At 42.8% G+C, this 272,174-nt stretch overlaps 2 protein-coding genes and 1 non-coding gene across 3 annotated transcripts; all 3 read right to left on the bottom strand.

Annotated features, from left to right (window-relative positions):
• Positions 1 to 10,314: 10,314 nt before the first annotated feature.
• Positions 10,315 to 10,387, bottom strand: TRNAE-CUC (transfer RNA glutamic acid (anticodon CUC)). The gene has a single exon. It is a non-coding gene; the product is annotated as a tRNA-Glu (tRNA).
• A 24,269-nt stretch (positions 10,388 to 34,656) lies between these two features.
• Positions 34,657 to 37,097, bottom strand: MID1IP1 (MID1 interacting protein 1). The gene is made up of 2 exons (XM_059157918.1): positions 36,824 to 37,097; positions 34,657 to 36,550 (listed from the first exon to the last, which is right to left on the bottom strand). Exon 2 carries the CDS (start codon positions 36,280 to 36,282, stop codon positions 35,731 to 35,733), a length of 552 nt encoding a protein of 183 aa, XP_059013901.1. The 5' UTR covers positions 36,283 to 36,550; positions 36,824 to 37,097; the 3' UTR covers positions 34,657 to 35,730.
• An 81,759-nt stretch (positions 37,098 to 118,856) lies between these two features.
• On the bottom strand, positions 118,857 to 240,889 carry TSPAN7 (tetraspanin 7). The gene is made up of 8 exons (XM_059157597.1): positions 240,738 to 240,889; positions 141,435 to 141,623; positions 137,637 to 137,711; positions 134,970 to 135,065; positions 133,414 to 133,569; positions 127,602 to 127,685; positions 120,093 to 120,168; positions 118,857 to 119,841 (listed from the first exon to the last, which is right to left on the bottom strand). The coding sequence occupies exons 1-7, from the start codon at positions 240,816 to 240,818 to the stop codon at positions 120,100 to 120,102; spliced, it is 750 nt and encodes a 249-aa protein (XP_059013580.1). The 5' UTR covers positions 240,819 to 240,889; the 3' UTR covers positions 118,857 to 119,841; positions 120,093 to 120,099.
• Positions 240,890 to 272,174: the final 31,285 nt, after the last annotated feature.

The raw sequence follows: 272,174 nt of genomic DNA, 5'->3' as shown, positions 1-272,174 counted from the left end.
GGCTCAACGACTGCCCAAAGGCTCCTGCCACCTTTCACTCTATGCTCTACCTGACCCTTATGCTTAGGCCAAGGACATTTCCTTTCCCTTCCTCCACTCATCCCTGTTAACCAGGGTTTCCTTCCTTGTCTCCACCAGAAAGGGACACAATCTCTTCTTTTCCAACCAACAAATTAACCAACCAACTCAACCATAGCCTACCCACTTGCAAAGTCCTCTTTTCTTGCTCCAAAAAGGACACTGTGTATTGTCCATGTATGACATTCCCAAGACATCTGCGCCTCCAATCATATATTGTCCCACCCTGTCCCCTAAAAGCCACCACAGATAAGCTATTCTGGACATCAAAGGCCAGCGTGCATTCCAAGATTGATGGAAACGATAACTCGATAATTCGTGCCTGGTAAGAAGTGAGCACACAAAAGGTACAATTGATGTCGTGAAGATCAAAGATACACGATGAATGGCTGAGGCTCCCTCATCTCACCTTCCTTTGTTCCGCGGAGATCTCCGGAAGCTTGGTGGTCGAAAGTCGCGTGTGCACATGTACACAGGCCCAGTCCATGGAATTACTAGTACTAGTTGGAGGGGTCCGAGTGCTGGACCCCCATCTTGTAACACAGCACTGCCTCCCCCCTCTTGTGTCTCCCTGCAACATCAGGTTTACTAAAGGATTCAGTGCAAAGGCTTTCCACAATGGGTTACATCGGAAATTTAAAAATATATCTTTCCTATATCAGCTTACTCTCTTGTCAACTTTTGATGACAGTTTCTTGAGCATATGTTGAATTTCCTTTCCTCTGAGTTCCTACAGCACTTTCAGATTCATCTCTGGGCTCTAGTCCTGCCACAACTTACACAGCATTTCCTGCAGGGCTTCCTTGAGGGTCCAGTCTAGGCCCTCCCTCCCTGTCTTTGAATCCTCAGTAGTTAGCGCTGATCTGAGGATCGTTTACATAAATGTTTGCCAAACTGTGGTTAAATGTTTTCCCACAGCACACAGGCTGGATCAAGCGTGAGTCCTCAGGATGAGGGAACTGTATCTGTTTTCTTTTCTGCACAGACCTTAGCCCGTGCAACTTAGTAAGTGCCTTTGAAAATGGATGCTCTGACTTGTCTAAACTTTCACTACCTGTCCGTATTTTGTATGCATTGCTTTTTTGTCGTTGTTGTTGCTATTTTGTTTTTTGTTTTGTTTTGTTTTCGTTTTTGTTTTGCTAGCCATATGTATTTGCAAAAAGGTAGGAAAACCAGAAAGGCAGAGATTTCTTGCCTGCTGCCTTTAAAATCCAAAGAGGAACAGATCATATCCATGACCTCACTGTTATCTCCTTTGGAAGTGAACATCAAGGACTATGGTTTTAGATGAGAAGTGAATGACATTACGACCAGGAAAAGCCTTAATAAAGGATTGAGCCCATTCCACCAGCTCCCTCGGGCCACCTGCCAGCGCGAGAAGAACACGCAGTAACCCTGTCAGCCGGCTTCAAAATTAGAATGAATTCATAAGAAACAAAAGATCTTGTTTTCATGGGAAAATATCCTTTATGATATCCAACAAAGGGAGAATAATTTTGAAAGCATGTGACTTGGGGTCCTATCCTGCAGTTCTTACACAGACAAAACTCTCATTGACTCCATCAATAGAATTATTGCTACATAAAAGTCTTTTGCAAAATTTCCATGATGCTTCAAAGTGCATTTTAAGTGCATCAGCCCAGCATCCCACGCCCGCCCCCATTTTAATACAGCTGGAGAAGGTTTCTCTTAGATTGCCCTATTGTACCGCAGGAGACGAACCCAGCATAGGATTGGAAGCCAATGGACACCCCTAACCCCCACCCCTGCATACATCATCATAGCAAAATCCAGGCGATATAGAGAAGGTCAAATTTCAACTGATCTCTGAGCTTGAATTTTCCATTTCAAATTGCTCTTGCCAGGTAGACAGAAAATGGATTTCTTGCAAGCTTCAATAAATACCATCTCCAAGTAAAATCCACATTTTTCAAATAGATAACAGTATAATGATTGGTATTGCTATTCCAGCTATGGCTGAATAGCAAGCAGTCCATTCCTTTTTATGTAGTATGCTCCTTACGAGCCTCAAAAGATGAAATTGGGCCTTCAATACTGTTGGAATGAAGGACAATGGGCCCGATCTGTTCTTTTGAATTCTCTTAGCAAATGTACTGCATAAAATAGAATGCAATGCTAGGAAAGACTTCTCTTCTCAAAAAAAAAAAAAAAAAAAAAAAAAAAAGCAGGCAATATCTGTTCTAATAGGTTTTCCATTCTCACCCATCCCTGTGTTGTTGTTCACTCAATTGATGCAATTTTTAGTAGGTAGCATATTCTTAAACTAAGAAAAAAAATCTTACTTTAATCCATGAGTTTTTGCCCTAAAAAAGCTAATGCTCCCACAGAACTTTTAAGAATTGGAAAGATCTGGGGCTCCTGGTTGGCTCAGCTCGTTAAGCGTCTGACCCGATTTCGGCTCAGGTCATGATCTCAGGGTCATAGGATGGAGTCCTGGGCTTGGCTCCAAGCTCAGTGGGAGTCTGCTTGAGATTCTCTCTCCCTTGGCCTCTGCCCTTTCTCTCTTTCTCTCTCTAAATAAATAAATACATAAAATCTTTTTTTAAAAATCTGTAGATTGCTCTGGGCAGTATAGACATTTAAAATATAGATACATTGATAGATAGATGATAGACAAATCCAAGATGCTATTATAATTGTTGACTGCTGTAAATAAATGGAGGCCAATAGAAAGTTCCTGAAACAATTAGCAAAAAAGCTGGAGCCAGTGGCATTTTTTAAAATGATTGCCCTTAATCCTTGGGTGTAACAGAGACAGCTATTAGCTTTCCAATATCCATTCCCTTCTTCTTTAGAAACAAAGCCTGATTTTTCTTCCCCAGAATTCCTTGCAGCTAGGTATGGCCTTATGGCCAAGTTCTTGCTAATACAATTTTATATATAAGGGTTGTATGGTATTTCTGGGATGATCTTTAAAATGAAGGAGGCAGGCCTATTTACTTCTCCTTCCTCTTTCCTGCTGTTTGGAACATGATATAATGCCGATATTCTACAGCTAGTTTGGGCAGTGAGGTGACCTCGGGAATTGAAGCCACACAATCCTGAACAAGAGAGAGGGGTGCTGGTACCTGACACAGTGAAACCACCATACCACGTCTGGCTACCTACATCATAACTACTTTTACATAAAGGAGAACAAGGTGTTGAGGATTAAGGAGTACACTTATCATGATGAGCACTGAGTGACATATCAAATTGTTGGATCACTCTATTGTACACGTGAAACTAATATAACACTGTATGTTAACTATACTGGAATTAAACTAAAAATCTTACTTAAATTTAAAAAAAAAAAAAAAAGGACGGAGAACTATGGGCACCTGGATGGCTCAGTAGGTTAAGAGTCCTATTCTTGATGTCAGCCCGGGTTGTGATCTCAGGGTTACGTGATCAAGTCTGGGGTCAGACTCCATGCTCAGCTGGGCATCGGCTTGGGACTCTCTCTCCCTCTCCCACTGCCTCTTCCCTCTTCCCCTGTCCCGCTCTCTCTAAAATAAATAAACAAAATAAATCTTAAAAAAAGAGAGAGAGAGATAGAACCAGATTTCTAGCTTAAGCCACTGTTAATTCTTTATTTTCTGCTGTATGCAGCCAAACCAAGAACACTAACAAGTGACATATATCCCACAACAACAATGTCTCTTTGATACCCATAATGTTTATAAAAAATAAAAAATTAAAAAAAAAATAAAAAAAGGTTATGCTCCTATTTGAAAAAAAAAGCAAATGTTATTTTTAATACTCATAATACTTTTTTTCTGATTATAAAATAATACCTCTCTATTTTGGAAAATTTTTTAAAAAACAGAAAAGCAGTAAGAAGATTACACCGATCTCTAATTCTACCTGTCAGAACAAATGTTATTCATACTTTGGATTTGACACAGACCTGTAAAATTAAACGCTTTCCACAGCACACCACGCTGATGCCGATCCTGCTTCTCCCTGAAGAGTCCCCACAATGAAGAGCTCCAAGTGTTGTGAAATAGTTTAGCCCATAGCTGGGATCCTTCTGTTTTAAGTTCTATTTTATATTAACAAATATTTGCCTCCCTGACATCTGGAGCAACCCAGAATAAATGTATTATCTCTCAAACATACTGTTCCATTAAATGTTTGAAGGTAAACACAAAAGCTTTCTTTTCCATAGTCACAAACTATGCTGCAAGCATTGTGGCAGGAATGAAAACATAGGTCATGACTTAAAATAATCCAAGTGACAGAGAGTGAAGGTAAAGTAGGTGAGAGCATAAGTACACAGGGTCAAAAGACTTTTTTTGTTTTCAAATTTGGTGACCAACTAAAATATGGAGGGTTGAGTGCCCTGTTTAGGCTGGGCCACACAGCCATGTGGCATGTAACCTTATTCTAGGTTTCCGAGTCTAAACACCTTCAGCCCAAAGCAGGTTGTGAGTGAAGCCTATTAATGTTTCACCTGCACCCAAGCTTGCCCCAGCCCTATATAAAGAAAAAAGAAAAGTGAGTTAGTTGGTTGGCTATGCTCCAAGGCAGGAGGCCCTGTGTCAGCTTATCACTTCTGCCATATGGATGGCAGAGAACAAGAAGAGAGGAAGAGAGTCTCCCAGAGGGGCTAACCTTGACCCTTTGACTCTAGCAGTGTTTCAAGGAGAGCAGCAAGAAGGCCACACCCTCGCACTGACCTGTTAACACACAGTGACTGTGCCCACTGGAAATATGGCACAATCATGTCCCAGAATCTGATGAATCCAAACAATACTCCTCCTCCCTAGATGTAGATTGAAGGGAGGAAGGAAAACAAGCTCTTGCTCCTTCATTAACTTACACAGTCAAAGGAATCATAGCTTTTGAATAGCTTCCTAGGCCTACTGACTTGTATTAAACTTGGGGCCAATTAAATCTCCGTGGTCATTTTCATAAGAACTTCTGAGACCTCCCCCATCTTATACCCACGTATCTAAAGTATAAACCCTTAATGAGAAATTTAGGGGCGCCTGGGTGGCTCAGTGGGTTAAAGCCTCTGCCTTCAGCTCAGGTCATGGTCTCAGGGTCCTGGGATCGAGCCCCACATGGGGCTCTCTGCTCAGCAGGGAGCCTGCTTCCTCCTCTCTCTCTGCCTGCCTCTCTGCCTACTTGTGATCTCTGTCTGTCAAATAAATAAATAAAATCTTTAAACAAAAAGAAATTACATTCGTCTCTGTCAGTTTTAATCTTCTTGCTTTTGTTTCCTAATTCGTGTCACCATCTAACATTCAAACGTCTGATAAAAGTGAAAAAAAAAAAAAGTCCACAATTAAGGGTCTGGAACCCACATTCTGAAAACTTCATTCTAAGTTGATCTAATTTTTATTCACGTTTAAGTTACCTTGAAACACCCCAACCAAAGACTCATTTAGCCTTGTCCTTTCTACGTTGCCCAAGCAGACATCATGGCCACCAAACAGTGGTTTAAATCATGCTATTCTACTGGCCATTCTATTATTCTGTCCTTCTTGGGACTCTGTTTTTAGAAAGGAAATGAAAAGAGTTTTTGCTTTTTAATTACATACAAATACGATACCAGAAAGACAGCTTAAAAAAAAAATGCTCATCATCCCAAAATTCAACTTTTCCTGTGTATACGTGACAGATTATATCCCTAATTTGCTTGCATCAAGCCTGAAACAAAGAAATGATAGAGCTAGGAGCAATCTTTTCTTCCATACGCTTGCCACACAGAAGCTTTTTTTAAAAGGCAGAGCAATTAGCAATTTTATCTGTTTGTTCATGTGTTCGTATTTTGTGTATATTTGCATTTCATATTTAATTTGGTGCCCCATAACTATTCAAATTAACTAGACTCGACAGATACTTTCACTTACTAACACTCTGAGTGATGTGCCCTTAAATTAATAAATAATTAATTGAACAGATAAATAGAATTTATACTCTACCAGAAAATCGTTCCTCCATGTAGCAGATATGAAGAGCAATGGTCTTCACTACATGTATATACAGGTAAGGATATCAAAGCATATTTATCAAAATAGATAACATCCTATTTGTGATATTTTAAAATATTTGTTAGATCACTTGAGGAGCGAATAACTTTTAATGAAATTTACAATATTTCTACAAGCATCTTTTTTTTTAAAGATTATTTATTTATTTATTTGACAGAGATCACTAGTAGGCAGAGAGGCAGGCAGAGAGAGAGGAAGAAGCAGGCTCCGCGCTGAGCAGAGAGCCTGATGCGGGGCTCAATCCCAGGACCCTGGGATCATGACCTGAGCGGAAGGCAGATGCTTAACCCTCTGAGCCACCGAGGCACCCCTGCTACAAGTATCTTTAGATGAGTATTTAGAACAAGAAGCTTCAGTTGTACTGTGCTTATCACTGACCTTCCTATGGCCTGAAGGGTTAGAATTTTTTTCCCATAGTGAGAAATTTGTCTAGCGGCCACCCTGGTCTGAGTTGTAAAAATTACCGAAAATGGTTCAAGATGCTCTACCATAGTTAAGAACACACTCCCCCAAGAGTCAAAGTCCCCAGTCCAGATCTGATCTGCTGTTGGAAAGCCTCTGGAATTTCAGGGATTTATTTGATATGATTTCATGGAAAATAACATGAGAGCATGATTCACAGAAAACCTTAGAACCAACTAACCTGTCAAAAATCCATTTGGGGGGCACCTGGGTGGCTCAGTGGGTTAAGTCTCCGCCTTTGGCTCAGGTCGTGATCTCAAGGTCCTGGAATCGAGCCCCACATGGGGCTCTCTGCTCAGCAGGGAGCCTGCTTCCCCATCTCTCTGCCTGCCTCTCTGCCTACTTGTGATCTCTGTCTGTCAAATAAATAAATAAAATCTTTAAAAAAAAATCCATTCGGTTTCCAACCACACTAACTCTGCTTCCCCAGTGTCACCCACCTCTTTATGCATGTCTCCCCAGCCTTGACTGAAGTATTTCTTCTGGGGTTCATTCACCAGGCCTCTCCTCTGAGCATCTGTTTCCCTCATCCCATCTCTACCCACACCTAGATAAGGACCTGGCGGCAGCAGCAGCAGTAGGGAAAGATACCACCAAATCCTAGCCGTCTATGCCTACCTGTGACCTGATTCACACCCCACTGACATTAGAATAAATCCTCCCTAACATGGCCAGGACTGGAGTTCGAAGAAGAAAATGTCATCTTGAATTGCATCGTGAATTTTGCTCAGAAGCAAAATGGTCGTAAGTGGCCACTTGTTGGCACATTTGTTCTTTCAAACAAATGTTTTTGAGTGCCCCATTGAATGCTTTTAGCCCTGGGGATCTAATCTGGAAGTGATTTGATCTGAAGCTTCCCTTCTGCTGGATGTACAAAAAGATAATCTATCTCATTTACCCCGCCAGGACTTGGATTTCCACTAGTAAGCTTCCCCTCAGCACTGTACTTCTGTCTGTAGCCATTTTGCTTTCAGGACATTTTACCTTCATGGGATATATGCACAGAAGCAGGTGAACTACACCACCGGAGGTGAGGTAGGGTGGGGGTTGGGAGGACAGAGGTGGCAGGGAGGCGAAATCAACTGAAGGGACTCACGTGTACATAGAGAATGAGAGAGAGAGAGAGAGAATAAGATCCACTGTCAATGTTTCTCTCCTTCCTTCGCTCCCTCTTGAAGACATCCCCACGAGAAAATAATACAAGACTTTTGCCTCCTGCCTACGATTGCCGCAGCTGCCACTGGCATGTTCATGATTAATACATCACATCAAACTTCTAGTAAGGACACAGTTCCCTATTCTTTACCCGAGAATTATCTTTGAAACATGGTGAGCAGAGTGCATTTAGACTCATCGGACGCACCTATTCTCAGCAAAGCATTTTATCATTCGTTCAAGTAAGACTGCATGGCTTAAACCCTAAAATCAATTTGAAACTTCCTTTTGCTATAGCAACTGATCGATGCCCAGAGAGACTTGAGACAAAGGGCAAGATGAACAGCTTGAGGGACAGTGCTTAATGGGCAAAATGGGAAAAAAGCACAGGGCCAGTTCTCGCTCCGGAACTAATTAGATATGTGACCCGGGGAAAGCCACTCGGTCTTCCTGAGCCTCACGTGTCCTTACCTATAAAATGGATTTGTGAATATGTTTCCTCTGAGAACCAAAACAGCCTACCCTACATTCAGCATGGACCCTGAGAACCCAAACCACACTCTACTGGCTATGCGAACATGACTTTGCTAGTCCACTATCTCCATTAGTATTACTTTACTTTTCCAGGACTGCCCTGCCCAAGCAGATGACTGCATTGTTCTGCCAGCAGAACCATCGACTCCCCCATGGAAAGCATCAATAGACAATTTGCACCCTGACATTCTTTGAATCCCTCATCTTAAAATCCCCATCTTGCTGTTTTCACCAATCCTGGATGTGTATGGTGATTCTCACCCAATCTTAACCGAGCCCCCTGCATTGAAAGACGTGCCTTAAACCAAACTTCCGGTTCTCAGTGAACTCTGACCTTACCCTCATCCCTCTGAGACAGAGCCAAAGCCAGAAGCTCAGCTTTGTCTTATTATGTGTTGGTGATATTTGGGGACCCAGCTTCTGACACCTCCCAGAATCACTGTGATAACATATGTGAGAATTCTCCCAATGCTGTCAATTGCAATGAAAGTACGAGTTGGCAGAATGACCATAAATGGAGGGCAATAAATAAGGCCCAGCTAAGGCAAAAGGTGACAGTACTCCAGAAGGGGATATAAACACCCCCGGGAATGACAGCTCCCTGAAAGTGTTGTAAGATGCTGGGGACTCCTACTCCTATCGTTGGAAATAATGGGAAACTTTCTCACCTGTACCTACCATTGGACTGTTGCAGTTCACCTCCAAAGGCGAGAAATTTGCCACCGTACAGTTGTCAAACCAAAGCTGATTTTCTAATCTAGAACACAACCAGACAATGGGTGCACGGGTAGGTGGGTGGCTATCACAAGCTGCCTCCATTGAGTTGCCAAATGTAGGACAGGCTCTTCAACCTGATGATTCGAAGAATACCACCTTAAATTGATGAAGTGTACCAGCTTTACACATTCTAACACTGTTTAGTTCAGTTTCTGTGGTTTACAGATTCTCCAGCTTCTTCTGGCCAGCCAAATATTATTAACCCATCACCATACATCTCTTCCCTATACCTTTTGTAATGAGAACATCCCCCATCATGTCTGTTTCACGTATGTGTACGAAATTTACATTCACACCATAGCAGTGTGCCTATCCAGAATATATAAACGCCGCATCCTCCGTGCTGAAGAATGTGGCCAAAATAAGGAAGTGGCAAAACAGACTTTGGATTAGCCAAAGGGGGCTAATTATTAACCAGGAAACCCAGAGTGCTTCACATTATCCCCAAGACAAGCACGTAGTCCCACGCCCGCCACAAGGAGCACCTTCAGCAAAGGCTGTGTGCTATCAGAGCTGGGATCATGTCTGTCTTGACACAAGTGTGTTCCTGTGATACATCTGGCAGTGTCTGGCACAAAAGTGGCACGTGATAATGTGTATTGATTGATGGGCCAACAATTCACAAAAGAAGACAAATGTCTGAGAGATAGTAAATGTCACTAGGCAACCAGCAAAATTTGTATTTAAATGAGATATCGTTATTTGCCTATTACATTAACACAGTTACGGAAGGGTGGAGCCAAATGACCGGTGTGAGGCAACATCAGTGTGGGTGCAAATAGATACAACTGGTCTAGAAAAGCATTCAAATCAAGCCTTTAAAATGTTTCTGCCCTTTATTACACGGCTTGGAATTGACCTGGAGGAAATAATTTTGGACAGAGGCAAACACGGCAACATGATAAAGAACAAAAATAAGGAACACAGACTCCATTCCCACTATCAAGCAATGATTTGGGACTAGCTAACCAATATTTCACATTTGCTATCTACAGACTGTGTCGGGGCTTCACGGATATGACCCTATTTAATCGTTTCAGAAACCACATGGAGTAGCTACTATTACCCCCATTTTACAAATGGTGAAACTGAGGTCATTTGCCCATAGACAGAACTGGATGCTGAAGGAATCAGGGCAAGAACTGGGATCTCTTTGACTCCATAGCACTTAAACAGTGTCTCTGTACCAGAGAACATTATGCGTGCAAATTAAATTTTAATGAGAGGTTAAAAATTTAATGTTGAGTGAAGATGGGATAGAAAATTGTATGTATTTAATCTTTTTTTTTTTTTAAACTAGGCTCCGTGCCCAACGTGGGGCTTGAACTCACGACCCTGAGATTGAGAATCGCATGCTCTACCAACTGAACCAGCCAGGCACCCCTATACATATTTAATCTTAATTTTGCAATACACACATACGTGCATGTGCGCACGCACATTGGGAAAAAAATTTGTGAAATGCAGCAAATATTAACAGAGGTTATTTCTGAGGGGATGTTCTCTGAGGAACTATTGTTTTCTACTTTATAACTTAGCTATATCTCCTATTTTTCTACTATGATTAAGAAGTTATTTTTAAGAGAGAAAAACTGAAATGTTAAGGGAAAAAAAAGCCACGGTTATAAGGGGCATGTATGTCCCACAGATAAACAGAAGCTCACAGAACAGTAAAGATTTTTTGCTTGCTCTGGAGTCTGGCCATAGGGACATCCCCCATACTCGCTTTGCTGGGGTCTCAGAGTAATACAGCTTTCTTTGTTTTCATTTCTCTACTTCCATGAGCTCGGCATTGGATGGCTGGATTAAGATGGAATTGTTATATAACTCTGCCTTGCTGCACAGATTGCAAGAGGTGACCAGATCTCTCCTCTCCTTTTCTTCAAACTGGCAGGTGTTCACACACCTGCAGGTGCTTCTGAAGATGTTCACCTTCTGCGCTCATCACGTGTCAGAGATCCACATGATGACCCGACCCACGGGAACAAATCAAGCAGACCATGATCCTCAGTCTGAATCACTGCAGACACACCACACAGGAGCCTCCTGGAAACACAGGGCCTTTGCACCTGCGCACTGTATACGGCCCGAGCCAGAGAAATGTCGACACAAGGCAGAATCCAAGTTGGCACATATGCATACATATCATTTTTATGGTGGTTGTTTCTTTGCTCTCTTGAGAGACCTGACCAGAACATGCCCACAAAGGATAATTGTTAGGTAAATGTTCGTGGTCCTGTTGCTATTGTGTTGTTGTAGAAGCTTCTCCAGTGGAATCATAAAAATGAGGTATTCATTAAGCCATGGTTGAGAAAACATTCCCAACCGGTAGACTGAACAACATAAACTATGAGAATTAAATTGATCTTTTTTGGCCATTGGTTTTTCTGAAACTCGATCACAGAGTCACATTGAGCTCTCTGCCCAAACTATGTGTTCTTAGTTACACATGGTTTCTGCACAGATGATAGAGCCATCAGTTAAAGGTCTGGGTCTGTGGCCCTACCAATTCACTGTGGCCCTATCAATTCACTATCTTTCCAACTGCCGGTTGGCTATAAATGATCTCCCTTCTCATCCTATTCCTAGTCCATGAATTGGAGTAACTTTTAACCTCTACTGCTGTTCCCACTCAGCTTTATTGAACTTACTTCCACGCAAACATAATTCACTACGTTCCCCCTATATGTTCATGAGATATTCAAATTGGGGATAAACCCGCTTTGTGAAACTGTATGAAAAGAAAGCTGTGGAACAACAGACTCTACTGTGTGACCATGACTACATTGGCACAAGACAAAAATAAAAATAAAGATGGCAGCTAGTAAGGCTCCTGGATTCTCATACAAATGAGAAACCAGTATGTTCTCTGGAGAACAAACCATACCACGTAGACTCTTCATGGAGTCTTAGAGTTGGACCAAACAATTTTGAGGTCATATGATCCAATGTCCTACTTATAGGGCAAGAAAATATAAAATATTCAGGTGAGACCATCATTGATTCTCCTCTTAAAATTCTCCTGCAGAGATAAAAACATACTCCTAGCTCAGAAATCCATTCTTGGGTTCTTTGGTCCCCGTTGACAAAAGGTCTTGAGTCTCAGTGAAATTATTCTCAGCCTTGGGGCGCCTGGGTGGCTCAGTGGGTTAAAGCCTCTGCCGTTGGCTCAGGTCATGATCCCGGGGTCCTGGAATCGAGCCCTGTATCAGGCTCTCTGCTCGGGAGAGCGCCTGCTTCCTCCTCTCTCTCTGCCTTCCTCTCTGCCTACTTGTGATCTCTGTCTGTCAAATAAATAAATAAAATCTTTTTTTTAAAAAAAGAAATTATTCTCAGCCTTATCAAAGCCTATTCTTTCTTGTCTCCCCCTGCTAAGTGGGGGGCAGAACTTTTCAGGGGTCCTCTTCACCACTCCCTAATCATTTCAAACCAAGGTGATTGTCAGCTTCTGAAAGCACAACCAGACCCACAGGTGGAGAGTAAGGAAGGCCACGTGAAAAGTCTCCTCCTACAGTGTAGACAACTACCCCCTGCTCTGATTAATTAATTCCAAACCTTTGGAGAAGCACTCATCTAGAAAAGTCACTTCGAAGAAAGCCTAGGTGAGAAGTTCCTAGTGTAACTGCCAACACGCTGTTTGGGAAGAAGGCAGAAAAGCAGGGTCCAAGTCACAATTTTGAGAGTTTCTCCTGCTAGCCACTAAAGATAAGAGCCTCTAATTTGCTCGTGCCACCATCATCCCTTTTCTTTGTAGGTCTGCACCTGCGCCAGCATGGGTGACCCATGTCCTGATGATGTAGCCTATTTGGGCCTCCACATGGATTTCCCCATCCAAATAATGTTTGGGTTTGTTTTTTAAATAAGAGTCACCTAAGGCTTAGATAGGAATATTAGTCATAATGGTTCTGAACACATGGGTCCATTAGACAGCTTTGTAAGTGTCACCACCTCAAAGAGTCTGGCTTTTTTGGCTCATAACAAAGTAGATCTACTTACCATTAAAGGAAGTAAAGAAAAGCAATATTGCAGGATCTAGTTTCCTGAGACACCACAGAGCTAGAAAATAATGTTGTTAAAGCTTTGAGTTCCAAGTAGAAGTTATATCTACATGAACAGAGCAACCGACTAGCAAAGAAAAAAATAAGTGCAGTATGGATGGGGATAGTGGCTACCTTATCTATTGATGTCTATCACATCACCCCCAAACTTTAAATTAGCATTTATTATCTAACAGTTTCTGTGGGTTAGAAATCTGGAAGCAGCTTGGCTCTAAATTCTTCTGGGTCATGCGTGGTCTCAGGAAGTTGCATTGAGAAGTCAGTAACCAGGCTAGATTCATCTGAAGGCTTGAATAAGGATGGAGGATCGATCCACTGCCAATATGGCTCACTTCCACAGCTCACTTCCACAGTGGCCTCTGGTCGGTGGTAGGAAACCTCCACTCCTCACCACATGGACGTCTCCATAGGACTGCTTGAGTGTCCTCACAACATGGCAGCTCCCTTCTCCCAAAGCAAGCAGTCCAAGAGCATCGACATGGAAACTGCAACATCATTTAGGACCTAGCCTCAGAAACCATACTCCGTCACTCCCATACTATCTTACTAGTTACTTGGGTCACCCTCTTCATTTGGGTAAAGACTACACAAGGATGTGAATACCAGGAGATGAAAATCATTGGGGGAAATCTTGGTGGCTGCCTACCACATTGGCCATTAAAGGTATTATGAGAAGCTTGTGGCCCACCTTTATCATAATGTCACCCCAAAGAAGGATTGTGGGGTTCAGTGATGTGGCAAATTGCCTCTTTGTCTTCTCTGCTCAAAGTGGGCAGATCATCGTTTTGTTTCAGGACACAGAGGGGAGGGGAAGAGGAAAACCGGTAAGTAACTCCTCTGATTCCAGGTTTCATGGTCCCTGCACACTTTAGAGTCTCTTTCTCCACAGCTGGAAACTTTTTCCATGGCTGGTATCCAGTTATCTATTATCTCCACATGGTATATCATTTATATTGTTCTTCAAGTCCTTTCCATGTAGATTTAGCTTCTCACAGCATGGTGGTCTCAGGGTGATCCCACTTCTCACATGGTGGTTAGCTTCCAAGAGATGCAAAATGGAGGCTACTTCTTTTCTTCATGTAGGATAGGCCTGAAAACTGGCACAACCTCATTTCTGTTATATTCTACTGGTCAAAGCAGTCACAGAGCCTGCCTAGATTCATGGGGAGGGGCCTCTCTGTATGGGAGGAGTGTCCAAACCTTGTGACCATCTTCAGCCCACCATAGCAGGGGAACGTGAACAGATCATCTGTGTCTGAGGCAATGGGACTATTGGGATATTAAAAAATTACACAACTATTCCTTGGACCCACAGTTTTCTGTCCCTTCCAGAGTATCTTCCATAGTGTGGGTGGCAGACAGAGCCTGAAGTAAAGTCCACAGTTTCATTCATTCATTCAGTCAACAACTACTCTATAAGCACCATCCCCCACATATGCTAGCCACCTGTTCCAGGTGCTTGGGACACATCTGTGGATAAAATCAAAGTTCCTGCCTTCACAGAGCTTACAGTCCAGTGGAAAGTAGATGAGCAAAAGGAGTCAAATGACAGTTTTCATCATCACGTGGGCTTGCTGCCCATCAGGCACTGTGCTTGGCACTTAACTGTACATTATTTTATTGACTCTTCATTGGAACCTGCAAAGGAAGAGCAGATTCTCTCCTTGAAGCTGGCAAACAACCAAGCTGGGATTTAAATCCAGGGTCTCTCTGACTCCAAAGCCTTATGCTCTTCATCACCATGCCATGCCATCTTCCTCATGCTAGGTAAGATTCTAAAACAGAAAGGAGCCCAGGATAAAAGTGTCCACGTTAGTTCCAAGTCGAGATAGAGATCTGGATGGTAAAACCCACAAACATCTGTGAGGTACCTAACCACTTATTTTAAAAATTTTTTTTTCCTTTACCCTACCCCAAGCACTCCATGAGGTGTGAGGTTTTCTTTTCTTTGCAGAGAAAGAAACAGAGATACAGGAAATCTCAGGGACTTAGCCCACATCTGGTCTGAACCTTCCACACATCCGTTCAGCTGTGGAGACTTAGGTAGAAGCATTGCCATAGGAACACCTGCAGGTTGGCCCACCTGGCAGAATACAATTGTTCTTCTGCTATTAATACAAAAAGTGAGTATCATGGCTCACCAAACTCTCCCAGCTGGGCCCCCAGCCCAACACCACAAGCGTCATTAGGATGAGGGCAGCATGTAGAAGACCTTCTCCTACCTCCCATTGACCTGTGTTGCTCTCTTCTTCAAACTAACCCTTGACCACCTTAATCCAGTCTTGGGCCCTTCCTAGGCCAGAATCACTACAATATGTTTTGTGGAAGAGGAATAGGCTCTCACATAAAATAATATTTTCCACCTTGGTGTTCCCATAATAAATAACTCCACCATTACACCAGATGGTACCCTCCTTCGAGACATCAAGCTCCTGAAGAACAGGGACCAGCTCTCATCCATCTTCATGTCCCCAGTAACCAGTTCGAAGTGTGGCATGTAGGAAGTGCTCAAAATATGTTTACTGAATTTAATTAAATTTAATTTAATTAAACCTTATTTAGCCCCAACATGTCCTGAGCAGACCTGAAGTCCATTTAGGAGATCAGAGGTCTCCAGGTAGCTGACAATGACAGTAAGATGTCTTTGGCAATGTACGAGAACAACAAAATGAACAGTTAAAGACATAAGCCAGATTTCCAAATGCCCTATAAATTCAGCATTGATAAAAAAAAAAGGGCTTATATTTTTAATAAATCTTTTATTTTAGAAAAGCATTCGGTTTTTAGAAAAAACTACGGAAATGGTAAAGAGTTCCCATACACCTCACACTGAGATTCCCTAGATTGTTAGCAACTTATATTACTGTGGTACCCTTGTCACCGTTAGTGAATCAAAGTCAGTATGCTATCCTTATGTACTAAAGTCCCAACTTCATTCAGATTTCCTTTTCCCTGCTGTCCTTTCCCATTGCAGGATTCCATCCAGTACCCCACACTATATTAGTTGTGCTGTCTCTCCTCGTGTTCCTTTGGGCTGTGATAATTTCTCAGACTGTTCTAGTTTTGGGTAGTGTTGAGGAGTACTGGTCAGGTATTTTAGAGATTGCCCCTCTACTGGAATTTATCTGATATTTTCCTCGTGATTAGACGAGGGTTATGTGTTTGAGGGAGGAAGAGCACAGAGGTGAAATACAATTCTCACCACATCCTATCCAGGGTACATACTCTCAGAATGACTTATCATTGTTGATGTTGACCTTGATCACCTGGCTGAAGTAGTGGCTTGTCGGGTTCTCCACTGTCAAGTTACCCCCCCCCAACAGTGGGCTTATTTTTATTTACTTTATCGAGGTGTAATTTACATACAATCAAATGAGTGTACCCATTTTGAGTGTATAGCTTGATGAACCACACCAGTGGTTCTCAAACAGGAGTGAATTTGTCACCCAGGAGACGTTTGACAATGTCCAGAGACGTTTTTGGTTATCATTTCTGAACTAAGGGGAGGTGTTACCGGCATGTAGTGGATGAAGGCCAGGGACACTGCTAAATATTTTATAATGCCTAACACAGCCTTCCCCAGGAAAGAATTATCTAGCCCAAACTGTCAGTAGCAACAAGGTTGAGAAACGCTGTTATACACTCTTATACCTACTACTCTCCATGAAGAGACGGCAACATCCCAAAAGTCTCTGGGCTCCTCTGCAGTCAATATGCCACTACCTGTCCCTAGAAACAATGATTCTGATGTTCTTTACATCAGTAGAGTAGTTTTGCTTCTTTTGTAACTTCATATAGATAGAATAAGACTTTGTTTCTCCTCTATCTCTGGCTTTTTTCATGCAGCAGAATGTTAACATTCATCCATGTAATTTTGTTTATCAGTAGTTTGTTCCTTTTCGTTGGCTGGTATCCCATTGTATGGTTATACTATACTTTATCAACGGGCATTTGGGTTGGTTCCAGTATGGAGTTTTCAGGACTAGAAAGAAAACTGTGTGGAAGTCTTTGTGTGAACACGTGTTTTAGGTTCTCTTGGATGAATACTGAAGAACGGAATTGCTAGGTCATATGGCAAGTATACATTTAACTCAAAGGGCTTATACTGTTAAAAAAGAAAGACAAAATAAATGGTTCTTCATCTCCTTTTGGACTATATGGATTCTCTCAGTACTTCTGCATTCTCATCTCCGCTCAGAAATAAGTTTTGAATTAAAGTAAGTGATGTCAGAGACATCCTCTTCCATTTTTTCCATCCCCAGGCAGAATTCCTTGGAATAGGTGATCAGACTTCATCAATCCCCTTCTCACTTGCACTTGGCCAAGCAGGAGTTGTTGTCTCTTAAGATCAGAACCAGAAACAGCTGTGTCTCTGGTTCTTTGGGTAATGTGTGTTTGATTTTTTTTTTTTCTTTGAGAAAATGTTTATAGAAAATGGCCTGCGGTATTGGCAGTTGTGAGAATAGATCTAACTTCTGCTTGGAATTGCTATAAATTTTTAAAACAAACCAAACCCTAACATCGCAATATGGCTATGTAAGGTACCTCCAAGCCAAATCCATTAGATTGGGAATGAAATATTTATTATGGTCTGAATGAGACAACAACAAAAAAAAGGACTAGATTTTCCTTAAAGTTGTACAACCAAAACTTGGAACATTTGTTTTCCTACAGTGAGTCTGGGGATTTAATCTTTGATTTAAACAGGGACTCAATGTGACCATCATCGAAGAAAAAGTTTGCAGAATTCATTAACGAAAATGAAATCTTTTCAAGGTTCGAAGTAAAGACTTACTTTGCTTTAAAAAAAAAAAAGACTTACTTTGCTAATAAACATCCTGAATTTGAGGAACCTAGAGCTATTTCTTAGACTTAAAAATGACTTATAATATGCATTATGAACTGATCTTTCCCAAACTCTCCCATCGGAGCTGGTAAGTGATATCTCCCAAATTTTAGGCATTCATATCCAAAGATAAAATTTTTAAAGAGCATTGGTAAAATTGTTAATTTTCTCAAAAATTAAATAATTTAAAGAAGGACAATAAAGAACTCCATAATGAATGAAACGACAATGGAGAAGTAGAGACTTAAATTCGAATCTTACCTATATCACAGACTAGTTAACGGGAAATATACTAGACAGATTTCAGCTCTAACCTTTCATGAATTCCACTGTCTGGTTTTCAATGCACACATAAATAACGGAGCACAGATATTTGTATAAGCAACTGCTTCATCAGAATGCTTTCACCCACTTCAAAGTAATCGAGGTAGGGGAGCATTAGACGAGAGAAGCATTTGTTAAAGTCATATGGATGTTCGCCTTACAGGAATTATAATACTAAAATGTCTTCATTAATTTTTTTTTTAGTTACAATCTGATGGAAATTTAGCATTGCCTTTTACATCTTTATTTTTAGGTAGATTTATGTCCTCCTGTTGTAAGATTAAGCATTCATGCGACACTTTAATGTTTACTGAGTGGTTAAGGATCATATGTAAGTTAATTCTCATGCAAGACTTTTTAAAGGCAGCCTGGGTTATTTAAATGGAAAGAAATTGCTTTGGGAAAAACAGTATGTACAAATGGAGTTAACTTTGAAGGGAACAGACGCCACCTTAATCTGTAAGTATCAGAAGCATGAAGAACAACAGTGGTCAGAAAAGGCTCCTAGTAGGGCATTTCACTTCTGTTCCAAATGGACAAATAAGGTCATCTCTTGGGTGCTTCCTTTTCATACACTCAGGATTACCATTTGACAACTTTTCCATGCAGCACACTATTCTTCTCACATCTGGGTTTTCAGTATTTTATGTCTCTTCCCACTCTAACCCTCAGTGAGATACAACCCTTATTCAGTTTGAGTGTTTGAAGGTTATAAAATCATCTGCTTTTCAAGGGAGGAAAAACCATCAGGAGGGGACATTCCTGATGTCAGCCTGATAGTATGAACTCCAGTAGCTCTCTTGGTGTGAAGACTTTGTAAGACCCCTGATACACCCTAGGGACAAATGCAAAGAAAGAACAAGGTCTTCAAGCTGTATTTGCCATGAAAATGGAACCTTGACTTCTTTGAGGTAGGTGATTAATGGGTCAGATTCGAATATCATGGTGGCTATTTTTCGGCATTCAAATTTGCATGATTTTGAAAAAAAAGACATAGTCCTTTCAACGTTGAATAGAATTCAAATATAATAGCTGCAAACATTTGTGAATGAATTGTATTTTGAAAATCATAATGTTCAGAATGAGCACAGATAATTGTATTGCTAAAACGACCAAAATTAATAAATTGCCTTGCAACTGATATAAAGGTACCATTATCACCTGAGTCAAGAAGTAAAACTTATCCATAGGGCTTCTTTCTGATATAACAGTGAATGCAGAGTCTTGGGCTCACCTCGAAAAGGGAAATTCCAACAAAAATAAGAAATTACTTTTTTTAGCTAGGATTATTCTCTCCATGGAAAGAAGAAAGGGTTTCTTTTGGCAAAATGTTGAAATCAACACAGGTAGCCAATCCATTTTTCTTGGAATAATCATCAGAGCTCTGTAACCCACTTCAGACAATAGTGTGTTTCCATGATGGAAGAATCATTAGGAAGGAATTGGCCTTTCTGGAGAAAAGGCTAGAATTCCTAGCAGGCATTATGTCAGAGAATTAAGCTTTTCAACAGATTTGCAAACACATCTTTGGAGGAGGACTTAGCTTCCTGAGGTGGGAATGCATTTGATCTTACAAAACACCCATATTGAGATGTTTATTTCTACCTTTCTGGTTCTGACCTCTCTTCTCACAGACCTTGGTTCTGACCTTGCAAGTGACTCCCACCCTCCCCCCAACAGCAGGCTTGTCTGTCCCTGCACCGCACCCCCCCACCAAGCTGTACCCTGCTCCTCATGGCTTCCTTGCCATCTCAGAGGTACCTTCCACACCTGTCACACTATTTCATCTTCTTTGGTTCCATTTCTTTACTGTGAAGTGTCCAAGCCCCCAGCCTGTACCTTCCTCTTTTGCTACGGATGCCTTTAAGGGTTTTGCCAAATGCCCCTATCACTGCCGGCTGAAAAGTTTGGAATAATCCCTATTTCCCAGTGTTCGGCACCTAGAAAATCCTGATCCTTTCCCCGTTGTCCCCCAAATAGGTTTTGGCATGGGAAGTCTTGATGTGAGCTGGAAATGATAGAACAGATCATTTGTGTTGGCTCTGGTTTGATTATTATGCCCTGGGTTTCAAAGCAATGCAAACCCAGAGTGGGGGAGGAGGTGGAGGAGGAGGAGGGGTTCCTGTTGAGCCAAGACCCTTGCAGACAGAGAGGTAGCTTCTCACCCACACCACACCTCTCCCAAAGGAAATTTTGTTTGCAGGAAGTTAGAACAGGATTTCTTGGTAACTCAGGAATTGGCAGAAGCAGGGGCTCCCCCCCACACCCCTGCAATGCCAAAGCCCGTGTCACTCGGGGCCCACGGGAGTCTTCCCACATTAGCCACCACCTCACTGAGACCTATGCATCACCCTTTGCCTGTTTGTTCTGCCTCGGGCTTGAAGGTGGGGTGTTATGTACACCAAAAAAAAAAAAAAAAAAAAAGGAACAAGCCTATCATTTTCTTTTTTTTTTTTTTTTTAAAGATTTTATTTATTTATTTGACAGAGAGAGATCACAAGTAGGCAGAGAGGCAGGCAGACAGAGAGAGGAGGAAGCAGGCTCCCTGCTGAGCAGAGAGCCCGATGTGGGACTCGATCCCAGGACCCTGAGATCATGACCTGAGCCGAAGGCAGCGGCTTAACCCACTGAGCCACCCAGGCGCCCAAGCCTATCATTTTCAAAAGAGATCATAAAAAATCCATTTCCTCTTGTCGCTCAAACAGGGACAAGCAGGAGTCAGAGAATATTGCATATCCCTAAAGGTCTTTCCTCTGTGGGAAGTATTATAATATATTATAATATGTATATTTTGCCTACCTTGACTTTTAAAAGGTATTTGTGAATATGTCAAATTCTGGGAAGTGCTCTCCTGGTGTTCGATTTTTTTTTTTTTTAAACTCTTGTAACCCCTTGGTCCCGCTGGTTTGTTAAAACAGATAAATTTATACATGCATTCTTTTCACAAAGAAGTTTACACCTCAGAAAATATATTACTGCAATTTATTGTCATTTCGAGTCCTTTCTGTCTCTGTAGCAAAGCTTCACTCACACTTGGGGTTCTTTGTACAAGTCGCACTAGATAATAGCATGTGGCTAAAAAGCATTACTGGTGCCCTAAGCTGAAATAAAAATGAAAATGGGAAACATGAGCAACTCGAAACATACATTTCACACCCAGGCCCAGCAGCATACCTCCAGTGGGGTCACAAGAGCACCTCATCTCCCTATTTTCTTTATGCAAGAGAGGGAAATGACTCCTTTCCATTTTGGAAATTTCTCTTACATTGGTATCTGGGAAAAGAACATTCCAGAAGAGAGGACAGCAAGAGGGAGGGGCCCACGGCCAGGGCATGTCTTGCAAGTTGGAGGAGAAACGGAGTGGCTGGAGTGGCTGGCGTGTCTGGGACAGAGGGTAGGAAGGGAAGAGGGTGAGATAAGGTCAGAGCCCTAATAGGGGCCACTCTGCGCAAAGTCGTGGAAGCCTTTGGAAAGATGGTGGTTTTTACACTGAGAGTTATTAGGAGTCCTTGGGATGTTCAGATCAGAAGAGTGGCATGATAAGAGTTCTGTTTCAATTACATCCATCTGGTTACTGTGGAGAGGAAGGGTAGATGCAGAAAGACCTGACAAGAAGCTCCCAAATAGCACAGATGGGGTATCATGGCGGCTTGAACCCGTTCAGTGTCAGTAGAGGGGGCGAGAGGCAGTCAGGTGGTCGGTGTTTTACGAAGACAGAGCCAGCCAGGCTTCCTGACAAACTGCAATATGACATATGAGAGAAGGAGAAGAGTCTAAAGTACTTCCAAAGTTTTGACCAGAGCAACTGGGGGAATGGAATTCCCATCCGCTGAGCTGGGCAAGGCTGCATGTGGCTACAGCTGGCTTAGTAGTTGAGGTCGAAAACTAAAACCATTCTTTCCCCCCTAAAATTGACTCCTTTGCTTCTCATGCCTATCTGATATAGTCTATGCAGAGACACTTCATCCCAAAGGTCACCCAAGATCCTCCCCTCTCCAAAACCTCCAAGTCATGCCTACCACACCCTCTGCTTTCCACTTCCAAGATAATCTCCTTCATCCATCCACTTCTGTCCTCCATAGCCATTGTTTTATTGGAGGTGACCGTCATCAGTCATCTGAACTCCTTTTTTTTTTTATTTGGTTTATGTTTGAGAAAGAGAGAGAACATGAGCAGGGGGAGGGGCAGAGGGAGAAGCAGGCTCCCCGCTGGGAGCCTGCCTTGGGGCTTTATCCCAGGACCCAGGATCACCAACTGAGCCAAAGGCAGATGCTTAACCACTGAGCCACCCAGGCACCTTGGTCATCCAAATTCTTACAAGAGCCTCTGAAATGGCCATGGATCCACCCCAGATTGAACCATTCACTGGAGTGCACCCTGAGACTTCATCCGAAAGCACAAAACCCTCCCGCCAATGGTTTACCATTTCGTATTGTCTTCAGATAAAGTCCAAATGCTAAAGGGTAGGGGTTCTTTTAACTCTTGGCTTTGAAATAATTTCTAACTTACAGAAAGGCTGCAAGACTAGTCTAAAAGCTTTCCACATACCCCTTACCCAGATACCCCATTTGACGTCTCTCTTTTCTGAATCATTTGAGAATAAACTGGAAACACAATGCCCCTCCCCCTAAATGCCTAGGAATGAGAATGACAACGTGTGACTGCAATACAATAATCAGAATCAGAAAATTAACAGGACTCCCATACGATGTATAGACCATATTTAAAGTTTCCCAATTGAACAAATGATGTCTGTTACAGCCAAAGAGATACAGTTGTAGATATAGATGTTGTCAACATTACTGGACTGAGAACTAGTCCCAGATTATATGTGGCATTCAGTTATCCTGGTCCTTTGATCTCTTTTATTGTGGAGCAGTTCCTCAGCATTTGCCTTCTATGACCTTGACACTTGGGTAGAGTGTAGACCTGCCATTTTGCAGAACGCCCCTCCATTTGGATTTGTCTGGGGTTTCCTCATGGTTGGATGTGACTCGAGTATGTTGGACCAGATGATCACAGAAGTGGTGTGTCCTTCTCTGGGCATCTTATCAGGAGATAGGTCTTTCGTTTGCTTTACAAACTTCTTCATAATACTGCTTCTATGCAGGTGCCACCCTCATCTCTCACCCTCCGCCCACCTCTGCTCTGAGGCTCTCAGACATAGCCCTAGAGATTCCATCCCGACTGCATTTTTCCCTGGCAAGTCCATGCTGTCCATCAGGTCTCATTGTAGAGGTCACTCTGTCCAAGGGGCTGGTGCTCAACCCCAGGCCTGGGTTAAGAGCCTCTTTTCTGAGCTCGCATAGTGCCCTGCACCCACTTACCATTGCACTTATTAAGCTGCGTGGTAATTGCCTGTTTCCCTGTTTATTTGATGGCAGGGACTGTGTAATGTTCACTAACATCACTTAGCACATAACCCAACGTCTGGCACATAGTAGGTGCCCAATAAATACTTACTAAATGAAGCATCACTTCCATGTAAACTTCCTCCTGCATGCTCCCGGAGCTCTGCTTCACTCCATTATCTCTGTCTTGGTGTTGCTGGATTGTTTACTACCTTTGGTCTTTCCTGTTCAACTGGAAACTCCTGGAGCCACATCAGAGCTCTTGCCCTTGATTCCAGTGCACCTTAACCCAGAAGGAAGGGAAGAGAGAAGGAAGGGAGGGAGAAAGGGAGAGATTGGGTCTTTTGTTCTAGAACTTTTTTCCTTCTGAGTTTGTGTGGAGCAGGTGCAGGCTGTTTTGGAGTCCCTCTCCCAGCTACCCCTCCCCCCACACTCCACTTCCTGTTTATTCTGCCTGCCAACGCCACACTGGGGAGGGATGGGGGCTGGGAAACATTCCAGTTCCTTTATCCGCCTTCTCACTCCCTGTGGGCCCCAATTCAGGAATGATTGCTTGGAGGTTGAGTTTGTGCTCTTTCAAAATCTTTATGAGAGTTATTAACAAGACTCTAAAGCTTCTAGTGTGAATTCTCATCAGTGCATATACTAAAAAACCAATGAAGTCAATGAAGGAAGAAGAAAGGAAACAAAAGAAAGAGGTCTGGAAAATTCACATATTAAATAGTCAAAATAGTCTAGAATGTGGTTGCGTTGTTTTATAAAGCCTTAAAGAACAAATCAGGTAAAAGAAAAGCATCTCCTTCCTCTAAGGTTTCCTTTTTATCCTTTTCCTGGCCAACATATTAATTAACAACTAGCAAACACTTTAAGATTGTTACAAGTCATGGTTTAATCATTGACATATTTTGAAGACTTGGTTTCCCTTATAACAAATTCTTCGAACCCTGGTTTCAAAATTAGTTAGGGTTAGATTTGGCCATGAGCAACAGAAATGGCAGTGACTTGAACAAGATAGCACTTTATTTCTGGCTTTTGAGATCAGAGTTCAGAGGTAGGCCATCCATGATGAGCAGAAACCTGGGTCCCTTCCCCCTCCCTCTTCCTGCTGTTCTAAACACAGTGCTGCCACCTTATTATCCAACATGGCTGCTGGAGCTCTGGCCAGCCCGTGTTGCTCCATTTCACAACAGGAAGGAAGGAAGAAAGGTATTCTCCTGTCCTTTAATGATACCTCCTGGAAATAATATATGAAACTTAACGCTTTCTGCTCATTGGTTCGAACTCTGTCACATGGCCACCTCTAGCTGCAAAGGAAGAGGAAAATTACAGCTTTATTTGGGGTGACCAAGTTCCCAGCTAAAGTTGGGGGAACAAGGAGAGAACAGATATTTGGAGACAACAGGCAGACTTTGAGACAAATCTACTCTTCTGTAAAATGAAAATAATATTAACACTTACTTCATAGGGCCCTCGTGAGGAAAAAAATGAGATCATGCATGAGATGGGCATCAGTCACATTAGTAACGACTTCCTTCTTCAGAGGAAGGAGGAATTGTGCACTGAGTGTGAGCCCAGTAGTAGTTCATTGCTATTACTTTTAATCCAATGAGGTAGTACCCCCCATTTTGCAAAAGAGAGAAGACTCCAAGAAGCCAATGAACTCCCCCAGGAAACAGAGAATGAGCCTGTAGAACTGGGGTGAAATCCATATTCTGGGACTCTGAATCCTGGTTTCCTTTCACTCCTGGGGGCCACCCCTCCTTCAGCCTCACCTGGCCACAACCACGTCTCTCACTATGATCCTCATGTTCTCTAAGACAGCATTTATTATGCTCCTCTCCCTGGAAAATCTCTTATGCTCTACCCCAGAACTACCTTGTCACCGTTCAATGGGAACTGGGAGAACCAGGTGCCAGTGGTGAAAGCATCACAAATCAAAAGGGGCTGCACGCTGGGCTCCGTCATTAGTGGCTGGCTGGGGGAAAGCGGTATATCCACTGTGGAAAACTCCTTGGCAGTTCCCTGTGAAGTTAAGCATTTACCTCTATTATGAACTAGCAATGGATTCCTATGTATTTATTTTTTTTAAAAAGGGCTCCAACTAGAATGCTCTTTATTAATAAAAGCTAAGAGAAATGAACAATGCAGACAACCTAAATGTCTATTATCAAGAAAAGAGGTAAATAAAACACAGACATTTATAAGATGGAACAGCATTTATAAGATGCTGAGCCATAAAAAGGAAGGATTCATGTACTAAGTCCTACAGGAGTGTGGGTGGATCTCAGAAATACTACATTGAATGGAAGAAACCAGACCCCCAAAGAGCATGCAAAGATGATATTGCAGGATTCCATGAATACGAAGTTCAAGAACAGGTCAAATGGTAGATGAGGGCTAGAACTCAGGAGACTGGTTGTCTGGGTTGTGGGGGAGGGGAGGACCGGAAAGGAACATAAGGGAAAGTCATGGGTGATGGGAAGTCTGTGAACGTTTACTAAGGCATCAGTTACATGGGTGTGTGCGTTTGTCAAAACTCAAACTAGGTACTGTATGTTTTATTGCAAGTAATTGTATCTCAATTAAAAAACCAGAACTAATGATGAGCAGGGCTGCAGAAATGAATGCTACACCTCAATGTCACCAAACTGTTTTAGAAGGGAAAGAAGTGAGAATCGAACAAATAAAAATGAAGAAGGCAGGAGCGCAAGATCTTAGCCACAGAACAGGTAATAAAGAAGGCTGCTAGATTTGAAGTAAGCTTTTCAAGTTCCCAGTGGCAGAGCCACGACTCATGTCTGTTTATGTGGGGCTGCTGGCACCAAGATTAGAGCTGAAAAGAAAAATAAAGTCTCTTTCACAAAAGAAGGCAAAAAGAACCTTTAATGCTGTTCTCAACAAGTTGTTGTGCTCGAAATTCTATATCTCAGCCAGCCCAAGGCAGTGACTGAATTAAGTGTCAAGAGTCTAACCTTTTTGTTTTCCAGCCATATGCTAGAGGTCAGCTGTTTCCGTTTCCGATTGCTTCTGGAACAAATTTCCACAAACTTGGTGACGTAAAAACAATGCAAAATTATTATCGTCCATTTCTGGAAATCAGAAGTCTAAAACAGGTCTCGCTGGGCCAAAACCAAGGTGTTGGCAGGGTTGCGTGCTTTCTGGAAGCTCTAGGGACAGTCTGTATCCTTGCCTTTTCCAGCTTCTAGAAGCTGCCTCTGCTTTTTGGCTCCTTTTTCCGTCTTCAAAGCCAGTGGGGTCAAATCGCGACTTCCTCATGCAGCATCACTCTGACCTTAACTCTGACTCGGACTCCTACTTCCATTTTTTTTTTAAAGATTTTATTTACTTGAAAGACAGAGATCACAAGCCAGAGAGGCAGTCAGAGAGAGGAGGAAGCAGGCTCCCCGCTGAGCAGAGAGCCTGATTCGGGGCTCAATTCCAGGACCCTGGGATCATGACCTGAGCCGAAGGCAGAGGCTTTAACCCACTGAGGCACCCAGGTGCCCCTCCTACTTCCATTTTTAAAGACCCTTCTGATTACACTGGATGCACCTGGATAGTCCAGGATAATTTCTCCATCTCAAACTCAGATGATTAGCAGCCTTCATTCCTACTGCAACCTTCATTACCCTTTGCCATTGAAGGAGATATAGCCACAGGTTTGGATGATTAGGAGACAACCACCTTTGAGGGACTACGATTTTGCCTACCAAGCTGAGCTTTAACTGTAAAATGTGACTTCAGATCCTTCTCTTCTGCATAGCAGCCGTCAGAGGAATGTTTCCAAAAGGTTCCAGATGTATTCGAAGCTGGGATAAAACAGACTCTGTCCTCTAGAATTACGTTCTACTTTTTAAAAAAAAAATAATTTTTTAAATATTTTATTTATTTCTTCAACAGAGAGAGACAAAGTGAGAAAGGGAACACAAGCAGGGAGAAGTGGGAGAGGGAGAAGGAGAAGCAGGCCCCCTGCGGCAGGGAGCCCAATGTGGGGCTTGGTCCCAGGACCCTGGGATCATGATCCGAGCTGAAGGCAGATGCTTAATAACTGAGCCACCCAGGTGCCCCTACATTCTACTTTTTTTCGAAAATTTCATATATTTGAGAGGGAGAAAGAGAGAGAGAGAATGGGCAAGGGTGAGGGGTAGAGGGAGAGGGAGCAGCAGGCTCCCTGTTGAGCAAGGGGCCTGATGTGGGATTTGATCCCAGGACCCTGGGATCATGACCTGAACTGAAGGCAGACATCTAACCATCTGAGCCACCCAGGCGCCCTACACTCTACTTGCAATTGCTTTCACTTAGTTCTACGGTCTCCTGAAATTTGGATAAAGGTCTCCACTCCGATTGCTGGGTAACACACCACTTAGTGGTTTCAAAGAATGAAAATAATTTGCATGCAGGTCTGATATTTGGACAGGACTCAGTGGGGACAGCTTGCCTCTGCTCCTCTCGGCATCGGCCAGAGCAACTCAGAGGCTAGGGGCTAGGCTCAGTTGAAGGCTGGCTCCTAGGGTTGGCAGAGAGATGCTGGCTGTGGGTGGTGACCTCACTGCGGCCATCAGCCGGGACAGCTACATGGGACCTCTTCGCGTGGCCTGGGTTTCCTTGTGGTACTTTCAGCCCTGTTCCAGGGTGAGCATCTCCAGAGACAGCCATGTACGTCACACAAGAGAATGTCCCGCTCTCTGTGGTCTGGCCTTGGAAGTGGCGGCCACGTATATTTTATCAGGCAGCCACAAAGCCCCACCTAAATTCACGGTCAGGAGAGGTAGAGTCTACCAGTTGATGGAAGGTGGCAAAGTGGCGGAAGAAAATTTAAGGCCAAAAAGAACTCGGCACCCTTTGTTAGAAAACGCAGTTTGCTGCAGCTTCTTTACCACGTTTCCATTTCTTCTCTTCATTTAAAGTCTCCTCTTCCTTTTGTTTGATTTGTTCCCCCTTACATAATGCCCCTCTTGAGGACGCCTGGGTGGCTCAGTCGGTTCAGCGTCTGCCTTCACCCCAGGGTCGTGGGATCAAGCCCCTCTGTGGGGCTCCCTGCTCCGCGGAGAGTCTGCTTCTCCCTCTCCCTCTGCCCTTCCCCTCGCTCGTATTCTCTCTCTTTTAGTAAAGAAATAAAATCTTTAAAAACCCATAATGTCCCCCCCGCTGGCCTCTTTTTTGGTCTCCCACTCCTTCTGGATTGAAATCAGGCCAACCCTGAGTTGGCGAACAATAGTTTCATGAGGTGCTAGCGAGGGACCGTGGCCCATGCTCAGAGGACGGGCAGCTCGTGGCTGGAATCGGAGTCCACTCAACCATTCTGCACGGACAAAAATGACAATTTCATATGCTTCAACCTAGCATCTGCTGCCTCTCTAGTCAGTGAAAATGTACCAACCCACTATCGAAAGAGAAGGATTATTTCGGCACTCCTCGGATATCCATTGGGTGGGAGTGTCCCGAAACACACTTCGCCTTTCTCCATCATCGCCCTTATCACGCCGACCCAGGGGTGACATCTGGTCAATTCAGAAACATGAAATTCAGCAGCAGCTCATCTTGGCACCTCCCTTTTTCTCCTTGAGGCTAAACTGGCCCCAACTCTCAAAAACCACTGGTAGGAAGGGGCTGCTGTTGTGAAGATTCCGCCCAGCCCCCAACACTTGGGTAAAACATCTAAATTTCTGGCACTTTCCCTCCAAACATTCAAACTATGGAGGAACTGTCGGCAGTACTTATCACAACAGAAGCTAAATTATACCCTCCAAGCACTGATGAGTTACAATGTCAATTAGATGTCACAGAATACTACACCTTGTTTTGAATGACCGAAACACAGCAACTACACTCCTCGCATTCTGCACATAGCTCGGCTGCTACCCTACGCACCCGTGCTCTTTCACAACGCACGTGTCCCATTAACAACATAGCAGGGCTTAAAATTAACATCACATTGTGAAAAACCAGAAAATTTAAAATATCTTGGTCGGTCCCAACAATGCGGTACTTTCGTTTTCATCTTTGTTTGACCACCAAACAGGAAATCTCCTCAATTAGATGTCTGCTCAGAAGAAGAAGGAAAAAAAAAAAAAAAGCCATTATCCAAGGACACAGCAAGTTCTGTCAGGTATTTCAACATGGTGGAAGAGTAGTCGGGTTTTAATTGGCCCTATTGAGCTCACCCACAAGCTACAAGATTCTTTACCTCAGCAGTGTGGTATTCAAAAGTTAAAAAAAAAAAAAAACTACAAAGGTAGTTCCTACCTTTGAAAACATCAAACGAAACATGTTCGGTTTCATCCTGTTAACTGAATGCTCGTTGATAAAAGTGCACATATCAACACTAGTAAGATTGGTATTCAAAAGTAAAAGAAGAGTCTTGAAAATGCCCCACCCCCAGCATTGTTTATTTAGCTAAAATAAAGAACTGGGCTCTGTGTTTTGCTAGTATTTTCTCAGTCTCATCTACTGTGTTGGAAAGCACTTTCTCTAGACAGCTCAAGGTCAGAAAGTTACCTTCAATAACCCCGGTCTCAACTAAATGATAAAAAGTTTCTCCAATCAAAATTCTTCCCAGTTCGGGGTTATTGAAGTGGGCCACACTGGCAGATAGATTTTACCACTGCTAGGCAAAGCATTCTGAAACAATAGACAAAGAAGTAATAAAATAGAAGAAAAATCATGGGAAGTTACCAAAAAAAAAAAAAAAAAGAAAGAAAGAAAAAACAAAAACATTCCTCTTAATATAGAGAATGCCAAAACAGGAAGGACTGATGAGACAGTTGTGGTTTTAGCTGGCCTTGTTTAGACAGATGCACACAACTATTAGTTTTGTGCTTTAACTTGACCAAGACTTTTGACACTAACAAGAAAACAACAAACTCAGTAATTAACAATAACAACAACAAATAGATGAGGGAAGATTCGAGATGGCAAATGCTGCACGGTTTTACGGAAGGCATATCTGTTTGGGTATTTGCTATAATGACCTCCATTCAGGCTCTGAATGGCAAGCAGCTGGAAAAACTCTGTGTACAGATGTGGTTTTCCTTCTCCTTAACCAATATTTCATTAATTAAATAACATTCTTTCTGTGGAGCAGGGAGGATCCTGAGGAATGTGGGAAACACAAAGGAACATGCTAGAATCCTCATTTGCCAATGCTGGAAGAGATCTTAAGGCTTGAGCTGCTTTTACCTCTTATTTCCTTTCTGCAGGCTTTCAAACCCTTTGTCCATCCTGAAAGCCAGAGGGGACCTCCCGTCTCCACTCCATTCCCTCATCTTCCTCCCCAAGCTTCATCCTCTGGACAAGACAGTTTGCTTCCAAGCCCTGCCCACCATCCAAGCATGTCCACCACCGGGAGAATAAACTCAGGGTCAATATCTGTGAAGTCCCCGGAAGGGGGTCAGCGTCATTTGGACAAGGAACTCTGGTGATTCATGTACCCAAGTGTGGTCTAGAAGTAGGGGCACAAACTCTGGGCATTCCCTTGGCTCTGAGACCTCCTTGCCCCAGGGGAGTCACAAGGCCTTACAAGAATCATGGGGGCCATGGAAAGTTGGGGACCCGGGAAAGGAACCCTTATTGCATGAGGCAAAGAATGGTATTGACTTCCAGAAAAAGAAACGGTTATTGGTAATAGACTATCATTATGTCCACCACTTACCAGAAAGTTCTACACAGTTCCAAATGAGCTGGAGATGTGATAAAGTGTTTAGAGGAACTCAAGAACACCCTTCAAATTTCCCTGAGTTACAAAAAAAAAAAAAAAAAAAAAAAGGATCTGACTTTAAAAAAAAAATAACTTTACATTTAAATTATCTTTCTAATTAGAGCAATTTATCCTTGATCAGAAGCTACATAAAGCTTGAAATTTTATTTTGTTTTATTTTATTTTTAAGCTTGAGATTTTACCAAGACTAATAATTAATTTTAAGAGATCAATCCAATAGTCCACATGTTTAAAGTTTTTATGAGCTTCTGGTCCAGATTTTTTTTATCTGTTGGGGGCAAAAATCCCTTCTAAATTTTTATTTTTATTTTTATTTTTTTTTTAATTTTTTATTTTTTATAAACATATATTTTTTTATAAACATATATTTTTATCCCCAGGTCTGTGAATCACCAGGTTTACACACTTCACAGCACTCACCAACCTTCTAAATTTTTAGAGAAAACATCCCTTCTGTCATTATTTCATTCAACTCTTCCAAATAAATGAAACAAGGATACAGTGATTGGTATCAATGTACTAGACGTCCCATAAAAAGATAATTTCCTTTAAAAAAAAGGTATACTCTGCAAGATTTGAGGCCTCAGTCCACCAGAACTGTGTCCAATTTGCAACGAGAACCAGAGACTAAGGGGAGAAGGCAGGGGAAGGCAAACGGGAGACACGATTTCCCCAGTGAGTTTTGTTCATCAACTACAAATAACGGGAATCTATGGGGCATATGCAAACGACAATAACTTTCATTAAAAAAAAAAATGTTAACTGTAGGCTAGTTTGCAAGTAGGTCCAAACGATAACAATCCCAGCTGCTTTCTAACAATTGAGTTCAGGTTCAGATAAAGAGTAAATGAGGCCAGACCACTAAGGAACACTGTGTAAATGTACAACATGAAAAACCCCATGTGAGCAAAGCAGAAAGCTGTTTTTTAGAGGCAAAAGCAGGCCTTCTCAAAGGCTTCAGCGTGCAGTTTTGATGTAGGAAATCGCATCAGATGTAAATATCTGGAGGGTAATCAATTCCATTCTAAGCTGTTCCGTTTTGCCTGGTTCATCTAGCTGTGCCTTCCCTTTGGTCACAGGCCGCTATGGAGATGGGCACCATCAGGCAGCCATGAGCTCTTTGAGGGACCTGCCGCTCAGTCTCTGCAACTTTTAAAATCTGTTGAGTACTTTGAGCTTCCTCAGGAGAGACCTTCTGAAAATAAAGTGGCTCATCCCTTTATCTACCGATTTTAAGCCAAATTTTAAATAGCATGGGAAGTTTGACTGGGTCAGTCTGAAAAGTCTACAGAGTTCCAAATGAACTGGAGATGTAATAAAGTGTTTAGAGGAACTCAAGAACACCCTTCAAATTTCCCTGAGTTACCAAAAAAAAAAAAAAAAGGATCTGACTTTAAAAAAAAATAACTTTACATTTAAATTATCTTTCTAATTAGAGCAATTTATCCTTGATCAGAAGCTACATAAAGCTTGAACATTTTATTTTATTTTTAAGCTTGAAAATTTTAAGACTAATAATTAATTTTAAGAGACCAATCCAAGAGTCCCCATGTTTAAAGTTTTCGTGATTTGACCTTGTTTTGTCTCATAAACTGATCTTGAATAAAACAGTAGTTACTATCTGTGGGCTAGTACTTTTGGGGCTGGGAAACCCCATGGTTCATTAAAAAAAAAAAACCCAATGCTCTTTAACAGTGCATGTTATTACTCCTAGGTCAGAATCACTATTTGCGTAATAAAAATACCCCTATGTGAAGGAATGGTTTCCCATATGGGTAGCTATGTACAGTTTAAGTCTTGCTATCTGTATTCTATGTAACACCACACCCTGAAAATAACTTGCAGTTAGCATCTCCTAAAATTTCTGCAAATTATCTGCCCAAATTATGACTTTTTGCTTTAAGTTCAGGTTCTCCCTCTGGACTTTGAGAAGGGAAATAGGTGAGCTGCTGTTTCAAGGACGTAACTGAAATTATGCATTCCGTGCCTCAAGTACATATTCCTGGAGAGAAGCAAGGGGGTCAACAGAGACATGAACCAACATTTAGAGCAAAGACAGAAATCTGTAAGGCCCCTTTCCGGTAGTGCCTGAAGGAACTCAGAAGAGTCATTCTATGTTGTGTCAGCTCATGTAATCCTCACTGCAACTGCACGAAGAAAGCCCTGTAGTGATTATGCCTAATTTCAAGTGTGGCAGTGAGCGTGGATGGTCAAATATTCTAGTAATAAGTTGTAACAAGAGGACTTGAACACACCACTTTCTGGCTCCAAAGTCTTGGTGTTTCTTTCCACCATTGTGGCTTCTGCGGTCTCCTTTCTTTGTTGTTTGCACTTTGGATATTTTAAAGGGAATACACTACAAGAGGCTCTATACCTTACTTTCGATGCTGTTCCCTTATCTTTCTGTATTAATGATTAACTTTTTCTGGCAAAGGCAAGCACCCCAGTCTTGACACTTACCCATTTTTTTCACTGCTGCTAAAAGCTGCTAATAGACTTGAGCTGTCCACACCAAAAAAGCGCTTGGTTTTTATTTATTTGTTTATTTTTCGGACTGCAAAATTCTATGTATTTTAAATTCAAGCTCTAGGAGCTTAGAGATGCCACATGACTTCAATGAAGTCATGATGCCACATGAAAAACTGAAGTTGATCCAACACTACTTGCCCCTAAACAAATAATTAAAGAAAATGCAGAGCACCCTCCCAGGAAAGCATCATAGTCGCCATCTGAGAAGTGTTCCCCAGGGCCCAGCGGCAGTTTGGCTCCAATCTGCTGTCCACAATTGCACCCCCGCTCATCGAAAAACTGGCAGCATTGCTGGGCCTCGCTTACCAAAACTTAGCTCTTTCTGGGAAGCAGGGAAAGAGGCCCCGGCACACGTTACAGAATACGGTTTCAGTTATCTCCTAAGAGTCCCCTGAGAGTCTCATGAAGTAAAGACCTGTGAGATGTGTGTGCTAGTATTAGCTGGTGTTTACAGATTTTTCACTTCTCAGTAGCTAAGTGAAATTTCCGCCTCTAAAATGAGTTTTTCTGCCTCAAAACACACTTCACTGTGGGCTTGGGCTCCTTAAAAAGCCCAAAATGTTCGTCAAGCTCTGCAAAAAGCTGGCCAAGGGTCTTGAAAAATATCGCTGCCTCCCCAGATAACCTTGGGTATCTGGATTTTTGTTGAGGTGTCTGGGTCTCCAGGGGATGGACTTAAATAAAAAGCTTGGCAGTGAATCTCGTTGGTAGCTACGTCCCAAACAAAACCGGATCCTTACAGAGACGTTTAACCAAATAACCACCACTTTGAAATACCAGAGAGAAAATAACATTTTCTTTGGCTAAAAAAAAAATAAATAAATAAAAAGCAATTGAATTTATTTTTATTTTACTTAGCTAGGCCATTCATGGACAGATTTAAAAGCAACAAAATTTTGCTGAGTTTCGTTAACACATGTGCCTTTTTAATTTTAGAATATAGTCTACATCTGGATTAAAAAAAGTTTTAAATAAATTTAAGACATATGACAACAGTGGAACCCTTCATCATTCTATGTACACCACGGATAGAATGTCAGTTGGTTCCATTTCGGATAAGTCCACTTTCTCATAATAACATTATTATTTTCACTGGCTGAGTGGCAAGCTTCGTAACGGGCTGGCACGGTGCCAGCTTCCACACACTGGGGTGGGGGCGGGGAGGGCGTGAAAAGGGCTTGGGGGTAGGGGTGCCACAGGACAACTATACAGTGTAACAGAAAATCATTAATCTCGTAGTACCGGTTACCAATAGACAGTGCTGTTTGTGCGCTTATCACAATGGAATCGACGAAGTTTCAGAGCAAGGAGGAGATTGGAAATACTTGAAGACAGGGCCACTGTTACAAAAAGTAGTGCAAACAGGAAAACTGATGCAATCCTAGCAACGCTGCGGCCTCCACCAGCCCAACGGCAGGGCGGTAGGAGGCTGCGGTAGGAGGCTGCGCGCCCCGCCTTCCCCAGCGCCCAGCTCCGGGCGCCGCTCCCAAGTGTGGCAACCCAGCGCCGCGCCCCAGCATGGCCCCTTCTCAACTTATCTCCTCCAGAAAGAACAGAAAAGAAACTCCAAGGAAGGCACAGGATGAATGCAGGGCGTCAGCTCAGTCCCATTTCCAGCAACTTAGAACACAGCGCCCCCAGCACCACCACTACGAGAGAGGGGGAGGGGGCCCCAACCTTAACTCCCGCCACCACTTTCCTCTCCTCTTCGCAGAGGAGGCCCCTTCCTCCAGGCAGCCCCGCTGCGCCCCCCGCACGTACGTAGCCACCCCCCACCCCGCAACTTTGCAGTCCGCCCATCGTCCCATCGCGCCCTACAGCCAGAAAGAAAACAGCTTTGAGGAAAGGGTGAGAGATGGGGCCAGGAAGGGTGCTGGTCATCCGCGGGCGTCCCGCCTCAGTGGCCCCAATTGCTGAAGCCGATCTCCTGCTTGTATCTGTTGGTGAGGATGTTGGCTTTTCGCGTGAGTTTGGAGAGCACAGTGTGCAGCCCGCGCAGGTGGTAGTGGAACTGCTGTTCCAGGTCCTCCTCGCCGGCTTCCGCGCCCTCTAGGTGGCTCAGGTCCACCAGGATGTCCTTGGACTTCCAGGCGTTGCCTTCCTCGCTCCCCGCCGCCGGCGGCGGCTGGTGCAGAACCCCCCACTCGATGTCGTTGCGGATGGACTTGAGCAGCATGTAGTGGCTGTACATGTCCCGGGAGGGCGCGAAAAAGCTGCCGTTGGCGCTGCCCGGGCCGGGGGCCGGGGGCGTGCGCTCCTCAAGGCAGCCGCCACTGCCGCCCACCTCCACGCCGACGTCGTTGTCCAGCCCCGGCTCGGCTAGTGGCACGTCGCGCAGCAGGCTGGGCACCATCACCGTCTGGTCCATGTTGTTCACAGCGCCGATGAAGCGGTTCATGGCGTTAAAGAGCGAGTGCTTCTGGTTGTAGGTGTCGCAAATCTGCATCATGGTGGCCGCGCGGGCGCCGGGGCACAGGGACGCAGAGGCAAGGGATGGCCGGCCGGGGCGACGGGCTGCCTGCCCTCACGCGCTCTCCGAGGCCCGCGCCGGGGGCCTGACTAGAGCCGGTGCGCCGGGATTCCCGGCTCCTGCTCCGCCCTCTCCAACTCTTGTCTAGCTCGCAGCCGGGCCCTGCGGGACGCGCAGCAGCTCGGAGCTTGGGCGCCCGGAAGCTCGCGATGGCGGCGCGTGGTCCGCAGGTCGAGCCCTGGCCTGGCTGGGGAACGGGAACGAAAGAGATTACCCACCCGGCGAGGGTGCCCGGCGGCCCCGCCCGCGCACAGCGCCCCCCCCGGGGCCGGCTCGCCCGGGACGGAGCGCCGCGGGTTCCAGCAACCCAGCGCTCCCCCCGCAGCCCCGCGGTCCCCCCCTCCTCGCCCGCCAAGGCCGCGGAGAGAAGGAAGGAGTGCTTCCCACCCCCGTCCCCCTAGGAAAAGGCTGAGTCCCAGCATCTACAGTGAGCGGGCAGAGATGGGGCGGGGGCACCCACCTACTGCTGTGGCTCAAGATCCCCTGCCGCTGGGTATCTCAGCGCTCCCGCTGCTGGCGGCTGCTGCCTGCGGGCGCTGCTGCGGTCAGTGGCCGGATTGTGACTGCGGGCGGCTGTGGTGGCGTCGGCCCCCTACCCATCCCAGGTGCTCAATTTATAGAGCCCCGGAAAGGTGTCGCCGGCGCTCAAGGGCCACCCCTGGTGTCTCCACCTCCCGCCTCCCCGGCAGCGCCAAGATAAAAGGCCCGGGCCAGGATGACCGAGAGTAACACTCTCCAGGTCCCTTCTACAGCGAGGGCGGGGCGCGCCGGGCCAGCTCCGCCTCTCGCCTGATACCCGGGCGGAGGGAGGGCTCCTTGGCCTGGCCGGGCTGGGCTGGGCGGAGGAGGGATGGAGCAGCCGCACCCTGCCAGCCGGGAGAGCAGAGCAGGCCAGTTGGGGGAGGGCGGGAGACCGAGCGGGGAAAGATGCTGGCGTCCGGACCCGCCTGAAGGAGGGCAGGCGTGCTGGTTCGGGTGGGCCTGGCACACGCTCCTGGAGTGGGATGACCGAAATGCACCCTGGTTGCAAACGGAGCCCCCAACCCTGAATCGATAGTGTACGCTGCCCAGAAACTACGATCCTGGTTTATTATTAGCCGTCGGGGGCGGGGGAGGCGGGGAGGGGGGTGGCGGGAAAGGGACCAGCAGCAGCCGCAACTCCATCTCAGGGCTCTTGCGTAAGAAGGGTGGCTGGTCATGCCTGGTGCACGTGGACGCATGGTGTTCTCGCCGTGGCCCTGGCCTTGGCCAGCTGCTGGGGGAAGGGTGCCTCGGAGCCTTTTGCCTAGGTCCAGGCCGGGTCTTTCCCAATCTTTTCTGTAACAGCTGTTGCCAGGGATGAAGAGCAACCCACCGCCAGATCTGCACCTTTCCCCAAGAGAACAGTAGTGCCAATGGGGAGAAGTAGCCAAATTCCTCACTTTTGTCCAAGTCCTGCTACTCAGAGATGCTGGGGAGCCCTGGCCATGTGGCCTTTTGGCTGCCAAGGGGCCAGGAGAGGGTGATGGTAGTTAAGCCTGGTGTTGGGTATCTTTCATCATTTAACAGAAAAGCTGGGAGGCATACAGTTATATATATATATATATATATATATATATATATATATATATATATATATGGTGTGGGTGTGGAGTTTGAAATGTTACTTTCCAAAGATAGTTCTTAAAACACAGGGTCATTGAATAGGGCCAAAGCCATGTACTGAATCTTTGAATTTAAGTTTTAAGAGCATTGCACCTTAAATTTCACTTTGGTACTCCAGACCACAGCCCATTTTCATTTATTTTTGTTTCACCATCTCACTTCCCTTGTCCTGTCCTTCACTGGCTCCTCTTCTCCAATAGTTCTACAGATAACAAGATACAAGTTTCTAATTTTATTTTTTTTTAATTTTTATTTATTTGACAAAGAGACAGGTAGAAAGGGAACACAAGCAGAGGGAGTGGGAGAGGGAGAAGCAGTTCCCTGCTGAGCAGGGAGTCCCTTGTGGGGCTCTATCCCAGGACCCTGGGATCATGACCTGAGCAGAACAGATGCTTAGTGACTGAGCCATCGAGGCATCCCTCAAGCTTCTAATTTTAAATTGCTTTTCTCTAAAACCTTTCAGTGGCGCTTCTACTATATTGTTTCTCACAGGATAAAAATTGCCAAAAGAAGAGAGAGGCACCTAATAAAGGAGTTTATTTCTTTCCCTCCTTCTTTCACTTTAATTGTTTATATTTAAGTTTTTTCCACAGCAAACTATCAGATTTGGTGCAATGTGGACTGACCTGTGAACAACAGGACACTAGTCAGTGACTTCTGGAGGCAGAGCCTAACCAGGGGACCTCCAGTTCCAGGCCTTATTAGCTCTGCTAGATCATAGGCCATGTTTTCCTATTGATAAAACTTGGATAACACTACCTGCTCACCTACCAGTCTTTGGGTGGAGGGATCAATGGAAAGAAAAATGTTGGGCAAAAATCATTACATAAATTTGAAGCATGAAGATAGTCTCATCCTCCCACTTGCACTCATGGAGACTTAGGGAAACTTTCCCACAGTCAGTTTCCTTATCAAGAAAATGGAGCTTCTCCCAGGGGCTATGTCCAATTTTGTTTAAGGTTAAATAAGATAGTGGATGTAAAATTTATGAAAATTAGAAGCTACTTTCCAAAGATTAATTGTACTTACTGAAAGACATTGTAGCCAAGAGGTGTTTATGTGAAGTCAGAAACTTTAAAAACGTGTAAATGGGCTATGATGAGCCACAGACCCTTTCCCCTAGTACTTAGGCAGCAGGAGAGTACAAAAATCAATTTTAAATCTTTACAACCAATGAGATACAAAGAGCGTTGCAAGAGGACAACTCGAGAAAAACACACATCCTGTTTCCAGTAGGTGATCGTCTCACTAATTAGAACATATTTGTCCCCCATTACAGATTCTCTTGATATTTTAAGTATGTATGCCTCTGGATGAAAACTTGGTATTCAGATTGAGTTAATTAAAAGCTGGAATCCCGCCTCTTTTTGTCTTGGTCCCAGTTCCAACACGGTTTGATAATAACTTGCAGAAAACGCAACTCCAAGTGATCTAGCAAAGGGATCCCAGCAAAAAGGCTCAGGTTGGAAGAACGCCCCTAAAGCCTTCTTTTTGGCCCCCACCCTTCTCCCCCAACCCCCACCCGTTTCCTTCCTTCCTCAAGTCTCGCAGTCCCTCTTCATCCTCCAGTTCTTGATTTCGGCCCCTGCTCTTTCACGTTTCTCAAATACTGTGTACGATGGCTCTTGCACCTGCCTGCAAAACTTCCCAACCTGGGCCTCCTCAGCTCCCGGGTGCCCGCGCAACTACTCACGCCCACCGAGTAACTCCGGAACGAAAAAGTCCCCGGGCCAGGGCTCCGGGCCCTTAGAATCACCCCACCACCGCCCCTCCAGCTTCAGCCAATCAGATGCCGTCTGAGCATATTATGCAAATAAGCCTTCACGCCCCGGCCAGTCAGAAGCCAGAGCCCCCTCCCCCAGCGTCCTCTTTCACCCCAGTCGCGCCGAAGTGGCGGCCGCGTCCCTGGCAACTGGCGCGCATTCAATTTTCCCTCAGACGGGGCTGGGAAAAAAAAAAAGGTTCCCTGGGGTCATTTGGGAGCGGAGCGGGCGGGTCCCGGCCTGGCCCGAGGGGGCCAGCCTCTCTGGTTGCTTCAGGCACTCTCCCAAATCGAGATCTGGACCTGGCTGGAGATGCTGAGCCACCTGCCCAGGCTTTATTTTGCCTCCGGAAAACAAAGTAAGTCGTCCGTGAGCAAACAACTTTTGAGTACTTGGTGTAGGCCAACAGGCTCAAAGCTAGGTAGGGCCCCTGGCCTCAGCCTCCCGCCCAAGACGCTGAAGCCTCTGTGAAAGCCTTGTCTGGGGTCTGGCTCCCACCCCAGCTTCTCGTTCCACAGCTCCGACTCTGGAGCTCCGAAATTCCAGTTCTTAATTCGCACTTTACTTCCTAACCTCAGCAACCAGGAAATCATGCATTGCTGGCCCGTCTCCCAAAAAGTGTCCGGAAATTACCCCTTCCACTGTGTCCTTTGAACAAGTGGGAATGGTGGCGTATTAAAAGGCCAGAAATTCACAAACGAAAGAGAGAGCAAGTGTCAACTGGTCAGAGAGGGCAGTTTAGAGAAGTAAGAGGTTCAGCCGAGAGGTGGAGAGAAGGTGGAGGAAGTGTCTGTAAGACTAGAAACCAGCCCAAGTCAAGGTAGTGGAGATTCTGGATTACTCTGTGGCAGAACTTACAAGGAACCAGTTCATGCACAGTGTCCAAGAAACAGGACAATCAGACTCTTGTTCAAGGGCATGCCCTTCGGCCATCCACTTCCACTGAAATCGCTCCCAACATCCCCACCAAGTGGTCTCACCCTGGCCCGCATTCTCTTCATTCGCATCCCCCAGTACTAGTTGTCCCTCCTTGGAGCCCTCCTGGAGGCCACGCAGCACACCATCAGGGGAGACGCTGTCTCCCTTGAATCCATTCTTCTTCCAGCCATCTACCCGCAGTTGCTACCGTGATTCTTCAGTATCATTTCCTAGGCGCTCCTCCATCCTGATCACTCTTTGCAAGTAGCTCTGGTTTGTTTGTAAGTGTGGCACCTGGAATTCATCCTAAGCACCATCTCTCCTAGGACTGAACGGAGTGCTGGGACCACCTATTTTATTGTAAGTGGTAACTTTCTAGGTCGTCGTTATTGCACGCAAGTGCCTGGAACTTAGACATGTTAATGCATTTGAACTCTACAACAACCCCGAGAAGAAAGTAAGGATCAGAGAGTTTAAGTGACCAAAGTAACAGGACTGGGATTTGACCTATTTTCTACTGCCAGAACTAATGTTCCTTCTACACTATTCCACAAAAACCTATTTCCTTACAATGCCACCTAACTTCGAATGGATTTCTTTTCACAGCTACCTCCTCCGTAAGCTGCTGGTTAACAAAATTCCGTGTATCCCATTCTTGAGCAGGGCAGATCGTTTTGGACCAAAGCATAGAATTTTATATGTATCTTACTTAAATTTTATCTCATTAGATTTGGCTCGCTACTCCACCCTGTTTCCATATTTTAGGCCCCAATTTTTTGCTCTGATGTATTCAGGTCTTACCCATACATTTGATAACTATTCTATATATTCATCCACGTTATTGATAATGGGCAAAAGGCAGCACTCAGTAAAGGGCAAAGTGCTGTAGAACATTTGGAAAGCTCCTTCAGCTTGATATCAGTCCATTAATTAGCACCTTTTGGTGTATGTTGTTTCAGCCAGCTATGAATCATATTAATTGTTCAATCATCTAGCCTACATAAAATTTTTTCTTGACTACAGAATATTATGAGCGACCTTGCTAAATGCCTTGCTCAAATCCCAACTTAATGGCTCGTATTTTTCTTATGGGGTCAGGAAGCAGGGTATTTTTTGTCATCTGCCATGGAGAAACCACTGTCACATGGTACAAATGTGGCAGAAATAGCATCACAATATTCTGAGTTAAAAATTGGGAGGGGAGGAGTAATCTCATTGTCATTGTTACTATAAGATACACCCTCACAAAGATTTAGTTGGGAGAAGGCTAAAACCCAGGAACAGGGCAGGAGTGAGTCTGTTGGCCTCAAACCTTGAGCTTCCAGATTCTGACATGTCTGAATACGTTGGAGTTAGCACTTTGTCAAATCTCATTTTAAAAAAGCCTCTTTAGCATTGAATCCAGGAGGAGTAAAGCACAGAAAAAGTTGAAAATACAACAAAAGGTAGTCTTTATTAAGTTCTCAGCATTTCTCTATCTTTGGGAACTTTATATAGAAAATGAATCATTTAATTTGAGTGTGGTAGATAAGAAAAGTACAAGACTCATTATAGGTTTGCTTACCTACCTTATAGGGGCATCTCAATTTGGTTATTCCTGGAGCCCTACAATTCCAGGACCTCCTTGCACCACCAACATAGGAGGACATGGGCAAGGGGAATAACTCCAGGGAGTTATTTGCATTTGACTGCAGAGCATAGAAGGAACCAAGACAATGTTCTTCCTTCACTCTATTCTGTGTATCTATTGGCTTATTTTATTTTTTTAAAGATTTTATTTATTTATTTCACAGAGAGAGATCACAAGTAGGCAGACAGGCAGGCAGAGAGAGAGAGAGATGGAAGTAGGCTCCCTGCTGAGCAGAGAGCCCAATGCGGGACTCGATCCCAGGACCCCAGGATCATGACCTGAGCTGAAGGCAGAAGCTTTAACCCACTGAGCCACCCAGGCGCCCTACTGGGTTATTTTAAGTTATGAAATTAGATTCAGAGTTTATAGATTATAATGCCAAATTAACATAGGAAGAAAAGATGTAAGTATCAATATTGCATGTGTTCAAGTCCTAACGAGTGACATATATGTATATATATATATTCCATTTTAATGTTGTATATATAACTTAATGTATGTTTATATATAAATGTTATATATATATATCATTTATATGTATTTTATACACACACACACACACACACACACACACCCTTTTATTGAATCTACAATGTCATGAATACAATGTTATCTGATAGAAAATGTCAAGAGTTCCCCACCATAGTTTACTCTTCTAACCCTAATAATGAAAGAAAATGGGCCTAGATGAGGTATACGGGAGTTGAGCTGACTCACCTATATCAAATCAGGTCTGGACAGAGTGCTTAGGCTAATCTCATGAGCAAGGAGAAAAGAATAGTGTGGCAAACAAAAGCAAAAGAAAAAACAGTCTGCGAGAGATGTGTTTGGAAGCAAACATAACTCACAAGTCCCTCTAGCTATAGAAGGAAGTAAGAATAGGAAAAATAATAAACCCTGGGGAAGATTTAAAAAAGGAAATTGCAGAGCAAAGGAAACAAAATTTGAACAACAACAGCAACAAAACACCAACCAAACAAACAAACAGCTGAAGAGGTAATAAATGGACCAGAAACAGAATAAGCATGACAGAATGTCTAGTTACTGCCAGAGAGTGAAGGGTTCAGACCATCACAGAGAAGAGCCACGAACAGTTAAAGGAAGTGTTGGGTCTAGACAGCAGACAACACATGGATGTAACTGATGTCACAGAAGTAGAGATCTCGATCCATGAGCTAGAAAACAATTCAGACATGATAGAGAAAATTGTCCTTAATAAAATGTGTTCATCTGTAGCTTTAATAGCATGCTGTATAACAGGTAAAATTATTCAGAAAAGCTGACGTTGAAAAACAAGCTAGTTATATGTTTCAACTTCAAGGAAGAAGAAAAAGTCTTCAAGGATCCAAGTAGGAAAAGAAGTCGCCAGAAAGACAGCGCTTGCAGGGGAGGGTAGAATCAAGCTAGCTTTACAGAAACATTCAACAGCAGGAGACAGTAGAACTATAAAAAAGAACATGTGAGTCAAGAATTTTATATGACTCAAGTAAAAAACAATAGAATTCTCAAACATGAACTCAGAGCTTTTCTTGAAAAAACAAAATTACTCAGGGATAAAATTCTGCCAACAACAACAACAAAATGAACCGAAAGAAAGAACACGGGAACAAAGAAACCTTGATGAAAGGATTCATGGTGAGCTTCAATCCACAGAAATACAGAAGGAAGATTAAACTGTGGGTAGGACGGTTGCAGGACAGAATAAATATTTTAAACACCTACAATGTGAAAATAATGCAAGCATCAAAGTTGGAAGATGGGAGAAGAGATTAGAAAAGGCAATCAACTTTCATTGCAGTCCGTCGATCAGTGAAATCTAAAACCAAATTGTGCCATTTACAAAATGAAGACACCAACATCTTAATTCTCAAACAATTTTTTTCTCCACTTAAAGGAGTCCTTGAGGAACTAATGTTTTTTATAGCAAAAATATCTCTTTCTAAAGTTCAGTATTTCTTTCCATGTCGCTCCAGTTACTATTCAAAATTCAAGTAAAATTAAGTTTCACATTTCATTTAAAGTAGCATGTAAACTAATGTTCTATTTCTTCATTTGAGTACTAGATGCTACTTACATAGGTGTGTTCAATTTGTTAAACTGACACATACTCGAAAACTTTCTTCCCACGTGCTATACTTTGTTTGGAAATTCCATTTATATATATTGTCCTGATAGTTTGTCAACAGTCTCATCTGGTGAGCTGTTTTGGAATTAAATGCTCTCAGTATTGTTTTGGTAAAAACACTTGTGAACCCAAATATTACGTGGGAGTAGGAAAGCAGTACGCTATCTGAACTCTGACCCTTAGAGCAGAAATTATTGCTCTCTGTTCCTGTCAACTGCAGTTGAAGGAGTCCAGTGTTGGGAGTTTCCAAGCCTTGGTCCTGGAGAGATGATATTCTCAGACGTGATTCCATTAAAACAGCATTTTTGTGTAAATGCCTTAAATACTGTTTCTAAAAGTGCATTCACACAGTGTATTTATGGGTGGGTATCTGCTTTTGTTATGCTGTTCCTTGTTGTGTATCAATTACAGATGATTCATAAAACTAGAACCCTGGTATCCACCATTCTCTCTGTGAAGTCTGCATTTCTTCAACCCTAAAGGTAAAAAAGTTCATGTGAGTGCAGTTCTAAGAGTCTCCTGTGTGCTCATCTATACCCCAAACCCGGCCAGAGGAATATATTAATCTATAACATATATATATATACTGTTTATCATGCTGCTGCGCAAAGGTTATCCTTGCCAGTTTGGCCTGCAAAGTTTGGACTTAGGTCAGCATTGGTCCTGGGCAGTCCGAAATCCAACTGCGGCACGTGGTCAGTTTCCTTTTTTCCTAAACAGCTTCACGATTAGTAGAAATTTGGAAATAAACCCATGTGTACACCATTAATGAGCACCTTCTTCCTAGAAAAACATTAAATAAGGAAACCTATGTCTTCCAACTTTAAGACACAGTGTCTTGTGTAATTTCATTTTGTACAAAGCGGGCGATTACCTTGTCTGGGATTATAAAGTGGGTGTTTGTGGCGTGGAGCTCAGCAGGCAGTGTTTGTTATACATGTTTATTTGGGGCTACACAAGGTCTCTGGAAATGACTTGCTTGGTTTCCCTTGGAGGGGCTTAAATATCATTTCAACCCTGTTTTAAAATATTAGCAAATGTTAAGTGAAAATGCTGAAGTGGTTCCGCATAGGGATTATATTTGGGGTTTTGGGAAAAAACAACCTTGATTTACATAACAAAACATCCGTAAGAGAAAACAATGTGGCTAGGAGTTAAAACATCTCTTTCCTGTTTAGTCTTCTTCGCTAGAAGAAGGGCTTTAAAATCAGAATCCAGAACATTCTAAATTGAAGATTCTTGGAGTCTGTGAAATATTCAGTGAAGACATCCTAAGTGTGGGTTTAATGTTTGTTCATTCCATTCTATTTTTTTCCATTTAGTTTTAGACAGTCCATTCACCTTTGTTAGATCTAGGCTGAAGCAAATTGGATGTTAAGAATGACCAGTTCAGCTCCTTTTATAAATGTTGGTTTTGACCTACTGTTGGGACCATGCCTTTTGTATGTTCAACCAGTTGGTTCAAGTACTTCACATTTCTTTGTTCCATTTGTGTTATTCCTCCATGACCAGAAAATAGAGTGCCTGGGTTATTACCACCTAACACCATGTTTATTCAGATTTCCATTTTTTATTTATTCAAGCAAAGGCATAAATTTGCCTTCCTTCTAGAATACAATCATTGACCTATGTTCCCAGACAGAGAACAGTCTCCTTCCTCCTCTCCTCTCCTCTCTTCTCTCTCTCCCCAACAAAAGGGCCAGAAATTGAAAAGAGAGAAATGCTTAATGGGAAGATGATGTTCTCCCAAATCCCTAACCATTTTGGAATCCTTCTGTAATTCCCTCAGAAAATGTAAGGTATGCAGGGAGGTCAAGTTCACCCACAAGATACTGTATAAGGTGACATAATAATTAACAAAACAGAAAAAATAAACCCACCACACATTGCAAAGAAAGTGATTCATTCTAAAGTTATGACTGGATTCTCATAAAGATCATAGAAACATCGTAGTAAATTTGTGTTCTAATACAAAATTAGGTAGAAATAAGTTTTCTCTAACAAATGTCCTATTTCCTTGAGAGGGTGGCAAGCCACATCAGGTAGCGTAAAGAGCCAAGTCTCTGGACTCAGACCATGCTCCTTCCCCACACACACCCCAACCCCAAGGTGTAATTCACCTCTCTGCCATTTCCAACCTCCAGAGCTCAAAGCAGGCACAAAGGCTCAGTTTCTTCACCTTGCAGAGTTCATGGAAGGAGAAAGATGAGGTATGCCCATGATAGAGTACCAGGCATCGGGCCAGCAGTGTGGTACCAGCTGTGACACATTTCCACTGTGTACTGCGTGTCTCTATCAGGAGGCCGTACACGAGAAATGTGAATGTATTATCAATCCCCAGATCATGTCTTCCTTCCTTTCGAGCAAGTTTCCTGTAATGTTATCATTGAATATTTTTTTCTCCTTTGGGATTTCGAGCCTCTTCTTCCAGAGTTTATTGTATGCTTTTGTCTCTCTTTCAGAGCTGTCACTTTTTAAAAATTTAGTTTCATTTATTTGTCCTTTTTCAAGTCCCTTGAATAGTTTCTCCAAGCCTATCTCCCTACTACTCACTCCTGGTATCAGTAGGATCTAGTCTACTTTTTGTCTTGTCTTTGTGTTTTTTTTCTTTATTTTTATGGGGTTTTTTGTTTGTTTGTTTGTTTTGGGGGGTCTTTGTCTTTATGGGTTTTTTTGTGTTGTTTTTTTTCAACAATCTGTAATACTTTCTTTTAAAAAAGATTTTTGGAAAATCATGGCCAATGTATTTGCAACTATGTGGCTGGAACTAGAGGGTATTATGCTGAGTGAAACAAGTCAGTGAGAGAAAGACAATTATCATATGATCTCACTGATAGGAGGAATTTGAGAAACGAGACAGAGGATCAGAGGGGAAGGGAAGGAAAAATGAAATAAGAGAAGATCAGAGAGGGAAACAAACCATAACAGACTTCTTAATCTCAGGAAACAAACTGAGGGTGGCTTGGGGTTGGACACTGGCGGAGAAGAGGGTGGGTGTGTGCTATGGTGAGTCCTCTGAATTGTGTAAGACTGATGAATCACAGACCTGTACCCTTGAAACAAATAATACATTATATGTTAACAAAAGCTCAAAATAAAAAAATTGTGGTGAATATGCCAATATTTGATAAAATTGGATTGGGTGTACATGTTGCTTATTATTCTCTATATTTTTCTGTGAGCTTGGTTTTTTAAAAATAGACTTTTGTTTTTGATTTGTTGTTTTGAGCGGTTTCGGGTTCACAGCGAAGTTGAGAGGAAAGTACAGAGCATTCCCCCACATGCCCGAAGCCTCTACCTTTAGCTGCAGAGTGGTCCATTTGTTACAGGCAATGATCACCACCCTTCAAAGCCCATAGTTTACATTACAAATATGCTCTTGGTATCTATAATTATTTTGTTATCATGTCTATTTCCTGAGCCCCGCCAGTACGTTTTATATCTCTTTCTCAGCTTCTTCTCATCCCTCACTATCTTCCTTGAGCCCTTTTCCTTCTCCTTTCTCAAAACAATCTTTCTGGGTAACTTCGTTATAATCGTTCATGTCTTCTGCGCGGAGGGCAGCCACATTTTCCCAGGTGTGCGTTTTTTTTTTTTTTTTTCCTTCTTTACATCTCTCCTACCTTCACGTAGAACCCATCAATAAATCGCACTAGCTTCAACTTCAAAATATCTCCAGATAGGATCATTTTAGGCCCCTTGGCAGTTAAAGAGGTCAGGTCTGGCCAATGACATGAAAGGGGAAAATTCTCCATAGCTTTCGGGAAAAACTTTCTAAAAGCAGACAGAAAGCATTGGTATGTGCCTTCTGCTTTTTTCTAGTTGCCTTTCTTCCCTTCTTACTGTTGGGAAAGCAGCTTGGGGCTTCAGATGGGGCAACCATTTATCACTCTAAGGAAGATAGCATGAATCTATAAGAAGCTAAGTGTAGATGACATCTACAAGCAGCTCTATTAGCCATAAAATGTCTAGCCCCATATTTCCTTTTACCTTTAAGCTATCGTGGTCAGTTTTCTGGTACATGCGGGTGAGAACCATCTTGACTGATGAACATCGTGTAAACAATAGTTATTCATTTCCTGTGCGCGTCGTAACAAAGCACCACAAACTTGGTGGTTTAAAAGCAACAGAAAAATTTCCCCCCTATCCTGGCATCCAGATGTCCAAAATCAAGGTGTCGGCAGGGCTGCTTTCTCCTAGAGGTTCTGAGCAACAATCTGTTTCCTGCTTCTCTCCTCGTGTCTGTTGGCTGCCAGCAACCTCTGACATCCTCTATGTATTACTCTTATTTCTGCGCTTATCTCCAGATGACCTCCCCTCAGTCTCTGTGTCTTGTCATTTTCTGTCTCCCACAAGGACACCAGTCATCGGATGTAGGGCCCACCCTGATTCAGGATGATCTCATCTAGAGATTCTTATTTTCCTCTGCGAAGACGCCTATTCCAAATAAGGTCCCATGCTGAGATTCAGAGTGAATATATAGTTGGGGGGGCACCGTCTAACCCACTACATGTGTGTGTACACATAAGTGGAATTGTATGTATGTAGCTTTATTTTAGAGCAGTCCTTTTATTTATATATTTATATACATTGTACTTTGTACTTGATTCTTCTCTTTCTCTCTTCCCACATCAACCTACATCATACTACTCTCATAAATCATGTTAACATATTGTGTATCCTTCTATTTTTACCCACAGACATCTAATCTTATGCAGACAGAATGTATGCACACACACACACACACACACACAGTATCGGTTAGCTGTCCTGCATAATGAACTACCCCCCAAACTCAGTGATTTAATATGGCCATTATGTCTTATTATAGTTCATAGATCATGAGACTGAGATTTGGGTATTTTGGCTGGGCTTGCTCATGTATCTCAGGATCATCTGGGGTCTCTGTCAAGATTGGATTTGTCTGGAGTAAATTTTAACTTTGCTAGAGTGGCTTTGCCTCACCATCTCTCAACCTCCTCCTGGGACCAGTGGGCTAGCCTGAGAATATCCTTCCTGTGGAGACAGCGGAAGTACAAGGGGGCAAATCCAACCACACGAGCACTCTTTCAAGTGTCCACTTGTGTCACATCGGTTAACATCCCATGGGTTAAAATCATAATCAGTGGGCACAGAAATCTATTCCATCTCTTGATGGAAGACACTGAAGTTACCTGGCAAGGGCCTGGATATAGGAAGGAGCAAAAATAGGGTCCATTAATGCAATCTATCTCATAGATGGATATGATAAACAAACATGTCTGCCTTCATTTGCTGAGTATTTGTTTCCCAGAAATAGGATCATGCTATGTGATTTGTTTGCGTCTTGCTTTTCTCAGTGACACCATGAAAATAACTCTAAGTCATCTTTTTATCTCTGATTCGGTTTTTAATTGGCTATGTATTATTCCATCTTGTGAATCTATAATTATTTAACTATATGTAATATATTTTTAAACCATATATGGTTTAAATCATATTTATATATATGGTTACATATATAAATATGTATAGTTACATATATATAAATATGTATGGTTACATACATATACATATATGGTAGCATACATAAATATATATGGTTACACATATATACATATATGTGGTTACATATAAATACATATATATATAAGTATATATGGTTACACATATCTAAATATATATGGTTACACATACATAAATATGTAAAACTTTCTTGATGGGTATTCAATTTGTTTCCTTTTCTTAAATCAGTCATTCATTTTGAAGAGTACGGAAAAAAATCCTTTTGGAGTAGTTTTTCAGGAAAGAATGTCCTGGATCAAAGATATGTTTATTGTCTACTCCTGAAACCATATTACACTATATGTTAACTAACTAGAATTTTTTTTAAAAACTTGAAAAAAACCAGAAGATATGTCTATTGTTAATTTTGATAGAAAGTTCCAGGTTATTTTTCTTTCTTTTCTTTTTTTAAGATTTTATTTATTTATTTCAGAGAGAGAGAAGGAGAGTGCTTGGAGGGACAGAGGGGAAGGGAGAGGGCCAGGCCAGCTCCACACTGAGCTCAGAGCCCAAGGCAGGGCTCGATCCCATGACCCTAAGATTACAACCTGAGCCCAAGTCAGCTTACTTTTCAAATGAGGCTGTGATACTGCAATTTTATCAGTGCTTTATGACACGGTTCCCTGCATTACTGCCAAGAAGTGGCGGCATTGTTCTTTCATAATCTTTGCCCCTTTATTGTGCATAAAGTGACCATTGCTTCCTCACCTTTCATTTCTCTGTTTGTGAATTTTAGCATCTTTTCATATAATCTGTCATCTGAGTTTGCATTTCTGTTACTAGTCCCTTTATACCCCTTTTTTTTTTCTTTATTTATCTGACAGAGATCACAAGTAGGCAGAGAGGCAGGCAGAGAGAGAGGAGGAAGCAGGCTCCCCGCTGAGCAGAGAGCCCGATGCGGGGCTCGATCCCAGGACCCTGGGATCATGACCTGAGCCGAAGGCAGAGGCTTAACCCACTGAGCCACCCAGGTGCCCCCCTTTATACCCTTTTCTCAGTTTTCTGTTGAGCTGTTTTTCACTTTCTTGTCAATTTGTAAGAGCTCTTTGTATATTATAGAAAGTATGTCTTTGATTGGCTTAGGGGTTACATTATCTCTCCAGGTCTTTGTTTGTTTATTGACCTTGTTTACAGTATCCTTTGTCCTGCAAAAGTTCTGTTTGAGGCTGTTTTTGCTATTTAAATATTTATTAAATTAGATGCTTTTTGAAACAGCCGCTATGCCAGCTAAGCCAGTGGAATAAGCATCAGGAGGTGGAGTGGGGGAGAGGGATCATCTCTTGACACTGCCTGGAGCTTCCTCCAAATCCTCTGTGCATGCAAAAGAGAAATGAAATAGGGCATTTCAATTATACCTCTACCAAATTGAAAGAGGAGAGAGATAAATGAGAAGTCACAGGTAAAGAACATGTGATTGAGGCCCCAACAACTGTTATTTAACAGAAAAAAAAAAAACCCACTTGAGTTAACTAGGACTGGAGGAGGAGCTCAGCTGAGCACTGTGCTCATTTCCGAGGATTGCTGTAACAAAGCGCCGGGAGCTTGATGGTTCCAAGCAACAAAAATTCATTGTCTCACAGCTGTAGACGTGTGACATCAAGGTGTTAGCAAGGTTGTTCTTTCTGGAGGCTCTTTCCTAGCTTCTGGTGGTTGCCTGATATCTTTGGCATTCCTCAGCTTGTAGGCTTTTGACTCCAATCTCTGCCTCCATCATTGTGTAGATGTCTTCAAAGCCTATCTTCACATGGCCTTCTTTAAAGGACACCAGTCCCAGGGTATAGGGCCAACTATAATCCACTCTGACTTCATATTGACTGATTACCTCTGCAAAGGCCATGTTTCTAAATAAAGTCACATTCTGAGGTTCTATGTGGATACAAATTTTTTAAGGACACTATTAAACTCAGTACAGTCAGCCGTTGGCCTGCTGCCCCCCCGCTATCACATCATTTCCATGTGCAAAATACATCCCCCAATGTCTTAACTCATTCCAGCACTAACTTTAAACCAAAAAATCTCGTCTAAATATAATCAAGCTATTGAAAAGTTCACAATCTCACAAAGTTCTAAATCTTATCATGTAAATCATCTAAATCAGGTATGGATATAAGATTTGGAGGCTAAGCGATCCTGGAGCTAAAGTCCTTTACATCTGCAGACCAGTGAAACTAGAAAATAAATTATCTGCTTCCCAAATACAATGACTGACAATGAGAGGGTAGATATTCCCATCGCAAAAGTAAACAAACAGTCACAGAATCTGGTATGCCTTCCGTGGAGAGCCTGACTCTGTAGGCTCCGCCACCAAGGTTCTTGTCCTGGATAGACTGGTATAGTTGGCCCTGCCTTCCACGATTTCCTCCAATTTTGACTATGTCTAGGCAAACTTAGTTCTTCCTTTTATAGCTTCTGTGTTTTTAATTTCAGGTAAAAATGTTTCCCCTTTTTAGTTGTTTAATTTTGTGTTTACATCTTTAAATCTTCTGACATGTATTTTTTCTATCATGCGAGATGGAGTCCATCTGAATTTTTTTCCAGATGGATATTCAATTGTCTCCCTTATTTTAACAAATCTCTACTTTTTCCAGAAAGTGGTTTGAGCTATGACTTTTGTCATTTATTAATTTCCCAGATATATTGGGACATAATTCTCGACTCTCTCTTCTTTCACACTGATTACTTTGTCTCTTCCCATGTCAATATTATATTGATTTGATAAAAGTGGCTTTTCAATATATTCTGGTAAAAGAAGACTTCCCTCACTGACTTGATTTTCTGAATGTCTCTTTTTATCCTCCAAAAAGTCTGTATGAGAGGATAAAATGAGAGTTTACAGTTGCACCAAACATTTGGTAACCACTAGCCAAAATTAAACCACTTAAAATTAAATTAATTAAGGTAAATTAAAATTAACCAAACCTTGAATGACATTAGTAATTTTTTTAACATATTAATTTTGTTTTATTTTTTTCATGTTTCAAGATTCATTGTTTATGCACCACACCCAGTGCTCCATGCAATACATGCCCTCCTTAATACCTACTACCAGGCTCACCTAATCCTCCACCCTTCTCCCCTCCATAACCCTCAGTTTGTTTCTCAGAATCTGCAGTCTCTCATGCTTCATCCCCACCTCGATTTATCCCAATTTACTTTTCCTTTCCCTCTCCTAATGTCTTCCATGTTATTCCTTATGCTCCACAAGTGAGTGAGACCATATGATTATTGACTCCCTCTGCTGGATTTATTTCACTCAGCATAATCTCCTCCAGTCCTGTCTACGTTGATACAAAAGTTGGGTATTCATTCTTTCTGATGGCTGCATAATATTCCATTGTATATATGGACCACATCTTCTTTACCCATTAATCTGTTGAAGGGCATCTCAGCTCTTTCCACAGTTTGGCGACTGTGGACATTGCTGCTATGAACATTGGGATACATATGGCCCTTCTGTCTATGACATCTGTATCTTTGGGGCAATTACCCAGTAGTGCAATTGCTGGGTCATAGGGTAGTTCTATTTTTAATTTTTTGAGGAATCTCCTCATTGTTTTCCAAAGTGGCTGCACCAACTTGCATTCCCACCAACAGTGTAAGAGGGTTCCCCTTTCTCCCATCCTCTCCAACACTTGTTTCCTGTCCTGTTGATTTTGGCCATTCTAACAAGTATAAGGTGGTATCTCAATGTTTTTTTTTTTTAAGTATTTCTTTTTTTTAAAAAAAGATTTTGTTTATTTATTTGACAGACAGAGATCATAAGTAGGCAGAGAGGCAGGCAGAGAGAGAGGGGGAAGCAGGCTCCCCGCTGAGCAGAGAGCCTGATGTGGGGCTCTATCCCAGGACCCTGAGACCATGACCTGAGCTGAAGGCAGAGGCTTTAATCCACTGAGCCACCCAGGTGCCCCTTAATGTGGTTTTGATTTGAGTTTCCCTGATGGTTAGTGACCAGTTCTTCTGTTGTTCTGGTCACATTTCAAGTGTCTATAGACACATGTGACTGGCAGTTACTGTATTTAACAGCTCAGAATTAGAACCTTCCCATTGTTGTAGAAAGTTCTATTGGAGAGAGCTACTCTAGAGTATCTGACTTTCTTTGTTTCTGAGGATGATTCTTCTGAAGTGAATTCTTCCTTTAATTTGTGTTACATGTTTATTTACTTCTCTTTTTCTGTTTTTGCAGGTGGGGGAGTGCCAGCAGTGGTAATAATATCTACATATAGGCCATATAGCATCCTTCTTTCATTTTGCTTATCTTTATTTAGATGGTGGCACTTCTGAAAAGGCCACTATTTGGTAGTAACATGAGGAGTATTTCTGTTTGTATCCAGGATAGAGCAATTGGAAATGGACTTACCCTCCCACCATAAAAACAACAACAACTATAAAACTGGAAAAAACACATGACAACTGTTTTCAGGCTTTAGACAACAGGCAGTATAAGAACATGACCCTTCAGAGGATGGAAACATGGGAGATGAGCCTCAAACTCATATATATCATTTTTCTGCTTTGGGGTACTTTTTGGGTCATGGTGCTAACCAAGCAGAATATGCCAGTCTCACTGGGCTGATGATATCAGAGTTCAGAGCAGCTGGAACACATGGAATTTTTTGAAAGTGTACCAGAGATGAGGGAGCTGAGCAGAACAGGACCTAGAATAGCCAATATAGTCCTGGGATTAGAAAAAAAAATTTGGAAGACTAATACTATGTATTACCATAAAGCTACCAAAATTGAGACATAGAGGACAAAGAGTTTAATGAAACCAAATATAATATGTGAATAAGTAGATAAAGTTATAAATCAATTGATTTGTGAGGCCAAGACAATTTATTGAGAGAAAGGAAAGTCTTTTCAACAACTGTTGCTAGAACAAGTGGTTATTCTTATATTAAAAACAAACAAACCTTACCTCACATCATATACAAAAGTTACTTCTAGATGAATCAAAGACCTAAGTCCACAAGCTAAAATTATAAATTTCTGGAATAAAATGCAGGAGACTCTATGATTTAGGGAAGCAAAGATTTCCAAATCAGGATGTAAAAGAAATTTATCATTACAAATTGTAAATTGGGCTTCACCAAAAATAAAAAAAAGTTCTTGTCATCCAAAGTCAGTCAAGAAAATGAAAAGGTGGGCCCCTGGGTACCTCAGTTGGTTAAGCATCTGCCTTTGGTTCAGGTCATGATCCCAGGATCCTGGGGTCAAGTCCTGTTTTGGGCTCCCTGCTCAGTGGGGAGTCTTCTTCCCTGCCCTTCCTCTGGCTCATGTGTGCTCTATCTTCCTCTCTCTACTCTTTATCTCTCTCAAATAAATAAATAAAATCTTAAAGAAAAAGAAAATGAGAAGGCAAGCATGGTCTAGAAGGAAATATTCACAATACATATGTCTCATGAGGTGCTTTATTCAGAATTCATAAAAAATATCTTCAATAATAAAATAATAAGCAGCCCAGTTTTAAATTGCATAAAATGCTTCAAAAGACACTTCACAAAAGAAAACATACGGAGGCTAAGAACTGCATGAAAAGGTAGTTAACATCATCAGCAATCAGAGAAATGCAAATTAAAACCACACTGTGACATTACACACCCACTAAAATGGCTCATATTTAAATGTCTGATAAAAGGAAACTTTGGTGAAGATGTGGAATAATTGAAACTCAGTCTTTCTGTCAGGAGTGTAAGATGGTTCATCCACTTTGGGAAACTCTCAGTTTTCTGTAATGAGAAGCACACAGCTGTGCTCTGACCATTAGTTCTACTCTAATTCATTCAAGAGAAATGAAAACTTTTGTCTACAAAAAGACTTGTACAAGAATGTGTATAGCACCTCTATTCATAATAACCCCAAACTTGAAACCATCCAAACATCTATTAACAGAAGACTGAATAAATAAATACGCTATAGTCACACAGGGGAATATTAGTCAGCAATGAAAACGACTGAATTGTTTATACACGGGACAGCAAGGATGACTCTCAAGAACACGTTGAGCAAAAGAAGCCAAACACAAAGGAGTATACACTCTTAAGATTACATGGATAGGAAGTTCAAGAATGGGCAAAGCTAACCTATAGTGACAAAAATCAGACAGTGATTGTTGATGGTGGAGGGTGGGGAGGGGTTGAGCACAGGGGGCACAAAAGACCTTTCCTGAGTGATGGGCCTGTTCTCTTGTGTTCTTGATGGGAGGTGGTGACTACAGAGGTGTGTACATTTACCAGGACTCATTGAGCTGTAAACTCGAGATTTATGTCTCTTATTGTAGGCAGATCGGACTTCAAACAAACCAAAGGAACACTGTGAGGGGGATGAAAGGAAGTAAGCTGTGGTTGCCTGCGACTTTCAGTCAGGTATGGTGATTAGAAAATTGTGTGGCCAAATGTGTGTCTCTTCCCTACAGGTGACTGATCTTTGTCAGTTCTTGGCATAGCCCTTAAGAGGAAGGTCTCATTCACAGGGAAGGTTGGTTATTTAACTTTTTAGCTCCCTGGATTTTTTTCCTTTCATGGACCTGTGTTTGTTTTTCTGTTTTGTTTTGTTTTTTGGATTTTTTTTTATGGTTTGATTTGGTTTTTGTCTTGTTTCGTTCAGTTTTTCTTTGCTTGTGGCAAGCCTTGTCACCTCTGCCTTATCTAAAGGAAGTTTATCTGGGCTGGGGTAAACAAAAATGGCATATCCACAGTGTCTTTTCTTCACCATGACTTTCCTGTAGTGCTTTAGGGTGGAAAGAAGTCTACACCATGATGGGCCGTACTCCACCATATTTGGCTCACTCCCCCAGCCCATCCTCAGCAGGGCGAGACTCGGCTCCAGATGCCTTGAGATCTGGAGAGTTACTTGTTAGCTTTCAGCAAGGGCCCATGACTTGGTAGATATGCTCCATTGTGTGGGTCGTAGCAGCCATCTCTTAGTTTCATTGTGGCTGGAATTTTCTTTTGTTTTCCTTCATTCAGATCTGTGGGCTTGGAGCGCAAGAGTGTGACAGGATACTTTTACTTCACCATCTTTTGTTGAAAACCTTGAGTCTAGTGTGAGCTTTGAGAAATCTAGACGTGGTCCTGCCACTCCCATGCCTACAGCCTCTGACTGACCTCCACTGCCACGCAAAGGTCGAGTCCCAGAACACTGGGGTAGCTCACCAGGCTCTGTATGGCCCACCTCTGATTGAGCTGCTCAGCCTCATTTCACTTCTGGCTCCACAAATCTCAGATGCCCCAGTCACTTGCACCTTCTCTTATCCTTTTAAGATAACATTTATTGTTCTTCTTTAAATTATGAAATTATGAAAGTGACTGTATTCAGTGGTAGAGAATTAGGAAAGAGAAGTATAAAAAAGGAATTAAAAATTGCCTTTTGCCATGCTTCCTAAAAGGTAACCACTGATATCCTTGTGTCTTCTTTCATTACAGTATTATTTCTCTACATAACAGCCAGATAGTATTTTTATATGTTACATATTCTATATATGTCATTTAAAGGCAATGAGTTTCTAGACTCCTTCCATTCACAATTTATTCGGAACATTTCCCCTCACCTCACCATCATAATAGTTGAAGTGATAGTGAATATTAATAAGCACTTCCTACATGGCCAACACTTGACATGCATTTTCACATTTAATCCTCACAACCGTCTTTGAGCTGAGCACTATGATCTTCCCATTTCACAGATGGGGAAATCAAGTAACTCGCTCAAAGTCACATTGCTACTAAGTATTGGAGCTGTGACCTGAACGCAGGTGAAGCAGACCTCATTACTCCCTTGAGGGGTCAAAGAAACTGTTTAAAAACAACACTAAATATTGAACAGATACTAAAGAATGATTATAACCTATATGTAAGGTATAAAGAATCACGATACAATGAACCAAACTATTACCCATCACCCAGTGTCAAGCAAATACACTCATTTTTGAAGTTCTTCAAAGTGGCCTTCTGTGAAATGATCACAATTAGAATTAACAAACACGTGGGTCCTTGGATGAAAATTCCCCAGTGTAAAGGAGACAATGGCTCCCCCAGTCTCTCGGAGGACAGCAGGCCCTTGGCCTCTATAGAGAATCGAGACCCGTTGAGTGCTGTGAGCCCAGTTCCGGCCGATGCTCCTTGGGCGGTGCCTTCCCCACCCTTAGCAGACTTCTGCACTGAGGGGGGCCAGAGCAGTCAGAGCAAGGCCACCTTCAGTGAGGTCAACAGAGCATTCTTGGGAGCAATGGCATCAAAGTGGGCAGTGATTAAGGGATGAATGGGGTCTGGGCTGGTGGCAAGATCAGCTCACAATGAACAGTCTGGATGGACAAAGCAAAGGCAGCACCTCGGGAAGCAGCGAAGGACGGGGGCAGCCAAGCGAAGGGACGACTTTAATCACCACGGAGTTGGCTGACTATGAGTCATTCCAGGAAAAGCCAAAGGCCCTGGAGGCTCTAGGAAGCCCGAAACGTTCAACGTCAAGGTGGTTTTGTTACTATCCACACCCTCATCTGTCCACCCTCCTGGGCCAGTGCAGGCCGAGCTAGGAAGGATTAATCAATATTTAATAAAATGCAAGTTTCATTGCCCTCATGTCATTCAGCTGTGGTGGCTCTTCCCCCCACCCTGCCTACTCGCTGTGGTCCCCAGGGGTAAACTCAAAAGTTGTACAAGTTGTCTTCATCAGACGGATACTCCCAAGGGACCCAGGAAAGCAGCAGTCAGAGAGGGCCACACCAGCGTCTGTGCCCCTTCTTCACCTCCCGCTACCGAACCCCTCGATGTAGTTCAGGACCTTTATTGTATCCAGACTGAATTCTGATAGTAGCCTCCTAAGGAGCGGCCTTGCTCCCAGTCTGTCTGCTATATTTGCCACCGATTTGGCTCCTTTCACAATTGCTTTTAATTGCCCAAAAATGCATGTGGATTTCCAAAGTCAAAATAATATCACAAGCTATAGTCCGAAAAGTTCCACTCCAATCACTATCTCTTCCGCCCTGCCTCCTCCCTTTCCTCTGGGGAAGTATTTTTATTAGTTTTTCATTTGCCCTTCCAGTGACTTCTTTTTTGGGAGGCAAATACAGCAAAAATGTGTGTCTGTAAGTATGATTATTAGTATTTCCTCCCTTTCTTAAGTATAAGATAGCATACTAAATACACTGCTTTCTATTTTCTGAATGACATATTCTGGAGATGTATTTATACACAGAGATTGTCCCTTTTCCTTTTTATGGTGGCTTAATACTCCATCATGGAGGTGTACTATTCTTTTTCCAACCAGTCTCCGTATTGAACATCTGGGTTATTTCAAATTCTTTTATTGATGACAAATTTAATAAAAAATAAATTTAGCAGCAATGTCGCTCCCTTGCTCAAAAACCTCTACGGCTTTCTGTGGCCTGCAAAATCCAGATGCCCTTGGAGGTCTTCTAACATCCGAAACAATCTACCTTCCCCAACCGGTTTTCCCCCTACCCATCCTGGACCCCGTGTAGCAGCCACAGGGGAACTTGTCCTCTCCATTCACCAATGTTATTTCCCCAAATTTCCCTTGCACATTGCTCATGTAGTTCCCTCAACCAAAACCTCTTTCTTCCTGTCCCCCATTTCCACCTCTTCTGTTCATGTTGGTTGAAAATACTCCTTAGTCCCTAGAGGAAAACTGATCCTTGCAGGACTCCTTCACTGAGCCCGGTCCTCATCCACTCCTTCCCCCAAATAAAATTAATCACTCTCCCACGGGATTCCCAAAGCATTGTGCTTGTATTTTTATATTTCAGTATTGCAATTTACATCATGTAGTGTTTTCTGGTTATTTATGTACATTTCCCCCCCACCCCAATAGGTTATGGAAAAACGATTCCTGCACAGAGCTTTTACATGGTTAAGTGCTCAATACATACTCGTTGAATTGTTTGTTTTTATTAAATGTCTGTAAAAATAAAGCACACATAATAACTAGGACCAACATTGCTCATGGCTTTGAAAACCAAATGGATGTCACTCATCCTTTTGCTGGCTTTGTTTTAATCTACTGGGTGGTGGGAGAGGACCCAAAGCAATTCCTGAAGAAATAAGAATTCTCTGAACAACCGAAGGTTGTTGTGTTTGTACAGCATATTTATGTAGTTTTAAAATTACCATGCTTTGACACATCAACCTTCCTCTTAATAGCTTTTTGCCAACTACACTAAATTTCAAATTAAGTTAGTTAGGTCCTACTCAGAATGACTGCTAAGCACTTGCAGAGTTCAAAGGGCTTATTGATACCTTAAAATCAATGCTTAAATTTAAGGACAAGACTTATCACTGCCCTATGACATTGATATGACAAATTTGAACCATTCGTGGGGTCTCTTTAATAGGTGTGCAGATCTAGCCTCCTGAAATCCACCAGAAGATCCTTGGAAATATTTGATTTGCTTCTTTCTGTTGTAAGAGAAACAACCCCCCTCCCCCAAATTTTATGAAGCACCATCAGAAAGAGTCCTAATGAGCTCTTTCAAAATTAAGACAATGCAGTACAAAATCTCTGATTGTAGAGATAAAATTCTTTCCAGACTCTTGGGAAAACCCCAAAGGTCACATTAGCACTGATGGGATGCTGTGAAGTTCTAATTGACATGCATATTTTTGGTGGGTTAATAAATGTTCATTGTATTGGGTCTTCTATTTAGTCCATGTACAGGGCCTAAAGTCTATACCTTAAGAGACGTAGAATCTCATAGGAAAAATAAAACCTGTCAACAGGAGAACTGTCAAGGAGTTGGCAGCCATCTTTAATCCACCACAGACTCTGTCCTGGGTAATGACTCTGCACATAAGCAGATCCCAGGACTAGCTCTTGCACACAACCCCTATTTGTTGCATTGTTCCTGTCACTTAATACATATTTAGTGAATTAACAAATAGACCTTCGAGATACCATAGAGGACAAAATTAGAAGCTGGACTTTGTGGTGAAATGTATGCAGGAGGCAAAGGAGAGGAAAGGAAGCACAGTGATGATATTATGACGTTGGGAAGCAGATGGTTATAAACTGATAGCAGTTTCCAGAAGGGAATATGAGCTCATTTTCTGATGGATTAACTTTGAAAAACTGCTAAAACCATCCCTAGCAATGGTCAATTGAAAATAATAAAAATAATAAGGCTAGGTCATGGTTAAAGGTAAGGAGTATAGGGGAAGATTTGGCAATCATAGAATCCCAAGCAATGGTTAAAAAGGAAACAAATTATTTCGTCCATGGGAGAGACTGTAGCAGGAACAATTTTAAACAGTCACTGAGCAGCGCTGTTAATGAACACTATTACAGGAACATTTTTGTTGACCTTATTAGGGTTGTTCCCCCATTAACGTTGGTAGGTGCCCCACAGAGATCAGTAGTAAAGATACCTCGACTCTGCAAAAGAGCCTTCTCCGTGCCAGAATTTCAGAGGCTTCTCAAGTTGTCTGTTAAATCTGTGATCCGATGAAATATGCTCGACTCATATTCCATTCCACGTTTCAAGTTTACATTTTTCTATGCAGGTTGATCCGGCTACCGCTAAGGCTGGGGAAGCAGAAACTTCTTGGGAATCAGGGCTGATCTGGCTGAGGTTTATGGAGGGGCTCTTCCAGCCTTGCATTTAAATCCCTCCCTGCCTTCCTGTAGCACAAGTTGTAAAGTGCTTCGTAACCCCGTGACCAGGAGAAATGAGAGGCTCTGCTGAGACTGTAATCTCACTCTAAACAGGTCTCCGGCGAGGGCTGGCGAGCGGTGATACATCACGCGGCTCTCTCCTCTTGAGGCGCCCGGTGTCACCTCTACGGTGCTCCTGCTCGGGCTGGAAGATAGGAGGGCTTCCAGGGAGCGTCGGAGGGAGGTCTCCCGCGTGTGGCAGGCACAGGCGCATTAGCTGCTGAGCCAGAGGCCTGGCCCCCAGCCTAATTATTAACATTTGAAAGTCAGCTGCTGGGCAACTGCAGGAATAGCTTCTATGACATTTAAAAGTATGGATTTTTTTTTCTCCTCCTTCTTATTGGATGGGCCGGTTGCATATTAGTTTCTGGATATACTGTCATTGGGATTGAAGAAGTCATCTCCACCGTGGCTACTGTCACTATTGATCACAGCAAGGATGAGTTCTTTCGGGGACAATCATCACTGAGCACATATTGGAAAATGAGTAAAAGATATCCTTGTATTACTACCATTATTTAATATGAATACTAATTTTCTATGTATTAAAGCATGTGGGTGCTAGGTTCTCATAAAGAGCAAAACGTTACCCAAAGCCTGTCACTGCAGATAACATCCCTGGCCACAGGACATTTTCTATTCTGTTTGGATAAGGCAGACGGATGTATTAGAACTGTATCTCACACGTACAATCAATAGGCCATAGTGATTCATCAATAGAGAGAAAGAGTTCACTTAAAAGTATGACCTTCCAGCCTCTGAAAGAGCACTTGTAGTTCCAAGGATTTGCTAATATGCATTTAAGAGAGTGTTTTCCGAATGCTGGAGAATGTGGGTTACCTTTCAGAAAAAGGAGTCTTCTCCAGGCCTTGTTCGATAAGTGAACCTGGACTGAATGTGGCTCCGGGGAGAGGCAAAGGGTGACTGACTAGATCCGACATTTTCCTGCAATCACTGACAGTTTCAGAGATAAGTCACATCCTGGGTGTGGTGAGGGCTGTCGTGTTGCTCCCCTCTCCAGGGAAGCCAGGGACCAACACATCCCGTGAGCTGAGCAGATCATGGGAAGGAAGCATCTGCTACAGAAATGTGCCCAGTGAGATGGTTCGGAACCTCTCTTCTTAACCCCAGATAATCCTCTCATTAAGGGCAGGTGCGTGCTGGCCTGATCTCTGCCTCTCCGATCTGAGTCATTTTGTACCGTGGCTGCGAGGGGAAATATATACATGTTCGAAGCTCTTTACTCTGTTATCCTATATCTCGGCCAAAAGCTACAAGAATAAGAGGAAGACTACCCAGCGCAAGGTAGCTGTGAAAAAGGAAAGAACACAAATATTCAAAAAGCACTTTTAAGGAGTAAAAATAAAAATACGAATTTACATCTATAGAATAATTTATAACTAGGTGAGACTTCATAAATCACTTTTCATCCATTATACAGGACATTAAAATCTCAAAGCCAACCTATGAAGTGTACAAATACTTTATAAATACTAAATAACTAAGCCCAAGAGCAAATTAGCTTAAAAATTAACTTTACAGATGACATTATTTTAAATGAATGGAAAATCATTCTTTTAGTAATTTAACATTGGCACCAATACCCCAGAAAGATAGACGATTTGACCTCGGCTTTAAAGTTGTCTCCATTGTTAATTTCCATAAAAACCTTAACATTTGTCTAATTATAGGGTTCTGCATTCATTGATCTCACTAATTCAACTGTTTTATCTGAGTGCCTCTCCTGAATTGATAAATCTAAATTGCACATTTTCTAAACTGCTAAGCTCAGGAGAAATCTCGAAGGTGGCCCAAATGATTGTTGGAATCTTTTGTACCCGTCTAGCACCATCTACTGTAACTTTGTAATAATAGATTTATTGTCCTTTTCTCGAAACCACGATGTTCCGATCCCTTGATTCTGTCCAGGCATTACTCATTCCACCAAAGGGATGCATTCACGGGGAAAATGAAAACCAAGGGATTTGGGTGGCAAGACATATTAAAGGCAATCTCAACTCCATGGCGTTGTTCAATTTCATCACTGAGGAATGGGTTTCTCAGATTTCCTGGCTTGTCTTGAAGTCTGTGTTGTGTAAGCAATGTTTCTGCTAGAAACCTTTCTAAAAGGAATGAGTAGTTACATATGAAAACACCATGAAACCCTTGCAGTCGCTTTCTTTGTCCTGGAAGAATATGTGTTCACATGATTCACACAACTTATTGTTTTATCATTTATCTGCCTCCCTGGAAATAACAGGACATAAAGAGAATGAAATCAATATTCTTTTCTACTTGCCTAGCACAAATGGATACTTACTTGGGGTCAATCGTCCTTTTTTTTTTTTTTTTTTAAAGATTTTATTTATTTATTTGACAGAGAGAAATTACAAGTACACTGAGAGGCAGGCAGAGAGAGAGAGAGAGAGAGGAGGAAGCAGGTTCCCTGCTGAGCAGAGAGCCCGACGCGGGACTCGATCCCAGGACCCTGAGATCATGACCTGAGCCGAAGGCAGCGGCTTAACCCACTGAGCCACCCAGGCGCCCCTCAATCGTCCTTTTTGAGGGTTTTATGTAATGCTCAAAAGTACCTCTACTCCAGGTGGGGAGAAGCCAGAGGATGGAGTGATGAGGGAAACACAGAGTTAGCTGGAGTTAAGACCAAGGTCCTGATTTTTGTTTGGGGCTATGGATTTGCAGGTGATTATTACATTATTCAAACTAACTGAATAAACAGAGTGAAAAATTAAAGTAGGCCACGAATGGACCAATGATGAGTCCACCACGGACCAAGGATTATGATAAGTTGAATCCCTTGCTCCTAGACAATCCAATGTTAAAAAGAAAAAAGAAAATATTCCTACTTTGGTTTGAATATTGGAACCCTAAGATCTTCTACCTAACGAGTTTTTGACCAATGAAGTAACATCCCGTGTCAGAGCCTCAAGACTAGTTAGGAGCACCTATCTAGTTTCTTGATCTTCAGAAGAGTTTCCTTGTCACTAGCCTCTCTGCAGGCCATTCCATCCCCATGTTTTGCTGCAATGCTACAAACCCTGGGAGGTAGCATACGCATCAAGAGATGGGTTCCAGAAGGTTCCCAGCTGCACTGTTCATGATCGCCCCAAACCAGAAACAATCCAAATATCTATCAACAGTCAATAGATGTGGTATATTCACACAAAGGCATATTCTAGAGCATTGAAAATGAATGAAATACAGCTACCACAGCTGGACGAAACCCACAAACACAACACTGAATGTGAGAAGCCAGACACACAAAAGAATGTCTACTACATTATCGTATTTATGTAAAGCTCACAAAACAAGCAAAATTAAACTGTGTTTAAGGATTGCATGCCTGGGTGGTAAAACCATAAAGAAAAGCAGTGATGTCATCGTCATAAAAGTCAGGTTAGTGGTTACCCTTGAGGGGGTGACAGAATGACTCGGAGGACACATGAAGAGTGGGCCTCTGAGCCACCGGCAGTGTTCTGTTTCCTGACCTGGGTGGTGGGGCCATAGGTGTTTGCTTTATGATAATTCCCTTAGCTATTCCCTTATGATTTATTTACTTCTTAGAATATCTGGGATATTTCATAGTTACAAAAAGAGTTTCCAGACAGATGATGAAAATTCTGCTCTGTGACTCCATTGACCACCCAACCCCTCGTCTTGTCAGGGAGTGCTCCCCACATCTGCTTCCAGCTCCTTGTCTTGCCTGGTTCCCTCTTCTCCCCATCATGTACACCATGTTCTGATCATACTATCCTCTTCAGCGACACTGTATTTTCTCCACTTCTGTGCCTAAACACTTACCCCTTCTCCCAGCCCCATGTCCACACATTTGAATTCACATCCATCCTTCTTTTTATTTTTTAAAGATTTTATCTATTTATTTGATGGAGAGGGAGATCACAAGTAGGCAGAAAGGCAGGCAGAGAGGGGGAAGCAGGCTCCCCACAGAGCAGAGAGCCTGATGGATCCCAGGACCCTGAGATCATGATCTGAGCCAAAGACAGAGGCTTAACCCATTCAGCCACCCAGGTGCCCCTCACATCCATTTTTCAAGGCATAGCCAAACCAAGACTTCTTCCGTGAAGTCAACCCTGAGCTCCTTGGTCAAAGTACTGTCTTCTAACTGAATTCTCATTTCCATTTGAGTCTCTTTTATAGCAACTATTGTATTCTCCTTGTCTGGTCTTTTGTGTGTGTGTGTGTGTCCTCTTTGTCCATAGACAAAACACAGTTTTGAGTACAGTAGGTACTCAATAAATGTAAAATAAATTCATTCTTCAATAGATGAATGAGAATCATTTATCAATTTGGCTATTTGGGACTTAAAATACAGTTACAGAGGCTTGACTACAGAAAAAAGGTCATTGTTTGTTAGAGGTACACTGAGGAATAACTCAACCCAGGCAGTAGAGTTTACTGACTGTTCTGAGAGTTGGGTTGGGCTATTCTGGGAACTGGCTTGCAGTCCCCAGCTAGGTCACTCTACGCTGCTGGTCCTGGGTTATGACCCAAATCAGTTTTGTGGAACGTATCTGGAAGGCTCTAGAAGTTACTGGGCAATTCATAATACATATATGAAGACACTCCACATGTGAGTGAGGATTTACAGAAATCATACATATAGCCACCCTTTTGTGAGTGTGTGTATGAGTGTGTGTGTTGGTGGGTGTGAGCAGCAGCATGTGTAACTACTTTGTAAATTACTTTGTAAATCTGCAACTTACAGATGTGTATGTTGTCTGGTAGAATTCAGAATACCTCACTCTTCCTTTCCCAAAGCCTGTGGGTCAGTCTGAGTAGAGAATGAGATGGGGCAATAGAGAAGACTCTTAGGGCTACTTACAAAGCCACAGATGCCATCGCTGGTTAGCTGTTTGGGTACATAAGGACATTCATAAGTTAGGCATGGCTGAGTCATGAAATACCGACAATGTGAGCATGCATGTTTGTGTGTTTGTGTTATGGCCTATATTTGGGACCTTCTTCATTAGCAAATGAGCACCTCTATTTTGGTTGACTTCACAGAATCATGCAAAAATAACTAAAGGATCACCAGATTTTGAAGGAGGGATTCTAGTGATTCAAATGTTGACTTAGGTAGGAGCTAAAAAGAAAGAAAAGCAAAAGAATGAACCATTTAGAGAAGATTCCGGAGAACTTTGATTGGGTGACTTTGAAAGGCACAGGAAGTATCCTTGGGTGAAAAGTTCTGTTCATCTGTTTAGCTCAAGTCAGAAGTAATTGTTCAGAATGGGTGGTGGGTTGGTGACCTTAGTGGTTATTGGGCAGGGCCATTAGTAGAGTTCTAGGGTCACAAATAAGTTAGTTTTGCATATGGACTCTAAAATGCATGATACACATATGAAGTATTAGATGCAAAGTGTAGTTAATGGCTAACAAATGTTTGAAATCCAAAGCTATTCCAGGAAAGGAAGAATGAAATGAGTCCATGTTACATTCATTAGGCTAATGGCCTCCAACATTTGATATGTTACCCAAACATTCTGTGAATTGCTAGCTCTAACATGTTGCAATTTTTTTGGTTAAAAAATTATCAAGAAAATCCAGTGGAAGTCACGGAAATGATGCCCCACATAATGATCTGTGAAGAAATACTTTTAACTTAGAAATAGGAGAACATTCCCTGTGCTTTTTCCTTGGGTCTTAGATGAAGTATAATTCAGGAAATGAAGTCATGTGATTAGGAAATATCATTAACTTTCCTTGTTATTATGTCATGATCATTTTTTATGGTTTGGATAGTTTCTTTACAAGTCCCTTATGCAAGCTCTAAACCTAATTAGTTATCTCTATTTGGGAAAAATTTGGAACTGTCGGTGAATTTTATCGAGGTGTCTATAAGGAGATGCAGCAAAAAATAGGTGACTGCTTGGTTTACCTTGAATTTGCTAGTTTAAAAGTACTGCAGCTGCATTTTTCACTGGGGTTCTCTTAAGAAATGTGGAGTTTTGATTTTGAATGTCAAGGCATTTTTTTTTTTTAGCATTGTCATTGGAGTTTTACAAGTGTTTTTCAGTTGTGGATGCTGGAGAAATGAAATAAACCATAATAAAAATAATTTTGTCCAGGTGGTACATAAATCAGTTGAGGAAATACAGTTCTTTGTGGCAAATAAAAAACATATGTATTACCAAGTGCACTGAAATGTTATTATTCATCAAATGAATGTTATAGATGCGTTAGAGTTCAGAGATGTGAGGAAGAGAATATTAAAGTAGAACATAGCAATATTGCATATTTTTGCCTAATGTGGAATAATTGGAAACAAATATGTGAGGGTTTTTGCATGAATTTGGAAGAGTTGAAGTTCATTTCTGGGGTACATGGGATCTCCTCATTAGGCAGACTATCTGTTGCTATTTATTCTTAATTCACCATTTGTTGAATACTGCCGAATTACTCTCCAACTAGAGACTTGGGAAATAGAGGGGTGCCTTGGTGGTTCAGTTGGTTAAGTGTCCAACTCTTGGTTTCAGCTGAGGTCGTGATATCCAGGTCATGGGATCAAAGCCCCGTGTTAGGCTCTGTGCTCCGCTCAGAGTCTCCGTGGGATTTTTTCTTGCCCTTTCCCTCTGGCCCTCCCCCTGCACACGCACACTCCAAATACATACATACATAGACAAAATCTTAAAAGACTTGGGAAATAGAAATTGCAATGGATACAGTGTTAGCTAGGAAAAAACCTGGTTGCGGCGTAATCTGGGAGCAACGGGAATGTTCGATGACATGTACACATACATGTGCCTGTGCGGATATTTGGAGTATATGCATATTCATGTTTTTGTTATTTGGCTAACCACTAGAGTTTGTAAATTCTTCTTCTAACCCCAAATCAGACATTTCCATCTATGTCCTTTTTGCATTTTTGTATGCAGATTAAGCTGTATTATTTCATTTGTCCTCATTCACATGTTATTTTATAATTTTCTGTGTATTGTTTTGCAATTTAATTACAACTTAAAAATGGTTTTTAATTGCTTTCATGACCCCTCTCGACTGTTCCCATGAAAATGCATAAAACACAAGACACGCAGGTACTTAAAATTGCTTTTAAACAAATGAATGAGTTTATTCACTATTCTCTACCACTGAGTTATTTCAAGAGATTAGACTGAGAGTTCAAGGAATCGATGTGAGATATAAAACAACTCTAGAATGTTATACTTCGTTGGCTTTAGTAACAGTAATCATTTTCATAGTTTAGTATTTTCTTCAATTCCTTGTATGTTCTTTCTATTTTCATGCCAGTTTTGCACTGAAACTAGGAGTTTCAGACTGAAAGGAAATGAAAACATAACTTTGCTCCTTTTCTATGACATTTACTAAGCAGGAATGAACTTTTTCAATTTTAATTTTTAAAATACTTTTGATGTAAGGGTGCCTGGCTGGCTCAGTCAGTGGATCGAGCACCTCCTGATCTGGGGGTTGTAATTTCAAGCCCCACATTGGGTATAGAGATTGTTTAAAAATAAAATCTTAAAAAAATTATTTTGATGCATCAGTTTTGTACTCAAACTATTTCTAGATTTAACCAGAATCACTATTGTGTATCACATTGTCCACCATTTGATAGCAGATTGTTTCAAATGGAAATTTCTAGTTATTTTTCTCTTAAACCCAAATCTATAAATTATTGGTAAAGAATTTTATATAGATTAAAGGACTACTACCAGTGTTTACTTCTTTAAAGAACTTGATACATTCATCGCTTAAAGTGAGGGTTTGACCGAAGTCATTTGTTGGCTAAAATGCACATTTCTTATGCACAAATTATTTTTTCTTTGATAACAAATTCATGCTCTTTACATTTCTTTCTCTTTCTCCTTCTCCTTCTTCTTGACCAGCAAATCAAAAAGAGGGCAGAGGTAATAGAAATAAATTACCAGAGGATTATAAACATTTTGAAAAATAGAATGAGTTAGAAAAGATCTATGTGAATGATGACCCAAAAGAAAACCAGAATGTTCTTTCTCACGTAAGAGTGTTTTACATTAAGACAGATGTTTATTCATCTCAGCACATAGGTCAGTCTATGGTTAAAAAAATATTCCACAATTTAATGCAATCAATTAACACCAGTTAAAATTGTCACAAAATCTTATCTCACAACATCAGAGCTCTTGATAGGAACCTGTCGTGATGTTAAGGTTCAGATTTAAGGAACCTACGTCACACCTGTGGTTTGCGCTGGTGTGTGAACATGTCGCATGGTCAACTATCAAATGGGGATTAGATTGAAATAGTCTGCCTTGATATGTGATGTAGTCAAACCTTATGTAATATTGAGTTCTAAAAGGGAGACCAAGCAGCAATTAGGTTATGTCAGCAGGAGTACTGATTCTGAACCTAGCTTAGCGCTTAGAATGGTCAAACATGCTGACTTAATAAGTTAATGTTTAGATGAAGCATGGGTCATTTTTTGAAGAAATTAACATTGGCCTGTTGTCTTCCACTAGTCTGGGTCCTCATTTACAATGAGAGGGAAAAACTAATTCTGGAAGTCCTTCAGGAAGTCTTAGGTCACAGCTGGTATGTGTTCTTTGGGGTGTGTTGGAACGGTCATAGTGACAGGACACCTTCTCCATTCCATTTACATTTAGGACCTGAAAAGCAGTGACAAGTGCCTCAAGGAACCCGGGAAATCAAAGAGCTGATAGCTTCTTGGTGGTTCAGGGCACTCGGGTCTTATGACTTTTTCGAAATCCACTAGTTAACATAAGAAATGTCACAACGTGTCAGTAGTTCACCAGTCTCGCGTTCTATATGGGAAGGTGATACCACTCCTCTGTAAGGATGTGGCTGTTTGCATTCATGACATCATCTTCGGAAGTTAGGGATGTAACTTGAACCTGCCTAATTTGCCCTCAGTGAACTGCTAAGGTTCTGTGATCCATGAATTGATCCAAATTCTCCTTGAGCACATTCACCTTCTCATTCCACCCAGCTTTGCGAGTCTAATGGATTCCCTGTGTGGACTAGACCCTGCATCAACAGGTTCTTCATGTTTGTTCTCAAACCATAAACTGTACGTTTTAGGGTACACTGCACATTCTAGACTTAGTACCAATAAGCTCATGTGACTGCTGGCCATAACTTCTTGGTGTCTGTTTGTTGATCCTGTCCCCTTCATCTTAGGGGAGGATCGTTGTATGAAGGAATTAAGATATTTCAATACTTTCCCATGTAAGCCCAGATAAAACACACCCATGTTTTTGCAATCCTGAAAATTCTTTCTCGACAAAAGCTTTTCAGTGTTAGATTTTGAAAACTCCCAACTCCCTTCAACAGATTGGTTCTATGACAAAGGAAAAGATTTGGTATGCAAACACTCCTAGCCAGAGCACACACAGACTTTCATAATTCACTCTGATATACCAGTCTAACCCTCAATATGTGATAAAAATTGATTATCCATTTAAAGTTGTTTCATGGTCCATGCATGTGTTTCCACTAGTGTTTTAAGTGGCTTTACACAGAGTGAAATAGCATTACTTAAACAGTAAAGTATAAACATAATATGGCTCGTTTATTAAGGTCCCAATGCTGCAGCTGGAAGGCATCCCAGGCAGTCCTGATGCATAGAAACTGTCAGTGTCCTTGGCTTCATAAGCCACAGAGACAATTGAGACACCTCAGTGTGGTCTGTGATGACCCTTCCCTCCTTCCTCTCTAGCAATAGACGAGACACTGTGCTTTTATCTTTCCTCCTAATCCAACTATCTCTTGTCAGTGGTGCATTGTTCACATGAGTTGCTTAGTAATAAGTGTTGCAGCTGAAATTTTAGAGTGGACTGGAATCCATTTCAATGTAAAAGCTTGGAATTGTCATCTTTGTTGATGGTTGTTGGCAAAGGAGGGAGTGTGGTCAGCAAGGTCATGGCAAAAAGGGTAAAAAAAAAAAAAGAAGCCTGCAGAGTTTTGCATAAAATCCTAGTGAGTTTCCCTAAATCGGGTCTCTTCTGAGCCTTGGCTGTGTCCAAAACACAAGGGATGACTGTCAGTGCCCACCCCTAGACCCTGGACACAGCCCATCTCCATGCAAGCCAACCAGATGGCCTCCAACTGACCACATCTATAGCTCTTTGCCATTGGGCTTTCTCTGGTTGCCAGAGCCCTCCTGGTTTACCCATAAGTCAGGCTGGCAGTGTTGGGGAGCCAACAACGGAAGTGCCACCTGCCTCGGGCTAATCTGCACCTTGGACGAAATATTTCTAAGATGTGATCTTTACTGTCCCCACAGGTTCCTAGTGGAATTGAGCCGTGGTTTCCCACTGTGGGAACCTGCTCAATAACACATGCCTTATTGGACTTCTCCCCTTCCTTACTCCCCTGTCGTTACCTTCTGGAACTATCTCCCAAACAAGCTCATTCTCACGTTTTTGTCTCAAAGTCCAATTCTGAAAGAATCCAAGCTTCCATGATTTTTAAAAAAAAACTATATGTTCTCTGGCTCAACCTCAGATCAATTGAATCAGTATCTCAGAGGAGCGAGGCCCAGGAAACACTGATTTTTAACACATGCAAGTAACCCTCGGGTGTGGTTGGCTGGAAAACACTGAGAACCCCTTCACCACAGTCCGTCTCTCCCCACAGACTTCAGCAGTAGCAAGGGAAGGCAGGAATGGTTTCTAGAACATGGTGGCCATCAGTGAAGTTGCACTCAAAAGTACTCAAGCGTGGCTTCCCTCACCACCTTCTTTTTTTAAAGATTTTATCTATTTATTTGACAGAGATCACAAGTAGGCAGAGAAGCAGGCAGAAAGAGAGGGAGAAGCAGGCTCCCTGTGGAGCAGAGAGCCCAATGTGGCGCTTGATCCTAGGACCCTGGGATCATAACCTGAGTTAAAGGCAGAGGCTTAACCCACTGAGCCACCCAGGTGCTCCAGCTTCCCGCGCCTCCTTGCTGGCTATCCTACAAACTCCAGGAAACTGTAGGTGGAGCATGGAGCAGAGCAATCTGCCCTCATCCTTTTACACTTTTAGGAGGTCATTCTGTTTGTTTCATTCTCCACCTGAATGCCACAGGCTAAGCAGAAGGTTCGGAGCTGCCTACAGACCAAAACTGTTGGGATGTACTTAAAACCAGACTGTATATTTAGAATTTCCTCTGGCTGATCCCAAGCAAAAGGATGGTGTTCTACTATGTCTTTCAAGACAGAAGCTCATCGTGCTTAACAATGAAGAGTAACACAAGCTGAGTTCAGGGGCCAGATCCTCGTTATGCCCACTAATGCCTCTTAGTAGCTAGAAGGAAAAGCTAGCCAAAGCCTTCCCCACACCTGTGCCAAACCTGAGGTCATGAGGAATTGGTGTTCAGAACTCACCTGAGGCCATTTGTAGCTCCTCAGCTTGAAAGGCTTAAGAATAATTTCGAGAAGTCAGAAGAAAATTCCTTTGAAACCTGAAGAATGAAAATACACTTTCCTGGGAACCAAGTAGGAGGAACTGTGTGCATTTAACCTGGAGAAGGTGCTACCGATGGGGGTAAGACTAAATTGTCACTGAAGACAATTGAAGGTCTTGAAGAATAGGTAGGCTTGTTTTATTTATTTATTTTTAGAGATTTTGTTTATTTGACAGAGAGAGAGACAGTGAGAGAGGGAACACATGCAGGGGAGAAACAGAGGGAGAAGAAGGCTTTCTGCTGAGCTGGGAGCCTGATGTGGGGCTCAATCCCAGGACCCTGGGGTCATGACCTGATCTAAAGGCAGACCCTTAACCATTGAGCCCCCCAGGCTCAGTAGGCTTTTTTTAAGCATATCTTTCCTTTTCTTTTTCATTTTTTATGTAAGTGTGTATTTTAAATAGAGATTCATTTCTTTAATTCAACCCATGTCATTGCATTTCTAACATGGGCCTGGTGCTATGCCCAGCACAGGGGTTCCAAAGGGGAACCAAATGCAATTCTGGCTTCTAATAAACTCAGTGTCGTGGAGTTTGGTAGGGAACATGAACTGATAGAGTGCTACATTCCGGTAACGAATAGAGTAGGATAAAGCTTCAGAGGAGAGAGTGGCTCATTAGGATAAGGTCTGTAAGAAAAGGGATTCAGAATTGTTTTTAAGCTAGAAAGCACTAGAGAAATGCTGTTGAGAACAGCGGTACCTGGGGGAGGAGCCGGGAGGCACTCAGGGAAGATTTCAGAGAGAAAAGAACTTTTGTCCCAGGCCTTGAAGACCAGAAGGCTTTCAACAGGCAAGGTGAGGAGCAAAGGCAGTCGGGACCATGGGCCCAAGGTGGGCAAAGCCTAGAAGCTCATGTTGGGGGCCAGTCGCTCACTGTGCGGTGGATTCTGCCTGGGCCAAACATTTTCCGTTTTCCCCAAGGCCACTCCCAACCCTGTCCTGCTTCCATTTACCTCCCCTCGACATCACAGACCTCTCTGTGAACTTGCGGGCCTCTGTTTCTCCGCACCTCAACATCTCTGGAGCTTTTCCCACCTTTCCCTTGGAGATGAAATGTTCAGAAGCTGTAATCCAGCCCACCTGCTGACACCTCTGAGCCAGAGCCTCTGCTCCTAGACCAGCCCCTTCCTCTGTCCCTGACCTCACCCGCCCTGGTCTTTGTGAGTTTTGCGCTCTCCCTCGACCCTTCTCTGTCATCTTAAGTCTTTCCTACTCCACTGATTTTTTTTTTTTTTTTTGCTTTTTCTTGAATTGCGTACTCAAGTTTCCTCCCTTCTATGAAATGCTAGTGCATCTCCCTTCCTTTCTTCTCTACTCTTCTAGAAGACTTTAGCTATACCTCCTGCCTGTGCTTCAATACCCACTCCCTCTGTAATTTCTTGGAGCCCAATTCCACCTCCTCATAACTGCCCGTTCCCTCCTACCCGCCGGTAGCACGCACTCTGAGCACTACCAGGGACCCACTGTGAGTTTTGAGCCCACATCCCAGCTGGCACTGCGTGCATCTCTCTGCTTTCTCCCTAGGCTTTGAGGGGCAGAATTCACTCCTTCATTCACTAGCCATCCATGTTCTACCTGATCCTGCTTCTCTGCCTCCTATACAAATGAGGCCTATTTTTCCCTTTAAGGCGCTCACCCTCAGACACCAACTCTCGTGTCTATGCGTTGGGATAACACATAGCCTTTGTCCAGGGCTCCCAGAATGCTGAATAGACAGTGATTCAGTGGGTCTGGGGGCAGAAGGAGCTGTGGGAAGGATCCCCAAGGCAGTCGTAGCCTACGTAAGTGGCAGTGGAACAGTCTTGTCATTAGCAGAAATCTGGAAGGCAGGAGAGGAAATTGATTTGTGGATGATGAGTCCCAATCTATGTGTTCTGAGTGAGAAGGCAGCTAGGTTACCCAGGAAGTCTAGGCAGACCACTCAGCATTAAGACACAGACCAAAGAGGTTTGGAAGTCACCTGCTGATGGGCGTGGCTGACACCAAGAGGGAGGTGGGCTTACTGGGACACAAGGTTAGAGAAAAAGGAGAACCAGGAGCAGAGCTTGGTGGTGAAGGCAAAAGCGAAGCGAGAGTTTCCCTGAAGGAGGGCTTCTTGCCTCCTCCCTCCCCTTCCTCCATATCATCCTGAGTCTGATGGGCTTGAAGCACAGATCTGTCTCTGTCCTTGCTCAAAACCCCTCAGTGGCTGCCGAATTGCACAAGATGGAACAACCAGAAGAAACAATCTCCGTAACACAAAAGTCTCTTCAAGGTCTAACCCTTGGGTAGCTTACCTTGTCTATCCTCTCTCCCTGGCACGGCCCATGCTGTGACCCAGGGGTTCCGAACCTTGAACGCAGGGCAGAACCACATAGTGGGGGCTTGTTGACACACGGATGACCAGGCCCCACCTACGAACTTTCTTATTCTGTAGTTCTGAGGTCGAGCCTGAGAGTTCCCAACAGTTTCCTAGCGATGTGACTGCTGCTGGTAAGACCACATGTGATGTCTTAAAGACCACAGCTTTAAGCCCTGCAGGCTCCCCTGACCAGGACGGGGGGCTCTGCCTCTGTGTCTTTGTGGATGATATTCTGTGCCTATAATTCCACCTTCTTCTCACTGCCCAAGGCAGTGTTCTAGAAAACTTCCTGGACCAATTCTCCTCGGGTGTTATACACCATCACTCTTTTCTACCTTCCACTAATAGGTATTCTGCCCCTCTGGTAGGCAGGGACTCTGCTAGATTTGATTTGCCAAGGCAATTCAGAGAGCGATACTACAGACTTGGCCCTGAGCCCCTGCTGGATGGGGCCAATCTCGCTATGTAGATGGGCTTGCTGCCCCAGCCCCCACCCGTCAGAACCCTGGGTGGTACCAAGGCTTGCTGGGTGGGGGAGGGGAGGAGGGGCAGCCGCTCTAACTGTGATGCTCTAGAGAAAGAACGATTCAGAGGCTGAGGCTGGCAGTCCCTTACCAGTGCATATGTCTTTTGTCCCCGTCTAGAACACAGATTTCTTAAATGCCAGAGTAGAACTCTCTTTGTATTCTGTGCTGCCTGCAACTGCCTTGAACGTGAGCGGTGCTTCTTCTTGAATGAGTGAAATGAGAAACAGCGGCGTGTCCAATTTGTTATTGGCTTCTAAGTTTATTTAAACAGAAGAGGCCATGACAGATGACATCTGTGCCATATACATTTGTCACATTTATGTCACATTTATGTTAACATGCAGCTTTTGAAAGTACATTTCATAGTATCTCCATTATCTTCTGTTATCCTCCCGTTTTTATCTGATCAATTAGGAGGTAGCTTTTGACCAGCTGGCCATTAGGCAAAGAGACATCTATTTACCTATTTGATAGAGACTGGGAGCCTTGGACAATTCAAAATCGGGCATTTCTAAACAATGATTTAGAAAAAATTAAGATATTAACCTCGTACAGAACTTTGTTTTCCAAAAATAAACATTTTTTTTCCTAAAGGACAGCTCAGTGGATTTGGATTTTTTGGAAGACTTTTTTACACCAGGCTCCGTCTGCTCACAGCACAGTAACAAAGCACCATTTTGCCATCTAGTGTCTCGGGGCAGTATTACCTGTGCTAAGCGCCCCGCAGGCTTCTTGAGCCTTTAGGAAAGCTTGCAAGGACAGCCTCGGGAGTCAAATAGTTCTTAGAATCCCAAGGATCCCAGTTTCTTAAAACTCAGGCTTCTTTCTCATCCTTCCCTTCTCAAAGCCTCTGGTAAACAACGGAACTGAGCTAAATTCAGAACATATTGCAATTGTGTCCTTAGGAATCACCCACATGCATCTGCTGGGAGATTTTCTTCTGGGTGGGAGAGGATGATAGAGAGGACAGCACCCACGGAAGTGGGCCCAAGTCGCTCGGCTGCAGCAGTCATAGAATGGAGCATGGCTTTAGAAGTAAACCTCCGTTCAGGAGAATACATAGGTTCTGGTTACACAGACAGCGTCTGGTGCAGTTACGACCAGGGTTCAAATCTTTGTTCTGCCGTTTACAGTGGTGGGACCTTGGGAAAGTCATTTGGCCCCTCTACCTCAGTTTCTGGATCTATAAAAATGGGGGTAATGATACTTCCCAACTGTATGGTTATTGTTAGTATGAGTTCATAAGTGTAAAGCTATTGCAAATTTAATCAGATTTCTTAACTTCTTTGAGCCTCGGTATCATTATTTGGGGGGATGTAATACTTTTTGATTAGAAGTGATAGCATAGGGGCACCTGGGTGGCTCAGTGGGTTAAAGCCTCTGCCTTCAGCTCAGATCATGATCTCAGGGTCCTGAGATCGAGCCCCACATCAGGCTCTCTGCTCAGTGGGGAGCCTGCTTCCCCCTCTCTCTCTGCCTGCCTCTCTGCCTACTTGTGATCTCTCTCTCTGTCAAATAAATAAATAAAACTAAAAAAAAATAAAAAAGAAGTGGTAGCATACGTGGTGTATTTGATACCCAGAGCAGATAATTTTAACCCTGTCTACCCCTATATGACAAACTATTTTCCTGTAAGAATCACAAAAGGAAACAAATGATTCTAACAGCCAGCAAAAAAACACAATGAAGAAAGGTCTTTTCTTGAACTTCCATTCCAGTAAAAATATAAAATAAAATAAAAATAAGTATCCTCCTACCAAAAAGGAGAAAGGCATTGGATCAATATTTTTATCTGTATTCATATACTTTTTAAAGACAGGGGAGCCAGGACTCCTGGGTGGCTCAGTTGTTAAGTGTCTGACTTCTGCTCAGGTCATGATCCCAGGGTCATGGGATTGAGTTCCTCCTCTGGTTCTTGCTCAGCAATGAGCCTGCTTTTCCCCCTGCCTGCTGCTCCCCCTGCTTGCCCTCTGTGTTTCTCTCTTTCTTTCTCTCAAATAAATAAATAAAATCTTAAAAAAAAAAAAAAAGATGCGGAAACTACATGAAGGACCACACCCACTAGAGTGAACGCCACATGGTTCCAAGAATGATTTGTACCTAGAATGGCAGATCAAGGCATTGTAAGTTTCTTTGCTTTCACAGTCACTGTGTTATCTGTGTGTTTCCGATCTACCATTTGAAAGCAGGAATATGTAGTAGCACCAGGACAAGGGTCCCAAACTGCACCCAAAGTGAGTGCAGATGATTTCCCACCAACACGAACTTACTTTAGAAGCCAATGTGTGTGTGGATAAGTCTACCTGTTGTCAGCAGTCTACCGTGTCCTGGGTGGGTCCCCTGCATTGTCTTCAATGCAGAAAACGGTCTTTATTAAAGGACAAGTAATGCATATGTGCTTATTTGAAACCACATATATAACATTTAAAACTCCACAGGGACCTTATGAATCTTAGAACTAAACCCAATACAATATTTGGGTAGTGAGAGTAAGAGTATTATCACTGTGGTTCTGAATTATTGGCCCATGCTGATAATAGGAGGTATGGATTTGTAGTAGGTTTTATTATTGTTTAAAATTTGCCCACCAACAGTGCATCCTCCTAATGCCTGCACCTGGGGCCCACTGCGCCCGCCACCTTGCCCTTGGTACCCATTGCATGCAAGAGTTCAATGAGAAAGGCCACCAGGGAAATCCACTCAACAGCAAATATTTGATATACCCACTATTCTTCCTTGAGTTATCACTATCTTCCGCTCTTCCTACCAACCCAAAACCTGGATCTCCATCCTCTAGTATGATTTTGAGCCTTCAGGTGACTAGCGAATGACAAGGTAACCAACAAATCCAGTGTTCTATGTTGCCTGATAATAAATAATCAACAGCTTAGGGCTTCATTTGGAAACATGGGTTTTCTCTGGATTTCCTCTCAAGACATCTCTCAACACCAAAAGACTAGAGTTGGCCTGAGTTGTCTTGGCAGTTGGGTGTGGAGGTACCATGTGGGGTCTGGCCCACAAGCCTGTCATTTTCCTGTCTGCTCTAAGATCTATTCCCAGCCCTGCGTCTCCTCCACTAGGTATGACAAAGCTTTCTACATTCCTGGCTTCTGGGAAGGTTAGGCCAATAGGAGGTCCAGACAGAGACTGGAAGGGAGGGGCTGGCCTCACTGCCTCCGCCAGTGCCCACAGTAGCTCTGTCTCTTTCAAGACAAGTTTGCTGAAGAGTTAATGAAGCTTAAGGCCCAGGGCCTCTCACTTACACAGGTACCTTCTGATGCCCTGTGTGTATAATTTGTAAACAGCTTTTTTGAAAGATAATTTACAAACCATAAAAATCACCCATTATAAGTATATGGTTCAATGGGTTTTAGTTAATGTATCAAATTGTGCAACCATCACCACAACCCAATTTTAGAACGTTTCCATCAGCCCCTAAAAGTTCCCTCTGGTCTTTTCAGTCAGTCTTGCCTCCTAAGCCCTGGGCCCGGTAACCACGAATCTACTTACTGATCCTAGAATTTGTCTATCCTGGACGTTTCATATCAATGGAATTGTATAGTAAGTGGTCCTTTGTGATTGGTTTCCTTCACCGAGCATCATGGTTTTAGGGGTTATCCACGCTGTAGCATGAATCAATAGTTTTTTTTTACTTTCTTATTGCCAAATACTATTCCATGTATGAGTAGTCCTCAGTTCCTTTGTTCATTCACCTATTGTTGGACCCAAGTGTAATTCTGTATTTGTAACTTTGCGTTCTTTATCTTAAAAAGGGTTCCCCAGATTGTCTAAGCTTTGGGCCCCCAAAGCCTAACTGCCTCTGCCTCTATGGTTACAGTCCTGCGGCAGGAGGTCTCTAAGCGGGCGCCCGCCATGACCCAGCCTCCCAGCCTTCATGCCTTTTTTAGTCCCTTCTTGAGTGTGGGTTGTCCCAAGTGGTTCCCTTCTAACAAACTGAATATGGCTAAAGTGTTGGGATGTCTCTTCCACGATTAGGTCACAAAAAGACTGACTTCCATCCTGCTCTCCCTTTCTCATATGCTCTCTCTCTCTCTCTCTTTCTCCCCCAGAGCTCTTGCTCTACAGGAAGAGGGTGCCATATTGTGAATGGCCCCATGGGGAGGTCCATGTGGCAAGGAACTGATGTCTTCAACTGACAGCCAGTGAAGACTTGAGGCCCATCAACATCCATGTGAATGAGCTCGGAAGAAGAGATCCTTCTCAGCTGAGCCTTGAGATGACCTCAGCCCCAACTGACACCTCGATCACAGCCTTGTGGGAGACCCTGAACCAGAACTATCCAACTAAGTTGCTCCTAAATTCTTGAGTGGCAGAAACTGTGAGATAATCAGTTTGTTGTTTGCCTCTGTTCAGTTTGGGGGCTGACCTATTAGTTACCTATAGACAAATATAAGCCCCCACTTGGCAGCCTTTAGCTTGCCTCTAGCTCCTGCCATGTGAGCATAGCTTCTGGAGTCTGGTAACACCACCTCCTTCCACGGCCTCCTAGTCCCAAGGGTAGTGGCACCTTCCCACTGTGGCTAACATCTGTGTTCCTGTGGGCCCTTCTTTGACTTCTTAGCCTCGTCTGACCCATGTAACCAGCTCCTGGTATTACCCCCCACCCCGTGTTTTAAATACCTAGAGTTTCTGTTTCCAGCATTGCAGGGTAAAGTAGTTCATCTTCTGTGACACGTAGCCTCACTTGAGCCTTCACAAGTCTGTTTAGAAAAAGAAAAAAAAATTAGCGTGGGACCAAGAGTCTTGTAGGTCCTAGAATCAGTCTTCACGAATAAAATAGGTTAAGACAGAAAGCCACCCACTGAGCTACCAGATCGCGCACAACAGTTCTAAAAGGTGATGACAGGGTGACAGAGCAGCCCTCCTCACCATTCCGGTCCGCGGCGAGCATTTGGGAGCAGAGAGAAAGGGGGAGTGACCAAGAGTGGGTATTCTCCAATGGCAGCGGCTGCCATCCTAGGGATTCCTTTTTGCTGAGTCTCCCTGGAGCCATACAGGGTGGGGGTGTGTCTAAGGCTGCTCAAGGGGCAGACGTGATCCTGAGCAGAGGGCCAAGACCACATCCTCTGGGGCTTGGGCAGTCTCTCCGAGGGCTCCCCTATGGCTTTGGTCAGAGCCTAGCTGCTCTGGGAATGGAGTTCAGCCCCTAGCATGGTGAAGAGGTTTCTACAGACTGCTGGAGGCCTGGTGCACCAGCAGACCCAATGCATTCTTTTCCCTGCTGGACGAAGTAGCTACTCTTTCCCAGCCTGACCTGGGAAAAGAGAAAAGGAGCCTCTGGGTTTGGTTCCTCATCTTTCAACCTCTTGCTTGTTCGGGGGCAGGGGCTATTGGCTGGGGAACTGTTTTCCTCAGGCATTGTTTTTGCTTTCGGCCCCCAGCCCGGTTACTGCCTCTCGGGCATGGGGCCAAAGAGTAAACCGAGTCACAGAGATTAGCCCCTGGCATCTTTTGACCTCTTAGGGGCTTACCATCCTGTGCAACTAGCTCTCATTCTTCATTACCCCCTGTAGCCCACGATTCTCTATCCTCTGCTTCTGGCACCTTCTCCCTTTCTCCTGTGTTATTTCATGGACCAGCAAATTCAAACACACCCCCAGCTCTGATGGAGGAATTGGCAGGTTCCTCTGACACAAGTGGGTTCAGCAGCAATCCGCGCTTGGAGGGGTGATGAATTGCCTTGGGGTGACTATGCCCTCTCAGCAGCACACACCCCATGGACAGGGGACAGAGAGGAGGTTGGCACGATGTCAGAAACCCTACTGTGGAATCTGTTTCTGCGTGCATAGTCAGAGCAGAGAGAAGGAGTGGACAAAGGAGGGAGATTAGGAATAAAATGGCTAGGAGGATCATAAGATTGATTTTACTCGAGCTGCCACTGTCAGCCGTTTGGGGCATCTGGGCCAAGGCCTCAGCTAGAGCTGGAGAGAAGTTCAAGAACAATGGCTCATGAGAAAGACAGTTCCCCTCTCCAGACCACTGCTGCTTTCTCTTGCTAGAATAGATTTCACCAAGCAGTTCGGTATTGACACTTATCATTTACATCTTCATTAAATATTCATATCATACCCTGTAATTGTTCCTCACTTTTCAGTCCGGGCTGGATTCTGTGAGGTGCCGTGCTGATCTGCTCTCCTCGTGTTTGGGTTCCTGGTCTCTCTGGGATGTCATCACCAAGGGCTGTTGGGCGCCGGGCTGGGATCCAGGACAGGGTACAAGCTCCGAAGCAAGGGAGTCGCTCATTGCCCACAGTGTGTTTGATGGTTATTACTTGTGTGATGATGGGGAGGAACGTACATTATGCAGCCTCTCAGGGCTCTGCTGGTGAATTACAGATCACTTTGTCCTTTAGCCTGTTAGCACATCCATAAATTACAGCACAGCCTGGGCAGAACTCCTATGGAAAACTACCATTAAAAAAAAATCTTTTCTAGGGTCTCTAATTTGGGAACCACAAATCAGCTAGGTTACCAGTCACCATAAACACTCAACGGGTTGAGAAACAGGAATGGGAACCACCTCCATTTTGTGGATGAAGAAGATTTGAGGACAAGTGGTGGGTGAATGTTAAAATGGACGTGGGGCAGGGAATTGGGGGATCCGCTGTCCCCAGTTACAGCTCATTGCTGGACATTTGTCGGGCACATTGAAGGAAAACTGGGTTTAGCTTCTATTGAGATATGTGAAAAGGAGCTAGCTCCCTCTTTATATTGGCTCTAATGCTTTTGGCTGCGAATAACAAAATAGCAAGTAAAATTGCTTCACCATCAGGATGTTTCTCATTTAATATACGAGAAATCTCGAGGTGCTCGGTACCAGGGTCAGTTTGGTGGTTCCATAGTGTCACTGAGGACCCGGATCCCCTCTATCTTTCTCCTCTGCCCTCCTCAGGGTTTTAGCTAGGTACTTAGACCTGTCCCCACTCCCCATGGTTGCCAAGTGGCTGTCATGGTCCCAGGCACTGAATGGAAACACAACAATATCTAACTGAAGAAGAGAGCTGTTTCTACCCATGAGGCTTCCCCAGGAGCCCCTTCCACGTGACCAGAATCAGGTCACGTATCCATGCCTTAACTGCGAGAGCGGCTGGAAGCGAGCAGCTGCCATTTTCAGTCTCTGGGATGGGAGGGTCTCTGCATCAAGAAAGGAGGTGGAAATGGCCTTTGTGCTTACGATTGGCAGTATCTTCCACACCCAGATTCCACCTTTACTGAATTCTTAGCACAAGCTTAGCACTCTGCTAGGCACCTTCACGTAAATTGCATTATTCATCCAGTGAAGCTGTCATAAAGTTAGAATGCTCAATTAATCACCTTCTGGGGTCTTTGAAGCCCACTTGCTCATCTGTTTATCTCTGCAGTCCTAGGGCTGTTCGTTGACCCAGACCCTGACCCGAACTGACCCAAGTAACCAAGTGGACTGAAAATGGGTATTAAAAAGAAAGACCGAAAAATCCTATCAACATGGGTTCAGACAATCTGGATCGTTGAGACTTCAATTTTCTTGATTTCTGGCAGAGTGTCAACAACATTCCGAACCCCCAGAATAAAAGCCACACGCCGAAAGGTCTTAATTCCTGTTCTTTTAAGTTATGTAAGAACTAACGCTGGCCATTGATACAGCCTCCCTATAAGGAACGGCTCAGAAATAAAGGGCTCCAGTACCGCTGTGTTCCAGTTTATTAGCTTAGGTCAACCCCATTGGCTGAGCTCATTCCTCTGAGCCCTCTGAGAATACATTGCCGTTCACCTGTGTTTTGCATTGGAGTTTCTGTCAACAAGTAATCAAGTCTCTCCAGATGTTTCACTTGCTGTAACAAAGCTACTGTCACACACAATAATGCCCAGATGTTCCCTTTGAAAAGCAGATTAAAAATGTTTTTTGTTAATGCTTTCGAATTATCAAATGCATTGTGAAGAATATGAATGCAAAATTGGTTTTAGGAATATCTACTTGAAACTGGAGTTTAAAAAAAATTAATTATCTATAACCTCTTCGGGTAAGATTAATCGAACTTCAACAAACAAAGTAGAAACATAAACTGAGTGTTTGGGGGGCAGGATTCAAGTGGCTGGCGCTTGTGAAATTTGCTCTTCACAGAAGGATTTTTACTCCCGCTTGTTCCGTTTTCTTCTTCTGTCCTCCGTGAGCCTGTCTGCTCTTGTGTTACTGAGTCTTTGTTTCTGACATGGCTCTTTCTTTATTTGCTCATTCACCCCTAAGTCCCGCAAGCTCTTTGAACAGCCTGCCGCGCTTAGCCAGAGCGTTTCAGAGCTTTGCTGTTTCTGATTTATGCTGTTCTTTGATAGCCTGCTAGTTTCCTTATTTTCTTTTAACCTTATTTTGTGTTATTACACACTAGGTTTCATTGTTTTTCTGCTGCGCCTTCATTATCTGTCGGTGTGTTATTTGATTCATCCCTCTCTTTCCTTATAATACCAGGTCGGTTGTAGAGGGTTTGCCTACAACCCGTTTCTCTTGCTTGTGTTTAAATGAGGCCGGGGAAGAGGGGAGGTCCTGCGCTTTTCTGAGAGGGATCCTACCCAGGGAAGGGACAAATGGGAGCCTCTTCCTGCTCCACAGCTCCTTCCCTGCTCTGACTTGGAGGCAAGGCTTGGCACCCCAGTGGCCTGTGTCGCTGCACAGGGTCCTGCTCGGGCTTTCCTGCTCTGCTAGCGCCTCGAGGGGCTTCAGAATTTGTGGACCAGGGGCGCTGCGTGCTCAGGCTGCATTGTGCTGTGCAAATGATGTTGCTGGTCCCACTGAGGAGTATCAAGGACATGGCCTTGATAGAACTGCCCCCTGCACAGTTCTGAAGGTGGCACCCTCTAGACCTCTCCGGGCCACCGTGACACTTGTCTCTCTCCCACTAGGCTCTGGTTTGCTCAATTTGGAGGCCATTCCCAACATGATTTCTTTCAGGAAGGGTCTCTGTTCTTCGGGATGGGGGAGGTATTATTGGGTATTCCTGAGGTTCTCGTACTCTTTCCTCCACTCAGGGTGCTGTGACCTTCCTGCAGTCTCCGGGTGGGGCCCTGAGGTCCTTTCTGTGGCTGGCCTGCAAACGGAAGCTACAAAGGCATCAGTCAGGGGTCTTCTCAGATCTGCTTGCGGAACCTTCCTACTCAAGGGGGAACATTTCTTTTGGAAGCATTTGTGGGCAATTTCTGTGTCCTAAGTCTCTTAGGATGATTGGAGTGCCCCCCTATTCAGCCTCTAGTTCCTTGCATAGCTTCTAAACCCATAGCAGTCCTGCTGCTGTCAGGGTTGGGGCCCACGCACACATGTGCTGGAGTTCCTGGGCATGCGATCACTCCCTGTTGTTGAAGACATTGTCCGTGGTTTGTATCTTTTGCTATCCTACTTGTTGCGAGAGGATTTGGAAAGATTTAAGAAAGGGCGTTGCCATCATGATCTTGCCCCAACTCAAGGCCGTATAAGAATTTCTGGATTTGATGCACTTACTGTAGGGCCATTAACCAACAGCTAAGTACTACATGAGATTGGCAAAGCCCACTTTCTATAGCTATTCTTACCCAGGCACGCATTATCTCAGAGGCTGAAGTACAAAATGGAAGAGAAGTGGTGTCATTGTCATCAGCAGGGCACAGGGGGTCTCGCTTAAGCACTGAATATGAAAATGATTTTAAAATTTGGCTTAAAAAGTAAAAACCCTCACCAAATGAATAAAGTTCTATTTGTGAGCCTTGTTCGTCTGGAACATAAATCTGTCCATTACATTCTTCATTACCTCATGAAGTAGTAAACCCTGTGATAACTAGAGCAGGTGAGAGCTACTGATCAACACCTGGAAAAAGACACACCATTGGTTTTTTGTTGTTGTTTGTTTGTTTTAATAATCATTTATCTTGTAAATAAAATGAGGCAGTAATATATAATTTTCACTCAGTGTATGCAACATCATTTTGGCAGAATAGGATGCAGTAGCAGAGCATATATCAAGAGCATTTAGAATTATGATACATGATCCCCACAAAGTCCTTCTACAGCCCAGGCTCACCTGTCACTCATTCATTCATCAGGTAGGTGGGAAATCTACCACATGCCAGAGCTGTTCAGATGAGACGACATAGCCCTAATTGGAGGGGAACAAAGCCGGCAGCCTCGTCATGTGTCAGGAAACAGGATGGGTGCTCAAACAAGGACCAGAAGAGGGAAAGTTATGTCCGTTTAGGAGGTCAGAGAGGGCTCGGTCCCCCACTCTGACTCTGGCTCCTGCTGTTTTCCAAAGGCAAGGTGTCCTCCTAATGGAACTAACTCACACTTGTCAAGTCTTTATGATTCTACTTCTCAGGTACACCTCATCTCCTGAATACCATTTTATAATGACATTTTTCTTTTTTTGAACTCTGAAGTCCATCCCACACGGTCTCATTTTTGTCTCTACATTATTGTAGGGTCATTCTACAGTGTTTTGTCTTTAAGTGCCTATTTCTATACAGCTTTTCTCTAGCTGAACTTTATGTTTTTCCATGTTAGCAGAGGTATCTTCAATTGCCTTTTATCTTCTGTAAGACCTAATGCAATACTGGGCACACCACAGGCATTTCACAAATGCTTGTTACAGAAGGGAACAAATAAGCGAGTAAATGAAGACATGTTTAAGTTTGGTTTTGTTTGGTTCACTATCAAGTTTCCCTGATAAAACTGGTTATATGTTCTTCAAACTGTGGGCGGATGGAGATGCTTTGGAGACCCCAAAGATGAAGCTACACTGGCTTTCTTTTGCAAGGTAGATAAAGATTCTGTTGCTAAAAACACATCGTATTCTCGAGTGACATAAGCTGTTAGTCCAAAGTACAGAGTAGAACATACAGTGGAATCATGTGGTGGGAAGAACAGAAACTTTGGGATAAGAGACAGCTAGAGTCAAATGCTGACATAGCATTCCCCAGCTGGGTGGCCTTGGACAGGTTAATGGGCATCACCTAATCTGTGTGTCTCTGCACGTATTTTACGTACAATTACAGGTCCCTATTCTTCTTGCTATGCTCTCAACTTGGCCCAATAGTATAGGGCTATGATTCTCTACATTGTGTATCCATTGATACTCCAAGCTTTGCATTGATGTTCTAAACTTGGGTAAGTGCCCTCAGAGTTGCTAGAGTTAATGGAACAGACTTAAAGAATACATCTTTATCTTCCTGTCACATAGACAAGATTTTTCCATTCCAAGCCCCCGCCATGTACGATTAGGATATTGTTTGGAAATTATAACATCTGAAACTTAAGAAAAGACAGGCCCAATCTTTAAACTTGTCAGACATACAAGGCTGTAATAATAGGCTTGAGAACTATAGTTTTTTGTGCTGGAGCTTGATGAAGAAAGAAAGAAAAACAAAGACATGTTTCTACCATTCAGTGGAGCTTCACAGGCTATGGTTAGAGAAAGAGGTCAGACTCCATTCATTATTTGTTTGCCACCATTCTGCCAGCCCAGGTTCTCTTCTGCTGCCAGGTTCACAGGACTAAGGTCAGGGGAGTTATTAATAAAGCAATGAGTCTATATTTCAGCTGTTTGCTTGTTAGCATACAAAGCTTGTGAGAATGTTTAAATATGTGGACAAGGCAGAAAAAGAAAGATCTTTTTAAAAACTCTTATTCTGTCTGATACCCTACATTTCATCCTTGCCACCAAATCCTCAAGTTTTGAGCTCTCCAACTGAGAGCTCACAAATTTTGTTCAGAGATGTGGGGAACAGACACTGTCAATTACACATTGCCCTTCTGATGGACAGCTCAATAACACAATGAAAAATAGCAACACATGGATGGTGAAATCAGAGGAGATGGAATCTCCAGCAAACAGGACAAATGACCTTTCTTTTTTTTTAGGAAACCTTCACTCTCCATTTGCTCCCCAAAGATACACTCATCTGGTAAGTTCATACTCATGCGAGGAAACACTTAGTAAGTCAAATGATAGATGATGTAAGGCAATATAATGATTTCTATATCGTCATTTTGGCCTGGTAGTGAGGTATTATTTGACAGGTTTGAGACATTTTTATAATTCAGTATGTATTCAGTTTTTGTATGCACTGCTAGGTGTTGTTGAGTAAAGTAGTTCTTCACAGGTTGTTGGACTCAGTTCTACACATTCTATTAGATCCAGCTTGTCAATCATGTTGTTTGACGCCTTTATGCACTTACTAAGTCTTCTTATCTATGTCTTCCTGAAAGAGATGTGTTTAAATTCCCACTGATTGTATAGTCTTAAATTTGTCTATGCACTCTTACTGACTTTTTGCCTTACATATTTTAGATCTATTTTTTGGATGCATAGTAGTTTATGACTATTTTATATTCCTGGTCTATTATTTTACTACATAATGACCTACTTAATCTCAATGCCTTTTTGCCTTGAAGATTATTTCATTTGACATAAATATTGCTATGTCTGACTTCCTTTTTGTTATTCTTTGATTGGTCAGTCTTTCTTGTTCATCCCTCTCTTTTCAGCCCCTTTCTGTCATCAGATTTAAGGAGTTTTTCTGGATTGAAAAAATCCAAGGCAAGAAACTATTTTTAGGACTTTTGAGTTGAATTCATACATATTCCTGTGGTTACTAATGTATTTTTATTTATTTCTAATAGCTGATTTTGCATTTCCCTTGCACATGACTTGTCTTGGTTTCCTGGGGTTTTTTGTTTTTGTTTTTGTTTTTTTAAATTGATCTTTTAAAAATGGCTTCCTCAACAAAATAAAAAAAAAAAGGAAATAAAAATTGCTTCCTCTTTTCTTATCTTCTGGTTTGGAAGTTATTATTCCATTTCTATTCTTTTGCAGGTCACCCTTAAATGCTTAACATGCACATTTGACCTAAAAAGTTAGTATCTCTACCCTCTTCCTGAACAATGTAAGACCTCCAAACACAAACTCTAAGCATAATCCCCCCATCTGCCATGTTTTTGTTTTCTAGTATTTAGTGGCCCTTTGTTTTTAATTTTCTATCCCATATTATCATTGTTATCAGTTTTATAGCTGACATTTATTTAGATTTGAATGCATGTTGAACAATGACCACTCACATTGTCTCTTATATCCTACTTCTTCATCCTCAGTTCTCTCCTTATTAAAGTATCTTCTCTAGAGGCTTTTCAACAAAGGTCCATAAGTGGTCAATTTTCTCCTTATTCTTCTAAAAATATCTCTGTTTTGACTTGATCTGGAATACAAATCTAGCTGAGAATAGAATGAGGTCCACAGTTGAAAATGGTGTTCAATTGTCTTCTGACATTCTTACTAATGAACAGTTTGTTTTCAGTCTAATTTTTGGTTCTTTGGTCTTTTTTCCGTGATTACAACTTCCTCCTTGTTTTTAGTATTTTGCAATTTTGCTGTGATGATCTCTACCCCATCCTCTCTAATCTCATCTTCTGGAACTCTTGAATTTATTTATTTATTTAATTGTTTATTTATTTTCTTTCTTCTTTTTTTTAAAGATTTACTTACCCATTTTAGAGAACGAGCAAGAGTGAGTGGGAGGAGGAGCAGAGAGAGACAGAATCTCAAGCAGACTCCCCTGGAGCATGGGGCTTGATGGGGGTGCACAATCCCATGACCCTGAGATCATGACCTGAGTTGAACCCAAAAGTCGAATGTTCAACCAGCTGAACCACCCAGGTGCCCCTGGAATTCTTTTTTTTTTTTTTTTTAAGATTTTATTTATTTATTTGAAAGACAGAGATTGCAAGTAGGCAGAGAGACAGGGAGAAGGAGAGAGAGGCCCGATGTGGGACTCGATCCCAGGACCCTGGGATCATGACCTGAGCTGAAGGCAGAGGCCTTAACCCACTGAGCCACCCAGGCACCCCTGCCCCTGGAATTCTCATTTGATATATGTTGGACTTTCTCATTCTTGCCTCCATGTTTCTTAATCTCTCTGTCCTGTGTTCCACCTCTTCATTTTTCTTTGCTGAATTGTGAATCATTTTCCCCGATTTGTTTCTAGCTAGGGATAACATAGCCCCTGAATTTTTAATTTTAATGATTCTGTTTTTCATTTTCTTTTTAAAAAATACTTCTCCTTTTTCATAGTGTCTTTTTCATTCATTATGATTTTGACTCCTCCCTTTACTATTTTCAAGGGTCTTGTTTGAAGTCTCATTTTATTCATAAAGCTTACAACTTAAAACAACACCTTCCTCCCTCAGTAAGGAACTTCATTTATTAGTTTCTTGTGTATCCGCACCATGTTTCTTCATACAAATGTGAGGATTTTGAATATCTATTCAGATTTTCTCCCTTTCTTACTATAAGGTAACATCTTATACTGTATAGACAGTGTCCTGTTTTACTTTTAGCACTGAGGAACATGACCTTGTTCTTGTTTGTGATGGCAGCACCTTCCCTTGTGTGAGCACACCATGGTTAGTTTAATCAGTACCCTGCACCTGGGTTGTCCAGCCTTTTTACTCTTACCCATAATACTGTAGTGGGTAACTTGTCATTTTGCATGTGCTCAGGCCTGTCTCTGGGATTGAGGCTCAGAGTGGGATCACTGGGCCAAAGGGTAACTACATTTGTAATTTTGATCAATGTAACCTAATTGTTCTGCATGAAGTTAGAACATTTTGTGCCTCACCAACAATGTATGAAACTGCCTGATTCTCTACAATCTCACTGTGTATGTCAAACTTTTTAAGTATTTTTTAACACAACTCACACATAATCTCTTTCAGAGTATGTCATTCTTTACAGTTCTCATTATCCCCCTGCATGTTGTCTGTGGACTTCTCCCTCATCAAGCATCATTTCTTCTCACATTCAGGATTTGTATTAGGGAGCATCTCTTCACCAGAGATTTTCTCCCCTCTTTTTCTGATTATCTATTGCCGCAAACAAATTACTCCAAAGCATAATGGCTTAAAGTGACTATTTTATGTTGTTCACGATTCTGCGGGTCAGAAATTCTAGAAGGGCCTGACTGAGAAGTTCTTGCTTGACTTGTTTCGTGTTGTTGCAATTAGATGCCCCCTGGGCCTAGAGTCATCTGAAGGCTTTACTAAGCTAGACATCCAAGATGGCTGACACATGGGGCTGGCATTTGGTTCTGGCTGTCAGCCAACAGCTCCGCTGACATGTAGGTGGGAACACCTACATGCGAACTCTCCGGCATGGCAGGCTCAACATGGTGATTCTTTTTTCTGTGGAGGTTTACGGCTCCAGCATGAATGTTTCAGCAAACAAGCTGGTCATTTCAAGGCCTTGTAAAATCTAGCCTCAGAAGTCATGTAGCATCCCTTGAGCCGTAGTCTGTTGATCAAAGTAGTCACAAGCCTTTCCTGGATGAAGTGAAGAAGCATAGATCCTACCCCTCAGTGGAATATCAAGGATATTTTTTAAACCATCATGTTTTTGAAGTCCTATGTGTCCTGGATTGTAGAAGGATCTCTACAGGATGTGTTTCCATTTCCCTCAGTGAGGTGGCTCAGAGATTTTATTGGTCTAAAACTGGTTTTTATATTGATTTCTCAGCTTAGGGATTCTCACCATATGGGAACTGAAAATTCATCCTCTACAACCACTTGAGGCACAAACCAGTGGCTTAATTTTCTGACAAGAAACTTTTTTTTTAGTGCACCTAGAGTTGTGGGCAGACACATTATTCATGTTAAATCCTTGGGCCAATCAGGAGAGTTTTTCTAGTCTACCTTCACTGAGGGGACAGCTCTTTTTGGAACTCTGGCCTCATGAAATGAAATAAATTCTAACTTGTCTTGCATGGACACAAAGCCACATCTTTTATGGCCATTAAATCCCAATGCTTGACCATAGTGCCCTATATCTGGGTCTGATGCTGCACCTTATCCCCACCCCAACCCCATGGGACCTTGCTTTTGATTTCCTCTTAGTTTTACACTTGTTTGCTTTCCTTTATACTGAATGAAGCTATATACTTAAAAGTTATTGTTGATCCAGTCTATCCAGCATCTCTATGTGTTTGTAGTGGAAGGATCATCTACAATAGCTCAGTCCAAGATCGTCCCAGAAGTCTTCAGTTCTCAAACAACTTTTTTTTTTTATATATATTTTTTAATTTATTTATTTGACAGAGAGATCACAAGTAGGCAGAGAGAGAGAGAGAGGAGGAAGCAGGCTCCCCGCTGAGCAGAGAGCCTGACGTGGGACTCGATCCCAGGACCCTGAGATCATGACCTGAGCCGAAGGCAGCGGCTTAACCCACTGAGCCACCCAGGCGCCCCTCAAACAACTTTTGAGGGTCAAAGAAAAAAGAATCACTGAATGACTACCTTTGAAGGTATGTTTAAGCGACCATTATTAATGGGCAAGAATAAATGTTTTCCCTTCACTGGCATGCTTTCCTGTAAGGACATCCCTTTCACCTTTTCTGAACTAGATCTGTGGGAAGCTGCCATTTTACCAACCTCCAATGGCAGCTGAAGTATGTGTAGTCACTGCCTTTTTGCCATCCCATACAGCTATTCTTCTTGTCGTAGATTTGGCAGGATAATCAATAGGACCCAAATGGCAATCAATTTCATGTGATTGCACTTGGTTTCCCATTGATTTCAATGCTGACTCTATGGCAGAATAATGAGGGAAAGCTGATGCCAATCATTGCCTGTGAATGCCACTGCACATCTTTCTAGGTGACTGAACAGCATCAAAGAGATGGGGGGAGAGAGATGTGCTGGCAGAAAGACAGAGAGAGGACAGAGCAAGCTTCAATGATGGAGATGAAGAAAACGATGTTGATAGAGATGTGAAAAGGAAATCTTGGATTATGACAGTCCTCTGATCCAGAAAACCACTGAAAAACCTGGGATTCATACCGGAGAGGATAAAATCAGCCTCAGGGTCATTGAGCTGGAAGAAGATTCCAAGGTATGTTTCCCTAACAATAATGATGTCTAACAGCTTCATCTTAGTGTGTATATCTTGGTTGTAAGTTCACACTTGGAAATGATTAGTCTGTCTAATCATGGCTTGATCATCAGATGTCATTTTCTCAAAGCCAAGAACCACATTTTTATTTACCCACAAAATACTCAACCATCCTCCACCATATGGATCCTCAATGAATAATGGATGGAAATCTAGATTGTACCTCTTATGGATATCTTCTTCTAATCTATGGACCTAATAATGTATTGTTAGTATTCTCCAGACTTCTCTCGGTGTTGACATCCTAGTTTGACATACAACAGAACCATCGCACCAAGCGAATGATCTCAGCACATGCTAATATGAAGGCAAGGTTAACAATGCAGTAGAACATATTTGACTTTGATTTCTTCTAAGGCATAAGCTCTACCTTACTCTTGGGTTATTTATCTCTGCCTTCAGCAAAAGTTTTCTGCAGAGCATATTTTTAAATTTTATTTCTATTTTTTTGAGAAGGATGTATAGTCACATTAGGCAAAAGTTAGAGTAAGATGGAAAGACATATATTAAAGCATATCCCTCTTAACCTCTGTCTCCATCCAGTTCCATCTGGCCTGTACTGCTTTGGTAATCAGTCATCATAGTTTATTGGGTCCTTCCTTACACAAATACAAGAAAATATGAATATTTTCATATTTCCCATTTCTTATGCAAAAGGAGGCATAGCACAGATGATATTCTGTCCCCCCCTTTTTCACTGAGTATACCCTAGAGCTTTCCTTTCCATATTGGTACCTAGAGAAGAATACCTCCATTCTACTGTAGCAATCGCATAGTATCCCATTGTGTGGCTATGGCCAAGTTTCTTTAGTCTGCTAATAATGGACGATTGAGTTGCGCCCAATCGTTTGCAATTACAAACAGTGCTGCAATGAATAATCATGAACATATGTCATTTCTTACATGTGCAGGTGCATCTGTGCAATAGGTTCAAAAGGTAAACACATTTGTAATTCTGACTGATAGCGTCAGTTTGCCCTCCATACAGGTTAGAACATTTGCATTTCCACACGTAATGTACGAGATGGTATCTTCTGCCCCACACTTTACCAAGAGAACATGCTGTGATGTGCTTAGATTTTGGCCAATCTTAGGTGAGACATAATACCTCAGTTTAATTTTAATTTGCATTGTTCTAATTATGACTGAGGTTGGGTGGATTTTTACATGTTTCGGGTGCCATTTACATTGGTGTATGTGCGCGCGTGTGTGTATGTGTGTGAACCGTGTATATTCTTTGCCTGTTCAACCACGTTTCTTGAAATGCTTTTACGGTTTCTTTCTTGCATTTAAATCTCTGATTCATATGGAGCTTGTTCTGGGGTATCATTGTACCCCAGAGTATGACTCCCATTTGGAGGTTTAGAACCCACTTTGCAGTTTCTCAGATCACTACCCCATTGTCCAAAGCGTTCATGAGCCTCCCGACCAGAGAGACCATCTTTATCGTATGTTGACATCATGTATCCAGCTTGATTTCAGGACTTTCTCTTCTCTTTCAGTGATCTCAATCATTATTCAAGCACCTTTTCAACTGCTGAGCCATCCCTGTAAGTTTTCTCTTTTGGTAGGGTCAGTGTCATTGTACTGTTTTCCTTTTTCAGAATTTCACTAATGACTCTTACAGTTTTGTAGCAAGTAGTTCTTAAGAGTTTTGTTTGTAACCATTTGACCTTGGGTGTATGGACATGAAGGTTATGTTATAGGAACTTCTTCCTATAGATGGCTTTTTCTCTTCTTACAGAAACTGAAACTGAATGCAATCACGAAATTTAGATGGAAGGGTTGCCTGTGAACCTGAGATGAACATTGCACTAGTCAGCATAACCCAGCAGAATCTTGCTCTGAAGAATGACCTTATCTCACCAAGTAAAAAGAAGTAAGTGAGCCCATGGCTGTCGGAGCCCCACCCTCTCACATTCTAGGATGAATGAAGCCAGTAAGGCATAAGCCTCTGGCTTCAGGTCTAACAGTCTTAAGGGAAAGGGTCCAGGAAGCAGCTGTTTGGTTCTGATGAATAAAAGCTGGGAGACATGCCATGACATTTGTGAGTGAAACCTGCACCCAGACGGCAGCAGTTGTTAATATGCGTCCCATACCTTCCCTTAAGCAGTTCCTTCCTTAGATTGGAAAATGATGGCCCAAACAGCTGGGGATGGCCAGGAGCCATTCATAACACATCAGTGGGACCACAGGCATTCATCCCAGGGAAAAGCACTCCTGGGCATAGCTGCCTGGGAGGGACTGGGCTGTGGAGAGGTTAGGAAAGAAATCCAATAGGAAGGTGCACTTGAACTAGATCTTGTAGGAAAGAAGGGAGTTTTCTTATAGATGAGTTTGGAAAGGGCATTTCTGAGAGAAGGAACAGACAGCACAAAAGCCCAGAAGTTCAGGGATGCCTAGTGCATTCTGGGAAGGGCCAGTGGTTTGCTGGGGCTGTAACAAAAGCATGCAGGGGCATGGGTGGTGCCTAAGCAGACAGATCTGCAGCATTCCCTAGGTCAGTACCTGAACTCGAACTTGAACTAGTCTCTAGTCTGTGGGAAGTCGCCGATGGATTCCTTTTGTAGCCTGTTTTGTTATTACCAAAATCTTACCATCACATAATGAACATTCAAATAGCACACATAAGTCTTTCTTACCTCCACTTCTCTCTTTCAAAAAGACCACCGCTCTAGTTTCTTATATTTGTTTTCTGCATTTCTCTCCAGAAACATGTCATTATTATGGGTATGTCTCCTTTTTAAAAGGAGATTGTACTATGTTGTACTGACCTGTTTTTTTTTTTTTCCCCACTTAATTACCCATCTTTTTACAACTGCTCTTGAAAAACCACACCACTGGGGGCCGGAGTGGGGGGGACATCACTTTTTTTTTTTTTTTTGGATTGGCATAATGAATTTTCCTCTGTAAAATATGCTAAATAGATGCACTAAAATGAGAGTTCTGACACTCTGCTTTCCTGCAAAGACACACTTGCCAATTTCCTTGGTGAGCAGTTTCTAGTCAAAGATTATGATCTAGGGGCGCCTGGGTGGCTCAGTGGGTTGATCCTCTGCCTTCGGCTCAGGTCATGATCTCAGAGTCCTGGGATAGAGCCCCACATCGGGCTCTCTGCTCGGCAGGGGGCCTGCTTCCTCCTCTCTGCCTGTGTCTCTGCCTACTTGTGATCCCTGTCTGTCAAATAAATAAATAAAATCTGAAAAAAAAAGATTATGATCTAGAACTCATCTGAACTGTGCCCCATGTTGCAATGGAGGGCAAGTGTTCTGTTTCATTCACGCAGACCAAGCGAGAGCTATGCAACCCTAGTACCTTCCTTACTTTCAGTGTGTAGTTGACATGTGCTATTTCCACTCAGGGTTTAGCCTTTATGTCACCCCCCCAACAATGTTCCTCTATACTAGAACTTTACTTTCAAGAACTGTTTCAGGGCACGATGAGCAGGCGCCCACCTAAAAGTGGAGAAAATGGTGCAGAAAAGCAGAATTCACCTCCCAAAGAGCAGCTCTCTGGCACCCCACTCCCCCAGCCACCGGCCGCTCTTCAGTCTCTTCCCCTTTGGGCAAGAACCCCAGACCATCATTATGTGCACACTTGCAAACTGATGCTAATTCCTTGCATCATCTCATTTTCATCACACAGCTGATCTCTCTATCTGCAAAACATTTTGGAGTATTTGATGTTGGATTAGAGCATGACACAGTTTTCCCAGTGAGATTGATGTACATAGTTTTCATGAAACAGCTCTTCGCTTAGCAGCCAGGCTTTCAGGAACAAATCAGAGTCTGAAAGGAGGATGTAGAGGGTCTCTCAGGGTATAGATCATGGCCAAGGTCACCAGAGCAAACCCAGTCTCAGCCGTTCAGTTGATGACTTCCCAATGTCTAATGCCTGCAGATACCACAGTGCCTCTAACCAGCCATCTCTTACTAGATGGTCTAGGGTTTGTTCATTTGTTTTTTTTTTTTTTTAAGGGAAAAAGAAAAATCAACAATAAAAATGCTGCAGTGGAGATCCTTTTATACATGTCTTGAAACACTTGTGCAAGCATATCTGTGGGAGACATTTCTAGGAGTGAAATTGCTGCTGAACAGTCCTTCCCAGAAGATCTACCAATTTACACTGCCATTTACTTTGGACAAGTGTCCCTAAAACTCCATCAACAGAGGACCACAATGAACATTATCAAATGTGAAAAGCAGTCATTTGTCTGTTTTTATATGTATTTCTTTAAATGTTAGTGGACTATAAGAATAAAGGAGAGCATTTTTCATGTACTTATGGCTATTTGCAATTCTTTTTCTTTGAACTGCCTTTTCATGCTCTTTGTCCATTTTTCCATTAACTTGTTACCCTTTATTTTATTGAATTGTTAGATTTAAGGGTTTTAAGTAAGGGTGACATATACTCACATTTCAGAAAGTTCTTTTGCTATATAGTGCCACATTGATATTATCGTGTATTCACTTGACTAATGTACCCATATTTTCATGATTTCAGAAGAATCTGAACATAGGTGTCTCTGACCCTCTCGGAAGGAACAGAGCTACTACGGAAGTATGAAGTTTCTTGAATCTCATAGGCTAAGTCTCACCGTGTTAGAATTGTACTCTTTTCTAAAGTTGGTGGGTTAGGCAGAAAACGACAGTTGCCAGGAAGTGTGACAACAAAAAGAGAGCAGATAGATTATACCTCCTGAAAAGAAAAGAAACATCAGATTTGTCAGACTATTTCAAAATTCGGAAGTAAGAAATACACCAGCATGGCATTCATTTCTCTACGACACGGCTTTCATTTCTCTCTGAAGGTCGGAAACATTTCTTCTTAACTCCTCTTTGGAGAATACACACTTGGTTAATGAAGGCAATTCTTTTCCTGCACTGAACTTTCCATTTTCCCTTATACACACTCTGAACTCCCCCAAGTGGGCGTTCATGCCCTTTCAGACCTGGCTTTGAGCTACCTTTCCAGTGAGATTTGTCTGTGTTCTGAAGTGTGAAGTAGCTCCTCCATCCACAGTGGACATCACCTTGTCATCTTCTTGGGCTTTGTCGTCATCTCCCCATCCCTTGGAGAATTCCCCACCATGGCCTATCTGGCCCCCAAGGTCTGTCATGTCCTGTTTCTCTTTGAAATCTTGGTTCTTCACTCCCACAGAGTCTTATAAACCTTCCCCACCTATTTGTCTCCTCCTTACGCTCTTATTTAACCTCTTTTATGAGTGAGTTTTGTTTCCCCAACTAGATTAGAAGGCTCTTGACGTCAAGAGGCCTGTGGTAGATTTCTTGTAGCCCCCTCCCCACATAGGGACCATCACAATGCTAAGCACTCCAACATTTACTAACTGAAATGACAATGAGTAGGACTTTGGGATGCTTCCAGCATGTCATGTGGGGTCATTCTCAAAACTTTCTACCACAAGGTACCTGCCTCTGGCCATTCCTTCTCTTTCCCAGCATGGCCATCCACGTCCTCCATCTATCCCTCCAATGCCGGGGTACTCCACCTGCCCAGTCCTTGCCCTTCTGCTCTGGAAAAATCTCTTCTGCCCCTTATTGTCTGCCCCCATTGACTTAAGAGTGTAGCCTGAACAACCACTGAATCCAAAGCCAGGCTCACCTGGCGGATACTCATATGCCCTTTAGACATCCGCACCGGCATGTCACTAAGGTACCCAGTCTCAACCTCTCAAAAACCTGACTCATTGTTGTCCCCCAGCCTGCTCCTGTTCATGTGTCCTCCATCTCCATGGTGGGCCCACAACCCTCCCAGTCATCCAAGCTAGAAACCCAAGAGTCCTTGAGACCTCATTTGCCTGCCTTCCGACATCCAGTCAATGACCAGGAGCCACCAAATGTGACCCTTTTCCATGCCAGCTCTCAGTGCCTTAATTAAGGTTTTCATCATCCCTGGATAACTGTAGCCACTTTTTACTTTGTCTCCCTGACCTTAATCTCATGCCTCTCAAATCCTTCCAGAATGATCACTCTCCCCTACTGAAACAGTTCCCCAGGTCTTTGCTGGCCACAGGATGAGGTCGCCGACTCTCAGCCTGGCAGGTAAGGTCCATGGAGCTGAGTCCCTGTCTCCACTCCTCTTGCTGCGTGTCTCACAACTCTCGCTGAGCACAGCAGCAACACAGAAGGGCTCAGGCTCCCCGCACACCCCCAACCCATGCACCATCCTCTTTTTGCCTTCTTGCCTTTTGCTCCAAATGTCTGCCTTGACTCTAACACTCTTCCACCTTCTGATACCCGATCCCTCCATGTGGGATCCCCACTCCCAGCTAAGCAATACTCCATCCAAATCACTGGTTTCACATAGAATGTAATGTTCTATGTATTCATTATATTTTTCCTTTCTTGTGTCGAGCTTCACACTTGATTGAGAGCTCTATGAGGACAGGGTTCATATTTCATGCATCTTTAATCTGACACATTAAACGCCCAGTTTGTTAAATGAAACAACATGAGTGTTTATTTCTCCTCAGTGTAGAGATGACTTCAGGGATATGTGAATGAGATTGCGGAGGGTACTTCCTCATGCATCTTCTAGTGTCTTATGGAAGGTAGGTCTTTGTGCCTTTACATGGGGTGAAAGTTTCAGAAATCGGCATGAATGCCATGTATTTGATACTTGTTTATTCGTTCCTTTGCAACTTCTCCTGGCTACATGTCCACATGGGGTGACAGACTAGAGAGGCTAACGTATGCCTGGTGTGATGGGACTGGAGGGGCTTGAATACAGTGGCCAGGGCAGCCTGATACCCCCAGACAGAGACCCTAACCTGCCACGTGACCAAGGGAACTGCGAGCAGCAGCCAGGGTGAGGAAGACGGTAAGACGAGCTGGAGAGGAACAGAAAAGGAGGCTGGATTGCCTTGTGCTCCAGCAGCGGCTACTGTGGGCCCCTGCCCAGGGCAATATTACTCCCCACTCGGTGACCGAAGCAGCACAACAGACACACAAGAGAAAACAAGGCAGTTTTATCCTGGTTTCCGGTTCTTAGTAAGCCAAGATCGTAAATTCAAATTCCAGTGAACCTAGAGGAGGCAATTATCAGCAGTCTATCTCCAGTCACTGGGAGGGTGAGCTGGTTGTCAGAGTAACCCGGTAGGCAGCTGGTGGTCAACCTTCTGCCCCCTAGTGGTTCGCTTGGAACTGTTACACACTTAACCCTGTGCAGCATTTGGCCTTCCGTGCAGGAAAGGGGAGACAGTTTTCCCTAGAAATGAAGAAACCTGAGTATCTTTGTGTCCTGGCCCATGAATTATAAAATTGGAGCTTCTGGAGTGTATTTCCTTCCTTTTGTAATGCCCGGTCACTAGCTAGAGGTTAACCTAGAAAAAACTACATCAACTCTTAACTTTGCTGAAGTCTGGCAGTGGCCCTCTGAAATACTGTGGCTTCTTTATTCTGGTAGAATGATTGACGCATTGATTTTATTACCTTCATCCTGTTTGGAATTATTAATAGTTCGTTGTTCTGCTTGATCTTCCTTCCTTGTTAATCTTTGTGAGATTTGCGGTTTGTAATCGTTTTGTAGGCGGCATTCTCAAATAATGTAGTTTTCGTTTTACATTAATCTGAAATGGAATGTTATTGGGCAAAATACCCCTTAGGAGTATAATGAAAAGGACCTATTAATTTTCAGGGCAAGAGGGCTAATTATTCCCCTCCCCCTTAAGTCTGTATTAATTGCTAATAACTTTTTATAGAATCAAGTACATGAAGCTAATTTTGATTTCTTCTTTCCAATGTATAGCATATCTGAAACACTTGGCCGGCACAAGAAAAGGAGCTTTAGAAGGTCAGGTGCTTAATAAATATGCTTTATGATATTGCAGTTTGTAAATGAGTCAAAATTGAAAGAAATCGGGGACTCCAAGAGGGAATGCTCATGTTTTTAATTAAAGGGGACTGCAATTGGGAGACCTGAACATTTTATGAGCCCACACTCATGCAATACTTTATGGGAGATACTCTACAACATCATTATGGAAAACTCTACAAAAAGAAATAGTCAAGAGGTGATTTTTTTTTCCCTAAAAATAAACCATGACAACAATCTATTATTTTTTCTAATTCTGTGGATTAAGTATTGAAGTAGGGGTCAGCGGCACGGGTTCTGTCCCTATAGGGGTTGCTGATGTATGTCCGTGTAGCTGTGTTCATCTGGGAACTTGGCTGGGGCTAGCGAAACCAAGCTAGCCTCTCAACCCTCAGAGCTGCTCTTTTTTGGTCTCTAATCATTCCGTTGTCTGTCCTGGGCATTGTCACAGCCTGATAACTGGGATTCAAGGATGCGAAAACAGAAGCCACTAGGATTCCCGTGAGGTTTAGGCTGAAAACTGGGACGATATCATTTGGATCACACTGTATTGGTGGAACCAGTGTAAGATAAGGCTCATTTAAAAAATAGAGTATGTAACAATCACTATAAAGTTATTGAGATAACACAGAAATATGTATCTTTTTTTTAGCCTTTTCTTCCCATCCCCCCCCCCCCCCCAAAGAGGCAATATAGCACAGTGGTCATGGTGAAGCGTGTGGCACTGGGCCCAGTCTGATCTGGTGAGAATCCCAGCTCCAATGGTATGACCTTGGGAAACTTTCCTGTTTCTGTTTCTTCATCTGTAAAGCAAGGATAATGAGAGTGCTTCCTAACTCATACTGTTGCTGTGAAGATTAAATGAGATCTTGTCCATAGAGCCTTTAGAACAATGCCTGACATTAGTGTCATCAATGTTAGCTATTTTCAGTACTAAAAGAAATTCTCAGGTTTGCACTTCTGTCCTCATAGGAGCCTTATTCACAGTAGCCAAGAGGTGGAGGCAACCTTCAGATGAGGAGAGCCACAAAATGTGACGTATCCATACAGTGGAACGTTATTCAGCCTTCCGTAGGAAGGAAATTTTAACACACGCCCCAACATGGACGAAGCTCGAGAACATTACCCGGAGTGACATAAGGCAGTCCCCAAAAGCCAAATCCTGCAGGATTCCACTTACATGAAGTATCTAAAGTAATCACATTCAGAAAGAAAAATGAAACAGAAAGTAACAAAGTAGAATGGTTATCACGGGCTGTGGGCAGAGAAATAAAAAAGAGTTGGTTTAATGGGTACAGAGTTTCAGACTTGCAAGAGGGAAAGTTCTGAGGACTGAATGCCCAGCAACGTGAATATACTTAGCACTACTGAACCATGTACTTACCAACAATTAAGATAATAAATTTTATGTGATTTTCCTTACCATAGTTAGAAGAAAAAAACCGTTCTCTTCTGAACATGAGGGTGTTTCTGGGGCGCTGGGAACATTCTATATCTTGATCTGGGTGCTAGTGATATGAGTATGCTTAGTTTGAGAAAATTCATCAAAAACATGTTCATGATATGGGCACTTTCTGTATGCCTCTTACACTTGTATGAAAAGTTTAAAAACAGAGATTCACCCTTCAGCGACTTGAGCTTGCAATCCTGTTGCCAGCCAAGCACACGCTTGCTTATAGAAACAACATTTTTACGCATTAGCATGTACAGAAATGACTATTTTGTCCAAGAGAAGTGACTCATAAGCAAGCAGGTGTGTTAAGAATTCCGGGAATTCAAACAGCCTTCTTACAATGTCTTAACCTGAAGAAACTACTTAGGAAAAATGTGACACAGTTCTCGCTAACCCGAACAAGAATTTGATCCACTTTTTAAATCGACCATGCTTAGGGGGAGACTCAGAAGAACTCGGTGACACAAAATAGATCTTTTAAAGAATAATCAATAATGGTTGGCATACAGCGTTTTGTAACAGCTTTGTTGAGATATCATCCACTTCATACAATTCCCCCATGTAAATGGACAATTCCATGGTTCTAGTATATTCCCAGAGCTGTGCCACTATCACCACACTCAATTCTAGAACATTTTCATCATCCCCTAAAAGAAAGCCTTTGCCCATTAGTAGTGATGACTCTCCCCAACATCCACGCATTCCCCCCAATCCGTAGGCAACCACTGATCTACTTTGTGTCTCTATAGATATGGCTCTTTCTTACACTCACAGAAGTAGAATTACACCCATATATGCTCTTTTCTGGCCGGTTTCTTTCACTTGGCACATTTCTCAGGTTCATCCCCATCGTCACCTGTGCTGGTGCTTTGTTTCTTCTTCAGTAATGTTCTGTTGAGTGGACATACCACATTTTCTTTATCCATTCATCACTAGATGGACTTTGGGAGCCATTATGAGTAATGCTGCTGTGAACTTCTGAGTGCAGGTTTTTGTGTGAACAAGCCATTTTCATTTCTACCTGAATGGAACTGCTGGGTCTGTACGTACATATCTGATATACAGTAAATTGCACATATTCAAAGTGCACAACACGATAACTTCTGACATAAGCTAACCCGGTGAAACCATCAGCACCATTGTGATCATCAACAGCTCCCTCCCAAACCCCCAAATTCTGTGTCCCTTTTTCCCTCCCTTCTGCCCCAACCTATCCCCACCCCTGGCCCCAGGCCGACACTGATCTCATTACTGTCACATAGTGGAGCTCATATTTTCCAAAATTCTCTATAAATGGAGCCACGCAGTACATGCTCTTCTTTGGTCTGGATTTTTTTTCTCACTCCGCATTTTGAGATTCATCCATGTCGTGTGCATCAATAGTTCATTCCAATTTGTCTATCCATTCCCCTGTTGATAGACGTTTGTGTCCTTTATAATTTTTGGCTATTACAAGTAAAGCTGCGGTGACCACTCATGTACAAATATTTGACTGGACCCAGGCTTTCATTTCTCTTGGGTAAATAAATACCTAGGAATTTAATGGATAGATCAAATGATAAACGTTTCTTGAATGTTTTAAGAAGTTGACCAGATATTTGCCAAAGTGGTTGTACCATTGTGCATTCCTGCCTGCAGGAATAATTGGAACGTTCACACACTGTTCCAGTTACTATGAAAATCAATACCTAGCACAGTCGATCACTTTAATCTTAGACTTTCCAACTGGTAAATAGGGGCAGCTCATTCTGGTTTGAATTTCCATTTCCCTAATGACTAATGATTATGGACATATTACCATACACTTTGTCATCTGTATATCTTCTTTGGTGAAATGTCTATTCAAATATTTTGCCCAATTTTTTCTGGGTTGTCTTCTTATTGAGTTTTGTGAATTTTTTTTAAATATATTTGGTATACAAATCCTTTATCAAATTCATGGTTTGTAAGGATTCTCTTCCAGTCTATAGCTTGTCATTGCATTTCCTTTCCAATGGCTTACCTGAGAAATAGCCCAGTCTATTTTTTTAAAGATTTTATTTATTTATCTGATAGAGAGAGATCACAAGTAGGCAGAGAGGCAAGCAGAATGAGAGGGGAGAAGCAGGCTCCCCGCTGAGCAGAGAGCCCAATGTGGGGCTTGATCCCAGGACCTTGGGATCATGACCTAAACTCAAGGCAGAGGCTTTAATCCACTGAGCCACTCAAGTGTCCCTGAGAAATAACCCAGTCTAAAGCAGATATTCTCTCCTATGTTGTTTTTTTCTAGAACTTTTATAGGTTCACATTTTACATTAGGTCTGTGATGAATTTCAAATTAATTTCTGTGTGCAAGATGTGACTAGAAGTTCAGTTTTTTGCATGTGGCTGTCCAAGCATTTCCAGCACCATTTGAGGCAAAGGCTGTCTTTCCTTTACTCTATTGTTTTTGAGCCTTTGTGAAAAATCAGTCATCTGTGTATGCATGGATCTATTTCTGGACTTTCTATTCTACTCTGTTAATCTCTTTAACTACCTGACTCTGATACCACACTGTTTTGATTACTGATGCTTTATAATATTTCTTGAAATCAAATAGTGTTAGCCATCCAGCTTTGTTCTTTTTCAGTTGTTTTTTGGCATTTTGATATGAACTTTAGAATCAGTATATCCATTTCTACCAATAAAAAAAAAAAAAAAGCCTGTCTGGATTTTGGTCAGGATTGCATTGAACTGCTCAGTTTGAGGGGAACTGACATACTGTTGAAGTTTCTGAACCATTAATGAGATCTCTCTTATTTGGCTCTTCCTTAATTTCTCTTAGCAATGTTTTTTATCTTTTTCAGTAGGTGGGTCTGATCCATCTTTGATAAAATTTGTCACCAGGTATTTCATGTTTTTTGATGTTGTAAATGATATTTTTAAAAATGTCGATCTCTGATGATTCTTTGCCGGCTCATGGATTCACTTGTCGTTTTTGAAATTCCTTCAGGTTTTTTGCCTTTTTTTTTTTTAAACATAGCAAATCTGTGAATAAAGGCATTTTTATTTCTTCCTTTCCAGTCTAAATGCATTTTATTTCTTTGTCTTGTCTGATGATCCTGACTAGAACTTTCAGTACAAGATAGAAGAGAAGGTTTGCTAATTCCTGAGATAAACCCTATGTATTAAAACATATTGGTTTTGTATGTTTTGGGGCTCCATTCACAGCAATCTTGTTTCAAATCACTCTATCCATTCATTCTAGGAATGCATCACAGTTTATCCGTTCTTGCTGCAGCTGGATACTTGAGTCGCTTCTGCTTTCGGGCTATTGTGAATAAAGCTGCTATGGTTATTCCTGCTGGACTTTTTGGAGAACATATGTACTCAGTATTTTCAGGTCTATACTTAGGAAGAGCATATTATGAACCATAGCTAGGCGCTCTTAATTCATCCACTTTAACATTGTTGGTGATTAATTTTTGCCCTTCTAATTCCCAGGGTGTTACCGTGGCTGTCAGTAAGCAGAGGAGGCTTCCTTTTCTTCTCCCCAGGGAGCATCCCTTCTCTTCCCAAGGCCAGCAGGAAATAGGCTCACTGGCAGCAGGAGGGCCCTAGCACGTTCCAGAGCTCCCTTGGAGGGTTTCAAAGGCGGCCACGGTGATTTCCCCTGAGTGGGAATGTTTGATTGTCTTCACCTGAATTGGTGATGGAGAAACCCCAAATTGGGCAAAGGCAGGAAGCCATCAAAGGGATTGCCTTTTTTTCCCCCTTCTTCTCTAGTGAGAGCACCCTGTCAAGGTAGGTAGAGGGATATAAGGCCCCTTGGCCTCATGGCTATGATTGTTTTTTTATGTGAAGATACAAAACCCCCAGGCTAGGCTCACTTCGCTCTGTACCACACCTTTATACATCCGGGCACTCGGCAGAAGATACCACGGACTTAGGGGCTATTGCCGATACCCTTCATAATAATCTTACCTTTTTATGAAAAAAGTCGCGGACTCTGCCTACAGGACAACGGATGTGACTGACTAACTGATTCTTGCCTTCTTGCCTGTTCAGATTCATTTTAATATATAGTTGTTTTGAACTTTAAATAATTTCTCCCACAAATCTCACGGGACTCTGTGGGAAAGGGCACATTTATCCTCATTGCTGGCCCCTGCCTGCAAAGCAATTAATGACCCTTTCTCTATTTCCCATGAAACTCTGTGGGAGTTAGTCTGTGCGAGGTCGCTGGCTTGAAAGGTAGGGGACAGTCTGCAAGGAGTTCTGCAGGGGATGTGGCGGGCACCCTTGGGCTTTCCTTGGAGAATTGTACTTTCTTTAGAACCTCATTTTAAGGAGACTCTAGAGGTAAGCATGATAAGGTTGTATTGACATTTTTGTGGAAACTGACTCATTCCCAGCCTTTGGGCTGACAGCTCAGACTTCATCCCTGCGTTCCAACTGTTATCTAGAAATCAGGCTGTGGGTGAATAGCAAGCAATCCAGAGAAATGTCCTGGCCCCTAGAATTTTCCTCCCAACATGGCCCAAAGGCATCAACAGCATCCTCGGGGTTGCCAGCGGGACTTGACTTACCTCTGAGTCAGGAGGCAAATCTACTGGTGGTCTGGAACACGAGATCTGAGAGAGTACTATATAAAGGGAATTTTCAAAAGTCCGGTTTTCTCGTTGGTTTATATTATGATTTCTGAGTCATCATGACTTCATTTTTGGAAATTCTCCATTGGCAGTGATGCCCAGGACTTTGGCTCCATGTCTCCTTCTACTCTTACTCACAACTGCCCATTGCAGGAAAATTGTCACATTAAGGAATCCCTGTTTTAAAAGTTTCAAGATTTCTTACAATTCATTTATCTCAGCATTTTTAACTGACATGTGATTAAAATAGTGTTATATTAGCTTCAGGTATACAATGCAATGTTTCAACAATTTTATACAATACTCAGTGCTCACCACAAAAAGTGTAGTCACCAGTAAGCCTTGCAATTGGTTTTTAAATTTAAAATTTGAACAAGGCTAGAGATTGTCTACCTTATACCTACATTTGTAGTCAGGTCCCATACCCTCAAAACACCTGGGTCCCTCAAATATTTTCCCAATTCTTATACTCAGGATCCAGAAGTGAACATTTAGAAGATGAATAAGTAATTTTTACTCCCTAACTTTATGGTTATCATAAAATTATTTGGAGGTGGGGTATTGTGATCAAGTTCATTGATCATCTGAATCCTTGTTTTGGTTGATACAATAGTAATGATGTTACTGTCTCCTCTCCCACCACCATTTTTATTCCTATGGGAGTAAGTCTTCCCTGCAACAGTGAAGGCGTAGAGACACTAGAATTGGGAAGATAAACAGAAATTAGAGAATCCTCAAACCAAATTACGATTTCCTGTATAACAAGGATCTTATGGCATACAGATTTGTTTAAACTCAAAGAAGCTGGAAGTAGGATGGTGTTTTCCAAGGGTTAGGGAGAGAGGGAAATGGGGAGCTGCTGTTCAATGGGTATAAAGTTTTAGTTAAGCGTGACAAATAAGTTCTAGAGCTATCAGTACAACATTATCCTTACAAACAGCAATACCGTATTATTCGCTTAAAATCTGTTCCGAAGGCCAACCTCATAGTATATGTTCTTACCACAGGAAAAAGAGAATGAAAATTGCTGAGAAGATCAAAATTCTTTTTTTTTTTTAAAGATTTATTTATTTATTTGACAGAGAGAGAGATCACAAGTTAGGCAGAGAGGCAGGCAGAGAGAGAGGAGGAAGCAGGCTCCCTGCTGAGCAGAGAGCCCGATGTGGGACTTGATCCCAGGACTCTGAGATCATGACCTGAGCCGAAGGCAGCGGCTTAACCCACTGAGCCACCCAGGCGCCCCTCAAAATTCTTAATTCAGAACAATTTCATGGACTAAGGGTTGTTCTGGGGCAAACAGCCAGGTTTTGGACTTCCTGTCTCTTCCACATAAGAAGGCCTAGCACAGGTCTCTGACAAAGGGCCGGAGTCTCTTTTTAAGTGAAATGCTATTATGTCAAAGGAACTGGGTGGGTATAGAATTACATGTAATAATCTATGTCCAAGTGGATTGGCCACTCTGTGTTCACCCACTGATCATCTGTGCACTGGGAGACAGGCGATGGGTATTTCCATAATTAATTTGCGTGAAACGGTACTCACATATGGAGTTAGGAGTTCCAGGTTTGCAATGTAAGCACATTCTGGTATTTTCAGCTGTCATGGACCCTGCGTTTGGAAGATCACAGCTCTCAGAAGCCTCAGTACCTTCATCTACTCAATGAAAAGAACACCTGCCTTCTGAAAGTACCAGATTAGATTTCTCGCATGTTCTAATGGGCTAGCTTGTGTGTCCCATAACCAGAAGCTCAGAGTAGCTGGCTTCTTGAGCAAGAGAACAGAACTTCACGCAAATCTTCTCTTAGCTCACCTCCAACTGTTCTGCTAAAGCAATTCAGGGACAACAAAGAATTTAACTCACCGAAATTTAAAGACTAGAGCGTGTGCTTGTCTGTTTCCACAATTGAGTTTTCATTTCCAAAAAATCAGAAATGTGTAATGCAGATTGAATTTGTTGAAACATATTTCTGGGAGACACGGGGGGGGGGAGGAAGAAGTACCCCCCAAAGATATCCTCTTCTGAATATTCAGCCACCTTCTCCCCTCCCTCAACAATCCCCTGCTATTTGCTTTATGGCTTAACAAATGCATAAGGCCATATTCTGTTTACTGCCTTCAGCGGTTTGAGCGATCCATGTGGCTTCCTCCCCTGGAGGAATCGCACAGATAAATTATTGCATACAATTACATAAAATAAATTTAAACTGGATAGGGTGAGTAGCAGGCAGGCTAGTCTTTCTGAGTGTTTCTACCAAGTTAATCCCTGGTGAAGAGGGAAAATCGCTGCATATAAATGAGATCTTGCTGCTGTCTAAACCAGCTGATAAATGATACCATCTGCTGGAAAAGAATTCTCAGTGCCCTCGCAACTCCCCCCACCCACTTACAAGAATAGCCATTCTCCATTCATTATGCACCGGCTTCCATATTCGAGGAGGCTGTTGGGTTGGGGTGCAGTGGGAGGCTGTCACCCTACCCCAGTGGTGGAAGGTTCTAGACGATTGACTTAACACTCTAAACCTAGTTCTCCAGGTGGCCAAACAGCCCACATTTTCAGGAAACCGATCATTCTTAGGGTTCAGTCTGTGGCCTCCATCAGTGTTCTCAACCTTGGCTGCACATCAGAATCCTCTGGGGAGCTTTCACTCTCTGGTGATTCCAAAGCATGGCCAAGTTTGGAAACCAGTGGCCTAAATTAGTACTTCTCAAATTTTTGTGACTATGAGCCCCCCTGGAGATCCTGTTAAAATGCAGTTCCCGATTCCGATTTGGGGCAGCTCCCAGCCACCAATGTCACACACTTTCATGGTCTTTCTAAAAGAGATCACTAATTTTCTTCATTCATGCGCTGAGCATCTACCTGCTTCCATAAAAAATGTAAGCTGCACGAGGGCAAAGGCCTGCTCTGTCTCGTCACCAATACAGCCCCGCTTTCAAAGCTGTACCTGGCACAGCCTAAGGTGCTCAATAAATATCTATGAAATGGTTGCATAAGTAAAGGCCACCAAAAATTCTCTTTCTTCTCAATCCAAACCAGACTGATCTGGACATTCCCTCGATTTGCTGTCCAAGTCAGCCTCACCACTACCACCACACTGGGCTTCTATTCGCTCAGCCCTGAACCGTGCAGATCTGTAGCTCCAAAGAGATATGTGAGCCGGCTGAGGGAAGATGGAAATCACTGGTGTATATGGGGCCACTGAAGCAACAGCGGTGGAGAAAACTGTCCAGCAGGAGAGTATGCAGATGGCCCAGGCTTGAGCTCTCATGGATTCAACCTTTGAAAAAGAAAATTATTGGGGCACCTGGGTGGCTCAGTCAGTGAAGTGTCTGCCCTCAGCTCAGGTCATGGTCTCGGGGTCCTGGATTGAGCCCCGCATCAGGCTCTCTGCTCAGCGGGGAGTCTGCTTCTCCCTCTCCCTCTGTGCTCACCTGCTCTCTCAAATAAATAAGCAATAAAAAAAAAAACTATTCCCCATATTTTTCTGTATCTCCCCAACATGCCCCAGTCCCCCCAACACAAACCTGCACAACTGGACTATCACGGATTCCTTCAACCCTAACATGATTTCTAGAGGCTCAGTATTCTGGAGACTTACTTTGGATGTATTCATCTATCAGTTTAACAATGTCCTCTTAAAAATGTATTTTTTTCTACCAAAGAAATTACAAATAGAATCAGTATCAACCCCACTGTTCCATTTGTTCAACTGTAGCAAGCATCATTTAGAAGAATCCATGAAAAAAAAAAAAAAGAATCCTTATGAAGTAAAGGTAATGGAAGAAGGGGTTAAAAAATCAAATACCAAGTCATTTACTTTTAATGATTTCTTTTCAAGGTTATTTTGCCAAGAGGTGTGTGGCAGTACAGAAATGAGATAATTACTAGATTTTTTTTTTTTCAAAAAAGAGTAGACAGGAACAAATTAGAAAATATTCCAAGATAATGAAAAGTAGTTCTAATATTTGGAAATCTGCAGCATTTAATTTTGCTGACCATCAGAAATTCTAACTCCTAAAGAAAAATATTTGAGGAAGTGGTGCCCAAAAAAGAAAAAAAAAGAAGGCAAGCCTTGGCTAGTCATAAAAAAAAAAAAAAATGAATGGCAAACACCAAGATCAATGACAGCAGAGTGTAAACTTACTTGTACGAAAGTCCTATTCCTTAATTTAGTTACTATTCTCTGTTAACTGGGTGTGTCATTCAGTAAGTCCCAAAGGGAAGCAAATCTAGTTGCGGCAGGCAGCCTCTAAGATGGTCGCTGATGATCCTAGCCTGCTGCTATTCACGCCTTCGAGTCATCCCTTCCAATTCTGCATGGACTAGACTTATTCACTGACTTCTAGAAAACAGAGTTTTTTAATTTTATTTTTTTAATTAATTTTTTAAATATTAAAAATTTTTTATTTCTTTTCAGCGTAACAGTATTCATTGTTTTTGCACCACACCCAGAGCTCCATGCAATCCATGCCCTCTCCAATACCTACCACCTGGTTCCCCCAACCTCCCCCCACACCCCTTCAAAACCCTCAGATTGTTTTTCAGAGTCCATAGTCTCTCATGGTTCACCTCCCCTTCCAATTTCCCTCAACTCCCTTCTCCTCTCCATCTCCCCCTGTCCTCCATGCTATTTGTTATACGCCACAAATAAGTGAAACCATATGATAATTGACTCTCTCTGCTTGACTTATTTCACTCAGCATAATCCCAAAACATATAATGTATTTTTATCCCCAGAGGTACAGGTCTGTGAATCGCCAGGTTTACACATTTAGTACTCACCATAGCACATATCCTCCCCAATGTCCATAACCTCACCACCCTCTCCCAATGCCCCTCTCCCCAGCAACCCTCAGCCTGTTTTGTGAGATTGAGTCTTTTATGGTTTGTCTCCCTCCTGATCCCATCTTCTTTCATTTTTTCTTTTCCTACCCCGCCAAGCCCCCACGTTGCATCTCCACTCCCTCATATCAGGGAGATCATATGATAGTTGTCTTTCTCCAATTGACTTATTTCGCTAAGCATAATACCCTCTATTTCTATCCACATCATCGCACATGGCAGGATTTCATTTCTTTTGATGGCTGCATAGTATTCCATTGTGTATATATATACCACATCTTCTTTATCCATTCATCCGTTGATGGACATCTAGGTTCTTTCCATAGTTTGGCTATTGTGGACATTGCTGCTATAAATGTTCGGGTGCATGTGCCCCTTTGGAGCACCACGTTTGTATCTTTAGGGTATATACCCAGTAGTGCAATTGCTGGGTCATATGGTAGCTCTATTTTCAGCTTTTTGAAAGCTGTTTTCCAGAGTGGTTGCACAAGCTTGCATTCCCACCAACAGTGTAGGAGGGTTCCCCTTTCTCTGCATCCTCGCCAGCATCTGTCATTTCCTGACTTGTTAATTCTGACTGGTGTGAGGTGGTACCTCATTGTGGTTTTGATTTGTATTTCCCTGATGCCAATTGATGTGGAGCATTTTTTCATGTGTCTGTTGGCCATCTGGATGTCTTCTTTGCCGAAATGTCTGTTCATGTCCTCTGCCCATTTCTTGATTGGATTATTTGTTCTTTGGGTGTTGAGTTTGCTAAGCTCTTTATAGATTTTGGATACTAGCCCTTTATCTGATATGTCGCAGCTAACAGAGTTTTAAAGAAGTGATGGCATATCACTTCTGAGGTTAGGTTATAAGAAAGTGGCTTTTGTCTTAAACATTCTCTTTCACTCGCTCTCTCAAGGATCTCTCATCCCGGTGCAAGCCAGCTGCCAAGCTCCACTATGGAGGGGCAGGGCAACCCTGTGGAAAGGCCCCTTTGGTGAGGGTCCAAGGCCTGTCAACAATCACCTGAACAAGGCCAGAGGTGGATCTTCCTCTCCCAAGCTGGGCCTTTAAAGGAGATCGCAGCCGGGGCCAATGACTTAACTGCAACTTCAAAAGAGACCTTGAGAACCAGAGGCAGCCAGCTAAGCCACACCTGGATTCCTGAGCCACAGAAACTGTGATAATAAGTGTTTGTTATTTTAAATTGCTAAGTGATGGGGTAATTTTTCATAAAGCAATAGGTGACTAATACATCTATGTTCACAGAAGATGTTATATTGACCTTTTCACAATCAACTGTACAAACCTAAATTATTCCAGTAAAAAGATTAGTAGCTTGCATGATCTGTTATATATGTGGAAATTAATCAACACTCCTTGAAGACATTTTCTCCACAAGCCCCATGGTCTAAATCCAGTAAGTCTTCTATTACTCTTCTTTGAGTTAAATTCTATTACTCCATGGAAACATCACACAATGGATCAAAGGGGTCCAAGAACAGATAAAGGAATTCCTCCTAGCCCTGGTAGCTCTCTGCAGCAAACAGTACTGGGTAATAGGTCAAACTTGCTGTGCATACACAGAGTGTTAGCACATTTATACAGGCTATCTTGAAGGTTCTATTAGGAGACAGAAGCCACCAATTTCCTTCCTCTAAGAAATAAAAATCTCAGGATTCTAACTATAACTCTGAACAGGAATCTGTGTTGGATCCTACCAGTACTACTCAAGACATGGAGAGTTATTTATATTGAGGACAGTGAGAGGAACTATGACAAATTCATCAGATAAAAATAGAAATACATTAAATGGAAAACAAGACATGAGGCAAATATAGAATGCCATAGAATTCTAGAGATAAAACAATAAATAGGACTCCAGGAACAACGAAAATAAATGAAGAAAATATATGTACCTAAAATCAGTTAATCTCCTGGCACATAGTTTAAGGACTTAAAGTTGATTCATTTGTTATTTATGAAGTAATTTGAGAACCTAAAAAAATTCTTCTTTGCCCATCACTGTGGGGATATAAAGGCAGTATTGACATTGTCCTTGCCCTCAAGAACACTATTAAAAGATCCTAACCAACTGTGAGTGAAATTATTTACACATGAGACAATTAGAGAACAAGGAGGCAATGTGTAATACATTGCAAATATCAGAATATGGGTCCTGGCACCATGAAAAACTGAAAAACAAATGAAGCCATACACACTAGGCAAAACCTCAAACAGTAGATAAAAGTATGTTTAAGAATTAATTATATATCGGGCGCCTGGGTGGCTCAGTGGGTTAAGCTGCTGCCTTCTGCTCGGGTCATGATCTCAGGGTTGTGGGATCGAGTTCCGCATTGGGCTCTCTGCTCAGCAGGAAGCCTGCTTCCCTCTCTCTCTCTGCCTCTCTACTTGTGATCTCTGTCAAATAAATAAATAAATAAAAATTTTAAAAAAAGAATTAACTATATATCTAAAGACAAAAAGATGAATCACCAAGAGAAACAAAGAAACTTAAAGCTAGAGCAACAGGTTTATGGGTTGTGTTCCATCAGTGACCGGGGTAGAGGGTGTGGTGGGAAATTGACCTAGTACACTCTTCAATGCCTTGAGAGTTGAACCCTTACAAAGGGTCAAGAGACATATTCTTGGGTCCACATTGAGCAGTGATATTTATCTCATGACCCTGCATAAATCCAGTGATGGGGAAAGGAGAAAATAACCTACAGAAGCAACAATCATGTGCAGGTGTGGAATCTAAATCTAAGTGTTATATGTTTTCTCAAGCTGAGAAACTAATATAAAATCTGGTTCTGGATCAACAAAACTTCTGGGTGCCTGGCTAAACAAATGTAAAATCTCTCCACAGGGACAATTCTATAACCCAGAAATCATGGTACTATCCCAGAAAAACCAATCCACTCTCTAAAGGTAATGTAGTATCCTGGATTCGATCCTGGAACAGAAAAAAAGACATTGGAGGAAAAAACTGGGGAAGTCTAAATAAAATTTGGAGCTTGGTTAGTAGTAATGTACCATTTCTGGTTTCTTAGTTTTGTCAAAGGTACAAGGATAATATAAGGTGTTAACATCAAGGGGATTGGCGGGAAATCTCTGTATTGTCATCAAAACTTCTGCATAAATCTAAAATTCATCCAAAATAAGAAGGCATTTTTAAAAATTCTTCTTGAAGTTTACAAAAACTATAAACACAAGAAAACAATCCACCATGAGTGACAGTCAGCAAACGCAATGTCCAAGAGGATTAACACTCACAAACTTTAGATATTAAACTATCTGAAAGGATAAAGACAGTTAAGGATTAGTAGAGACAAAATGAAAAGTCAGTGAAAGATTAGGCCACTAAAGCAAAAGAAGAGAAGGTTTTATTTATTTTTATATTTTATTTATTTGACACAGAGAGAGAGAAAAACAATCACATGCAGGGAGAGGGGCAGAGGGAGAGGGAGAAACAGGTCTTCCACCCAGCAGGGAACTCATTGTGGGGCTCAATCCCAAGACCCTAGGAGCTGAGCTGAAGGCAGATACTTAACAGACTAAGACACAAAGCACCCCAAGAACAGAAGATTTTAAACAAAAAGATGAAAAATAACTTTAAGAATATTACAAATAATTAGATAAAATTGAGAAAACTGGAAGACATAACCGAGGAAGTGATCCAGGATGCTCTTCAAAAATGAAGACATGAAAAAAAGAAATGAAAGGCTCTAGGAGACACAGAAGATAGAAAGCCCATCATATATAGGAGGATCATAAAAGGTAGTCTTAGAGGGCTTTAGTGATTGCTTTTTCATAAAGATTTAGAAAGAAGAAAGTTTACCAATTAGATTTAAAGTATTAAAATACTCAATCCAAGAGCACTGGACTAGCATCACTCTAAGATTCACATTAATTTCTTCCAGGGGCTTTACATGTAATGATGACCAATGCTATCTCATACTAACCATGATTCAGCTATCCAAAGGAGGTCACCGTGCAATTATCTTTTCCAGCATCTATTAAAAGAACAGGACCCAGTCCTGGGAGGTGGAGGAAATGAGGAGATGTTGGTCAAAGAGCACAGACTTTCCCTTATAAGTTCTGGGGATGTAACATACAGAATGGTGACTGCTATTAAAAATACCGTATTGTATACTTGAAAGGTGATATGAAGGTAGACCTTTAATCTTCTCACCATGACAGTAACAAAACTGGGAATTACAGGAGGTGAAGGATGTGTTAACCAACTTTATTGTAGTAAACATTTCACAATGTATACATATATCAGATCATCACATCTTGAACTTACACAGTGTTATAGGTCAATTATATCTCAATAAAGCTGCGTGGGGGGGAGGGCGGAAGAGACAGTTTTAAAGGCCAACTAGGGAGAAATGACATGACTGGGGAGAAATGATAAATGACCCAAAAATGAACAATTGGACTTAATGTTAATAATAGTAAAAGGCCAGAATTACCTTCAACTACCAAGCTAGAATTTTAGCCCCAGTTAAACTATCATTTAAGAATGCGAATGACATAGAGATTTTTCAGCCTGTGATGATTTAGCACATATAAACCCCTTAATGAAATAACAAAACATGCATTTCAAAAAAAAAAAAAAAACCAAAAACGAAAATGAACTCCAAGAGATGTAAGCAACAATGTTTAAAAACCCCAAATGAAACAAAAATTCCTATGCATTTAGGTAAATCTAAATAAACTCTAAAAACAGTGATGGGATCCATTTCAGGAGATGGGAGAAATACAGTGTCAGGGAATAGAAGTGGAGACATTAAGTGAGAGGTGCCTGGAGTTAAAACACTCCAACATCTTTGTGTTATTTTGGAAGAAGATGGAGATTCTGATTATCTTTCCATTTCAAGTATGCACAATCAGAAATTAAGATTAACCACTAAAAGCATAAACATATAATGCATAAATTCAAAATAAAACAAAGAGGCAGGGAAGAAAAATGAGAAAGAAATGAAGAGTAGACAGAAAAAATGTGCTAGAAATAAAACCAAATATATCAGTAATAGCAATATATAACAAATTAAGCTTTTCAGTTAAGACTTTCTCAGACTGAGTTAAAAAAGAAAAAATGCAACTATATGCTGTTTAAGAGACACATCTAAAATATTACACAGAGAGGCTAAAAGCAGAGGGATCTGGAACAATATCCTTCACAAATATTTGTCAAAAGAAAAGTAATTATAACAACTATAGTATCAGACAAAATGAACTTTAAAAGAAAAATCATAATTAGGGATACAGAGGGTCAGCCCATAATAACAAAGGAAATAATTAATCAATGAAACATAATCTTGAATTTGCCTGTCCTTAACAATATAGCTTTAAAATAAACAAAGCAAGGGACACCTGGGTGGTTCAGTAGGTTAAGTGTCTGCGTTCAGCTCAGGTCATGATCCCAAGGTCCTAGGATCTAGTCCTGCATGGGGAAACCTGTTTCTCCCTCTGCCTGCTGCCTGCCGCGTTCCCTCTCTGAGGAATAAATAAATGCATTTTTAAAGTATTTATTTATTTATTTGACAGAGAGTGAGAGCGAGAGCAAGAGCGAGAGAGAGAGAGCGGGCGCGTGCGAGCGCGCACCAGCAGGGGGAGCAGTGGAGGGAGAGGGAGAAGCAGGCAGAGAGCCAGATGTGGGGCTTGATCCCAGGACCCTGGGATTGTGAGCTGAGCCAAAGGCAGATGCTTAACCCACTGGGCCACCCAGGTGCCCCAAATAAGTAAGTATTTAAAAAAAAATACACGAAGCAAAACCTGACAGAATCTACAGCCCCAGCAGGGGATTTTAAGTACGTTTCTCAGAACCTGATAGGTCAAACAGATAAAATATTCCTAAGAACGCACAACTTCAACAATAGTCCTAAAATCGACTATTTGAATACATTTACAACCTTGTTCTAACCCCGCACCTATAATTAGAAAATACACAAAGCTTTCAAACACATACAGAACAAACATGGACCATATGCTAGGACACAAAGCAAGCCTCAACAAAAATAAAGAATCTTTATCTTACAAAACAAGTTTGTTGGAACAAAAAGGCAGCCTCAAACTCTACATATTTGGAAATTAAAAATGAAAAAAATTCCTATCTGGTTCAGTGCATAAATCCTAAAGAAAACTGCAAAATGTCTGGAATAAAAGACAACAAAAATTGCAAACCAAAACTGAAATGCAGCTAAAGCAACACCTTTTTTTTTTAAGGCACAAATTAATGAGCTAACAATGCAACACAAGAAATTAAAGAAAAACCCATGGAAACTCCAAGAAAGATCTCCTTAATTCTCTAAAAATGTTGACCCTTTGAAGAACTATCTGCTCTACAGTGAAGAGGGAGGTTTTAGATCCACTGTTTTTGGGGACAGATCAATGTATGCTTTCATTATTTTGTTTTTAAGGTGACTCATTAAGAAGGAAAATACAGGGGCGCCTGGGTGGCTCAGTGGGTTAAAGCCTCTGCCTTCAGCTCAGGTCATGATCCTGGGGTCCTGGGATCGAGCCCCACATCGGGGTCTCTGCTCCGCAGGGAGCCTGCTTCCTCCTCTCTCTGCCTGCCTCTCTGCCTACTTGTGCTGTCTGTCAAATAAATAAATAAAATCTTAAAAAAAAAAAAAAGGAAAATACAGATCGCAGATAATCTATACTCCACCTATTGCTAAAATGCTTAAATCAAGCGTATGGATTCCATACTTTAGTACAAACCAGAGCATGAGATGGTCTGATGTCATCTCTTCTCCAGACCGAGTTTCTTCAATCCAGACAAGAAAGAAGGAAAGGAAGAATGCTCATTCAAAACAAGGAAGGAGAGAATAGGTGTTCATTTCCTCTTTTTTTTTTCTTGCAAATGACGTTGTTTTCAAGGCTTTGCTGAAATCTTTCTGCCTCTAGCCTGCAATAGTATGAAGCTTCTATTTTCGCAGCCAATGATACATCCTGCTCATGATAAATGATTCAAGCTTCTGAAATGTCCATAAAGAAGTCTGACCCTTTGGCTTTTGCACCACCCAAGGTTATTTCGGTAGGGTGGGCACATGCATGGAAGGGTGGGCGTGCGCATGGAGGGGTGGGCCCATGCGTGGAGGGCTGTGGCAGCGCGTAAGATGATCCACTCCCAATCCCATGGAGCAAGGCGAAGTGGAAATATGTGCGTAGAAGCTTACACGATAAGCAAAGAACAAAACACAGTAATTTGTAATGATTCTATTTATTAATACATGTATCACAAATGTTCACAATATCAATGCATTCTTGTTGGCATGCTAGACAGAGGCATTGTTTAAGATCTTCTAAAAATATTTTGACTTTAGTTCCCCCTTTACACTCATTTTTAAACTGATTTGCTGAGGTCCTCGATGTCCGTAATGTTGATGCAAAGAAAAAAATACAGAAAGAAGTAAAGGAACACAAGAGCAATTAATTGGGGAAGAACAGAAGTGATACTATTTCCTTCACAGGAGGCGACAATACAGCTTGGTAAAAGGATTATATAGGTTTCATCCAAAAGTCATGGGGGTCACTAAACCGTCCACACGTGCCCAGGCATGTAACAATAATGAGTCAGGAGGCCACCTAACGCTCAACTGTGTCCTTCATGCGTGATGCAGGCTTTTTTCTCCTCACGGATGGTTACTGATGTTTCTCTACATATCTTAGGCAGCCTGAAGAAGGTAGGAACAGAGTCTTAGTAAAGGGAAAACCAAACCAAAAGGAGATTAAGCCAAAAGAACAGAGCGCTATCAGCCTATCTACATCAAGGGGTATGGGGTTTCACTCATGATGAAGGGTGAGCGGGAACCTTCCACACTCCATGCAGGGCCCAGCGGGGCCAGGGGTGGTGTGATAACCAGTCACCTACAATGAGCTACAGTCGGACCAAGTACAGATGGAGGAGCTGGCACGCAGGGGGCCTCAGGTGGGGTCCACTAGGACTGGATGCAGGGAACCTGGCTACACTCTGGCACGACGGGGCTTCACAAAATGGAACGCTACACGGGATGCGGGCTGGAAGGCGGAGTGGAGACCGCGTGGGCAGGTCACTGGGGTACTGGCTGGGGGATTAGGGAGCGTGGGGTGGGTGTGTTAGGTGCTGTGCTCTAACATCCTCTGGAAGTCTTTCGGAGAGTGCTGTGGTTCGTTTTTAAGACAGGTCTCTCATTCCATCGTGCTTGAAAGACTGGGGGAGAAATGAAAACAAGTGAGTGACTTAACAGGGACTTGAAGGGAACAAGCTACAGGGAGCATTCAGATGTTTCATACCCCGGCCCCCTCCCCCGCCCCTGAGCCACAGAAGCGAGGTTTCAGCGCATGCGCAGGTGGTGCCGAGCTCAAGTAGCTAAGTGGCTGGGCGGAACCCTTGCCCCTCTGCAGGGCAGCATGTGCCCCAGAGGGAAAACCCTGAAATTAAACACTTCTGCATGCACTCACCTTCTCCTTACACCATCTCATACTGGTTGGCCGTGATGAACCGGGACAGACAGCAGGCCAGCAGCATGCCAATCAGCTGTTTCCAGGAGAGAAAGGAAGACACAGTCTGAAGTCCCTGAACTGCACACTTCTTTGACCCCCTCCCCAGATTAATTTTTAATAACCAAGGGCTTTTGTATGCAAATAAGGAAAGGGGCACTAACGAGAAAGATCAAATGTGATTTCACTGGTGAGATCCACGACTTACAGAGTCTGACCACTAGGGCAGGACAACTGGAGTTTCCAGAACTGGCCATAAGGTTCCAGTCTAGCATGCTCTGGCTGCTTAAAAACAACTTTTGACACATAAGCAGTATTACGATTGGTCCATATGTAAAGAGAGTAGGAGAAAAAAATGGAAGGACCACAGAATCAGCAAGGTATGCCCCAAAAGGCCAAACACGCTCATTCGGAAGATATCTCAACACAGTGTGATCCCTTAGGCATTCATGGCCAATAGGATCATCACTCTTTCATTGAGGCAATGAGACGCTATTCTTGACTGAGTTTGCCAGTTGAGGTAAGAAAGCCATGGCTTGAGAGCTGTAGGTGTTGGATTATGGGAAAAGGGACATCAAGGCTTAAACTTCTCTTTGTCTCTAACCATGTAGATATTTTCGGCCTACATCTTGGTTTCCACTAAGACATGCGGACTCTGATGCTCTGGGGGCTGGCGCCCAATGCTGGTGCGTCCACAAGCCTTCCGGGTGAGAGAAACAATTTATCCAGGCCACGTGGTCGCCCTTATTTTACAGGTGGGACACATGCAGCCACAGCACGTCCCACTGCGGCTCAGGGCAACCCCTGAAACACGGCTACCTCTCTTGCTGAAATCCCAGATTCTTAGCTTCATTTTTAAAAGTAAAACTAACCTGTGAAATATAAAAACCATAAGTTCCATGAGGTGAAGAAAAATCACCACCTTATTGGACTTCCCCTATCTCCTACCAAGGCTTGGGCTACCATCATTTTTGTGCCATAAAACATATAGTATCCTGCCTAAACCACCAAATCACCACAGGAACCATGGCTGTAACCTCCAGAATTCTGGGCCACATGACACAAATTAACTGCCCCCCCCCCAACTGACTGTAAGGACTTTGAACCTTATAGTTTCTCCCTTTTCATTAGAACTGCTAATTTCTGGAGCCAACGTACACCAGAACACACGTGATACTTTTTAAGAGGGGAGGGGTGGGGAAGGAGAGAAAGTGCAGGTAGGGAGGGGTAAAGGGAGAGGGAGAGAGAGAATCTCAAGCAGGCTCTACACCCTGCACAGAGCCCCACTTGGGGGTTAATCTCATGACCCTGAGATCATGACCAAAGCCGAAACCGAGTCACACGCTTAACCAAATCAGTCACCCAGGCGCCCCTAACACACTTGATTCTCCTAAAAATCAGATTTGGGCCAAAAAAACAAGCATGAGACATACAGCATTTTCAAGTGTATTAAGCTATTTAACCCTCACCATATCCCCGTACAATATTATCATCCCAACCTTCGAGATAAGAAAACGGGCTCAGGGGACATTAAACGATTTTCCCCCAAACCACATTGGTAGCTCACATAGAGCTTAAGTTTCCACCCTCTTTCCCATCAGAGGACAGCCTCTTCCCTTGCCGCCCACTTCTATAGCTCAGCCTGGACCTTGCCCTTTCCAGAATCGCTCCTCGGTTTCACGCTGAGGGCTCCCTCCTGCCTTGCCCTGCAAACTCTGGATGGAGGGGTTTCAGTGGGCATCTCTTTATTTGATTTCAAGTTCCTAAACTCTTTTTTGTTGTAAAGCTGATCCGTTTCGTGTTTCCCTGTTGAGCTCATGTGTGCTGGAAGCACTTCGGAGAGTTACCACCCCACTAAGAGGCTGGCAGTGCTCCCATAATTCAATGCTTTCCGATGCTCCTGGCCTCCATGGCAGTGCTTGAGCCACACAGCCAGAAGACTCCTTAGGATGCTTACCTATGTCTTGTATCTAAAATCTCTGCTTTCAGGGAAGGATAGCATGTGCTTCCACCTCCCCCGCCCCGCCCCGCCCCAAACAGGAATAGCATCATTCTTAAGCACTGGACATACTTTGTCAGATAAACAAGAACTTCTTAAAATATGGCTACAAATGAAAGCGACTTGCTTTTAAACTTACTGTAGTTTACCCTGAAACTAATAATATGTGTTAATTAAACTGAATGAAAATTTAAAAAATTTTTTTAAAAAAGATGTTTTTCAAAAAATAAAAAACCAAACCTGACCAAACCAAACCAAACCAAACCAAAAACCTTACTGTGTTTTCTATTTCTCGGGCAAGAACATACCTTCTGTTTGCCCACAGAAGAAGACAGATTTTTAAAGTTATTTTTTAACATCTACTAAGAAATTTGTTTTCCTTAAAAAAAAAAAAAAAAAAGCATCCTGAACTGAGGATCATAGAAGCTATTTGAAAACAGTATTTTACACACACTGGCTTTTATTTTATTTAATTCTAGTGTAAGAAAAACTAGGATTTGGGGTGTAGTAGGCATTTTGGGATTCTTCACAGGGTTGTGGATTTCAAATTTGCTCTCATGTTTTTACCATATTTGAGAGAAACTTCACCCTCCTGCCTCCATTAAGTACCAAGTTAATGGAAAGTCAGGAGCTGGGCGGGGAGGGTCCCATACTTCATAGCAGCTGTTACCGGGTGATTTCTGGGTACGTGACAGGGAGCTGTTTAGCCAAAGTCAGGGCCTCTGCCTCAGTGTGAGTCAGGACAAACACCTGCGTGACACTAGACCCAGTTCCTCTCTCTGTAGCCAGAAAAGCCCAGCCTTATTTTGACAAAACCTTGTTTCACACTAATTGTATGGGAAAAGCCCCTCAAAGAGTCTTGCTGGTGTGTAGCAAGGCTGCAGGAAGCAGGCACTGGGCCAGACTTCTGCTTTAAGCCCCGGATAGAGAGGGAAAAGGGGGGCTGGTCTCTCATGCTGGAACTCCTCAGGATGGGGACCCCAGAGCCACCCCTCGCCATTCCCGTGGCCGGTGAAAGGCCTGCTGTCTGACGGCCTCCAGAGTTTCAGATCAGATTATTTATACTTCGTTGACGAAGACTTTATAATTCATCTTCATCTAGTTTTTTTTGAGGTTATATTTTATTTTTACCACTGTCTGCCTTGTTAGTACTATATTCTGCTTTCTTTTGCGTCATGGGGACCTCTAGGACATTTTGCCGCTTCCAGAACTGAGAAGCCAGAGAGGCGGAGAGAGAAGAAAGGGCCTCTACTTAACAGAAGGCTGACTCCAGACTTCGTAAAGGCCCTCCCACAGAGACAGCCTGCGAGGTCTGAATGCTGTGAAGCTCGAGCGACATGGGTTGCCTCACAGGGGCCCTGCAAGTCACCAGGGACCCGGCAGATGCCAAGAGGTGGGAGAGAGGAGCGCGAGAGAGGTGGGGCCCAGGTCAGCAAAGACTAGAGAGGTAAGGGGCGATGGGCCGAGGGCACTGTCCCTGCCATCGCCATGGGAGGTAAAGGTGGCCCAATTCCTGATTCCTGTCCACAGAGAGGACAGCAGAGTTGTAAAGGCTACTTTCTGAACAAGCAAGCGACAAGCAATAGGTCAAAAGCTTAGATCCTTGTAATGCGGGGGTGGGGGGGGGGGTTGTGCGGATGACCGAGGTGGGGGTTCCGTGTCATTGGCATGGGCCAAGGAATCTGGTTTGACATAAAACTGTATAAATGCTATTCAGGACCATCTCGGGCTCTGAAGATACTAGGGAAATAAGTAAAGAGCTCCGTTAGCCTTCTTTGGCCACATCTCATCAAGGCTGTGAACAGCTTTGTCCAGACCTCTACATGGAAAAAGTCAGCAAGTTCCAGAAGAGAGTTCCTTACTCATAATGAATCATCCCAGTAGCCTGTGCGTCCCGGGGGAGGCCCCGAAGGGGTGCGGGTCAGGCGATGGATGGATAGGAGGAGGATCTGTATTTTTTGATGAGTACCTTTTCCCTTTCAATTTCACAGACTCCCCCATTTTGTTATAAAAGCACAGAACAAGTTCCCTTTAGGTGCTTCCTGAGGCAAAAACAAAGGTGATCTCTGGTGGCAAAAGCAATCTGGGTGGAGAGGTCAGAATTATAAGCTTGGATCTTGAGCCCAGACTCAAGCAAGCCACTCAACTGTCCACTTCTGGAAAATCGCTCTACTGTCCCCATTCAGGACTATTCTGTGATGTGGAGGATTAATCCAGCCTAACACGTTCCACGTCCAGCAAGGCTGTGTGTTTGTGTACACTAGATGTGGGAGTGTTGCCACTCCCCATTTGCAACCCACAGTAGAAGCCAACCAAGGTCAAGGGCAGCGTCACAAATGGAGTAAGTGTCAGACACCCTCAGCTTTGGCACTGGGTCATGTTAAGGGCGGGAGATGGGGTGCCCTCCACAAGGGCACATGTGCACACACTCACACTCTGCCTGTGTGTGTCTCCCTCTCCAAGCTGTCTTGAGTGAGAGAGGCTGCCAAAAATGCAGGGAAGAGGTAGCCTATCCAAACACTCAACTTCCTGCTAGGAATGAATTTAAAGGGAGCAGGACCTGCCCATCGAGTGTAGACAAATGGGTTTTCCCTTGATAGGGCTCAGGCCATGGGAGCCTGTAAGAGAAACATGAAATGTCTGCGCAAATCCTGCTGCCCAGAACAGAACTCAAGGGCTTTCAGTTGGCTAAAGGAGCTAACCAGGGACAGAGGTTTTGTGCAGTCTGTGGAAAGGCTCGGCTCGGCCGCCTTGTACTCTATAGTACCTTTCCTTTCCGACACAACAGATGAGCAAGGCCAGTTCTTTTCCACAGACGATAGTGTGGCTGTGGATCAGCAGAGCAGGCGAGGGGAAGGGCAAGGAGTGGGTGGAGGTGGGTGAGGAAAGAGGAGGAGGAAGGGAGAGGAGAGGCAGAGGGCAGAGAGAGAGCGAGAATGCGTGACAGAGCTCTGTTCTTTCCTACCGACTTTGGCCTCTCCTCAGTAGAACCTCCTTTAGTACAGGAGGGCCAAGACGTCAGCCAACATGACTGATTCACCTAAATCAGCCAACGTTCGCTAGGTTTTGCTCTGGTACTAGTCCTAAAAATTCTGAGCACAAAATTCTGGCTAAAGCTTTGGTTCTGGGTCATTGACCAGGACCAGTGTGGCTGGTTCTTCCTGAATTGGCAGCTGGTAAGTGGCCGCCGCTGTCCCAGAAAGGCCTTGGATCTACTGGTATCTGGAAGCCAACCTCAGCTGCCGGGAACCCCAGGGCTCCTAGCACATCCCACTAGTGAAAGGCAGCTAGGGCTCTTCTTTGCCTGCTTCCAGCCGAGCATGGCAGGTCTCAAGTCTCCACCTCACTGCCTCTGTCTGGTCCTGCGGGTGAATGGGATTGGCTAGGCGATGCCCCTGGGCTTTGTGTTCTGTTGTCTTAACCCAGCAACGATGTGGTACTTTGATGAGCCCTAAAATCTCTGCAGAGTTTCTGTGTGGGGGTTCCCTCAGGGACACTGGCCCCTCTCTCACTGCCCCAGAGGGCCACAGAGCAAACTCCACAATCCCCACGTTGGGCATTTCTTCAAGGTTAGGACAGACAGTTTCATGCTCATCAAGCGATTTGTCTAAAGTAGAAATGCCTCCCCTCCCCTTCATAGGGAAGCATGAGAGAGAAGAAGAGAGGTCTTCATCGGATTCTTCATGACCTGGCTCACTTCACTAATGAAAACAGGAGAATCACCCATGCCCCTTATGGCCGGGCAGGAATATTCTTAGATCACATAACTTTTTATCCATGAGATTCCAGGCTCTGTGAGGCTCCCTTCTCCTCATGGAGAGAGTACTGGCATCAGGTCCCTTTGTGGTTCTAGGAGAGCCATTAGGGGAAACTTCACCTGTATTCCTTCCTCTGAGGGGACTGCTGTCCCCGGCCACCAAGCACACGTCTGGCCTGTCAGTGACATCAACATGACCCCGCATATACATGCACAGATGAATATGCAAGCTCCCCAGTGCACCTTGCACGTCTAGCTCGGACGTGGGTCCCGGATCCCCTGACACATCTCTTGACCTTTATAGATGCCTCCCTGAAACACAATAGTTGTCGGAAGAAAGTCTGGGGCAGCAACTCTTTGGGAAACATCTCTGGAGACGAAATGGCATGGTTTGTGGTGCCATCTTGGTTTGCATGTTGGCATGTTGAGGGTGTAATTCCCTTCATGGGCTGCCAACAATGAAGAAGCATGGTAAAAGACCACAAGGAGCACACACTCCCGTGGGATGAGTCCACATGCTTTTGTGAGATGAAATGTCACCTAGGTTTTCGTCACTGCTGAGGAAGAAGTTTTGTCAACTGACCTGCGGTGAAACCCTTTCTTTGCAAAAACTACTAGGGCCATGTTCTAGTCCTTGATCTAAGTGAGGGTGACACACATATATATGTTCACATTGTGCTGGTTTGTTAAGCTGTGCATTTATAATTTACGTACTTTTCCGTCTATGTGTATTTCAATTAAAACGTTTGAAGAACGAACTTGGCTAGAATGAACGTGCGCCTACACTGCTAGGCAGGAAGGAAGGAAGTGCGGGGGGCAGGGAAAAGGTAAGTATAGTCCGAGAGAGCAAAGGTGGAATTCAGGCAGGGGAAATTAGAGTGGTGGAAACATTACCGAGAGAACGTTAATTGGGCTTTGTTGGAAAAATGATCTGTTGGTCTGAAAAAATTTGGAGTTAAACATACACCAAGTTTTCATTTGGTTGTTAAGTATACATGCCAACCCTCCCACCCAGAGCTCTGTCGTCGCAGTAATGTGACCATTTGGCCGGGAGATCAGACGCCTGTGGGGTACTAAGCTGCCGGGCTGAGGTGGGCCAAAGTTGAGAGTCCGCTTAATCGTGTTCTATCCATGAGTCTGCGTGGCGCACTTCGCTGGCAGAATGACTTCTCCTGTTATTTTAGAGAGGCTGGATGGAGATAAAGGGCTGCACAATTTCAAAGACAAGAATTCCGTTTCCATCGTAAGGAACCGTAGTCAAACTTAGGATGAAAGTAATGAGCGCCAGACAAAGTTCGCTAACTGTAGGCTTGCATAATCAACAGGAACGAAGAACAAAACAGGGACAGGTCAACCAGGAAAAAAGAGCCTCCCCCAAACCCAGATCAGCCATTTGACGTTTCGAGTTGTTTATGCTCCAATTAAGCCAGCGCTTGGTTCAGTTAACCTCCATTTGACCTACAGAAGCAGCAAGTTGTTTTCTGGAGCTAGTCATTAGTTGAACTGTAACCGATATTCCCTTGATGGCAAAACTTCATTTAAGTTGAAGAAGAAAAATCAATAAACAGATGACCTGAGGACTAATGAGCAAGGAGCTAACCCCATCTATCAGCCTCTCCCAAGGCCCAGGGGGGCCAGGCAGGGAGCCCGGCGAAGGAAGCCAGGGCAGGAGGCTGGGGAAGGCCAGGCCTGACCGCACAATTACACAGCCTACCTGGGAGAACGCAATTCCAAAAGCCACTCCGGCGATGATTCCCATGTTGGTCTCCATGAAACTGGTCACCAGATCATAACAACCCTGCAAACAGAGAGAGAGAGAGAGAGAGAGAGAGAGTGTGTGTCAGGGCCTCAAAGACACATTTCACACCCAGGCCAGACTGAGCTGTGTTAACCTGCAACCCTAGCCAATATACACTCCAACCCGCAGTCGGCAAATCCAGCTGCCTCTCACCCTAGGAACTCGCTAGCATTCTGTCCAAACTCAAAAAAAGGAAAATTTCGAACATAAGTAAAGGTACAGAGAGTAGTACTGTGACCTCCCGAGTGACCCTTTCTCTAACCTTACAATGAACATGTAGCCAATCTGGTTTCATTTAAATCTCAGCTCTCCTCCCCTGGCTGGTCTATTTTAAAACAAGTCCCAGATATGTCGTTTCATCCAGAAATGTTTCAGCAGTAGGATGAAGTGTAGCAGGACATCTGTCAGACCTATGAAACAAACCCGCAGACTTCGACCGTACAGAAGCATTCCACATCCTTGCACAGGAAGACTCAGAATAATAAACATGGTTACTAGCATTTTGATAACAAGTGACACAATCTTAGAAAAGTAAGTGAAATCATCAGGTTGTGGGGTGGTGAATGCCTACTACCTTTATTGTGTTTTGGGGTTTTTCCTAAGGAGACGATTAAGCTTTTTTTTTTTTTAAACACGGAAAAACCTATGTTTTATAGTCCTCCTTTCCATAAATTTACTATGGGACCTTGAACAAGTCACATCTCCTTTTTTTTTTTTTTTAAGATTTATTTATTTTGAGAGGGGGGAGACAGTGGGGGGAATGGCAGAGGGAGAGGAGGAGAGAGAGAGAATCTCAAGCAGACTCCCTGAGATCAGGACCTGAGCTGAAACCAAGAGTCGGACGCCTAACTGGCTGAGTCACCAAGGCGTTCCCTCACTTCTCCTTTCTAGGTGTCAATAACTTCGTCCATAAAATGAAGTGAATTTTCCTTTCACATACAATGAAATCTCCAAATGCTGTGATTAAAACCAACACCCATTTTTTTTTAAATTTTAAAGATTTTATTTATTTGTCAGAGAGAGAGAGGGAGCGACAGTGAGCACTGGCAGACAGAATGGCAGACAGAGACAGAGGAAGAAGCAGGCTCCCCGCCGAGCAAGGAGCCCGATGCGGGACTCGATCCCAGGACGCCAGGATCATGACCTGAGCCGAAGGCAGCTGCTCAACCAACTGAGCCACCCAGGTGTCCCAAAACCAACACCCATTTTATCAATTTCAATGTTAGTGTAATACTGATAAAGTCAATCACCTTTCTTTAAAATAAATGATCTGGCTGGAGTTCAACCAGGTTGCTAAATAAGTTTGTTTGCTGTTGTTATTTGGGATTACATTTTATCAACCTGGTCCAAGTAGGAAACACCAAATTTTGTGTATCGCCCATAATGCAAAGGCACAAGCTGACTCTTCCTGTTAAACGCCTCACAGGTTGAATTCTCTCTCTCTCTCTCTCTCTCTGTGTGTGTGTGTGTGTGTGTGTGTGTGTGTGTGTTTATATGTATATTTATTTGAAACTGGGCCAAGTCAGCCTAGATTTCTGAACTGACTTATATAGTCTCAGAAGACATGTTTTTTTTTTTCTAGTTTTCTGAAAAACGGCTTCTACTTGAATATATGTCTGCAGAAACCAAGACATTAATTTTATAAACAGGGTAAAAAGAATTCTTGTTTATCAAGAAAGGCACACTAAATTGCAATGATATCTGAAGACCACACACACACACACAAAGAAGAAACCATGTCTCCCACACTGGAATTCAAAATTACCAATTTAACATTTCTCAGAGCTTAGGAAAATTCTACCAGTGCTGTAGCTTCTAATAAGTGATATTTTATGCGTCTGCAGTCTGTCTGCAGAGAAGTGTGTTGACTTAGCAGCAGCGCTCTGACAACGTGCTTTCAGTGCAATGGGCCGACTGTACTCCTTGGTTAGCTGATGCAAATGTGAAGCCTGGAGGCGGGTGGGAAAGGAAATCTGCTTCTACTCATGAGAGATTTTGAAATTTGATTCTCCCTTTGTAGTAGAAGACTGCTTGCTGATTTCATTTTTACTAGTGAAAGTATCTGTCACACTACTTTTCAAAAGGTAGTGGAAGGGAGAGCAGGTTGGGTTAGGAAGAACTCAATGCAAGAAGAGACATGGGTATTGGAACACTTTCCCGGACGGTACTGGCTAGGGCTGTGTTTTGCCCAGGTGGCCATCATGACCTTATCTTCTCCCCCCCCCACTGATGGTTGGGCTGAGAGATGAAGTTCATTCAGTCCAACGCCAGTGGTAGGTCACCTCAAGATACGGAAACCCAAACCCAACAATAAAGACCAGAGAAAAGCAAGGCAGGTGATTTTTCTCACTCTATAATATACATTGGCATAGGTATTTTTCCTATGAACTTCAATTCTGCATGTAAGCGGAATATATTTTTCTGACATATGATTTCTGTTCCGTTTGTAGGAGACTCGGAGCAGAGTCAATCACATTTTTGGTAAGCCCACTCCAACCAGCAAGAGCAACTGGAAACATGCATCTCTGCCATTAGTGCAACTGTGACAAAATCGTTCTCTCTCAACGTTGCTCCTCAAAGTGGAGATCTTCCAGGGGCAGCAGTATCCCCTGAGAATTTGCTAGAAATGCAGAATCTGAGGCCTCCCTCCAGACTTCCTCCATCAGAATCTGCCAAATCCCTGGGTTATTCATTTTTAATGAATTTTAATGAATGTGACCACTATCTCTAGAGTTTCAGCTGCCCATTAAAGCTTGAGGAACACTCTTCTAGAAGAAAAGTTCTCCCATGGCTTTTCATTCTAAAGAAGACAGCAAATTAATGAATCCTATCAGTAGGACGGTTCCTTAAAATGAAGAGATGAAAGTGATTTCGCTTCTTTGCCATTGTGTAAACAGTGTACGATCAAGGTTGAAATCAATACTTTCCGCCTCTGGATTCCTCTGTTTATGAGGTGGGACCCATGAGCCCATTCTCCAGATCTCAGCTCAGATCTGCAGAGGGCAAGGCCATGTTTACATTCTACCTCATGTTTCCTACTACACTGTGATCTTATCTGCCCACAACAATCTCTTTTCATTTCCTCAAATGAAAGCCTGGTGGTCAGGCATGAGAGAAACCTACAGAGACCTGCTAAGTGTCCTAGGAAACATTCAGAAACAGAACAGGTCCTTTGCTTGCCCTCTCTGCATGTCGAAACCAACACAGTCACGGATGGGAAATATCTCTCTTGCCCTCGCTCTTAAAAAAAATGTCAAGAATTCGAGGGAGCAGGGGCCCAGTTAGTGCTGTCAGCCACGTGAACTGCAGACGTTTCAACATCCTGCTGGCAAAAACAAAATAAATCCTTTCCCCTACACAAAAAAATAAATATCCTGTTTAGCTAGTCTCACCTCCCTCCTGCTTCTCTCCCAGGGACTTGAACAAGGCAGGTTGCACAGGCTGCCAGGTGAGAGCCAAGAGTCATCTTTCAGTGCTATTAAATCGTAGGGTTCAAGACATGAAAGGATCCACAGGGATTAAGAATGTGTGTATTCTAGACAGCACGATTCCGTGGAACTACAGGGGCAGTGCTTAAGCCTCCTGGGGGAGGGAGTCAGGAGAGGGGGGTTAACATTTATGAGTGTTTCCCATTAGGTATTCACCCTAGCCCTATCTCCTGCGTTTTACAGGTGAGGCCTCCGAGACTTAGACCTGGGCCTTCATTTGTCTCAGAGGTCCCCATGGGCATGAAATGAGCCTCAGTAGGCAAATGTCACTCTTTCCTCATTTCTCCACAGAGAAAGCCAGGTTGAAGTTAAACCCCCTTTCCAGGTATCTGAGTTGTCCCGGAAAATGTAAATCAAGCAGGATGGGCGTGTGGGGGGGGGGAGACAGGGATTGAGGTCACTTTGCAGGTTATCAATGAATGAAATGGAAAAAAAAATGGTGCCCTATCTTTCTTTCTGGGAAGAATTCTAAAGATCATAGAGATGCACTATAGGATAGGATTCCGAACATGCCTTTGAAGACTAACAAAGATCTTCCCTCTGAGGATATGCTACATCATTCTTGATAAAGGACAGTGTGGTAGAGAGGGAGACAAACCTCACCACCTCCCTGGTGCTGTTTGCACTGTAGCTGACATTGAACATCACACTTAATGTTTCTCTGGTCCTTACTCAGGGCCAGGCCCTGTGTTGTAGCAACTATCTCGTTCTGTCCTCCTGCTGATCCTAAGAGGCAGGAATGATCATCCCCTTTTGTAGCTGAGAAAAAATGAGAAAATATGACTGAGAAAGGTCACCCCTAGTAGGTGGCTAAGCCGGAATTGAAACTGGAGTTGGACGCCATAGCCCATGCCCCTGAATTTTAGATCCCCAACTTTCACAAAGGGAAAGGAAGTTTGGGGGTAAAAAAAGATGACCCAGTCTGATGGGTGCTGCATCCACAAACAACCTCCTGGGGCTCTGTCATGCTCGGACCTCACTGCCTTGGAGCTGGGTATGCTCGGAGCTTCGTAAAATGGCAGCATGAGGACATCTCTGGGGGCTCAGTGGGGCTGCCCATGAAGAGACCAGAAGTCACCTTACCAATGAGACACAAAGGAAGGCTCAACCTTTGGGTTCATAAGAAAATTCCAAGAGGAAAAGATGTCTTCTTAGCTAAGACAAGAAGCAGTCAGCACAAAACATCTGACCGCATTGCATCCATAACAGGTCATAAGCCCAGAATGACACAATGAACTTCTAGAACGTCAACAATGCTTTGCAGCATTTATGCTACAAATACCAACATTAAATGGGTAAAATACAGAAGCCATCTCTTAACGTTCTCATCTTGAGAGGATGGCTACTGTCTATGAATTATTCAGCAGTTGGCCCAGATCGCATCAAGAGTTGAAGACCTTGGAAGAATAGAATTTTATCTGAGTCAGAAAAGAAAACTGACCTGATGGCTGCATAACAGCAGGTGAAGTCAACAGAGGGTTGGTGTTTTCCTCCCTTCTGTTCTACCAAAACATATTTTCTATGTGGCATTTCTCTAAATCTTTCAGACTACGGACACAGCCTTCAAACCTGTCTTATCATGCCTTCACCCTATTCTCTGTGAAGTGGAAGACAGAATTGGTCTTCCTTCTGATGACTGAAATTCTATTTCCCTCATTTTCACTACCGACTACCTTTCCAATGTCTTTTAGCCAGTTCTCTCTCTCTCTCTCTCTCTCTCTCTGATTTCTTTGGGAGTCAGGATGCTGACAGTGAGTTGAAGCGGAGTTGCTGATTTCTTTTCCTCAAGCAGAGAATACCTTAAAATAAAGGCCACCATCCTGACAGAAGCAGATGTTGTCTGTCAACTCTCATCCCCCTTCGTGCTAAGGACTGGCACCCAGCTGTGAAGAACCCCATGTTTAGAAGGTAGATTGAGCAGGAGAAAGACAGCCAGGAAGAAGAAAGGCCACAGTCCCTGTCTGACATCAGCCCAGGTGAGCAGGAACCGTTGCTCAACCTCCCTCTCGGTGCCTGGTTTCTTTCTGCTGAGTCACAGGAGCTCCTTCAGCAGTGGATGGCCTCGGGTGCCTCGTCCCAGACAGGGAAGGGCCCCAGGGAAAGACTCCGCCCTCTCGCCAAGACTACCATTTCTGATCCATTTGACACAGTTTCACAGAAGCACACCCACCAAAAGCCCCCCGGCCTCCAGCCCCCTCAGCCTTCACCATGGATCCCGTCAGGGCTGAGAGCAAGCCTACCTTCTGGTTCACTTTGGTGGCAGCCACGGTCAGATTGTGCAGGTCCTGGGGGTTGCAGTCGGTTTCATTCATGCAGCAGCTCGGGGGGATGCCGTGCTCCAGGAAGTAGGGGCTGGTGCTCCAGTTGGTGTAGTTCTGCACGCCGCAGCAGCTCAGCTGTCAAGGGGGCAAGGGCGTGAATCCAAGTGTGCGGATCACAGACATCGTGCTCTCCTGCCCCACCACCCCGCGTGCGCCATTTCGACGAGGAACTTGGGCCAAGACCCTAAGTCAACAGGCACAGCTTTGGTGAGGAAAGGTGAGCTCCACGAATGCTCGTACTCACTGGGAAGCCTGCCTGAACTGAGAGAAGGAAGCCAGCCCCAGACTGCATATGGTGTTGGCTTTCTTACCACGTCCACAAAGTAAAGCTGGGTTCTCTGGCCTGGCTCCGCACGGAAATCACCTGTGTGGACTGGCTGCTATTCCAGGTATGGAGCGACTAAACCAGGCTTCTTGGTGGGGAAGCCAAGATAAGAAAGGCTTTAAAAAGCTCTTTTTAAGGCTTATAGATCATAGGATCTATGCCAATAAGCAAATGGTTAAGGGTGGGGAGGAAGAGAGTGCTGGCGTTGGTAAACTGTGTGTTGCCATCTGCTCTTACCAGTGAGAATTTGGGGGGACATGGCCATGCCTAGCCCTTCACAGACTACAGTTGCTTGTGTGCCTCCAGAACAGAGCTGTGTAGTCGTGACACAGACTGACGGCATGGCCCTCAAAGCCTAAAACAGTGACCACAGGACCCTTTCCAGAAAAAGTGTGCTAGCCTCTGACGTAGAGAATGTTAGAGGAAATGGGGCAAAAGTAGAAATGAATTACTGAATCTGGGTAAAGTGTATATGGTTTCTTATACTCTGCTGTCAAGTTTTCTGGTAAGTTTGGAAGGTTCTCAAAATGCCAACAACAACAACAAAATAAAATAAAAATACTGCTGCTGAAGTAAAACACAAAGGAAAACACAGAACCCGCACCCCATCCAAAAAGCTCCCTAGGTGATCCAGCTGAAGCGGGAGGATTCGGCACCAGCATCTGTCCCCCTGAGCACCTCCCGGTAGGGGACAGCTACTTCCCTCAGCTCCTCGGCAAAGCACCAGGCAGCCTGGGGCACTCCCACTCCTGCCTTGGCTTCTCCTAGGCCCACCGTTCACCCCCACCACACTGCCCAAGCCAGTAAACACAGCTCACCAGAGCGCTCCACTCAGTCTGAAGAAACCACTTCCAGAATGCCAGCCTTTGGGTGCCAGTGCTAAGCAAGGCTGCTGTACCTTGAGTACCTCCTTTCTAAGGCTTTGGGTGTTAAGGGCAAGCTAGCTTTCCTTGGGAGGCTCCTAATTCATACTGATGAAAGGCCAGCCACAGGCACTGGTTCCCTTGATGCTAATTACCCGGATAACTGGACCCTGGACAAAGACTGGGTGTGAACTCTTGGCAATGGAAGTGGAGGACAGAAGTCAGTAGCAAGTGCCGATGGCCCCACGCCCCCAGTACCCCCAAGTCTGAGGCCTGACGTCACTTACGCTGCGCTGCACGTGATCCACTGCCCGGCTCCTCTCGTCATTGCCGTTGTAATTCTGCATGGCATCCGTGTAAGTCCTCAGGAAGGTGTCCTTGATCTGCAGAAGGCAGGGAGGAATACGATTCTGGTCCACCGCCACCCAGATGGACTCAGATTTGTACCGAATTCTACCCCAAAATGGCCTCTTCTGAAAAATCTCTGAATCAATGTAGGCTAGGGGGTGGGGGTGGAATGCCCTGTTTTCTGAGACGAAAAATCTCAGGAAATCCGCTGAGGGATTTATTAGCTCGGGAATTTAAAAAAAAAAAAAAAAAAAGGTTTTCCTCATCTGTAATCCAAAGAAAGAAGTCTGCCTCGTGGCCAGCTTCTGAAAGAGCCGTGAGAGTGAGTCCCAACCTCAGGCCTGGCTTTTCTCCTGATTTTCTTCAAATTGATTGATGGCCATCGTTCTGTCTGTAACTTTTCCTGCCCTCGCTCATAAGAATAACAAAGGGCAGGCCACTAGGGGCGGGAAGACTGATGGCGCTGTGACCAGACACGGATCGCTGTTCTAGCATACAGGAGTGGGGCAAAACCAGCCTGCACTTAACCTGTCTTTATCGAGGCCAAAAAGAGAGGCAGAAGGACGTGAACTTTTCTTGTTACGAGGTAGTTCACAAAACCCTCTTCCTCCTCCGGGAGCACATTTGGCCGAGGGTTAACTTTCAAGCTCTCTGTTCCCCTGGAAACCCACTGAAGGGGGCATGTCAGGTGTGTTACCATGCAACTCCCCACGTCTGGTGAGACTGCCCCCGACTGCCAAAATGACCCTGGAGGGGGAGGACGGCAGATGACAGTAATGGCCTGGTGGGAAGCGGTGGGCTGAGTACGGCGCCAGTCTCACAGAGGCAGGCACCTTGTGGAAATACCGGGCGCTCTGCCCGTGGACCAGTGGACACTAGTCCCTTGGAGCTTCTAAGCCAAGGTGGATACTGCACCTGGCTGTGTCCTCATTTCACTGCACCTGCACGGTTTCTGTGGGCTGGGCAGGGGCACACGGAGTAAACCCCGGGCCACTGTGAAGACTTCCGCTGGAGAAACAAGCCCTTTGCCCCTTGTCAAAGGGTGGCACCCCATCCCCACCTCCCACTCCACTCAGGGTGTCAGAGGCACGGGTGCAAGCTGGATGAGGGTGTCCAGGCCCTGGGTATCCCTCCTCCTGCCCCCCGGGGAGCCCAGTCACGGCAGCATATGGGAGGAGAGTGGGCAGGGGCTCAGCTGTGTCTGGAGTTCACACATGCGTCAGGGGCACCTCTGGGGCCGTGGAGGTCAGGACCTCATCAGGTTTCACCTCGCCTGACAATAAAAATGGGGAGTCTAATTCCAGATGCAGCACCCGTACAAAATGGGTTCTAGAAGTCGGCCTCGACACCCGAGATCTCACCTCTGGTGAGAGGAAAACCAGAGCAATGGGGAAAGGGGTAGAAGGCGCCACGAGCTAGCTCACTGGGAACCGAACTTGGCCAAGCACAGAAACAGGGCCTAGGACAGATCATGCCAGACTTTCAACAGCCTCGGTGCGTTTTCCATCTTTAACTTGCTTCCCCACCGCCCCTTTCTAACACATGCATCCCGACTTCTGGCTTTACTGCTATTTACAGGGCACAATACCAGACCGTGGGGGGAGTTAGCTTCAGGGTAGCACGTACCCTGTCTGACCTGTCACCACTATACATGTCTGACAGGGGACAACGTGGTGGCTACAGACAGCATGATGGCATCTTGTCTCTGCCTGAGTGTCTACCCATTGTCTCAATAGAGCAGCCCCAGTGACAGTCCATGGGAGGAGGGCCACACAGGATGCAAAACAGCCAGCAATGTCCTTGAAACCACAGTTACGATCACAAAACAGCATTCAGAATTCTTTTTCTCCAGCCTCCGAAGTCTAAACCTATTACATGTCACTTCGAAACAAAGCCACGCAGGGGTGTCAGATCATGATGGTCCTTTCCTCTATTCCCCTCGCCACCACAGAGTAGCAGGGCTCCTCACTCCTGGGCTGGCAAGGGGTGGCTGCCAGGGCTCTGGGGAGGGAAGAGGGGAGTGTTAGCTGTTTGGGGGAAATCAAGAAATCACAGAAATCTCGTTATATAGACACCCACTTGGGCCTTTTGCCGAAGCTGCTGGCTTTTTTTTTTTTTTTTTAAGATTCCATTTATTTATTTGATAGAGATCACAAGTAGGCAGAAAGGCAGGCAGAGAGAGAGGAAGGGAAGCAGGCTCCCTGCTGAGCAGAGAGCCCGATGTGAGGCTCGATCCCAGGACCCTGGGATCATGACCCGAGCCAAAGGCAGAGGCTTTTACCCACTGAGCCACCCAGGTTGCCCCCGAAGCTGCTGTTTTTAAAAGAGTATATATGATCGACAGCGAAGGTCACTGCTTTAAAACAAGGTGGAGAATCACTTCCTGCAGGAGCTCTTTCACAGAATGGAGTGAGGATCCACACCTAAGGTTTCGAGTCTGGTGAAATTCCTGCGTTTAGATTTTTTATGGGCATTTCACCCCCTATGAAGTGAGACCGTCGGTGACACAGCTAACCTCGCTGTGCCCCTCACACATTATAAGAGGCTTTAAAAGTCCTCGTCCCAGAAGACCCTCTAACTGCGTTCTCTGTTCTGCGTATACTTACCTCATGACGGAACACGAATCCAGAAATGCCGGCAACCAGCTCAGCCAGGAACACCAGCGACAGAAACATGGCATACTGAAAATCAAGCACACGGGGACAAAGGCAGACACGTCAGGATTGGGGTGAGGGCTCCTTTGGGGTTAAGGTGACTTCGCCATTTCAGGGAACCGCACAGATCCTCACCTCCCCCAGCCAAAGCGGAGAAAAAGTTTAAAAATACTCTTGTCCAGATTTCCCTACATGAGCCTCAATATAGAAATGTGTCTGTTTAATATGCAGAAGTGTTGTGGGCCACACACGCTGAGAAGAGCTCATCCGCAGACTCAGCTCAACCAGGAGAAATGTGGAAGGGCTTTTTATAACTCAGGTAGCTACTGTTTTTGATGTTAGAATTAGGGAGCAAGAAGGTACGCTGGGAGGAAAAGATAAGGAGGTCACGGTTCTGCCCTGTCTAGGGGGGTCCTTCTGACCACCTGCCCCATGGCGGTCAGCTGGCGTCCGCAGGCACCCTCCAGCTGCGTTCTGCAAGCTGAGCGTAGTCCCTCCACCCACGGACCCCTAGGAGCCCATTTCGTTTCCCAGCTTTTCCATCGCTGGGAAGATGTCCTTTCTCTCGGCCACAGTACTTGTAACTTCCACTCCCTGATGCTAGCGTGGCTTTCAGGAGATCGGAGAACCAGCCCAGCCTTGCTCCTAGGCAAGGGCCCTTTGGATGTGGGACCACAGCCCTGACGTGAACCTACTGCTTCTCTTCGTTTGGGTGAATCCCTGCAGTTTTCTTCAGCACGTCTCCTAAAATGGCTTCAGACCCCCTTTGTTTGCAACCGTATGGAGCTCCTGCTGACAGAGAGCCCTGAATGCACACAGGTCCACGTTCTTCCTCGATGTGGTAATTGGGCTTGAGTGCAGCACTTAGAGCCAGGGCCAGGGGCCTACTTTTCTCTCCAGCTCTGCACAGCATGTGGGGTTGATAGTGTTTAAAAAGCTAGTAAGCTACATGACTGTAAGTATCTGAAACCCTTAGTGCTTCTTATTCATTTCATGCTTCCCGTACTTTCCAAGTTAATTGTGTGTTTGTGTGTTTGTGTGTGTGTGTGCGCACGTGTGCGCTTACTTCAGGGATAAATTACATGGTACTTATGAGACATTAAGGGTTTCCATTTTTGTGCCTTTGAAAAGCAGATAAAAGGAAAGAGAAGGGATTCTTTTCCTACAAGGCATATGTCTTACAATCTGTTTCTTCTCATCTCAAAATGAAATACAACAGTCCTGAATGTTTGGAATGGTCCTAGGTGATGCTGTAGAATTTGGATAGACTCGACATGGTCACATTACTTACTTTAGAGTGTACATATGTGCACAGGATCATAAATTATTTTTCTCGGCCAGTGGCACATATGTTAAAAGGAGGAAAGACTGGCTTAAAAGGCCAGTTTTGTTCGAAACCTTAACAAAAGTCTCTATACACACTTATAGCACAGCCAGTAAAACAGCAAACATAGTTCTGAGTAGAATGCTCCATGTACATGACCTTGGTCTCTCAACTTAGTACACAATGCAGTGAGAAGCAGATGTGACTCCGCAGAGAGTCTCACACCAGGCCTACAACCCACCAGAAAGTCCTGTGGGAAAGTAACCATCAGGAGGCAGGGGAACAAAGGACAATTGACCACATGGTCAGAAGTTTATGGTTTAGGTCCTAGCTTTGTCGTGGGCTAACTCTTAGGAAAGAGGCAGCCACACTGGGCCTCCATAAAGTGGAAGCAGTTATTTTCAGTTGCTTTGCAATTAATGAGGTTAAATGAGGACCATTAAATTCTAGACTGACAGTTAATCAAGTGATCTCTGCTCTTGTCTGCCAGATCAGCAATTTCCTGTCTCTGGGAAGTTCCCTGTTTCCAGAAGCTTCCAGAGAACAGCTGCTTCTCCTTCAGAAGACCTTGGCCAAAAGCCTACTGGTGAAAGCTTGTACTAAAGTACAAGTGGTAGGGGTCGGGTTTTCTCCATGTGAAAATACTATAGTAGACAGAGTTCGGGCTTTGGAAGGTGACATGTGTGGGTTCCAGTTCCAGCTGTCCCCACACTAGCTGGGTGAAGCTGGGCAGGTTATGCACTCAGTATGGCATCTAGCAGAGAAAAGGAACTGATTTTTTTTCAAAGACCAAAGCCAAAAACTAAATGAAACCCCCCCCAAACTTTTCCCCAAAGGCTCAGGGAGCTCACGAGTGGTAGGAGAAAAAGGCAGAGTGGTTTGGAGTGTGCTTTAGCAGAGTCCAGCGCACTCTTTCATACATAGGGACAGAGGCCCAGAGAGGTTACATCCCTGACATTAAAGACCTAAACCAGGTCTCCTACCTTCTTGTTTGGACAGGTGGATTCTTAGCCATCTTTCTTTTCTATGCCTCTGAGACGAATTCTCCCCCTGCTACGCATTGTACTAAATGGGAGGCTCTCCGCCCCTGCTGTAGCATCAAATCACCTGGAGAGCTTTGGAGAATGTGGTGCCAGGGCCCCCCCCCCCCCAAACATTCTGGTTCAGCTGGCTGGAGGTGGGACCCCTCGCAAAAGTGTTTTTGAAAAGCTGTCCAGGTGATGGAAGAAGGCATGCAGAGTTGAGGACTAGACCAAAAGAGATGCCGGTGCTTGGAAGAAGCTCTAGAAGGTGGACCCAGGAGTGGAATGGCAGGTGACAGCAGCAGAAATGCCTCTGTATGGCCTCACTGTGGTTCTTCCACCAACCTGGAAGAATCCATGCTGGCCAGGCCATTGGCCTCCTGCCTGGTCTGCAGAACGGAAGGGGCCAGAGCAACCACTACCTCCACAGAGTTGTCGAGAGAGACTGCTCAGTGCCACTTGGGAAGGTGGTTCCTTTGCAGTGAGTCACCCTCTCCCCCATATCTGTCACTAGAGGGTATTCAATGTCACCCTAACCTAGAGCTAACCACAGCACTGAGGGGCTCTTCACTCTCCCCTTTCACAAAATGAGGCGTCTGAAAGAAATGTCTTTGAACAAAGTGTTCTTTTGAGGAGAGGCCTTTGCTACCTCTGATCTATAAAATCCTTTAACATTAACACTCATCGATGAAGAGCATTGGGTGGTGAGTGGACAATTAGGCAAGGAGTCTACCCAAAAAATTAAGAATCATGGTAACAGCCTTGTGACAGCCTGCCCCTTACCCTTTGGGAAATATCATGCTGTGTGTGTCCTATTGCAGTAAAGGTGCCCAGCCCTGGGCCTGGTAGCCAACAGTTGGCACAGCATCAACCCTCTGTTGAGGGTTGGGGGGAGCTCTGGCTGAGCTGCTCTCATAGCTCTGAGCCGGAGTACACAGGTTGAGAGAAGAACGTGCCCATGCAGCCAAGCATGGCCAAGTTCAAGGAGGCAGAAGGTATTTCTACAGTGGGAACCTAAAGCCGAAAGGCTGTTGATGTTCCAGAGGCTGCCCTGCCCACCAAAGCTGCACGTCACACACCTGAAGAGATTTCTAAGAAGCAGTTCAGAACGAGACCAAGGCATTGTGCCAAGAGGATATAAATGGCTTCTGGAAATCATAGGCCACTGCTTTGTCACTACCTACCTCGAGGCACCAGAACCAGAATTTTTGGTGCCAGGCTGTGTTTGCGGTTATTTTGTCCTCTACGGGAGTAAAGGGTGGATTAGGTAAGAGTCTGGACTAAAATTAGCGTCCATGCGTATTGGCTCGTGGGTGGCTTTAAGATGGGCCATGTCGCTTTCATGTGATTTAAATTTTTTCACAAAGTTGTTGAAAGAGCAGCATTATGTTGTGACAGACTCACCAGTTTCAGCATCCACGGGCTACCACGGCAGGTCGCGAAGCATCCAAACAGGCCAAAAACCACGATAGTGGTGCCAGTTCCAATGAGCACGTAGGGAGCATTTGTGGAGTTCTCAGCAATCAGGGAGATGTAGGTGCCCAGAGTGAGTTTTCCCCAGACTCCAACAGCCAACAGGATCACCCCAGTGATCTGAAAAGGCAGTGGGGGGAGGGGAGAAAAGGGACTATGAAACTGTGTAGATGACAATCAACGCCATGATGGGGCCTGGATGTGAAGACTCACATTTCCGTGGGCAAATGGCTTTCCCGCAGGAGCCCCTGAAGCAGTGGGAAGTGTCATTCAAGCCACCCCAGACTGAAGACACTGGGTTTTGAACAATTAGATCTGGCCCTTACACAAAGCCATATGCGGTTACCACATGGATTGGAAGTCTAGCCGACAACAAGAAACCTTTTTTGAAAGCTGTTTGTGAAAAATGCATGTTCATGCTAATACTGATCTGAGAGCCCTCCCGGGCCTGGTCAGAGAGCCACCACCCAATGCCAAGCTGCACATAAAGGCCAATAAGAATGTGGGCTGCCCTCTTCAACGGCGCATGTGGATATGGTACGTTTTAAGGACAATTTGCATGATGTTTTAAGGAGCAAGATGATTTTCTTGTCCTGTTAGAACAAAGATCTTTACAAAAGCAAAACATCCAAAGTATTTTTGAATCCCTATCAACACACTGCCTTTTTTCCAGTGATTTATTCAACATAAAATAACAGAAAAATCTGAATTGTTCCTGGAATTAGATTTAATGCAATTTGGCAAATCCCACTGATTGGTTCAAAGGAAACTGCCACAGCATGTCTGAACTGCCAGACCTTGCATCAGCCAGGACCTTACTTTCGGGAACAGACTTTGGGCCACGTCACACCTTACCCTCTACCTGTAGCAGGCCACACGACCCAGCGGCTTCAGCTGCTAAAGCCAGAGGTTGACTTTGTGTCTCTATCCCTCAGCGGGTCTCGACTTCAGTTTTCCAATAGCTTAGCCACTCGTTCACACAGATAGTCCTCTAAATGCCACCTCTTCTGACACCTTGTGAGGCTCAAAAGAAGCCTGGGTGTCCAAGGGAGCCCTTTCCCAAGTTCTGTCCCACTCTATCGCCCGATGTCCTATAGCAAATGCCTCAGCTTCCTGTCCAGCCTGGCCGTTCGAGGGAGGAGGCGTGGTGAGAAACAGGAGCAAAGCAGTAGGGTACAAATCAACACCCACTTTGTGAAGGTCTCCCCTGTCCATCAACACACTGTCCCAAGTGTGTGCTACAAAAGGAAGCAAACAGTGGGGTCAGTAAAGATGCCCGTGCCTCTTTCCTGTACACTCCGAAAAGCCCCGCGGTCTGGAGCCACGGAGATTCACTATCAGACTGTTTCTCTTTGCGGCGCGCTTACCCATTTGGAGGAAGGGATCTGCGGGAAAAACAAGAGCTTGGTGATATTTCCCTATCCCCACCCCAGTCGCCTCTCTACTCTCTAGAACCATCACCATGAAAGAATTAAAAGCTTCCAATCAGCAAAGGATTGAGGGACTGGTGCTAGTTTTATAAGGGGAAGGTGGATGAACGTGGAGAAAGCATTTGACACTAATACTAGGAAGAACGTGGCCCAGCAGAGGTCTACCGCCCTTGAAAAGTTCCAATGGGGGATGCTTCCCTTAGTTAAGAAAACCCAGGATGGAGCCTACCCCGCGTTTCAAGTCCTCTGCTGACACCTGGTGGTTGCTAAAGAAAGTAGCTGGCTTGAACAGCCTCTTCGGCCACAGGGAAGCATAAAATGGAAACGTAAAATGCTTTTAATGCACCAGAAGCAAAATTTGAGAATCAACTCTCCGCTCATTAGGAGTGAGAACGCAGTGACCATTAGGGAGAAAGGAGAGTGCCTGGGCTACCTTTTATGTCCCAGTGCCAAACACGGCCATTTCATCTCTCTGAGTCTTAGTACCTCTGCCTCATAAGAGTCTTTCAAATATCACACACTGACAAAACTTCTCCATCAGGTGGATATTGTGAGGGACCTTAAAATAAACCAGAGAAAAACCTACTCCTCTACTTCCCACTTCTACCATTATCTGCCTAGCGCTGTAAATGTCACGGTGCCAAGGTACTAATCAAAACCAAGAATTCAGTTCAGCCGGGCACTGTTTAGGCTGAAGACACGCCTCCTCTCCAGACTTGCTCTTTCACGTGACTGGGATTCATCATGCTTCAGACACACGTCGTTGGGATGCGGTGGCTTTAGTAACCAAAGAGAAGTCAGATGGCTTAGATTTCTGTGACCACTTTATACAGTGCACTTGCTACCACAACAAATATTATATGCGGTATATCAAAGTTAATCTAAATCCAGATTTTAAGGGTAATGGTGTTAACATTTTGATCTCTTTTCTCCTTTCAAAAAGTAATTCTTCTGAAGGCCCCCATTGCTTTGTGTAAGACAGTGCTGTCTGGTAAATTACAAAACTTATAACATCAACTTCGTTAAAATGTTCATAAAATGTCAATTATATTAAAATTAAAGAGCTATCTTTGCATACCTCAGAGGTGCCTCTTAAAGATTGCCCATGGGAACAAAGAAACACAACACTGTGGGCCCCACATTGTGTGGGAGAAAAGCCATCCAGTATCTTGACCTAGACCAAGTCAGTCATCCTCTAAGGAGCTCTTTCTCCTAATGACGTGGAGACTGGCACAGATGGGCCCCATCCGTCACCTGTCTGCTTGGAATCGAAGAACAGCCCAGAGAGAAAAGGCCTTCTCCAGTGTTGCTCTTCTCATATTCAGACATCCCCGATGGCCCAACTCTGTGTTTGGAAAGCCGAACCCCACAAACACACAAGGCCTTACGCATACATCGAAGCCACCTGTGTACCGCATCTCCCTCCCTCCTCCTCAGGCGCTCTGTGCGGTCTGGTAAAATGGAGCTGTTCTCTCTGTATTTCCTGTGCTTTACTACTTCTCAACCTTTGCTCATGACGATCCTCTTAGTGAGAATTCTTCCCATTCTTATCACCACCTGTCTACCTCCTTAACTCGTATGGCGTACTGTACCCACTCCTCCCGGTCTCCTTACACAGAACTTACTCTGTACTACGCCGCTGTCATGTGCTGCCCTCTCATTCCCTCCCCCCCATACACATCCAGGACCATGACACGCCCCCACCCCATTTGAGGGCAGGAGATGTGTCTTGCACATGATCAGTAGCCAGTACATGTCTGCTGAATGAACGAATGAATGAATGGACAGGCAATGGTGGATGTGAGAAGGGACAAGAAGTGTCCTGCTAACCATCGACTTGCTATACTCTGAATCTCTCTGAAAGAGAGCCCTCAGAATTGGTACAGGCGTTGTCATCTACAAGCATGCGACGAAAATGCCAGGCAGTTGAAGGAAAAAAAAGACAAGCCAAGGGCTGAAACACAAACTCGTACTTTCTCTCATTTTGTCTACTATAATAACACTTCTCACCAAGGATAAGAAACCTACAAGGACGAGCCTAAGTCAAAAGTCATTGTTATACAGTGTGTGATTTTTTTTCTGTTCCTGTCAACACACACACACACACACACACACACACACGTGCATGCTCTCCACTACGTGCACCTGTATAAGCACCCATAGGGTGAAAAGCAATGCTCAGGCTCCTCTCACACACCTCTTCCACTTTTGGTCACCATGAATAGGCTCAGGGCTCACCGAAGCAATTTTGGGTTGAGCTCCTCAGAGCCCTGCAATTTCTAAACCCATCAGTGTGTCGCTGATATAGCTTTTTAGGAAGCTTTGCTTTTTTCTCAGAAGACCCCATGAGCAAGCAGCCAACATGGCGCCTCAAGAGGGGACAGATCAGAGCCTATAGGTCAGAGCCTACACGAGTGCCCTGGGGAAGGTGCCGCCCCCACCTCACACACGCCCATGTCAACCACGAGTCAGGAGGGCAGGCCTGGCACCCTGCTCAGGAGTAGTAGCCAGGCTGTGGCACAGGGTCTCCTTTCATTCCTAGCCTGTCATGGCGGCTTGACATTTTGTGTACTTCTGGTGCAGTTCAGACAGAGTATGTGGGTAATAGAGTACTTGTGACTACCTGTACTTTAGGCTTAGTGAGGAGACCATGAAAGCTACAATGGTAGCACCAGAAAAGGTAGATCAGAACTAGAAAATGTGATGGCTCACATTACCTTGAAATCTCACTGAGAGGATACTATGGGTAGGTTGGCCAATATTGCATGGGGTGTCCAAAATGCTGTGGAAGAGATTTCCCGACGTCCATTCTCATTTGGAAGGAGATACTGGGGGAGCGATGGCAGAGATCCGTGTGGTCCTTTGCCTCCCACCAGGCCAACATGCCCACAGGCATCTCACTGGGGCCCACCGCCTCTCCTGCACACGGACCACAGCCTTCTGACTGAGCAACGGCAGTGGCACCTCTCACGCCCAAGAAAGGCTGAGCCAGGTTTGGGGCTGATGGAGCCAAGTCCCTGCCCTCTTTATTTCCTTAATTGCATGAAATACAAAGGCCCTTGGGTCACTGTTGGCATAATGTGTATCTGTTCTTGTAGGTAGGGCTCATGAACCCATGTATTATGCAATGAAAGAAAAAAAAAAAAGGACCATCAAAAACTGAATTAGAGAAGCACCGGCTCTCTCGAAGACACCCCATCCTAAGAAGCCATCTGGGATAGAAAGCACAGGAACAAAAAATCAGCCTAAAGAAACACACAGAAGAAATCACAGGCTGAAAGCTCAGCTAGACAACATGGTGGGTGAAGGTCACAGATCCGTCACCCCAGAAGCTTCCCAGTGAATTCGCCCCTGGTGACTCCACGCAAAGGCGTTGTGAAACATTCTGCCCTGACTTGGAAAAACGACATGACACAGAAACTCCAGCCATATCATAATTAAAACAAATAATTCAATAATGATTAAACAGTAATTAAATAGAGACAGGGTCCTCAGAAGTTAGATTTTGAAGGAGCAGCCAAGCAAACCGTGCTTTCAGCCCCCTCTTACTTGAAGCATGATGCTGAGAGGAGACGGCGGGGCAGGGCGCTCTGCCCGGTGTTCCAACCTGATTTTGTACATGGGGAGATAAAGCAACCAGAAAGGCAGACAAACCAGCAGTTCCCACCACATCGTGGTTTTCTCTTCAAACTTGAAGAAGTAACAGTGTGAGTCTGTCATATTTACAACTTAGGGTTTTATTACAAGTTATTTGTGAAAATCCAGGGCTGGGCTAAGAGGCAGAATTGATCGGAGCTTTCCAGTGGGCTTGAGAACCTTGAGGGATAGAAGGCGAGCCAGTGCATTTATTTAAAAGGTAGGTGAAGGGAAGAGCTCTGGGCTGGGAGTCAAGATCCCAGGTCTTTAGTTGCAGTTTATGACAAATTAGCTGTGTGACTTGGGGCAGATTACCTAAATTTTCTGGGCCTTGGTTCCCTCTTCTGGCAGCTCAGGAGGTGGAAAAAGCTGATTTCCAGAGCTCTAACATTGAGACACCAAAACAGGATCTGCAACTCAACATGCTTATTCACTTGCAAATCTATTTAGGGACGTGCCCACTGGGAAAATAAGCACCAGAAAGTTTATTAGGGTTAGCAAACTGTCAACAGTGGGAGTAGGAAAGTCGGCTCGTCTCTGGACAGAATGCCCACTGTTCTGCCAGATTTCGGAGGTGACAAGTGGTTTCCGGGAAAGAGAAAGAAAGAAAAATGCCCAGGGGAGCAGCCATTGCAGTTTTACAAGGACCCTCAAACATTCCTAAAGTCATTCGCATGACAACAAGCTTTCCCTTTTATTTGAAGATGACAGGTCCTCTTAAGAGCAAGAAGACGTATGCTTTGGGCTGCTTCTTTCTAGGCAGATATGTTAGCCAACTCAACCCTTTTGCTCCCTCACTTTTAAGGCTGTGGTCTGTGTGGAAGAGAGGGAGAGGAGTGTGAGCATTAAAAGGGAAAGCGGGGGGGCACCTGGGTGGCTCAGTGGGTTAAAGCCTCTGCCTTCGGCTCAGGTCATGGTCCCAGGGTCCTGGGATTGAGCCCCACATCAGGCTCTCTGCTCAGCAGGGAACCTGCTTCCTCCTCTCTCTCTCTCTCTCTCTCTCTCTCTCTCTGCCTACCTGTGATCTCTATCTGTCAAACAAATAAATTTGAAAAAAAAATAAAAGGGAAAGCGGGAAGTTGAGGAGAGGGAGAGAACTGAGATGATCTTAAACACTGATTGTTTAAACTGAGTTTGAAAACCGTTAGGGAACCCAGAGACAGTCTGGTCCCGACCCTGTTTTTGGTTGGGTTCCATGTGACTGAAGGCCATCCGGGGAGCATTCCGAAGGTCCTCGTGGAGGGGAGACTGCAGTTTGGGAGTGAGTGAGTAAAGAGATGCAGGTAGGGGCTGAGGCCGGAAGTGACAGCCGAGGGAAAGATGTGTCTCAGGAAACAGAAGCAGAGGACGGTAGGAAGGACGGGCCTGGAGGAAGAGAGTCACTAGAATGTTGGGGAATGATGCCAGAATGGGGGGGAACAGTGAGGAGACGCCCAAGCGAATGGACAAGTCTGTGAAAGTGGCTGCCGACAGAAGTAGAAGACATGGAAGAAAGAGACTTTTTATTTCCCTCAAGACACAAACAAAAGGGCAACGCAGTTCATGAGCTCCAGGGATGCCCACAGGCTGACCCGGTACTCTGCTTTTATACAGCCAGCCACGCCCACTACAATTGTACTTTATATTTAAATATTACTTCATCCTGTAGCCAATTCCTAGAATTCAAATGAAAGGAGCTACAGCATGAGCCCAGAGTGATTTGTCAAAAACTCGAGCTTCTGTTTGGACTTTATCAGTGAGCGCCCAGGGTCTGATGTACACACTGTCAAACAGATCATACATAGATGCTTCTGAAAATATGAAAAGGGCTTTGAACAGCACTAAGAAAAGTCAGGAATTCCGGCTCCTGCTGTGGGCTTACCACAGGCCTTTCTTCACGTGCGTAGAAAGGCAGCAGAGCGTGTCAGGGGCAATGGCTCCAGGAATGCTTTAAGTCTATCAAACATCACTTCTGTCCTTCTCCCGGACGTCTTAAATATGCAACCACCAGCTTGCGCCAGTCATGTTGCAGATCTGTGCCTTAGTTCTCCATCTGTGAAAGGACAGTACTGCTCCCGGTAAACGTCTACAGGAGCCCTTCCGGTGTGTAAGTTTCCTGTGTTGCTTTCAGTTACTCAGAGGTCATCAAAGGGGTGAGATCTAGCCCACCTGGTCCCTAGGATGCAGACCACAGCGGTCAAGTATGTTCCCCAAGGGCCTCTGCTGGCTGGGGTTCGTACTCAGCCTGGGGGAAGCTAGCTGGGGAGGGGCTCCCACAGGTGACTGGTTGGACATGGAATGGTCTCTAATGTCCTAGAGGCCCGGGAAGTGGTGGCAATTGATCAATATGTTTGCGGAACTTCGTGAGTTAAGAACTGGCTTTGAACATGATGGAGACAATGGAAATGGACCTTACACGGCAAAGGCGGGCTACACAGCTGCTAAAATCATACTCAAGACCACTTATTCAAAGAGCCTTTCACTACTTGACTCACTAAACCCCTTCAAGTGAGCCCAACCTGTTCCACTTTCTACTTAATTCTTATCCAACAAAGGGTCACGGGAAATTTCCATACACGTTATTAGGGACTCTGTATATCCTACTAGGAAATGAGAAAGAATGGGCATCCCTGAATTGAGTTTGCATTTCCTGTATATTACCCTAAAAGATTCTGGACTTTAGGTCACCTTCCTCTTAAAAAAAAAATCCAGGGGTGCCTGGGTGGCTCAGTGGGTTAAAGTCTCTGCCTTCGGCTCAGGTCATGATCCCAGGGTCCTGGGATCGAGCCCCATGTCAGACTCTCTGCTCAGCAGGGAGCCTGCTTCCCCCTCTCTCTCTGCCTGCCTCTCTGCCTACTTGTGATCTCTGTCTGTCAAATAAATGAATAAAATCTTTAAAAAAAAAAATCCGGGGCGCCTGGGTGGCTCAGTGGGTTAAGCCGCTGCCTTCGGCTCAGGTCATGATCTCAGGGTCCTGGGATCGAGTCCCGCATGGGGCTCTCTGCTCAGCAGGGAGCCTGTTTCCCTCTCTCTCTCTCTGCCTGCCTCTCAGTCTACTTATGATTTCTCTCTGTCAAATAAATAAATAAAATCTTTAAAAAAAAATTCACAAAGAAAGGGCCCAGAAGCAAAAGAGAATTTCACTCTGTGCTTATGAGCACATTGAGAAATGTTCCATTATATCTGGGAGAAATTTTAAGAGCAGCTTCTCGGTGTTACTCTTCATTTGTAAGTATTGCTGAGTTCTCCCTGCCAATGTTCAAAACAGGAAGTGTGATTTACACCACTGCAGGGTGTCTTACCCCACCCTCCAGCCTCTAAGAGCACTGAAAAGAAACAAGTGCACAAAGCTCATATCTCTGGTGTCTCGGATGGCCCAGGTGTATAAACAGGGCACACAGGTGAACGTCTACAAAGAACTGGGGCAGCAAAGCCCCTTATGGGGAGATCTGTGTACTTAGGAGTCGGGACCGGCTATAGTGGCTAAACTGACAGAAGTTTAATGTCTGGGGGATTCCCTCTATGCCACTCTGCCTCTGTGGAACCCCCAAGTTGCTGTCACTCATGTTTAAAAGCCATTGGCCCCGCGGACACACACGCAGCGGCAGTTGAGAGCGGGAGCACCAATGACCAGCCTTATCAGCAGCATTAGCAGGTGGCTGGCCCAGCAACTGAAGGAAGTGCTGTGGGGAGAAACCCCTTCCTTTGCTTCCCTTCCTTGGGTCCCCGACCTGGGACCAGAGCAGCACTGTGAAAAGATGGATCAAATTCCACACTAATAAGAAGACAGATTTTAAGAGAAGATCATGTCAGCATAAGCTTATAAACAAGAGCTACGCCTGCATTATTAATGCCTGTGGACAGGTAGTTTCTGCTGACTGCACATTTACCCTGTCCTGCATTGCTAATTGTGTATGTGTGTCAAGATCTGCAGAGTCTCGTGGGATGAAGTAAGGTCCGTTATCTCCTCTGTATCCACCAAAGCCTCGCTGACCCACATCTTGTGTCCAATCTCCCAAGACAACGGGTCGTTCAGACATTCCGTCCTAATACGCATTTAATAGAATCACTGCTTGTCTGAGTGTGATTCCCAATTTTTAATTCAAAAGCCAGCCATTGGGCCCATGATGAGCACAGGGTGGGAGTTCAATAAATGAATCTTAGTGGCAATCTCTCGTCTTCAAATTCAGCTCCCTTCCAGGGGCTGTGTCCTTGGGGGTTACCGGATGGGAATGGACATGGATAAATCAGTCCTATAGGCGAGTCCATACATCTGACAAGCACATGTCTCTCTCTTGATTAGGCTGTTGAACAGGTTGAGCTTTCTAGCAGTTCCATTATTTGCAAAAGGGAAAACTTTTTTCGCAGCATTTCTATATATGATTATCATCTCCAAAATACCAAAGACAAACCCACAGTCTTCCATGGATATGTACACCTCCTACATACATGTGGAAAGGCAACAGGAAGATGCTAGATCATAGAGAGGTGATCCCTGAAGGCCAGTGCTCGATCCGGCTATGTGTGGATGGGGACTCGGGGGCTGGGGTGTCTGGGGGAGCTCAGGCCTCTCTTCAGATGAACTTGGCACAGATGACACACAATGCCAGAAGAGGGCCTATTATGAGATGAGTTAAACAACGTGTGGAAGAAACATGTAGGCAGCACTGAAGACCAAGATTCTTACCCAAATAGTAAGGCGGTCTTCTTTCAGTGGTCCTAACTTTCTCCTGAGATGATTTAAGGGAAAAAAAGAAAAGCCACCCTCCTTCTATTCCTGATTTAATGAACTTTTCTCTCAGTATTTGAATATCTATACCACACACCTATGTGAAACCGCAGGGAAAAAAATTAATTTTATGTAACACAGGTTCTTGGCCAAAACAAAACAAACCCCCCCCCCGCCCCCACAATCAGTTATTTCAGAAAAGCACAAAGAGGATACTTTGCCCTTTCTACCAACACCACTTGGGTCAAGTCGCTGTCCGTGGCATCTGTCCCTGCCTCTACCTTTGCTCCCATGGCTCTGTTCTCAACACCACAGCCAGGGCGATGGAGTCCGAAAATATGAGTCATTTGCTCAAAACCCTTCTCCACATTCCACCTGCACCCCTCTCTGGTTCTTCTGATGTGACCTCCAGGGGCTCCCTCCCTGCTTTGGCTCCAGCCCTCATAGGCTGGCTGCGCCCCAAGTACTCCCAGCCTGGTTCCTGCCACAGGGACTTTGCACTTGCTCTTTTGTCTGGGCTTCCGAGATCCCTCATTTCTTCGAGTCTCTGCTCTTCGGTGAGCCCTTCTCTCATGACCTGGCTTCAAACTAGAACCCTGTCACTCCAGCATGCTTTGCTCCCTTTCCTGTTGTTTTCTCACTACACTTGTGATCTCCAAACACGACTGGATTTACTTGCTTCATCTGTCTCCCCAGACGAATCTTAAGCTCCTTGATGTCAGGGGATTTTGCCTGGTTCATTGATGAACCCCCAAAGCCAAGACAAATGACTGCCCCATAGCAGGGGCTCAGTAAATACATGTTATGTGATTGAATACAAGAGGACAGACTGGTGGGCAAGAGCGAGCTTTGGAGGCCAGGACATCAACAGTTACTAGCCCTGCACTAAGGAAGCCAGGTAGGGGACTTGACCCTCACAGGGCCAGGCGCTGGCACTCAGATTAAAAACCTATTCTCTGCATAGCACATACCCTCCCCAATGTGCTATGACAAGTGCTGTGAAATGTATAAACCTGGCGAGTCACAGACCTGTACCCCTGGGGATAAAAACACATTATATGTTTATTAAAAATTTAAAAATAAAACAATAAAAATAAAAAAATAAAAACCTATTCTCTGGCCAATTTGCTTCTAATGCAGCACACTGCTTCATGAATGTCTGCCTCTGACCACCAGGGGGACTGCGTGAGCAAGCATGGGAAGGGCTAGGTCTCCTCCACTAATGGAGATGTAATTCGAAACTCCTACATCCTAGAGCTCCGTGAGGTCAGTAATTGAAGGTCAGGAGTTGAGAGAATGAGGAGTGCTTCTATCAGCAAGCTCTCTCCCTTAAAATATGTACAACCGTGTGTGGGAGGGGGCGGGGAGGCCTGGACGGGGTGCTTACTGCCAGCCGGGCACTATGCTAAGTGCTTTACTGCTTTGTCCGGCTTGGTCTCCTAATAATCCCATCACACTTGTCTGAGGTCATCAGCCCTAAGTGGCAGAACAGATGTTGAAAGGCGGGCCCTCCACCACTGCCTTCCCTTAATGTCTTGCTAGGTAGCCTGCCCAGGAGAAGGTTCTTTCTCCCCAGCCCTCTGCCCCTGCCGCCTCTGTAAGAAAAGCCCAGAAGCTGGAGTCATGCATCCTGGCAATCACGCCAGGTTGATGCTCAACCCTGAGAATTTGGCTGCCACATTAAAAAAACAAAACAAAACTGTGGGCATAGTCACTAAATGACTTATTTAAAAATGTTGTCCATTTTTTCTCCCCTTTCGAGCAGGCAAATCTATAGAAATGGAAACATGTTCTTCTCCAAGCAATAGCTTGATACTCCAAATGAGCCAAGCTGGGGAGGAGATACTCCGATGAATGTGATGGGATGAGCCAGGAATGTCAAGTGTCACGAACTTCACACACAAGTCGACACGAGGACCGATCTGAAGACTCAGGATAGCTTGGCATGCACACGGAAAACTGCAGCACCTTCTGGGAAAAGTTTAGGAGAATGAAGTACTCTGGGTCTCACCCTGAGGGGAACCCCCCCCCACACACACACACACAAATTCTGTGGCTGAAATATACACGAGGGGAAGCCGCTCTGAAGCCTGGACTGTCAAAGTAGCTCTGACCCAAAGTGATGGGCTGAGCTGCCAGCCACAATGGTTGTGACATAACCGCTGGCCCCATAGCCTGCCAGGGGGAGGTGATCTGTCCTTCACAAACTAAGGACAGAGTCCGCAGTTACCCGGGTATACGCCTGTGGTAAATGGCATTTCCTGAGCAGTACTGCACTCCTTACATGCTTCACCACATTTGTCCTTAATCTCTGCTCTGCGGATGAAAGATGGCCTTTAAAACCTGGGGCTTTGTAGGGCGCCCTGGGTGGCTCAGTCGGTGAAGAGACTGACTCTTGGTGTCGGCTCAGATCGTGATCTCAGGGTCATGAGATTGAGCCCCACGTTGGGCTGTGTACTCAGTGGGGAGTCTGCTTGGGGTTCTCTCTCTCCCTTTCTTGCTGCCCCTCCTTCTGCTTTCTCTAATTGATAAATAAACTAAAATAAAGTAAAATAAAAACCAAGGATTTGAAAGGTTTGCCAATTTGCTCAAAGTCACAAAGCTAATAAGAAAGCATGGGAATAAGGGGTGCAGCCCAGCATTAAATTCACTTCTGTCCAACTCAAAGGCAGCTTCCCCTGCCATCACGAGGGTCTGCATCCCAAGGCAGTGTCAGCAATGCTAGCCACCTCCCAAGGGCTGAGGTCCAGGAAGGGGAGCAACGTAGAGAGAAGCCTGGTTTTCTTTACATGGCCTAGGTGCTTCTGAAGGATGGCTTGTGAGGAAACCAGAATTCTGAACCGATTTCCAGAAACTCTGTATGTACTTTCTAGTTGTCAACATGCAGGAAGCATGGGGAAAGGCAGGGGTGTGAAGCGATGGACCCTACAGACGGACCCTGCGAGCACTGCTCTCCTCCCTTCCCCTTTCCTGGCACCTGCCGCCCATGTCCGTTACCCGCTTATGAATGGGACTGTGCTCCAGAAGATTATTTTTTATACATTACTTGTTTGGAACGGTGAGAGCATTTTCTTTGGAAGCAGTGTTAGACATGGTGCCCGTGTTTCTAGGTCAGTCCTCAAAAGTCTATATTTAAGCCAGTATTGGGGAAAGTTATAGAGAAACAGATTTCTGTCTCAATACGGGGAAGAACTTTCTAATAATAGGCATTGCCCAAAATGGACTGGGCTGCTTCGGGAAGTGTGACAACAGAAGGTAAACAGCTTTCTGGGCACTCCCACAGTGTCTCCAGAGGCAACCGTGGGACAGAAGTCCTATGGATGGGAAGCCAGCAGGAAAGGCAAAATCGCCGCAAAAGTCATTCTGACCCTGACCATTGTCCTGGAAGCTTTGCACGTTTCCCAGCCAATTATCTCCCTGGATGTTCATACGTGAACGAATAGGCTCATTAGCAACACACGGACCAGGGAAGCCATTTTCCCAGACTCCGAGTTACGTTTCCTTTGATCTCCAAAAGGAACGGATAGGTCACATAATCTTGCCACATGAAGAGCAACAGAAATACCAGTTCAGCATAATGAGGTTGCAACTAAGAGGAACTGTGTTTATTTCTTTATTTTCCCGAGGCAAACACACGCTCGACCTTGTCTTGCCTGAGAGTCACAAATACTGGCTGATTTTAAGAATCAGTGAAGCTGGTTAAAGATAAATTTTAAAAAGCTGTAGAGGTGACCTTCATACTTTTCCACATAGAGACAAAAATTCTGTCAAAAACCTGACATACATTGGCAGTAAAAAAGGAAAGTAGCTAAAAAGGTGTTGTTAGGAATGCTACATTGCACCAGCAATCTGTTCCCTAGAAAACAACCACATAGCTCCTTAAAAAAGCTATGTAATTAGCTCTTGGTCATGGTCATGGGGGCAAATACAGCTCCATCTTTTTGCCCTTGAGGTGACAAAGCTGCCACTGGCAAGCACGCTCCTACGTGGCCCACGCTGGTTCTACCTGCTCCCCTCTGCCCCAGTCCCATGGCCGCCCAGCCGGCTCCTACTTGCCCTTGCAAGTGTAACTAAAATGCCCTTTCCACACCAAAAGGCCTTTCCCGACACCCCAAGACAGGAAGGATTTCATCCTCCTCTGAACATGCTTTAGATTTTCCGCATAGCTCTTAGGAGTAGCATTTTACCTTGCATTCTAAGCCTCTGTGGACACCTTATGACATCCCCTAACCCATGCCCCACCAACAGATGAGTCCCGCGTGAGTCTGTGTTATTACTTATGCATGTCCTGGGGCACCTAGCGCTTGGTCTGGATATCTACATGTGCTCAAAGGGAGTCCTTTCAGAGCAAAGAGGTCTCATCTCGGACGCATCACTGGGGACCTGCACTTTGGACGCTGGGGTTGTAGAGACAGCACGGGACGGGAGAGGCACACAGAAATGGAGACAAACCGCCAGTCGAGGGCAGCAGGGACATGACAGGCTATTGCACTGCTTCCAGTTTGTGCTGAGAAATGAATAGGACTGCTGTGGTCTGAAGCATATCAGCAGCTCAGAAAGTACAAGCTGGGAATTGGTGCCCCCAAACTCAGAGGCCAGAGATGGAACACCCCCCCCCCCGCCGCCGCCTTCCCTGAAAGTTGCCATCAGCAACTTATTTTAGAAAGCTAGGCTTCTCAGCGAAAAGCAGCACTCCTTGCCCGCTGGTGGATGGTATTTGTGTCACGTGATAGGTCTGCTGACCACTCCTTAAGGAACCTATAAAGGGCCAGATCTGCTGAGCCCTCCCTTGCCCACCCACCAGCTACTGACCAAGGACAGTCTTTCCAGGCATGGCAGAAGCCATCGGATCTTACCCCACGTTTGCACTCCAAGCCAAGAGTTATCCTAAGTCCTGGCATGTGCTGGGAGTGACTGCGGCCACAGGACTACATGGACCAGCAGGCAGCAAGATATATTCTGACCCCGGAAATCAATGGGCATGGTCATTTTTGCTCAACTATTCCTCCAACTCATTTTGCCTTGGGTTGTTTGATCAGAAAGTATTATAACCATGGGCCCTGTGGCTTCCGGGAAAAGCCATACAAGCCACCTGGAGCAAACAGCGGGGTTTCCTGGAGGGCTGCAGGCATCTTAAGGGATGGCAGGGGTGACTGGTAACTCTGAGGATGGGAGCCAGAACTACCCTCTCGCGCCCCCACAGCAAGGGCTCTGGAGTGTGCTTCTCTTGCACCCCGACCACTCCCCTCTCTCTGTTCAGAGTAGCTGTCTCAGTGACAAGAGCCTCCCATCAGCAAACCTCCCAAATCACACACCCAACTGAGAGTGACAGGCTGCCCTGGATACCGGCTGCCAATTCAAGCAGGACAGGACCTGAGGGGCCGACCTCAGGTCAGGTGACCTCTCTGATGCACTCAGTGGTGACGGGGCCCTGATCACATCCCTCTGCCCCATATTGTCAGCAACAGCTAGGAGGAGAGACGCTCAGAAAAAGCTGGGAGCAGAGCAAATACCACGCCTGCCTCGGAGAGGCTTGGCCTTCCTTTTCCTCCTGGAATAAGGGAGGGACTGTGAAGCCTCAGCTCAACACTCCAGTCTATGCAGCACCAGAAGGTTCTGCTGGAAGACCAAGTCACTGCCTCTGGAGACAGCCCTGTCACCAGCACAACCCTTTGCCCAGGAGGGGCCTTGGAGGGACCCCACTCAAGGAGCCAGAACCGGCTTACGCGACGAAGTCCTAGCCTCCTAATTGGGGTAACCCAGGAGTGGACAGCACTGGGCAACCCCTGGGAGGCCAGATCCTTCCCTCAGCTTCTCCTGGAGACATGGCTCAGGCTCTGGACCACAGGTGAGGCTCGATGCCATGTGACCTCAAGTAAATGAAGACACTCTCCTCAAGCAATCTGCCTGTTGCAGAACTCACTCTACTCTGAGGACCCTTCAAAGCAGTTCTCTCTTCAAATCCGATGCGGTTGCTTGGATCCTTGGAACACCCTCATGCCTACACTGAACGTCTGCCAAATCTGGTTTACTACTACCCCTCTTCCGACCTGCCAGCTTGGCCACTGGTGGCTTCTGGTCCTGCCGCTGGGACACCACCAACCTGAGAACAGGGGCTTGGCTGTTGGGAACGAAAGGAGAAAATGTGGACAACACAACAGAGGAAGAGCTGTGACATTGCGTCTGCTTGCCAGCATATTCTTTTGGGGAGGACAAAGAGGGTGAGGATCAAAGGCACGTGAAACAGACCCCTTCCGCAAGGCTAGAGGGTAGTCATAAAACCTTTTTTTAAGTAAATGGAATAGTAAATAAAAAACTGAGTCTGGCATTGCACCAGGGTCCCTCCTTAACACAACGGGGATAATGTAATATTCGCAAGTGTTGCTTCTTCATTCACTTAAATTGCAAAAACCTCAACTAACCAACAATGAGAAAATCTCGAGTAACTATCCATGGAGAGGACAAGACTGACAAGAGGGGAACGAGTGGTAACAGGGGTGACTCTTGTCTTTCACCGAGTGTGTTTTCAGAGAGGACCTCAAAACACAAGCAGAAAAGAATGAAGAAATGTTATTACATAACCATTGGAGACAGCAGGAGGAAGAAAATGGTGCCTGAATTTTATGTAACAGGGAAGATTAAAATATCATCACATCTGTAATGTGCTTTACAGCTTTTTTTTTATAAGTATGTCCATTCATAGACTCCACTGAATATTTGTAAGAACCCCAGTAGGGCCCCATGATCAGCGTGTCCCCTTGCACGATGGAACTTTCCTTAATTCATTTTATTTTGTGTATCCGACTTGGGCCTGATCTGATACTCCAAACTGTGAAGTTCCCCTGAAAACTGATTTTATTAATATCATCCAAATGTAGGGGAATCAGAGCAGACCATCCAATCCGCCACAAACCCCAAGACTCCATGCACGCCTAACAGCCAGTGTCTAGAGCTCTTTGGGATTCAAACCCTGAGAGTAAAGAGTGAAAAATCAAAGAGTGGAAATAAAACCAAGCCATCAATACTGTTACACTTGGATCACTTGGCAGGCTGTGGTTTCCATCTGTCTTGTACTCTGCAGGACAAATGTACTGTGATGAGTTGGTGTATTAACTGCATGTGTTCCCTTCTCCTTAATCCAAGTGGGGGAGTAATTCACAGCTTCACTAAAGGACACCATCTAGCAAAACTGACCCGCAGCAACTTCTGTTAGACTGGTGCAGCGAGGGTGATTTTTCTAAGTGGTGGCATTTCTAGCTGGCGGTACTTAGAAGTAAATCTGGAAGCCAGACCTTTCCAAAGTTGGATGTCTATCTTCTTCCCCCAGAGCACCCTTAATTCTCCCCAAAGGCCAGAGAGTTTTGGGGTTATCTTCGAGATACACCTCAGCACTGATCATGCTTAGTGGAGCACGGGGGCATGTAAGCACCGACCTCAGCAAAGGACCATGAAATGAAACAATCTGCTCTCCCATGGCCACCAGTGATGGGCGATCCGAAGGTACAAATAGTGAAGACAAGAGCCACCAAGTTGCTCTATGGCGCATGTGCTTTGGCTCTCTCCCAAAGGCAGAACTTCACAAACTGCATTGACACCCTATCGCTTTACCACAATTTTTAAAAATTTAGGAACATGTCACTTCACACGCATGCCTATAATGAGCTCGTGTATTGTGACGCACTACAACAGTCAAGTCCTGGAGCTCCTTGCTCTTAAACTTGTACCCCTCTCGGTCAGCGCAGGAAAGCTCATGCCCTCCTTTCAGATGATATGGAATTGCAGAAATTCTTTCAAGCCATAGTGGCTGTGAACACGCTTTCTCCAGCTATAGCCACCTCTCTCATCTCGTGTCTGACATCCCCTGTGGAGAACCCCTGTGCCACATGTACCCAACCCTCCCAAGATACCAACCCGATTCCACCGTCCCCCTCAGGGACAGAATAGAAGCAAATGCCATCTCTGCAGGTTCCCGTGGCTGGCTGTGTCAATGTGTGGGAGCCAAACTGCCAAACAAAATTTACAACATGAAGCTGTAGCCATGACACACTGGCTCCCAGACCTTGCAGCTTTTCCTTTCTTTAGTGAATGCGTGATACAAATGATCTTAGAGCAAAAGCTTTGTGGTACCATCTGTACTCTTTACAAGAAGACTTTCTAATATCTTTAAAGGCTCCATTAGAAAGTGCACCAACTAGGGGTGCCTGGGTGGCTCAGTGTGTTGAACGTCCGGAATCTTGATTTTGGCTCTGATCATGGTCTCAGGGTCATTAGCTCAAGCCCCAAGTTGGGTTACCTGCTGGGTGGGAAGCCAGCTTAGGATTCTCTTTCTCTCTCTCTCTCTCTTCCCCTCCCTCCACCCTCGCTTGCTTGCTCTCTTTAACGAAAGAAAGAAAGAAACAAACAAACTATTACTAGATTAAAAACCAGAGTTTTAGGTCTGTTTGACCAATAAAAATCTGGAAGTTGCCAGTGCTTGCCAGTAACTCACTGCCAAGTGATTGACAAGAATTACTCAAAGTTTCACGTAGGTTGGGCAGACACCAAGAAAACAAATGTACACGTCCAAGTTCTTCATGTGCACCGTGGCTCTGCTTTCCACTTCATAGGGTTGATGAGTGGTTTAGATAATGTGTCAACGTTCTCAGCAGTCATTCAGGCCTGGGAAGCCGTAAATGTTAAACAAAAACTGTGGTTATCCCATTGCTATTTTATGATTAATACTGTTATTATTAAGCCCTTCCAAATATTTCTACACACATGAATGCTAGCAAGAGTCTGCACTGCCTAGAATCCTTTTATGTTTGGAATTGCCTCTTGGGAGAGTCTTTTGATTCTGTTAAGCATCTAGACAGTTCTGAATCCAGAGGTCTGCTCTGGCTTTTAGAAAAATAAACCATGTTTTGCAGCTAGAGGATACCCATCTGCACAGCCATTTCTGCCTTCTTGAGAAAAAGCTTGTTTGCATCCATGTTCGAATCCATAACAAGTTGTTTTAAATGGAACTCTTGGAAGAGATGTGGATTTTCTCGGCTCCTTTCTGGGCAGCTCTGCTTCAGGAGGTGAGACCTAGCGGGTAGCCATGGGCTCAGAGAGCAGCAGGACTAGAAGTTCCTGGGATCCAAGGAAGGTTCTAGCATGTGCCCTCCCAACTCCCAGCCACCTCAGGACATCCCACATATCACAGGAGCGATGAGAGGCCTGAGTGGGCTCGACCTAGCTATTGTCACAGTATGAGTATAGATCAGTGCGGTGACTTCACTGGAAACTCTGGGGTCCTGACATGGATAAAGTGTCACTGGATAGCACATCAGAAGTCACCACTGTCAGCAGGGAAAGAGTGAGAGGCAGGAGTCAGTGGAGGCCACGAGAACAGGCTTGGGGGCAGTGCTCCTGGGTTAGAATAGTGGTTCCTACACTGCTTGTCACCTGGGAGACCTTTGGCAGGCCACCTGTGTGTGCACCTTCCCTCAGTTGAAAATGGGCTCAGTGATGACAGTACCCTCCTGACAGGGCTTGTGGGAGGGCTACTGGAGTAAATATGGGTGAAGTACTTGAAAGGCTGCCTGATGCCTGAGAAGCATTCAGTCCATATTAGCTACTCTCATCATTGGCATCATTACCTGCCTCTAGAACATGCTCTCTTGGAAGTGTTGGAGCTAAGTCAACACCAAGGTTTACCAGGTACTACGGGGGCACCATGCATGTTGTTCCCTCAGTCAGGTTGGTTTGCATTGGTCTCTCAATGAGGAGCTGGTTCGGAGCCAATGCCTGAGAAATGCTCACTTCTCGGCCACCTCTTTAATCCCAAGGCATCTACTGCCACCATTTACCTTGGTCTTTAACAACTGGTAAAGCTCTTGCTCCCTTTTACCACCTTTGCCAGTCCCCAGAAATCCCTCCTGCCAATGAAAGCCTTGGATCCCGGCACTGGCCTTTCCACGAGACAAGCTCTGGCCTCTCTCTGCCATCCACAGTCCTCCAGAGACCTCACTCTCTGTAGCCTAGACAACTACCACCACGGGCCTGCCAGCCTTCACCACAGCAAACTGGGCCGGCTGCCTGTTGCTCATGCTGCCTTCGTCCCTCAGGGTTAGGCCAAATGCAGGATCAGCAACCCACAGCGGTGACGCAACCTCTCGCCCCCAGGAGCCAAAGCAAAGGGGAAGCAGTTGGTTAGATGCCACTGAGTCCTGTTCTGAGAGCAAATCATGTCCAGACGTGTCTTTTGGGTGACCCTCAACTACCTCACTTTGAAGGCCCTAAGAAGCTGATTACTACTCCTAGGAACAAACCCAGGGGGTTCAAGTAAATCTTGCTGATAACTTACAACAAACTCTCACATTTAGGTTCGCAGGGATAGGTTGGGGTTGTTTTTCTTCTGTTCTGCTTTTAAACTTTCCCCCCATTTTCCATTAGGACAGTCCCTATAAATGAATTTCATTTTGCACTGAGTGCCTACCTTCCCAGGACAGGTAGCCACTGGTTTTGCTCCCCTCCAACGATACCTTCATTATGGTATTAAGTCCTTTCTTTGTAGAATACATTGCACCTGTGTTTTCAGTTTTTCAAATGAATATTTCAACCTGGCAAAAGAAATTTTTCTATATAATTTTACACATGAGAAGACCGAGGCCCAGGGAAGCGGAATATTTGCCCGAGAGCACACAGCCGGTTACAGGCTGAGCTGGCACTACAATCTGAGTCATTCACTCATTGGTCCACACAGACTCCAAGTGTCCCCTTGAAAGGCCTCCAAACAATTTCTATTAGAGGAGGCTGTAAGAGAGTTTCTGGGGGACAAGGATAGGTTTATCAGGACTGTTTCTAGTGACAATTTGTCAATTTTTCTGAAATTTGAAAATTATTAAGGAAATGCAAAAGACAAACATCAAAAAGAACACTTGTTAAATTACTAAAAAACCATGCTATGGTTTTATACTGTATAAAGATGTATTTGGGGGGGGGGGCACCTGGGTGGCTCAGTCAGTAGAGCATGTGATTCTTGATCTCAGGGGATATAAGTTTGAGCTACATGCTGGATGTAGAGATGACTTAAAGAATAAAATCATCCCCAAAAATAAAGGATTTATTTGGATATTTGTGTGCCTTCTCCCCATTCTCAACCACTGTCTGGTCACACAAGGTTGAAATAAAGAGTTAACACCACAGAAGGCCACAAGAATAACAGTGCTGCTGTTTCTTAAACTCAAGGTCAGAAGCATCAGCACTTCTCAGAGAAATGGTCCCCGAAACAGGTGACTCAGAATAATTTTAGCCTATACATCACCCTCTTGAATCAAAATGTCTCTCCTGTGCGTAGTTCACTGAGGTCAGCAGAGTTTGGGAAGGATGGGACTTTGGGCTCCACCAATTTTCTCACACTCACTGGAGCCATCCACCCTATGGTGAGAGCACGGTTCATCCCACAGGAGTCAGGGCAGCACAGAGCATTCGTGGGGTGCCGTGAACTCCAGTGGGTCAGCTAACTGGTTTGTTTTTTTTGAAAGCAAAGATCCCAGCTTTTCTGCCTGTCCTTATCATCTTGCATTCACTACCAAATGTGAAACTGGCTTCTGTTCCCCAGTGTCCCTCCTTAAGCTCTGCTTTGCTTTGTCTCCTTGTGACTGATTTCTTTCCTATCTTGCCCCGCTCCAATCCCAGCATTTTCGCTTTCCTTGGTAAAATCGGGGAAACTCCGGTTTTTGAAAGGCTAACGCTCAATTCCATGTTTCAGTATTGGGCCCTTTCTTTCCAAGGCTTAGCCACCAACCCCATTGGTAAAAATGTCCCCAGCATGACCTTTTTTTTTCTATTCTTTTATATTTATCTGAACAAACATACTTGTCTGAGCAAAGGCATAGCGATAATTCTCTCCAACCTGAAAAAGCACTCCCTCAGAGCCTACACGGGGTCTCTCCATCATCCCTTACTGCCCAACTCAAATCATCTATTCTCCTGGGACTGCAATCCCCTATACCCAAATCTGCTGTGCTCTGACCCCCACAAAGCTGTAGCTCCCTACAGCCCATCATGTTGAGTCTTTCCTGTGGCTCCCTACAGCCCATGTTGTGTCTCTCCTCATCGTCTGTTGGGACATCTCATGGACATCTTCAAGACCCTGTTGGTGAGAACCCATTGTCCAGCTTGGCGCTGACCTCCGCCCTGTCCTTTCCCAACAGAGGTTTCCTTCGTGCCCCTTACAGAGCAATGCCAGTGTGCCAGAACTTGCGTGTACATGTGTGTGAACTCAGTTCACCCTTAGAGCCATTTCCCTTCCCATGAGGTAGACACAGTCATTCCTCCCTCTTTGCAGATAAGGAAAAGGAGGTACACAGTGGTACAATAAGCCACCCAAGGTCACAGCATCAGTAAGTGGCGGAGGCAAGATCTGAACGCAAGAACCATCGTTGCAGTCTGTGCTTTTAACCGCTGTTCTCCAGCACCCTACCTCACAAAGGCCACCCTGCCCTGACCCGGTCAGATGCTTACTCTTTTCCTATCCATTTCATGTTTTAGGTCTTAGCTCTCCAAAGAGACCATAGCTGGAAGGTGGAGGAGACCTCCTGGCCTTTTTTCGGTCTGCCAGAGTCCTCAGCACAGCGACAAGCCCAGCGAAGAGTCGTATGCCTGTCCACTAGAAGATGGGATGGCTTGCTCTGCGTTGCTTGTACTGTCCACTTGCCCTGACTTATTCCACATCACGTTGCTGACTTCTTCTATTAGCTGTGGTCACCCTGAAGCCTCAGTTTAGTCCTGAGATGGCCTAGCTACCGCTGTCCAACTTAATGGTCCCTTTAACCTTGACATGTTGTTTCTTTAAGCCCCAGGAATCACTGCAGGCAGTGTTGAAGACAAGTTATAAAGTCACTCTTGCAAAACACACACATGTACCAGATCAGGCCCGAGACGGAACAAAAGAAATGGTTCATGGCTTTCAGGGGGAAGAAAAAAAAAATGTGACAACTATCTACTGTCCCAGGTAGAGGACTCTTCAGACCTAATGGAAATCAGTATTTTCTACTTCGTAAGGAAAATTAAGTGGTACCAGCAGCGATAGATGGTGGCTAACTGGGCCAGACCTTACAAATCCCAGGATAAAAGGGTGAGAGACCAAAAGACCAGAAGGAGATCATCTAGGGAAAAAGGCATTTCTTTTTTGTCTATCCCCTTTTTATTGCCCCCTTTTACAACCTACTTCTGCCACTTTGGGTCTGAGCCTTGATCTTGACCTGAGAAATGGAAGATAGTGTCTATGCTTTGGGGACAAAATGGCAAACACTTTGAAAAAAGTGGGCTGCTGCCTCCCTCAAAGAGGGGTTTCAGCCTCTGTTTCCCCTCACTAACTGCCAACATCACCCTGAAGATAAAAATCAGCCAGGACCTGGGTCTGGCAAGTTGAGAAGGAATTGCGTGCTTTCACGATATGTGAACACATTTGGGTCCTCTCCCCGAGAGCTTGTGCTCAGTCTCTGAGACCAAGACATCACACACGAATCCTCTAGCACAAAGACGAATACACAGAAGCCAGCTCCCTGGACTGCCTCACCTGGGCTGTGACCTTGGGCAAAGCCTCCCTTATCTCATGTGTCAAATGGGGATAATATACTCACCTCCCGCAGGTATGGTCAGGATTAGACAAAACATCACTAAGGGGATAGTTTTAGTGCCTCACACTTGGAAAGTGTCCAATAAGTGTATCACTTGCTGCTACTTAATGTCCAAAGCGGGTCCAGCCTCAACACATGGGCACGTCTCCTGCTTCAAGTAATTGGAGAAGCGTGAGGTGTGATCTGGCTCCCATCTTTCCTTCCCATATAAATGTCAGACTCCCTAAAATTTCACTTTTAAAGGCATATTTTATAGTTAAATTTTTAACATTTTAGGAGAGAAAAATGCCCTTAACCGGCAATAAAACAGCAATTCATCTCAAAGTGTCAGTGATTTAATCAAGTCAGCCTTGGCAAAAGGAGGAGTGAGCTTGTTCAGGAAACGGCTAATTGAAAGAGTAGCTCTCTTACCCCACCTAGAAAATTCCAGGGCTTCTCCTTGAACAATAGCTGTGGACACATAGCTTTGGGGCATGGTGGGCTGGGTTTTGAGCTTTACCAGATAGGAGTGCTGTAACTTCGAGCACCACTTCCCTGAGCCTGTTTCCCTATCTGTAATAATGGTCATGAGCCGCAATCTTGGGAATTGCCCATTTGTTCCCACATTTTGGCATCAGGCTATTTATGAGCTTTCACAGGGGTTGCGGAGGAAATCAGGAGCAGAAACATGTCAAATGTGGAGCCTGGCATAGAGCAGGGGCTTGAGAAATGGCTCTTTCCTTCCCCTACAAGGAAGATCCCCTAGACATCCAACCCTGATAAAACCAAGTGTTGATTACCTTCAGACTTTTAAAATGCAACCAAAACCCAATTTTGGTGCCAGCATATTCTAAACCTATTTCTATTCCTCCTGGTTTCCTCTCTATCCCCTTTCAAAACTCATGAAGGCATGTTATAGCAAAACACGGAACAGATCTTTTGTTTAAAAAAAAAAAGCTGTCATTTTTGCTTGTGTACATATCTTCAAAAAGTCTATGCTGTTCATGGCTGAAAGCTGTTTTTTTTTTTTTTTTTTTTAGATTTTATTTATTTATTCGACAGACAGAGATCACAAGTAGGCAGAGAGGCAGGCAGAGAGTGAGAGGGAAGCAGGCTCCCCACTGAGCAGAGAGCCCGATGAGGGGCTCAATCCCAGGACCCTGGGATCATGACCCGAACCGAAGGCAGAGGCTTAACCCACTGAGCCACCCAGGCGCCCCATGGCTGAAAGTTCTGAAAGAGTCCCATTGGCAAATACAGTCACAATCAGAAAATAAGTGACCCACATTTAAGATTACTTCTCAGTGACTACTGAGCGTGAAGGGAAATATTTTCGTCCCTTAAGGACAAGATTCGTTGCTCAGAGAGGAAGGAAAGGTCGAGCCTGAGTTTGAAATTGCCGAAGCAGACCCCACCAATGAAGACAGCAGGTACCCCCTCACCAAACCCAAAGATGGAGCAAGAGAGGGGCGCCTGGGTGGCTTGGTCAGTTGAACATCCAGCTCTGGATTTTGGCTAAGGCTGTGATCTCAGGGTCATGAGATTGAGCCTCACGTTGGGCTCCATGCTCAGTGTGGCGTCTGTTTGATATCTTTCTCTCCGTTAGGCCCATGTCTTACAATCAGTGCCCAATAACCTGAAGATGCGACCATTCTCTGATCATTCCCCTTCTGAAGACTACATGAATATGCCTTTAAGAAGACTTAGTATATGTAGCTTGGAAGAGCTTGCTGGAACAATTCATTTCCCATGCCATAGGTCAGGGGTAAAGAGTGTCATGTAGATAGCCAAATGCATTATCCACGCATATCATGGGACCCCACCTATTAAAGCATGAAAATGCTAGCTACCCAAGCCTGCCCTTTCCCCGTACAAGGCCTCTGCTTGCTGTCCACTCTGAACTCCTGGATCTAGGGAGAAGCATCGAGGAACCAAATGCTTACGAAGGGTCACGCTGGGGTTCAGTGAGTTTTCTTATTAACTGAGAATACAAAACGCATTTGTTTTAACTCATAAGGACATGGTAAGCCCGTGAGTATATCCTTTGCTTCAGAAAGTGCAGTGTGGTCATAATTAAATCCATCTTTGATGATTAAAGACCTATCAGGGCCGCAGGTCCACCATATAATTAAGGAGGGTTCCCCACAACTGAGGCTTGGCAGAGCAGGGGCTGGACCAACGGCAAAAGCAAGTTGAGGGGAGTGGGAGGCGATGTGAGACTAAGATAGAAGACGGGACCCCCTAAGCCAGGGGCTTCTGACTTGAACACAATCCATTTACCCAAGAAATAAGGTTTCTATTGAAACCTCATAGACACAACTGAAACGACTCACCCTCACTACGAGCATACCGGCTGGTATTTTCTCTTCATGTTAAATAAAACCCTTTTTATAGGTAGCACTGACACTGCACCTAGAGAGAGTCTGCTTTCTACTGCTGGAGAGCACCACACACACAGAGAAGGAGCTAAGTCAATATAAGTTCGATGAAAAAAAAAAAAAAGGAAGGCGCTCCTCACACCACATCCCCTCCTTAAAAATAAAAATAATAAATAAAATCAAAAGAAAAAAATGAACAGCAGGTTAAAGGCTACAGCATTTTGTCAGAATTGGGGAGTTAGTGGGGGGTATATAGCTCCCTAAGGTGCAGCTCTAGAAAGTTGCCTTTTCTCCTTCCCTCTCTGATCCCCTCTCAGAGTTAGCCAGGGACCCATGATATGCCCAGTGAAGTCAGCGCACACAGGGGGAATCCTTAGCACTTCCCTTCAACAAGCCAATCAAGGGTGAGTAGCTCTGAAGGATTCTCTGTGGGCTTCGGATCTGAGGTAACAGGCAGCCAGCCCTCCCGGGGCTGAGGCAACCCATTACCTCTTGAGAGGCCTGTGCTTCACAATGAGTCAAAACTCCATGCAACATAAAACCATTTTTTTTTTTGCATTACTCAAACACCACAGATGTCTATGGGAACCCCAAGCACACCAGAGGTGCCTCTCCACAAAGAAGCTTCTATCAGTGAGGAACCTGCTATGTCGCAGGCCACCTGGATGGCACAGCAGTGTCACCCAGGGAAAATAAACTCCTTGCAACTAGGAAAAACCACTGGCAGCCAGCCATGCTGCAAACTGCTGTGTGCATGTGCACATGGAAAGATTTCCTATGAGCAAGGGCTTGCTCTCCCGTGAGGAAAGATGGCTGCGTTTCAAGAGGTACTGGGAAGGAAAAACTGAGTTCAGCATCCCCAACAATAACTAAGCAGCACAGGAAGGAAAACAAGCTCTGCTGAACCAGCCCACTCCAGGGACCTAGCATGGAATGAAGCAGTGATTGCCATGACACTTCTACATCTAGGACCAAAGATGCGAGATTCTCTCTCTCTTAGATATGTACATGACCTTGAATGTGTAAAACAGAAGTCAAGTGAGGAAGGATTCTTACAGGAAGCAAATAATGGGCCCTGGCACACAAGGCTAAAGCAACATCAGAATAACTGTATTCACAGGAATTCACAGGTCATATGAATTAAAAACAGCGTTTTTGGAATGTTACAGGAAGGAAATCTGCTCATGGGAATACCCAAAGGCCAACTTGCAGGACAGCAAAAGCAGCAGTAAGCTGAGATCCTACAAGGACACAGGAACTTGCAGGGTGGCCAGAGAAGGCAAAGCCCCCCAGAAAGTCAGGATACGATGATAAACCTGGCCCATGAAGTGGTCATTTCTTACAGCCCCCACACTTTGTGACACTTGGCAATTTGCCTTGTGATGTCGCTTCAAGAGGACAATAGTTTTATTAGAGGAAGTACAGGGGAAAAAATCCCTGTCTGCTCCTCATACTGACTGCTAGGAACAAGGGGCAAAGGTCTTCAGTTCGCTGGCTCAGCCCATCCCCCCAGGTGCCTCCGAACTGCCTTCTGTCGTGGGTGTCAACTTTCACTTCTGCCCAACAGGATGGCACTGGGGCCGAGATCCAACTTTTTTCTCTGATCTACTTTTTGTGCTAACTCTCCTCCAGAAACTACTTTGGGGACTTGCCTTTTTCCTTGCTGCTCCAGAGTACAAGAAATTTGATTGTAAACAGGGGCAACTGTTTGGAACAGAGAGTAATATGCAATTTTAAATGTTTCTCTAGGAGAAAAGAACGAATAAGGGCCATTTGCCCAAAGTCAGGGTAATGGCTAAGAAGCAATTTGAGCAAAGGCAAAGGAAAATAATAAAAGAAACCACTTGGTCCTATTTCTAAGTGGTTTGTCTCACTAAAGAGTGGAGAGGGTAGGGATACTTAGCTATTCTAATCATAAGTATCAAGAGGTTTTTGCACTCTTTGGCTCAGTGTGGCCTGTCCTGAAGCTGCGGTACAGCACATTTAAGTTTTGCAAAAATATTTTACCCGAATTAGCAAGTGTATATGAATGAGCAGGGCTGCCAGTAAGGAATTTCAAAAGTTTGGTCTGAAATGGAGTAATTGAATCCTCAACCAGAAATAGGAAGTCTGCAGTGAACTTCATAGGGTACTATTCATAAACCAAGGCCTGCATGGCACCCCCTGGAGTTTGCAATGCGGGGGCACACTGATTGATCCACAGCCCACCTCCCCTGGAAAGGACCACAGAGCTAGAGTAAGTTTTAGAAAATGGGTTAGGGGCACCTGGGTGGCTCAGTGGGTTAAAGCCTCTGCCTTCGGCTCAGGTCAGGATCCCAGGGTCCGGGGATCGAGCCCCGCATCGGGCTCTCTGCTCAGCAGGGAGCCTGCTTCCTCCCCTCTCTCTGCCTGCCTCTCTGCCTACTTGTGATTTCTCTGTGTCTCAAATAAACAAAAATCTTTAAAAAAAGAATATGGGTTAGAGTTTCACTCTGTGATTTCCTGATGTGGGACTTTGGGCAACTTACTTTTCCTCTGTGTCAGTTTCCTTACCTGGTAAATGAAGAGAATGTTACTACCTTTTTCCCCAAGGACTAAATGAAGAAACACACAGTGTGGGCCATATAATAAGTGTCTGATAAGCATTCAAGTATCAGCAGCAGTGTTTTAGATTATTTCAAAGCTTGCTTTCTTTTTCTTCTCTTTCTGGCAAGGACATTTCTAGAAACAAAATACAGTTATACTTCATCAAGAGAGAATGGGAAATGGTGTCTATTTCATAAGGAATTTAACCAAATGCTTCTATCAACTTCCAGAGGAAATGGAAATAGTGTAGAAAACCCTTAGGATACTGCCTCTGCCCCTCAAAGTCTTGGCAAAATATCAGGAAAGAGTCATCCCATGACATATTTCTTCCTTCAGGGGTATCTCAGCCTCTACTAGAAAACCCCTCCACTCAAATTAAAGTAGAAAATTCAAACTAGGTCTTCAGGTGTTTTTCCTTTAAAATTAATTTAAAATTGATTTCATTGACTGAATTAATCACGAGGCCTAGAAGCGCCCCCAGTTGGAAGCATGTCCGCGTCGGGCTGCTGGCAAACAAGGAGAGGGACGAGGTTCTGAAATGGCAGTAGTAAGAGCCTGCGTAGAGTGCAGTCAGCAGATACTGAGGGCCCGGGAGGAGGCAGGGGTCACCGCTTGGAAGTTGACCATGGAGTCAGAACCAGGGCTCACCCCCCTGCTGGTTGGGCCACATGCTGCTTTGCTCACGGCCTTTGCCCTAGATAAGTGTCCTCACGTCTGTTCATGGGGAAGGGCTCATTTCCTGGATCCCTCCTGACCATGGCTTCTTATCAGCTTCCACACGCAGGCAGCAGAGAGGTTTAGCAACACTGGACAGCTGAGGTTCAAATGCTAGTTCTGGCACCTCTGACTCTCAATTGTCTTGTGTCCCTGGCCTTCTAGAGAGAAGTTTTAAAGAGGTCCCTCATGAGGGAAAAGGGGCAGGGAAAGAAATCTGGATGCTAAGAATCAAGTCCTTAAGAAGACGAAAGAATTGGTAGCGTCGCTACCATGGCAGCTCTCGCTTGCCCACTTCTAGAACTCAGCTGATCTTAGAGAGAGAAGGAATAGAGCCTAGGGCTGTGTCACATGAACTGGATAGGGATTTGCTGGGTGAAACACAGAAATGGGGGAGGGAGTCAGAGCCCGAACAGGGGAACAAGGTGAGTCCAACTCCCAAAAATATCGCTTTTGTCTTCAATTATCTTCAAGACAGATCTTCAAACTGATATGGACAAATCATTTCCGAGCTCCTACATTTATTCACATATGAATAACTGTATGTGAGTTGAGGGGTCCTTTGATGGTGGTTATTTTCTAAAGCCTTATATGTGTCTGTTGGAGCTTTTGGATTCTAAGGGCATGGGCCAATTTACCTTTTCCTCGCCCCCAACTCTTCACAAACCCCAGGAGCCTTTGCTGTCAGCTACCTGGTTTCAAGGAGTTTTCTGTCAGTTACTTCTTTGAATTAAGAACATTTCTATGCATATTTAATAGGCAAATCGATTTGGATTAAAAGTGGGAATGACTGATCCTAAAGATTTTCATTTGTATACTTTCAAGTAGTAACGACGAGGAACTAGGATAATAGCGTGTCTTGCCTCAATCTTTCACTAATACAATGGAGCTAGTTCTGACAAAGGCATCTATCAATCACCTCAAATATAATAGAATGTTAAACTTAGTTAACACAATTTTCAAGAAAATTAAATTAGCAAATTAATGGATATCATCCAAGGACCCAATATAAAAGATCATTAATATGATAAGCATCTTTAAAACAGAACAGTAATACAATCCATAGGTATTAAAAATATTAGACCTTCTATGATCTACTTTATTCAAATTGAGAAAGCATTTAGAAATGTAAACAGAAAGGGGTGCCTGGGTGGTGCAGTCTGTTAATCATCTGACTCTTGGTTTCCACTCAGGTTATGGTCTTGGGGTTGTGAGATCGAGCCCTGCATTGAACCCCACACTCAGCATGGAGTCTGCTTAAGATTCGCTCTTTACTTCTGCCCCCACCCCCCACTGTCTCTCTCGCTAAAATAAATGAAAAGACATGTAAAAGGAAAATAAAAATTAAGAGACCAAATGGCATTAATCTACAAATAAGAAATGTTTGATTAACTCAATAAGTAGTTTACACTGACATGAACATAATATTAACATGTCAAATTTTATAACAAATGGGTAAAAGTCAAAGAAAGTGCTTTCTCTGTGAATGCGTGTGTTGAAGAAAATTCTCATGATTAAATTATCCAGTTAGATTTACCTAGAAAAGTAGCTAGAGCTCAGCCTTGATCAACACTGTAAATATTTCTGGTGTAATGATTATTTGGCTGAAAAATAGAGGTGAAATACCTTCAGAAATTAAATTTATTAACATCTGTAAGTGTACTGGTTTTGTGGTCCATCACTTGTAACCATCATTTGTGTACAGAGTTTCTATTACTGGATTACTTCTCTCTGTTTTTTTTTCAAGATTTTACTTATTTGAGACAGAGACAGAGAACATGAGGAAGGAGAGGGATGGATAGAGGGAGATAGGAGACTCCGTGCTGAGCAAGGAGCCTAATGTGAAACTCTATCCCAGTACTCCAGGATCATGACCTGAGCCAAAGGCTGACACTTAACCCACTGAGCCACCCAGGAGCCCCACTTCTCTTTTTTTTTTTTTTAATTAGAGAGGGGGGGAGGGGCAGAGGGAGAGGGAAAGAAAATCTTTTTTTTTTTTTTAAAGATTTTATTTATTTGACAGAGATCACAAGTAGGCAGAGAGGCAGGCAGAGGGAGAGAGAGGAGGAAGCAGGCTCCCTGCTGAGCAGAGAGCCCAATGTGGGGCTCGATCCCAGGACCCTGGGATCATGCCCTGAGCCAATGGCCGAGGCTTTAAACCACTGAACCACTCAGGCACCTGGGAAAGAGAATCTTAGGCAGGCTCTATGCCTAGCTGAAAGTCCAACTTGGGGCTCAATCTCATGACCCTGAGATCGTGACCTGAGCTGAAATCCAGAATTGGACACTTAACTGACTGAGCTACATGTCTAAGAGCCCTGGACTACTTCTCTCAAGGCCAAATTCAGGCATTACCTAACTTTACAAGAGCTTATTCAAACTAAACAGTAACTATCTGATGGCTGAATGGCTTAGGAAGACCAGCTTCTTAGTTAAAAAAATAAAACAGAAAACAAAAAACAAAACTAGAATCTTCTGCTTGACAAATGGCTTAAATCAAGTGGACTTTCACATCAGGAAAACATGATAAATGCTTTTAAAAATCTTAAGGGTTATCATAAGTAGGCTTATTCTGCTTTGTTCCCCAAAGCAAAACCATGACTAACACCAGTTTCTCCCTCTTCCACTGCCTGCTACTCCCCGTGCTTATGTGCTTGGGCTCTCTCTATATATATATAAAAAAATATTAAACAAAAAAGAAGGCATATTTAAGAAAATTCTGCATAAACCTATACCACATTGCCTTAGACTATTTGGTGGGCTCGTACGCTCCCCATTTCTAGAGTTTGGGTACTCCTTATCTGGGGAATGGCAACAGAGGCTTCTGGAGTCAAAAAAACAAAAAACAAAACCAAAAAACAAAAACTGGACTAAATGACCTCTAGTCTTCTTTCACTATACGGCTGCATACCCTCCCAAGGTTTATTCTCCTACGGATCATCTTTCTTCCTCTTTATCAGTTAATGCTCTGGTTTATATTCCTGAGTACTAGAAGAAAAAAACTTTTCTCATTAACAGTGATGACGACAATGAAATCACCATTCAGTATTCAAGCCTTAAAGTGTTCCTCTATGATAAAAGCCATTTGTAGATAGTCACCTATGTAACACTTGAAAGAGGTACCTTCCTGACAGTTATAATGCTGATAAATGATAGTCAATGAATATTACAGCATTAAGTCAAGAAATTCAACTGGACTTCAACTTTTTCCGAGATTAATGAAATGCCAGAAGGCCAACCATTTCCAACCTTCACTTCCATTTATCTGCTGGCAGCCAGAAAGGAACTCCTGATGGTACAGTAGCTCAACAGATTTAGAAGCTGAAATTAACTGGTTCCGTTCATTAACACAATTCTCTTTGCCCCCAGCTCAAACTTACTATTTTAACGATTCTCCTTTTTAGAGTAGCTTTACTCAGAAATAAAATTTTCTAAAAAAGTTTAATAGACACTGAATTTGCCAGTGGGTACAAGAGAGTTTTATGCAACCCAAGCAAATAAATACTAACTTGGAATCCTACAACTCTGTCCAGCGGAATTTTTCCAATTAGCATCGTGATTGCTAGAGATACAAGATGAAGCCCAACTATCTGCGGCAACTTCAGAGTGCCACACTGTTAAAACCTTAATGGTATTAGTACAGTTAGAAGGTGAGCAGTTTACACCAATTAAACCAAATGTAATTTTAGAACCAATCCACTAGAGAATGTTCTCTAAGTGGTGTGTCTTTTCTGGAGTTTAACACAGTCACATGACCTACAAATATAAGTGCACAAGATATATCAAAGATTTACCCGATTCAAAAAAGCCTTTGCAAGTTTTATACCTGTTGAAAATACTGTCTGGGAGAAGTAATGTCACAGCATGGAAGCTGAGAATTTAAGTAATTACACTCAGGATTACACTAAGGTATAATAGATTATAGAGGAAGGAAGCAACTGCTCTTTCTTCAATCTGTATCTCCCAAATTAGGGGAGCAATGATGTCCTGAAACTGTAGCAATTACTCCATTTTAAACCTGGGATTCTGGAAACACATCAAAACAAAGTGAAATAATGCTGATTCAAATGGTCCCTGTGCAAATAGGTGAGGAACTGAAATTCCTAAAAGGACTATGGCCTTTCAACGTCATGTCCCTCCCACCAGTTTGTCCTCTGTACTTAGGAGCTGTTTTTGTCTGTTCATTTGTTTTGTTTTTCAGATTCCATGTATAAGTGAAATTGTATGGTATTTGTCTTTCTTTGACTGATTTCACTTAGCATAATACTCTCTAGGTCCACCCATGTTGTCACAAATGGCAAGATCGCATCCTTTTTTTTGGCTGAGTAATATTCCTGTGTGTGTGTGTGTGTGTGTGTGTGTGTGACCGTGTGTGTACACACATACATACATGCATCTGTACATACACTACAGGGTTCTGGCATGGGTAAAATAGGCAAAAGAAATTAACAGGTGCAAACTTCCAGTTGTAAAAGAAGTCATGGGGTTGTAAGGTACAGCATAAGGAATGTAGTTAATAATACTGTAGTCACTTTGTGTGCTGACAGATGGTAACTATTGTGAACACTGCATAATATATAAACTTGTTGAATCACCATGTAGTGTACCTGAAACTACTATAACATTGTATATTCACTGCATTTCAATACAAAAACACACATCCACGCCAATCATCACCCATTTTCCTTTAAGTTGCTCCCGAACTCTCTGCCACAAAACGCACTGAGACCACCACCATTAGGATGCCAGAATAAAAAGGAAATCCATAACTGATGTTTAAAGAATTGGATAGGAAATACTCACTCTTAAGCCTGGTGGATTAAAAAAATTTAAAAATAAGAGCAGTTTGCATTCCAGAATTTACTATACCTCTGAATAATGAAGAATTCTAGCAAACCAGTCATTTATGATCCAACTTAAAGGGAAATTAAAGGGGAAAAAAAAAACTACCCGTTGCCCCATTTTGTCCCCAGAGAAATGTGTGAATGGGCAACACAGGTTACAAGAGGAGGATTCGAGATTTAGCCAGTTCTTTGTACCGGATTCCTGCCCTTGCGCTGTGCAGATGTGAGTGTGAGTGAAGCTCGCTTGCCATCCCTGATGGGGCATTTATGGCAGAATTGTGCAGGAGTATTCTCAAGGTCACTGGAGAGTAAAAACAGAGCATCTAGAATCTATGTGAGACCACACCAAAAAGACAGCTGTAAAAGTTCAAAGAAGAGAGAAAAGGGACTAAAAAGATATGGGGGAGCCTGTTTGGCTCAGCTGGTTAAGCATCTGCCTTCCGCTCAGGTCAGTCCTGGGATTGAGCCCCACACTGGGCTTCCTGCTCAGCAGGAAGACTTCTTCTCTCTCTCCCCCTGCTCCTCTTCTGCCAACTTCTTATCTTTCTCAAATAAATATATAATATCTTATACAAAGAGAAAGATATACTGGTGTCCTCCCCCAAAAGTATACCGTACACATAGCATATCATTACATCAGAATAAGAGAGATACACACAAAAACTGCCCTGTATATGTCTGGTCCCCATTTGTAAACCTGTTTGGATTTTGAATCATAGTATATGGAGGACAGTGCTATATCCATCGACTGTCTTTACCTGGGCATACCAAGATGGCGTGGTCCTCACCATTAGGCCCAACTTTGAGTCTAGATGGAAGTAAATCCGGTACTACCATGGGGAATAGAAACTAAAAAACAAAGAACCCCCCAAAACCAAACCCATTTAGCATAATATTTATTAGGAGGCACTGTGTTTTGCCATTCTTGAAATTCTTGGCTTATTTTCAAAAATCATTCATATAAAGACAGCTACAGGCCAGAGAGGCATACTCATTGCATATTTTCTCCTCAAAACGAATAGATATTTGGCAATATATCAAAATCATACACAAAATAGTGCATACCAACTCTTTTGAGACTACATAAAGGACACAACCATCTTATAACTGACTCAGACATTTTGGATTATAAATAAGTGTAAAATAACTACATGGGAATGGGTGAATGAAAATGATCATTTAGGTGCTCTTTCTTCTTTTGCAGTGTTCTGCATTTTGAAAATGCCCCATTTTTCTTCTCCAACATGACCACAAGAATCCTAAACCTTCCAAAGTACAATATTGTGAGCTGGAAAGCAAACTCATTCCGGCCACAGCTAGACAATCAGGCCAATTCCAGAGTCACTCCTCCCCATCTCTGTGCAAAAAAAAAAAAAAAAAAAAGCCAATTTTATTTAGATGAGCATGGCCTGGTTTCCGGAGCTTGTAGATAAGGAGGTAAAAACACTCTATCACTGTAGAATGACAAATGCTAAATTGAGTAAGAACCTAAAGATGAAATAAGTCTAGGGGAAACAAGACGGTGAGAAGGCCACCTTTCTCAAAGCCCTATAAACATGTGCCATACTAGCCACACTTTGGGGCACTGGAGGCCCTCAAGTCAGACAGCATTAAGCTGCAACCAAGCTCTAAAGCTCTTTGAGATTTTAGCCCTGAGTATCACACCTCCTGTCCTTTTCCAGGAGGGAAAGAAGGAAGCGGCGAGTTTGAATCGTGCATCTGCTGCCACATGGACACTGTCCTATGTTGCAATCAGGCTGAATTATTTCTGCTCAGCTGTGCTATTTCCAGGTTCTTCCAGAAACAGCAGGGGTTTCCCCAAGTTCTCTTCCAATACTAATCAAAACACAAGGTGCTGAAGGGTGATCAAGTGAATGACATGATCATCGTGGATGCAATTTAAGCCCTTCAAGGGCATTGCCCCCAGTTTAAGCAGAATGCTGCTGTAGGGGTGCCAGGCTGGCTCAGTCGGTTAAGCTTTTGACTTCTGCTCAGGTCATGATCTTGGGTCCTGGGGTCGAGCCCCTCTCCCTCTGCCCCTCCCTCCACTTGTGTGCACGCTCTCTCTCTCTCTCTCTCTCAAATAAATAATAATCTTTAAAAATTTTTTCCAAAAATGTTGCTGTTAACAACAATAATATAGGAACTGTAGTAGAAGATTCTCCACACCATATCATATCACCTCCTTAATGCTATAGGTTTGTGCTCTCCATTACAGTAACCACTAGTCGCAGTGGCCACTGAGCACTTGAACTTGGCTACTGCAAACTGAGCTGTGCTGTTAAGTGTAAAGCGCACACTGGATTTCCAGGACTTGGTGTGAAACATAAAGAAATGCAAAATATTTCATTCCTTTTTACCTCATTTTACTTTTTAATGTGGGTTCTGGAAAATTAAAATGACCTATCAGGCTCACATTATATTTCTATTGAATAAAACTGTTGCCAATGTTCTTTAAAAAAGGAAAAGCATTTGAAACATGTGACCTAGTTCTTTGCTAGATCTATGCTACTTTAGCCCAAACCCAAGGACTATCTAAAGCCCTAAAACCTACTGGCCATTAAAAATAGCTGTAAAAATCCAAAACATCCTGCATTGCACTCATTTCCTTAGGTCAGAGGTTCCTGTCTTTAGTTGGTGACAGGCAGGAGGTAGGCTTGATCTCTCTCCGTCTAACTCTCCTCGCCTGCTGCTAGTCCCACATCCCAAGAAAGCCACTAGGCAGGTGGTCTAAAAAGGCTGGCAGAGGCAGCAGTGGGGTACTGTGGTTCCCCAGGAAGGGGAAGAAAGGCTGGGCCTAAGTCAGAGCCAGCCTTCTCAGCAGAGGATGGTGGCGGAGAGAAAGAGAGGGACCAACTCCCCATTTGGAGCTCTGAAAGAGCCCCAACCACAGGAGCCAGGGACAAGGCTTCAGTGTCTCACTAGAGTTCTGATCATTGTTCCCAGCCCCTGGGGACACTGCAATGACAGTCCCCACACTGATTCTGATAAATCCTGCTCCAGGCACCAAAGCTCAGTGGCAGAGGCATTTCCTTAAACAAACAGGAAAAGAACCGACTGGCTAATTATACTTTTTGAGCTTCTGGAACTGCGAAGTTTCTGTAATGTATCTGTGTTCATGTAAATCTGTAAACAAGTTGGCCTCTGGTCAAAATTTAAAACCTCACAGTAGGAACCTACGTTGTCAGGGCCAGGCAAGTACTAAGCCACATACCAGATTTCTAAAATAAATGGGCAGTAATTTCTCATTACAGATCCCACTTTTTTGACATTTCCCATATGTCAGTTTTACAAAACAAACAAATATACCCTGGGGAAAGGAGCTATCTTTAATGATGGTGCCATCAAATCAAAAAAAAAAAAAAACAAATGAAAATCAAATAATCATAAATGTGAAGTGAGAATCAATTCAATACACTGACAAATAGAAATGCTTGAAATCATCTGGCTTTCCAGATCCACCAAGGAATGATCAAGAGGGCAGAGGTGTTAAAAACAATTGAGAACAGTTAGTTGGCAGCTGAATTTAAAACGAGAAGCTTTGAGGTTCAGCTCTAATACTGATCTGAGCTGAAACACAGAGCAATATGGCAGATAATAAAACCTTGCATGCCAAGATTTTTATTGTGCTACTGAAGTCAAGATGCAGGACATTCATCTGGAAGCCTCCCCAGGCAGGCATGAAGTACCTGGGCCATACCACATACAGGTAAGGGCTATTTCACTATTGAGTAAAAAACTGAATATTTTTTTAAAAACAGAATTGCCACTGCAAGTGCTCCCAGGATGAAAAGATCATGTTTGGTACGGTCCCTCTGGAGTAACAGATGGGCCCTGTGGATGTGACCAGGATAATGCCAGAGTTATTGGCATACCAGGCTTGGGACCCAAAGGACACTTAACAGCACAGTCCCCCTGACCCATGGTGGGCACCAGGGATGGGCACAGGAAGAAAAGAACTTGGGATTAATGACAATGGACCCATGGTTCTGGACACTGCCCAGGCAATTAGGGTCTAGACCCCCTAATCTGAGAACACTTCCCTAACCAGTCAGAAAGCCAGCCTAGAGCAAGCCACTCTGGGGGTGAGGCAGGCTTGTTTGCCCAGATTCCATCCAGCCCAGAGGACTCTGAGCAGGGACTCTGAAAGAGCTAGAACGTCCTACTGTGGCCCCTAGAGGGCGTAGCAGGGGCTGAGCAGAGGGCACCACCTTCTAGAGGAGCCATGCTTTTTACTGATTCAGGGTCTGTATTCTTTGGTGCCACCTGGTATCAGTCATCCCCACCATCCATCCCAAGGGCAAAGGTACTTGGTGTGATAGTCTCCTAATGATAAAGGAAAAAAAAATACTTTTTTTTTTTTTTTTAAAGCAGACCTGTGGTTGGAGGCACTGAAGCATTGGTGGGGGGTTGAGACCTTTGTATAGACTTGATGTGGTAATCTGGTCTCGACATTCCTCTGTGGCTTAGATGATCTTGGCTGGGTGTATGGCACAGGCTGGGGGTTAACTAGCTTTCAGCTGATCTATACACACTGACACCCCCCATCTTAAGTTCATCATTTACGAAATGTTTTCAAATGTATTACCTCATTGTAATCTTACTCTGAAAAATGTTAACATCCCCATTTATACAAGGCTAAGAGGGTAAGCGGATCAAGGTCTTCCTGAGAGAGCTCCTATTTCTCACCTCAATCCATCAGAGATCTACTGGAACCAATGCTTCTACTAGCCCATACGCCACACCTGCTATACCTATAAGTCATCCCTGCTCACCCCTGGATGTAAACCCTTCTGTCAGGCTCTTCAGTTCCTCTCTTTACCCACTTTCCCAAAGTGTGGCAAATTGCAAAAACAGCCCTGGTTTTCTCTCTCTCTCTCCTATCTCTCTTCAAATCCTTACCCTTCTCCATATGACTTTATGACTTTCCCTTTTTCTTAGCTCTGTGACTTGCTTGGACCAAAAAGATGTTGGCAAACATGACCCAAGCAGAAACTTGAAAAACACTTTAACAGTTGTACTTGCTCATGTTCATGTCTGCTGTCATCACGATGATCAAGCTATGCCCAGCTTGTCTACTGGTCCCGGGAAGAAGACGAGAGGTACACAGAACACAGCCAAGTAATCCCAGCATAGATCAGCTGATTAGCTAGCTAACCCCTAGACATACAAATAAGCTCAACCAAGATCATCACAGCCACTTCGGTGATCGCCATCTAACTCTAGAAACATGCATGGTAACTACTTACCACTCATGGCCAACCAGCTCGTTAGAACTTCTCTCATAACCCAATCCCACTTCCAGACCACTGCCCTTCTACTCACAAATGGTCATCCCTTCTCCCCTGCTGCTCAGACTAATTGGCTATGCCATATACTGCACTCTCCCTCTTCCTCTTAAAGCCCCGATCCCTTTGTAGTCTTGAAGATTGACAGCTGGTTGACAGTTTTACTCTACACCATGCCGTATCGTCCAGAATGACTTCCTGCCTTTAGCGTCTCAGTCTTGAGGTTCCCCCAATGTCAGTGAGACTCACCTTCATTCCATGGCTGCCACCTACTCCCCTGGCCACCACATAAAATGTGTCGGTACCTGTAAACACTCTACCTCCAGAAGAGTAAATTAAAAATCCCACTCTCTGCCCATACCCTCTCATTTTTTCCAGCTCTCCCTTCTTTACTGTCACTATATTTATTCTTCAATTATTTAAAACCTGCTAAGTCCCAGGCACAATGCTAAACACTGAAGAAATGGCAGTGAACGAGAAACATAGCGTTTGAAGTGACAAATTTATGTGATTTCCATCCTTAATGAATTCTGGACACTAACTGCTACTACTTCCCTTGTATCTCTTTCCCACTCTCCACAGGGCTTTTTCAAACATTATCTCCTTGAACCACCTACCCTGTCTCATGAAGTTCCCATAGATGATTTATCTCTTATACATCATAAAGAAAACTGAAGCCATCAGGGGAAAAAAAATCACCTTAATTTCCCACCATGCCTCGAAATGCACGTGCTCCCCACACTTGCTTATTCCTCTTTCCCAGCTGTCAACATCAAAGATGTGTCTTTTCATTTGTTCAAGCCTAACACTCCCACTGGTGCCCAGGACCCTACGTCCCAGGATCTCTACTCCATTACTTACTCCCCTCTCCACTTAATCTTCAGCCTTTCCCTTTCTACTGAGTCATGAACGCACAGTAGTTTTCTCTGGGTAGGACTGACTAGCTGCTCAAACACACCAGATGTCTCCCTTCATGCCATTTTTCTTGTTCATGTAGAATGATACTGTGGCTGTGTGGCAGGTGGCCTTCTGAAGGTGGTCCTCACTCATAGCCAGACAATGGGGAAAGAATGGAGGATGATCTGAGGAGGCCAGGCATTGAGGTTACTTCTGCTCTCACTGCATGGACTAGAACCCGGTCGTACAGCCACACCTTAACTTTGAGGGAGGCCAGGAAAGGTAGTCTAGCTGTGTGCCTCACAAGAAGATGAAATGGGTTTTGGTGGATTCTAGTAAGCTTTGTCCTTTCTCCTGAAACACAGAAATTTGGGGGCCAGAAAGATCAGAGTTCAAATCTCAGGCCTACAACTTACTGGCTAAGGTGGTGGTAAGCTGGTCTCAGGGTTTAGACACATTGAGAGAGACCCTAATGAGTCTCCTACACTGAACAAGGTATAAAATGTATCTGCCCCATGCCCTGTTGACTAGCTACATGTAGCTAGTGCTCCCGATTCTGGAAAAATATAAAGTTTAAAGGTGAAGGGGACTGTTGTTCATTTTCATGTCTTCCACAAATACATAAAAGGGAAAATTCCAAAAAGGTTCTTGTCTCTTCCAGAAAACAAAAAAATCAGGAGAGGTGTTTGCAAAGTATTTAAGTCCCTACTATAAGAATTCTCAACCCTTGGCAGCACATTAGAATCGTCTGGGGAGCTTTGCAAAATCCTGATGACTGAGGCACACCCAGAACCAATTAAATTAGAATCTCTGGGGGCGGGGCCAAGCATCAATGTTTTCTAAGTACTCCAGGTGATACCAATGTGCAGCCAAGGTTGAGAACCACTGCCTTAGAAGAATGGGCATTAATATTCTATTTTTTCTTTTTAATTTGAACAAGAAACAGAAATATTACACTGCTTACAGTCAGGCAAGATCATTCTGCCTTGGTCATTTTTGTTTTGTTTTGCTTGGTTTTTATGTGACATTAGTCACCATACAGTACATCATTAGTTTTTGATGTAGTGTTCCATGGTTCATTGTTTGCGTATGTGCTCCAAGCATTACATGCCCTCCTTAATACCCATCACTGGGCTCACCCATCCCCACCCCCTTCCCCTCCGAAACCTTCAGTTTGTTTCCTGGAGTCCACAGTCTCTGATGGTTCATCTCCCCCTCTGTTTTCTCCACTTCATTTTCCCCTTCCTTCTCCTAATGTCCTCCATGCTATTCCTTATGTTCCATATATAAGTGAAACCATTTGATAATTGCCTTTCTCTGCTTGACTTATTTCACTCAGCATAATCTCCTCCAGTCCCATCCATGTTGATGCAAATGGTGGGTATTCATCCTTCCCGAAGGCTGAGTGATATTCTGTTGTATACATGGACCACATCTTCTTTATCCATTCTTCCGCTGAAGGGCATCTCTGCTTTTTCCAGTCTGGCTATTGTGGACATTGCTGCTATGAACATTGGGGTGTATGTGGCCCTTCTTTTCACCACATCTCTATCTTTGGGGTAAATACCCAGTAGTGCAATTGCTGGGTCATAGGGTAGTTCTATTTTTTTTTTTTTTTTTTTTTAGGGTAGTTCTATTTTTAATGTTTTGAGGAACTTACACAGTTTTCCAAAGTGGCTGCACTGACTTACATTCCCACCAACAGTTTAAGAGGGTTCCCCTTTCTCCACATCCTCTCCAACATTTGTAGTTTCTTGCCTTGTCAATCTTTGCCATTCTAGCTGGTGTAAAGTGGTATCTCAATGTGGTTTTGATTTTAATTTCTCTGATGGCTAATGATGTTGAATATTTTTTTCATGTGTCTGTTAGCCATTTGTATGTCTTCTTTGAAGAAGTGCCTGTTCATGTCTTCTGTCCATTTTTTTACTTGGTTGTTTTTTGAGTGCTGAGTGTGAGAATTTTTTTATAGATTTAGATACCAGCCCTTTATCTGTAGTGTCATTTGTGAATATCTTCTCCTATTCCGTGGGTTGCCTCTTTGTTGACTATTTCTTTTGCTGTGCAGAAGCTTTTTATCTTGATGATGTCCCAAAGGTTCATTTTTGCTTTTGTTTCCCTTGCCTTTAGAGACGTGTTTTGAAAGAAGTTACTGTGGCTGAGGTTGAAGAGGTTACTGCCTATGCTCTTGTTTAGGATTTTCATGGATTTCTTTCTCACATTTGGGATCTTTCAACAATTTAGAGTTTATCTTTGTGTATGGTGTAAGAGAATGGTCCAGTTTCATTCTTCTATAGCTGTCCAATTTTCCCAGAACAACTTATTGAAGAGACTGTCCTATTTCTGTTGGATCTTCTGTCCTGCTTTGTCAAGAATGAGTTGACCATAGAGTTGAGGGCTCATACCTGGCCTCTCTACTCTATTCCATTGGTCTGTGTCTTTTTTGGTGCCAGTATCATTCTATCTTGGTGATCACAGCTTTGTAATTTAGCTTGAAATCAGGCAATGTGGTGCCCTGAGCTTTGTTTCTTGCCTTAATCTTATAGGCTCTGGGAAATATTTCTAAACAACATTTCTTAATGTAAAGAATAACTAAAACTGAGACCTATTTCTAAGGACCTGGAGCTTCCTAAGCCCTATTAAGACCCCACTAAGTCAACATTTATCAGTCAAAAAGCAGAGAAGTTACTCCACTACTAGCATAAATAATTTAATAACCTAAAAATAAATACAATAATTTGCCTTTCCATGATGCATTTCATCATGAATCTGACTTTAAGGGTCTCAAGAAATGTGCATGGTCAGAACCAATCTGGCAGCAACATTTCCTCTAGTTGCTGGGTTTCATACAGCCTTATGACTCAACGTTTTTAATAACCACACTCTTGAGGGCTGAGTATTGTGGCTTCCTGGGTAGAAACCAGAAATGCTGAATGGAAAATTATGGCTAATATATTATTTGGTCATATCTCTAGCCTACAGCCAGCTTGGGCTATCCCATCTTTATAAAGAACTATACTGCAGGGCTCTAAAAAACCAACCAACCAAACAACAACAACAAAACCCAAACCAAACACACCCCAAAACTCATTCACCTGTTTGGCAAGAGAACAAGAATCCATGAAACTTGGCTGTTGATACCTTGGACCTGTACCCTCAGCCTGAAAATAAATCAGGGGGATGATGACATAATTCAGTGCCAATAGATACTTATTGCTCCTCTGTGTAACTCTACCACAGGCACTTGGTGGGGAGGGGAAAGAGCTTGGAAATGTATCTAGAAGATAATTTGGGAAAGAAAGGAGTGGGTGGGAGCTTAAGGATGAGTATGGCTGTAGGTGGAATTGGTTCTTTGTTTTCTGTGAGGGGAGAAGATTAGTTCACATTGGGGACACACTGATTGGAGATATCTAAGCAGCCAAGACTGTGGGAGAAGAGTCTGGACATCAGGAGAGACTCAGGGAGCTTTTGGGATTTTGGTGGTATTTAAAAAGGCAGGAGATGCAATGAGGTCACTGAGAGAGTGAGTACAGAGAAAGAGGAAGAACTAGTAAAGGGAGCTGAGAAACCCAGCAAGTTGTAAGGAAAACCACGAGAATGGGGTGCTTGCTCTGGAAGCCAGATCAAGAAAAATCCCCAGAACTTACAGGAAGCTTCAAAATTCTCAGAGACTGAAATTTGATCCTCTTCTTGCTTAACTGGAAGAATGGAAGCCGAGTTCCAGAAAGGGGTTTGATCTTACTTCCCACATGGCATTAGCTTCAGCAGCTTGTCTCCTCACTCCAGGGAAAGCCAAGTTTCTCAGCAATGACAGGGTCTGCCAGTAACACTTATGAGTGGGAATAAATAAAACTGACGATGATAACACTTCCCTGTTTACCAAGTGCTGCCTCACATACGGGCTCTCCTTCCATAGAACCCTATAGCCTCCCCATGACGGGAGGAGGGGGTGGCCTTGACAACTCAGATTCAAAGACCTTACAGCTCAATTGGGACTTGCTGGTGGCCATCGGAGGTTGTGGAGGAGCTAGCTGAGGATTTGGCTCTTTGGACCTCGAATCTTTGCTTCTGTCTTCCATGCCCTATCGCCCTATTGCTTGTTATGATGAATGAGGAGAAAGCCAGCTTCTTACCCTCAGCAGACAAGGGTATCCTGTCCCAAACACAGAGAAATAGCCATACAACTGAGATCTGCACACCACTTTGGGGATCACACCATTACACACTCTTTATTGGGGAAAGAAAGAAAAGAACCCGTTCTGAGCTGAATAAGTTACGGGCCCCCAAATCCCAGGCCAGTGAAACAGGACTGTTTTTCTTCACCTCACTACTGTGCTACCTTCCCCACTGAAGGCGAACTTGCCAACATGGTTCTCAATTCATCCATCTGTCCAAGAAGCATTGGGACCTGATCTAATGCCAGACACCACTTACCAGTCAGAGTCTTCAGCAACATTATAGCTTTTGTTTTAGAACCCAGGAAATGCAGTGACTTGGAGCATTTCGGCCCCAGGCAAATCAAAGGAAGCTTAGATCCTGGATATAAGCATGAAAATTTTCAAATCTTTTAAAGAATGAATCTTAAGACCAGTCATCAATACATTGAGTTCTTGCCAAGACCTGGCTACCCGAAAATTTTGAGACTTTCTTCAGGGATCCAAAAGCAGAGCACTATGATTAAATTGATTCTTTTTGCCTTTATAAATTACAAATGTGTGGACTATTGGCTATACAGAGCCACAGGGTAGACTGGAAATGTAGAGGTTACTTATTTGCACAGCACAGCCAGGATTAAAATTCTGTATGTGCATCTGTTTGTGAAGCCAGCGTGGTTGGAAAGTAATTACATCAGCAAAATCGAGTGGGATGGGCCAGCAGAGCTGGGCTGCTAGGTTTTGGAAGGCCAAATGATCTAGCAATTATTCCCTTTTCCTCAACAGGAAGCTGCCATGTTTTGTTTTTAATTAATTTCTGAAAGTTCATAAATGAATGTCATACAGAATTTAAAGAATACAAAATTTAAAGAATACAAAAGGATTCTATGGTGAAGAGAATCTGCCTTTTACCCAGAAGCCACCCCTAAGCTCCTTGCTCCCTTTTCTGGAGCTGACCATCATTACTAGCTGGTGCTCAGGGGAATGGTTTGAAGTATGTATACTTTAAAGATTTTGTTTATTTATTTGGTCAGCTCCCTTTTTTGGAGCTGACCATCATTACTAGCTGGTGCTCAGGGGAACGGTTTGAAGTATGTATACTTTAAAGATTTTGTTTATTTATTTGAGAAAGAGAGAATGCAGGAGCAGAGGGAGGGCCAGAAACGACTGTCCTTAGCCAGAGATAGGGTTCGATCCAGGACCCTGGGATCATGATCTGAGCTGAAGGCAGTGGCTTAACTGACTGGGCCCCTCAGCACCCGCCCCTGTTTGAGATATTTTTATGAGAATTCCTCTGGCCTTCTACTCTTTTCCTTATAGTCTTAGATCTTATTTCTTTGTTCTTTCTGTCCTTTCTCTAGCTGCGTTTCTATTGTGTGGTTCATTTAAGATATACCATTCAAAAAAACCACATGGAAAGCTAGGGTCTACCAATTTTTCCCATATAGCTGTAATGGCAGACAATATCTTGTTCAGAGGCTCAGGTTTGGCTTGCTGGGATGACATCGTAAAACTTAAAAAAGACTACCAGTGACAGAAAAACCAGGTGTATCTGCCGGGATTGTTATAAAAATCTGTTGTCAAATGAAGGTTTAAAGACAAGTGTTATCTTTAAACATGAAGAGTAAAATTCTATAGGATGGGTTGATCTTGCTTTAAAACCAGTGAAGTAGTTCTAAGGGTAAATTAAAACATCTCCATGTCTTTGGAAACCTTTGCCATGCTTGCTGATAGCCAATCCTTTTATCTTAAGCCTTCTGGCAACAGACTTGGCTGTTGCTTAGAATATAGCCAGAAACTCTTTGATGAGGAACTGCCACAGAGTCCAACACCTTTGGTGGCCCATATATCCTGACTCCAAGATCTAGGGGCCGTCCCAGTCTATCCAGAAAGAAAGCCTCCCTCGTGCTGGCAGGCTTTACGTACCTATCTATGGGGCTTCTCTGGGCCAGGCATCATGCTCAGTGTCGGCAAGAGAGTGACGAAAAGCATGTGCCCTGTCCTCTGTGAGTCAGCGTGTTCGGGACACCGCGGGGCAGCAGGCAGTCACAAGTTTTCCCACACTCTTCAGTGCTCACCAAATGTCAGGGCAAGACATGCTCAGACCCACCTGAGCCTTGTCTGATGCTCTGCCTGGTGATGGTGGGTGCCCTCTGCCCTGAGAGCTCGTGCATTCCAGACCTGGGGTGGCTCCTTGAAGGGCTGACAAAGGACAGCGAGGAACAGCCCACACGTCAGAGCCAAGTCTCTACACACCACTGGGAGAGATGGGGTGGGGGAAGACGTCTGATCCTTTTCATAACTTTTCTGTAGGTCCATGGGGACAACTTCCTTGCTTCACTGGGGACACAGGATTAAGACAAAGCTGGTTGTCAAGGCCAAACACAAAAGGCAAGCAATTTCTAAGCCAAGGACTCCAAGAGGGGCCTCTGAAATGCCACATATTATCCTGTGTTGCAGAGTCGGGGCCTAGCTCCCAGAAAGGGACTCGAAGACTGAAGCAGGACCTTGCTTGGCAACAAAAGACAAGAGCTAGGTCTGGCTGTTCCCATGTGTTTCCATGGAAAGGAGGATTCTTTACTTGGTGGTGCTCAGGGTAGTGAGACCCAGCAAGAGGGTTTTCCTGGTGGCCTGCCATCACTGATGGGCTTGAGTTGCAAGCGAACGGTATGGAGAAAGTCAGAACGGTGTTCTTGCTGAAGTTAGCCTACCCCGCTCAGGATTCCCCTACCTGCCTTTCCTCCCATGTCCCATCCTTTCTCTCCTAAAACATGACTCCCACCCTTTCTACACAGGCAGACAGGTCCATCCATCCCTGCCCTGTCCCTCGGGAACTTCCACATGGGTCTGCAGAACAGTAAATACATCATGCTCATTTGTGTAGCACAGAAGATCACAGCAGTCTCAGAGAAAAGAATGAAAAAACATTATCTTTAAATTAGGAAAGTCTGAATGGCTTCATGTTTGCTTTGGAGAGCTCACTGCTTTAGAGAATTTTCTTTTTCATGTCCTCTCCCAGAGTAGCTTTTTAAAACTTCTGTATTTATGACTATCTACAATGCCCACCGCCCCCCCCCCAAAATAAAATCATGCATACAATGCAGGAAAGCATGCCAAGCAATCCTAAAATTCCATTCTTCATTTGTACCGAATTTTGCAGTTGGCAGCCTACGACTACAAAATAGAGCATGATGATACTGTCAAAGTCACAGTGCTGCTGAGCTTTCCAGTCTAAATCAGGAACTCAGGCTTATGAATCTGAAATGACAATATGCTCTGCCTGAAAACAGGCTCCTGCCTGTCACCCAGTTCTCCGTCCCCTGAAGGCCGCTGGGAGTAACCTCTAAAAAAACAAGTGGCAAAGGCTCGTTTCAGAAACAACATGAAGACCTCTTTAGGTAGCGTTCCGAGAGGGACTCGGGCCTGAGGCTCTGCCTTAGCTAATTAATGCTGGGGACCTTTCTCATCGCAGGTGCCCTTGAGAGTGCACACGAGGTGCGGGCAGGAAGATGGTCTCCTGCAAGAAGAGCACTGTTTCTGGGTGATTTGGGGAGGCATCAAGCATTCCAAGCGGAGGGAACACGGCAGGGGCTGGGCTGCAGTGTGAGGTTCTGGTTTGTCTGGGCACTGCCAAGTTCCAGGAGGGCAGACTCCAGTGTTACATTCCTGGCGATGGTGGGACCCCAACAGCTGCCATGGCTGCTGCCACCTCTGCCTCCGGCTCAAGCAGGACACCTGGGAAATTGCAGGGGCAGCACTGGCTGCCATCAGGACCTTCTTATCACTTAAGGCTCTTGGCCCTGGCAGAAAACTGCATTTCTGGGATGGCTAAGATTTCGAAATGAGTGGTAACTTGACCGTGTCAGCCAAACTGGCAAGTTCTGAGATAGAACCTCAGAGCAAAGACGAAATAGAGCAAGATGTCAAGGGAGCAGGACATGCTCGGGACCAATGTTTCAATGCCAGGAAGCGAAGCTCCCTAGCTCCCAGGACACAACTGACTGGTAAAGTCTGAGCCACCAGGCACACCTCCCCACCTACCATCATCCACAGAGAGATGACGAGCTCCCCACTCCCAACTCCACACCAGATCTGTATCCATTGTCTCCCAAGGCCCCTGGACCTAGCAAAGCATCCTGTAGGGAATTACGTGATGGAAACAGGTCTTCCCTTTAAATGGCAGAACTAGCAGAGCAGGGGTAATTTGCAGGAATTGATAGGACATTCTCCCAGGAGCATGAAATAGTACCATTTCCAAGGCGTTTCTGTGACGAGGGGTATAGTTGGAAAAGCTGGAACTGCTTGAGTGAAAGGCTTGGGGGGACTGTACCCTTCTGAACCTTCACAGGGGACAGCGTCCACTGGATAGCGAGTTAGAGGGAAATTATGTCCCAATCGCCCTGACTTGAAGGTAATTTCCAGAAACCTTGTATCAAGGACACCCACCTATCTGTCCCCTTTATTTTTTCAAAAAGACAGAAAACCTAGTAAAAAGGAAGTCAACTGAATGACAGTCTGGGGCTTTTCTGAACTTCCCCATCCTCCGGAAATGCACAAGCCAGCTTTGCTATTCTGTCCAGGGAGGAAAAGCACTTGATAGAGCAGGGCAGCTGTTGACCGTTAAAGATCTGCAAAACAAAGGTCAATCCATAATGGATTGCCAACTTAATGAGTTCGGACTCTCCTAAGGTGCTTACTGGGGTCTCTGTGCTCCTGAGTGTCGGGTTTCCTAGGCCCACCCGACTGGCCCTCCAGGGTTGGCTACATTCTCCCGGTCTCCCTTCTTCCCCCCTCCTGGGACTGCATGGAAAGCTTTCAAAGTTCCTTTATCCTCTGTTGCAGACACCCTTTCCTTAGTCCATGCGCACTACTTTTATGCTCACCATCCCTTTGATCCTCTTCCCCGACATGAGCAAACCTAATGGCAAAACTAGAAGACGGGGATGAGTTTTTCCCAATATGTAAGCTCTCCCTGTCTCCACACCACTCCCGACAACAGAGAGATTCCTTGTCGCCCAGCTGGTGAAATGGATGGGTGAACCTCATGAGGTGAGGGCGGGTTTCCCTAAATCGGGAGAGGAGGGCTGAGCAGAAAGGAGAATCCCAGGAAAAAGAAGACCGCCCTGACTAACGGACTTGAATGTGGTGTGCCAAAGCCTTCCTGCTTGACAGAAGCTTTGGAGAGCTGTTCAATATACAGATTTCAGAGTATAACATCAGACCTGGGGAACCGGGGTCCCAGGAGCATATATAATCTGTGTTTCAGAGGAAAACTCTGCCTTGTCTCTATCTCCACAGAGCATAACCCTCCAGATTACCAGCCTCCTGGCTTTCATCGCCTCGGAGCTATGATGCCCCTCTCTGAGTTGTAGATGACTGAGTGACATAAAAACTCTGTCACTTGGGGCGCCTGGGTGGCTCAGTGGGTTAAGCCTCTGCCTTCGGCTCAGGTCATGATCCCAGGGTCCTGGGATCGAGCCCCATGTCAGACTCTCTGCTCAGTGGGGAGCCTGCTTCCTCCTCTCTCTCTGCCTGCCTCTCTGCCTTCTTGCTCTCTGTCAAATAAATAAAATCTTTAAAACAACAACAACAACTCTGTCACTGTCCAAGCTGGATGGATCTCCCTCCTCCCTGCCGAATAAAATCAGGTTGGCCTCCATTTGCAATTCAATTCCTTTACTCCAGATAAATTTATGCTTTCTGCCTTTTCCCCTTTGAACTGCTAATAGCATCTGTCGTGTTCCCTCATAGGAGTCACCAAAATCGCTAACGCGTGTTCGTTTTCATCTATCTGTGCATGAAAGAAACGACGTTGCCTTTTTTTGAATATCATCTTTTAACAGGGGTAGCAACCAGGATCTTTATTTAAAAAGGTATACCCCAGGTGATTCCTCAGCACTAGACAAAGTGGGGAAACCAGTGCTCCGGTGCCCGAGTTGACCACTGCCCTCGGGCCCAATGTAGCCGGCCGGCTTCTTTGGGTAAATCGAGTTTTCTTGGAGCCCAGCCACATCCAGCCATTCATTTCTTGTCTGGGCCTGCTTCTGAGCTACAGTGAAGAAGTTGTGACAGAAACCTTACAGCCGACCAAATCTGAAATATGTACTATCTGGCCCTTTATGGGAACACTGTGCCAACCCCTGCTCTAGAGGAACCGCTTGCAAAGTTCTGTACATGGCAAGCACATTTTTCAGAGGCATTTTGGGGCAGTTGGAGCTAGCTTGGCCATGCTGTGGAAAGCGCCACAGAAACACTGACAGAGGGTTTGGCGCCAGCAGCCCGAGGTCAGAGGACATGCACTGGGGCTTGGGGGGATGGAGCAGGTTGTCTCTGAAGAACACGCTTCCTGTGGTAAGAGTGGCCCACCCCAGTCAGCTGGGGAAATTCCTTCCTCAGCTCACTCAGCAACCACTGAGGAAGTACCTACTGCTACATATGGCAAGCAATGGGTGTCACAAAGTTGAAAGAGATGACAGATGACCACAGTGACCACCGCGTGGCAGTTAAGATGGGAGGCTCTGCAGTCAGACGGCATGGGTGTGAAGCCTGACTCCACCACTTACTAGCTGTAGACCTCTGAGCACGTTAAAACTCTCCATGCCTCAGTTTTCTCTTCTGTAAAATGGGAATATTAATATGGTGCCTATATTAAGCGTTAATACACATAAAACCCTGAGAACAGAGGCTAGCAGGTAGTAAATGTCAATTTGTGCTATACCATAACTAGGACCCCCAGTGATACACCAGTGGCCACAGTATGCCCCGCCCCCTCCACGTGCACCCTCTCTGAACCTTAGAAGAACCAGGAAGTTGGGATTTATCCCCATTTTCCTGAAGCAGAAATAAGCCCAGGGAGGTCAAATGGCTTTTCCAAGAATGCAAAGTATACACAGAACTGAAACCTACATCCAACTCCAAACTCCAGACTTTTTCCAGCATTGCACCCCCCCCCCCCAACACACACACAGTCTAAAAGGGGTGATGACCTCGGGACTACAGGTCTGTGCTGACAAGGTTTTCTGAACTTATCTTTGGACACAAAATCTGGCTTTGCTATAGCAGGTTTTTCTGATATAAGACCCCTAAATATTTTCCCTTCAGTAATTAGAATGTAAGACGATATTCCCCTGATGAAAACTGTTAAAGATAAAATATAAGGCAAAGCCCTCTATTTCTCTCAAATAAAAGATGCAAGGCGTATGTTACACATCCTTTTCTGTCCTAGGTAAAAGTCCAATTAAATATGAAAGCCGATACTGTAAGCAGTTTCCATAGTGTCCTTAGCATAGTCTTTTCTTTAGAACTGGAGGGAACACAAGAGGGTCCCGAATGTGCATTTTAAAACAGTTGAAATAGCTCCAGCACTTTTTAAATGCCATTAAATGAAAAGGGTTCTCTCTGGAGAGACTAAAAATAATTTGGCTCAAAACACTGTATTCAAATGGAAGCCTCGCTAATTTCAAGGGTCCATACGCACAGGCAGGTTGCTGCTACTTTGCACTTTTAGAAATCTTATTTTCAGTTATTCATAAGTAGTTTATATTCCATTCTTCTAAGCAAAGTATGCGCTACAGCTATGGGCAAGAACAGAAACAGAACTTTATTCTTAACAAGCCAGCAGCCATGCTTAGAAAGCTCACCGAAGCTGAAACCTATTATAAGAGTGATAACACTCTCAACATTCAGGAGAAAAGGTTTCCTTGTTTTCCAATATTTCCAGTCCTCAAATATTCAGATCTACCTAGTGCCTACTTAGAGCTACGGGCACCTTTTTAGGTTTGAAGCATAGATTTTGTTGTTGTTTGTTTGTTTGTTTGTTGGATACTTAAGACGGTCTGAAAAAGGTTTGCAAAAATATCATCATCATCAAATCTGTCAAGACTATAAAGCTCCCATTTATGGCCGTTTTTATTCTGCAACTCAACGGCTTCATATGATTGCAGCAAAAGACAAAACTGTCAGCAGGAAAATGAAATTCTTATTTTTTGTGGCTACACAGAAAATAAGGCCTTCATTACAGCACCATCTCCCCAGTAAGGCACGCATTCTCCTGGGTGGGCTAGAGAACCATGCATGCTTTGTTCTAGGGACAGCCGGCACAAGGGCGTCTGTGAATGACCTTCCGCCACACACCACGCTAGCAGGGAGGCGGGAGGCACTGCAGCTGGGGAAAGCAGGTGCTTCTCACGCTTTGTGGGGACCCCATTCACTTTTCAAAAGCCCAGGCAAGGTTACTCAACCCAATACATGCCAGAAGATTTTTTTCTCCTTCGAAGTCCAATTAACTCAGAGATCCTCATGGAATTCAGAGGCATTAGTTCAAATCAGCGCCTGGTCCAAAGGGAAGCACTGGGTGTGTTAGAAACTTTCACAGGGTTTCAAAACCCAGATCTTGGACTGGATTCAGATGCCAGCTCTGCCGCTTTTGAGCAGTGACCTTGGGTGCACTGGTTAATCTGAGTGTCAGTTTTGTCTTTTGTGCAGGCAAAGGGTTTACCAGCACCTGGCACAAAGGTGTTCCATAAATGGCCAGAAAACTTTGATGTGCGGGACAAAGGCAGAAGAAACGTCCAAAAAATTAACTGTCCTTAAAAACTTTAGCCCATTGAGTCAGGCTAAGGAGAACGCTCCTCCCTCCTCCCAGAGCTCCCAATCTTAATGTTAATGCCTTAGTAGAGGAAAAACAAAACAAAACAAAAAACCAAAATCCTTAGCTTGATAATAGCAAGGCCTCCAGTATCCCCAGAGTCATCTTTAGCATATGAAAGTCCTTTTGGAAACTTCCCTTGTCTTCACATCCCCCAGCTTGGGGGTGTAATCATCAGTTGCTCCTCACAATCCTGGGGCAGCCGCTCCTTCTGCCCAAGGGTCCTGTCCCTGGGTCCCTGTGCTTTAATAAAAATACCTTTTTGCACCAAAGACACCTCAAGAATTCTTTTCTTGGCCGTCAGCTCCGAACCCCAACATTTCCACATCACCTTATTACTGGACTTGGCCTTTGGCTTCAAATCGTAAAAAAAGTGCTGGATCCAATAATGTTTAAAAAAAAGAAAGAAAGAAAGAAAGAAAGAAAAGAAAAGAAAAAAGAAAAAAAGAAAAGGAAAAATTCCAGCTTCTAGGTTAAGCTGGTAGACTAAACACATGCATCCCATTCCATGGTCTTGTACGCCATGAAGACCACAGAAAGAAGTTGGTTTTGTAAAAGACAAATCCGGGAGAAAAGGAGAGAGGCTAACAGGAAGAACGATTTGGAAGCTGCAAAACAGATGAGAGTGGTAATCAATTCAGTGGGCGGCGGCAGGCGAGGAGGGGGGACCAGATCTCAAACCAGCAAGGAAGAAAGCTGGCAAGGGGCCTCAGGCTTCTCAGCAAGATGGAGCTGGGGTTGGGGGACGGATAAGGACGACAGTGGAAAGAAAACAGCCTTAGAAGCTGTTCCCACTAGCTGCTTGCTCCATCCCACTGTTTCTTCCCCACTCTGGCAAACATCCAGAGGACTAGTTCCTGAAGACGGGAAAACATAGCATGTGGCTTGGGAGCCATAGGTGGGCCATGCATTCTTTGGGGGCAGGCAGGGACATTGAGTGACCAGATAAAGGGGCGCTGAGCCCTGAAAGCAGAGATAGCCTCCACCCCGGTGCTCTTCCCCCAGGAGTTGCCAGGCTGAACAGCGGACACACTCCTTCCAGCAGGAGACCAGAAGTCTTCTGGGGTGGGGGAACATCTAAGCAACTCAAGGAGAAAGACTTCAAGATATCAGACGTTGGGGTCTTCCCGAAAATGCCCAACCCAGATCTCTACCCACCTAATCAGTACTTCCCGACAGCTTTCTAGTCCATCAGGCAACCCAGGATTACCAGACATCTGTACAAAGCCTCTACCAAAGGGGACAGCAATGAAAACAAGGAAGTATAATTTGGTGGGAACAGAGGCTACTGAGTTCATAGGAAACTTAGGCAAATATGTGTCAGTCATATCCCTGGAGAGGTAATACACTATATCTACGAAGAAATCAGAAAAGGCAAAAACCCCTCTCCCAATGAAGAAGCCAAAAGCAACATTCTCAGAATCCAAAACACATGGAGGAGACATGAAGAAAAAGAGAAATGTTAGAAGGTATCATCCCCAAAAGTAAGCTGTGGGAGAAGGGGAAAATGGAAAAATGAAAGGAATATTCAGAAACATTTCCCAAACTGAAGGAGTCGGGATGTCACGTGTCGTGGCACGCTCCACCCGGCACAGGGGAGGAAAACAAATCCATGCCCCAGCCCGTTAGTGGCACATTTTAGATCCTCGGGGACAAAAAAAGACTTTATAAGCTTCCAGAGAGAGAGAGAAAAAAAAATCAGGTCAGAAGCAACCTATCAGGAATCACAATGGCTTCACACTTCTTGATAGCAAGAGTAGAAATTGAGGACAAGGAAGCAAGGTGTTAATTCAGAACTTTGATTTTGAACTTGGCATTTCATGTCCCCACTGCCAATCAAGGGTGACAGGAGAATAGACATTTTCTGGCAGACAAGGCCTCGAACAATTTACTTCCCGTGTAGCCTTTCCTAGAAAGATGCTGGAGGACGACGGGCTTCACCAAAACAGGTCAAGAGGAAGACACAGGAGAGAGGTCAAGAAACAGCCTGAGGAGGCTAAAAGGCAGCCCTGGGATGAGGGCTGGGCACCAAAAGAAGAGGCTGGAGCGAGGGATGGACATGCTGTGGGCTGTCATCATAAGATGCTTGCTGCCCCCGACCTGGCAGACAGAACAAACAGGTGAGCAAGGCCCAAGTCCTTCCCGTGCTGCTTTTCTTGACTGTGGGCCACTGGCAGTTCTCTGTAGCACACTGGGGTCAATGTCTCAGGCATTGGGGTCTTCCTGAAAATGCCCAACCTTAGCACACTCTGCTGCCTACATGGGCAGAGGACCCGCAGTTCACTGCACAGTGGCATTCTGCCTTGACCTATTTCCAAGAGGGGAGGCAGGCCCTGGGGAGCCGAAAAGCTGGAAACGCAGAGCTGCTGTTGCCCCCTGAGGGTCTTCCTGGTGGGCCCCTAATACCTGGCACCACCCTACAGCACCATCCTGTGCCCTGGGAGTGGACAGCCCCGTTTTCCTGTGGCTCCACTCGTGCCCTTGCCCACCCACTTCCCCAGAACAACCTCATGCGACCTACAGCTGTACTGCTCCCAGAGACTGGACTTGGATTACCTTCTCTTGGCACCTTCCTCAAGTAGAAGCCACAGCTTCCCCTTCCTTACGCAGCGAGGTTTGCACTTACTGCTAGATTGTTTGGAAAGCAACATATTGTTTAGGGAGACCCACGTACATGTGGGCATGAAAAAGATGAGAAAATGGGCAACAGAAGGTAAAGTAGTGGTTGTCCCTGGGGCGGGGGAAGGAGTTCAATGCAGAGGCAGGGGCAGGGGCAAAGGTGGTTCTGGAGCTAATGTCCTATTTCTTAAATTGGAAGGTGGACACTTAGGTGTTTGTTTTAATATCCTTTGTGCTATATTATAGCTACGAAACATTCTTCTGTATTTCAGACACGTTCCGTAGAGAAAAGAATTATTTGGGTCACAGATTACATCACACATTCCATAGACTCTGTACCATTCGTCTGTTGTCCCCCCCCCCCCACAAACGGCAGTAGACAGACTCTATTCCAGTCATCACATTCCTTTTTATGTGGCCCAAGACAGCAGTCACAGGAATGCAATTCTACAAGACACTTTACAATAGGGAGAAGTAGAACGGGCCCCTCTATAATTAGCTTTCCTGTATAGCCATGATGAGAAACATCTCGTGCTCCTCTACCGGTGGGATTCCCCGCCACTTCCAGGCTTCTGAGACAAACTGAAGGGGCTAGTCGGGAGACATTGTGTTCACCATCTCCCCGGCCTGGTTCACTCTTCTTCAGACAGGCAATCTCAAGATAAGTACCCTCAACAACTGATTCACTTTCCCAGCATGATGCGCAAGAAAACAGGAGAAATGTTTACCATTAGCTGCTGACCCTGTTTGGTAGATTTCCTTAAACGCTACGTATGCTGTGCTCAGGGCACCGTGGCTGCAAATCGTTTTTCCAGGAAAGGCGTTTTGCTGTTCAGTTTCACAAAGCTGCTCTACCAGAAAAAGTCTCTGGAGGTTCTCCTGTTGCTCTATGTTCCCCTTCTCTGTCCAGCCAAAGAAAGAAAGAGAGCAAGAATACTGCAGCTCTCACGTAAGACTCAGGACACCAGAGCCCGAGCCTCTGGCCACTACCCAGCCATCTAGCTGAGACACATCCTCACTTCACCTCTTTTGGGGTTCACCTGGAGGGGCAGGTGTTCAGGCTTTGAGCGAGGGTATCTATTCCACTCATCCAAGCAGTAAAGTGAAATAGCTGGTGAAATGATATGAACACAAATGGATACACACCCCTGACGTTCCTAAAGCATTGTCAGAACCAGAATCTTCTTTTTTTTTTTAAAGATTTTATTTATTTATTTGACAGACAGAGATCACAAGTAGGCAGAGAGGCAGGCAGAGAGAGAGGAGGAAGCAGGCTCCCTGCTGAGCAGAGAGCCCGATGCGGGACTTGATCCCAGGACCCTGAGATCATGACCTGAGCCGAAGGCAGCGGCTTAACCCACTGAGCCACCCAGGCGCCCAGAACCAGAATCTTCTGAAGGAATCCTTCTTCCTCCCCCACTTCAACTGCTCCCATTTGAGACAAGAGGGCCCCTTTGTAAGTTCACCTGTTAGAAGGCTCAGTGAAGTGAAGCAAGACATGGTCACAGTGCTCTTTTTCATTAATGTTCCTGATCAAGTAACAGCCGTCGGTAATATACTTCTCCTGGACCCGAACTTCACCTTAGCCGCACGCTGGAATCACCTGGGCAGCTTTCAAAATTGCTGATGCCTGGGGTTCACTGATTTACTGGGCCAGAGGCTACATGAGCTTAAAGATCTTCCCTGGGTGGTTCTGATGTGCAGCCAAGGGTGAGAACTATGGTGTATCGGAGAATAATGGTGACCGGTTCCTTCCTGTCAAAAATAAAAAAGCTAACGTTTCCTAAAACTCATCTCTGCTATAACAAAGTGTATATGCTTCCAGACACCAGGCAGCACAGCTAAGCGATTAAGAGCACAGAATCTCGAGATAGGCTGCCTGACTTTGACCACCAGCTTTGTCACTGCCTGGCTGAGTACTGGACAATTTATATACCTGAGCTGTGCCCCAGCTTGCTCATTTGTGAAAAGGGCTCATATTATTACCCATACCTTACAGGATAGGATGGTGTGGTGGGTATTAAACCAGTTGATATTTATAGGATGCTTACAACAATGTCTATGACATAGAACATGCCTCAGAAATGTTTGTTAAATAAAACATTGACCCAGTTTCTATAAAAGCTCCAAAGAGAAGCTAAAAAAGAAACTGGCAATTGTATGAACTAAAATAATTCAGAATCAGATAAAACTTTCTTTAGGATGCCAGTTGCATATTTTTGAAGACACACATCCCTCAGATTTTCTGTGCTGCCTCTTATTTTTATAACGAAACTTTATCCAGTTCTGGCAAAAGGGGCATTTTGAGGTCCGAGAGGGAAATTTAACATAACACAGCAACATTCTTTCTTGCTGTGTCCACCCTTCTCTCCATCATTTCAGACATCTGTGTCTCTGTTAATAACTTGGTGTGAGTCTGAGAGCTGAATTTGCAGGAATTGGCAAGAACGGCTTTAGAATTTCAAGTTTTTCCTTTCCAAGGGCCATGTCCCTGCCTCCACTCAGAGGATAAAGCAGTATTTTTTCAAAGGGTTCTCTGTCCTGTTGTAGGAAACAGAGGCCCCTGAATTTTTTTATAATTAAAAAAAAAAAAAAAAAAGCTGTATGCCAAGCACCACGCACAGAAATCCATTAATTCTAGAAGATGTTTAAAGCAGGAGATCAAAACTGAATACAGTCTTGAAATATATGTGTGAACAGATATTTGGCTGTGTGAGCTTTTCAAGTGCAAGAATAAACATTAACTAGTATTTGAGGAAAGATATTTTCATACGTGCAACTCCTAAATAGAGTTGTGTCGAGAGAGCTCTAAATAATATTCACCAACAACACTTCAAATATGTTCAGCTTGCTAATGCTTTCATTCAAAAACTCACACTTAAATTCTCTAATGCCATGAAGTAGCCTCTTAAAAAGAATAAAAACTCATTTTGAAACATGCAGATTACTAATCAGACACCGCTGAGAGAGTGTGTACACAGGCCCCACACTTCTCCATGGGGATCAAAAGCATTCACCGAGTATATATCCTCTGACCCAGGATTCCACTTCTAAGGATTTATTCTTGGAAATTAACTGTACACACCGGCAAAAACATGAACACAAGAAAGGTCATCACATTCTTTAAAGGCAGACAAAGGGGAACAAAAGTATCATGGACCACTGGTTAGCTAGAGGATGGTATATTCACGCAATGGAGTCCTATGGCATGTATCAAGTGAAGTGGAAAAGTGTCTGCAATAAAGCTAGTGGGGAAAAAGGGTCGTTGACTTATTTGGGTAGTGGGACTCCATCAGTATGGAATATAAGGATACTAATATTAGAAAAATGTATGGAAGGCTATATCAAGTTAAAGAAAGTTATCTCTGATTAATGGAATTGTCGGGCTTTTTCTCTGGGGGAGTAATTTTTAATTATTTAATTATGTATGGCTGCTACAATCAAATGAATGAATAAAATATGAAAAAATTCAAAACTAAAATTCAATAAGGACACAGTAAATAATAAAATATATATCATCAAAAAGAGAGTAGATCCCTTTTTAACTTTTCCCCCTTTCCTTGAGAAGCTTCAGGAGTAACACTTAGGAAAGGAAACTATCACACAGCTCTTTATCCACTAAGAAATGGCCAGAAAACAAGGGCCATAGGACTGAACATTTTAAAATCAAATACTGTCTTCTCAAGTAAGGGCTGCCTGCAATGGATCCTGCTGTCACTGTGGCTGGCAGTCAAGTTATTTTGCAATGGTAAATTCTTGAGACCCTATTTATTCTCTCTAAATGGCATCTCTAGAACTTTCCTGAAAATGTGAATTGCCTGTAAGGAACAAATGTTTAAAGGAACTAAGAGCTTAGTGTCTCCAATTTATTTGACTTCTTTCTTACAACCAACCCTCTAGCCTCTTTGTCTTTCCTCCCTTTGCTTTATTTCTCTAGTTCTCCCAAATTTCCTAAAAGTTGGGATCCTTCCCCACGAGGGACAGGCAGGATAAGTCAGTGAAGATTCAGGGAGTACCAGAGGCTGGTGATGCTTAGGAAGCAAGAAGATAGAACTTTGAAGCCATTCGAGACTCACTTGATGATCTTAGTTCCAATTCAGAATTGGCTTCTCTTCCCCACCTTTTGCTCTCAAAACTAAAATTAGAGCAAAACCCAATACATTTGTAGACACTAAACACAGCTCTGATATGGTTTCTGCAGAGAGGGTCATGAAGAAAAGGAGTCCCTAAAGCCTTGCAGTTCAAGGATCAGCGAGTGCTCACTTCTGGTCCCAAGCATATGCCTCAGATCCTGGAACATGAAATCACAGAATTGTGGAATATTAGAGTTGAAAGCGCTAAGTGTTAAAGATGAATGCTACTAATGGTGTGGTTGCTCGGTGGTGTCAAAGATGAATGCTACTAATGGTGTGGTTGCTCGGCGGCATTACATGGGTGCTTGCTAGAAATGCAAATTCTCTGGCCCCAGCATGCACTTACTGACCCAGAAGCTCTAGCGGTGAGGTCCAGGTATCTGCAGTTTCATGAGCTCTCCAGACACATAAGGCCAACAATCTAAGTGAAAATTACTATTACACAGTAAGAAACGGAAGCACGTGAGTCTGTCTGTCTTCACAAAACTAGAGGGGAAAAGCAGTTATTCTAAGTGAGACATCGAAATAAAGCAACCTTATTTTCTCCCTGTTTCAACATCTGCAAAAATGTACCTTCAGGTCTCTGGATTATCTTTCATTCCTAGCTGTCTTTTCCTTTTTACATGGCTACACTTGGAGAAACTGTGGCAACCAATACAGAACAGCCCAACATGGTCTCTGGAGCATGAAGAAGGGTTTAATTCAGACTCTTTTTACAAATCACTGGATTAATGAAATTCATCATACATGAGAGTCCTGAAATGTCGACTGCATGCAAATCACATTTAACAAGCTAAAGTGCAGACTTCGACCTTAGCTCCCAGAACACTGGAACGGCAAACACTAGAATAGGAATTTGACTATGCATGAATCTACAAGAAGAGCTGGAGCTCCTTATCTTATTTTCTCAGGCTGTTCTTACCTATATCCACACCAAGACTCAGAGAGGAGCTCTGAACTTTAAGTAGTTCTATCTCACAAAAAAAGCTGGCTTCCCAGAAGATCACTTCCAAATCATTTATTTGAAACTTGGACACATTTCCTCATACAATATAAATGGTCTTAGATGTCTAATCACAATAGATTTGCAATAAAGTTGATAGTATGAAAAACTTAGTAATTTAAAATTTTCACTCATATGTGGAATTTAAGAAACAAAACAGATGAACATAGGGTAAGAGAAGGAAAAATAAAAACAGAGAGGGAGGCAAACCATAAGAGACTCTTAACTATAGGGAACAAACTGAGGGTTGCTGGAAGGGTGGTGGGTGGAGAGATAGGATAAGTGGGTGATGGACATTAAGTAGGACACTTGAAGTAATGAGCACAGGGTATTGTATGCAACTGATGAATCACTAAATTCTACCCCTTGAAACTAATAATACACTATATGTTAACTCAATTGAACTTCAATAAAATATAAAACATAAAGGCTTCCACTAGCAAAAAACATATTCCAATCTCCAATTTAGATGCATCTTCATAAAGGGATATTCTCTTGTGACAGAGAAATGTTGGGGGGCAGATGTCTTTTTCTGCATTCATTATCTTTAGATTGTAGACTACCAATATCATGGACTTTGGATTCAAGATTCCTGGTCCAAAAGATCTACCAAAAAATTCTGAACTAATATCTTGCAGAAGGCTGTAACTCTGGCCAAAGTCAATTAATGCTTTATCTTGCACATTTTCCTATTACCCCTCCCCCTCTTCAGCTGAGCTAGATGCTGCCTCTTTGGAATTCTATTTTCCATTTATCACTGATTTTTCTAAAAATCATTCCTATTATTATTAATATTTTTAAAAATATTCCTGTTTATGTTTCCTTTTTTTAAGATTTTATTTATTTGACAGAGATCACAAGCAGGCAGAGAGGCAGGCAGAGAGAGAGGAGGAAGCAGGCTCCCCACTGAGCAGAGAGCCTGATGTGGGGCTCGATCCCAGGACCCTGGGATCATGACCCAAGCCGAAGGCAGAGGCTTTAACCAACTGAGCCACCCAGGCGCCCCTATGTTTCCTTTTTTAAAAGATTCATTAAATGCATAATAAGATATGGATATTTTTAAAGCAACATTAAAGAACCCCCATGACCTTTAGCTGTTGCTCCCAAATTTCCCCATCCTCCCAACTTTAGGAAACATTCGGTCTCTGTAGATTTGCATATTTGGGACATTTTATATAAATGGAATCATACAATATATGGTCTTTTATGGCTTTCTTAACTTAGCATAATGTTTTCAAGGTTCATATGTGTTGTACCATGAATCAGTACTTCATTCCTTTTAATTGCCAACTAATATTTCATTGTATGCATATATCATATATGATTTATCCATCCATCAGTGGATAAACATTGGGGTTGTTTCCACTATTTGGTTATTATGCATGATGCCACTGTGAATATTCTTACGCAAGTTTTTGTGTGGAGTATGTTTTATTTTTTTTTTTTAAAGATTTATTTATTTTGAGAGAGAGAGAGAGGGGAGGGAACATGAGCAGGGGGAGGGACCGAGGGAGAGAATCTTTCAAGCAGACTCCCTACTGAGAGAGGAGCCCCACATGGGGCTTGATCCCACAGCCCATGAGATCATGACCTCAGCTGAAAACAAGAGTCAGACACTTAACCAAATGAGGTTCCCAGGTGACTTGGAAGTACATTTTTATTTCTCTTGGGTGTATATATATGAGTGGAATTGCCTGATCACATGGTAACTCCATGTTTAAGTGTTGGAGGAACTGCCAGACTGTTTTCCACAGTGACTGCCCCATTTTACATTTTTACCAGCAATATAGGAGGATTCCAATTTCTCTACATCCTTGCCAACATTTGGTATTTCTATCGTTTTTATTATAGACATTCTAGTGGGTGGAAAATGGTATCTCAGTGTTATTTTGATTTGTATTTTCTTACTGGATAATGATATCAAGCCTTTTTCACAGACTTATTGACCTTTTGGGTATCTGCTTTGGAGAAATGTCTATTCAGACCATTTGCCCACTTTTTAATTGTATTATTTGCCTTTTTACTATTGACTCCTAAGAGCTATTCATATATTCTTGATACAAGTCTCTTTTCAGACACACGATTTGCAAACATTTCTTCCATTTTGTAGGCTCTGACATTCATTTTTTAAAAATTTATCACACAACGTGTCTGATTGCATCATTATATATCTATATCTATCTATATATGTCAACATATATATCAACATATTCTCTACTACTCCCCCACTCAGATGGCTGAAGCCACATACCAGCTGCCTTTCCCACTGCTTCCTTCCACCTCAAGACCTCATCATTGCCCTTACCTCAGCCTGGAATTCTTCTAGAGCATGTGGTCTGTGGCCTCACTTCATTTGGCTTCTGCTCCAATGGCAACACCCCAGAAAAGCCCTCTCTAGAACTGCAACTCCCTTTGCCTGTTTCTCCATTCCCTTACCCTTCTCTTCTAGAAGTGCTATGAAAATATAGCAGCAGTTGATGTTTGTCAGAAATTTATATTTGTTTGCCTTTTTTTGGTTAACTGGATAAAATGAATGCTTTCTTAAATGTTTACAGGCAGCCATGTGGATATTGATATTTCTTCTTTTGTAAATATCCCCTTTGTGACCTTTGCTGATGTTCCCATTGGCATATTTGTCTTTGTTAATTTTTAGGAATATTTCCCCTTTGTGTATTATCAATAACTTCCCCAGCTGTGTTTTCCTTGTTCATTCACAGTGTTTGCCATGTAAGAGTTCTTCATTTTTATGTAGACTGATCTATTAGTCTTTACATTTATTCACTGCCTTTGGTGCCTTCTCTGCTCGAGGATTCACAAAAGTGAATGGGCTTTAATACTAAAGACACTTTTCATAAAAATCTCTTTGCTGGTCTGTCTTACAAGCTCTCATTCACAAAGCCCATTCATTGCACCACTAGAGAAACTGGGTTTTCCTCCACCCTCCGCTCTCCTCCTTCATCCCAGCAATGAGCAGCTCTACTTCCATTTTACTGAAAGCATCTGGCAACTCAAAAGTCCACTGTGAGAGACTATTACAATAACAGTCGCAGTAAAGTCACACCTCCTCCCCAAGCCCTTGTGTTGTGTCCTGTCTCACAATGACTCTGGGCTTGGTGATGTCACTGCTTTTGACTAGTGGGACTCTGGCCAACACCTTGTTGGCAGAGGCATGAGGCACGCACTTGTGCCACTCCTGGGAACACTGCTGCTAAGACGTGAAAAACCTAGGCTGGCCTGGAAGATGGGAGACAATGTGGAGGTAATACTTTGTTATTAGAAAGCGCACAAAGCATAATTAGCTTCCCTGCTAATTGGGCAAAAAAAAATATCAACTTTAAGCCCCCAATTCCCCAGATTCATTCAGGTAAGAAGTACCTGACACTTGCTAGCTGCAGAAACAAAAGGAACAGGACTGGAGAAACACACAAACATGGTTAAATTGTACTTGGGCCTCCTATATATAGGTCATCAAACAGTAAGATGCGATGCTGGACAGAAGTGACAGAAACAGCATCGTATCTCTAGATACGATGAGCCACCCACCTGGGTGGCTCAGTCATTAAGCATCTGCCATTGGCTCAGTTCATGACCCAGGACCCTGGGATCCAGCCCTACGTGGGGCTCCCTGCTTGGTAGGAAGCCTGTGTCTCCCTCTCCCAGTCCCACTCCCCCTGCTTGTGTTCCCTCTCTTCCTGTCTCTCTGTCAAATAAATAAAATCTTTAAAAAAAAAAAAAAAAAGAAAAAGAAAAGTTTCTCTTGCTGTTGGAAGAAACAGAAAAAAAGAGCCACAGACCTGGGGGGGGGGCGGGCTTGAGCCTTAAGCAAGGTGCTTTTCACAAGTGGGTCTTCCATTTCTCTGCTTTACAAAACAAGAAAGTAGGGGGTTGGGGAGAAAAAAAAACTAGATCAAGGGAAGTTTAAGAGCCTTTGTGTACTTAGGCTTTCCAGCTGGGTACACAGCTCAATCAAATATCTATCCTTTCCTGCTGTTAATAGAAATACATGGAATTGCTCTTCCAGGAGGAAAATGGTCACACATCACCAAGGAGACCAGGAGACCCTCATGATAGAGTTTTGTTTTTTTTGTTTTTCGGGTTTTTTTGTCTTTTTTTTTTTTTTTTTTTTAAGACTTAGGAATCCAAGCAACCCTCGACTCCTTTCTCAGGACTCCACCAAGAGGGTAACTGAAGCTCGTGCCAAAAGAGAGAATTCACATGGAGTTTGGTCTGTTCACATCTGATACTGGGAATCAGCTGAAATCTGAAGTGCCTAGAAACTAGCTCATTGTGAAGGCAGACATTCTGGCATGAAAACTAGAAAAAGCTGCCACCAAAATAAATGCACATTGTCTTGCACCAACTGCTACTAGAAAGTGATCTCAAGGATTCTAGCAGAAAAGGAAGGCGTGATTGACGAGAAATCGAGCATGAGAGTGACTGCTCTTGGGAGAAATGTAAAACAAAATCATTTTCCAACAGAGGGTATTTCTCATAAAACTGGAAGACAAGGGTCTTTTTCTGTGGTGTGCCACAGGGAAGAGATAGGATGCATATTTTTCTCACCGGCCTCGCAGAGTTGCTTTTCTTTCAATAATGCCCTGTGCTTTTCTTCCTGCTGCCAAGAGAATGTAGGACAAGCTAATATAAGCACCACAAAATGGGGGACTCCATTAAAGCTGATTGCAATTCATCTCCACATCTCCAGTACTCGATTGACTCAAACAAGATGGACCATTTGTGCATTGTTCCCATTATTTTCTCATTTTCATAATGCCTCTTGTCTTTGAATTTACCATTAATATTGCATTTTATGTTTGGTCATTTTGTTTGCTTTCTTCCCCCTATGGAATACATAAGAATTCTTACATATGTGCTTGGTTCACTTCAAGAAAGGAAAACGAGGTAGAGATTCCCCTAACATTTTTTTTTTAAAGATTTTATTTATTTGTTAGAGAGAGAGAGAGATACAGAGCGCAAGCACAGGCAGACAGAGTGGCAGGCTAGAGGCAGAGGGAGAAGCAGGCTCCCTGCCGAGCAAGGAGCCCGATGTGGGACTCGATCCCAGAACGCTGGGATCCCAGAACGCTGAGCCGAAGGCAGCCGCTTAACCAACTGAGCCACCCAGGCGTCCCCTTAACATTTCTTAATAAAGGATTTTTTTTAAAGTGTAGAACTCAGGTAAAGAGAATTGTGTAAGTCATATTAATCAAAATCTTTGGTTCATGACTACTCTTCACAGCCTTGTTTGTGGAAACACACACACACACACAACTTAACACAGAGACGAGAATATGAACAATCAATCACTCTATGTGATTAATGTGGTTATCCCAATCCCTTTCCCCTGCCTCCTTCCTCCCAAGGTAACCACTATCTGGAATCTTGCACCGAACATTGATATATACCTATCATATAATCTTGAGTGACCCACTTTCATTTGTTATATTAATAAGATTCCCTCAATGTTCTTCATTGCAATAGTTCATTTATTTTGACCACTACATATGACTTCCTGTATGAATCAAGAAAAGGAAGAATTAAAATCTAGGGTATCAATATTGTATTGCATTAATTCATTTTATGTTCTTTATTTCTTAAAAAATGCTGCACTAAGCATCACTAACTTGTTTTAAAACAACTGACCACAGGGTGCCTGGGTGGCTCAGTGGATTAAGCCACTGCCTTCAGCTCAGGTCGTGATCTCCGGGTCCTGGGATCGAGTCCCACATCGGGCTCTCTGCTCAGTGGGGAGCCTGCTTTCCATCTCTCTCTCTCTGCCTGCCTCTCTGCGTACTTGTGATCTCTGTCAAATAAATAAATAAAGTCTTAAAAAAAAAAAACTGACCACATAAAACAAGTTGCTATTGTGCTTCATAGCTAATCTCCTCACCCTCAATTTTTTTGGCATTTTCCAGGATTAAATGCTCATTATGTATTCTACACTAGATTTTCCTGAAGATTAGTGATTTCAGAACTGGCAAAGATCAGGGCTATTGATACAAAACCAGTCTATTATGACACTAATCAGATAAGACTCAGCCCTAAATTCTCATTTACTCAACCCTTCCAGTGACCTCATGGCCACACACTTCTATAAAAGGCACTAGTCACACCAAACTAAACAAAATCATTCCTTTCCATCAAGGTTCTCACTGCCTAATGGAGGGAGGAAAAAAAAAAATTTTAAATCTACAGTCCCAATACAAAAGGTAATTTTCAGCATCTTAGACCTAGGAGCAACTGCTTAGTAGATGAAGAAAGAGAAGCAGAGGGACTGATCACTCAAAGGCACAGGAGTGGGAGAACTTTAAGAGGTTAAGGATCCGTGCAGGGGCAAGGAAGTCAGAGGTCAGATCTCAGAATATTGGTAACTTTATCCCAAGGTAACTAGGAGCCACTGAGCAATTTCACATAATGGAGGGATAGAATCAGATTTGCTATCCTAGAAGGTGGGCTATATTGGAGGGTGGGGTGGAGGTAAAAACAGTTGGAACATTAGTCTAGGATCCAGGAAATACAGGATGTGGACCTGGACTGACACAGTCACAAGATCTTAGTAAGTGTGGAAAACAATATCTTGATTTAAGACATAAAAAAAAATTTCAAAACCTGGGGTGCCTAGGTGGCTCAGTCAGTTAACCGTCTGCCTTTGGCTTAGGTCATGATCCTGGAGTCCTGGGATTGAGACCAACATGGAGCCCCAAACCGGGCTCCCTGCTCAGCCCTACACCCTGATCTTGCACTTGCTTGCACTCCCTCTCTCTCAAATAAATAAATAAAATCTTAAAAAAAAAAAAAAAGACAAATAAGAACCATACCGAGAACTGTATTCTAGCCAGTCAATGTGTTTCTCACAAGGGCTTGGGTTAGCAATCCTAATTCCACTTTAATGTACACTAAGATTAAAGAAGATAATATATTTACATATATTATAGATAATGAGAGCCAGGTTTCTCACCATTAGGGAAAGAAGACTGGAATGAACCATGTGGTGTTGAATTAGAATCAGAGGTTCAGTAGGAGCTCATGACTAAGATAGATAGATAGATGGCAGAAAGACAGAAAGGGAAAAAGGAAGAAAGAAAGATGAAAGAATGAAAAAAGACAAGATATTGATATATATGCTTGCATAGTTAGTATACATTTACACGTATGTCCTAACCACTGGGAAGGCCTAGAAACAATGACATCCCAGTACCCAATGAGCACCCATAAGGCACAGGCCCTAATTTCTAAATGCCATTCTGCAATAAAAGAAATCAAGAAAGGGTGGGGCAGAAAAAAGATTTGTGGAAATATGAGCTTGAATTTCTCAAATTTTGTGCAATCATTAAGCCTACACATTCAAGAAGTTCAATAAACCCCAAGCAAAACATGAAGTACACCAAAGCATATCATAATTAAATTGCTCAAAATTAAAGCTGTCAGAGAAAACATGAATATTACGTATAGAGGAATAAAGATAAGAATGACCTATTTCTCATTAGAAACAATACAAGCAAGAAGACAAAGGAGCAACATCTTTAAAATACAGGAATTTAGAAACTATCAACCTAGAATTCTATAGCAGCAAAGGTATCTTTCAAAAACAAAGGTGAAATAATTTTTCAGACACACAAAAGCTGGAAGAATTCATTACCAGCAAAATTATACCAAGAAAAATGTAGAAATAAGTACTTTAGAAAGAAATAAAATGATACCAGATGGAAATATGGATCTGCATAAAAAATGAAGGGTACTAGAAATAAATAGTGGGTAAATATAAGATTTCTTCTTATTCTTTGAAGCCTTTAAAATAGGACTGTTTAACAAAAGTAACAATGTGGTGTGGTGTTTAAAGCACACAAAAAATAAAAGGTATAAAACAAAAGAAGAAAGGCTAGAAATGGAGAAACAGAAGTACTGTATACTATTATAAGATTCTTATAACAATAGAGAGGGGGTATATTATCCTGGCCAACCTTGAAATTAGTTAAAAATGTATAGTATTGGGGCACCTGGGTGGCTCAGTCATTAAGCATCTGCCTTTGGCTCAGGTCATGATCCCAGAGTCCTGGGATGGAGTCCTGCATCAGGCTCCCTGCTTGGAGGGAAGACTGCTCCTCTGTCTCCCACTCCCCCTGCTTGTGTTCCTTCTCTCACTGTGTCTCTCTCTGTCAAATAAATAAATAAAATCTGAAAAAAATGTATGCTATTAATGCTAAAGCAACCAATAAAATCACAAAACAAAGAATGTATAACTTATAGGCTAACATAAAAATCATAAAAAATAATAAAAAATAAGGCACAAAAAAGGAATAAAGGAGAGGTGGGACTAGTAGAAAATAATGCAGAACAATAGATTTAAACCTCACCATATGAACAGTCATATTAAATGTAAGTGGTCTAGGGGCACCTGGGTGGCTCAGTCAGTTAAGCCAGCATCTGGGTCCTGCTTCTCCCTCTGCCTCTCCCCCTGCTCATGCATGTAGTGTGTTCTACTCTCTCTCAAATAAATAAATAGAATCTTTAAAAAATAAATAAAAGTGGTCTAAACACCTCACTTAAAAGGCAAAGATTGTCAAATTGAAAAAAATAAAACAGAACCCACCTATATCCTGATTATAAGAAACACACTTTACATATAAAGACACAAATATGTTAAAAAGATAGAAAAAAATATATCACACTAACACTAGTCAAACGAGATCTGGAGTAGCTATACTAACATTAAACAAAGTACATATCAGAGCAATAAGATAATAGGAATAAAGAAGATCATTTCATAATGAAAAAGGTCTCAGTTCATCACAAGGGCACTTAAGAACAGAGCTTCAAAATACATGAAACAAAACTGATAGAACTTCAAGGAGAATTTGACAAGTCTAGAACTATAGCTAAAGATTTCAAAAAGACTCTTTCAATTGATAAAGTAAGTATCGGTATAATTAGTTAAGGATATAGAAATTTTGAACATTATCGGTGTTGATATACATAGAACATTCTACACAACAAGAGCAGAATATATATTCTTTTCCAGCACACATGGAAGATTTGCCAAGACCACATCCTGGCAAGAATTTTGAACTGAATGAAAATGAAATGACAACATACTAAAAATTTAAAGGCAGCTAAAACAGTATTTAGGGGATAATGTATAGCATTGAATGTTTTTATTAGAAAAGAAGAAAGGTCTCAAATCCATGGCTTCAGCTTCTTCTTTAAGAAACTGGAAAAGCAAGAGAAAATTGTACCCAAAGTCGGTAAGAGAAAGGAAATAAGATTAGAGCCAAAATCACTAAGATTAAAAAAAAAAAAAAAAAAAAAAAAGCCGACAGAAAAATCAACAGAACCAAAAATTTGTCCTTGAGAAGATCAATAAATTTGTTGAGCCTCTAGGTGGACTGATCTGGAAAAACAGAGGGAAAACACAAATTACAACAACAAGTTTGAGGGGGAAAAATCACTACAGAGTCTACAAATATTGAAAGCATAATCAAGGAATATTACTAAAAATTTTATGCCAATAAATTTGATAACCTAAAAGAAATGGACTAATTCCTTGAATGATACATACTACCACAGCTTACTCAAAAATTCAAAAAGCTGAAATAGATAAATGTCTATTAAAGAAACTAAATTTATAGTTAAAAACCTTTCCACAAAGAAAACTCCAGCTCCAGATGGCTGCACTGGTGAAATCAACTAAATATTTAAGGAAGAATTAATGCTAATTCTATAAATCACTTCCAGAAAATGGAAAAAAGTGGAAGAACAAAGTTGGAGTATTAACACTGCTTGATTTCAAGAATTATTATAAAGCTTCTGCAGTCAAGGCAGTGTGGTACTAAAGTATAAATAGATAGACCAAAACAGAGATTGTAGACACAGATTCACACGAATATAGGCAACTGATTTTCAACAAGGGTGCAAGGGCAATTTAGCAGAAAAGCCTTCTTAACAAATGGTGCTGGAACAACTGGATGTCCATGCTGAAAAAATAAACTTTTATCCAAAAATCAAATGAAAATGGATTTTAGATCTGAATGTAGACATAAAACCATAAAACTTTTAGAAGAAAACATAGGAGAAAACACTTGTGACCTTTAGTTAAGCAAAGATTTCTTAGATATGAAACCACAAGCATGATCCTTAGAGAAAGAAATTGATAAATTGGACTTTATCAAGATTAAAAACATTAGCTCTTTTAAAGACACTGTTAAGAGAATGAAGAGCAAGACACAGACTGGAAGAAAATACTTGTAATTCATGTATCTGATAAAGGACTTATATCCAAAAAACATAAAGACCTCTCAACACAAAATTATAAGAATATAACCCTCCAAAAAATAATGGGCAAAAGATTTGAACAGACACTTTGCCAAAGAACACATGCAGATGCAAATAAGCACATGAAAAAACGTGTTCTATACGTACAATGGAATGTTATTCAGCCTTAAAACAGAAGGAAATCCTGACAAATGCTACAGCATGGATGAACCTTGAGAACACTGTGTTAAGTGAAATGAACAATAGGACAAATACTGTGTGATTCCACTTATATGAGGTTCCTAGAGTAGTCCAATACATGGAGAAAAAGTAAAATGGTGGTCGCCAGGAGTTGGGGAAGAGAGGAAGAGGGAGTTATAATTTAATGGGTAGAGAGTTTCCACCCTGCAACATGGGAAGAGCTCTACAGATAGACAGTGGTGGTGATTATGTGATAATGTGAATGTACTTCATGTCACTAAAAGGAGCCCTTAACAATGATTAAGATGGTAAATTTCATATGATACATATTTTATCACAATAAAATAATGGATAAGAACAAAAAACGCCCAACATCATTAATCTCAAGGAAATACAAATTTAAAACTGCAAGATACTTCTGCACATCTATGAAAATAAGTAAAATTTCAAAAACTTACCATGCCAAGTATTGGTGAGGATATGAAGAAACTGGAACTGTGAATATGAATGTAAAACAGTACAACCATTTTGAAGACCAGTTTGACAGTTTCTAGAAAAGTTAAACAGATACCTACCATATGATTCAGCCATTGCAGGTATTTGTCCAAGAGAAATGAAAGCATATGTCCATAGAAACACTTGTATATAAATATACATAACAGCTTTATTGCTAATTGCCAGAAATTGGAAAAAACACAAATCTCTGTCCATCAGCCAATCAATGGGTAAACACACTGAGATACATCCGTTTAATGAAAATCTACTCAGGAATAAAAATGAAGACATTTGAAATGAAAAAAGGAAATGAAATAAATATACATTACAACATGGATGGATCTTAAAATAATGGCGCTGAGCGAAAAAAGCCAGACCAAAAAAGTATGTACTGTATGATTGCGTCTCTCTAAAATTTGGAAAATCCAAACCGTGCTGATGGAAAGCAGATCAGTAGTTGTACACTTTAAATAGGTTCAGTTTACGGTATGTCAATTACGCCTCCATAAAGTTGTTAAAAATCATCAAGCAAGCAAACAAATATGTGCGGCAAAATGCTACCTTTTCTTTCCATGTTCACTGCATGCTCCCCACCACTAGAGAATAAACTCCTTGAGAACAACACCCATCCCAAGTATTGGGAAACTTTGCTCAAAGTTTTAAGTCGCAAAGACTAACAACTTCCTGCAATTAGGAGTGATGACCTTAGTACAATTAAGTAACACACCAACCCAGCCCATGAGGTGTAAGGCAATTAAGAATAAAAAGACAGAGGGGTCATAAAAGTGCTAGAGAAAAACTGAATCCAGATCAGATGACAAATTCTCAGCCACAAAAATGCCTTTAGGATTATGCCCAGTCAGGTCCTTATAGAGAAGTAAAGAGGCATTAATACCAACTTTTCTATAGCATTACAGCTATATATAAGTTTACATTTTATTTGATCAAATTTGCAATTTATATAGCTCTTACCTCATAAATTACAAGTGGAAGGACATATTAGGTAATGTGCAACACACACACAAAAATGGATAGATTGCTCTCATGTATAAACACTCTTTCAAAACAGTAAAACACTACTAATAGAAAAATGGCCAGAGTAAAAGAAAATTCATAAAATACAAACAGATTTTTAAATTTCACCTTATAATTCACACACAGAGATATATTTTACTCATCTTTTAAAACTTTGAATTCCAAAATGTCTTTAAATCTTTGTCAATGGCAGGAGTACACTCTAATTAACATTTTCTTAGGCAATTAGCAGGAGGATATTGGCAAACATCCTTGCTGAAAGCTTTTTCTGGCAAAAATTTTCAATATCTAAAAACATTCATAGTTAATCCTTCCATAAGTAAGTTAGCTTAAGCAAATAATGAAATGCAAAGCCAAAAATTGCTTTCAAACTACTAATCACAATCTCGTATTGGTGAAAAACTAGAAACAACCTATATATGGTATAGCAGAAAAACTGCTAAATAAATGAACCTCAGGATAGAAAACTACATGACTGTTTAATGTTATTTTTAAAGAAATTTTAAAGACATGGGAAAATTCTCATTGAATGAAAAGCATCAGGACACAATCTGTTTAGTACAGCAGGGTTCCAAATCTGTTGAACTCCTCCAGATTTTAAAAAAAATAAAAGTTTTACACTGCTCTTTAAGCACTTTCACCAAATTGTTGTCTCTTAGTGGCTCAGTGCCAATCATGAAGCTAACCAACTAAAAGGTTTGAGCACCATCAAACAGAAATTCTAAACTCTGAGACTCCAACCCACCCTTCTAATGCTAACCTAGCCTCAGACTGGGAGTTAAATAACCACACATCCATTAGCAAAACACCCTCCCTGTCAAGAGTGCTACTGAAAGTAGGTGGTAGAGAAGGGTAAGTAAGCAGTGAAGAGAAGCAGGGACAAATGGGGAATTTAAATGCCTGAGATTTTTGTCCCTGTTCTAGCCCATTATCAAAAATAAACTGGGATTGTTCTATGAATGCCTTCTTTCAAAACAAAGATAAGGCTACTCCAAAATATCACTTCTTTTGGACAAGGCACTCACTCTTGGAACTCGATTGCCAGTGAGTAAGATGGCGTCCCAGGGTTAAGAGGCCACGGAAGAAGGGACTGAGGACAAACATCCATATAGAAAAATATTTTCTTAGCATTTGAAATGTTGGGCCAAAAGAGTCCTGATTTTCATAAGTTGGAAGACTCTATTCATCATGAGTGTTCCGAAATACTCAGGTTACCATGAAGGGTGACACAAATCATCCCAAGATTACATGGTGGAATTGGCAGAATAGTTCAACATGACTTCTTTCTCCAGCAATTCTTGAACAGTGCATAAGGCCAGGAAATGAAAACCAGCAGACACAGCATTTTAAATTTGTGGGTACATTTTTTTGCCTTTTCACAGAGTATCATTTTGGTACTGTTGATAGCTTGCCTAAATTAAACCCACAAATAAAACCAGCAAGATTTCTATGGTTATTCTGAGCCATAACCTATAGTATTAAAATGTAGTTAAATGCCTCTAAAATGTTGCAATGGTCCAAAACTTACCTCATTTTTTTTGCTATTATGTAAGATTTGTTATATTCTCATTATAACGTAGTAATATGAACACAAATCGAGAGTAACTGCTGACCACCTCCCCACCTAACTTTTCTGGATTTCTCCTTGAGACACACTAACAAACTCCCTATGAGACCCGGAATATGAATACCACCTTGCCGGGAAAGGGAACTAAAGGGGAAAAGAGAAAGCACCTGCCAAACACTCAGACTCACATATAACTCCAATTCTCCTCTCAAATCGTCTCCCAAGCTCCAAATACAGCAGTTTGTGGTCAAGGCAAAGCTCCCCCTCTAAGAATGTGGTTCAGCAATGTAACCAAGGGTTTCCATTCACTTTACCGCAGACAACTGCTACTACTTACCGAGGTTAAATTTAACCACCAAAGTAGCCAACATTCTGGAAATTATCCTTTAGGACAGTAGTATATATTCTGGGTTTGCTTTCAAACACCCAGTTTTATTTTAACCTGGACCAAAACAAACAAACAAACAAAAACAAAACAACAAAACAAACCTAGAAAACACAAAAGAATCCAGAAATTCGTGGGCCTAAAACTTGACAGCTTATGACAGAGGTTAGTACAGGTTTCCGACATCACACCGTAGCAACTCTCCCCTAATCCAATCATTCAGAGGACTAACCGTGACCCTCCAAGTAAAATGAAACACCTACCAGACTCACATTAAAATGGGAGCAGAACTCGAAACTCAGCTCAACGGTAGCATCCTTCATGGATTACCATATATGTTCTACCTATTAGTCACAAGCTACCCATCATCCCTTGAATTACTGTAAAGTTTCCTTCTTCCCCATAATATAGTATTATTTAATGAATACATATTTGGTGCTACAGAATTAAAATTTAAACATATTAAACATGAATACAATGGTGGTTGCACAATGGTATGCTTTTATCAAAATTCATCAAATCATACACTTAAAATCGGCAACTTGCACCCATGTAAATGAACGGATGTAACTGAGAACGGATGATTCACTCATAAAACATGGAACCAAGAGTGACTGGGGAGGAAACCGAGGGAAAGAAACTTGCTTAGCCTAGAGCAGGGGTTTCTCAGCCTCACCTTCCCTTTTAGTTGTGACAACCAAAAATGTTTACAGACACTGCCAAATGTTCTCCTGGGGGCAAACCTCCCCCTCCCACTGAGAACCTCTGCATGGCATCCCTATAACAAGGATCTATTATGTAAGGATTTTTTACGGAAATTCAGTAAAAGCCAGTGGTGAAAGTTAATGGTCCCAGAGAAAGAAAAAAAAAAAATGGAGAATGTTAAAGACTTCCCAGTTATTTTGGACACTTTCTTCTTCTTCTTCTTCTTTTTTTAAACAGGTGAACTCTACCAAACATTTATTTACTTATTTTTAAAGTTTTTCTTTTAATTCCCTTTAGTTAACATACAATGTTCTATTTGTTTTGGGTGCAAAATATAGACATTCAACACTGTTTGGGACACTTTCAAATACAGGCGGTCAATGTTATCAATGACTTCCTCCACAGCTAATAAGCACAGATAAATCTGGAAACATCTCAAGCATATTTTTCTAAGAGTCATCCTTTACTTATATGTTAGGTTTCATAGCCATAAATCATCCCCACTGACCAACTCAATCACATCACTAATTGGTCATCTGTTCTAGCAGAATATAAAGGAATTAAAGCACTGATCATTTACTCTGAGGACAGAATGCAAATATACATTGGACTTTCAATAAATGATTTGTCAAGGAATCGGCTTTTTAAAAATCAAGTCCCTAAGTTCAGTGTTTAGTCAAATTAAAAGAGAAATCTATACCACGTCTGTTTACCAACTAAACTAACAACATGCATATGAAATAAGGCTGTGAGACACACTGTGGGTTAATGGCTAGTGCGATCTGTTTATCTCCTACCGTATGAGACACCAGGTTAAACGAAAAAAGATGTTTACTACTAATTCCACATTTGGAAATATATTCCAAGGAAATAACCCCCAAAAGAAATTAGATTAAAAATATTCAAAGGGGGCGCTTGGGTGGCTCAGTGGTTTAAGCTTCTGCCTTTGGCTCAGGTCATGATCTCAGGGTCCTGGGATCAAGCCCCGCATCCTGCTCTCTGATCGGCAGAGAGCCTGCTCCCCCTTCCCCGCCAACCCCCCTCCCACCTCTCTGCCTACTTGTGATCTCTGGCAAATACATAAATACAAAATCTTTAAAAATATTCAAAACATTCTCCATATTAAATATTACACAGCTCCCAAATCTGCAAATGGAGGCAAACAAATGGACATTTGTGCTTTTATCAGACACACAGATGATGGCTGAAAGAAACCTAAGTTTCTAGTCTAAGGCCTGGTTTCCAGACACTACGGGGAACTGAAGGTAGTAAAAAGGGCCCACTGGGCATTTTCAGAACTTTTTTTAAAAAGTGCCTAGGTCAAGGCTCCAGGTAGTGGTGCTCAGCTACAAGGTTTGGAAAAACAAAGGAACAAGCACAGTCAGATGAATAAATTAACCAATTAATAATTACATATGTTTGTACTGTATATAAATTATTTGTATTCTAAAATCATATACAAATATATTACATTCAAATATAAGCAATTACATTTTAAAAATGCAATTAATCAAAAATCTTTTGAATTAGTGTTTTCATTTTCTTTGGGTAAATACCCAGTAGGAGATTTACTGGATCATATGGAAGTTCTATTTTTTAATTTTTGGAGGGATTTCCATACTGTTTTCCACAGTGGCTGCGCCAATTTGCATTCTCATCAACACCGCACAAAGGTTCCCTATTCTTGGCATCGAGGAGGGCTTTGTATGGTGTCCAAAGGTAGCTACACTGTGGAGAGCATAGCGTAACATATAAAGAAGGTGAACCACTATGTTGTACACCTGAGACTAATGTAACATTGTGTGCCAGCTATACTCAAAAATTGTTTTTTAAAAATTAAATCTTTTAAATCATAGGAGCTAGGGAAAAAAATAAGATGTGTTTTCATGGGACAATGAAATATGACCCCCAAATTGATTATAAGAATGGGCAACAAGTAAATGAAAATATGTACTTCCCTGTAATTAACCAGAGGAACACAAATTAAAAGCACCTTAATACTATTAAACATCCACTGAATCGGAGAAACATTGAGAAGTTTACCAAGACCAAGTGCTGGAGAAGATGTGAAACAACCAGAATTCTCACCAATCCATAACCACTAAAGAAAGGGGTTTATCAGCATCTGTTAAATTAAAGATGCACCTACATCTTCACAGATGTTTAACAGGAAACAAAAGAATATTCATAGCAGCCTTATTCATAAAAGCAAATGGAGGACCACCCAAATGTCCAATAACAGAATAATTTGTGGTACAGTCATATACTGAAATATTATAAAGCAATGAAAAAGAATAAACCAAGCCCCAGGTAGCAACATAGATGGGTCTTACACGTTAAGTGAAAGAAGTCACAGAACACATGGAATATTATTCAATGTACCTAATGTTCAAAGATAGACAAAAAACAAAAGAGAACAACTAGGCTATTGACGGGTGCATTCATATGTGGTATAACTACCAAAGCAAGGGGATGGATGATAAATAAGTCTGGATAGTTTTCCTACAGAGGAAAATATGGTAGAGAAGGTCACCCAGGAGACTATGGAGGGGTACTGACAATATTCTAGTTCTTAACCTTGGGGGTTAACTAGATGAGTATTTGCTTTTTAATTATTCTTTAAGCTATATGTGTTTTTCCACTCCTCTATGGTTTTCTCATACCAGAAAGACTTTTTTTTTAAGATTTTTATTTATTTATTTGACAGAGATCACAAGTAGGCAGCAAGGCAGGCAGAGAAGGGAGGGGAACCAGGCTCCCCGCTGAGCAGAGAGCCCGATGTGGGGCTTGATCCCAGGACCCTGAGATCATGACCCATGGCGAAGGCAGAGGCTTTAAACCAGAGATACCCAGGCACCCCAAGACTTAATTTTTCAAACACAGTGTAATACAACCATTTCAACACATGCAGATGCAGTCCACATGTGAATCACATTAACTAGAAAAAGCAGAACTGCATATTTAGGATGATTACAATTGCACAGATGTGAACATACAGTGACAAAGCCCACAGGCTAATTGGAAGTGATGTGCAACAGGGGCTTTTCCTGGTGGCGTGCTCAGGTTCATAACTTCAAAACTATTTGATTGCTGTCACACAACGGATTAAGTTTAGAGCTGGTGGTGTCAAAAAATCAATATGGAAAAACAAGTCCAATTGACAATGAGTTTAGAATAGCAACAGGTCCCTGAATTGATGTTCGATAGGCATCTTCTGTAGGCAAACACCTGGGGCAGATTTAAGAGACTTAAGATTGTGTATACAAGTCTACACATCGGCGGATGGCACAATGGATATTCATCAGCCATGGAAAATGTTGGGTTGACAATTATATTTCACAGCAAAAAAGTTTTTATTGTCATTATAAAGCAGGATACTGTTGTCTTCTTGCCATTCATTGCTGGTATAAATGACTGGTCAGATTATTGCTTGAAAGCAAGTTCAAGGGAGGAAGCAAGTTCACTGCAGCTGACCAACTTTGAGTTGGCAATTGTCCCAATGACCTTAACTTGTGGATTAGATAACTGTATTTAAGCTAGTGTCAGCTCCATAGGAAAATGCCTGATGATTCCCACTGCTCTCAGCTTTGTTTCTTTAAAGCAAAGAAAAAAAAAAAAAAACTGCATCTCCAGCAGCTTTTCACGACTTGGCTTCTGTCTTGTTCAAAGTGGTTGGGAGCTTCCAGCCATAAGAGACCAACTCACATCCTTACCATATTTCACAGCAGTGAGACAAATAACACCCATGCAGTTTGGGACAGATATTTAGTATTGTAGGCATATGTTTGTTTGTTTAATGAGAGTAGCAAGACTATCCCCATGAAAGTTTTCAGGATCTCTTATGTCTTGCCCACCGGGGCCATAAACTGAAGAGGGACAAAGACATTTAGAGACTCAGACCTTGGGAAGTGAATGGGCAGCTGCCCAGCTGTTCAGGAAGAGCTCTGTGCCTGACATTAGGATCCCTTAGATAGTCTTGGGCCTCCACCGCTTACCTGTGGACCAGTAGAATGCCCACTTGAGAAAATGGGAGTTTTGAGCTGAGAGGACAGGAGAACATGAGAAAAGATGGCCCTGGCCTCAGTTTTCTACAAAAGAACCATAGGTGGTAATGACTCCCACTGAAGTTGTAAACATTGACCTTTCTGGAAAACCAAGGCTGCTTCTTTGTGCATGAAGCCATGGCTAGCTTATGGGAGCCAAGGCTCGCGCTGATGAGCACTTGTGCCTCAGAGCAGTGTGGACACTCAGAGCACCCTCTAACCCATCTTCAAAGGTCCACCATGGAGAACTGGGCCCCGCTGCTTGAGCACCAGGCCCAGTGCTGGTGGAGAGGTCCAAACTGAAGCCTCACTTAAACATGACCTTGGGCCAAACTCTGGACCCAAGCTGCATCTTCTCAAAATGAGGAACAGTAATTACTACCTCAACAGGTTGTTATGGGAATTCAATAAGATAATGCAAATGAAGCGTTTAGTACTATCCTTGTCTGGTGTGCCTGTGTGGCTCAGTTCGCTAAGCTAATCTGCCTTCGGCTCAGGTCATGATCCCAGGGTCCCAGGATCGAGCCCCACATGGGGCTCCCAGCTCAGCAGGAAACCTGCTTCTCCTTCTCCCTCTGCCTGTCCCTACCCCCTGCTCTGCTCTCTTCCTCTCTCACTCCATTTCAACTAAATAAAAATAATAAAAATCTTTTAAAAAATTACTATCCTTGTCCTTCAGTAAATGCTCAGTAATCAAGTAACAGCTCTAAATCATAACATCACTGTGACCTAATAGAGTTAACTGAGTACAGAGGGGACCTCCTTGCTGATGACAGTACCATTTGTAACTCTCCCTTTGCTCCATATGCATCACTCTACACTTTTCCCTCTTCAGCAAGAAAAATCCATGAAAAAGCAGTTAAGTCAACAATAAAAATATCTTCTCTATCTCAAACCACTAAATAACACACCTATTGGCCAGCAGGGCCATTGTCTGCTTTGGATTTTTTTTTTTTTGCTATGTATGGAAAACAGGACCAAAAAATATAAAAAGCTTAATTGCTTCATGATCAACACACTACACTGGAAATGTTCTCACTCATCCGGTAAGAAGATATGTGTATGTGTATGTATACACACACACACACACACACACACACACACCAATGTTCATCAAAGCATCACTTCTTAGAAAGAAACAGTTAAGTGCCCTCACTGGGCAAGAAAACAGATAAATAATGATATATCCACACAAAGAATGAACCAGATCAGAGGTCAGCAAACTTTCTGTAAATAGTAAATATTCACCATTTCCTGTAAAATATTTTCCATAGACAGTAAATATTATGGGCTTTCTGGGCTATCCAGTCTCTGGTGCAACTACTCAACTCTGCTGTTTGGGTGTGAATGCAGCTCTAGTGTAGGCACAAAAAGTGGTGGCTGGCTAGATTAGGCCCATGGACCATACTTCGTCAGCCTCTAAACTTTAGCTGCATTTATCAGTGTGGAAACATGTCAAACAATGATGAGCAAAAAAAAATGCAAATTTCAAAACAAGATACGTAGTGTGGTTCATTTATACAAAATTTAAAAACCTGAAAGTGATACTTTATAATCATTAGAGATAAGCGTGTATTAGTAAATGTACAAAATTTATATTTACTCAACTTATAAACTCTCAATTTATGACAGAGCAATGTAGAGGAATCAATGGTATTTTTTTCATTTTTCTTTAAAAATTAAATATCCAAAGCAAATAAGGCATAATACCAACATCTGATAAACTTGGGTGTCAGATACTAAGATAATTATCATATTATGCCCTGTCTTAATATTATATTTGATGGGCACCTGGTGGCTCAGTGGGTTAAGCCTCTGCCTTCAGCTCAGGTCATGATCTCAGGGTCCTGGGATGGAGCCCTGCATCGGGCTCTCTGTTCAGCAGGGAGCCTGCTTCTCCTTCTCTCTCTGCCTACTTGTGATCTTTCTCTCTGTCAAATAAATAAATAAAATATTTAAATATATATGCATATATAATATTTAAAATACATTGTGAAATTTTTTTATTGTTTAATAGAAGCAGGCATTTTCTTTTATTTTGAAGAGACAAGACTTAAAAATCAAGTTAAATGTGTTTTTGCTCTGCATTAACATAATCCAACAGCTAAAATAGACTGGGTCGAAAACCTGCTGCATTATAAATGACCTGATGATGTAAAAATAGGCACTCTATCCTTGAGAAACAAAGGAAAACCAGACTATAAAATGATCCAGAAAATTTTATATATATGTGTGTGTATATATATATATGTGTGTGTGTGTGTGTGTGTATACATATACATATATATACATATATTATTTTAATTAAACTTTACACCACACATGGGGCTTGAACTCACAACCCTAAGATCAAGAGTTGCATGCTCTATTGACTGAGCCAGGCAGGCCCCCAAATTTTTGTTTTTAAAACAGCATTTAGGGGCATCTGGGTGGCTCAGTGGGTTAAGCCTTGGGCTCAGGTCATGATCCCAGGGTCCTGGGATCGAGTCCCGCATCGGACTCTCTGCTCAGCGGGGAGCCTGCTTTCCCTCTCTCTCTGCCAGTCTCTCTGCCTACTTGTGATCTCTCTCTGTCAAAGAAATAAATAAAATCTTTAAAAAAACAGCATTTACTGCTTTCTTAATTGCCAATGTAACTCATGCTATATGTGAGGGCAGGAAAGGAGCCTCAGAAAATAAAGAAAAGCATAGAGAAAAAAAGTAACCCATGATTTATCTTCACACCCAGCTATAACTAATACCATTCTGATATGGGTCCCCCTCCAGGATTTGTAACATGCATTTTCTTCCTTACAAAAATGGTACACCAGGTACACAGATTGTTTTGTAGACAGCTTATTTAAACAGCTTTTCATTAGAATATTTATTGATTTATGCACCTCTCTTTTCCTGGATTTATCTCAAAAGAATTCACATGCTAGACAGAGTTGGCTCCTGACATCTTGGTTTAAAAGACTTTGATCTGAGTTTCCAATGATGTAGAGAAGGGCATTTCACCTCCATGTGTCATCTAGACCAAATCAAAGGCCCCTAAAGCACTCACTGAGCCACCCTTCAGAGCTACATGTTCTAAGCCATTTACAAAAGCCATAAGGCTAGCTACCTCTGCAGACCAGGACGATCTTATGAGAAATACAACATACAAAGCAGTGACTTGTTTGTTCTCAAAACATCTCTGAAGGATATAAACAATGGCCAGCTTCACGTCACAAATAGAGCAGCTGCTGTTATGGAGATTAATAAGTAACTTGCTCCAATAACTTGCTTCTACCCTGCAGCAGAACCTTCATCCCTTAAGCAAGATTTACTGAAACTCAGTCTTCCATTAGTGCTAAGTGCTGGCCTGAACGCTTGGTTCCACCTGTTATATCAACTACCAGCACGCAACTCAGCACTGACCGTATGTAGAACTCGGGGCTTACCATGCAGTTGAAAAGAATCCTGTTTATGATCTCATGCTTCCTACAGGAAAAAAATGAACTTTCCTCAATTTTGCATCTCCACACCAACCTCCTCTTTTAATTCTGAACCTGCCTGTTGTACTACTTTAAACATCACCGAATCACCCTTCTTGATAGCCAAGGAGCTTTACTGTTAGGAGAATGGAGAGAATAAGGAGTATAGGAATGGCAACTGCTCGGCCATACCTCACCACAACCATGAAAAGCCATTGTTCCAGGCTACGGGGAAAAGTGGGGGCTGCTACTGAGCTACTCAGGTGGGAGCCTGCAGAATCTAGTGGCCAGGAGTCTACTGGCCCCACTCTGAAGTTTTTCCTTTCTCTGCTACTTGTTGTTGTGTCTCTTTCTCCTTCTGTCCCTACACCAGCTGTGTCTCTTGTATCTTGAGTTCCGGTACCTCTGAAAGAAGTTTCCATCCATATCTCAGAAGCCAGGTCATCTTAAGTTCCACTGACCAGCCAACTAGCAAGTAGTCAAGGGTCAGAACTGTTCTCCCGCTCAACTCACTGTGCTCATGGTGGACAGTGGGAAGGGCCAGGAAGTACAGAGATGGCCAAATGTAAAGAAGTGCACAGGGCCACTTTTGTCAGCAAAGAACACAAGCGAGCAAGCTTCGGAGAGCTGGCCTCGCTCTTAAATCTGTGGGCATTTCCAACTGAACACGTGCAAAATGGAGCTCATCCTATTAATCTCAAACCAACTTCTAAGGTCTGCATTTTCACGAGGGCATCACCATCATCCAGGTTCTTCAAGCATATTAACTCTGGGGTTCTCCCTCATTCACAAATATCCTTGCCACATCAAAAAATGGCTGTCTACTATCCTCTATTCTTCATTCTCATTGTCACTGTAGAGAAGACCCTATGCTTTCCTGGTTCACCAGGTTTCACCACTTCTTGCCTTTCTTATTCCAACCCAACCAACTTACTGTTTCTAGACTAGACCTGTAAACAGCTTCCAGAGCTACCACTCCGTGCTTGAAAGTATGGTCTAGTCTTCCTACCCATCCCGAGCAAAAATGTCCAAAGCCCTAACCCATGCAGACAACCCACCAGAAGGCCTAGGCCTGCTTACCTAGAAGTATCACATTTGATCCCTTATTATAGATGGACCCACTCTGCCCCAAACACAGAAACCATCCTGCTTTCTGTAGACCTGTACTTACGCCACTTCCTCCAACTGAGAGACTTCATGATCCTCCCAGGGCACTACTTGTCAAAATTTTTTCATTCTCCAAGGTGGATTCTGTTCCTTTGACTTGCCCAAATTCCCAGCTAAATGAGCTCTCTCCCTTGGCTTCACAGCACTTCATTTAAACTTCTAGTACTTCTCATTCAGTGCTGTCCAATAGAGATCTATTGGTGAACTGCATACTTACCTTTAAATTCTCTAGTAGCCACAATGAAATTAAAAAGAAACTGGTGAAATTAATTTTAATAATATTTTATTTAACTTAGTATGTCCAAAATATTAACATTTCAATACATAATATAAAAACAGATATTTGTTCATATTAAATACTCAACATCTACGTATTTTATACTAGGTGTCCATTTGGACTATCTACAACTGAAGTGCTCAAGTGGCTGCTTTATTGGATAGCACATGGCTAGCTCTTTCAAGCCCCAAATTGGGAGGCTTGCTTCTCTTCCACTCCTATATGCCCGTTTAAACTTTATTTCCTTTAAAATTTTACTTATTTATTTGACAGAGAGAGAGAGTGAGCACAACTAGGGGGAGCAGCAGGCAGAGGGAGAGGGAGAAGCAGGCTCTCCAAGGAGCAGGGAGCCCAATGCAGGGCTCGATCCCAGGACCCTGAGATCATGATCTGAGCTGAAGGTAAAGGCTTAACCAACTGAGCCACTCAGGCACTCCTCCCATTTAAACTTCAATTCTTGAGGCTAAGGATTATTCCTTATATAGGTATCCCCTAGAGCAGGAGTCCAAAAACAATAGCCCATGGGTCAAATTGGGCTGTCCACCTCTTTTTGTAAATACAGTTGCATTTGAAGATAGCTTTGCTTCTTTATTTACATTTGCCTATGCTGATTTCACATGAAATAGCAAAGCTGAGTAGTTGCACGTGGGACCATAAGGCCCACAAAGCCTAAAATATTTATTATCTGTTCTTTACAGAAATGGTTTGCTGATCCCTTTCCTAGAGCAGTGATTTCCAAAGTGTGGTCAGTGGGCCAGCGCTGGTCAGCAAACTATTATCAGTCCAAGATAAGAAGCTTGCATCAGAATATATATATATATTTTTTTGTAACAGGACTTTCTTTATGAAGAAAATAGTATATTAGTTAACAGTCTGGCACTATCCCCTTATCTCACCACGACCATTTTAATTGACTTTGTTGTACCTTTTGCCATACAATTTAAAAACGTTTATAAGCAAAGAAACTTTTTTTAAATTGCTTCTGAGTCCCCAGCTGGGTTAAGGCAGTCTAATTCATGTCGTGCATATTATCTCTATATTTTCTTACAGGATATGGCTTTGGTTTTGTATTTATGCATTTACACCAACTACAAGTTTTAATATTATTTACGTAAGGGCTCCAGTTTTACTTTCTTCTGTATATCCATCCTCTCACTGCGATGAATGTTCTTTTTCATATAGTAAACCATATGCACTAAAATTTACTTTTGGATTTGCTATTGTTCCACTAACCTATTTGTATATTTCTAAGTCAATATGAGATTGAATCAATTAGTGACTTCCTAGCTGTATTAGTTATGTATTACCACAAATATAGAGGTGTCAAACAGCATACAATTATTACCTCATGGTTTCTGCAGTGTCAGGAGTCTGGGCACAGCTTAACTGGGTCTTCTGTTTCAGAGTCTCACAAAGCTTCCAAGGGGTCAGGTGGCTGCAGTTTCATCCAAGGCCTACATGGGGAAGGATCTGCTTCCAAGATCACTTGATCATTGGCGTCATTCTGTTGCTTGCAGGCTGTCAAACTGGGGGCCTCAGTTTCTTGCAGCCAGAGCTGCCCTCAGTCCCTTGCCATGTGGCCTGCTCCATAAGGCAGATCACAATATGGAAGCTTACTTCTTCGAAGCCAGCCAGGGAAGGAGTCTCTCAGGAAGGCAGACATTACAGTTGTATCTGATGTAATCGTGAACATGTATTCACATGTGTCTGAACATCTTTGTTGTACTCAATTAGAAGCAAGTCATAGGTCCTGCTCAGACCCAAGTGGACGAGGTTACATAAGAGCATGAATACCAGGAAGTGGGGGTTATGGCAGCCATCGCATGGTCTGTCTGCCACAAGAGCACATTCTGATAACTGGTGGGGCACGTACTTCCTTACCCGCCCCCCAATTTCTCTGGATTTTTCAGGCATTTGTTCTTCTATAAAAAACATTATTTTATCAAGTACCACCCTTACCCCTCAGAAAACGTCCTATCGGGATTCTATATGGAATGGCCCTAAACACATTTTTAGAAAATCTGGTATTTTTATGATATAAAATCTCCCCCACTCAAGTACACAGTGTCTGGTTGGATCTTATTTTATGACCTTCAGTAAATCTTTCGTTTTCTTCATATAAGAGGCTTACCTTTCTTGTTAACATTTTTCTAAAGTAGTTATGGTATCTGTTGCTACTAAGAATGGAATTTTTCCTCTCCTTTTCTAAGACTTGTGCTAAAATAATGAAAAGCAAGCAATTTTTATATTTTTATCTTGTATCCAATTGGCCATTTTACCAAATTCTCTTAGTAGATTTTTTTGTTTGTTTGTTTTGTTTTTATTTTTTGTTTTTTATCTAGAATCTATTGGGTTTCTTAGTATACAACAATTGTATCCATGAAAAGATCCAACATAAAGGGGTTTTTTTTCTTTTATTACATAGGCTAGATAAACCAAAATCATAAATAATCATGGTAAAAAAGAATCCTTGTCTAGTCCCCAACTGACTCAAATGTTTTTAATATTTTATTATTTTTAAAATAAATATTTACTGTTGGTTTTAACATTTGTTGAGTGGAAATCATCTCTTCTCATAAAAGAATAATGGTAGATACTCTACGCTCAAGGAAGTGGAGCATAACTCCCCACTCCACAAGTGTGAGCTAGGCATAGTGACTTTCTTCCAAAGAGTATAGTATGGGAAGGCGGAAAGAGACTAATTTTATTATCTCAGCCAGGTAATCAAGGTCAATATCAACAGCAGTAAGTTATCTTGATAGTATGTACCCTTCATATGATGTCATGAAAATGGCACTTAACCTGTGGTCTTCTTTCCCAAAACACATAACCCTAGTAACCATGAGAAAAATAACAGACAAATCCCAAAAGAGGGCCACTGTACAAAGTATATGACCCCTATTCTTCAAAATTGTCAGTCATCAAAAACAAGGAAAGTCTGAGAAAACTGTTACAGCCAAAAGAAGTCTAAATGTAATACTACTAAATGTAATACAGTAGCCTAAATTAGATGTTAGGTAAAAACTCAGACAAATCTGAATGAAGTGTGGACTTCAGTTCATCATGTATCAATCCTGTTTTACTAACTGTAACAAATGTATGATAGTAATGTAAGATGTTAATAATGGGAAAAACTGGTTACATAGTATATGGAAACTATGTACTATCTCCACAATTTTTCTGTAAATTTTAAATTGTTCTAAAATTAAAAGTTTATTGAAATATAATAAGGCAAGTCATCGATACTCCGTTTAATTTTAAGTGACAGATTTATATTTATTTTTATCCTACTTAAGAATACTCTTATTTCAATGACAGAGCTAAACTCAGTGATCAAACTCATTATATCTTTGGTTCTTATTCAAACCCTTTTGCAATCCCAGCTCTCTTTCATAGCAAACTATAAAATCCAAAATGTTAAGCCTTGATTTTCAGAATAGAAAGTATTGTGATCAATTTACTCATTTAACAAATAGACATAGTACCTCCCATGTACAAAATATCAAGAAAAAAAGCAACACTCTACACCATAAGGAATAATGTTGCCAAAACATGCGTGTGTCACACTTTACGAAGCACCTGAATGTCATTTAACTTTCAAACACCTGACTAAGCGGGTAAGCATGGATCTCAATTCTGGAGAGGGAACAGAGGTTCAGAGACACTTAGGTGACTTGCCAAAGGTCACACAGCAAATGGTCCAAATCAAGACTTCACACAGGACTGATTTTGGATCCCCTACAAGAGAAGGCAATAATTAAAAGAATACCAAATGACTGATACAGTTTAGAATGTGAAACAGAAATCAAGTAAAGCGAGAAATCCTCAAAAGTTTCATCAGAAATAGAAAATGAACAGAAGAAGCGATGAGGAGGTGCAAGGAACATGTACCACCCAGATCCCTATTATTGAGCTTTAGGTTCCTTTTCAATGCAATGCGGTCTACCTTTGGGAAGTCCTGGAACAATCCCCAGAAATCAGAAATTCTCAAGTAATTGTTGTGGAATAATTAGAACAATTAACTGACCCCGGAATTCTGTATATCACCACGATGAGGTTTGGAGAATGGGAACTGAAGTGCAGAAGCAACTTTATTTCACGGAGAATCAAGAATTGGTAGTCTCAGGCAAGAATAAATGTCTCTATATTTCTGGGGAAAGGAAAATTGATTATTCAATAGGCATGGTAACTAGTAAACCACCAGCACGCACTTTCAAACCTATTTGATCAATGGCGATTCACCTCAGTCTAATTGTCAATGACAACTCAACTCGCTTCAGGGAACATACTTCAGAAAGCCAATTACAATGACAGTCTCACAAATCCAAGGTCAACCAAGCAGCAGCAGACGCACTGCAGTGAACACACTTTTCAGAGTCAATCAACAACAGTCTCACCCAAATGGCTCTAAGGCCAAGGTCAACCACTCATGCCTCTGTAATCAAAGCAACCCCCAAACATGACCATACCTCCCCAAAAGATCAGAAATCTACTTTACTCATAAATTTCTGTCTCTCCTATTTTGCTTTTTGTTTTATATATCGGATAATAGTTGAATCTTTTGACAGAGGGCAAACCATGACTCTTATTAACTTCTTTTAAGTGCAACCGTGAGCAGAAATAGATTCACCCTGGAGAAAAGAAACTACGCCAAACTCCAAAAGTTCAGTTGGAGACACTTACAAGAGACCAGTTCAGTGGGTAAGAAAAGCACTAGATGGGCTACATCTTGCTTGTGGAATCTTCTCAAACTAGCTTTATGGTACCACAGATCACATCACAGGAAAGCATTCATATGGTAAGAATTTATTTAAAACAAACTGCAACACAGACCACAGAATCACAGCCCAGGAATCAGAAACACCTTGTGAATGGTTTTTAAAAAAATATGTACCCAGGCTGTTCTCCAGATCAATTAAAATCAAAACTTCAGGAGATAGGACCACACATTTTTTAAAATTCCCTTAGTGATTCTGATGAGTATGCCTATAGTTAGAAATGACTAGCAAGGTCTCCCACGAGTGACAAGGACACTTTGATTTACTAAGAGACATTGAAAACCTAGCTTCAGATTTGGAGCAAAGCAGAACAAATCAATAAGCCAACACTAGATACTCAGCAGCTAGATAGCTATTCCTTAGCAATCTCCAGACCCAGGAGACTCAAGGTGAACCAGGCCTACTGTGATATATTGAGTTCTTTTGGAATCAATGGTTCTCACTCTTGCTTGAATAGCTGAAGCCCCTGGGAGATCATTTAAAAGATAGAAATGCTGGTACCCAACTCCAGACCAACTGATTCAGAATCACTTAGAGTGGAGCCTAAACATGTATTTTAGGTCTCCTTAGGCAATCCTGCCGGGCATACAGGGCTGAGAATCACTAGACTGCTCAATTAGTACCTGTACCTGATCCACTCCATCTTCCAGTAAAAGGCACCTGGAGTTTCTCCTAAAAGAGATGGTGAAAACACCCACTATGTCTTACAGAATACACTAAGAAAAATTTTCCACAATAGAACTGTGATTCTCAATTTTACCACCAAACCATATAACCTGCTTTTATGTTCAACTGATCAAATAATGAAAAGGGAAAACAAAGAAAAACCTTCTATCTTTTCCCCTGATGTCTTTTTCTTGATGAATATTGGGGCTCTATATAAAAGAGGCCAAAAATGTTGAGACAAGAATGAAAAGCCATGGGGCACCTGGGTGGCTCAGTGGGTTAAGCCTCTGCCTTCGGCTCAGGTCATGATCTCAGGGTCCTGGGATCGAGCCCCGCATCGGGCTCTCTGCTCAGTGGGGAGCCTGCTTCCCTCTTTCCCTGCCTGCCTCTCTGCCTGCCTCTGATCTCTGTCTGTCAAATGAATAAATAAAAAATCTAAAAAAAAAAAAAAAGAGTGAAAAGCCTTCTGTTGCGGCAAGAGGGAATAACGGCCAAAAAGGGAAAATTTTAAAAAATATTTATTTATTTTAGAGGTGAGGGGAGCATCTTAAGCTGACTCCATGCTGAGCAAGGAGCCTGGGTTGGGGCTCAATCTCAACCCCAAGATTATGACCTGAGCCAAAACCAAGAGTCAAACACTTAAGCGTCTGTGTCACCCAAGCACCCCCGCCCCCGGAAAAGAAATTTAAGAGCAAGAATCCAACGATCTGCTTGCCATGAGGAGAGAGCCCAAATCAGAGGCTGCTGTAATAGGAACAAGGAAGGAAAAGACATATGAATATATTTTAAAATGTGCTTCAGATTGGTTTAGCAGTGCATTAGTCACTCACGTCAAGGGTTTAATACATTTGAACAAAGAAACGCAGTCAGAGATGATTTTCAATTCTCAGCCCCTTCTGAGGTGCTTACTTAAAAGAGTATATAATGCTGAACAGTCAATGAATCATAAGTAATGTAGCTCATGGTAGGGTCAAATCAAGAACTCTAGCTATAATTAAAATTGAGGAAAGTATTTCATTCTAATTGGACAAAAATTCAGCTAGTTTCCAAGCAACTACTAAGTAGAAAAGACTTAATGTTCCCCAAATGCTATAAAAGGTAGTGCAGATATCTTAACTACATATTGTATATGGGAAGTAGAGTTGATTAAGAAAAGACTGTTCAGATTATAATGTACAAGTCCTATAATAAACATGAAGGGTTATCATTGTAGAAACACAAAAAGAGCAGAGCAATAACCCGTTTAACATCCTACTTTGAACTCTGGTGCTTCCACATTAAACTAATACAGCAAGGTCTGAATTAGGTCAGAAGGCACATGGGCCTTCACCTGGTGGGAAGAAATTAGAAGAGCAAAAAAAGCAGCAGCAACCTTCAGAGCTTCGTTCTCATTTATTCAACTCTGGTCCCTGATGGCCATGTGGCCTTAAAGAGGCTGTGCCTTAGTTAGACTATTCCAACCTAGAACACTCCCCTTGACATCGAAAAGCTTTTTAAAAATTGAAAAGTATACACCAATATCTATTACAACAACCCAGCTATTGCCATTGTAGGTGCTCTAGTCAATCACTCACAAACAACTATGTATTTAATTAGTAGCATGCAATGAAGAGATACAAATATAAAAGACTTTCAGTTAAAGATGATGGATTGAACACATCCATTTACCTTGGCTATCTCCCAAAACTCCACTGAAATGACACTAAAAGGATCTTTAAAACCCACAATAACAGAATGGAAGAGGAGACAAATGCAGTGACACTTTGGAAGCTGAGCCAGATCTTAAGGCAGCTATGAGAAAAGCCAAGAATGAAATATTTGCATGCAAGCACTCTCAAAATGCAGCTTCGTGCACACCTGGAACTGGGGATGGAAAAAAGACTAAAATAAGGAGGAGCTGGTAAAAAAAAAAAAAATACTTTTTTTAGACAAGTAATTAGATCCCCTCCATCTTCTGTCTCTGGCCTTTCCCCATTCCAGCATAGGCTTGGATTTATTTTCTAGGGTGGAACTAAGAAACAAAAGCACAGTGGACATAGATTCTATAACTCAAATAGGAGCTTAACAAAGGTTTGTATATTGCACGTGAAGACATCCAAATTCCTAAACATTTTCATTCAAAGAGAGGATTAGAAGATGCTTCTGTAGGAAATCTGATCAGACCAAGGGAAAAGACTTAAAAATACTGACCTTGGTTCCAAAACTCAATTGTCAAACCAAATCACCCAACTTAAATTCAACAAACTCCCACCTCGTATACTAGGAGCTTCCAATCAGCCTTTTCATGCTCCACTCTTAAACAAGTACGGAACAAAGACCAAAAGTTGATCAGAAATTGGAAGTAATACTCCAGAAAACAGAGATGTTTGAAGGAAACAATACAGAAAAAGCAAACTTAAAAAAATCATTAATATTGCCAGATGGATTATAAAAAGAGATTACATTTTTGAAACAAGAGGCTAGGAAAAGGAATATTCAGATCTCAAGGAGGAGCTCCTAGAAATCAACATATAAACCAATGACAAATACAAGACCAGGCAAAATCAAGTGCGAGAGATGTCCCATAAAGTAGAGCCAAAAAGATGAAGAGCTTGGGGCGCCTGGCTGGCTCAGTCGGTGAACCACATGATCCCTGATCTTGGGGTTGTGAGTCTGAGCCCCATGGTGGGTATAGAGATTACTTAAAAAAATAAAATTTTAAGTAAAAGACGAAGAGGTAAAAAATAGGAAAGAAAATAAGAGAATCTAAGAGGTGAAATATTGAAAGGGAGAATAGGGAAAATGAAAGAAAAAGTGTAATAAAAAATTTTTCAAGAAAATTTCCCCAAACTGAAAGACCTCCGTTACCAGATTGAAAGGCTCTACAGGAAAGAAATACAAATAAACATATAGCAAGACATATTCTGATGCAATTTCAGAGCACCAAAAAACAAGAAAGAGTTTCCAAAAGCTTTCAGAGAAGGAAAAGCAGAATTTAAGTAGAATTAGAATAAGATTTGATTTCACAGAAGTAACAAGAGCAAGAACACTGGGAGGAGGGGAGGAGACAGCAACATTTTGAGGGTAAATAGTTTACAGCTAGAATTCTATACTCAGCCAAACTATAAAATTAAGTACCAGAGCAAGATAAGATTTTCACACCTGCAAGACCTCAAAATATTAACCCACCCTGCATCCTTTTCCAGAAAGTTACTAGAAGATTTGCTCCACCAAAATGAAAGAACAAACCAAGAAAGAGAAAAACAGGATATATAGGAAATTGAGGATCCAACATAAAAGGAGACCAGATTCCCCAGGATGATGGTAAAGGGAGATTAAAATGATGTTGGCTCTTTCAAAGGCCCAAGGAACACTAGTCCAAACTGAAGGTCAGAGTGCTCTAGAAGAAAATGTCTCCAATGGGAACGGATAGGATTCATGAAGTGTTTGAATATACGAAATGAAGATACACAGCTCTTGGGGAAAGTGGGAGGATAAATTAGGGGCAAACATGGAAAAGGACATAAGCAAAGGATATAAAATGAGGCAGTTTTTAACTCCAGGGAAAACAAAAAGCTGTGCAAGCAATCATAATATACACACTAAGTGGCTCAGCTGTGAGTAGGCTTACCTAGTGAGTAGGCTTATAGTAATGTAACCACTGGTGCTCTAACCAGAATGATATATGATAATAATCCATGATATATTGGGGTCTACCAAAATATGGAAAGGATGTGGGAGAGCTAAATCTTCGTCTTCCTTAGGGGAAGACAATATATAATACCTAATACCAAAAAGCTGAGAAGTAGTAGAATGAGGGTATTACTTAAAAATGAAGCAGCACCTAGCAAAAGTTGGTAAACATTCTATTGAGACACCTGGCATATAAAAACCATTTAATGAATGTTTACTGAGTTACCATAATATGTAAAATAGTTAGCATAAGCTTTAGTATGTGCCAAGATTCAAACACTTGGTAAATGTTGGGGAATGCTCTTTAAGATATTTTTCTTCTCTATTTAACCCAAAGAACTAAACTTTCTGGATAACAAAAAGAAAAAGAAAAACATTTTGACTATTATTCTTTTAAATCCTCCCCAAGAAAGGCTGATGATGCTTACTAAATGAAAAAAAAAATCACTCATATTTTTCAGTAAGAGAATTTGATAGCACTAGTGATGAGCTAATTAGGTCCTTGGATATTCAAAGAAGAAATCAAATCCAATATATGCTGGAATGAAGCAAAGGATATTTCTCTTCACACATTATTTAGTGGATTTAGATGCAATTAATTTAGAACTCACATGAGTGTCTAAAATGCATTACAAATTACAAATCAAAACAGAATTTACCTAATAAGTGGTATATTTATAAAGTTATCCTGGTTGTTGTTGAAATAATTATTTGTTGTGAAGAACAGATATTTTGCTTTGTATTAGGATAAAATAGATACATTTTTTATTCAAGTTTAACAAATTAAATTCCAATTCCAGCTTTAGATTTTAGATAACTAAAATTTCTGGCAAACTAGCTGATCATAAAAATATAGTAACTGAACTACCATTAGGATAAGCAATTCTTTATAAAGTCCTCTATCCCATGTTTGTATACACCAATGTCAGGAACACATATATTAGTCACCGCAAATAGACGGAAAAGAACACTGTTTTTAAAAGCCTCCCGATTAAGGTAAATTGAAATAAATAAATGAGCCCAAGAGTAGTCAATAAAATTTCCTTTATTCATTCATTCATTAGTAAATACTTCCTGGGTAAACCTATTAAGTGCCAGGCACTGTTTGCTAGTCTTTGAAGCATAGAGTAACTTACTCCTAGGTGTGTTTTTTTTTTTTTCTCCTCTTCTATAAATCTGAAAATGAAACACATAAATCAGGGAAAATAAAGGATCCATTTACCTAGCATTCAGGAGATGTCACGTACTGGAAGACAAATCATCTTATCCATTTAGACACTATTATATAAAGAACTACCCACTTTTCTTCTTCAAAAAAGAATTACAGTATACCACAGAGATTGTTTTTCTTCTCACTTGGGATTGTGTTCAGTATGTTCTGGCATGGTGGTTGCAAACACCAGTAAACATGGTTTTTAAAACACTTAGTTTTGCATAAGGCTCTATTTTTCTTCATAGGATTATGTCAAGTCTGATAGTGTAGACATTGCTGGCACTGTTGACATATGGAGCCAGAAAATCTTTGCTGTGAGGACCTGTCCTATGCTTTATAGGTCGTTTAGCAGCACCTGGGGCCTCTACCCCCAGATGCCAATAGCACTCTATCCCCAGCTGGGACTCAAAAGGTCTCCAGACATCGCCAAATGTCAGGAGATGGGTGGGCAATAAGGTCACCTGTTGAGAACCACTGCTTTAGCGGAACACCTGGGAAGGGGAGAGTGATTGTAGACAGAAGAGGAGACCAGATAAAACAAAGGTCTATTCGCTAACATTAGGCTTCTGCTTTAGCCAACGCTCAGGTACATTCACCTCTTGATGTTACTGGTCTACTACCATTTTTTATTTTATTTTTTTATTTTTAAATGTTTTTGCATTTATTTTTTTTTAATTTTCAGCATAACAGTATTCATTCTTTTTTCACCATACCCAGTGCTCCATGCAATCCGTGCCCTCTATAATACCCACCACCTGGCTCCCCCAACCTCCCATCCCCCCCCTTCAAACCCCTCAGATTGTTTTTCAGAGTCCATAGTCCATAGTCTTTCCCCTTCCAATTTCCCCCAACTCCCTTCTCCTCTCTAACTCCCCTTGTCCTCCATGCTATTTGTATGCTCCACAAATAAGTGAAATAAGTCAAGCAGAGAGAGTCAATTATCATATGGTCTACTACCATTTTAAGCTCAAATGTCTTCTGGTCCTAAGTCTAAACTGAAGGAAGGGAAGAGAGGTATTCCTGTTAAAACAATTCAAAAAGAATGCAAAGGAAACAATTCGGTTTAATCTTTTCTACATCTTCCACTTAAAATAACACCAAGGTCATCTTTTTTTGTTAGTTACCTAACCTAAGACCAGAAGTTTTGACAGATATTAGAGTACCTATGTGCCAGACATAGTTCTAGGTGCTAGAAAAAGATAAATTTCTCAATTGTATTTACTGAATTGATAAATCACTCTAATAAATGGCATTTTCTTCATGATCTTGGGTTTGGCAACAGATTCCTAGATATGACACTAAAAACATAAGCAACACAAGAAAAATAGGTAAACTGGACTTTATCAAAATAAGCTTTTATACTTCAAAAGACACCATCAAGAAAGTGAAAAGGCAACACACAGGAGAAAATATTTGCAAATGATATATCCAATAAGAGTCTTGAATCAAGAATATATAAAGGACACTTGCAACTCAATAATAAATAACCCAAATAAAAAATGAGCAAAGGCTATCAATAGACATTTCTACAAGAAAGATATACAAATGACCAAGAAGCACATAAAAAGATGCTTAACATCATTAATCACCAGGGAAATTCAACTCAAAACCACAATAAGACACCTATGCGGATGATCAGAATCACAGTCATATACTAACAAATGTTGGCGACAATGTGGGAAAATCAAAACCCCCATACACGGCTGGGTTGGGGGAGGTAATAAAAGATGGTGCAGTCACTATGGAAAACACGATGGCAGGTCTTCAAAAAATTAGACATAGAGTTAATATATGCCCCAGCAATTCCCTGCAAACTGAAAATACACGTTCACACAAGCACTTGTACACAAACATTTATAGCGGCATTATTCACAATATCCAAAAGGTAGGAACAACTCTAATGCCCATCAATGGAGAAACAGATGAAGGAATGTGATATAGTCATACAACAGAGTATTATTTGGCAATAAAAAGGAACATGGAGGGGTCTTGAAAATATTACATTAAGTGGAAGAAACCATTCACAAAAGACCACATACTACATGACTTATATGAAATGTCCAGTACAGGGAAATCTACAGAGATCCAGAAAGTAGATCAGTGATTGCTTAGGGAGAGGAGAGTGGGGTATGATAGCTAAATGGTATGGAGTTTCCTTTTTAGGTAATGAAAATGTTCTAAAATTGACGAGGTTGATGGTTGCACGTATCTGTGAATATACTAAAAACCACTGAATTGTACATTCTTCAAAGTATGAATTATATGGTATATGAATTATATTTCAGTGAAGTTGTTAAAAAAAAAGCAACCAGCATTTAAAGTACAATAGAGGGGCGCCTGGGGGGCTCAGGTCATGGTCCCAGGATCCTGGGATGCAGCCCAGCCTCAGCCTTGGGGGGGGAGGGGCACGGTGCTCGGGCTTCCTGCTCAGCAGAAAGCCTGCTTCTCCCTTTCCCAGTCCCCCTACTTGTGTTCCCTCTCTTGCTGTCTCTCTGTCAAATAAATAAATAAAATCTTTTTTTTTAAAAGTACAATGGAAAACAGGACATTTGGACAACACTTTATTAATGAGAATATCTTATTTAAAATACCCTCAAATCCGGAGAGATCTCATTCCTTTGGTTATGAATGATTATTGAATGCTAAACTGCTGAAAATGCTCCGGGTCAACATTTTATTTAAATTATAAAAAGCTTAGAACATAGGCATCAAGAACTTCAGAGGACATAAAATGCAGTGCTTGTTTAAGATGTATTAGGGGACATTAAGTAATTATATGCACCGGGTGGGGGCGGGAGGTAAGCAAGAAGAGCTAAAGAGATGAAAAGCCTCTGCCTGGAAGACTCCCTTCTTCACCAGCCTGCAGTGATGCTATAAGAACACTCCACATATACTGTAAATCTTATTTTTCAGGAAGCTAAAAATAATCACCCATATGATTTACTCCAGTAACAAATAGGAAGTCAAGTAAATACTAAAGTGCCACACAGAGATTTAAGGAAATAAACAAAAAAAAAAAAAAAAAAAAAAAAAAAAAACCTCAACCAGTTCCCAAGAATGGCTACTGGAAAGTTTCAGCAAAAAATGTTCAACCTGTGTCATTTTCAATCCAAATAAAGTCCGTTTCTGTGTCTGCCTTGGGTGATATACTCAATTAATCTAATCCTATCTCACTGCAGAGCTCTTGGAATATCTGGTCCCCAGAGCCCACAGTCCCCCCGACCTGAAGAATCACCACCAACACCAGTGACAAGGAAATGCCAGCGGGGGTGGGGGGGTGCGTGCATTAGAGATTTTTTTTTTTTCATCCTTAATAAATCTCAGCTCCTGCTTTGGTCATTACAAACAGCTGGTCATCATTTCAAACAGCCTAGTTCACCATCAACCCAGGTCTGGGTTCCTCGTACAGTACTGTGCTCGGTTTCAAGCCAAAATTAGGCCTAATTGTGGGAGGGGGGGGTGGCACAGACAAAAACAACCAAAGGAGGGATTCGCTTTTTCTACAGAGCCTCAGGTTTCAAAATGACTGCCTTGAAAGGTGAAATGACCCAAATTATTGTGTGTGTGATGGGGGGGTGCGTTGATAACAGACATTCTCCTGCAAGATAGCTGTGGCTTGATGTGGAAATGGGGAACTTGGGTATAGGGTTTCTACATGGAAAGAGAAACAACAGGAAACGGTCTTTAGGTATCACCCACCCCTCGAAGTGAATCACTGCAGTGTCAGCCCTGCACTGATGCCACGAATTGCCAAACAGGATGAGGTAAGGCACAAGCTTTGCCCCCCCCCTCCAGCTACCCCCGCGCGCAGAAGGGCGCATCCCTCCGCGAGGTGCACCACGCAGCCCCCCGAGGCCTCAGCTGAGGGGTTGACGTCACCCTTCTGCATTGAGCTTCAAGGACTGGGAGCAGCACTGGTTAGATGGGGAGTAGAGTTGGGGCGCTATTGCTGTCACCAAGTGGCGGGGGTCTTCCCCCAGGACTCTGCGGTTTGGGTTCGTGCAATAACAGAAAGACCAGATGAAGAGTGGAGGGGTGGAAGAGAGTGGGAAAAGGGTCATAAGACCCACCTCCTGGATCCCCGGGGCAGCTCAAAGATGCCCCTAGTTTATGTAAGACCCTTTCCCTCCAGTGCGTCTCCGCGCGACGGCAGCTCCCTCTCCCCATCAGTGCACTTGGGGGGCTCTGGTCGCCCTTGCCCAGCCAGGCAGGCAGGCACAGGGCTCCTGGCACCTCCCTCTCACAGCCCCGCGGGGTTGGGAATAACCGGGAATCTGGGATCAAACCCAGTGCTCCCGCGCCCTTCTCCCCGCCGGGTTAGCTCCTAGAGGCACCGCGAACAGGCTGGTAAGGGAGGTCGGGGAGGGGTGTCCAGAGAAGGAAACAGAGGAATAAACCCACAACTTTCCCTAGAGGCTGACCCTATCCCGCGAGCTTAAAAAAATAAATCAGTGTATTAAAACAAATTTGGGAAAGGTCGACATCCTGCAGTCACCGCCACCACGCAGCCCCTTGCAGGCTGCACCGGGTGGGGTCTAGAGTCCGAGCAGCTCCAAGCTTGCACCCCGCCATCCTGCAGCCCCAGCCCAGCCCCCTGAGCCTATCTCCTTAAGGAGGGAACAAGATGAGATTTTTGGTTTGGGTTTTTTGCCCCCTCTTCCTTTCTCCGAGCATCACTACAGGGATTGACGGCCGGAGGCCCGGCCACCCGCCCGGCGTGGCCACTCACCCAGAAGACGAAGGAGTAGATGATGAGGAGGGTTTTGAGACAGGTTATCACAGGTTTGGTCTCCATTCTCCTCGATGCCATACTACAGAGCTCCGGCGGCGGCGGCGGCGGCGGCGGGCGGCGGGCGGGCGCGCGGGAGGGGGGAGGAGGCGGGGCGGGGCGGGGCGGGAGCGCGTGCCGCGAGAGGCCCCGTGCGCGCGCAGATGAGGCGGTGCGCGTGCGTGAGCGCGCACTCCGCAGGGCACCGATTTAAGAAGTCGGGCGGGCAGCGACTGAGCATGCTGAGAAGGCCGCCCGCGCCGGCACGCCCGCGCAGGCTCAGACCCCCAGGCCAAGAGCCGGGCAGGGCCGCGGGGAGGGAGTGGAAGAACCTGGGGCGGGGTCGGAGGTCAGCTCAGCCTCTTCCAGGCGGCCCTTGGCACGTAAGTTTCTGCTTGATGCACAGTAGGGCTTTACATTTGCAGGGCTGTCTGCACCTGGCGACAGGAGCTTTATTGGTATCCCCGAAAAACAGTCACGTTTCTGCATTTAGGCGCCCCACCAGCCCTTCTCAGATGGAAGTGGCCCAGTAGTCGTGTCCTTGGAACCAGCTGGCCTTGTCTGTGGCAGGAACAGACTGTGACAGGTGGCCGGCGACACAGCTGGAGGGATGGTCAGGAACCTGGGAGCTCAGACACCCCAAACCCTTGCCACGGGAGGAACGCCATTTTTTAGAGGTCCTCACATTTTGAAATGATGCCGAACGACCTGTTTCTGTATGAAGGTACCGTTCTTTCTGCACATAAAAAGTTTAGCAGATAACAGAAAAAATGTTTAGAGTGCCTGAGACCCACTTCTCCCAACCTAACAAGTGCAAACCACCTCACAGCCAGGAAAGAGCGAGCTGTATCGAGGCCAAAAAATAATGTTCAAAAACATTTCGGAAGTTCCTCAAGAAGCCAAACAGAGAGATACCATATGACCCAGCAATTCTCCTACACGTACACCCAAGAGATTTGAAAACATGTTCACACAAGAGCTTGTACAGAAATGTTCATAGCATTATTTATCGTAGCCCCAAAGCAGGAACAACTTTAATGTTCATCAGTTATGCATGAATAAACCTAATGTAGTAAATCCCTACAATGGAAAATTATTTGGCCACAGAAAGGAATGAAGTATTTATACATGCTGCACGTATGAACCTTGAAAATCTGCTGAGTGAATGAAGTGACCTAGACACAAAAGACCAGTGTTGAATGATCCATTTATAAGCAATGCCCAGAATAGAGAGATCCACAGAGACAGAAATAGAGGTTACAGGGGAAGGGGTGGCAGGAATGACTGTTAGGAGTGACTGTTAAAGAGTAGGGGGTTTCTTTTTAAAGTGACAAAAATATTCTGGAAAATGATGTGGTAATGGCTGCACAGTTTTGTGAACCTACTAAAAACCACTGAATTGGACACTTTAGAAGGGCGGCTCTTATGACATGTGAATTATATCCCAATAAAAGAATAATGTACACTCCACCCAGATTTCCTGTGGCTGGTTTGTAGAGGAACACACAGTACAGATTCTCTGGGAGATTTAGCTTGATTCCTGAGAGTTTCTGCTGTCAAAATAGCAACACTAGCATAGGCTAACTCTATCGTGGATGATGTTAAGGACACCTTTTGTGAAAGAGTAAAAAAAAAAACAAAAACAAAAACAGCCAGTAGGCTTGAGGAAAGCCTGCCAAGGGCAGTTGTTGCAGGAGTAATTATTACCTCCAGTAAGTTGTATGTGGTCCCAGGTCAGTGAGGTCATTGTATAAACAGGACACAAACAGGAGGAAGAGGAGAACTTGCTTAAGGAAATTATCAGCCATAACAAAAGGTTATGTGGGCATAGAGGGAAGTGGAGAGGAATATGGGTACAGGTGAAAAAAAGGTTAGGAATGGATTGGCAAGATTTCTGTTTTAAAGGAAGTTCCCACACAATCATTCTTAACTCTGGTTATTCATTTGGATCACCTGGAGAGCATATTAAAAAAATCAAAAAACTATGACTGCCTGTGGCCAGTCTCAAGTAGCCTGAATCATTTGGTCTCAGCAGTTTCTAAGTTCTTTAGGTGGTCCAAAAAGAATCAAGAGTTGAAGGATACTGTCCCTATTGCGATGGGCTTAAACTCAACTTCAGAAAGGACCTTTCTCCTATATTTTTCCAGTCCCCAGGAAGCAGCGGGAAAAGTATACTGAGCACTTCAAATCCTGTGGCTACGCTTAGCCTCAAGGTCTTGCCCATGCATAATTACCCCGTAAAGGAGTCAGAAATCTCCATTTTCAAACTAACAAGGACACTGCTGAGTGTCATAGATAATTTTACGAGTTAACACAGATGGTGCCATCAGCTCAACTATTTCACAGTTTGGAGCTTTCTTGGGGATAAGTTTTAGGTCCAGATTCTTGAAAACTTGGCCTGTTCTAGCAAAATAGATTATTTAAATGTAAAGATAAATATGAATATTCAATAATGTAATTAATGGGTAAATTTACATAGCCCATTAAATCTTTGCTACTCAAATTGTGATCTGGTAATTCCACGGGGTGACAAACCGTCCCAATTTTCCCAGGGATGAGGGGTTTCCTTGCACTCTGGATTTTCATTGCTAAAGCCAAACCAAGTCTGTGCCAAACCAGAACAAGTCCTTGAACCTGGCATCTACTGGGAGAGCTTGTTGAAAATGCAGAACCTCGGGCTCCTCTCCAAGCCCATGTTAACAAGATCCTTATGGGATTCAGATGCAGTGATGTCTGTCAGTTTGTCATGGATTGAATTATGTCCCCTCAAAAGATCTGTTGAAATCCTACCTTCAGTACCTCAGAATGTGACCCCACTTGGAAATAGGGTAGTCGCAGATGCAATTATTTAAGCTGAGATGAGGCCATACTGGAGGAGGTTGGGCCCTTAATCCAGTATGACTGATGTCCTTAAAAGAAGAAGAGACAGGAGGGATCCATGGGAAGACACAGAGACCGGGGAAGGGCATGTGGCCAATTGGAATGACACAGCTGCAAGCAAGCTGAGGAACACCAAGGACAGGAAGAGGCAAGAAACAATTCTCCCCAGTCTCAGAGGCACGATGGCCCTGCTGACGCTTTGATTTCAGACTTCTGGCCTCTGAACTGTAAGAGAATAAATTTCTGTCATGCAAGCCAGCCATTTTGTGGTACTTTGTTAGAGCGGCCACAGGCGACTAATAATATGCCTAAGAATCACTAATGTCCGGTTGCTCAAAATATAACACAGCGACCATATCACCCAGCAATCCCACAGCCAGGTAGATACCCAAATGAATTGCAAACCCGTATACAAACAAAAGCTTGTACATGAATGTCCACAGCAGCACCAGTCACAGAAGCTGAATGGTGGAAACAACCTCAGTATCTACCAGCTGATGAGCAGATGAACAAAACGTGGTCCCTCTGTACAATGGAATATTACCCAGTCATAAAAAGGAATATAGTGCCAACACATGCTACAACATGGGTCAATCTTGAACACATACTAAGGGAAAGAAGACAGACACACAGCCCACATACTGTATTACTACCTTTGTATGAACCATCCAGAACAGGCAAGTCCATAGAGACTGGAAGCAGATTAGTGGTTTCCTAGGGTAGCAGAGAGGGGTAATGAGAAATGACTGCTTGATAATTCCCAGGGATTTCCCTCAAGGTGGTGAAAAATTTCTGGAGCTGGACAGTGGTGATGGTTGTACAACATTGTGAATGTACTTAATGCCACTAAATCGTACACTTGAAAATGGTTGAAATAGGAAACTTCGTATTTTTTTAGAAGATTTTATTTATTTATTTGACAGAGATCACAAGTAGGCAGAGAGAGAGGAGGAAGCAGACTTCCTGCTGAGCAGAGAGCCTGATGTGGAGCTTGATCCCAGGACTCTGGGATCATGACCTGAGCCGAAAGCAGAGGCTTTAACCCACTGAGCCACCCAGGTGCCCCAGAAACTTTGTATTTTATCATACAAATAACTTAACCACAGCAAATCCAGAGGCTCTGAGGCCTGAAGGAATGCTGCATTGGGGGAGCTGACAAAGTCAGCAAGGCTCGATAGCCGGGGCAAAGATGGTATACAGGAGGCTAGAGGGAGGTCAGCCCATCCAGGTCCTATTAGAGAATAATATGAATTTTTGGTATTTTGCCTAAAATAAGGGGAGCTTTTGATTTTTATTTGCCTTAAGTTCAGTACTTCAAGGAGAACTGGAGTGCCACCAAAGCACCTAGCTGGTCCCTGCTACCATCAACCCTCAATCTGTTGTTCACACAGCCACCAGAGTGATCTTGTTCAAACACAAACCATGGCATGGCTCTCTCTTGCCTAAAACCCTCTCGTGGCTTCCCATCATTGCACGAAGAATCAAATTTCAACCCTCTGCCCTGACTTAGCAAGCATCCAGGATCTGGCTCCTGTGTCCTCTCCCACTATGCTCCCTTCACCCCTGTGTTTCAGCTGCTCTGGCCTTCTCTCTGTTCTTCAATCAGACTTTGTTCCACCTGAAAGCCTTCATGCTGGCTGGTCCTATCATTAGAATGCTTGCTCCCTTCCTTCCTGCCATTCGGATCTCAATATAGTCATCACCACCTCAGAAAGACCATTTCAGACGAAAATAGCCATCTAGTCCAAAACAGCCAATATAGTCACTATATGCTCTAATTCCCTACGTTGCTCTTACCTACCATTTTCTTATTCATGTTTTTGTTTTGCTGTCTACCTCTCCCACCAGGCTCCACATGATAGGTGTTTTTGTCTACTGTATTCACTGTTCTATCCCCCACCTAGATGCATAGCAAATCAGAAAATGTTGACCCAATGGATGGTACATACTAGTCACTCAGTAGATGATTATTGACTGATTGAAGAAGGGTGGGATATTTGAAATGGACCATGAAGTACGAATAAGGTAATGTAGTTTGGAGAACGGAGAAGGGCATTGTTATAGGCTAGGGTGCAGCCTGAACAAAAGCAGAATGCTTCCTCAGAAGAGTGGTGAGGTGCACCAGAGGCCCTAGAGTGGGAAAGGATGCAGAAATGTGGGGCTGTGATGGCCCTCTTTGCTCAGGCCAGGTAACGCTCTCTTGTTTGGCCGTAGAGAGCAGTGAAGGGTTTTTCAGTAGGGGTGACATGATCTGACTTGTGTTTCCTGGGAGGTAATTTTGGAGTTAGGAGGTAACTGCAATCACCTGCCTGGGCATTGATGAGGGCCGGACCTCGGAAGTGGCAGTGAGGCTGGAGGAGTGGTGCATCTCAACTCCAGCTACATAAAAATCCACTAGAGAGCTCGTACGCTCACAGATGCCTGGACTCCTTCCCCCAGAGATCCTGGTTGACTCGGTCTGTGGTGAGGCCATAGGAATCAGTATTTTTTTAAAAGCTTCCAGATGCCCTAGCTGGATCAAAAGCCCCAGGGTCAGATAAAATAAATTGTTTTTAAATACAATAGACAAAATGCACCCGGGTGTCTCAGTCGGTGAAGTATCCAACTCTTAATTTCAGCTCAAGTCATGATCTCAGGGTCCTGAGATTGGGCCCTATGTCAGACTCTGAGCTGCGTGTGGAGCCTGCCTAAGACTCTCTCCTTCTCTCTCTGCCCCTCCCCTGCCTAAAAAAATAGATCAGCCCTCAGGACTGCGTGGATTTGGGTAAGGAAGGAAAAGGAGGAAATGAATATGACTTTTAGTTTGAGTAAACTTGGAGGGCAGCTTTGAAAATGCATAATCCCAAAATATGGTACATCCAAGCAAGGGACTGGCTTATAGTTATTACAGAGCATGTGTAGGAGGAACTTCTTGCTCACAAAAGGAAATTTTTATCTTTTTTTAAAGATTTTATTTATTTGTGAGAGAGAGAGAGTGTGCATGAGCACGAGCAGGGTGAGGGGCAGGGGGAGAGGGAGAAGCAGATTCCCTGCTGAGTGGGGAGCTAGTTGGGGGGCTCTACTGCAGGACCCTGGGATCATGACCTGAGCTGAAAGAAGATGCTTAACCGACTGAGCCAACCAGGCACCCTGGGAAATTTTTGTTCTAATAAGAAAAAAGTCATAGGAAAATATACAATATAACCTCAACTATGTAAGAACATATAGAAAAGAAATGAGAAGAAAATGTATATAAAATTGGGGCACCTAGCTGGCTCAGTAGGTAGGTAGAGCACGTGACCCTTGATCTCAGCTTGTGAGCTCAAGCCCTGTATTGGGCATAGAGATAACATTTTAAAAATATGTATAAATTTTTCACACCAGTAGCTCAGGGTGGTGGGGTTATAAATGATTTTGTTTCCTCTTTTATTTTTTTTGTATTTACTCTCTTTCTTAGAATTTTGAAATGAGCATATATAACATTTATAACAAAAAAAAGAGACTTTATAAAGGAAGTCCTCCCAAAAGATTAAAACACTAAAGTTTGTAGGACTTAATGGAGGAGAAAGGATCTTGAACTCTTCAAAAACTTACCAAGATGAAATTTGAGTGTACGTGCATTCATCTCAATTTCTCTGTGCGTTTCCAGGGTCCCTCCCTACCTAAACACAAAGATGACTTTTACCCTGGGTATCAGAAACATCTGCAAGACTGACTCCGCACCCGCTAAAGGTATGATTGCAAAAGCCACCCGGGAAAGCACGCAGCCAAAGAGGGGAGAGAACTGAAGTTTGCAAATTTGGTTTAAGGAGCCTTCATAAGCATCAGAGGGTTAGGTTTGTTCTGAGGACAACTCCACAGGACCTGGATGAGGATGTGGAATGAATGATGCCTCAGGAAAACCTCATACGGATTTACCCCTGAGCCTGGGGAAAAAGCACATGTTAAAAAAAAATAAAAAAGCTAAATGAGAAAAAAATTTCATAAAGATACTGGGACAATAAAGTTTTGTAGCCAAATATAGTCTGCTGAACAAAAAATTAGCAGGAACAAAGGGTACTATTCTCCTATCACAGACAAGCAGCTGAATGTCTCAGAACATGGGGTAGAACCATAAGACATTCAGACAACTTCCTCAAATGGCACAACCTAAAACGAGGGAAAAGGTCAATGACACTTAGTAACAGGACTACATTTGTGAGACTATAGTAGCAGCACTAGGTGATAGGAAGACCAGATGCATAAATTCAAGTGCCACCTCCCTTTACACTTGGGGACTTCCTGAACATGTTGGAAGGAATTTCAGAGGGGTTGAAGTTCTTCAGTTTTGGTTTTTGGGTTTTTTTTTTTTTTTTTGACCTAACAATTCCTTCTCTAGGATTTTGCCCTACAAAAATAAACAAGTGTACAAAATATACCTATAAGATTACTAACTACAAAATTCATTATTGGAAGAGTAAAAAATGGAAACAGTACAAATATTCATCAATAGTGTTTTGCCATTTAGTCATTTATTCTCCAAAATTTTTGAGCATCTGCTATCTGTCTTTTCTAACCACTGGGAATATAGCTATGACCAAACCAAACTAGGTTCCTGTCCTCAAGGAGTGTGTACTCTACTGGGGAAGATGAGCATAAAAAATTTTCTTTAGCATATCTATAATACAGAATTCTATGATATAGGTTTTTAATATTAGATACATTTAGCTGTATTAAAACAAAAGGTCCTTCAAGATATAATACATAATATATAATTTTTTACTTATAAAAAATGTTATAGAAGAGGGTTATAATCCTCTATAAGTATAAAAAGAAAGTGTATTAGAGTATTGATATGAAAATATCAGGATGAATATACATGACAATCTTTGAGCAGTGGATTGTATTACAGTGGAATTTCACCACTGAAAATGTTCATTTGATTTTTTTACAAGCAATATTGTATTTATAGTAAAAAATAAGCCATTAAAAAGAAACACTGTGTATAGAGGTTAAACCCTAGAAACATTTTTTTAATTGTTATTGGGATCTCATATTTATTCTGCAGCTATTGGACATAGGGAAATGCAAATAAAACTTTTGTGTATTTGGGGATACAATACAAAAATGTATAATTATAACTCATGAATAATCCCTTCAGATCTCAACCAAATGGGAATATATATCACATCTTCATCCATCTATAGATGGACACTTGGGTTTCTTCCATATTTTGGCTATTGTAAATAATGTTGCAATAAAAATGAGGGTGCATATAGCTTTCTGAATTAGTGTTTTCATATTCTTCAGGAATATATTCAGTAGTGGAATTACTGGATTATTGGGTAATTCTCTTTAATTTTGAGGGGAGCCTTTATACTGTTTTCCACAGTGGCTGTACAAATTTGCTTTCCTACCAAGAGTGCACAAGCATTCTTTTTTCTCCATATCCTTGTTCAAACTTGTTATATCTTGTCTTTTTGATATTAGCCATTTAGACTGGTGTGAGATGATAGCTCATTGTAGTTTTGATTTGCATTTCCCTGATGATGAGTGATGTTGGGCATTTTTTCACCTGTCTGTTGACCATCTGCATGTCTTTTTTGTAAAAATGTCTATTTAGGTCTTCTGCCAATTTTTTTAACTGGATTGTTTGGGGGTTTTTGGTGTTGAGTTGTAGAAGTTCTTTATGTATTTTGGATATTAAACACTTACCAGATTTATCATTTGCAGATATCTTCTCCCATTTAGTAGGTTGCCTTTTCATTTTGTTGGTGGTTTCCTTCATGTACAAAACATTTTATTCTGCTGTAGTTCTAGTAGTCTATTTTTCTTTTTGTTTCCCTTGCCTGAGGTGATATATCTAGAAAAATGTTACTAAAGCCAATGTTAAAGACATTACTATCTATGTTTTCTTTTATGAGTTTTATGATTTTAGATCTCACATTTAGGGGTTTAGTGCATTTTTATTTATTTATTTTTTATTTATTTTCAGCATAACAGTTTTCATTATTTTTGCATCACACCCAGTGCTCCACGCAATCCGTGCCCTCTATAATACCTCCCACCTGGTACCCCGACCTCCCACCCCCCGCCCCTTCAAAACCCTCAGATTGTTTTTCAGAGTCCATAGTCTCTCATGGTTCACCTTCCCTTCCAATTTCCCCCAACTCCCTTCTCCTCTCTAACTCCCCATGTCCTCCATGCTATTTGTTATGCTCCACAAATAAGTGAAACCATATGATAATTGACTCTCTCTGCTGGACTTATTTCACTCAGCATAATCTCTTCCATTCCCATCCATGTTGCTACAAAAGTTGGGTATTCGTCCTTTCTGATGGAGGCATAATACTCCATAGTGTATATGGACCACTTTTAATATTAGATACATTTAACTGTATTAAAACAAAGGTCCTTCAAGATATAATGGGTTTTTTGTGTGTGTCTGGTGTAAGGAATTGATCCAGTTTCATTGATCTTCATGTCGCTGTCCAGTTTTCCCAGCACAATTTATTGAGAAGAATGTCTTTTTCCCATTGTATATTTTTGTCTCCTTCATTGTAGATGAGTAGAACATAGAGATGTGGGTTTCCTTTGGGATCTTTATGCTGTTCTATGGATCTATGTGTCTATTTTTGTGCCAGTACAATATTGTTTTACTATAACTTTGTAATATATTTTAAAATCTAGAATGGTGATACCTTCAGATTTGTTCTTCTTCCTCAAGATTGGTTTGGCTATTTAGGTTTGGGCTTTTTTGTGTGTGTGTGTGTGTGGTTCTATACAAATTTGGGGGTTATTCTATTTCCGTGGAAAAATGCTATTTGTATTTTAATAGGGGTTGCATTGAATCTGTAGATTGCTTTGGGTAGTATGGACAATTTAACAATATTAATTCTTCCAATCCATGAGTATGATTTGGTTTTCCATTTGTTTGTATAACCTCAATTTCTTTCATCAGTGTTTTACAGTTTTTAGAGCACAGGCCTTTCACTACCTTGGTTAAGCTTATTCATGGTTATTTTATTCTTTTTGGTAAAATTGTAAATGGAATTATTTTATTAATTTCTCTTTCTGCTGCTTCATTATTAGTGTATAGAAATGCAACAGATTTCTGTATATTAATTTTGTATACTGAATCCTTACTGAATTATTCTAATGGTTTTTTGGTGGAGTCTTTAGGGTTTTCTTTGTCATCTGCAAATAGTGATAATTTTATTTCTTTCTTACCAATTTGGATGCCTTTTATTTATTTTTTCTCACCTGAATGCTGTGACTAGGAACTCTAGTACTATAAGTGGTGAGCGTGGACATCCTTGTTTTGTTCCTGATATTAGAGGAAAAGCTCCCAGTTTTTTCATCATTGTACATGATGCTACCTGTGGGTGTCTCATATATGGCCTTCAGAAAGCTGAGGTATATTCCTTGTAAACCCATGTTGTTGAGGGTTTTTATCATGAATGGATGTTGAATTTTATCAAATGTGTTCTCTGCATCTATTAAGATGATCATATAATTTTTATTCTTCATTTAGTTAATGTGGTATTCACATTGATTGATTTGCAGATATCCAACCATCCTTGCATCCCTGGAATAAATTCCACTTGATTGTAGTAAATGATCCTTTTAATGTATTGTTGAATACAGTGTACTAATATTTTGTTGAGGATATTTGTATCTGTGTTCATCAGGAATATTGTCCTGTAGTTTTCTTTTTTTGTATTGTCTTTGGTTTTGGTATCAAGATAATGCTGGCCTTGTAGAATGTATTTGGAAGCTTCTTTCCTCTTCTATTTTGTGGAGTAGTTTGAGGAGAATAGGTAGTGTCTCTTTTTTAAATGTTTTATAGAATTCACCTGTGAATCCTTCTGCCTCAGAATTCTATTGGGAGTTTTTGATTACTGATTCAATTTTGCTATTAGACATTGATCTCTTCAGATTTTCTATTTCTTTCTGATTCAGTTTTCAAAGACTGTATGGTTCTAGGAATTTATCCCTTCTTTCTAGTTTGTCCAATTTATTGGCATATTGATTTTTCATAGTAGTTTCTTATAATCCTTTGTATTTTTGTGGTATGGTATCGGTCATTAGTTCTCTTTCATTTCTGATTTTATTTGGGTCCTCTCTTTTTGCTTGACAAATCAGCGTTAAGGTTTATCAGTCTTGTTTATTCAGAGAACTAGCTCTTTGTTTCATTGATCATTTTTATTTTTAAAGTCTCTATTTCATTTTCTGGTCTTTATTCCTGTCTTCCTTCTGTTAAATTTGGGCTTTATTCTCCTTTTTCTAGCTCCTTTTAGTGTAAGGTTACATTGTTTGAAATTTTTCTTGTTTCTTGAGTTAAGCCTGTATTGTTTATAAATTTTTTTGCATAAATTTCCCTCTTAGAACAGCTTTCACTGCATGCCAAAGATTTTTGACTATTGTGTTCTCATTTTCATTTGTTTCCATGTGTTTATTAATTTCCTCTTTGATTTTTTCATTGACCCATTGATTGCTTAGCATCATGTTGTTGGCCTCCATGTGTTTGTGTTTCTTCCAGCATTTTTTTCCCTTGTAATTGATTTCTAGTTTCATATTGTGGTTGGAAAAAAATGTGTGATGTGATTTCAGTCTTCCTAAATTTATTGAGACTTGTTCTGTGGCCTCACATGTGATCCATCCTGGGGAATGTTTCATGTGGTCTTTTAATGGCACTAGTAAGGTTATGGACTTCTGGGTTTCTATTCAGTGGTAGCAGAACCTCCAAAAGTGGTAGCAGTAATTCCTCACTCAGGAAGCATCAGGTTTGAGCTTGTGGCCTCCAACTGAAGTGTGGTAGCAGGTTTCTGGTTCCTAGGTAAGACATACTGTGATCGTTTGTTTGTAAAACTGGACAGAATTCTTTCTCTTCCTATTTCCATGCCCTTTTGTCATACGATTTTGAAGCTCTTCCCATAAAAAGTGAAATCTTTTTCTCCACTCTTTGAATCTGGGCTGGCCTTGTTCCTTACTTTGAACAATAGAATGCCAAGGAAATAGCATTATGATGGTCCCAAGCCTGGGCCTCAGGGGAGCACATCCTTCTGATCACTCTCTGGAGCCTCATGACTGCTAATGGAATAAGCCCATGCTAGAAACCATGTGTATCAGTTTAGCCAGACCTCCTGTCCCAGCTGAGGTCTCAAATCTGTAAGAGAGCCCAGCCAAGATCAGCAAAGCCAATCCACAACCAACCACAAATGTGTTAGGGACCCCAAGTGAGACCAGAGAACTGCATAGAGGAGACCAACCTAAATGGGTGAGCACAGAACTTTTTCTTAAATAACTGGTTTTACACCTGTATATTTGCAATGGTTACACAGCAATAGCACCTTTTCCCTTTTGTCAGCACTTTTTGTAACTTTGTGGCAAATCATTAGCAATAAGTTGTTTCTGCATTGAATGTATAGAGTAATTTCTGTTTGCTTGACTGGATACTGTTACAAACGCTACATGTCTATAGAATAGAATTCTATTCAGCCATCAAATTAATGTTGTAGTAGACTACGTGGATACAGGGAAATTATCACAGTATGTTTTCAGTGAAAAAAGAAGAAATTATCAAAAAATGTATAGTATGATGCCAAATTGGACGGACACACACACACACACACACACACAGTGATAATTTTTACCTCATGAACTGATATCTTTACATTTTGTGATTTTTTAAAAGATTTTATTTATTTATTTGATAGACAGAGATCACAAGTAGGCAGAGAGGCAGGCAGAGAGAAGGGGGAAGCAGGCTCCCTGGTGAACAGAGAGCCCGATGTGGGGCTCGATCCAAGGCAGAGTCTTCAACCTACTGAGCCACCCAGGCACCCCTACATTTTGTGATTTTTAAAAAATTTTCTGCATTTACTAAATGTTCTATGAAAGCATGTATTTCTTTTGTAATTAGAAAAAAATTCACATTGTTAATTTTTCAGGACATCTACATAGATATTTGGCTTAGGGAAGCCATGATACCTTCTGTAACTACCTCTTTAGCAATATATTATAAATGAATTTTTTTTTAAATAGGTCACAAGAAACCAGTGTCTTACCTCTGAGAGCAGTATTCCAAGATAGGTTGCATTACTCCTGTTGCCCCATAATCCATAATCCTACAGCAGCTTCTGAAGTGGGACATAAACCATTTTTTTTTCCTTCTGTCCTCTTCCTAAATATTCTGTCACCTCACCACATAGCAGCTCCTGAAACATCATCTTGACATGTATCCCCTAGAGGTGTCCAGCTCTAGATAATTCACTCAGCAGATATACGAATCTTTGGTTACTGATAATCTTTTATTAAAAGGATTGCATGCTCCTACACTGACCCCAATACTTGGGATAAATACTGTGTTCCTATAACATAAAAGATATAACTGATGGACACTTGGCTCAGAAGAATGCAGCCAAAAAGATGATCGTTGCAGGTATCCAGGTTCTGTGCAGTTGTTTACCATTTTTATTCATTTATATCATAATGTTTATTGGATGCTATTTTTGAATCCAAAGATTAGTGTTCATTGACTCCTGTAGGACTATTTTCTACACAGTGGTGATTAATCTACTTTAATGTATGTACATTTATTAGAGAATTATCTTTGATTGCACCTTAATAAACCAATACATAAAAATGAGTCCTTTGGAATTCCTTCTATCTAGTTATAGTGAAATATACTTTATTTTTTATTTTATTAAAGATTTATTTATTTGACAGAGTGAGACAGAAAGAGAACACAAGCAGGGAGAGCAGCAAAGGAGAGGGAGAAGTAGGCTTTTTGCTGAGCAGGGAGCCCAATGTGGGGCTTGATCCCAGGATCCTGGGATCATGATCTGAGTTAAAGGCAGAGGCTTAATGACTGAGCCACCCAGGCGCCCAGATCTGTACTTTAGATAGTCAAGTGTGCTGATGTTGTATAGCCCAGGCCAGAGCCCTATCTTATTTAAATGTACAAATGGCAATGTTTAAGGTGAAGACTTGGGCCATCATGGCCAAAGCAGAGCAGAACACTGAGCTGGTTATCAAGGAGTTAACCTCTGAATTCAGTTGACACGCATAACCATGGCTCTGAACATTTTTTGTTAGAATCATTCCCATCAGTAATCTGCTGACTTCTTATAACTGACTTATTTCATGATCATTATTAGAAACATTTACTAATCAACTGTTGGCATCAGGACTTGAACCCAAGCAGTCTGGTGTAGGAGCCCAAACTTGTGAACTCAGGCTGCCTGGGTTTCCCTTTGGCCTCTGTGATTTACCAGTCTTCACATCTGTAAAATGGGGGTATTAATAGTACCTCTCTTGCTGTCTTATATGAAGCAGTGTATGGGAAGTGTCTTAAATAGTTGTGGCGTGGTGGGTGCTCAATAAATGTTCATCGTCATTGTGAGAACATTGGGGTGCCTTCTATTTATGAAAGTTTAGATCTAAAAGAGACCTCAAAGATGATTAAGTTCACTGTTTTTCAATGGCAATTCACAGCCTCTTAGTGGATTTTGAAATCAGTTTAAGGGCTTACTTCTGTCATTTAATAAAGCACATAAGAATATAATAAAATAGAGATTATCAAAGTACATTACTTGTAATAAGGATAAGTGTTGTCTCATGAAACATTTGTTTTAGAGTGATAGCAGACTTGACTGATGCTCTGCCCACATCCCCTCAGGTCTCTTTTGCTGGTTCTGCCCATTCTTCAGTGTCTTTGTGCCTTTCTCTTAAAGAATTTTCCCTGTGCTTCTTTAGAAAACTACTTTTCAGCTACTAGAGATACATTAGTCTAATATATCTCTATTATTTATCTGTTGCTGGATAACAAATTTTTCAAAAACTTGGTGGCTTAAATGCAAACATTTACTTACTATTTTTTTTAAAGATTTTGTTTATTTATTTGAGAGAGAGAGCCAGAGAGAAAGAGCATGAGCAGGGGGGGGAGGGGCAGAGGGACAAGCAGATCCCCTGCTGAGCAAGGAGCCCAAGGCGAGGCTTGATTGTAGGACCTGAAGACAAGGACCTGAGCTGACACAGATGTGTACCTGAGTAAGCCACCCAGGAGCCCCAAAATGGCAAGCATTTATTATCCTACATAATTTCTGAGGGTCAGGAATCCCAAGAGCAAAATAGCTAGGTGGTTCTGGCCCAGGGTGTCTCATGAGAGTACAGTAAAACTATTCAGCTGGGGCTGCAGTCCTCTCAAGCCTTGAGTGGGGCTGGAGACTCTGCCTTCAAATTTACTCATGCAGCTGCCTGTGGGCTGGAGGCCTTGGTTCCTCATCATGAAAATCTGTGTCATGGGCTTCTTCGTAGGACTGCTCGTAAAATGAGATCTTGCATTCCCCAGATGCAGTGATCCAAGAAAAAGAGAATCCAGGATGGAAGACCCAGTCTTTTATACCTTAATCTCAGAAGTGACATATACTTCTGCTGTATTTTATTGGCGACAACAGACCAACTGTGAAACAGTATTAGGAGGGTACTACACAAAAGTGTGAATACCACAAGACAGGAATCACCGGGGGCCACCTTTGGGGACAGGCTACAACAGGTACCGTGGGCAGAAAGGCATGGAGGTTACAACTTCCTGGTGACCTGTAACCAGTGACTGACTAGGAATGAAATGCCAAAGCCTAGCTCTCTTGCTTCAAGGCAAGTCAAACTCCTCAGTGTATTTTGTGCTCCAGAGGTCCCCTTGGGATCAGGATGAGGCTGAGACTTCAACCGAAATCTTACCCTTCATTGATTTCTGTCTTTTTCCTCCTGTGCCTCTTCTACTCCCATACCAGTTACCAGTTGCTCCTGGAAGCACATCGTTGATAAATCACTTGCACTCAGATGCTTATCTCAAGGTCTGCTTCTGGGAAATCCAGCCTAGGGTAATGTGGGGTATGTATGTGTGCACATGCACATGTGCACGTGTACACATTTCTTGCTGTAAGTTGTGGTCAAAAGCCTTGAATTAAAAAAAGAAACCCAACTTTGATCTATATAAATACTTTTATTTTACAACCGCATGAACTGCTGCCCAAACAGGTAAAATGATTAACTCAAGATTGCCCAATCCTGAGTGGTTAGATGAGCCCTTGATTTTATTTTGACTTCCTGTGCTTAACATCTAGTTGTAAAATTATTTCCATTGGACTGAATTCCAACTCAGACACTTGCTAGTTATGTGACTTAAGTGAATTCAGTCCTTCTGGGCCTCAGTCCCTTGATCTATAACATGGGAATAACAATTGCTCTGAATAGAAAGAAGAAGGTAGACAGAAATGAAATCGGGGTGCCTGGGTGGCTCACTTGGTTAAATGTCTGACTTTTGATTTTGGCTCAGGTCATGATCTCAGGGTCATGTGCTCTCTGCTCAGCAGGGAGTCTGCTGGAGATTGTCTCCCATTCTCTTGCTCTCTCTAAAATAAGTAAATAAATCTTTTAAAACAAAAAGAAATGCAATGAAATGCAAGCTTCCTATTCATTGCCCCCCCCCAATTTTTTAAATTGTAGCAAAATACACATAACAGGGGTACCTGGGTGGCTCAGTCAGTTAGCTGTCTGCCTTTGGCTCAGGTCATGATGCCAGGGTCCTGAGATTGAGCCCCACATCAGGCTTCCTGCTCAGCGGGAAGTGTGTTTCTCCCTCTGCCCCTCCCTCTTCTCGTCCTTGCTTTCTCTCTCTCTCTCTCTCTTCCCCGTGAATAAAGATTATTGGGACGCCTGGGTGACTCAATCAGTTAAGCCACTGCTTTCCACTCGGGTCATGATCCCAGGATCCTGGGATCAAGTCCCACACTGGGCTCCTTGCTCAGTGGGGAGCCTGCTTCTCTCTCTGCCTCTGCCTACCACTCTGCCTGCTTCTGCTCTCTCTCTCTTTCTGACAAATAATTAAAACCTTTAAAGAAAAATAATAAAGATTATTAAAATACACATAACATAAAATTTACCAGCATAGCCATTTTTTAGTATATAGTTCAGTGAATCTTGAGTAATCATCACCACCAATGTATCCAGAACTCTTTCATCTTGCATAACTAAAACTCTCTACCCATTAAATGCTAACTCCCCATTCCCCCCTCCCTAGCCCCTAGCAACTACCATTTTACTTCTTGTAAAATATAATTCATTGGCTTTTTGACCTTAAACAAATAATGCATTTTCATTCTCTTTATCCTGGGTAAAAATAGACTAATACTTTCTAGTGTACAGCTTATCAAAATACCTGGTATATGATCGATGGTAGCTATCATGTACTATCATGTACATGGAAGAGCTTTGTAAATTATAAAGCACCATACGAATGTGTATTATGCTTATTATTATAACACTACACCTAAATAGGAGGCCAAATTCTACTTATTCATCTGGGGTTATGTATCAAAGCATTACATTTTTGATCAACCTCATGTCATTACTTAAACACAAACTATATTAATAGTATCACCAAGCTTGTTTTCCTATTTTTCTTTGGGAAAATAAGCAAATCAATTTTTCTTTATGGGAAAACTATTTGAAAAAACTTTTTCTAAATGAGTGATTTTATATTTTAAGTAATTTTTAGATACACAGCAAGCACAAAAAGATAAATTATAAATGTTTGAGGGCTGTAAGTTCTTTGTATTTCACAAACTGGTAATATTTCTGAAAATAATGTAGAATTTGATAATGTTCAGCCTCAAGGGATCTTTCTTCTTTTTTTCCCCCATTTTATTTATTTTTATTTTTTTAATTTTTAAAATTTTATCATTTTTTAATTTTTTATAAACATATAATTTATTTTTATCCCCAGGGGTACAGGTCTGTGAATCGCCAGGTTTACACACTTCACAGCACTCACCATAGCACATACCCTCCCCAATGTCCATAACCCCACACCCCTCTCCCAAACCCCCTCCCCCCAGCAACCCTCAGTTTGTTTTGTGAGATTAAGAGTCACTTATGGTTTGTCTCCCTCCCAATCCCATCTTGTTTCATTCATTCTTCTCCTACCCCCTTAACCCCCCATGTTGCATCTCCACTTCTTCATATCAGGGAGATCATATGATAGTTGTCTTTCTCTGGCTGACTTACTTCGCTAAGCATGATATCCTCCAGTTCCATCATCGTCGCAAATGGCAGGATTTCATTTCTTTTGATGGTTGCATAGTATTCCAATGTGTATATATACCACATCTTCTTTATCCATTCATCTGTTGATGGACATCTAGGTTCTTTCCATAGTTTGGCTATTGTAGACATTGCTGCTATAAACATTTGGGTGCACGTGCCCCTTCGGATCACTACGTTTGTGTTTTCAACATTTTGAGGAACCTCCAAGCTGTTTTCCAGAGTGGTTGCACCAGCCTGCATTCCCACCAACAGTGTAGGAGGGTTCCCCTTTCTCCACATTATCACCACTGCTATTCAACAAAGTACTAGAAGTCCTAGCCTCAGCAATCAGACAACAAAAGGAAATTAAAGGCATCCAAATCGGCAAAGAGGAAGTCAAACTATCACTCTTTGTAGATGATATGATACTATATGTGGAAAACCCAAAAGACTCCACTCCAAAGCTGCTAGAATTTATACAGGAATTCAGTAAAGTGTCAGAATATAAAATCAAGGCACAGAGATCTTTCTTCTTTGAGTAAAGAAGTGGAATGGTTCTATAGTATGTATTAATATGAGCTTATCTCTCCATTTAGAGCTACCATCACCCTGTCCTGATGGGTCAAATGTTTCATATTTTTAAGAAGAAATAATTAAAAGGAAATGTGCAGTGTAACATAAATTATAGCAGAAACTGGAAGAAAAGATGCTTGGAAATTTAATAACTTGAGGCCTGTGTTTAGAAAGAACCTATTTGCACTTGGGTTAGACTGTCTGCAAATTAGAAGAATGAACTTGCCTACATAGGGACAGAAATAAAGCATGATTCTGGCTAAGGGACTATAAAACTAGTTTTGTTTCTTTGTGTTTTTGTTTTTAATTAAAAATCTGAGATCATTGAAAGCTGTGTAATGAAACAAGCACCCATGTACATTTCTGGGAGAAAAGAGTGTATATCTCTTATGAAAGGCAATTTGGCAATATTCATCAAAATGACACAGGCAGTTTTGGGCCCAGGAATTACACTTCTGAATGTGTACATGTGTGCATGCACTTGTCATTTATACTGTCAAGGGTTTCCTTCATAGCTAAATAGATTATATAGGTACCATAGGCTCTCTATGCAGTTGGGGAGACTGGGACACCTTTCACAGGCACCAAAATGCACATTCATCTATTACACGTGCACACATACACATGTATCTGAGGGTGGGTATGCAAGGTTGTTCATTGTTGCTTTTTTATTTTGGTAATACTTAAAAGTTTGGAAGCCATCCAATATCCATTAAGTTAGAATTGGTTTAAGAAATTATGATATATCCTTACAACAAAATGCTATGCATATATGAAAAAATTGAGGATGCTTTTATGTGTTGGCATGTTACAAATTCTAAAATATGTTATTTCTTTTAAAAGATTTTGTTTATTGTGAGAGAGAGAGCATGAGCAGGGAGGGGAGAGTGGGGAGAAGAGGGAATAGCAGACTCTCCATTGAGTGGGGAGTCCAAGGTGGGGCTCCATTACAGGACCCTGAGATCATGACCTGAGCCAAAGGCAGACGCTTAATGGACTAATCTACACAGGCACCCCCCCTAAAGTATATTATTAGGTAAAACTGGCAAGATTCAGTACAGTGCATATGCCAACTTTGGTGTGAAGAAGGAGGAAATAAACATATTTTTGTTCAAATACTGGTAGGATAAACAAACAAGCAATCAAACAAAATATCCACTTTATCGAAACCGGAGGTAAAACAATAAAATGCACATCTTCAGTTCACCCCTTTGTATAAGGAAATATATGAATAATTGAAAAAAAAAACCTGCTTCCCAACTTTTGGATTTGTCTCTGAGAGTGTCAGACATCAGTCTCCCAAACCCAGAGGCACTTGCAAAGCTGTGTGGCCCCCTTGAAGCCAATTATGTGTCTTCAAGATAGAGGATGTGCTAAGGATCGAAAAACATTACTTTTATTCCATTCTTTTCGCAAGTCCTCAGGCACATGAACGTATTTAGAATTTCCTGGTTTTTCTCCTCCTTTGGGGACTCAGCCAAAGTGAGGCAGAAAGACTTTCACTCTTATATCCCCTTATACAATTTTACTTTTCACTAGCAGAATACAGGATTAAGCATATCATAAAATTGTCCTGCACATCTTACCACTTCGGTTAAAGGTTACCTCATTTAGTAAACCACAATTAAGCAATTATTCTTGTCCCGATATTCTCTGCCGCACCTAGCACAGGGCCTCATTTAACAGATGCTCAATAAATGTTTGCTGAATTGATCCACCTGCTTTATTTTACATTGACAGAACCAGCCAGATGCAGATAAAATGTTAAAATGATTTACATTTCAATTGTGAAATTAAAATCCAGAACTACTATTTTCCTTTTGAAATAAGAAATCCTTATTTCAAAAGACCCCTTAGTTTATCATTTTAGAAAATATGCTCTTATGCTTTGATTCTCAACCCCTACATAAAAGGCAAAACAATTTGCAATGCTACTAGAATGTAAACCAGTGTCAGGAACATGTATTAAATGTATTGATCTGGGGGAAGCCTGGGTGGCTCAGTCCATTAAGCCTTTGAGTTTAGTTCAGGTCATGTTCTCAGGGCCCTGGGATCGAGCCCCACCTCTGGCTTCTCTGTTAAGCAGGGAGCCTGCTTCTCCCTCCCCCCCACCACACTTGTGCCTGCTCACTCATTCTCTCAAATAAATAAATCTTCAAAAACAAATAAGAGTATTGATTTGGTTTTTCAGGAAATATTTAGTTATCTTGTGTGTTTTTTCCTTATTTTTTTCTCCCAATCCAAGTTGGTAGTCAAGATATAATTGTGCAAGCTTTCAAAGTGACTAAATTATTGCTTGCTACTAGACAACTGTGATTGCCTTTTCATTTTCAAAACTTAGAAACAGAGCTTTTCCAGAGCACGCCTTCTCATTAACACAATTTGTTTCAAATTTGGTGTGTTCCATGATGAGAATCAAATAATTGGTGATGTTTATACTATTGAAAGCATAAAATCTAGGTTCCTGACTGGGAGAATGTTTACATACTAGAAGGAAGTATTTGCAAATTACATAGCTGTGAAAGTCTTATATCTCAACTGTATAAAGAACTTTTACAACTCAATAATAAGACAAATAATTAAAAAGGAAAAGATTAGGATATTTTACCAAAGAGGACATATAACTGGCTTATAAGTATATGAAAATGTGCTCAATACCATCAGTCATTAGGGTAGTGTAAATAAGAAGCAAAATGAGACATCACCCTGCATCTACAAGAATGGCTACAGTCAGCAACAGGCATTAAAAAACATTAGGGCTGATATAGAGAAATGATAACCTAATAAAGAGGAGCAGATTAAATGGTACAGCAATTTTGGAAGAAGTTTGGCAGTATCTTAAAATGTGAACATGTATTTTCCATATGATGCTGCAATTCCCCTGGGTATCTATCCAAGAAAAATGAAAAGACTTACACGTGAATGTTAATAGCAGAATTGTTTATAACAGTTAAAAACTAGAAACAATCCAAATGCCCTTCACCTTCAGAACAAATGAACAGATTGTGGCATAGTCATACAATGCAATTTTATTCAGAAATAAAAAGGAACAAAAGACTGATAGATGCTACAACGTTGATGAACCTCAAAAACACTTTGCAAATGGAAAGAAGCCAGACAGAGAAGACTACACATTGTCCAAGAAAATTGGCAAATCTGTAGAGACCTAGGAGTAGGGATGGAGATTGACTAAAAGTGGGATTACCTGAAAGGAGCTGTCACTTTGGGGTGGTGGGAACTTCCTAAAGTTGGATTTTGTTGATGGTTACACACTGTACGTTTACTAAAAAACATTTAATTGCATACCTAAAAAGAAGTGAATTTATGATATAAAATCATCTCTCAATGAAGCTGTTAAAAATGTTTTAGAAATTTAGGTTATAGGTGTTCTTTCTGATATTTTATCCTGAACTTTTTTCTTCCTTAATTTTCAAATTAAATTTGAGTGTGTGTTTGCGTATCTTATTTTTATTTATTTTTATTTTTTAGAAGATTTTATTTGCTCATTTGCCAAAGAGAGAGCGAGAGCGAGAGAGCACCCAAACAGGAGGAGCTGCAGGCAGAAGCAGACTCCCTGCTGAGCAGGGAGCCTGATGCAGGACTCAATCCCGGGACCTTGAGATCATGACCTGAGCCAAAGGCAGATGTTTAACTGACTGAGCTGCCCAGCCACATTGCATATCTTATTTTTAAATTAAGGAATATGTGTGTGTTAATGAAAATTCAGAAAACATATACAGAAAATGTATAATTCTATTCCCTAACCTAAACACTGTTCATATTTTGGTGGATACCTTTTGTAGAGGGTATCCATCATAGTCCGCATATTCATAGCTTCCCATTAGCTTTTGGATAGTTTTTCCATAGTTGGGGAATATGATGGTTTACAAGCTATCAGGGGCACCTGAGTGGCTGTCAGTTGAGCATCTGTCTCTTGATTTCTGCTCTGGTCATGATCTCAGGGTTGTGAGATTGAGCCTCGAGCCAGGCTGCATGCTGGACATAGAGCCTACTTAAGATTCTTTCTGCTTCTTCTGCTGCTGCTCCCCCTAAACCCCCTCAAGAAAACAAGACAAAACAAAAATAACCCAATTAAATTATTATCTTTGCTTACTAGGAATTACATGCTCATTTTGGGTAAGGTTCTGAGGTATATAAGGGAAGTCAGAAAAATACAAAAGGCCTAAGGAATTCCAAATGTATAGTGTAAGTTTCTTCTAGCTGAACTTGACAGTTCATTTTATTTTTTTAAGATTATTTATTTATTTATTTGACAGACAGAGATCACAAGTAGGCAGAGAGGCAGGCAGAGACAGAGGAGGATGCAGGTTCCCTGCGGAGCAGAGAACCTGATGTGGGGTTTGATCCCAGAACCCTGGGATCATGACCTGAGCCAAAGGCAGAGGCTTTAACCCACTGAGCCACCCAGGTGCCCCAAGAACTTGACAGTTTAAAGAAAGAGAAGAGCCTGTATCAAGGCAAAAGCAGAAATGTGTGGAATTTTTATGATTTTATGCAAAGAATCTTATCACTTGGTGGTACTAAGCTGAGATAGCTAAAACAAAACTCAAACTTTGATTCTTAGGCTAATATATAAAAAACACTGGTTTACCAGATATTTTACATAAAAGTTATTTTTGGCTTGGGTGGGAGTAGGATCCCCAGAATTAGAACGGAGTCATTTAGGATACAGATAACTCAGCCCCCCAAACCCCGCAGAGCCTTCCTTCCTCTCCTGGTTGATGAAGCTGTTCATTCCTTGAAGACTCTGTAACAATCTTACTGAGAGTGTTAACTTTAAAAGGAGAGAAAGTTCCTTTTGGCTTCTTAGCTAACTGCCTCTGATTGTTGCCACACCTCAACTAGAATTAGGTCATAGCAGGCTCCAGTTGGCCAGTTGTGAATTTACAAATGTATGTCGGCAATTTATCACAATAGATTCAGTGAGTGCTATACCAAGGAAAGCAGAACAAAGCACTAGATCAGTCCGAAATCATTACTGAGGAAGCACTTACAAGGAGGTTCTGAATTCATTGTGCTAGCTTAAGATACTAGAAGTGATTCCAATGCTTTGTTCAGCTGAACTCAGTAAGGGGGCCAGGGTAAAAGAGGTTGAGATGCTAAATTTCTTGGTATGATACAGGTGAAGGAGTAAAAAAGAAGATAGAAATTTTGTAGCGGGTTTGTTATGCATTACCCATTCTTTCATTCAGTTCACGGTTTGATACTAAGAGCCTATGCCATAATCTCTTGTAGTGTGTGAGATATACAGGCTGTGAACCAAGTGCTCAGTTTAACATGTATTCAAAGCCAAAAATGATTAGTAATGATCCAGTGCTCATTTCCTGACCCTTTCCAGACACAAAATAACTGACACACTCTTTCCAAAGACAGAATGCAGGGTGCTCAATGATTTGATGAAGTGTGCTTCATCTGTGACTAGAGACAGCTTAATGCCCACTGGCCTTGGAAGGTGCTGGAAAAAGTATTTGACACTACTTTGCCCTTGCTGGCCACGTGAAGTACCAGCCAGTTGTGGCTGCGTATTAAGCCACAGACTGCAGGATGCACAAAATTGTCAAGTCCCAGTTGGTGGGATCAAAGGGAAATTAGAGCATAAGTCAGAGATTTTCGGTGGGGGATGATTTTGCCCACCAGAGGATACTTGGCAAAGCCTTATAGACCTTTCTGGTTGTTGCAAATGGGAGGGTGCTACTGGCACCTAGAGATTGAAGACCAAGGATGCTGCTTAACATCCTGCAATGCCCAGAATAGCCTCCTCTTCCCCCACAAAGAATTATCCAGCTCCAGAGCAGACATTGGCAAATATTTTCTTTAAAAGGCCAGAGAGCAAATACTTTAGGCTTTGTGGATCATCTGGTGTCTGGTTTAACCATAGACAACACTCATAAATGAAAGAGTCTCTGTTCCAATAAAACTTCATTTACCCAAGCAGATCATGAGCTGGATTTGGCCCACAGGTAGTGGTTTGCCAACCCCTGATAGATTAGCTGGAATATTACACAGTACTTTTGTCATTTATTGTATGATGCTAATAAACAACTATTTTACTGTTTAATAATACTTTTTTATTTTGCAATAAACCCTTTTAGTTCCGCTGAGCTTAAAAACATGAAACACATGATTATTAATGACAAACGAACTACTGAATATGCATTTGTCAAGAAAGTTGATCATGGGCTTATAATTTGCACAAAATTTCTGGAGACATTTATCATTCACCTTGGAAGACAAAAATAATATAATTGACTGTATAAAATCCAGGGACATAAATCTGTGGGATACATAAATATCTCTTTTGAATCTTAGTACTTTAAGAAGCCTGGGTCTGAGGATATCAGTTTAACATGTGGATCTTCAGAAGATGTATTTATATATCACTCTGTAAGACATGAATTTTCATTTAGATCAAATAGCCATTTTACTAAATTCGTGTCATTTTTAATCTAAGTTTTCATGTACACATATTAAAAATGAAATGATACATGTTATTGTGTTAATTCCATTAGTAGAAGAACTGCAAAAGGAATTGAGTGAGGTTAGTTTTACACCAGTGATAGTGGAATCTTCAAATGGAAAACCTGTTCATAACAATGATGGTTTAATTTTATTTTCACAAAATTCATGGAATCAAAGTAAAGTTTTTAGAAGTTCATTCTATCACAAGGATAAATATGAGGTTATTACTAATTAAATTGAATATTCAGTGAAAAAGTTCAACTTTGAAGATATAGTTGTCTTATGATACAATATGGAAATAATATTTTGTGAAGTTCTGCATCATAGTAAAAACAAGGTTTTACTACTTGAAGATTCCTAGGGAACAGAAGTGTATTTGGAATTGGTTGACATGCACACATGATTCCAAACTAAGTCAAAAAGCTATGCTATTATAACAAACAAAATTAAAAAGTCAATTGTCAAGATACAAAGACTATAACACATATATATGTTGGGGCACCTGGGTAGCTCAGTGGGTTAAGCTTCTGCCTTTGACTCAGGTCACGATCTCAGGGTCCTGGGGATTGAACCCTGTATCAGGCTCCATGCTCATTGTGGAGTCTGGTTGTCTTTCTCCTTTGCTCCTCCCCACAACTCCTGCATGCTCTCTGTCTCTCAAATATATAAAATCTTTAAAACACACACAGGCACCTGGGTGGCTCAGTGGGTTAAGCCTCTGCCTTCAGCTCAGGTCATGATCTCAGGGTTCTGGGATCGAGCCCCGTATCAGGCTCTCTGCTCAGCGGGGAGCCTGTTTCCCCCCCCCCCGCCCCCCCCCCCCCGCTGTCTCTCTGCCTACTTGTGATCTCTGTCTGTCAAATAAATAAAATCTTACAACACACACACACTAACTGAATTTAAAATCTTTGGTGATTGGGGCACCTGGGTGGCTCAGTGGGTTAAAGCCTCTGCCTTCGGCTCAGGTCATGATCCCAGGGTCCTGGGATCGAGCCCCACATTGGGCTCTCTGCTCAGCAGAGAGTCTGCTTCCTCTTCTCTCTCTGCCTGCCTCTCCACGTACTTGTGATCTCTGCCTGTCAAATAAATAAATAAAATCTTTTTAAAAAATTAAAAAAATAAAATAATAAAATAAAAACTTTGGTAATAAAGTTTTTCAACAAAATATTTTAGCGTGGCAGTACATGGTTTCTCTCAAACTGAGGAAAATGCATATAGGAAAGACTGAGAAAATAATTTTTAAATTAAAATAAGATTTACTTATATTACTATTTTCAAATTTATATTTTGGCCTTCTCCACTAGAAGGCCATAGTGAGCAATACCAAAATAATATTTCTGTGAGAGTAAAACATCTTTTACTCTCCTTTCTAGTCAATTCCTCCCCCCATAGAGACAACCAATTTTCAAATTACCATCAGTTTTCTTGTTCTTGAATGCCATATAGCATCATATATCTAGTGTTTTATGTAAGGCTCCTTGCACTCAACCTAATGTGTTTTTTTTTTCTTTTCAGCATAACAGTATTCATTATTTTTCACCACACCCAGTGCTCCATGCAATTCGTGCCCTCTATAATACCCACCACCTGGTACCCCAACCTCCCACCCCCCTGCCACTTCAAACCCCTCAGATTGTTTTTCAGAGTCCATAGTCTCTCATGATTCACCTCCCCTTCCAATTTACCCCAACTCCCCATGTCCTCCATGCTATTTGTTATGCTCCACAAATAAGTGAGACCATATGATAACTGACTCTCTCTGCTTGACTTATTTCACTCAGCATAATCTCTTCCAGTCCCATCCATGTTGCTACAAAAGTTGGGTATTCATCCTTTCTGATGGAGGCATAATACTCCATAGTGTATATGGACCACATTTTCCTTATCCATTCATCTGTTGAAGGGCATCTTGGTTCTTTCCACAGTTTGGTGATCGTGGCCATTGCTGCTATAAACATTGGGGTACAGATGGCCCTTCTTTTCACTACATCTGTATCTTTGGGGTAAATACCCAGTAGTGCAATTGCAAGGTCATAGGGAAGCTCTATTTTTAATTTCTTGAGGAATCTCCACACCATTCTCCAAAGAGGTTGCACCAACTTGCATTCCCACCAATAGTGTAAGAGGGTTCCCCTTTCTCCACATCCCCTCCAACACATGATGTTTCCTGTCTTGCTAATTTTGGCCATTCTAACTGGTGTAAGGTGATATCTCAATGTGATTTTAATTTGAATCTCCCTGAGGGCTAGTGATGATGAACATTTTTTCATGTGTCTGATAGCCGTTTGTATGTCTTCATTGGAGAAGTGTCTGTTCATATCTTCTGCCCATTTTTTGATATGCCCATTTATTGTCTGTGTTGTGTGTGTTGAGTTTGAGGAGTTCTTTATAGATCCTAGATATCAACCTTTCATCTGTACTGTCATTTGCAAATATCTTCTCCCATTCTGTGGGTTACCTCTTTGTTTTCTTGACTATTTCCTTTGCTGTGCAGAAGCTTTTGATTTTGATGAAGTCTCAAAAGTTTATTTTGGCTTTTGTTTCCTTTGCCTTTGGAGACATATCTTGAAAGAAGTTGCTGTGGCAGATATCGAAGAGATTACTGCCTATGTTCTCCTCTAGGATTCTGATGGATTCCTGTCTCACGTTGAGGTCTTTTATCCATTTTGAGTTTATCTTTGTGTACGGTGTAAGAGAATGGTTGAGTTTCATTCTTCTACATAGAGCTTTCCCATCACCATTTATTGAAGAGACTGTCTTTTTTCCACTGTATATTTTTTCCTGCTTTGTCAAAGATTAATTGACCATAGAGTTGAGGGGCCATATCTGGGCTTTCTACTCTGTTCCACTGGTTTATGTGTCTGTTTTTATTCCAGTACCATGCTGTCTTGGTGATCATAGCTTTGTAATAAAGCTTGAAATCAGGTAACGTGATGCCCCCAGTTTTATTTTTGTTTTTCAACATTTCCTTAGCGATTCGGGGTCTCTTCTGATTCCACACAAATTTTTGGATTATTTGCTCCAGCTCTTTGAAGAATACCGGTGGAATTTTCATCGGAATGGCATTAAAAGTATAGATTTCTCTAGGCAGTATAGACATTTTAACAATGTTTATTCTTCCAATCCAAGAGCATGGAATGGTCTTCCATCTTTTTGTGTCTTCTTCAATTTCTTTCATGAGTGTTCTGTAGTTCCTTGAGTACAGATCCTTTACCTCTTTGGTTAGGTTTATTCCCAGGTATCTTATGGTTCTTGGTGCTATAGTAAATGGAATCGATTCTCTAATTTCCCTTTCTGTATTTTCATTGTTAGTGTATAAGAAAGCCACTGATTTCTGTACATTGACTTTGTATCCTGCCATGTTGCTGAATTGCTGTATGAGTTCTAGTAGTTTGGGTTTTCCATATAAAGAATCATGTCATCTGCGAAGAGAGAGAGTTTGACTTCTTCATTGCCAATTTGGATACCTTTTATTTCTCTTTGTTGTCTGATTGCTGTTGCTAGGACTTCTAATACTCTGTTGAACAAGAGTGGTGAGAGTGGGCATCCTTGTCGTGTTCCTGATCTCAACAGGAAGGCTGCAAGCTTTTTCCCATTGAGGATGATAATTGTTGTGGGTCTTTCATAGATAGATTTTATGAAGTTCAGGAATGTTCCCTCTATCCCTATACTTTGAAGCGTTTTAATCAGGAACAGATGCTGGGTTTTGTCAAATGCTTTTTCTGCATCAATTGAGAGAACCATGTGGTTCTTCTCTCTTCTCATATTAATTTGTTCTATCACATTGATTGATTAAGTCTATATGTATATTAGAAAATAAAAATAAAAAATAAGACTAAACTAAACTAAAATTAAAAAAAAGAAATTCAAAAAATAGAAATGCAAAAGAAAAACATAGGTGTATGTATCAAAAAGTTCAGGTTAGAAGGTTATTATGGAATTTGATGTACTGGACAGCTCACTGTGATGGTAAATAGGTTAAAAAATTATCTATATAAAAAAAAATGAACCAAAATAGTGGGAACGAGTAAAAAATAAAAGTTTTCCTATGAAGTAGTGGTGGTTGTTCTCTTGTCATCCTTTTTTTTTTTTTTTCTTTCCTGGTTGGTTTTCTGGGGGAGGGGCCTGCCACGTGGGTTTTCAGTCAGTGATGTTCCCTGAATTAAGTCATCCTGCCCCACTCAAGGAGGTGGGCTCTGAGGAAACTGTTTTTTTTCAGGCTTTTGTTCTCTGGCGGTTTTTGTTTATTCACTTTTTTTTTCTCTCACCTTGACCGCTTTTGATGGTTTTTGTAGTTTTAGAGGAAAACAAACCGCACCCTGATCTCCCTCTCAGAGAGAAGCCTCAGTCTGCAGAGCCCAAATAAGTTCCCCCTTGGCCACTGGCAGAGCAGGTTCCGAGTCGCGGTCCCTGGGGATGCAGGATCTTTTGCTTGTACCCAAAGCCACGGCAGTGGCGGCTGTCTGGGCAGCTCCAGACCGCCAGAGAGGTTCCAAGCAGCGATCACACACTGAGATTTTCCCGCTGGCCCCGGCTGGGAGCGCCTGGTCTTTCTGGGTGTAAGAGCGCCCGGCTTGCGCGCACCTCTTTCAGGGGAGGCTGTGGGTCACGCGTGGGTCTCAGGCTCTGAAAACGGGGCGCAGGTCTGAAATCACCAGGCTGGGCCTTCGCGCACCTCTCTGAGGGGAGAGTTTGGTGCATGCGACTTAGGCTCTGAAACAATGGCGCGTATCAAAGGGCGCAGGCTGGGCCTTTGTACCTCTCTCAGGGGAGGATGAGGGACGCCCGTATCTCAGACTTTGTAGCAGGGCTCGAGCGTTCTGCCATCCCCTCACAGGAGCCAGAACCCACGGGTTCTAGGGTGCGTTGGCGGCTTAGGGACCAAGACCTGGTTTCTCCACCGCACTCTCTCTGGCTCAGCGCCAGGGGAGGCTGTCCTGGGACCAGGGACTTAAGCCCCTGTCCCTAGCTGCCCTGATTCCCACAATTCCCCCCCCCCCCCCCCCCGCGATCCTTTGCTCTTTTGGAGTGCTTTCAACCAGTCTCCAAGTTAATGCTGGTCCCCAGATGCAGTGCACTCTCCCTCGTATTGGGGGTATTACTTTCCAACTGGTCGCCTCTGGTGCCCCCCCCCTTTTATTTATCTTCCTATATCAGTCCGCCATTCCCACACCGCTTTACCTGCCCACTGACATCTTCTGCCCCTGTAGAGATCCAGATGTGTATAATTCTGATCTCAGGCTGATTTCATGGGTGATCGGAGTTCTTTAGTAGGTGATCAGCTCACTTTAGGGTACAGGTTGAAAAGGCGCCTCCTCCTCCTTCCCTGCCATCTTGTCCCCCCTAATGTGGTTTTTAAAGATCAATCCATATTGTTAGATGCATCTTAATGAGTTCCTTTCATTGCTCAGAAGTTGTATGAATGTACCATGGAGTTTTTTGTTTATTCATTTGCCTGTTGATGGACATTTGTGATATTTTCAGTGGATGGTTAGTCTGAATAAAGCTGCTCTGACTGTTCTTGTATAAGTCTTTCTATGAATTTATGCATTTATGTCTTTTAGCTAAAATAGATTCAGAAATGGAATCGCTGATCATGAAAAAGGACTAAAATACATTTCAAAAGAAACAAACAGGATGTAAAATTCTGCATTCCTATCAGCAATGTTACAGAGTTTCAGTTGCTCCACATCTTTACCCACACTCAGTGTTTTTGATATTTTTTTTTTCTGATGGTTATATAGTTGTATTTCATTGTGGTTTCAATTTCTATTTCCCTAATGGCTAATGATGTTGAGCACCTTTTACTGTGCTTACTGGCAATTTGGATATCTTTTGTGAAGTGCCCGTTCAAGCCTTTGGTTACATTTTTTTTTATTATTGCTAATCAACCACAAAAGCATATGACCCCACACTTAACCAAAACCACAGACAATCTGTATTTTGTACACATGTCAGCATAACTATCAACTCAGTGATGTTCAATATTTACACAAAGCTAAGTTGAGAGAGGTCCTATTTATAAGGATTGCCTTGCATAAGATGTACCTGTCTACTTTTCCAGGCCAGAGGTTTCCAACTGGCAGTGGTAGGCCAACTCTGGCTTACAAAAGTATTTTGTTCAGCTAGTACTTTAACTGATATAGTTGTTAATATATTAAAAATCAGGAGATAACTCCCTACAAGCCCAACATTGTAGCCTCTTAAAAAATTGGAAAATCTGGAAACACTGGGTGTACTTTTTCCTCTTGGCAGCATCAGCTAAAGCTGAGTAGTGGTTATCTTCTTAGACCATGCATGCGAATCTCAGTTTAGCATGGCTTCAACCCCGCACTCCTTATTGACTTATTCCCAATCTGCTTCCCTTGCAACTCTTGAGTATTTCCTAATAAGTGTTATAAATTAGATAACTCACTA

Source organism: Mustela lutreola, chromosome X (assembly GCF_030435805.1).
Source record: "Mustela lutreola isolate mMusLut2 chromosome X, mMusLut2.pri, whole genome shotgun sequence".
Taxonomy (NCBI): domain Eukaryota; kingdom Metazoa; phylum Chordata; class Mammalia; order Carnivora; family Mustelidae; genus Mustela; species Mustela lutreola.
This window is presented reverse-complemented; position numbering and strand designations above follow the sequence as displayed.

What these genes read in the sequence shown, in the direction of transcription:
- MID1IP1 (XM_059157918.1), bottom strand. Translation starts at nt 36,282, where the DNA reads ATGATGCAGATTTGCGACACCTACAACCAGAAGCACTCGCTCTTTAAC.
- TSPAN7 (XM_059157597.1), bottom strand. Translation starts at nt 240,818, where the DNA reads ATGGCATCGAGGAGAATGGAGACCAAACCTGTGATAACCTGTCTCAAA. An exon ending in GCCCGTGGATGCTGAAACTG is followed by an intron (nt 137,712 to 141,434) that starts GTGAGTCTGTCA and finishes CTTGATTTTCAG; the next exon opens with TATGCCATGTTTCTGTCGCT. An exon ending in CCACCAAAGTGAACCAGAAG is followed by an intron (nt 127,686 to 133,413) that starts GTAGGCTTGCTC and finishes CTCTGTTTGCAG; the next exon opens with GGTTGTTATGATCTGGTGAC.